At 46.3% G+C, this 288,358-nt stretch overlaps 1 protein-coding gene across 4 annotated transcripts; it reads right to left on the bottom strand.

Moving 5' to 3' along the window:
• Positions 1-57,153: 57,153 nt before the first annotated feature.
• TMEM144 (transmembrane protein 144) lies at positions 57,154-245,329 on the bottom strand. Of its 4 annotated transcripts, none has more exons than XM_069243280.1 (13): positions 243,220-243,304; positions 236,644-236,770; positions 235,227-235,400; positions 226,880-227,002; positions 224,207-224,306; positions 182,119-182,199; positions 169,443-169,524; positions 159,725-159,804; positions 151,358-151,476; positions 138,260-138,379; positions 120,508-120,605; positions 100,036-100,089; positions 57,154-57,828 (listed from the first exon to the last, which is right to left on the bottom strand). In XM_069243280.1, the coding sequence occupies exons 3-13, from the start codon at positions 235,363-235,365 to the stop codon at positions 57,745-57,747; spliced, it is 1,080 nt and encodes a 359-aa protein (XP_069099381.1). In that variant the 5' UTR covers positions 235,366-235,400; positions 236,644-236,770; positions 243,220-243,304; the 3' UTR covers positions 57,154-57,744. The 4 variants fall into 4 exon arrangements, with proteins under 4 accessions (XP_069099381.1, XP_069099391.1, XP_069099399.1 ...); XM_069243290.1 differs by having other exon boundaries at positions 243,198-243,256; XM_069243298.1 differs by lacking the exon at positions 226,880-227,002 and having other exon boundaries at positions 243,220-243,305.
• Between the last annotated feature and the right edge of the window lie 43,029 nt (positions 245,330-288,358).

The raw sequence follows: 288,358 nt of genomic DNA, 5'->3' as shown, positions 1-288,358 counted from the left end.
GAAACGCGCTTTTTTTTACTCCCCATTTTTCTCAACCCCTGCTTGATGGATTCCCCCTGAAATTTTCCATGTACAGCAACAGCCTAGAGAACACTTTGGGGGTCATTCCAACCCTGGCGGTCGGTGATAAAGCGGCGGCCAACCCGCCAACAGGCAGGCGGTCCAAAAAATGGAATTCTGACCCTGGCGGGAACCGCCAACACAGACCGCCACCTTAACACTCCGACCGCCACGGCGGGACACACAAACAGCGCGGCGGTCACCGCCAACAGGCAGACGGCAGACAATGTATCGCCCACACTATCACAACTCACCAATCCGCCACCTTTTCCGGGGATGGAGCCCCGCCGATAAAAACACGGCGGAAACAGACTACGAACGGGAAAACGCTCACCTATACACACTCCACGAGGACGGAGGACAGCATGGAACCCGAATTAAACATCCTACCTGCTCTTGTGTACCTGCTCATCTACCAGGAGTACGAACGCCGGCGCAGACGACAACGGTGAGTACTGCACCTACGACACAGGGGAGGGGGGAGGAGAAAAGGTTACGGGCACACACATATGCGACCCGTCCCCCAACTATCTACACACCAATGCAGAGCAACAAGTCACATTGACACCACCCAAACCCCCCGGAATAATGCAAAGACATAATTAAACTGAGAAACAAAATTTATGTATAAAATAGGTTCTTTGAAGTCATGGTAAAATAGCAATATGAATTGTAAAAAATCCAGTAAGAACATTGCGAAACCGATAAACATAGGCAATAAGTCCTGCACAGTCACTTAAATTTCCACTGTCCGTGGGCCAAAGTGAATCAACACATGGGCAAAGCCCACACAGGAGACCTGAGTCCGTTGGAGAGAACACTGCTGGGGCATCAGATGTCAAAACTACAGGCACCTCAGGGGGAAGGGAAAGGGGGGCACCTCAGCCACATGAGTCCACGACGCCAGATCCACGAAGGGGCCACCATGCCCACTGTGCCATCCTGGGGAGTGCAAAGCCACAGTCTCACAAGTCTCTACAGTGGGTGGTTTGCCCACTGTGCCATCCTGGGGAGTGCAAAGCCACAGTCTCACAAGTCTCTACAGTGGCTGGTCTGCCCACTGTGCCATCCTGGGGAGTGCAGAGACACAGGCCATCAGGTGGATTACAGACTCCATAGGTAATGGAGGAGGCAGGGTGCCCCGAGTGCAGCGTGAACACTAGCTCGACACAGAACCGGCACTGTCAATGGGCCAGCGGTGCTTGACAGGAAGGGCCCAGCGGAGCGGTGCTTGACAGGAAGGGCCCAGCGGAGCGGTGCTTGAGATGAAGGGCCCAGCGGAGCGGTGCTTGACAGGCAGGGCCCAGCGGAGCGGTGCTTGAGATGAAGGGCCCAGCGTAGCGGTGCTTGACAGGCGGGGCCCAGCGGAGCGGTGCTTGAGACGGCGGGCCCAGCAGAGCGGTGCTTGACAGGAAGGGCCCAGCGGAGCGGTGCTTGAGACGGTGGGGCCCAGCGGAGCGGTGCTTGACAGGAAGGGCCCAGCGGAGCGGTGCTGGAGACGGCGGGGCCCAGCGGAGCGGTGCTTGAGATGAAGGGCCCAGCGGAGCGGTGCTTGACAGGCAGGGCCCAGCGGAGCGGTGCTTGAGACGGCGGGGCCCAGCGGAGCGGTGCTTGACAGGAAGGGCCCAGCGGAGCGGTGCTTGAGACGGCGGGGCCCAGCGGAGCGGTGCTTGACAGGCAGGGCCCAGCGGAGCGGTGCTTGAGACGGCGGGGCCCTGTTCAGCGGTGCTCTTCACGGCGGGGCCCTGTTCAGCGGTGCCTGTATTGGCAGGGCCCTGTTCAGCGGTGCCTTTCTGCACGGCAGGGCCCTGTTCAGCGGTGCTCTTCACGGCGGGGCCCTGTTCAGCGGTGCATGTCTTGGCGGGGCCCTCTTCAGCGGTGCCTTTCTGCATGGCGGGGCCCTCTTCAGCGGTGCCTTTCTGCACGGCGGGGCCCTGTTCAGCAGTGCCTTCCTGCACGGCGGGGCCCTGTTCAGCGGTGCCTGTCTTGGCGGGGCCCTCTTCAGCGGTGCTCTTCATGGCGGGGCCCTGTTCAGCGGTGCATGTCTTGGCGGGGCCCTCTTCAGCGGTGCCTTTCTGCACGGCGGGGCCCTCTTCAGCTGTGCCTTTCTGCACGGCGGGGCCCTGTTCAGCAGTGCCTTTCTGCATTGCGGGGCCCTGTTCAGCGGTGCTTGTCCAGTCATTCAAGGGAGCCAGACCTGGCCAGGACTCCCTGCTTAGTCGCCCTCCGACCGTGCAGTTGCTGGACCCTTCTGTGACGGAGTCCTGGGCCCGTGGGTGTCCTCCCTCACACCCGGGATGGGGCTTATGGGGCCCTCCTGGTCCGCGCCCCTGCTGGCTGACTTCTCCGCCCTGCTGCCCTTGCCCTCCTTCGATGAGGCTCTCTGGCCCTTGCCTCCCCTGGATGTTGTGGCAGATGACGTCCCAGGACTTTGCTCCTTGGGGGCAGCCGTGTCAGTCTTCTCGCGGCGGCCCTTGATTTTACGGGTCCTCTTTCCAGGGGGGGGGCTGGCTGTCCCCTTGCTGCTGGCCGATGTATCAGTGCTGGAAAGGCTGGACTCCAAAACCCGTGCACAATCGTGACACTTGAAGCAGGGCTGGTGGTGGCTGAGGTGCTCTTGGGACTCTTAGCAGATGGAGGGGGTGGGTCAGGTGGGGCAAAGAGGTTAAGTTTGGAGAGGTAAATTTTCTTATGACCAAGGTAAAGGGTAGGTGTAGTGGGAATGGGAGTGGAGGAAGAGGATGTGGTTGTAGGAGAGTCAGGTGTGCTGTCTTTGGGTGCAGGTGCTTGTGACGTAGGCTGTGGTGATGTGGTTGGCTGTTGGGTGGGTGGCTGCCTGCGTTTGTGTGTCTTGGAAGAGGGGGTGACAGACACAGTGGGAGGGGACACAGGGGACGTGTAAATGGCAGTGGGGGTGGTGACTGCACGTGTGCGGACTGTACTGGAGGGTGTGCTGGTGATGGAAGTACTGGCTGATGGTGGTGTGCATGCAGGTGTGAGTGAAGACGTCACAGGGAGGGAGGAGGGAGACGAGGAGGAGGGGGACACAGAGGTGGTAGTGACTGTTGCCATGTCTGCATCTGGGTGTTGCTTGGGTGAATGCTTGTGGGATCTGTGGTGCTTATGTCTGGATGAGCTGCCCTTGGGTGTTGAGGTGTGTGCAGGCTGGTCTGATGGTGTGGATGGGATAGGCTGAGGAACAGGAGACAGAGACAGGGTGGAGCCAGTTAGAAGAGGGAGGCTGGAAACAGGGACAATGGCTGCCGTCAGTGCTGAGGCCAGAGCATTGAACGATCGTTGATGGGCAGCCTGACCCGAATGAATGCCCTCCAGGTATGCATTGCTCCGATGCACCTCCCTCTCTACCCCCTGGATGGCATTCAAAAGGGTCGACTGCCCAACAATGATGGTCTGTAGGAGGTCAATGACCTCCTCACTGAGGGCAGTAGGGGTAACTGGGCAGGGCCTGAGGTGCCTGGGGCGAAGGAGATGCCCGCCTTCTTGGGCGAGCGGGCACGGAGCGAAGGCTGAGGGGCTGCTGGGAGGGCGGAGCTGGTGCGCTGGGTGGCGGCTGTACCTGTAGAGGCGGGGGGCCCGGATGTTGCCGCCACCGCTAGGGAGCTCCCTTCCGAGGACGTGTCGGTGTCGCTGGTGTCACCACGGGTCCCCGTTGTGGTGCTCCCCTCGCCCTCCGTATCACTGGTGACCTCGGTGAGTTGCAGCTCCCTCGTGCTCCGATGCCAATTCTCCTCCGCCTGATGATGCTAATGCACACATGCACAAGAAGATAAAGAAAAAGGGTGGGGGGAGAAATAAAAACAGGTTGAGTGCATGCATTGTCAACACCGTTGGCGGAGAGGACAGACACAGGAGCCTCATGCACTACGCCGCGCAATCGGGGTACATTACTCAGTACTTGTGACTAGGCCAACAGGTCTATAGACAACAAATGCGCACATGGGTGATGATGGACAATCGATTGCTGTACTTGGCACCCTACAGAGGTGGGGGGCGGGGGCAGAGGGCCATGCCTAAAGGAGGGGACTACACTACAGAAAGCGCCCTGGCCTAATGTCACCCACAGGCCTCCTCCCCCACCCAGACGCCTCCACTGCGCGTAAAGATAGCAGAATGTGCTGTTACTCACCCCCTTGTGTCTGCTGTGATGTCCTCACGCGCCCATTCAAAATCGGGGTAGGCCACCGCCGGGATCCGGGACATCAGGGGGGTCAGGGTACGACTGGCACCCCTCCTAGGTTGGGAGGCCATCCCCAGCAGTGACTCGGCGGTCTTCCTGGTCCCGCGGCGGATGTCCTCCCACCTCTTTCGGCAGTGGGTGCCCCGTCTGTTGTGGACCCCCAGGGCCCGGACTTCCTTGGCGATGGCACGCCAAATGTCGACTTTCTGATGGGCGCTGACCTATTTGACATGTACAGGGTGGAATAGGAAATATCATCATTTGTCTGCATGTTAGGTGTGATTGCCCCCCCCTCCCCAACCTTGCCATGTGGCACATGCTCTCATCTGTCGTGCCTTGCACTACTCATTCTCTCCCCACCCCACCATCTTACATCCACCATACACAACCCAGGCATAGCCCATTCAACGTACACCCAGTGTACTTACCTGTTGGTCTGGAGGACCGTAGAGTAGCGCATACTGGGGGAGGACCCCATCCACAAGTTTCTCCAACTCTTCAGAAGTGAAGGCAGGGGCCCTTTCCCCAGTCGCAGCAGCCATTGTCTCTTCCAGACCAAGGTCACAGCAGCACTTGCAGTATAGGTCCTCTCCTGTGGATGATCAGGTCTCGAGTGATTAAGCAGATAGAAAATGGCGGTCACGCCCGCGGCGGAGCGACCACCGGCGCACATCGTCATTGGCTCCTGAGACCCATAGGGTTCAATGTTAACCAATGCTGCTATGCGCCGCGGTCTTCGACCGCCTACCGCCACGGTGTGCCACGCCAGCGCATTGACCTCACATCCCACTGTCACACTTCTCAGGTCAGGCAGCCGCCATTTCAAGGGCCCACATGGCTTAATTTCTACTGCGTCACACAGGCCTAGGCCTTGCATTGCCACTCATACAAGCCATTCAATGCATAGCGATTCGTGTACTGTGCAAGCTGTGGTTACGTACCTGTGGGTTGCTTGACTCTGTACTCCATGTTGTCCTTCCTAGGCACCGTCTGCTGGGACTTGCGAGGAGAAGGAGGAATCCTCCCGTGTACCGACCACTGGTGGACCTGTCGACAATGGAAGAACGACATATTATACTTCGATACCGACTTGACCGAGCCACTATACATGAACTGTGCGCCAGCTGGAGCCAGCCCTGATGTCCCCCATCCGCCAACCCACAGGAATTCCCCCTCTGGTGCAGGTTCTGTCAGTCCTCCATTTTTTAGCAAGTGGGTCTTTTCAGACAACAGTGGCCATGTCATCAGGGATGTCTCAGCCTATGTTTTCCAAGGTTTTGTCCAGAGTGTTGTCTGCCCTGATGAAATACATGCGGAGCTACATTGTTTTCCCTGAGGTGGATGAATTGGCTACAGTGAAGGGTGATTTCTATGCCCTTGGACATATTCCCAACATCATTGGTGCCATTGGTGGGACCCATGTGGCTTTAGTACCCCCAAAAGACAATGAGCAGGTGTACAGAAACAGAAAAAATTACCATTCGATGAATGTGCAGGTGGTCTGTTTGGCTGACCAGTACATCTCCCATCTAAATGCCAAGTTCCCTGGGTCAGTGCATGACGCGTATGTTATGCGAAATAGCAGCATCCCTTATGTGATGGAACAGCTACAGAGACACCGTGTGTGGCTAATAGGTGACTCTGGTTACCCCAACCTGCCTTGGCTATTGACCCCAGTGAGGAATCCCCGGACCAGGGCAGAGGAATGGTACAATAAGGCCCATGGGCGAACTAGGAGGATCATAGAAAGGACCTTCGGCCTCCTGAAGGCCAGGTTCAGGTGCCTGCATATGACAGGTGGATCCCTAATGTACTCACCAAAGAAGGTGTGCCAGATCATCGTGGCCTGCTGTATGCTTCACAATCTTGCATTGCGACGCCAGGTGCCTTTCCTGCAGGAGGATGGTCCAGATGGTGGTGTTGTAGCAGCTGTGGAGCCTGTGGAGAGTGAAGAGGAGGAAGACGACGGGGACGACACGGACAACAGGGACACAGTTATACAACAGTACTTTCAGTAGCACACAGGTAAGAATCACCCACGCCATTTTACATTTACTTACAGTCTCCTGCATCTCTACTTTCTGTGTTTCCCCCCAGTTCCTTGTAACAGATTTTTGACTTTCCCTTCACTTTTCAGAGCTGTATGACCCACTGCGTGACTTCTGCTTTGTTTGCCCATGGACTAAAGCTCATTGTCATTGGTATGTTGTCATCACACTGTAACTGAACATTATTGAACCGTTATGTGTAATACATTTGTTAAGAATACAAGCAGACTCCAGATTTTTGAAGTGCAATTAGTGATTTATTTTTAGTGCTACATATAGGTCCATTATAGTAAAACGGTGATGGGTGGGGGTGGAGTAATGTCCATGGCAGAGTCCAGTTCTCAGTTTCACAGGTGCATTGTCCATATGCCTGTGGAAGGATGGAGCAGGAGCGGTTTAAGGTTTGACAGGGTGACAATGTGGGACAGTGGGATGACATCAGGGGGTATCTTATGCTGGCGGGGGTCTTGGCATCCTACTCTGTCTTCTTTTGTGATCTCAGGTTCCTCTTGCGGGGTGGTTGTTCTTCAGCAGGAGGTGGGGGTCGGGTGGCCTGTCGTTGTGTGGGGGCCTCCTGTCCACTAGCGCCGGCGGAGGTGGTAGGCTGTTCCAGGTCCAGGCTAGTGACAGGGGCCCTTTGGAGTGCCACATGGTCCCGCAATGTGGTGTCTATCCGGTTGAGGGCCAGGACTATGGTCCCCATTGCGGAACCGATGTTCCTGAGTTCGTCTCTGAACCCCATGTACCGTTCCTCCTGCTGTGCCTGGATCTCCTGGAACCTGGCCAGTACCGTCGCCATCGTCTCCTGGGAGTGGTGGTATGCTCCCATGATGGTGGTGAGGGCCTCTTGGAGAGTGGGTTCCCTGGGCCTGTCCTCCCCCCCCTGTCGCACAGCAGCCCTCCCAGTTCCCCTGTTTCCCCAGGCCTCTGTCCCCTGGACGGTGTGCCCACTACCACTGCCCCCAGGTCCCTGTTGTTGTTGAGGTGGTGGGTCAGCCTGGGTGCCCTGTAGTGGCGGACACACCGCTGATTGACGCGTCCTGGAGACAGAGGCATGGGCCCGCTGGGTGGGAGCTGTGCTGATATTCCCAGAGGGGGTTAGGTCTGCTGTGGCCTGTGTCTGTGTGTGGGGAACCGACTGTCCAGAGGTCCCCGATGGTCCGGGCTGGTCATCAGGTTCTAGGTCGACAGAGCTGCTGTCATCACTGGGGGCCTGTTCTGGGGGTGGGATGGACAAATCTGGACCCTCCTGGCCGGTGTGTTGGCGTTCGGGCCCTGCAGGGGTAAAAGAGTATGGTTATTGCTTCTGTGTGTGCCATGGCGTGCGATTTGTGGGTGCCCTTGTCCCCCAGTGCTGGCATTCCCTTGTGGGAGGAGATGTGAGGGTGGTTTGTGGGGGGGGATGGGTATGTGCAGTGGTCATGCATAGGTGATGGGTGTCCATGGTTTGTGTTGGCATTTAGGGTTTGGTGTTGGGTTGGGTGGGTTGTGCTGGTGAGACATTGGCAGGGAGGGTGTGTGCTGGGGGGTTGGGGGTGAGGGTGGGAGTGTGGGTTGGCATGCTGGTGGTTGGGGGGGTGAAGTAGTTGAGATTAGACTTACCAGAGTCCATTCCTCCGGCTACTCCAGCGAGGCCGTCAGGATGCAGGATGTTAAAGACCTCTTGCTCCCATGCTGTGAAGTCGGGTGGAGTGGGTGGGGGTCCGCCGCCAGTCTTCTGCACAGTGATGTTGTATCTTGACACCATCGAGCGCACCTTCCCCCGTAGGTCGTTCCAGCGCTTTCGGATGTCTTCCCGATTTCTAGGATGCTGTCCCACAGCGTTGACCCTGTCGACGATCCTTTGCCATAGCTCTGCCTTCCTGGCTATTGTGGTGTGCTGCACCTGTGTGCCGAAGAGCTGGGGCTCTACCCTTATTATTTCCTCCACCATGACCCTGAGTTCTTGGTCCGAGAACCTGGGGTGTCTTTGGGGTGCCATGGGGTGGTGTGGATGAGGTGTGGGGTGGTGTTTGTGGTGATGTGAGTGGTGGTGTGTGGTGATGTGTGCGTAGATGTGGTGTGGGTGATGATGTTGGGTTCCTGTGTGTGTTGTGGTTTGCGTTCCCTGTGCTCTCTCTCTGTGTATTGCGCCTTGTCTCTGAATTTCGATTTGTAGGGGTTTGTGGGAGATGTGGGTGTGTGTTTTATATGGTGATGGGTGTGTGGGAGTGTTGGGTGTATGTGTCTCAGGTGTGTGTATTTTGAATTGTCCAATGTGGCTGTGTTTTGTAAGGGTGTGTGTATTTTGACCGCGGCGGTGTGTACCGCCAATGAAAGACCGCCGCGTGGATTCGTGGGTCGTAATGGCATGGGCGTATTTCTGTTGGCGTGACGGTGGAGGTTTGGTCATCTCCAGTTTATCGCTGCCCGCTGATGAGGCGGCCTTCCGTGGATGTCGGGTTTTTGGCGGTTTGCCAGTTGGAGGTCAGAATGACCATGGCGGTTTACCGCGGCCGCGGCGGTATAATGGCGGACTTCTGACCAGCGGTAAGGGCCTTTTACCGCCGAGGTCAGAATGACCCCCTTTATTTGGAAAATTTCATGAAGATTGGTCAAACAGCACCAATGACATAGCCAAGTCAAAAAACACTTTTCTCACGGAAACTAGGTCCTAACTACCTACTGGTGACCATATATTATTTTTTCTCTGAAAAAACCTAAGGTTACAGGGATATTACAGTGAGGTTCATATTTTACACACATGAAACCATAGAAATTCAACAGTTGTAGTTCTACTTATCTCAAGACACTATGGGGGTCATTCTGACCTCGGTGGTAAAAGCCGCTTACCGCCGGTCAGAAGACCGCCACAATACCGCCGCGGTCAGCCGCCACGGTCATTCTGACCCACAACTGCCAAACCTCCAAAAATCCGACCGCCATTGCAGTCCGCCACATCAGCGGCCCGCGATAAACTGGAGATGACCAAACCTCCACCGCCACGCCAACAGAAATACGCCCATGCCATTACGATCCACAAATCCACGCGGCGGTCTTTCAAACGCGGTAGTCTATTGGCGGTACACACCGCCGCGGTCAAAATACCCACACCTTTACAAAACACTACCACATTGGACAATTTGAAATACACACACCTGATACACATACAAACAACACTCCCACACATCCAATACAATATAAAACACACACCCACATCACCCACAAACCCCTACGACCAAAAATCAGAGACGAAGGAGAGAGAGACACATCAGAGAATAGAAAGCCAGACACACAGAGGCACACTACAACATCACACACACCACATAGTAGCACAAAGCACCACACACCAACACACTCATCACCACATACACCCACACCTCATCCACACCACCCCATGGCACCACAAAGACACCCACGCTTCACGGACCAAGAACTCAGGGTGATGGTGGAGGAAATCCTAAGAGTGGAACCCCAGCTCTTCGGCTCGCAGGTGCAGCACACCACCATAGCAAGGAAGGCGGAGCTATGGCAGCGGATCGTGGACAGGGTCAACGCGGTGGGACAACATCCCAGAAATAGGGACGACATCCGCAAACGATGGAACGACCTACGGGGGAAGGTGCGCTCGATGGTGTCGCGACACAACATCGCGGTGCAGAAGACTGGCGGAGGACCCCCACCCACCCCACCAGAATTCACATCATGGGAGCAAGAAGTATTAAACATCCTGCATCCTGAGGGCCTCGCTGGAGTACACTGAGGAAATGGACTCTGGTAAGTCCTATCTCATATACTTCATCCCCCCCACCCCACCAGCATGCCAACCCACACCCCCACCCTCACCCCCAACCCACCATCACACATCATCCCTGAGAATGTATCCCTAGCACAACCCACCCAACCCCTCACCAACCCTTGCATGCCACCGCAAACATTGGACACCCATTACCTAAGCATGACCACTGCACATACCCATCCCCCCCACAAACCACCCTCACAATACCACCCACAAGGGAATGCCTGCACTGGGGGACAAGGGCACTCATAATTCGCACGCTTTTTCACACACAAAAACAATAACCATACTCTCTCACCCCATGCAGGACCCGAACGCCAACACACCGGTCAGGAGGGTCCTCAAATGTCCATCCCACCCCCGGAACAGGCCCCCAGTGAGGACAGCAGCTCTGGCGACCTGGAACCTGATGACCAGCCCGGACCATCGGGGACCTCTGGGCAGTGGGTTCCCCAAACACAGACACAGGCCACAGCAGACCCAAACCCCCCTGGGAACAACAGCACAGCTCCCACCCAGCGGGCCCATGCCTCTGTCTCTAGGACAGGTCAAGCAGCGGTGTGTCTGCCACTACAGGGCACCCAGGCTAACCCAACACCCCAACAACAACAGGGACCTGGGGGCAGTGGTAGTGGGCACACCATCCAGGGGACAGAGGCCCAGGCAAACAGGGCAACTCGGAGGGCTGCCGTGCGACAGGGGGGGGAGGAGAGGCCCAGGGAACCCACTCTCCAAGAGGCCCTCACTACCATCATGGGAGCATACCACCACTCCCAAGAGACGATGGTGACGGTACTGGCCAGGTTCACCGAGATACAGGCACAGCAGGAAGAACGCTACTTGGGGTTCAGCAACCAACTCACCACCATCGCTACCGCCATGGGGAGCATGGTCCAGGCCCTCAACAGGATAGAAGACACGTTGCGGGACCATGTGGCACCACACAGGGCCACTGTCACTAGCCAGGAACAGCCTACCACCTCCGCCGGCGCTAGTGGACAGGAGGCCCACACACAACGACAGGCCACAAGAACCCCACCTCCTGCTGAAGAACAACCACCCCGCAAGAGGAGCCTAAGACCCCAAAAAAAACCAGAGTAGGATGCCAAGACCACCGCCAGCATGAGATACCCCCAGAAGTCATCCCACTGTCCCACATTGCCACCCTGTCCAAACTCAAACAGCCCCTGCTCCGTCCTTCCACAGGCATATGGACAATAGACCTGTCAGACTGAGAACTGGACTCTGCCATGGACATCACTCCACCCCCACCCATCACCGTCATCATATAATGTACCATTATCTGAGCACACAAAATAAAACAATTATTGCACAGAAAACCGTTTGGAGTCATGCTGTATTCTCAAAAAATCGTACAACACATAACAGTTCACAATATGTGATGTCAGTTAGTGATGACAACATACCAATGTCAATACGCTGTAGTACATGGCCAAACCAAGCAGAAGTCGGGCTATGAGTCATTAAGCACTGAGAAGGGAAGGGAAAAAGAATATGTTATTTAAAAGAGCTGGGGGGAAATACATAAAGTTGAGATGCATGAGGCTCTAAGTAACTGGGAAATGGCGTGGCTGAATCTTACCTGTGTGCTACTGAAAATACTGTTGTATGACAGCTTCCCTGTTGTCTGTTTCCTCACCGTCGTCTTCCTCCTCTTCACTCTCCACAGGCTCCACGGCTTCTACGACACCACCATCTGGACCATCCTCCTGCAGGAAAGGCACCTGGCGTCGCAAAGCCAGGTTGTGAAGCATACAGCAGGCCACGATGATGTGGCACACCTTCTTTGGTGAGTACATTAGGGATCCACCTGTCATATGCAGGCACCTAAACCTGGCCTTCAGGAGGCCGAAGGTCCTTTCAATGACCCTCCTAGTACGCCCATGGGCCTAATTGTACCGTTCCTCTGCCCTGGTCCTGGGATTCCTCACTGGGGTCAATAGCCACGGCAGGTTGGGGTAACCAGAGTCACCGATTAGCCACACACGCTGTCTCTGTAGCTGTTCCATCACATAGGGGACGCTGCTATTACGCATAACATACGCGTCATGCACTGACCCAGGGAACTTGGCATTTACATGGGAGATGTACTGGTCTGCCAAACAGACAACCTGCACATTCATAGAATGGTAATTTTTCCGATTTCTGTACACCTGTTCATCGTCATTTGGGGGTACTAATGCCACATGGGTCCCATCAATGGCACCAATGATGTTGGGGATATGTCCAAGGGCATAGAAATCACCCTTCACTGTGGCCAAATCACCCTCTTCTGGGAATATGATGTAGCTCCTCATGAGTTTCATCAGGGCAGACAACACTCTGGACAGAATCTTTGAAAACATAGGCTGAGACATTCCAGATGACATGGCCACTGTTGTCTGGAATGAGCCACTTGCAAAGAAATGGAGGACTGATAGAACCTGCACTAGAGGGGGAATCCCTGTGGGTTGGCGGATGGGTGACATCAGGTCTGGCTCCAGCTGGGCACACAGTTCATGTATAGTGGCTCGGTCAAGTCGGTATCGGAGTATTATATGGCGTTCTTCCATTGTCGACAGGTCAACTAGCGGCTGGTACACGGGAGGATTCCTCCTTCTCCTCGCAAGTCCCTGCGGACGGTGCCTAGGAAGGACAACATGGAGCACTGAGTCAATCAACTCACAGGTACGTACAACACAGCTTGCACAGTACACGAAAATGTTTTGACTGCTATGTTTGTATGTGTGCAAATGCAAGGCCTAGGCCTGTGTGACGCAGTAGAATTTAAGCCATGTGGGTCCTTGAAATGGCGGCTGCCTGACCTCTAAACTGGGACAATGGGATGTGAGGTCAATGCGCTGGCGTGGCACACCGTGGCGGTAGGCGGTCGAAGACCGCTGTACGAAGTCGCATTGGTTAACATTGAACCCTATGGGATTCAGGAGCCAATGACGATGTGCGCCGGCGGTCGCGGTACGCACCGCCGCGGTACGCACCGCCACGGGCGTGACTGCCATTTTCTATCTGATTAATCACTCGAGACCTGATCATCCACAGGAGAGGACCTATACTGCAAGTGCTGCTGTGAACTCGGTCTGGAAGTGACAATGGCTGCTGCGACTGGGGAAAGGGCCCCTGCCTTCACGTCTGAAGAGTTGGAGAAACTCGTGGACGGGGTCCTCCCCCAGTATGCGCTACTCTACGGTCCTCCAGACCAACAGGTGAGTACACTGAGTGCACATTGAATGGGTAATGCCTGTGTGGAGTGGGGTTGCTGTCAGTTGGTGGGGTGGGGAGAAAATGAGGAATGCAACGCACGACTGATGAGAGTATGGGCCACATGGCAAGGGTGGGGAGGGGGGGCATGTACTCCAAACATGCAGAAATGTGACGTTTTCTCTTTCCCACCCTGTACATGTCAAACAGGTGAGCGCCCATCAGAAAATCGATATTTGGCGTGCCATCGCCAAGGAAGTCCGGGCCCTGGGGGTCTACACCAGACGGGGCACCCACTGTCGGAAGAGGTGGGAGGACATCCGCCGCGGAACCCGAAAGACCGCAGAGTCACTGCTGGGGATGGCCTCCCGACCTAGGAGGGGTGCCAGTCGTACCCTGACCCCCCTGATGTCCCGGATCCTGGCGGTGGCCTACCCTGATTTGGATGGGCGCTTGAGGACATCACAGCAGACACAAGGGGGTGAGTATCAGCACATTCTCCTATCTATACGCGCAGTGGAGGCGTCTGGGTGGGGGAGGAGGGCTGTGGGTGACAGTAGGCCAGGGCGCTTTCTGTAGTGTAGTCCCCTCCCTTAGACATGGCCCTGTGCCCCCTCCCACCACCTCTGTAGGGTGCCAAGTGCAGTTATCCATGGTCCAACATCACCCATGAGCGCGTCTGTTGTCCCTAGACCTGTTGGCCTAGTCAGAAGTACAGAGTAGTGTACCCCAAGTTCGCGGCTTAGTGCATGAGGCACCTGTGTCTGTCCTCTCCGCCAAGGCTATTGACAAGGCATGCACTCAACTTTGTTTTCTTTCTCCCCCCACCCTTATTCTTTGTTTCTTGTGCATTAGCATCATCAGGCGGAGGAGAATTGGCGTCGGAGCACGAGGGAGCTGCAGGTCACCAGGCCCCGGTGGGCACTGACACAGACACCGAGGGCACCAGTGATCCGGAGGGCGAGGGGAGCACCACAACGGGGGCCGGTGGAGACACCAGCGACACGGACACGTCCTCGTTTGGGAGCTCCCTAGCGGGGGCGGCAACATCTGTGCCCCCAGCAACAACAGGTACAGCCGCCACCCAGCGCTCCAGCACCGCCCTCTCAGCAGCCCCTCAGTCTTCGCTCCGTGCCCGTTCTCCCAGGAAGGCGCGCGTCTCCTTCGCCCCAGGCACCTCAGCCCCTGCCTCTGTTACCCCTGCTGCCCTCAGTGCGGAGCTCATTGACCTCGTGAGGACGCTCATTGTTGGGCAGACTACCCTTTTGAATGCCATCCAGGGGGTGGAAAGGGAGGTGCAACAGAGCAATGCCTACCTGGAGGGCATTCATTCGGGTCAGGCTGCCCATCAACGAGCTTTCACTTCTCTGGCCTCAGCACTGACGGCAGCCATTGTCCCTGTCTCCAGTCTCCCTCTTCTAACTGCCTCCAGCCTTTCTCTGTCTCCTGTTCCTCAGCCTATCCCATCCACACCATCTGACCAGCCTGCACACACCTCAACACCCAAGGCCAGCTCATCCAAACATAAGCACCACAGAACACACAAGCATTCACCCAAGCAACACCCAGTTGCAGACATACCAACAGTCACTGCCACCTCTGTGTCCCCCTCCTCCTCGTCTCCCTCCTCCCTCCCTGTGACGTCTACACTCACACCTGCATGCACACCAACATCAGCCAGTTCTTCCATCACCAGCACACCCTCCACTACAGTCCTCACACGTGCAGTCACCACCCCCACTGCCATGTACATGTCCCCTGTGTGCTCTCCCACTGTGTCTGTCACCCCCTCTTCCAAGACACATAAACGCAGGCAGACACCCAAACAACAGCCAACCACCTCACAACAGCCTACGTCTCAGTCACCTGCACCCAAGGACAGCACACCTGACTCTCCTACAACCACATCCTCTTCCTCCACTTCTATCTCCACTACTCCTACCCTTTACCCTGGTCCAAAGAAATATTACCTCACAAATGTTGACCTCTTTCCCTCCCCTGACCCACCCCCTCCATCTGGGAAAAGTCCCAAAGGCACCTCAGCCACCACCAGCCCAGCTTCCAAGGTACAAGTGGTGCATGGAATATGGAGTCCACCCTTTGGCGGCAGTGACACTTTACTGAGCAGCAAGGGGACTGGCAGCCCCCCCCCCAGGCAAGAGGACCCGGAAAGTGAAGGGCTGCCGTGAGCGGACTGAGATGGCTGCCCCCAAGGAGGTGACTCAGGCCACTTCACCTGCCACAACAGCCAGGGGAGGCAAGGGCCCGAGAGCCCCATCTAAGGAGCGGAAGGGCAGCAGGGCGGAGAGGCCAGCCAGCAGGAGCGCGGAGCAGGAGGGCCCCACACGCCCCATCCCGGCTGCAAGGGACGACACCAAAGGGCCCAGGACTCCGTCTCCGAAGGGGCCTGACACTGCACGTTCGGAGGGCGAGTGAGCAGGTTGTCCAGGCCAGGTCTGACTCCCTACACTGACTGGAAGAGCACGGCTGAAGAGGGCCCCGCCGTGCAGAAGAGCACCGCTGAAGAGGGCCCCGCCGTGAAGACAAGCACCGCTGAACAGGGCCCCGCCGTGAAGACAAGCACCGCTGAACAGGGCCCCGCCGTGCAGAAGAGCACCGCTGAAGAGGGCCCCGCCGTGAAGACAAGCACTGCTGAAGAGGGCCCCGCCGTGAAGACAAGCACCGCTGAACAGGGCCCCGCCGTGAAGACAAGCACCGCTGAAGAGGGCCCCGCCGTGAAGACAAGCACCGCTGAACAGGGCCCCGCCGTGCAGAAGAGCACCGCTGAACAGGGCCCCACCGTGAAGACAAGCACCGCTGAAGAGGGCCCCGCCGTGCAGAAGAGCACCGCTGAACAGGGCCCCGCCGTGAAGACAAGCACCGCTGAAGAGGGCCCCGCCGTGAAGACAAGCACCGCTGAAGAGGGCCCCGCCGTGCAGAAGAGCACCGCTGAACAGGGCCCCGCCGTGAAGACAAGCACCGCTGAAGAGGGCCCCGCCGTGCAGAAGAGCACCGCTGAACAGGGCCCGCTGTGCAGAAGAGCACCGCTGAACAGGGCCCCGCCGTGAAGACAAGCACCGCTGAAGAGGGCCCCGCCGTGCAGAAGAGCACCGCTGAACAGGACCCCGCCGTGAAGACAAGCACCGCTGAAGAGGGCCCCGCCGTGAAGACAAGCACCGCTGAAGAGGGCCCCGCCGTGAAGACAAGCACTGCTGAAGAGGGCCCCGCCGTGCAGTAGAGCACCGCTGAACAGGGCCCCGCCGTGAAGACAAGCACCGCTGAAGAGGGCCCCGCCGTGCAGAAGAGCACCGCTGAACAGGGCCCCGCCGTGCAGAAGAGCACAGCTGAAGAGGGCCCCGCCATCTCAAGCACCGCTCCGCTGGGCCCGCCGTCTCAAGCACCGCTCCGCTGGGCCCTTCCTGTCAGGCACCGCTCCGCTGGGCCCTTCCTGTCAGGCACCACTCCGCTGGGCCTTTCCTGTCAAGCACCGCTCCGCTGGGCCCCGCCGTCTCAAGCACCGCTCCGCTGGGCCTTTCCTGTCAAGCACCGCTCCACTGGGCCCCGCCGTCTCAAGCACCGCTCCGCTGGGCCTTTCCTGTCAAGCACCGCTCTGCTGGGCCCCGCCGTCTCAAGCACCGCTCCGCTGGGCCCCGCCGTCTCAAGCACCGCTCCGCTGGGCCCTTCCTGTCAAGCACCGCTCCGCTGGGCCCCGCCGTCTCAAGCACCGCTCCGCTGGGCCTTTCCTGTCAAGCACCGCTCCGCTGGGCCCCGCCGTCTCAAGCACCGCTCCGCTGGGCCCTTCCTGTCAAGACTGCTCCGCTGGGCTCCGCCGTCTCAAGCACCGCTCCGCTGGGCCTTTCCTGTCAAGCACCGCTCCGCTGGGCCCCGCCGTCTCAAGCACCGCTCCGCTGGGCCCCGCCGTCTCAAGCACCGCTCCGATGGGCCCTTCCTGTCAAGCACCGCTACGCTGGGCCCCGCCATCTCAAGCACCGCTCCGCTGGGCCTTTCCTGTCAAGCACCGCTCCGCTGGGCCCCGCCGTCTCAAGCACCGCTCCGCTGGGCCCCGCCGTCTTCAGCACCGCTCCGCTGGGCCCTTCCTGTCAAGCACCGCTCCACTGGGCCCCGCCGTCTCAAGCACCGCTCCGCTGGGCCTTTCCTGTCAGGCACTGTTCAGGGTTCACTGTGCCCACCATGCATCCTCCTTGTCCAGTGGGGACATTTATCCACCTGATGGACTGTGGCTTTGCACTCCCCAGGATGGCACAGTGGGCAAGCCACCCACTGTAGAGACTTGAGAGACTGTGGCTTTGCACTCCCCAGGATGGCACAGTGGGCAAGCCACCCACTGTAGAGACTTGAGAGACTGTGGCTTTGCACTCCCCAGGATGGCACAGTGGCCATGGTGGGCCCCTCGTGGATCTGGCGTCGTGGACTCATGTGGCTGTGGTGCCCCCCCCTTCCCTTCCCCCTGAGGTGCCTGTAGTTTTGTCACCAGATGCCCCTGCAGTGTTCTCTCCAAAGGACTCAGGTCTCCTGTGTGGGCTTTGCCCTTGTTTCGCTACACTTTGGCCCACGGACATGATGGATTCGTAAGATGTGCAGGACTACTTGCTTCAGTTATCCACTGCTGTGTAAATAATTTGTTTATCAGAAGAACGTTTTGATGAATGATAATACTTTTCTGAGACTATTTTGTTCATAAATATTTATTCTCAATTTGGTTATGTGATTGTATTTTTTACGGGTGTTTGGGTGGTATCACTGTGACTTGTTGCTCTGCATTGGTGTGTACATCTTGGGGGGGGGGGTCGCATATGTGTGTGCCCGTAACCTTTCCTCCTCCCCCCCGCCCGTGTGTTGTAGGTGCAGTACTCACCGTTGACGTCTGCGGCGGAGTTCGTACTCGTGGTAGATGAGCAGGTAGACGAGAGCAGGTATGATGTTCAATTCGGGTTCCATGCTGTCCTCCGTCCTCGTGGAGTGCGTAGAGGTGAGCGTTTTCCCGTTCGTAGTCTGTTTCCGCCGTGTTTTTATCGGCGGTGCTCCCGCCCCGGAAAAGGTGGCGGATTGGTGAGTTGTGATAGGGTGGGCGGTACATTGTCTGCCGCCTGCCTGTTGAGGGTGACCGCCACGCTGTTTGTTTGTCCCGCCGTGGCGGTCGGAGTGTTAAGTTGGCGGTCTCTGTTGGCGGTTCCCGCCAGGGTCAGAATTCCATTTTTCGGACCGCCTGCCTGTTGGCGGGTTGGCCGCCGCTTTATCACCGACCGCCAGGGTCAGAATCACCCCCTATATATTGTGCCCTAAGATACCTAAAACTCACCCCCCCCACCAAGCACAGTTTTCTCCTCAATAATTTTATTGGAAATGTTAGAGTGATATTATCAATGATGCCATAAATTATGTCATGACATGGGATAGTTACCAGGGTATGGTGAGGGCGCGAGTAATAGTTACCTTAGGGCACAAGATATAGTTTCTTAAGATAAGTATAACTATAATCACTGAATCTCTATGGTTTATGTGTGCAAAATCATCTGAACCTAGCTATAAAGCACCTGTAATCTTTGTTTTTTTACTAGCAAATTTTTTCTAAGGGTTTAAAAAAATATATATTTCCCAACTAGAACGTCCCTGTAACCTTTGTTTTTTTCAGTGAATTTTCAGGTGTTTTTCAAATGTACAGTAATATTTAATTATCATATGTTAATCCAACCACAGCCATGTATGTGTTGCCTGCAAGGCCTGGCATGTGGCTAGGCCCTATGGCCAACCCTCAGCTTGCAACAAACCCCCTATGCAGCCAACCCCATGCGGTGCATGGCCTGCAGCCAGGCTCTGTAGCCCACACCTGCATGCAACCAACCCCATGCTGTGTATGGCTTTTGTTATGCTTGGTGGGGGTTTGGCTGTAGGGCCTGGCCTACAGCCAACCCTCCACATGCAGCCAACCCCCCAAAGCCAGCCAACCTAGGAGGGGGGGCATGATGCCTCCCTGCCTGGACTAATTTCAGGGTCCCTGGGCCACTGCTAGATTTATGGGGCATGCAGCCCCTCTTCCCAGGCTGATTTTGACCCTGAGGACCACAATGGCCAAGACACAGGCATATTATAAAGGAGGAGAGGGGCACTCAGCACCCTCCATGGGCCAATTTGCCTCTGGGGACCACATCCCCCTGGTCCCTCCGCCTTTTTAAATATTGAGGGGGTACACAGCCTCCTCCCTAGAACCTCATCTCCCAGGTCCTGGGCAATTAATTGGGGAGTGGGGCAGCATGGGCCCTGAGCCAATATAAGCCCCAGGGACCCCAATCCTGGGGTCCAGCTAATTATTGAGGGGGTCCGTGTGACCCCCCCCACCCCTTTGGCTGATTTCAGCCTAAGGGACCACATCCCCTGGGGCCCATGGAATGAAAGGTGAAAGGTGGGCCCTAGAGCCCACCCATGGCATCCACTGATCCTTGTTGGAAGCAGCGAGAGGAGCTCCTTTGCCTCTGTGGCCACAGCTGGCTCCCTGCCCCTTATTGAGCCAGAATGACTCCTGCCCTCTGGAGCAGCTAAAAATGTTGCTTCCTGCGGGTGGGAGCATTATTTTCATCTGTTTCTCTGCTTGTTTCAGTGCGGCAGAGAAACAGATGAAAAGTCCGCTGTCAGCAGGTGGGAGCATTTTTCATGCCCCCACCCACGGGAGCTGACTTAGGGGGTTATTACAACTTTGGAGGAGGTGTTAATCCGTCCCAAAAGTGACGGTAAAGTGGCGGATATACCACCAGCCGTATTACGAGTCCATTATATCCTATGGAACTCGTAATACGGCTGGTGGCATATCCGTCACTTTACCGTCACTTTTGGGACGGATTAACACCTCCTCCAAAGTTGTGATAACCCCCTTAGTGTTTGCTCTCGCTTGGCAGGTGCTGTGAAACTGCTCCCAGCAAAGCAAGTGCAAATACAGGGTTCCCTGCCTGCACCAGTGCAGGAAGGGAAACTGCTATGTCCCAGGGATGCACACTCTGGGACATGGCAGGAGCCGGCCCTTAGGAATGTGGTCCCCAGGGCTATTTATGGCTCCAGGAGTGGGGGCCACATGACCCCTCTCCCTATTTAAAGCATGATCAGGGTCCGAGGAATGGGGTCCACATGGCCAAAATCAGCCCGGGAGTGGGGCCGTTTGGCTCCTCACCATTTTTAAAAGTGGCTGGGCCCCAGGGAATGGGGTTCCAGGAGCCAAAATCAGCCAGGGAAGGGGAGGGTGTACGTGCCCCCCTCCACAATTATATAATTCTTGATTACCCCTCAAACCTTGCCAACAGGGGGCTCTTAACAAAAAGCGCCGGATCAGTAGATCCCCTGCAAATTCACAAGAATTTGTTTAAAAAAATCAATTAATCAAAAAAATGTATAAACGCGCTACTCACCCGCGAGGGTCTTAAGGCGCTTGGGGAAGGGTAGGAGGGTCACTGTTCGAACAACCATGTTTTGAGGTTCTTTCTGAAGAGCAGGAGGTCTTTGGTTTTGTGGAGGTTGGTGGGGAGGGAGTTCCAGGTTTTGGGGGTGAGGTAGGAGAAGGACCTGCCTCCTGTGGTGGTGAGTTGGATGCAGGGGACTGTGGCTAGGGCGTGGTCGGCTGATCGGAGGTTGCGGGTGGGAGTGTGGAAGTTCACTCTTTCGTTGAGGTAGGTCGGGCCAGTGTTGTGGAGGGATTTGTGTGTGTGGATGAGGATCTTGAATGTGATTCTCTTGTTTATGGGGAGCCAGTGAAGGGTTTTGAGGTGTGGTGAGATTCGTTTGTGGCGGGGGAGGCCATGGACGAGGCGTGCGGCTGTGTTCTGGATTCTCTGGAGTTTGCATGTGAGTTTGAGTGTGGTGCCGGCGTAGAGGGCGTTACCGTAGTCTAGTCTGCTGCTGATGAGTGCATGGGTGACTGTCTTCCTGGTCTCTGGGGGAATCCATTTGAAGGAGTGCGGAGTGTGTGGAAGCAGGAGGAGGTTAGAGCATTGATTTACTGTGTCATGGAGAGGGAGGGGTCCAGGATGATGCTGAGGTTGCATGCGTGGTTTGCGGGGGTGGGTGCCGGGCCTAGGGCGGTGTGCCACCAGGAGTCGTCCCATATGGTTTTGTTGGGGCTGAAGATGATGATCTCGGTTTTGTTGGAGTTAAGCTTGGCGTGGTTAGTTGTCTTCCAGTTGGCGGTGTCGAGGAGAGCTGCGTGTAGGTTGGTTTTGGCGGTAGTGGGGTTGCGGGTGAGGGAGAGGATGAGTTGGGTGTCATCTGCGTAGGAGAGGAGAGTGATTCCGTGTGGTCAGAGGATGTTGGCTAGGGTGATCATGTAAATGTTGAAGAGTGTGGGGCTGAGGGAGGACCCTTGGGGGACTCCGCAGATGATCTAGGTGGTGGTGGAGTGGAAAGGGGGGGAGGCGGACTCTCTGGGTCCGGTCAGTGAGGAAGGAGGTGAGCCAGTCTAAGGCTTTGTGGCGAATTCCTATGTTGTGGAGGCGTGTGCGAAGTGTGTGGTGGCAGACAGTGTCAAAGGCTGCGGAGAGGTCTAAGAGGATGAGTGCGACGGTCTCGCCTTTGTTGACTTTGGTCCTAATGTCGTCAGTGCATGCGATGAGGGTGGTTTCTGTGCTGTGGTTCTTGTGGAAACCGGATTGTGAGGGGTCAAGAGTGTTGTTTTCTTTGAGGTAGTGGGATAGGCGGGTGTTGACTAGTTTCTAGTTAAAAAGAAATGGTTTTGGCCCACTGTGGGGTCCCTGTGGGACCTCACCACCAGGTTATTCCTATCCTGCCCCTTGTATTTTTTTTTACTGTTTTTTTCTTGGGACATGGCTGAGTCCGAGTCCCACTTCCTAGTTGAAGTGGTGTCAACCAATCAAATCTCATTTTGAGATCTGTCAAATTTGCAGATCCTCCACATCTCTAGATATACATAAATCTTTTTTCATGAGTAACCTCAAAACTACTGAATGGATTTACACCAAATAAAAAATAATATAAAAAGAGATTTTTCTGGACCAAAATCTAGCTTTCTGCCAAATCTGGTGTACATTTGTTTAGTGGTTCAGGCTGTAGTCATGTCTAAAATCTGTATGGGAAATTGAATAGGGAAAACACGTTTTGGGATATATAGTTACAGAAAACGTGGAATATAAATGTGAAAATATAACGCAACAACAGACACCAGCAGAAAGCGCAATACAGCTGTATGTATTAAAATAACATTGCAGGCCCAAATCTAATAATGACCAGAATAAGGTGAAGAGTTCACTTGAGGAAATAATAGAATAGGTATCTTGAAAGTGTTGCAGTTAAAGGCCAACTCATGTTTAGTAAGCATGAAGGAATTTATGATCTTAACACACAGGTTCACTGTTGTGTAGCTTTTGTTTTCAAAAAGAGTTTAACCTGATTAGATAATAGGTCTAGGAAATCTAATCAGTTCAGGCAATACAGAGGTCTTAGGTGCACAATGATAAAAGCACACATTATTAAAGCTGCATTTGCTGCAAATCTGCATGCATCCAAGAATGAAGAATGGTTAGTTTGCCAAGCACTGTAAAAGCCACAAATGAAGAATGTGTAGGGGATTAGGTTAGGGTTTAGGTTTACGGGGTCACAGGTGTTCTAATGTTTTTCTGTTTTGAATTTATAACTGATAAGTCAATTATTATTTGATAAGCAGACGCTGTGGTTTCTGAAGTTCTGCCTGTGCACGGAGGTTGAGAAAGATTCCGGGTATTGCTGTCCTTTAAGGTGAGGGCAATGCGGACTACCTTCCATGGTTTTATCTACATTGTATGACTTATTTCCCTTGGCAATGAGAAACACAGATATAGATATTTAAAGTAAGGAGATATATGGTCATAGGAAACATAAGGGTATTGCATGCAAGAGTGTGTACATGTGGTGCGCAATATTAGGAAAGGTGCTACATAACTGGTTCACTTGTTATTCCCACCAATGAGATGGAAGTGGTCAATGTGGGTAATTTGAATTTGGAAGGCATCAAATAAACATTCCAATGTTTGACATAGAGTGGCAGATTAGAAGCTGATGTCGCAAAACCTTAGATCCAGATCCAATATGAAGACTCAAATTACTGTGCTGGACCTAATGTCCAGAAATCATTGTATGGTATGAAAATGTTATGTTCTATGAGCGCGGAGGAAAGTGACGAGGGGTGACCAGTTGTTCTTACTGTTTAGAGTAGACTACAGTTGATTAATATTTTTAAAATAGTTGACGTGTTCAAATTATATGCTGATGGTGAGTGAATGTGTGTATGAATGAGAAGGGAACAATGTATAATGTCTTTGCGTAATGTTGCATAATGTTCTTTTAATGTGTAATGCATAATCAACAAGGACAAAAATTGCTAAATGCTCCTGCTTTTAAAAAATATGTCTGTCCAATATGTCCAAATAATCAGAAAAAATAATAACAGTACTGTTTAGGATGGTTTAAACCCAAACAAAAACATACATATCTCTGGCCAAAAGAAGGGACATTTGATGATAGAATAATTGAGCATATTGTTACGTACCTTAAGGGTAAATATGTAGGAGCCAAATTACAGAAGAGATAAACAATTTTAGCTTTATGGGGGGTGTTTTTTATCCTAGTACCTCATCTGTTTCCCCACCCCCATATGATCTGATAAATACCTCCCCCAAGATATTAAGGGCCACATGTACAAAGCATTTTTCTAGTCGCAAACAGGCTGATTCGCAGAATTGGCCCTTTTGCAACTAGAAAAATGCTTTTTGGGATGTACAAGGCCCAAACTGCGATTCGGTAATTTGTCACCGAATCGCAATTTGGGTTTTGCGATTCGGTATTAGGAAGGGGCGTGTTCAGGGCATCCCTTCCTAATACCGAATCGAAATGATATGTATGATTGTTTTATGACCGTAAATGTGGTCGCAAAACAATCTCAGTTAGCACCAGTTTCAAATTGGTGCTAACCCATTCGCAAAAGGGAGGGAGTGCCCAAGGGACCCATTCCCCTTTGTGAATGCATGCAAAAACATTTGTGAAGAGCAGGAAGTGGTCCCACGGACCACTGCCTACTCTTCAGAAATGAAAGTGAACATTTTCTTTCTTTTTGAACGCAGCCCGTTTTCCTCTAAGGAAAACAGGCTGCGTATAAAAAAACAAAGTTGCTTTATTTAAAAGCAATCACAGACATGATGGTCTGCTGAACCCAGCAGGCCACCATCCCTGTGATTTTTGCGATTCCCAGTGGGTTGTAAATTGCGACCTACCTCATTAATAATAATAAGGCAGGTTTATTTGCGACCCAGCGGGAATCACAAAAGAAACTCAATGGAGTTTCTTACATTTGGATTCGCGATTGCCTAGTTGCGATTTGCATGGAATCTCAATTAGGAAATCGCAAATCCAAATATTTGTACATGTGGCCCTTACTATCTATCCACTGGTGCAGCCACAAGAAGGCACAGCGGGATTTCAGAACCCCCAAATTAAGAACCCTTCATGATCTCAAAATCTTAGCTCATATTTTGTTCCACAAATGCCAAAGCCAAAATACAAGAGCACACCTAGACAGAAAGTAAGGATAAGTGACTCTCAGTTTTCAAGACAACTAGAAGCACAGATCACAGCAGCCAAGAACAAAGTCCAGGAGATAGTGATGGCCAGTCAAATATTTCATCAGCAACATTGCATTTGTTGCAGAGAAGAGACGCAACAGGAAGGGTAGTTAGAGAACAATGTCTACACTACGCAAAGTGGTGCGGATGATGTTAGATGGAGTGACTAGATAGGACTGAAGGTAGTCTACCACCTTGGCAGAGGAAGGGGACAGCAATAATTTCACCAGAAAGTATTCATGAGTGGGAATTACGAAGTGGGAGTAAGGGAAATGCATAGAAGTGAGGGGAGAGGGATAGCACGATGAGTTTTCAGGACAGATTCAGGGAGTTTTTTGGAATATAACACATAGGATAGAGTCTATACATAAGCTTGTGGATAGTCTGGGTGAACTGCTTGAAACCCCAAAAGCTAGTCACCCTACCTATGATGTTGGTATTCAAGAAAGATTCCTTGTTGACCTTGTTGATTTAGATCACACAAAAAGTGCAAGAGGATTTTCTAATTTTAATGATATTGGAGAGGGAGAACAGGAGATGTTTTCCAGAGTTAGGAAAACTCAAGTGACAGAGCTTGAGAAATTGAGATTCCACAGAATACATGGATAAGCAAACCCAGGGTTGGGATCCTGTGAGGCTAGGGGAGGATTGGCACTACAGGATTGACCAGTGCAGCAAATGAGTGTTCAATCAGTTTTGAGCAGCACAGACCTCACACCTAGTGAGATAGTTGCTAAAGGAGAGAATAGCTGGTACAGTGTTGTGCCATATGTAGAAAGCTTAGTATATTGGACTGAACGATTAGCTTCACAGATGAGTCCATGGCCACAAGAAGGGTCCTTTGATTCATGCAATATTGTGAATGCAAAGGACTGCATTCTTTTTAGTGAGTGAGATCCAGACTGGTATTATCCCTAGATGCAGAAGTTTTTGCATATATGGCAGAAATATGCTAGACACCATAATCCCCAAGGTTCTACCTCTCCCTTACATCAGATGGTCCTGATAAGCAGGGGACGTGGGGCATTTATGTTCCATGGACAAAAATGGACAAGGCAACTTTTAGAAAATTGTTGCCATTACTTACAGAGGGAGCAGTTAAATGGATTAGCGCTTTTGAAAAATTAAACAGCAGGTATTAGGAGATATAAATAGTCTAATTAGTTCTCTTATAGGAGATGAAACAGACATTGTTTTTCAAAAGGCTGGAGTGGGAAATGTAACAAGATATGATGGGTCTCTATTTAATTTAGTAAGGACAGTGGTTTGGGATCAGCTGTGGAAACTTTATCCTAATAGGCCAGATATTGGATCCCTTATGACTCGCTCAATGCAGCCAAATGAGGATCCTGCTCAGTTCCTTAATAGGATGAAAGTCAAATGGATCCAAGAAGTAGGCCAAGGTTGGGAGGTAACAGGAGGAAATGCTATATAATTATTTCATAGGCAGATGACTGCAATATCTGTTAACTGTGTCCCAGAGACCACTCAACAACAATACCCACAACAACAGGACAATATAAGGGCACAGGGAAGTAGTAGAAAATGGATCAGGCATGTAATTATTGTAAGAGGTATATGCATTTTATTAGGGACTGCAGAACCAAGACGTGGGATGAAAAAATGGAGGGGTAGAAGTTTATAATCAGCCAGGGAATACAGTGCTATAGTCACAATCAAATCTGCAAATCACATATGTACCTCAGGCACCATCACAAAATATGCAGCCACCAGTAATGCCTCAAGCACAACAGGTGCTGCTGCCAATGCAAAAATATTAAACACCCCCAATGGTGACTCCACCTCGAAGGGGACAGGGAGGTGCAGTTGTGAGAGGAGGGAATCTTTTTCAGATTAATTCTGATGGAGGATATATACAATGAAAGTGCCCACAGAGTATTTTCGTGTGTCTAGTATTGTCAGTAACACACAGGCCAGATGAGGAACCCACTGTGATGGTAGCTATCAATAACAAACGGTATGCATTCCTCATAGATACAGGAGCAATATATCCTATAGTGGAGATGGAAGTAGGGGGAGGTACATTGATAGCTGTTTATTGTTTTCTCCAGCTGCCTCAGCTAACCCACTAGCAAGAGATTTTATGTCTAAATTAAATATGATGATCCATTTTTAATCTGATGGCACCATAATATGTTTCACCTTCCAGGGTGATGGAAGTAACAGTAGACTCCTCCACTGGAGATTAAATCAGAATACAACCTCCTGATATGGAGGCATTTACTACAGTGGTAAATACAATTATAGCGGAGACACCAGAGTTATTGAGAAGTGAGGTTCAGTTACATAAAAAAATCATTTTTTGGCAACAAGGACAAGACTCTTGGATGTTTAATGCTGAACTAACATTGCAACTAGAGGCTTTAGAGGTGGCACCAATCTATGGTGCTCTGATAGTCAGTGACCATAATCAAGACTTGTGGGCATTTATTATTTTAATTGAACCAGGAAAATGGTCAGAGAAATATAGGATGGCCAACTGTTTTGTGATACCAATTGTAAGACACCCACCCCAGGCAGAGCTTTTGATTCTGTTAGGGAAGCTGAAGCGTCTGAAGTACCAGACATTTTATGGACCAAGGGTCCTCATGATGCAAGCCTTACTCGTACAGCTACACCATTCCAAATTAAATTAAAAGGAAGATGCTATCTTATCTAAAGTGAGACTGTATCTTCTTTCTAAGGAAGCAGATGAGGGCATTGCCCCTACTATATAGGCGGTGTTAGAGCAAGAAGTAAAATACCCTGTAGTGTCTCGTTGTAACACCGTGATTTACTCCGTTAAGAAGTCCAGGGGTAAAACTTGGCGCATGGTTCAAGACTTGAGCCCCCTGAACGATGTAGTGGTACCAAAATTTCCAATTGTTCCTACCCTGTCTATCATTCTGACAACTATTCCTTAGGATGCTAACAGAGTGGTAAGAAGTGATTTGGCAAAGTTTCAGTGAGATAGCACATTGCTACAATATGTTGATGGCATACTGATTTGCAGTCCCACCAAGCAGCTGTGTAGAAAATACAGTATGGCCCACATTATAACATTGGTGGTAAATACCGCCTACCACTGCAGTGACGGCAGCCAATATACCGCCACGGCGGTTACCATCCGTCCGCCATATTAGAAGCACTGGCTGACTTCCCACCACAATAAGGGCGGAAATCCGGCAGTGGTCATAGTGGCGGAAGGTGGCAACCTGGCGCTGCTAACACCATCACGCCACACCAGTAGAATGCCGCCAGACGTATTATGACCAGTGATACGGCCTGGCGGTGTTCTGCTGGCGTGCCACTCTGCTGTCTTGCTACTCTCCTACTCTGTTGCCTGCTGCAATGCTTGCTGAGAAGGAAGACAGGTGCTGCATCCTTCATCCCAGGCTAAAGTGACTTCAAGAGTCAGTGGACAGACCTCCTGTTGTGAGCTACAGGGACATAACAAGCTCCAGATGCTCCCTGCAACTGCTCAGCTGACCTACTGCCTGGACCAGCAACTAGACTTTCAGCTGAACTTGCCTGAGCCCTGCTGGAGTGAGGTTCTGACCCCCAAGAGGTGTTCCTCAAGTCCTGGACTCATGATGTGGCCTCAGTTGAACTTCTCTCCCAAGAAAAGGAGAAATCCTGAAGTTTTGGGCTCTTTGCAAATGAAAATGCAAACATTAATGGCCCAACTCACACCAAGATGTTGACACCCACCAACACAAAAAACCTTTGCACCACAGTGACAACCAAAGAGGCCAGGCAGCATGAGATCTGAACTGTGCGCTACAGCATCAACAGCTTGTGGTAACCTCCAATGTGAAGCTCCAGCAATGCTGGTCTGCAACATACATCAGGATCTTCACACTACAGCAACAACAATCTGCAATGCCTGGCCTGTTCTTCACTCTACATTGACGACCATCTGCTCTCCCATCTCCTCACAGCCCATTCTACTATGAATGGAACTCTTTGTGCTGGAATTTGAAGGTAACTTTTTCAGCAAGATTAACCTGGCCCATGTATCCAGCCCACACTCCATTGTGGTCAGCCTGAACTTGTGACTTTCACCCAGTCTTATACAACCAGAAAGCTGCAAGTGCTTTTAGGCACCTTTCCTACTTGAAATCTTTAAAACTGCATTTCTGAATTCTACTGATTGGACTGTTGTTGTTTTTTTTTTTTTTTAAACAATCCTTAAATCTGACTATATTATCTGGAGAAATCTTTCAAGGCTTCACACACCCAAACCACAAGAAAAACAAGCACAAAATAATTGTATTTTAAAACATTCTTTAATGGTATACGTGAATCTTAGGTTACAATTTTGAAAATACCACTTTTAGAAAGTAGGTATTTTCCTACCTAAAACATATGTGCCTTTCTGCCTGTGTCCAGGGTCGCATGGCTGTTAATGTCTCCCCTGTGTTGTTTTGTGTATTCCCTCCAGACATGCAGTCAAAAGGGCCTTTGGTGTGGGGCACAGTGTTGCTTCTCTGAGCAGGTTGTCTTAGGGCGTTCTACTCCACCTACCCTGAGCTTCAAATGGGTAGGGTGAGGGCTTTCCCACCCCCTTCCTGAATTCTAATGGTTGCCTGCCCAGTTGCTGACAGATACTGCTCTCACTTAGCCTAAACCCAGGAATGGGGGAAGACTAAGGGAATCTCTCACCCACAGACAGGGACAGAGGATAAAAGTGGCACCTTCAGTACTTCTCATCAGAACAATTCTAGACCTGTGAAAGATTCAGAAAGATGGCACTGATTTCTGAAGGACTGGACCAGTTTGTCTTGCACCCAGGATCCTGAAAATATGCTCCAAGGATCAGTTGGCTGACCTCCTGTTTGAGCTACAGTAAGAAAAAAAGCTTCAGAGGCCACCCTGCAATGGCCCAGCACACCAGTACCAACTAGACTTGCCTGAGTCCTGGTATAGTGAGTTCTGAGCCTCAAGAGGTGCCTCCCAGTCCTGGACCATTGGTTGGCATCAGTCTACTTTTCCTGAAGAAAAGGGGAAGAATCAGACATTTTGAACTCCTTCTGACGACTGAGTGAACTCTTTGTGCAGAGAATTGAAAGATGAGCTGACCACCAATGTGAAGCTTTAGAAAGATCTGCTCTTTGCGACTACACCGGCCATCAACAACAACAGGCTCCAGCGAGACCTGCACTTCGCTCTGATAACAGTCCATGTCAACCACCAATGTAAAGTTCCAATGACAAACAGCTCCTTGTGCTACACCAGCAACCACATCGCAATGCTCAACCTGCTCCTCACACAGACAACAACCTCCATGCAGGCCCCCCCAAAGGGAAAAGTAGCTTTTTGCATAAACTTGAGAAGGTAACTTCAGGGGGACAAACCTGGTCCTCGTATCCAACCCACGCTCCCTTGCTGTTGACCTAAATTTGTGGATTCCCCAAGGTCCATCATGAACAGATAATTGACAGTGGTGCCTCATACCTTTCGATACTATTTTCACCTAAAACAATATAAAACTATCTACAGTTCTATTGATTGGATTTTTGTGGTTTTGGTGTCATTTTATTTCTTACAATCTACCCTATTGTTCTAATTTGATTTGGGATTTCACTTGTGTTGTGTTTGCACTTTATTTCTGTTTGAATACTACATAAATACTTTACAAATTGTCTCTAAGCTAAGCTTCAATGTTTTAGTGCCACTGTAACAGATGGTTAGGCACAGGCTAATTCAGGGAATGTTGTGATTGTCCCTCACAAATATTGTGTTTAGCATTTGAATGGGGCTCAAACCCCACTCCCAATTTCTTACAAAAAGCTATAGGCACCACATAAAAGGAGTGTAGGACTTGGCAACTACAATCACTTAACCAGTCATGGTCAAATTCTGATGCATCCTTCGTACACTGGTTGAGAACAACTTCATGATAGTGTTCAAATACTAATTGCAAGAACACAACTTCTAGTGATAAAGGCCCTCATTACAACATTGGCAGTAAATTCCGCTTACCGCCGTGCAGAAGACCGCCAACACACCGCCACGGCCGTGGAATTCCGCCACAGTTATTACGACCCACAGCTCGGAATCCGCAAAAATCCAGACACCCACACAAGTCTGCCACACCAAAGGTAAGTGATAAACTGGTGATAACAAAACCCACACCGTCACGCCAACAGGAATACGCCCACACTATCACGACCCAGGAATCCGCGATCAAAATACACACACGTTTACAAAACACTACCACATTGGACAATTCCAAATACACACACCTGATACACATACACACACCACTCCCACACACCCAATACAATATAAAACACACACCAACATCACCCACAAACCCTTACAACCAGAAATTTCAACGAAGGCCAGAGAGACAGCACAGCAAAGACAACCCCACCATACAGAGGCACACAACACCAGCACACATACACATCCACGCACAAAACACCACACACCCCTAAACATCACCCCACACATCACCCCACACATCACAACACACACCACATCACCCACACCACCCCATGGCACCGCAAAGACACCCCAGGTTTTCTGAGGAGGAGCTCAGGGTCATGGTGGAGGAAATCATCCGGGTAGAGCCATAGCTATTCGGATCACAGGTGCAGCACACCACCATAGCTAGGAATATGGAGCTATGCCTGCAGGACCCCTACCCAACGTCACCGGACAGGAGGATCCAGTCATGTCCACTCACCCCACAGAAGAGGCCCACAGTGAGGACAGCAGCTCTGTCCAACTGGATCTAGATGACCAGCCCGGCCCATCTGGGACCTCGGGACAGTCGGTTCCACTCACACTGGCACAAGCCACAACAGAGCCTCCCCTTCTGGAAACACCAGCACAGCACACACCCAGTGGGCCCATACTTCTTTCCCCAGGACACGTCAAGCAGCAGTGTGGCCACCACTACAGGGAACCCAGGCTAACCCACCACCCCAACAATAGCAGGGACCTGGGGGCAGTGGCAGTGAGAACACGGTTCAGGGGACAGAGGCCCAGGAACACAAGGGAACTGGGAGGGCTGCTGTGTGACAGGGGGAGGACAGGCCAGGGAACCCACTCTCCACGAGGCACTCTCCAACATCATGGGAGCCTACCACCATTCCCAGGTGACCATGGCAATGGTACTGGCCAAGTTTCAGGAGACCCAGCGGCTGCAGGAGGAACAGTATTTGGGGTTCAGGGAGGAACTCAAATCCATCAATACCACCCTGGGCACCGTTTTAGGGGTGCTGAAGGAACTCATCAACACCAGGAGGGACACTGTGGCACAACAAGGGGCCCCTGACACTAGCCTGGATGATGAACTGCCCACCACCTCTGCCGGCGCTAGTGGACAGGCGGCACCACCACAGGCCCACGACACCAGCACCCCACCCCCTGCACATGGAGAACCACCCCGCAAGCGTTCCCTGAGATCCAGGACAAAGACAGAGAACAATGCCAAGACCCCGCCAAGAAATGAGACCACCCTGAATGTCATCCTTTTGTCCCACCTTGTCACCCTGTCCATCCATCAACTGCCCCAGCTCCACTTCCTCTGTCCCTTTGGACAATGCATCTGTGAGACTAATAGACTGGACTCTGCCATGTACATTCCTCCACCATCACCCCTGACCATTTCACAATCCCCTCCACTATTTAGCACTTAAATAAACACCTTTAAATCACAAAACTATCTAGAGTCAGTCTGTGCTTTCGCAAATGTGTATTTGCAATAACTGAGGAAAGATGCAATATCCATTGTATTGTCAACATACCTATGTCACACAGCTCTAGTCCATGAGGAAACAAAGCAGATGTCACACAGTGGGACCCACATCTGTGAAATCGAAAGGGAAAGTGACAACTCAGGGTCCATACACTGGGTGAAAGTGACAGACAGATGAGAGGTAGAACAAGTGTATCAGATGTAGCAGGCAGTGATGTCTTCTTACCTGTATCTCACTGGAAGTATTGATGAATCACCGTGTTTCTGTTGTCGATATCCTCTTCTTCTGCTTCCTCGTCTTCACTGTCCACAGGCTCCACAGCTGCCACAAGACCTCCTTCAGGATCATCCTCCTGCAGAAAAGGCACCTGTCGTCGCAAAGCCAAGTTGTGAAGCATACAGCAGGCCACAATGATCTGCCACACCTTCTTTGGTGAGTAGAATAGGGGACCACCTGTTACATGGAAGCACCTGAACCTGGGTTCAGGAGGCTGAAGGTCCTCTCTATAACCCTCCTAGTTTGCCCATGTGCCTCATTATAGCGTTCCTCTGCCCTTGTCCTGGGAGTTCTCATTGGGGTCAGTAGCTATGACAGGTTGGGGTACCCAGAGTCACCTGCAAATGTTGAGGGACAACTGTTAGACACACACTAACCCTTAGTCACAACCCCAGACACCTAGTCACACTGTATTGGGTCCATGTCCTCACCTAATAGCCACACACAGTGCCTCTGGAGTTGCCCCATCACATAAGGGATGCTACTATTCCTCAAAATGTAAGCGTCATGCACTGAGCCAGGAAACTTGGCATTCACATGGGAGATGTATTGGTCGGCCAAACACACCATCTGCACATTCATTGAATAGTAACTCTTACGGTTTCTGTACACCTGTTCACTCTTGCGGGGGGAACCAATGCCACATGTGTCCCATCAGTGGCACCAATGATGTTGGGGATATGTCCCGGGGCATAGAAGTCACCTTTCACTGTAGGCAAATCCTCCACCTGAGCGAAAACGATGTAGCTGCGCATGTGTTTCAGCAGGGCAGACAACACTCTGGATAACACGTTGGAGAACATAGGCTGGGACATCCCTGATGCTATGGCCACTGTTGTCTGAAAAGACCCACTTCCCAGGAAATGGAGTACTGACAGGACCTGCACTAGAGGGGGATACCTGTGGGATGGCAGATAGCTGACATCAGGTCCGGCTCCAATTGGGCACACAGTTCATGTTTTGTGGCATGGTCCAGTCTGTAGGTGACAATTACATGTCGCTCTTCCATTGACGACAGGTCCACCAGCGGTCTGTACACCGGAGGATGCCGCCATCTCCTCACCTGCCCCAGTGGACGTGCTCTATGGAGGAGAACAGCGAGCAGAGGGTCAGCCAACACTGAGGTACGAAAACACAACTTTATTGCACACATTCTTAAATCCGCTATGTGCCTGTCTTAGTGTGTATGCAAGGCCTAGATATGTGTGACGCATTTAAAAATAATGCCATGTGGCCCCCTGAAATGGGGTCTGTCTGACCTGGAATGTGGGACAAGGGGATATGAGGTAACTGCGCTGGCGTTGTACACGGTAGGCGGTCGAAGACCGTGGCGCAATCCTGCACTGGTTAACATTGGACCCTATTGGTCCCAGGAGCCAATGACAATGTACGCCGGTGGTGACGGTACGCTCCGCCGTGGACGTGACTGCCATTTTCTATCTGTTCACTCACTTGATGCCTGATCTTCGACAGGAGAGGACCTACACTGCAAGTGCTGCTGTGACCTCAGTCTGGAAGATACAATGGCTCATGTGTCTGGGGAAAGGGCCCCTGCCTTCACCACGGAGGAGTTGGATAAACTAGTGGATGGGGTCCTCCTCCAGTACACGCTACTCTATGGTCCTCCAAACAAACAGGTAAGTACACTGTGAGCATGCTCTATGGGCAATGCCTGTGTGGAGTGGTGTGGATGGAAGATCGGGGGGAGAATGAGGCGTGCATGAAACGACGGTGAGTGCATGTGCGTCATGGCAAGGGTAGGAACGCGGTCCAATGACTGTGACGGTCCGGGCGGTTATATCTTCTCCTTTTCCCCTGTACTATTCCTGTAGGTCAGCGCTCACCAGAAGAAGGATATTTGGCGTGCCATCGCCAAGGAAGTCCAGACCCTGGGGGTTCACCACAAACGGAGCACCCACTGCCGTAAAAGATGGGAGGACATTCGCCACTGGAGCAAGAAGACGGCGGAGGCCCAGCTGGGGATGGCCTCCCAACGTGGGAGGGGTGCCCGTCGCACCATGACCCCCCTGATGATCCGGATCCCGGTGGCGCATCCGGAGTTGGATGGGCGCTTGAGAGCATCACAGCAGCCACAAGGGGGTGAGTACACTCTCATTCAGCTGAATCAGCACGCATTGGAGGTGTCTGGGTGGGGGATAGAGGAGGTGGGCTGTGGGTTCCCCTAGGCCAGGGCGAGTTTAGTAGGCAAGGTCCCTTAGTAAGGCAGGCCATGTGGCACCCCACCCCACCAGTGTGCAGAGCCAACTACACTTAGTCAGGCTTGTGTGACTTCCATGTGTGCAGCAATCGGGCATAGGCCTTGTACCCCATGTCCCTGTGATTAATTAGGGAACTCTAAGTGCACAGCGTAGTGCAGAGGGCTTCTGTGTCTGTAGTGTCCGCCAAAGGTAGCGGTATTGCATGCACTGAACATGTCTTTCTTCAGTCTCCCCCCCCCCACCCTTTTGTGGTCTCCCTGTTCTTGTGTGCAATAGCATCATCAGGCGGAGAGCAGTGGCACCAGAGCAGGAGGGAGCTGCATCCCATATGGCCCTGGAAGGCGAGACAACGGAGTCTGAAGGCACAAGTGGGACGGAGGGCGAGGGGAGCTCCATGGTGGGGACAGGAACTGAGACCAGCGACACGGACTCCTCCTCTGATGGGAGCTCCCTTGCAGTGGTGGACCCCTCTGTGCCCCTGCATCTACAGGTACAGCCACCACACCCCCTACCAGCACCGCCCTCCCAGCAGCCCCTCAGCGTGTGCCCTGTGCCCGCTCACCCAGGAGGGTGGGCATCTCCTTCACCCCAGGCACCTCAGCCCCAGCCCCTGTTAGCCCTGCTGCCCTCAGTGAGGAGGCCATTGACCTCCTCAGATCCCTCATTGTTGGGCAGTCTACCATTCTGAATGCCATCCAGGGTTGAGAGAGGCAGTTGCAACAGACGAATGCATACCTGGAGGGCATTCATTCTGGTCAGGCAGCCCAACAGCGAGCTTTTCAGACTCTGGCCTCAGCACTGATTGCAGCCATTGTCCCTGTGTCCACCCTCCCCCCTCTAACTTCCTCCACCCAGACCCAAACCCCTGTACCACAGCCTATCCCAAGCACACCATCAGACCAGCATGCACACACCTCAACACACAAGGGAAGCTCTAGCAAACATAAGCATCATACACATCCCACATGCACTCACACAAGCATCATACCCATGCAGACATACCAATATCCACTGCCTCCACTGTGTCCCCCTCATCCTCGTCTCCCTCCTCCCTCCCTGTCACGTCTCCACTCACACCTGCATGCACTACGTCTTCAGCCACTACGTCTATCACCAGCAACACCCATCACCACACCCGCTCACTTGCACTCACCACCCCCACTACCATTCACACATCCCCTGTGTCCTCTCCCAGTGTGTCTGTGAGCCCACCTCCCAAGGTACACAAACGCAGTCACACACCCACCCAACAGCCATCCACCTCACAACAGCCTCCAGCCCATGCACCTTCACCCAAAGTCAGCAAACGTACACCTCTTACAACCACTACCTCTTCCTCCATTCCCAAACCCCCTCCATCTACCCGTCTCAGTGTGTCTAAAAAAACTTTTCCTGTCCAACCTTGACCTCTTCCCCTTACCTACCCCACCCCTAGGGCACGCCTTTCCAGGTCCCAACCCAGCACCTCAGCCACCACATCAGCGGGAACAGTGGTGCCAGCAGTAACCGACTTCTGGAGTGTGCCAAGCAGCAGGGCAGCCATTGTGCCAAGAAGCCAGACTACGGACAGTCCCCCACCTCAGAAGCATAAGAAGTTGGCCACTGCCCGGAGGGAGAAGGGCAATACACCTGCCACTAAGGGCTCTCCCAGGACTACAGTTGGGAGTGGGAAGACAGCTGTGCCACCATCCAAGGTGAGGAAGAGGAACAGAAAGAAAGGGAAGTCGCCAGCAACCTGCATGGCGGACAAGACCGCCACCAGCACCGCTGCAAGGACACCGCCGCCACCAGCACTGCTTCCAGGACACTGCTGCCACCAGCACCGCTGCCAAGGACACTGCCGCCACCAGCACCGCTTCCCAGGACACTGCCGCCACCAGCACTGCTGCCAAGGGCACCGCTGCCAAGGACACAGCCGCCATCAGCACCGCTTCCCAGGGCACCGCTGCCAAGGACACCGCCACCACCAGCACCGCTGCCAAAGACACTGACGCCACCAGCACCGCTTCCCAGGACACTGCCGCCACCAGCACCGCTGGCAAGGACACAGCCGCCACCAGCACGCTCACTGAGCCACCCAACAGCATCGCAGGCCAATGAGCGCTGCAAGCACCGCCGCTACTGAGGCCACCACGAGCAGGATGAAGCACTCTGGGCACCAAGCCTCCTCCAGAACCAGTGGAGATTCACATCCACTACCTCTGTCCTTGGCAGGATGAAGCACTCTTGGCACCAAGTCCCCTCCAGCTCCAGAACCAGTGGAGATTCACATCCACTACCTCTGTCCTTGGCAGGATGAAGCACTCTGGGCACCAAGCCTCCTCCAGAACCAGTGGAGACTGCTATCCACTTGAGAGACTATGGCTTTGCACTCCCCAGGATAAAGCAGTGGGCAAACCACCCACTGGAGAGACTTGTGAGACTATGGCTTTGCACTCCCCAGGATAAAGCAGTGGGCAAACTACCCACTGGAGAGACTTGAGAGACTGTGGCATTGCACTCCCCAGGATAAAGCAGTGGGCAAACCACCCACTGGAGAGACTTGTGAGACTGTGGCATTGCACTCCCCAGGATAAAGCAGTGGGCAAACCACCCACTTGAGAGGCTTGAGAGTGTGGCTTTGCACTCCCCAGGATAAAGCAGTGGGCATGGAGCCCCCTCGTGGATCTGGCGTCGTGCACTCATCCGGCTGAGGTGCCCCCCCTTTCCTTCCGCCTGAGGTGCCTGTTGTATTTCTATCTGATGCCCCTGCAGTGTTTTCGCTCCGTTTTGATTGGGTATCTTGTGTGGGCTTCGCCCATGCATTTTGGGCCCAGTGGTCCACGGACTATGTATGTGCAGTACATGGACTTGAATTCTTGGTGTATATATTTGTTAATAGTGTATATATATATATATATATTTTTTTTTTTTGAGTACTGGATTTTAATTGATTACAATTGTTACAATCGTTTCCTTTTGTCTTTGCATTCTTCCGGGGGGGGGGGAGGGGGTTGGTGGGTGTAACTGTAATGTATCAACATGTATTTGTGTGTGTGTTGTAGTGGGTGTGGGTGAGGGTGGGGGTGGGGGTGGGGGTGTTGCGTGTGTGTGTCAATCTCTTTTCCCTTCCCCCTCCCCTGTGTCGTAGGTGCAGTACTCACTGTGGTCTTCGCCGCCGGCGTTCGTGCTCCTGGTAGAGGAGCAGGAAGACAAAGGCAGGTAGAATATGGAGTTCTCGCTCCATGGCGTCCTGGTTCCTCGTGGGGTGTGTAGAGGTGAGCGTTTTCCCTTCCAAGTCCTGTTTCCGCTGTGTTTTTGTTCGAGGTGAATCCGCCTCAGAAAAGGTGGCGGATTGGCCTGTTGTAATAGTGTGGGCGGTACATTGTCTTCTGCCTGTCTGTTGGCAGTTACCGCTGCGGTGTTTGTTTGTACAGCCGTGGCAGTCTGTGTGTTAAAGTGGCTGTCTATGTTGGCAGTTTCCGCCATGGTCGTGATTCCATTTTTTTTTACCGCCGGACTGTTGCCGGTTTTACCACCACTTTAACACCGACCGCCAGGGTTGTAATAAGGGCCAAAGTCTCTAGCAGTGAATGACAGAGCACAGGGAACACACTGCCACTCATAGATAGCAAAGGCTCTTTACCAACGTATGCTCAACTTGAACTCTACATGAATGTAAAAGTGCCATCTTATATAAAAGATTGATCTTAAAAGTGTTGCCGCGCAGTGTTATCACAAAAGTGGCAATGCAGTATAAGGAATTACACTGTAAGTCTATGAAAGAGAAAGCCCCTAATCTTGATATTGGCTCTGACTTTGACCCCAAAAGTGTAAAATCATTTTCATTCACTAAGAGAAATGTGTCATACTTGTTTTCTGTATTAACCCAAGCATACAGCAAACCAGTTAAAGAAATAATGAATATAATGAATTTATAGTTCTAAGCCAAATTTTATTAGCAAAAAAGAGGGATGAATAAGATATTTTTTCGAATCATAAAGGAAGATTATTTGGGGGTGAAAAAATATGAAGTAGGGAAAAGTAACCCAATACCCACCAATGGGACAAGGATGTTTCATAAGTGAAGGAAATTAAATAAAACCTGAGAAATGGCACATTTATCATAATTAGATGGGGACCCAGGTACCAAACAACGAGAAACCACAAATGTGCACAGTCATATTTAAAGAGGTGGCTTTGCCTGGTCAAAGTTTGGCATGGTCAGAATTCAGCAACAACTGGTTCACTTTAATAAAGGTGGTATGTTTCCAAGACATGCTTCAGGACTTTGTGCAGAGTGGGAGTGTTAAGGAAAAAAAATTCAGAGCAAGGTGTATGATTCACAAGTAGATTTAGGGCTTGAGTTAGAAGTCGGTGAAGGGGAATACTCCGTCACAAATGTGATGGATATCCTGTCTGCTATATTACGATCCCATTGTATCCTATGGGGATCGTAATAAGACAGACAGGATATCAGTCACATTTGTGACAGACTATTCCCTCCACTGACTTCTAAATTAGGACCTTAATCCTTACTTCGTCCTCAAAGGTGAATGATGATCTTGCTTGATTCATAGTGTATACTAATTATGGCAGGAACCTTCAATATGACACTTCTAGAGTAGTCACCATTAAAGATATCCTTCAAAATGCTCATTAATATATAAACAATAGTAGACAATAGTAGACCTGGCTCCTTTTAAGAGATTTGGGACATGGTGAAGGTGTTAAGACTGTTATAAAAATTACATGTAAAAAAGGCTATGCCACCCCTGGAATAGCAAAAAGGAGGAATGTCATCCCGCGGAACTCAGAAAGTCTTGTGTCAGCTATTCAAGAGAAGGATTCTGAGACAGATGCAATCTATCCAAGAGTGGTTCATTTTAAATTAAACAAAATGAGAAGGGTCTACTCTTAGGAAGCACCTCATAGCTTAAGAACATAGGGGATCACTGTTAATAATTATTGTACTTAAAATAAGATCAAAGACAGCTTGTCTTCTGATTAATGGAATCCAGAATCATTCAAGTGTAACAGCTTTTAAAACAAAAATATATTGCAGTGGTTTTACCTGACCGTTTTAGAGAAACATACTTTAAATTTCTATTGGCGTATGATGCAGGTTGGTTGAAGATGTGGCTTTAAGGTTTATTAACCCATGAAAGATCCAGTTCTGCATCAGAATAATTATTACAGAACATGGCCATATTAGAAGCTACTGCTACAGTATACAAATTCCCCATTTTAAAGGTAGAAAGGGAGGATGGTTTCACAAATGGACTGTTAAAATATTATCAGACTAACTGGCACACATACCCTTAATGATTCAAAGATATAGGGCCTGATTATGATCTTGGTGGATAGGATACTCCGTCACAAACATATCCCGTCCACGAGATTACAAATTCCATAATATATTATGGAACTTGTAATACGGCGGACAGCATATTCATCAAGTTTGTGGCGGAGTATCCCATCTGCGAAGATGGTAATCAGGCTCATAGTTTGATGAAAATACGTAACTGATACATGAGCTTATATTAAAGTTAGAGTATTCTTAAAAAATAACAAGCTGATGGCTAAATGTTGATTTTTCCTGTACCTTTTAAGATGGCTAGTAAAAACGTATGCAAAAATGCTTGACGGACTAGTGACATTTTTGGCAGATACCCATTCCTCAATTTACAATGACAAAAGTTTTCATAGTTAGATCTTCGCACTGCTTAAAATCATCTTGTATCCTTGTAATAAAACACCAAACAGATCAGTTTGTGATCCACTTTGGTACTGCACTATGGTTCCCTCACACTACTCATTTCAGTTTTCTCTTGCTATCTAGTCATTTATCTAACTGATACATAAACATTTCAGTATGTTATGAGTGCCATCAAAATAAAATGTGTTCGGCGATGAAGTGGAGAGCTGTACTTCTAATCCTGCTCTAGCAATCCCTAGCATTAAAGATTGTCTGAAAAAAAATATGGAGGTTCTTCAGCAGAAAATAAACCCCTCCGAAAACTCAGATGATCTTAAATCCAGATTGTTAGAAATGGGGTCTTTGGTTGGCAGTCAGGTTACCCCCTGTCCAAGCAAGGACCCTCACTCTAGTCAGGGTAAGTCACACAAAATCTAAATTATCCTGTGCCCACCCTCTGGTAGCTTGGCACTGAGCAATCAGGCTTAACGTAGAAGGCAATGTGTAAAATATTTGTGCAATAAATCATACAATACCACAATATAGCACCACAAAAATACACCACACAGTGTTTAGAAAAATATATAATATTTATTTGGATATTTGCAGGTCAAAACGATCAAAGATGCAATAAGTAAATGTAGAAATATCACTCAAAAGTGATATAAAAAGTGTCTTAAGTCTTTTAAAAGCAAACAAAGTCTCTTTCAAGCACAAAGTACCTGGTTTGAGTGAAAAATCTCCGCAATGGGCCACAGAGGAGAAGCGTGGAAACAAAGGGTGTGTGTGTCGATTTCTCGGGCCGCACATGGTGATGCGTCATTTAGTTTCCACGCAGGGACGGCTATGCATCGATTTTCGGTGCTCTGTCGTGGGTCCTCTTCAGGTTGTGGGGTTTTCAGACGCCCCGTGTTCTGTGCATGGAATCCTGGGCTTCTGCAGTGAAGACACAAGCGCTACGTCGTTCCGGTGGGCGTTCCAGGGATGTTTCTTCCGCACGCCAGGTGCTGCGTCGATTTCCCCTCTGGAAGTCGGGCTGCGTCGTCCCAGGTAGGCTGTGCGTCAATCCAGTGGCCCATGTGTTGAAGTTCCGGTCGCAACGCAGGCGCCGCGTCGATCTTCTCCTTCGAAGTCGGGCTGCGTCGTTCCGGTTCAGCGTGCAGTGAATTTCTCACCGCAGGGCAGGCTGTGCGTCGGTTTTAGCAAGCTGTGCATCAACTTTTCACCGCACAATGAGTCCAGTTGCAAGAGACCCTTGGAGAGCACTTCTTCACCGCATCCAGGGAGCAGCAAGGCAGCAAGGCAGCAGGGCAACAGCAAGAAAGCAGTCCTTCACAGAAAGCAGTAAGGTGAGTCCTTTGGGCAACCAGGCAGTTCTTCTTGGCAGGATGCAGGTTCTGGTTTAAAGTTTCTTCTCCAGGAAGAGTCTGAGGTGGTAGGGCAGAGGCGCTGTTTTTATACCCAAATGTGCCTTTGAAGTGGGGGAGACTTCAAAGAGTGGCTTAGAAGTGCACCAGGTCCCCTTTCAGATTAATACTGTCTGCCAGGGTCCCAGTAGGGGGGGTGGCAGTCCTTTGTGTGAGAGCAGGCCCTCCACCCTCCCAGCCCAGGAAGACCCATTCAAAATGCAGATGTATGTAAGTGAGGCTGAGTATCCTGTGTTTGCGGTGTGTCTGAGTGAATGCACAAGGAGCTGTCAACAAAACCCAGCCAGACGTGGATTGTAAGGCACAGAAAGATTTAAGTGCAGAGAAATGCTCACTTTCTAAAAGTGGAATTTCTAAAATAGTAATATTAAATCCAACTTCAGCAGTCAGCTGGGTTTTGTAGTACCATTCTGGCCATACTAAATTTGACCTTCCTGCTCCTTTTCAGATCAGCAGCTACCACTTAAACAATGTAGGAGGGCAGCCCAATGTTAGCCTATGAAGGGAGCAGGCCTCACAGTGGTGTAAAAACAAAATTTGGTGTTTTACACTGCCAGGACACGTAAACTACCCAGGTACATGTCGTGCCTTTTACCTACACAGCTCCCTGCCCTAGGGGTTACCTATGGCACACCTTAGGAGCGACTTATATGTAGAAAAAAAAGGAGTTTTAGGCTTGGCAAGTACTTTTAAATGCCAAGTCTAATTGGCAGTAAAACTGCACACACAGGCCTTGCAATGGCAGGCCTGAGACAAGGTTAAGGGGCTACTACAGGCCCTTGGCACATATAGTGCACACTACTAGGGACTTATAAGTAAATTAAATAGTCCAACTGGGTATGATCCAATGTTACCATGTTTAAAGGGAGAGAGCATATGCACTTTAGCACTGGTTAGCAGTGGTAAAGTGCAAATGGTTCTAAAAACCAGCAAAAACAGTGTCCAAAAAGTGGAGGGAGGCAGGAAAAAAGTTAGGGGTGACCACCCTGAGGCTGTCAGGTCTAACATGTGTCCCCGCCCAGCTGAAAGTGGGGAGAGCTACCCAACCTCCTGGGAGCTCTGTTCGCTAAGGCAGAAGTATCTGGAGAGACCATCAGCGTTGGTGTGGTCAATCCCCAGGCAATGCTCCACCATAAAGTCCATCCCCTGTAGGGAAATGGACCACCTCAAGAGTTTGGGATTCTCACCCCTTATCTGCATGAACCATCTGAGGGGTCTGGGGTCTGTCTGAACCAGGAAGTGAGTCCCAAACAGGTAGGGTCTTAACTTCTTCAGTGCCCAGACCACAGCAAATGCTTCTCTCTCTATAGCACTCCACCTCTGTTCCCATGATACTAGCCTTCTGCTAATAAAGGCTACTGGTTGGTCTGAGCCCCCCTCATTTAGCTGTGCTAGAACAGCCCCTATGCCATGCTCTGAAGCGTCTGTCTGCACAATAAATTCCTGGGAGTAGTCAGGGGCCTTGAGCACAGGGGCGTGCACATGGCTTCCTTCCGAGAATCAAAGGCTTTCTGACAAGCCTCTGTCCAATTCACCAACCTAGGTTGTTCCTTGGAAGTGAGTTTGGTCAAGGGTGACACAATGGTACCATAGCCCTTGACAAATCTGCAGTAGTATCCATTGAGGCCCCAAAAGGCTCTCACTTCAGTCTGTATTCTAGGTGGTTGCCACGCCTTGATAATTTCAATCTTGGCCTGGAGTGGCTGCACTTTGCCACCACCCACTAGGTGTCCCAAGTACACCACGAAACCCTGCCCAATCTGGCACTTACTAGCCTTGATGGTCAGGCCTGCCTGTTGCAGAGCCTGAAGCACCTCCTTGAGGTGGAGCAGGTGTTCCTCTCAGCTGGAACTGTAGACAGCTATTTCGTCCAGGTAGGCTGCACAGTAAGCATCCTTGCCAGCTAGGACCCCGTTAACCAACCGTTGGAAGGCAGCGGGGACATTTTTCAACCCAAATGGCATCACCCGGAACTGGTAATGGCCATCAGGTGTAGAAAATGTTGATCTCTCTTTGGCCCCCTCAGTCCGGGCGATCTGCCAGTACCCTGAAGTAAGATCAAACGTACTCAGGAACTTGGCAGCGCCTAGTCTGTCAACGAGCTCATCAGCTCAGGGATGGGGTGAGCATCAGTCCGTGTGACTGAATTGAGATGCCAGTAGTCCACACAGAACCTGAGTTCAGGCTTCACATCAGGGGCAGCAGCCTTAGGAACCAGCACCACAGGGCTGGCCCAGGGACTACTGGATTTCTCAATAACCCCTAAAGTCAACAACTTGAAGACCTCCTCCTTGATGCTGGCCTTCACCTTATCCGATAACCTGTACATTTTGTTATTCATAGGGGGACTGTCAACCGTATCAATGTCATGAACACGAAGTGGATCAGTCCAGGAGTATGGGAGAACAGGGAGGAGAACTGCTCTAACAGCTCATAGCAGTCTCCTCTCTTGTTTAGAGTCAGGGAGTCAGAGAGAATGATACCCTCCACTGACCTATCACCTTCTTTGGCAGAGAGGACGTCGGGGAGAGATTCACTCTCCTCTTCCATGCCCTCATCTGTGACCATGAGCAAACTGATCTCAGACCTCTCAAAGTGAGGTTTGAGCCTGTTGTGATGGAGGACCCTTAGGGGGTTCCTAAGGGTCTTGAGGTCCACTAGGTAAGTGGCCTCCCCTTTACGCTCCTTGATCTTAAAGGGGCCAGTCCAGCGGTCCTGGAAAGCCTGGGTCTCTACTGGCTCCATCACCCAAACCTTGTCACCAGGTGAGAATTCAACCAGAGTGGTCTTCCAGTCATACCACTCCTTCATCACCTCTTGACTGGCCTCGAGGTTACTCTTGGCCTGCTTCTAGAAGCGTTGGGTTTGGTTGCGGAAGGCCAGCATGTAGCTGACCACATCCTGGGAGGTGTCTCCCAGCCCTCTTTAACAATGTTTAAAGGTCCCCTGACAGGGTGACCATAGAGAAGCTCAAAGGGGCTGAACCCCACACCTTTCTGGGGCACCTCTCTGTAAGCAAACAACAGGCATGGTAAGAGGACGTCCCACTTACGCCTCATGGCTTCAGTCAGGCCACTAATCATGCCTTTAAGGGTCTTGTTGAATCTCTCAAAAAGCCCACTGGATTGAGGATGATAAGGGGTGGTAAACCGGTAGGTCACCCCACACACATCCCACATGGACTTCATGTACGCAGACATGAAGTTTGTGCCCCTGTCAAGACACAACCTCCTTGGGGAATCCCACACGGGTAAATAATCCCAACAGGACTCTAGTCACCATCAGTACAGTCACTGTTCTCAGAGGGATTGCCTGAGTAGCGGGTGGCATAGTCCACCAAAACCAGGATAAACTTGTTACCTAAGGCAGTTTTGGGGCCCAAGGGACCAACAATGTCGATGCCCACCCTTTCAAAGGGGGTGCCAACGATGGGGAGTGGGAGCAGGGGAGCCTTAAGCTTTTTCCCTGTCTTCCCACTAGCCTGGCAGGTGGGGCAAGCTCTGCAGAAATTATCTGAGGCTAACCTCATTCTGGGCCAATGGAAGTGGGTGACATGCCTGTTCAAGGTCTTGTCTTCGCCCCGATGTCCTGGCAGGGGAATGTCGTGAGCCAGACCCAGAAGGAAGGCCCGGTAACACTGGGGGACAACCAGCACACGTGCTGCCCCAGGACGTAGAACCTTAGGCTCACTGTAAAGGAGATCATTCTCCCAGTAAATAAGGTGAGTGCCAGAGGCGTCACCTGCCACTTGAGCTGTGGCCTGTTGCCTCAGACCCTCAAGGGTGGGGCATTCCTTCTGCACCTTGCAGAATTCTTCCCCGGTTGGCCCACCCTCTACTTGCCGCTCAGCTATGTCCTCCCCAGTTGGCTCAGGGGCCTCCTCCTTCTCAGGGGTCCCGTCCACCACCGTGGGGAAATCTGAGGCGGGCTTCCCACGCCTCTTACCCTTCCTCTTGGCAGCTGTCTGGGCCATTGTTCCAGGCTCCAGACACCCTTGACTCCCTTCCCGGGCAGCCCTGGACCGTGTGGTCAATGCAGACCCACTCAGGCATACCTACCATCTCCAGATGGGATCTGAGCTCTACCTCTTTCCAGGCAGTATGCTCAAGATCATTGCCTAACAATCTACAGGCATGGCAGGACTCATAGCTACTTTCAGAGTACCAGAGACCCCCTCCCCCTCAAAGGGAAGCAGAGCCACCGGTAGGTAACTCTCTCGATTGTCAGCGACTATGACCTGGTGGAATGGATCTGGGACTATCTGCTCTGATGACACCAGCTGACTCCTGACAGTAGTTATACTGGCTCCTGTGTCACGCAGAGCCTCCACCTTTTGCCCATCAATGGTGACCCACTGCCTATACTTTGAAGTATTTTCTGGCATGTAGGCTTTAGGCACCATCTCTCTTTCTCCCAGGGACACTAGGGAAATCTCTGCCTGCTCACCAACGCTAACTGGGACTGTCTCCCCCCTGAGCGCTACACTAGCCAACCCAGGAGTCTGTCCAGTGGTGGACTGTGCCCTCTTGAGGCACTGGGAGTCACCCTTAGAGTGTCCATGCTGGTAGCACTCTAAGCATTTGGGGATGAATTTCCCTAATGTTTTATAAAAACACCCTGGCTTCTTTGCAAACCTAGAAGAGGAATGGTATCTACCCCCTCTTGGGAATTCTTTTGGGAGCCTTTTGAGAACTCCTTTTCTTTAATTGTTTCTCCCCCCTCTTTCTTCTGTTGGGAACCCTGATCACCTTTGTGGGTGTCCCCCCAGATGCCTTTTTGGACACTCTGGTGCTAACCCAGAGGTCTGCCTCCTCAGCAAGCTTCCTGGGGTCAGTCAGCTTACTATCTACCAAGTTCTGGCGCAACTCTGTAAAAGAAATATTGAGTATATGCTCTCTCAGAATCAAGTCATATAACCCTCTACATCTACTTTGCTGCCCCCCCACCCATCAATTCAGTGCCTTACTGGAAAAGTCAATTAAATCTATACATGTTTGTGTGGACTGTTTGGTGCTGTCCCTGAACCTCTGACGGTATTTCTCAGGGGTCACCCCAAACTTGGCAAGTAAAATGGCTTTCTGAAGTGGGTATGTGTTTTGATCCCTTGGGTCCAGTGTGAGAAGTGTGTCCCTCCCCAGTGCTGGCACATAACTCCACATAGCTGTACCCCATTGCCCTTCAGGAACGTCATTATCACTTAGTGCAACTTCATAAGCAGATAGCCAGTTATCTATGTCATCTCCATCTCCCACCACAAAACTGGGTACCACATTTTTGGGCATACGAACCTTCTTTTCTCCAGCAGGTCCTGCATGTATGCTGCCACCATTACTGCTGGACTCAGACTGTATCCCCTTGATCTCCAGCTCCTTGAGACTCAGTTTATGAGCCAACAATAGTTTTATTCTCAGCCAAGGTTCTCTCAGCTGCAGCTTCAATCTGTTTGGCTGCTCTTTCAGCCTGAGCTCGCTTGGCTTCTCTCTCTGCCCTCCTTTCCTCCTGTTGTGCCTCAATTTTTAGCCTTGCCATTTGCAACTGAAACTCTCTCTCCTCTGTGGTCAGGCTTTGATCAGAGACACTGCTCCCTGGTTTGGCAGGTGGCACAGTTGCAGTGGTAACTTCCACTGATGGCAAAAGTCCTCTGGGGAGCCATCTCCTGGCTCCTCGTCCTCAGCATCCTACTCTGAATGGGCTTCTGCCCAGGCCCTCAGCGCCTTTTGAAATTCCTCCTTTCTGGAGGCACCTTGGGTGTGTAATCCCATATCACTGCAGAATCCTTTAAGCTGTTTAATAGTGTATGTCTCCAACAGGGCTAGGTCAAAATCTCCTGCTTAAGACCCAGCCTGAGATGTTGAGTGAGGACTTTGGTCAAAAAATTGACAGGAAAAACGAAATTGCAGAAATCAAGTTGACCTTCAACTGTGGGTAGGTAGTGAAATACTTATCTACTGTATGTCACTGCATAAATACAAGACCTATCCTCTCCGCTGATCACCATTGTTCGAAATTAGGTCTTTGGTTGGCAGTCAGGTTACCCCCTGTCCAAGCAAGGACCCTCACTCTAGTCAGGGAAGTCACACACAATCCAAATTATCCTGTGCCCACCCTCTGGTAGCTTGGCACTGAGCAGTCAGGCTTAACTTAGAAGGCAATGTGTAAAGTATTTGTGCAATAAACCATGCAATAACACAGTATAACACCACACAAATACACCACACAGTGATTTGAAAAATATATAATATTTATCTGGATATTTGCAGGTCAAAACAATCAAAGATGCAATAAGTCAATGTAGAAATATCACTGAAAAGTGATATCAAGTGTCTTAAGTCTTTTAAAAGCAAACAAAGTCTCTTTCAAGCACAAAGTACCTGGTTTGCATGAAAAATCTCCGCAATGGGCTGCAGAGGAGGAGAAGCATGGAAACAAAGGAGGTGTGCGCCGATTTCTCGGGCCGCACACAGTGATGCGTTGTTTAGTTTCCACGCAGGGACGGCTGTGCGTCGATTTTCAGCACTCGGTCGTGGATCCTCTTTGGGTTGCGGGGTTTTCAGACACCCCGGGGTCTGTGCATGGAATCCTGGGCTTGTGGAGTGAAGTCACAAGCGCTGCATCGTTCCAGTGGGAGTTGCGGGGAAGTTTCTTCCGCACGGCAGGCGCTGTGTCGATTTCCCCTCTGGAAGTTGGGCTGCGTCATCCCAGGTCGGCTGTGCATCGATCCGGTGGGCCGTGCGTGAAGTTCCAGTCGCAACGCAGGCGCCGCGTCGATCTTCTCCTTGCGAAGTCAGGCTGTGTCGTTCTGGTTCAGCGTGCAGTGAATTTCTCACCGCAGGGCAGGCTGTGTGTTGGTTTTAGCAAGCTGTGCGTCGAATTTTCACCGCACAAGGAGTCCAGTTGCAAGAGAGAAGTCTTTTTGGTCCTGAGACTTCAGAGAACAGGAGGCAAGCTCTATCCAAGCCCTTGGAGAGCACATCTTCACCACAGCCAGAGAGCAGCAAGGCAGCAGGGCAACAGCAAGGCAGCAGTCCTTCACAGAAAGCAGTCAGGTGAGCCCTTTGTGCAACCAGGCAGTTCTTCTTGGCACAATGCAGGTTCTGGTTACAAGTTTCTTCTCCAGGAAGTGTCTGAGGTGGTAGGGCAGAGGCCCTGTTTTCATACCCAAATGTGCCTTTGAAGTGGGGAGACTTCAAAGAGTGGCTTAGAAGTTCACCAGGTTCCCTTTCAGTCCAATCCTGTCTGCCAGGGTCCCAGTAGGGGGTGTGGCAGTCCTTTGTGTGAGAGCAGGCCCTTCGCCCTCCCAGCCCAGGAAGATCCAATCAAAATGCAGATGTATGAAAGTGCGGCTGAGTATCCTATGTTTGGGGTGTGTCTGAGTGAATGCACAAGGAGCGGTCAACTAAACCCAGCCAGATGTGGGCTGTAAGGCACAGAAAGATTTAAGTGCAGAGAAATGCTCACTTTCTAAAAGTGGCATTTCTAAAATAGTAATATTAAATCCAACTTCACCAGTCAGCAGGGTTTTGTAATGCCATTCTGGCCATACTAAATATGACCTTCCTACTCCTTTCAGATCAGCAGCTACCACTCAAACAATGTAGGAGGGCAGCCCCAATGTTAGCCTACGAAGGGAGCAGGCCTCACAGTAGTGTAAAAACAAATTTAGGAGTTTTACACTACCAGGACATGTAAACCACCCAGGTACATGTCCTGCCTTTTACGTACACAGCACCCTGCCCTAGGGGTTACCTAGGGCACACCTTAGGGGTGACTTATATGTAGAAAAAGGGGAGTTTTAGGCTTGGCAAGTAATTTTAAATGGGCAGTGAAACTGCACACACAGGCCTTGCAATGGCAGGCCTGAAAGAAGGTTAAGGGGCTACTTAAGTGGGTGGCACAACCAGTGCGGCAGGCCTACTAGTAGCATTTAATCTCCAGGCCCTGGGCACATATAGTGCACACTACTAGGGACTTATAAGTAATTTAAATAGTCCAATTGGGTATAATCCAATGTTACCATGTTTAAAGGGATAGAGCATATGCACTTTAGAACTGGTTAGCAGTGGTAAAGTGCGCAGAGTCTAAAAACCAGCAAAAACAGTGTCCAACAAATGGAGGGAGGCAGGCAAAAAGTTAGAGGGGACCACCCTAAGGCTGTCAGGTCTAACACAGCTTATATAAAATAATGTAACAGACAGAATATGTTTATGATCAAAGTAAGGAAAGGTAAGGTGCACACAGCTGCCACGGCCAGTTATGAAATCTTCCTGAAATAATTTGTGAGAATGACAAATAATTTATGAACATACAAATAAAGAACATTTTAACTATGCATGTGCTCCTACAGGACATGATGGGAAGGCTTTTCTTTTCCTAAATTCATGCAATATAATATTTCAGCAACAGTATGCATACTCTGTTTCCCAGGATGCATGGTGGCGACTATAGCAGACAACGTCAATATACACATTTTAATAATAGTTTGACATGGATGGTTTTAAGTTCTTCATAGATTTACAAAATTAATAAACACTGTGCGAGGAGACATTTTAAATATCTTCACGTGGAAAACTTTACCGATCAAAATTGAAGGAAAGAATTACGAGGTGGGTTGGAAGGTAGTCCACCACAAGAAATAAAATCACTATTTCGCCGAGTCAAAGGTTTCAGTGATTTAAACTCGAGCCGTCAGTCCCCTTGAAGAGCTGGAGTAAAAGTTTTCAGAAAGTTCCCAAATTTCTTTTGGTGCTCAAATATCCACAGGAATACCCTCCTAAATCTCAGAAGGAGCACTTGGTGACTCTCAGGGTGTCAGGGAGAGACCAACAGCAAAGTCCAATCCAGGTCCAGTTGCTGTTGGTCAGCTGGGATTCTTCCCAGTAATGTTTTCAGCTTTTTTTTTAAGATCCTGGAATCACCTAGTAATCCAGACTTATGATCCTTAGAAATCCTTCTGTCCTTGGATTCCAAGTGGAAAGTGGTGCAGCTTTCTTGGGTCTTCTCATGGGTCTCAGATACAAAGTGCAGCAGATTAAATATGCCTTGCATCTTTTAGCAAGTCCAGCAGTGCTCAGATTGTGTGCCTTGGGGGTCCAGATCTATGCCTCTCCCTCAAAAGAAATGCCTGGGGCAATCCTGTCCACTTTTTCAATAGTTCCTGTATGTTTTACTTCAAACAGGACCAACGTGCTATTGGCATTTTCAAGATGGTTAAAGACTTTGGCCACACTAAACTTTGGTGTTGAGGGATGGGAGTGAGTGTGGGAATGTCGTAGGAAAGTTACCAGTCTTCCCAAATTTAACAGTGAAATCAAATTTGAAGCAGGCACTGTATGCACAAAAATCCCCAAAACAGGAGTTTGGTAGGTCAAAATCAGGGTCCCTAAACAACCAGACTGGGGAAAAACAAGAATGGTCTTGGAATCCTGTTTTCTAACTTTCAAGTCTGCCCCAAGTGTTACATGGGCCTCAACAGACCTGGAAAGCAGGATTTGACACTGTGGTGTCCACAGGGTTCCCACCTCTGAATATTCTGAGGCCAGAAGAGTGATGTTGGCCAATTCAGGTCAGACTATTGTGTGCTTCTGGGAAGCATTTCACACATCTGCTCCCCACCGTTAATTAGCCTTCTGGCAGTTAGACAGGTAAAAGATAACTTTCTAAAAGTTACTTTTCCTTAATATTTACTAAAAATCTGACTTCACATTTAACTGGGTTTTTAACCTGTTGGGTGCCTTGGACGAGGTGATCTCGTCCAAGGTACCGGTTCCCAGGTGCCTTGGACGAGATCACCTCGTCCTGCACCGGGAAGAGCACTAGCGCTCCCCCCATGGGCCCCACACCCCCCGGTCGTGAATGGAAGGGGAATTCCTTCCCCTTCCACCCCCGACTCCCCCTCGCCCCCCCTGTGACGACAATCACAGAGGCCTCCTCCCATCTTCCAGCGCGATCGGAAGAGAAATGCAAAGCATTTTTTTGGGTCGCTTCCCTAGGGGGCTAATTATATTTAGGCCATTTCTGCCTTGGGGGCAGATTGGCCTATTTTTATGAGGCCAATCTGCCCCCAAGGGGGACAGAAACCACTAGACACCAGGGAGTTTTTATTTTTCTTTGTGAATTTCACGCAAGGGGAGAGACCCCTTAGGCAAGGCTGGTTCCCCTGGGGGGGAGGCAAATTTATTTTAGGCCATTTCTGCCCCCCCGGGGGGCAGATCAGCCTATTTTAATTAGGCCGATTTGCCCCCAAGGGGGGCAGAAACCACTAGGCACCGGGGATTTTTGTTGTTGTTGTTGTTTTACAGATGGTGGGCGACCCCTCAGGCAAGGTTCGCTCCCCTGGAGGGGCAAATTGTATTTAGGCCATTTCTGCCCCCCTTAGGGGCAGATCGGCCAATTTAAGGTTAATCAGAAACCACTAGGCACCGGGGATCTTTTTTTTTGCGCCAATGTCACGCAAGGGGAGCGACCCCATAGGCAAGGGTCGCTCCCCGGGGGGGGGGTGGAATTTATTTTAGGCCATTTCTGCCCCCCCGGGGGCAGATTGGCCTATTGTTATTAGGCCCATCTGCCCCCAGGGGGGGCAGAAACCTCTAGCCGCAAGGGTTACGTTTTTTTTTTGTGTTTTTGTTTTGGTTTGTTATTTTTTTTTTTTTTAAGAGATGGGGAGCGACCCATTAGGCAAGGGTCGCTCTCCTGGGGGGAAAATTGTATTTAGGCCATTTCTGCCCCCCCCTCAGCCAATTTTTGTTAGGCCAATCTTCCCCCATGGGGGCAGAAACCACTTAGGCACCAGGGATTGGTGTGTGTGTGTATGCGTGTGTATTCTTTAGGGAGGCAGCCCCTTGGGTAAGTGTAGCTCCCCATGGGGGCACATTACTGTTGGCCATACATTGGGGGCAGATGGGCCTATTTTTGGAAGGCCCATCTGCCCCAAGGGGGTGTGGGGGGCAGAAAGCCTGCCAGGGAAGTTTTTTTTCCAAAAATAAGAGGGTGAGGGTGGGGGTATGGCCATACCCCCACCCCAAATAAATGGGCCACTAGTGGGCAGATGGGGCAATTAACCCTGATACACACCCCGGGGGGCAGAAAGTCTACTAGATGCCAGGGAATAAAAAATATTGGGATGGTGGCTACAAACCAGTATGGGCCTGGTTACGCCCCCAACTCAACTGAAGTATTTCAGCTTTCCCCGCACTGTAAAACATCTTATCTCACAGCAAGCAAGAAGACATTTGATTAATTTAGGTTTTAGTTTTACATATGGGCCATGAGAACTTGGCTTACTCTCAAAATCGTCCCACTTGGAATGGTGAGGGCTGCACTTTATGGACTTTGGGACGCTGCCATGTAGAAAAATCCACAAGACCTAGACACATCTGAAAACTAAACATCTGGGTGATTCCAGGGTGGTGTGTTTCACATGCACCCTGCACCATTTTTGTACCCACAATCCCCTGCAAACCTCCAACTTTGCTGGAAATCACACATTTTTCCCACGTTTTTGTGATGGAACCTTCCAGAATCTGCAGGAATCCACAAAATTCCTACCACCCAGCATTGTCTCATCTATACTGATAAAAATTCTGCTGCACTTGTCAGCCTAAAATTGTTTTTTTGCAAACTGCCCTTTTGAACCCCCTTTGTTCCCCCTCAATATCGACATGTTTTTTGCTCTTCCCTTTCACAAGCACTTGGCCCACCTACACAAATGAGGTATCATTTTTACCGGGTGACTGAGGGGAATATTGGGTGGTATGAAATGTGTCCCAGTGCGGTGATCCCACACAGAAATGTGGGGAAAATTAGATTGTTTAGCTAAATATGAGGTTTGCTGAGGATTCTAGGTAAGAAAACATTGGGGGAATCCACGCAAGTCACACCTCACTGGACTCCCTCGGGTGTCTAGTTTTCAGAAATGTCTGGGTTTGGTAGGTTTCCCTAGAAGGCTGCTGAGCCCAGGACCAAAAATGCAGGTGCCCCCCTGCAAAAACAGGTAGTTTTGTATTTGAAAATTTTGATGTGTCCAGATAGTGTTTTGGGGCATTTCCTTTCGTGGGCGCTAGGCCTACACACACAAGTGAGGTACCATTTTTATCGGGAGACTTGGGGGAATGCTGGGTGGAAGGAAATTTGTGGCTCCTCTCAGGTTCCAGAACTTTCTGTCACCGAAATGAGAGGAAAAGGTGTTTTTTTGGTCAAATTTTGAGGTTTGCAAAGGATTCTGGGTAACACACTGTGGTCAGAGCCACACAAGTCACCCCATCTTGGATTCCCCTAGGTGTCTAGTTTTAAAAAATGCACTGGTTTGCTAGGTTTCCCCAGGTGCCGGCTGAGCTAGAGGCCAAAATCCACAGGTAGGCACTTTGTAAAAAACACCTCTGTTTTCTGTGAAAAAATGTGATGTGTCCAGGTTGTGTTTTGGGCCATTTACTTTCGTGGGCGCTAGGCCTACCCACACAAGTGAGGTACCATTTTTATCGGGAGACCTGGGGGAACGCTGGGTGGAAGGAAATTTGTGGCTCCTCTCAGATTCCAGAACTTTCTGTCACCGAAATGAGAGGAAAAAGTGTTTTTTTGGTCAAATTTTGTGGTTTGCAAAGGATGATGGGTAACAGAACCTGGTCAGATCCCCACAAGTCACCCCATCTTGCATTCCCCTAGGTGTTTAGTTTTCAAAAATGCGCTGGATTGCTAGGTTTCCCCAGGTGCCGACTGAGCTAGAGGGCAAAATCCACAGGTAGGCACTTTGCAAAAAACACCTCTGTTTTCTGTGAAAAAATGTGATATGTCCACGTTGCCTTTGAGCCATTTCCTTTCGTGGGCGCTAGGCCTACCCACAAAAGTGAGGTACCATTTTTATTGGGAGACTTAAGGGAACACAGAATAGCAAAACAAGTGTTATTGCCCCTTGTCTTTCTCTAAATTTTTTCCTTCCAAATGTAAGGCAGTGTGTAAAAAAGACGTCTATTTGAGAAATGCCCTGTAATTCACATGGTAGTATGGGCACCCCGGAATTCAGAGATGTGCAAATAACCACTGCTGCTCAATACCTTATCTTGTGGCCACTTTGGAAATACAAAGGTTTTCTTGATACCTATTTTTCACTTTTGATATTTCAGCAAATTAATTGCTGTATACTTGGCATAGAATAAAAACCCATTGCAAGGTGCAGCTCATTTATTGGCTCTGGGTACCTAGAGTTCTTGATGAACCTACAAGCTCTATATATCCCCGCAACCAGAAGAGTCCAGCTGACGCAATAGTATATTGCTTTAAACAATCTGACATCGCAGGAAAAAGTTACCGATTAAAACGTGGAGACAAATGGCTGTTTTTTTCACCTCGATTTCAATATTTTTTTTATTTCAGCTGTTATTTTCTGTAGGAAACCCTTGTAGGATCTACACATATGACCCCTTGCTGAATTCAGAATTTTGTCTACTTTTCAGAAATGTTTAGCTTTGTGGGATCCAGCATTGGTTTCTCACCCATTTTGGTCACTAACTGGAAGGAGGCTGAAAGCACAAAAAATCGTGAAAATGGGGTTTGTCCCAGTAAAATGGCAAAATTGTGTTGAAAAATTGGGTTATCTGATTCAAGTCTGCCTGTTCCTGAAAACTGGTGAGTTTAGCACCGCAAACCCTTTGTTGATGCCATTTTCAGGGGAAAAACCACAAGCCTTCTTCTGCAACCCCTTTTTCCCATTTTATTTTAAAAAAACGAAATGTTCACTGTATTTTGGCTAATTTCTTGGCCTCCTTCAGGGGAACCCACAAAGTCTGGGTACCTCTAGCATCCCTAGAATGTTGGAAAAAACGGACGCAAATTTGGCGAGGATAGCTTATGTGGACAAAAAGTTATGAGGGCCTAAGCGAGAACTATTCTAAATAGGCAAAAAAAGGCCTGGCACAGGAGGGGAAAAGACCTGGCAGCGAAGGGGTTAATGAATATTAAAAATAATGGTTTAAATATGTTTCCAGCTTATCCTATTCCAGAGATAAGTGTTTGTATTTTAATCAGTGCTCTAGTTTTTAAAATAAGACAGCTTGACATGCTGCAGTAAAAACAGCTTTTAGGACTTTTTTCACTATAGGGACATAGTAATATGATTTCTTTACATGGTCCACTTTTAGATACCATGCACCTTACCTTTATGGCTATGAGGTTAATATATAATGACTTCTTAATATTTGAAAGGGAGACTGCTACTTATTAAAAGGTTTTTTTTAATAGGTCACAGTGCAGGTTCTACACTGCAGCAGTCAGGCTACAATAGTAGGTCTGAGCTGCGTTTTACTTTGTCACACTTGTGAGTGGCACAAACAGTGCTGTAGTTGTGTAATTGTGCTGTACTGTCACATTATTATGCTACAGCAAATTAAACGAGTTACTCCAACCTCTAAGACTTAATCTCGATTCTTTGATGTCTTTGCAAAAGTTTCAAAAACTCAATACTTATTTCACTTGCAAGGACTGATCTAAATATCAAATTTACAGTCTTGAGAGAGAATGATCATCACTGTGGGTATTACCAGTGGGAGACAAGAATGAAAGAAAATATACTACTGTGTTTTTGTAATGTACTTTAGAGCAACTGAAAGGAACTATTTTTATACCCTAGCACTGTAGAGACGCTGCTAAACTTTTATCAGAATTTTGTTAAAAATATTATAAAGCACCCAGGCCCAGAGCCATACAGGTATTTGAAAATACGTATTTTATTTTTGGCTCAGAGTCCACCAAAACCTTATTCACCTGTGACACTTTTTTAAAATTATCAGATTTGTTAACAACTTATTTCAGGAAAGATATCTATAAAGGAAATGTTTACCTCACTTGAAGACACCTGTTTTAGGAGACATCATCTAGTCCGTTATCATTCTCACTAAAAGTAATTCTGTTTGGGTTTGTAGTGCTGATTTAGAGACGATGGAAACATTTCATAGTCAACTTTATTTTGAATATCATAAAGTGTAACAGTTTGTTCCACTCATTTAAGGTATTCTTGACACACTTGTTTCTTGTGGTAGCAGCTCACTTCATGGGAATAATATCCAGTTTATAATCTTCTAAAACACAGATAAAATCTAAGACAAGCACAATAAGCATATAGTTAATGTGCATGTATGCATATATATATATATATATATATATATATAAAATCCACAGAAATAAAATGCTTTGAAACACTGATAAAAAATGTACATAGTAAAATTTACATATTTTCGAACTTTAAAACAAAACTCGTGAAGGCAACTGGCTCTTTTGTTAAAATGGTAGTTGGCTAACTAATGCACGTAGAGACAGATAATCAATGGTAGTTTTTCCTCAGAAAAACATTTACTTCCCTTCTTTAGTGTGTCCTTTACAATGCCCGTTTTGATAGCACAAGATGATAGTGGGAAAAATGTATCACAATTGAGATTTCTCAAGTTCCTTTTGAACCTCACAGAATCAACTTGATTAGGTCCAGTGACATCCTTCAGGTAGAGCAGCGCACCATCTGCTGGACACACTAAATATCTTCAAACTTTGGAAAAAGCTGTCGATAAAGATCCAGCCAGGATGATGCAAAACGCCACTGCAAGTATGATATAGTTTTTCAGTCCCTATAAAAATGAAAGACAAAAACCTATTACTTGAGAAAGTAAAAATTGCTGAAGGCAGTAGGTGATAGACTAGAATACATAAACACCTAAATTAACGAGGTAACCAGTGGAAACGATCAAAGGAAATACAGCTTTGGATATACAATTTCTACACATGGGTGTTGTGGTGAAACAAAAAATGTGTGATCTATAATCATAGTCGTCTTTCACGTGGACCTGCATAGATTTTTTATTTTTTTTACTCGCAAGGGAAATAAGGTTTTCTTAAAAAATAAAATAAAATAAAAATCACAACAACAAAAATCAAAGAAATCAATACAACTTCCAAAGATGGGATATTATTATGGATATGATACAAACGCAGTTGTCAGGTCACACTCTTCAAGCTCCGAGTTTAATACCAGTTTCCCACACTGTTAGAAATGGGGTCTCTACTTGGCAGTGGTTTGCACCCTGTCCAAGTAGGGAACCTTACTCTACTCAGGGTAATGGAGCCACACAGCTAGATAACCCCTGCTCGCCCCTTGGCCTGATCAGTCAGGCTTATCTCAGAGGCAGTGTGTCAAGTATTTGTGGGTGTGTTTGTGTGTGTGTGTTTGTACACACACACAGTGAAAACATCACAAAAGTACTCCACATCAGTGTTGAAAAATAGGCAATATTTATCTGAGTAATACAAGAGCAAAACAACAAAAATCCAACATACACAAGCAAAGATACACATTTTTAAAGATTAAATCACAGTAAAGCGCTAAGAAAAACAATAGCTCCAACTAGGACTATCACAATGTTGTTGAAGAAGTCGTTCCCAACAGTCCAACGCCACTCGCGAGGGAGTGCGGGCCGGTCACGGAGTCACACAGACCTCAGGTACAGTACCTTTAAAAATGATGAGGAAGCAAAGACGTTGCACGGAGTCAGTGAGGTGTACCTGGAGCTGGTGCCCCATTGGTTCTTTACTGCTACTGGGGAGGTGAGACGTTGGTTCCTTGCTGCTAGGCAGGGGAGTTGGGGCATCTGCTCCTTACGGCTGTAGAGAAGGTGATGCGGCATTGGTGATGAGACGTCAGTTCCTTACGATTCAGCGGGGTAGATAAATCCAGCAGGTCAAGTCGCAAGGCAGAAAGTTTGGGCCTGGCAAGTGGGTGAACTTGCTAAGTAGAACTCGCAGTTCAAAAATGCACACACTGACACAGCAGTGACAGATTTGAGACATGTTTACAGGCCTACTTAGTGCTGCAGGCCTACTAGTAGCATTTGCTTTACAGTCCCTGGGCACACATAGGGCACGTTTCTAGGGACGTACTGTTAAATCAAATATGCCAATGATGGATAAACCAGTCACCAATACCATTTTGACAAAGAGCACTTGCCCTTTTGCACTGGTCAGCAGTGGCAAAGTGCCCAGCGTCCTAAAACCAGCAAAAACGAAATGCAGCACAGGATCAAAACACGAGGCCAGAAGCAAACGTTTGTGGATAACCCTGCAAAAGGGCCATTTACAACACTCGCTGTTCACTGTACTTTAGTTATGCCCTGTAAATTTCAGACACAAGACCTTGCTTTCATCAGACACCTATGCCGCGTACCTTATGCTTTATAGGTGATGTTATTTATCACTGTGGATGTAATCTGGATGAACATCATGAGAGGTCATGAACATTGGGAATCAAGAAGTCGTGGCTTCAACTCTCACATAAAGTGCTTTTTTACTTCAGAGTTAAAAAAACAAAAAAAACGTACATTTATAAAAAGTTATTTATGTAATGCTCAATACCATAGGGCATTTTTATTCAAATAACAGCTTTGATTGAAGGTTTCCTTGTTTGTTTTTTTGCGGTTCAAGCAAAACTAACTTTTTTGGTTCTCAAAACTGTGCTCCCAGTTTAAACTATTTAAATTACCAATAAAAGATACCGTTTTACATTTCTGGGATGTTCCATTATGATCCGGAGGTTGAGATGTGCACCTCTGACGCAATCTTGCCAGTCTCTGAGAGGTTTGCAAAACCTTCTTGACCTGGTCGACCCGCATATACACGATATTGACAGTTAAAGCAAAATGTTCACTTGGTGACAGCCAATGAAATTGCAGCAGTTCTCCAACTGACTAGGATGCATATACAGTGGAGAAAAAGCTGCTTCAAACAACTCAGTTTGTTTTACAAATCAAATTTTGTTCCCTAATGTATGGTTTATGTGAGAAACTGGGTTGTTGTTTGAGAGAGGTGTGTGCTCTTCATAAGCAGCAAGCACAATCATTGTCAGAGTGAACCACATCAAGTCGCCAGAGACCCTGGCAAAATCGAAAGATGTGATCAACCGAGATGGACTGTGGTGTGGATACATAAGTGGAGACAGGGACCAATTCACTTTAACTTTCGACTTGAAAGAATTGTTCAGGAAAAATGTCTGAGAAGGTAAACTTCAATGGGTCAAGGAATCCGAAGTGCCTGAGGAGGAAGGGTGCACCATCTGCGAGCCGCAGGACAAAGTCACAGTGAAAATGTATACATTGGGACCTAGTCTCTTTTTTGGAAGTCGAAATTCTCCAGCACGATGAAGCTTCAAGCTGCGGCAGATAAGGGCTCCACCAGGCTGGACACCCCTTCTGCGAGAAGCCTCTGAACAGGATTTGCTGATGCGGAGAAAAACTAACTAGGAGCTGCCACAAAGTTCAGTTGACTGAAGATGCACTTTGGGTAGATCGGCGACCAGTTAGGTTCCAGTCTCCTATACATTTTAAGAGCACTTTGTGGCAGTTCCAGGTTTTGGATCTGGTTTGACTGGACACCTTTAACACTACTTCCAATGGTTGAGGACTGGAGGGACACCACTTTGGGGGGGCGGGGTGGGGGCAGAACTCATTCACGCTGGGTCTAGGTGCGGGTTCAAGATGGTTGGAGACTTTTCTGTACCAAAAGCTCTGATCAGAAGACCAGCCAACTAGCCCTTGGAGTAGACCTGGAAGTCTTAGGTTGAAGCAAGAAAGCAGTTCTCAAGCAGCAGGGCACGGAGATTAGGTTTCAGACAGCACAGCAGTCCTCTTGGTGCAGCAGGGCAGTCCTCTAAGTGCCCTTCAGCAGGTCCCAAAGTGAAATGAAGAGTGGGTCTGAGGGTCCTATTTTTATACCTAATGCCAGTTTTTACGTGGAATAAACTTCTGGAATCCCCCACCTTTCATCCTGCCAACACCCAGTCCCTCTTTTGTGGGTCTGTCTGGGAGGAACACACCAGGGCCAACTATACCTAGTCATGTGACCCGGGAAACAGGCAGCAGACACCACATGGTTAGGACAAGAAAATGTGACCAAAGCAGCAGTTTCAGAGCTGCGAGTTCAAATTAGACTTTACAATTAAAAAAAAGTTTAAAATTACAATTTCTTACACAACAAACACAACATTTTTACCTCCTCCCAAAAAAAACGTTATCTCTTAATAAATGTCATAAGGTAACCCAATATTATCATATAGGAGAGGTAGGCTTCATAGTAGTGAAAAACACATTTTTGAGCTTTTCACTACCAGAACATGTAAAACTTAAAAGTACATGTCCAACATTTTAATTACAATGCACTATGGGCATCTTATATGTAATAAAAAGTGAGTTTTAGGCCTGGCAAGAGGAATACTTTGCCAAGTTGACTTTGCAGTTGAAAACTGCAAAGAGGCTACAATAGCAGGTCTGAGACTACTACATGATGCTATTTGAGTGGGTGGAACGATGAGTGCTGCAGGCTTACTAGCAGAATTTAGATTATCATTGCTGGGTATATGGTATACAACATTACTAGGGACTTATAAGTAAGCTAAATGTGCCAAGCAGGTGTATGCAAATATTACTGTGTTTTAGGGAGAAAGCACAAGCACTGGTTAGTAAAGGTAAAAGTCCTAAGGCTAACAAAAAATAATTCAGCAAATTTGGAGGGAGAAGGCAAAAAGTATGAGGGTGACTCTAAAGACAGGGACAAGACCAACAGTTCTCAAACACCAACCAATTAGAAACATAGAATCGGTCTCTTCCTGACAGCCCCATACAAAAAAGCAAGCAACATTAGTACACACAAATTAGTTTGATAACGTATGTAAACAGGTCAGTGCCAGCTGGAGCTGAATAAAATTCATACCGCCCAAAAAAGGTATGATACTTGTTATGCAAATCTTCATGAAACCCACAAAACATAATAAAATGCATAGTGTTCTAGTCACAGAATGAGTCATCTACACATGGGCCACAAATTTTGGACCATATACCAACCTCCAGAGGTAGCCAGAAGACAATATATCAGGTTTAACATGAATCTGGTTAATAAAAAGAGATGGTTAGTATTCAGCACCAGAGTTAAGTATGGTTCACTAAACAGGGAAGTGTTAAGTAAAGTGTGAGCATGTATGAGAGGTTTGCACAGTTTCCTTGCTTCTCGTTTATCCATTACCTGTAACAAAAATTGCTTTTTCATCCAGCTCAAATCAGATTTGGCAAATTGGGTGTCAAATAGTTCAAGGCGATCCAAGTCAGTAAATACTAATTTTATGTATCTTAACCAGGGAATCCTGCATCTACCCTCTGGGCTGATAGAATCCCTCAAAAGTCATGCGATTTAACTCTGTCTCCCTCTGAAGCGAAATTGAGATCCTTCTCAATAGGACAAGTATGTCAGACATATCCCATACCTAGCTATTAGTGTACAACAAAAATATGACACACTTTCGTGTAAGGATAACAATTACCTCCAAAACCTATTTTCTGCAACATGCAATTCAGAGGTATCTACGTACCCCATAATATCAATTTTGTAACAAGTGGCTAAAACACATTTGGGCTGACAGATCTTAATGGTGGCTTTATTAGGATTATTACCCAATCTGGAGGAAAAGTTTCAAATTGCAGAAACAGTCCTAGTTATCATTATTTAGCTACTAGGAACAGGTACCATGTACTACTGAAGTCAAACAACACACATAGGTATTGAAATGCCTCGACCCCTGTGATCTCACACCTCTGTATAAAACACCATCTTGATGTAGTCGATCTGGGCCCTGAAATCATAATGTGGGATTTCTTTTAATTGATGCTCAAATCTACAGAATTCATAAAATCGACAATCAAGTTGAAGTTGAAGGCCAAGAGTGGTCTTAGCTAGAAGAACTGCTTTGTAGATGTATAAAAAGGCTGGAATAGACCTAGAACCCACCTGTGGCATATCCTGTCCTACTTTGTGCAAGGCAGCCTCCAGAGGATTGATATACAGAGTAAATAAAAAGTGGGTAAGTATACACCCTTGACTCACACCATGCTTAACCTTAAAAAAGGGCCAGCACAACTAACATCTGTTCCATATCTTTAATCTGCTGACATATCCTTATGTATTATGTAGGCAATAAACTATATACGAACCCAATGCCAAGCACAATGTTTCAAAATGTATCCCTGTGGAAGACGTTAGGATCCGTTAACGCCATGCGAAGAGGGCCTTGCTTTGTCAAAACGTATTAACTCACAAGCAAATGTAAGTTTACACACTGGTCAAGTGTGCTTTGGCCTGGACTGAAACCAAAATATTGAAGGTCAGACAAGATGTTCTTGTCTTCCTCCCAGGTGATAGTACAACCCTCCCCCCTACTTTAAGAACGTACCTTAAGAAAAGAGCCAATAACAGGAATAAGTCTGTAGCAACAAAGGTCAGCCTTCTTCCCTTTCATAAAGCCATAGAATTATGGATTGAGTCCAGGAAATGGAGAGGTAATGGGGAGGCCTACTTTGATAGCGGCTTAAAAAGGGCGAGTAAAGAGAGAAGCCCTCTTAAAATAGTCTAATTTATACAAATCAGGAGGCTCTCCATCGGGGTCTGGCACTTGGATAGAGAAGAAATAGCTTTGCTGGCTTCCTGCAGCCAAAACTCAATGTTCAAGAGGCCCTGATTAATCACATGCCCATTAACAAGACATTAAAATCATTGCATAGATCCCTATGATTTGTCTTATCCAACCCTGTGGGGATATACAAGAACAGACAGAACCCTGAACGGCAGGAGCAAAAGTAGGACAATTAATTATCTCCCAGGAGAGAGAGCTGTGTTTAAGGATACTTGCTTGTAAAAGCTGGTCCCAGGTCTCCCTTATGCAATCTTTTTTCCACTCTTTGATCACCATTGTTTTATATCTCTGGGGACAAGCCACAATCTCATTTCTAGATCTGGATATTTTCTTGAGAGTCTGAACACATTCGATCAACAAATCATCTGGTTACGTGGTCAAAAAAGTGTAGGAAACATGGAAACCTGGTTACAAATCTTCTTGAAGAAGGCTAAAAGGAAAATGTTCCTTACCAGTAGACATCTGTTCGTGGCATGTAGTGCTGCAGATTCACATGCTGTGCATTAGCTCACCATCTAATGTTGGGTTCGAAGTAGTACAACTAGTTTTTGTTTGTAGAAAGTTTTTGAGTCACGTAATCGAGTGACTCCTCCTCTCAGTAATACTGTGCATGGGCATCAAGTCCTTTGTTAGATTATTTGTCTGCAGGCGGGAGAGTGAAGAAGTGAAAAATATATAGTAAGATAAAAAAAGATGTCCATGCAATGTGCCTATATATATATATATATATATATATATATGGAAAATGTCACTTACCCAGTGTACATCTGTTCATGGCATGAGACGCTGCAGATGCTTTGCACATCCCACCATCTAGTGTTGGGCTCGGAGTGTTACAAGTTGTTTTTCTTCAAAGAAGTCTTTTTGAATCACGAGATCGAGGGACTCCTCCCCTTTCGGCTCCATTGCGCATGGGCGTCGACTCCAACTTAGATTGTTTTCCCCGCAGAGGGTGAGGTAGGAGTTGTGTATTATAGTAATAGTGCCCATGCAATGGAGTAAATATGTATGTACATAATGTAGCTTAAAGGGATATATTTACAAATTTACAAATGTTCATGATCAACATCGAAACGGCTACAGGCTCCCGGGGAGGCGGGTGGGCGTATGTGAATCTGCAGCGTCTCATGCCACGAACAGATGTACACTGGGTAAGTGACATTTTCCGTTCGATGGCATGTGTAGCTGCAGATACACATGCTTTGCATAGACTAGTAAGCAGTTATCTCCCCAAAAGCGGTGGTTCAGCCTGTAGGAGTTGAAGTTGTTTGAAACAAAGTTTGTAGTACTGCTTGTCCTACTGTGGCTTGTTGTGTTGTTAACACATCCACGCAATAGTGCTTGGTAAACGTATGAGGCGTAGACCATGTGGCTGCCTTACATATCTCAGTCATTGGAATGTTTCCTAGAAAGGCCATAGTAGCACCCTTCTTTCTAGTTGATTGTGCCCTTGGTGTAATAGGCATTTGTCTCTTTGCTTTGAGATAACAGGTTTGAATGCATTTAACTATCGATCTAGCAATGCCTTGTTTGGAAATTGGATTTCCTGAATGAGGTTTTTGGAAAGCAACAAATAATTGTTTTGTTTTTCAAATTTGTTTGGGTCTGTCAATGTAGTACATTAACGCTCTTTTGATGTCTAATGTATGTAGTGCTCTTTCAGCTACAGAATCTGGTTGTGGGAAGAACACTGGTAGTTCTACTGTTTGATTCAAGTGGAACAGTGATAGGACTTTTGTTAAAAATGTTGGATTTGTCCGTAGAACTACTTTATTGTTGTGTATTTGAATAAATGGTTCTTGTATGGTAAATGCTTGGATTTCACTTACTCTTCTTAGAGATGTGATGGCAATTAGAAATGCAACTTTCCATGTTAAATATTGCATTTCACATGAGTGCATGGGCTCAAAAGGTGGCCCCATGAGTCGTGTTAAGACAATGTTGAGGTTCCATGAAGGAACTGGTGGTGTTCTTGGTGGTATAATTCTTTTTAGGCCTTCCATAAAGGCTTTTATGACTGGTATCCTAAATAGTGAAGTTGAGTGGGTAATTTGCAGGTAAGCTGAAATTGCGGTAAGATGTATCTTAATGGATGAAAAGCTAGTTTTGACTTTTGCAAATGTAGCAAGTAGCTTACGATGTCTTTAGCAGATGCGTGTAAGGGTTGAATTTGATTATTATGGCAATAACAAACAAACCTTTTCCACTTATTTGCATAGCAATGTCTAGTGGTAGGTTTTCTAGCTTGTTTTATGACTTCCATACATTCCTGTGTAAGGCCTAAGTGTCCGAACTCTAAGACCTCAGGAGCCAAATTGCTAGGTTCAGCGATGCTGGATTGGGGTGTCTGATCTGTTGATTGTGTTGAGTTAACAGATCTGGTCTGTTTGGTAGTTTGATATGAGGCACTACTGAGAGGTCTAGTAGTGTTGTGTACCACAGTTGTCTTGCCCAAGTTGGTGCTATGAGTATGAGTTTGAGTTTGTTTTGACTCAACTTGTTTACTAAATATGGAAGGAGTGGGAGAGGGGGAAAAGCGTATGCAAATATCCCTGACCAACTCATCCATAACGCATTGCCCAGAGACTGATCTTGTGGGTACCTGGATGCGAAGTTTCGGCATTTTGCATTTTCTTTTGTTGCAAACAGGTCTATTTGTGGTGTCCCCCAATTTTGGAAGTAAATGTGTAGTACTTGGGGGTGAATCTCCCATTCGTGGATCTGTTGGTGATCCCGAGAGAGATTGTCCGCTAACTGATTCTGAATCCCTGGAATGAACTGTGCTATTAGGCGAATGTGGTTGTGTATTGCCCAATGCCATATTTTCTGTGTCAGGAGACACAACTGTGTTGAGTGTGTCCATCCCTGTTTGTTTAGGTAATACATTGTTGTCATGTTGTCTGTTTTGACAAGAATGTGTTTGTGGCTTATTATTGGTTGAAATGCTTTTAACACTAGAAATAGTGCTAATAGTTCTAAGTGATTTATGTGAAACTGTTTTTGCCGATAGTCCCATTGTCCCTGAATGCTGTGTTGATTGAGGTGTGCTCCCCACCCTATCATGGAGGCATCTGTAGTTATTAGGTATTAAGGCACTGGGTCTTGAAAAGGACGCCCTTGGTTTAAATTTATATTGTTCCACCATTGAAGCGAGGTGTATGTTTGGCGGTCTATCAACACTAGATCTATAAGTTGACCCTGTGCCTGTGACCATTGTGATGCTAGGCACTGTTGTAAGGGCCGCATGTGCAATCTTGCGTTTGGGACAATGGCTATGCATGAGGACATCATGCCTAGGAGTTTCATTACTATTTTGACTTGTATTCTTTGGTTTGGATACATGACCTGTATTACATTGTGAAATGCTTGTACTCTTTGTGGACTTGGAGTGGCAATCGCTCTTGCTGTGTCGATTGTTGCCCCTAAGTATTGCTGTGTCTGACACGGCTGAAGGGGTGACTTTGTGTAGTTGATTGAGAAACCTAGTTTGTGTAGGGTTTCTATGATGTACTTTGTGTGTTGTGAACACCGTTCTAGTGTGTTGGTTTTGATTAACCAATCGTCTAAGTACGGGAACACATGTATTTGCTGCCTTCTGATATGCGCAGTTACTACTGCCAGGCATTTTGTAAAAACTCTTGGCGCAGTTGTTATTCAGAAAGGCAACACCTTGAATTGGTAATGTACCCCTTGGAATACAAATCTTAGGTGCTTTCTGTGTGAAGGATGTATTGGTATATGGAAATATGCATCCTTTAGGTCTAGTGCTGTCATGTAGTCTTGTTGTTTGAGCAGTGGGATTACGCCTTGTAATGTCACCATGTGAAAGTGGTCTGATTTGATGTAGGTATTTAATGTTCTGAGATCTAATATAGGTCTCAGTGTTTTGTCCTTTTTGGGTATGAGAAAGTACAGAGAGTAAACTGCAGTTCCTTTTTGTTGATTTGGTACTAATTCTATTGCTCCTTTTTGTAGCAATGCCTGGACCTCTAGTCCTAGAAGATCCATGTGTTGTTTTGACATATTGTGTGTTTTCGGTGGAACGTTTGGAGGGAATCTGAGAAATTCTATGCAATAACCATGCTGGATAATTGCAAGTACCTAAGTGTCTGTTGTTATCTCCTCCCAATGTTTGTAAAAATTGCTTAGTCTCCCCCCCACAGGTGTTATGTGTTGGGGATTTGTGACTTGGAAGTCACTGTTTGTTTTGAGGAGTTTTGGGGCTCTGGAACTTCCCTCTATTCTTTTGGAATTGTCCCCCTCTATATTGCCCCCGAAAACCTCCCCGCTGATATTGGCTTTGATAAGTGGGCCTTGTTTGTGAGATTGTGGGTTCTGTAGCTTGTCCTCGAAACCCCCCTCTAAACTGTGTTTTGTGAAATGTGCCTCTGCTCTGTGGGGAGTAGAGTGCGCCCATGGCTTTGGCCGTATCAGTGTCTTTTTTAAGTTTTTCGATAGCAGTGTCCAATTCCGGCCCAAACAACTGCTGTCCATTAAAAGGCATATTCAGCATGGCTTGTTGTATTTCCGGCTTGAATCCTGAAGTACGCAACCATGCGTGTCTCCTTATTGTTTGCCACTGGATTCAAGCTAGCCTGGCTGATGAAGGGTGAAACCCCGAAACCGGTCCCAGGATGCTTGTTTCCAGTCCAGGGAAGACCTGGCCTAGCAGTTCGGGCTGGACTGTTCCCATGGGGAACAGGGTCAAGACTGATTTGCATATGGCTGGGTCCAAACTGGAATGGCATGGGCAGCAAAAAAACGATGGATTTAGGCCCAGATCACTGTACTGGGGGTGAATGTTTGACAATGTTCAGCATTCCGTCCATCACTTGTTGTTTTTCCTTATTGTTACTGCAGTATTTACTGTCCTTGCAGCTGTATCTGCTGCATCCATTGCTGACCGTATCTGATTATTTGAGATACTTTGTCCTTCCTCCACCACTTGTTGTGCCCTTTTCTGGAACTCTTTGGGTAACTGTTCTATGAAATGTTGCATTTCGTCCCAATGAGCCCTATCATATCTTGCCAGAAGTGCTTGTGAATTGGCAATGCGCCATTGGTTTGCTGCTTGTGCTGCAACCCTTTTCCCCGCAGCGTCGAATTTGCGACTCTCCTTGTCTGGAGGTGGTGCGTCTCCCGAGGTGTGAGAGTTTGCTCTCTTGCGAGCTGCCCCTACTACCACAGAGTCTGGTGTTAATTGCTGTGTGATGTACAAAGGGTCTGTAGGCGGTGGCTTGTACTTTTTCTCTACCCTTGGAGTTATGGCCCTGCCCTTCGCAGGTTCCTGAAACACCTGTTTGGAGTGTTTTAGCATTCCAGGTAGCATAGGTAAGCTCTGGTATTGGCTATGAGTGGAGGATAGTGTATTAAACAAAAAGTCATCCTCAATTGGTTCTGAATGCAAGGTGACATTATGAAAAGCCGCTGCTCTTGAGACCACCTGCATGTTGGATGTACTGTCCTCAGGTATCGACAGTCTCGCTGGGTAACAGTCCGGGCTGTTATTCGATACTGGCGCATCATAAAGGTCCCATGCGTCGGGATCATCCTGACTCATTGCAGTATGAGTTGGGGATTGCATCAGTGGTGGAGTGACTACCGGTGATGTGTGCATTGATGGTGGTGGAGATGGTGGCGGAGTTGCTTGTCTTGCCACCTTTGCCTGTGGCTGCTTGTCCTTTTCTTGAAAGGCAAGTCTTCTTTTCATTTTAATTGGGGGAAGAGTGCTTATCTTCCCTGTGTCCTTTTGAATGTGGAGCCTCCTTTGTGTGTAGTCTGGCTCCATTGATTCTAGTTCTTGTCCGAACTTATGTCCTTGCATTTGGGAGGACAATCCCTGTTCCTCTGTGTAGGAACCAGATTTCGTTTCCGAGGCTGGATGTTTCGGAATGGAAACCTTTTCGGTAGCCTTTTTCGCCTCCGACGACACTTTCTTTATTTTCGGCGTCGTGATCTCTCGGTGCCGACCCATTTCGGTGCCACTGTCTCGGTGCCGAACTTGCTCGGAGCAGCTGTCTCGGGCTCGAGATTGCTGTGTGCCGGTATCTCGACCAGAGTCGGATGACTTAGACACAAGCGTGCCCTTTTTCGGTGCCGATGATCGGTCACCTATTTTTCGGGTTAAGCCATGGCCTGTTGGCGGTGGCGTCCCCTGGGCTTTTGTGGTCTTCTCTGGAGTTTTATGTTTCGACGTCTTACTCATGGTTTTAGTCGTTTCTTCTGGATCGAGTTCGTCCGAGTCCGACTCCTGGATGGAGAAGGTTTCTTCTTCCTCCTCCAAATGCCTTTGTCCTGTCGGCGCCAACGCCATTTGCAGTCTTCTCGCTCTTCGGTCTCTTAATGTCTTCCTCGACCGAAACGCCCGACAGGCTTCACAAGTATCTTCTCTGTGTTCTGGAGACAAACACAAGTTACAGACCAGGTGCTGATCTGTATACGGATACTTGTTGTGACATTTTGGGCAGAAGCGGAATGGGGTCCGTTCCATCAGCCTTGAAGAGACACGTGGCCGGGCCGACCAGGCCCCGACGGGGGATCGAAAAACCCCGAAGGGCCACCGGAGCTCTTCAAAAGTCGGTGTCGATCTGTAATAACTAACCCGATGCCGAACGCAAACAATACCGTCAATTTTTCCGAGATTCGAACTAACTTTCCGAACCGAAACACGGAGCAAAAAGGAACACGTCCGAACCCGATGGCGGAAATAAAACAATCTAAGATGGTCGACGCCTATGCACAATGGAGCCGAAAGGGGAGGAGTCCCTCGATCTCGTGACTCGAAAAGACTTCTTCGAAGAAAAACAACTTGTAACACTCCAAGCCCAACACTAGATGGCGGGATGTGCAAAGCATGTGTTTCTGGAGCTACACATGCCATCGAACATATATATATCTATATAAATATATATATATAAATATATGGAAAATGTCACTTACCCAGTGTACATCTGTTCGTGGCATGTTGCGCTGCAGATTCACACGCTATGCACTGGTTCCTGCCATCTAGTGTTGGGCTCGGAGTGTTACAAATTGTTTTTCTTCTAAGAAGTCTTTTCGAGTCACGGGACCAAGTGACTCCTCCCTTTCGGCTCCATTGCGCATGGGCGTCGACTCCATCTTAGATTGTTTTCCCCGCAAAGGGTGAGGTAGGAGTTGTTGAAGTAAGGATACTAGAGGTGCCCATGCAATGGAGTAGATGTGTATGTACATAGTGTGGAGTAAAGTATTATTTATTTACATATTTACAATTTACATGCAATTAAAACGGCTACAGGGTCCCGGGGAGGTGGGAGGGTGCATGCAAATCTGCAGCGCAACATGCCACAAACAGATGTACACTGGTTAAGTGTCATTTTCTGTTAGATGGCATGTGTAGCTGCAGATACACATGTTGTGCATAGACTACAAAGCAGTAATCTCCCCAAAAGCGGTGGTTAACCTGTAGGAGTTGAAGATGTTTGAAATAATGTTCTTAATACAGCCTGTCCTACTGTGGCTTGTTGTGTTGCTAACACATCTACACAGTAATGCTTAGTAAATGTATGGGGCGTAGACCAGGTGGCTGCTTTACAAATCTCTGTCACTGGTATATCACAAAGAAAAGCCATTGTGGCGCCTTTCCTTCTAGTGGAGTGTACCCTTGGAGTAATGGGTAATTCTCTTTTAGCTTTAAGGTAGCAGGTCTGAATGCATTTGACTATCCATCTGGCAATGCCATGTTTGGATATAGGGTTACCTGCATACGGTTATTGGAAAGCTATAAACAATTGTTTTGTTTTACGAAATTGTTTTGTTCTGTCAATGTAATACATTAGTGCTCTTTTTATGTCTAATGTGTGCAATGCACTTTCTGCTACTGAGTCTGGCTGTGGAAAGAAGACTGAGAGTTCTACAGTTTGGTTTAGATGAAACGGTGATATGACCTTTGGTAAGAATTGTGGATTTGTACGGAGAACCACCTTATGTTTATGTATTTGTATAAAGGATTCTTCAATAGTAAACGCCTGTATTTCGCTAACTCTTCGAAGTGAAGTGATGGCTATTAGAAAGGCTACTTTCCAAGTCAAAAATTGTATTTGACAAGAATGCATGGGTTCAAATGGTGGGCCTTTGAGTCGTGTTAATACAATATTAAGATTCCACGAAGGTACTGGTGGTGTCCTTGGGAGTATGATTCTTTTTAGTCCTTCCATAAAGGCTTTAATAACTGGGATTCTAAAAAGTGATTTTGAATGTTTAGTCTGCAGATAAGCAGATATTGCAGTGAGATGGATTTTAATGGAAGAGAAGGCTAGATTGGACTTTTGTTGTTGTGATAATACGTCTACACAGTAGTGTTTAGTGAATGTATGTGGTGTTGACCATGTAGTGGCATTACATATTTCAACCATTGGTATATTCCATAACAAAGCCATTGTTGCACCTTCCTTTTGTGTAGAATGTTCTTTGGGAGTAATTAAAAGCTGGCTTTTTGCTTTGATATAGCATGTTTGGATGCACCTTACAATCTATCGTGCTAAACCTTGTTTTGATATAGGATTGCCTGTATGTGGTTTTTGGAAAGCTACAAATAGTTCTTTAGTCTTTCTAAATGGTTTAGTTCTGTCTATAAAGTACATTAAAGCTCCTTTGATGTCTAATGTCTGTAGAGCTCTTTCTGTCATAGAATCTGGCTGTGGGAAGAAGACTGGCAGCTCCACTGTTTGATTTATATACAACGTTTGGTAGAAATGTTGAATTTGTTCTTAGTACAACTTTATGATTGTGTACAAAGGTTCCTCAAGAGTAAAGGCTTGGATTTCACTTACTCTTCTTAAAGAAGTAATTACCACTAGGAAGGCAACTTTCCATACTAGAAATTGAATTTGACACGAGTGCATAGGTTCAAATGGTGATCCCAAAAGTCTTGTAAGCACTATATTTAGATTCCAAGATGGAACTGTTGGTGTTCTGGGTGGAATGATGCATTTTAAGCCTTCCATAAAAGCTTTAATGACAGGAACTCTAAATAAAGAGCTATGTTGTATATTTTGTAAATATGCTGAAATTGCAATAAGATATTTTTTATTGAAGAAAATGCTAAATCTGATTTTTGAAAATGAAGTAAATAACATACAATATCTTGTATTGATGCTGAAAGAGGGTCTACATTTTTAGATTGACAGTAATATACACATCTTTTCCATCTGTTTGCATAGTAGTAGTAGTAGTTGTCTAGTAGTGGGTTTTCTTGCTTGTTTAATAACTTCCTTACATTCTGATGGGAGTTGTAAATATCCAAACTCTATGACCTCAGGAGCCAAATTGCTAGATGGAGTGTCTTGGGATTTGGATGTGTGATTTGACCTCTGTTTTGTGTCAACAGATCTGGTCTGCATGGGAGTTTGGAGTGTGGTACTACTGATAGATCTAGTAATGTTGTGTACCACGGCTGATATGCCCATGTTGGTGCTATGAGTATCATGTTGAGTGAAGTTTGACACAACTTGTTGACTAGAAACGGAAGGAGTGGGAAAGGGGGAAAAGCGTATGCAAATATCCCTGATCAATTGATCCATAGAGCATTGCCCTTGGATAAGGGATGTGGGTGTCTGGATGCAAAGTTTTGGCATTTTGTGTTTTCGCTTGTTGCGAACAGGTCTATGTTTGGTGTTCCCAACTTTTGAAAGTATTTTTGAAGTACTTGAGGATGAATCTCTAATTCGTGAGTTTGTTGGTGATTTCTGCTGAGGATATCTGCCAACTGATTGTCTATCCCTGGGATGTACTGTGCCAATAGATGAATTTGGTTGTGGATTGCCCATTTCCAAATCTTTTGGGCTAGAAGGAACAGTTGGGATGAATGCGCCCCTCCCAGTTTGTTGAGATAATACATGGTTGTCATGTTGTCTGTCTGAGAAGAGGTTGAAAAGCTTTGAGTGTTCGAAACACAGCTAATAACTCCAAGTGGTTTATGTGTAACTGTTTCTGTTTGACATCCCATTGCCCTTGAATGTTGTGATTGTTTAGGTGAGCTCCCCAACCAATCATTGATGCATCTGTTGTAATTATGGTCTGGGGCACAGGGTCCTGAAATGACCGCCCTTTGATTAGATTGGTAGAATTCCACCACTGAAAGGCCATATATGTTTGGCGGTCTATTAACACTAGATCTTGGAGTTGACCGTGTGCCTGTGACCATTTTTGTGCTAGGCACTGTTGTAAGGGGCGCATGTTTAATCGTGCGTGTGGAACAATTGCATTGCAGGATGCCATAATTCCTAGAATTTTATGACAAATCTTACAGTGTATTGTAGATTTGGTTTTATTTGTGGATTTAAAATTTGGAACGCTTGTATCCTTTGTGTGCTTGGATATGCTAGAGCTTGTTGAGTATTTAGTATGGCACCTAAATACTGTTGTATTTGTGTTGGTTGGAGGTGTGATTTTTGGTAGTTTATTGAGAAATCTAGTGTGTTTAAGGTTTGTATTACATAATGTGTATGATTTTGGCATTGTGTACGACTGCTTGATTTTATTAGCCAATCGTCAAGATATGGAAAGACATTTATATGTTGTCTTCTTAGGTAAGCTGCCACTACTGCCAACCACTTTGTGAATACTCTTGGCGCTGTTGTTATTCCAAAGGGTAATACTTTGAATTGGTAGTGTTTTACCTGAATGACAAACCTGAGGTATTTTCTGTGGGCAGGATGGATGGGTATGTGAAAATACGCATTTTTGAGGTCCAAGGCTGTCATAAAATCTTGTTTTAGTAGCAGTGGGATGATCTCCTATAAAGTTACCATGTGAAAATGTTCCAACAGGATGTAAAGATTGAGGGGCCTGAGGTCCATTATTAGCCTGACGGTACCATCTTTTTTTTGAATCTGAGACTGTGGAATTAACTCTATTGCTTGTTTGAGTAGTAGAGATTGGACCTCTTCTTGTAACAGAATTGTGTGTTCTGTGGTTAGTTTGTGAAACCTTGGTGGAATATTTGGAGGGGTGTTTATTAATTCTAGGCAATAACCATTGCAGATAATTGACAGCACCCAGTTGTCCGTGGTAATATTTTGCGAATGAGTGTGGAACTGCTGCAGTCTTGCCCCCACAGAAGAGGTGTGGAGTGGAAGGGATTGAGGGAAGTCACTGTTTTGGGTGTGCTGCAGGCTGCTTAGAGATCTGGAATTTTCCTCTATTTCTGGAGTATTGTCCTCCAAATGTGCCTCTAAAACCACCTCATTGGTACTGTGTTTGGTAGGTTGGTTTTGTTTGGGAGGTTGATGCCTCTGAGAGCTGTGGTCTGAAACCACCTCGAAACTGAGGTTTACAAAATGACCCTCTATTTGGTGTAGAGTAGAGTGCACCCATTGCTTTAGCCCTGTCAAAGTCTTTTCATAGCTTTTTTATTACTGTATCTACCTCTGGCTCAAGAAGACGTTTTTTTTTATTTTTTTTTATTTTTTAATCGAAGGGCATGTTTAACACAGCCTGTTGTATTTCTGGCTTGAATCCAGAAGATCGGAGCTATGCATGTCTACGTATAGTGACTGCTGTGTTAACGCTCTTTGAAGCTGTATCTGCTGTATCTAGGGCGGATCTATTTGGTTGTTTGTGATAGCTTGCCCTTCCTCCACTACCTGCTGAGCCCTTTTCTGGTGTTCTTTGGGGAGATACTGTATTATATCTTGCATCTCGTCCCAATGGGATCTATCATAACGAGCTAGTAGTGCTTGTGAGTTAGCTATTCTCCATTGGTTTGCTGCTTGGGACACACCCCTTTTCCCCGCAGCATCGAATTTCCTCCTTTCCTTATCAGAAGGGGGTGCATCTCCTGAGGAATGACTATTTGCTCTCTTCCTGGCAGCACTAACTACAATAGAATTAGGTGGTACCTGATGGGTGATATAATCAGAGTCAGAAGGTGCAGGTTTTTACTTCTTTTCTATTCTAGGTGCTATAATACGTGCTTTCACTGACTCATTAAACATTTGATCTGCATGTTTCACCATGTCTGGGATCATAGGGAGGCATTGGTACCTAGAATGAGTTGAGGATTATGTGCTGAATAGAAAATCCTCTTCTAGTGGTTCTGAATGCATTGTAACCCCATGATAGGCAGCAACCCCTGCTATGACCTGGTTACATACAGTAGAATCCTCAGGTGGTGATGGTTTAGAGGGGTAGCTGTCTTGATCATTACTTGGGATCAGGGTCATAAAGATCCCATGGATCAACAGTGTCCTGTTGTGAGTCATATGAAAGAGTAGGTGACTGCATTGGTGTAGGGCTAGTGTGAGGAGAGGTAGGTAGGTGCGGAGAATGAGGAGGAGAAGACTGAGGAGGTGCCGACTTCTCTTTCTGTTTTGGCAATTTAGCTGGGGGATGCAGAGGGTCCAATTCCTACTGAAATGCTAGCTTCCTTTTTGTTTTTAAAGGAGGTGCTGTGACAATTCTCCCTGTTTCTTTACGGATGTGGATCCTGGATTGTCTCTCATCCATAATTTGAAAGTATTGGTTCTACTTCTACTTCCTCCTCAGAGCTTCTGTGGCTTTCTTTCAGTCTTTTAGGAAGTTCAGTCTTTTAGGAAGTCGATGTTCCTCTGTAGATGCCGTTTTTTTCGGCTCCGAAGTGTGTTTTTTCGGGATCGAAAAGGCTGAAGAAGGTCTTGGCTCCGAAACAGCTTTTCTTATTTTCGACTCCAAAATTTGGTGTTTACTGGAGTCTGAAACTGAGCTTCTTGTTGACTCCGAGATTTTCGGAGGGGTGGCCTTTTTTGGTGCCGAACTGGAGGGTCGGTCACGGACAGTCTTTTTTCGGGCCGAGCCATGGCCTTCCGGCAGTGGCGTACCCAAGGCCTTTTATTTTTTCTTTTGTGAGGGTGCAGGGGCAGACGTACTCACATGCTGGCAGGCTGAGACGAGTCTGTCTTCCTCAGATTCCTGCTCCGAATCCGAATATCGGACTGAGACCGCTGTCTGCAGTAGTTCTTCTTCTAAGTCGAAATGTTCTCCACTCTTCGACGCCATTTCAAGCCTGCTTGCTCTTCTGTCTCTTAAAGTCTTTTTCGATCAGAAGGATCGACAGGCCTCACAGTTTTCCTCCCGATGGTCCGGAAAAAGGCAGAGGTTGCAAACCAGATGCTGGTCTGTGAATGGGTATTTTGCGTGGCATCGAGGGCAGAATCAATATGGAGTCCGATCCATGAGGTTCTCCACGCGGTCGGCTCGAATAGGCCAGAGTTGGGCGCGCACGCGCGCCCCGAAGGGCAAACAAAGTTGTTTCCCAACTGTACTGCTATGTTGATGGAAGATTATTAACCCGATCAATACAATACCGACGAAAAGAAAGTTTTCCGAATTGAAATCTCGGAGCGAGAGGAAACACGTCCGAACCCGACGGCAGAAAGAAAACAATCTAACAATGGAGCGGATGCTCATGGGCAATGGAACCGAAGAGGAGGAGTCACTCGATCCCGTGACTCTAAAAAGACTTCTTAGAAGAAAAACAACTTGTAACACTCCAAGCCCAACACTAGATGGCGGACTAATGCACAGCATGTGTATCTGCAGCTACACATGCCATCAAACACATATATATATATATAGATATATATATATATATATAAAAAAAAATTGCAACCTGTACACACTTCCGGGGAGGAGGGAAGGCGCATGTGAATCTACAGCACAACATGCCACGAACAGATGTCTACTGGTAAGTCACATTTTCCGTTTGATGGCATGTAGCTGTAGATGCACATGTTACGCATAGACTGTAAAGTAGTCCCTCCATAAAGCAGTGGCTAGTGTGCAGGGGTTGCAGTTGTTTGAAAAAGTGTTTTAAGTACAGCTTGTCGAACATTTGGCAGTTGTCTGGCAAAGACGTCTACACAATAATGTTTAGTAAACATGTGTGGTGTAGACCATGTTGCTGCCTTACAAATGTCTGCTAAAGGTATGTTACCTAAAAAGGCCATAGATGCACCAGTTTTCCTAGTGGAATGTACTCAAGGTGGCACAGGTAATTGTCGCTTTGCTTTACTATAGCATGTTTGAATGCATTTGACTATCAATTTTGCTATAGTTGTTTTAGATATAGGATCTCCTTTATTTGGTAATGAGAAAGCCACAAAAAGTTGTTTTGTTTTCCTAAAAGCTTTTTTTCTGTCTATATAATACATAAGAGCTATTTTAACATCTAGAGTATATAGAGCTCCGTCTACCACTGATTCTGGTTTGGGGAAGAAGAAAACTAGCAATTCTATTGCTTGATTAATATGAAATTGTGAAATGACTTTTGGAAGATATTTTGGATTTGTTCTTAATACAAACTTGTCTTTATGAACTTGAAAGCAAGGTTCTTCCAAAAGTAATGCCTGAAGCTTACTGACAGGCCTAAGAGAGAGGTGATAGCAATGAAAAAGGCCACTCCTGCCCCCTACAATTCCTTTAACAGAAAGTAAAGTGGCTCAAACGGTGGAGCCATGAGTCTTGTGAGTACAATGTTTAGATTCCAAGATGGAGCCGGAGGAATTCTTGGTGGAATTATTATTTTTAGTCCTTCCATAAATGCTTTGATAACTGGAATTCGTAACAACAAAATATATTGTCTATTTTGCAGATATGCAGCTATGGTGGACAATTGTAAACAAATAGATGTGTAGGCTAAATTTGCCTTTTGTAAATGTAATAAATATTGTACAATGTCCTGTACTGTTGGTTGAAGAGGGTTAATGTTTTTTGTTTGAGAGTAACAAACAAAACGTTTCCATTTTACTGCATAGCACTGTCTAATGGTAGGATTGTGTGCTTGTTTAAGGATATCCATACATTGCTGTGGTAAATGTAAATATCCAAATTCTATGACTTCAGGAGCCATATCGCTAGGATGAGTGACCTGGGATTTGGATGTCTTATCTGTCCCTGTTTTTGTGTCAGAAGATCTGGTCTGTTGGGAAGCTTTTGATGAGGAACAACCAAGAGTTCTGAAAGTGTTGTATACCATGGTTGACGTGCCCATGTAGGGACCACTAAGATCATGCTGAGGGAAGATTGTTTTATCTTCCGTACTAGGAATGGTAAGAGTGGGAGAGGGGGAAAAGCGTAAGCAAATATTCCTGACCAACTTATCCCTAGAGCATTGCCCTTGGTCTGAGGGTGTTGGTACCTAGAGGCAAAGTTTTGGCATTTTTTGTTTTGGTTTGTTGCAAACAGATCTATTTGAGGTGTTCCCCATTTTGTGACATATTGTTGAAGGATGTGTGGGTGAAGTTCCCACTCGTATGTTTGTTGATGCATCCTGCTTAGCAGGTTTGCTAAGTGGCTGTCTGTCCTAGGGAGATATTATGGCACTATGTCAATATGGTGACAAATTGCCTATTTCCATAGTGTGTGTGCTAGTTGGTAGTGCTGTTGAGATTGTGTTCTCCCCACCCCCCCCCCCCCCCGTTTTTGAAGATTGTACATGGCAGTGATGTTGTCTGTACGTATCAACACGGTTTTGTGTTGCAATTGTGAAAGGGATGCTTTCATTGCTAAGAATATCACTTGCAGTTCGAGGTAATTGATATGAAGAGACCGATGAGTATCATCCAATATTCCCTGAACTGTTAGGTTGAGGGGATGATCTCCCCAACTGTTCTTTGAGGCATCTGCTGTGACAGTAATCTGAGGCACAGGGTCTACAATGGGCTGCCCCTTCATAAGGTTTGTGGTATTCCACCAATGTAGAGAGAGATCTCTTTGGTGGTCCAACAACACTAGATCTTCCATAAGTCTGGCATGAGGCACTATGGCAATACAAGATGCCATCATTCATAACAGTTTGATAACAGTTCTAACTGTGTATGTTTGGTTCTGTTTTAATGTTGCAATTAATGTTTGAAAAGCATGGACTCTGTTTTAGTTAGGAAAGGCTATTTCTAATTGTGCATTGAGGATCACTCCTAGATATGGTTGTGTTTGAAGAGGTTGCAGATGAGATTTGATATAGTTTATGGTGAACCTTAGAGAGTGTAGGAGACAAATTGTAGTTTGAGTATCTTTTTGACAATGGGGGAATGAATTGGCTTTGACGAGCCAATCGGCCAAGTAAGGAAAAACATGAATTTGTTTTCTTCTGGATGTGCTACAACCACTGTGAGGCATTTTGTGAATACTCTGGGAGCAGTTGTAACTCCGAATGGAAATACTTTGAATTGGTAATGTTTTCCTGCTACTTCAAATCTTTGGTATTTGCGGTGTGCAGGATGAATGGGAATGTGAAAATAAGTGTCCTTTAGCTCTAAGGGTGTCATGAAGTCTCCTAGCTGTAATAGAGGAATAACATCCTGCAGAGTGACCATATGAAAATGTTCTGATAGGATGTAGTGGTTTAAGGGTCTGAGATCTCATACTGGTTTGAGAGACACATCATTTTGGGGATTAGAAAATACAGGGAGTAAAGTCCTGTTCCTTGGAATTTCAATGGTACTGGTTCTTTAGCACCTTTTAGAAGAACGGAATGTACTTCTTGTTTGAGAAGAGTTAGATTATCTTGTCAGAGTCTGTGGGTATGAGGGAGTACATTTGGTGGAGCTGAAATGAGCTCCAGACAATAACCATTTTGGATAATTTGAAGTACCCACTGTTCTGTGGTAACTGGAGTCTATAGGGGTAAAAAAGTTGTAACCTTTCCCCTACAGGAGTGGTGTGCTTTAGTATTGTTTCTGGTAAGTCACTGTTTAGTGACGGATGAGGAACCTCTAGATGTAGATGGGTTTCCTTCTTCCTTTATTATTGTTTCCTCTCTATATGATCATCTAAAGTAACCTCTAGTGTATTGAGAGGCTGGTTTAGTTTGATTTGTTAACTGTTCTTGAAACAATGACTTAAATCCTCTGCTAAACCCTGCATGACAAAAATGACTCTTATGTGTGCTGGCTTGTAAGGCTCCCATAGCTCTGGCAGTTTGATTGTCCTTACTTAACTTTTCAAGTGTGGTATCCACTTTTGGACCAAATGAGTGGTCCTATCAAAGGGCATATTTAAAACTGCCTGCTGTACTTCCTGGTTAAAACCTGAACATCTGAGCCATGGATGGCCCCTTATAATGACACTTGTATTAATACTGTGTGCTGCTGTATCAGCAGCATCAAGTGCACATCAAATGGAGTAATTGGAGATTGTTTGACCCTCATTTACAATCTCAACCCCTCTTTTATGATGTTCTTCTGGTAGATACTGTAAAAGTTCCTCCATAGCATCCCAGTGAGCTCTGTCGTATCTGGAAAGTAAAGCCTGACCATTCTTTTTCCTACAGCATCTAATTATTTACTTTCCTTATCAGGAGATGTGTCTCCTGTTGACTGGCTATTAACACTTTGTCGTGTAGTAGATGCCACAATTGAGCCTGGAGGAATTTGTGCTCTTACGTATAAAGGATCAGTGGGTGCAACTTTGTACTTTTTATCAACTCTAGCAGGGATAACCCTTGCTCTAACAGGCTCTTTAAATATTTCTTCTATGTGTCTGATCATTCCTGGAAGCACTGGGAGGAACTGACTTTCCTTATGTGTTGCGCGAAGGGTGTCAAATAAAAAAAACCTTCCTCTATTGGATCAGTGTACATAATTACATTGTGATATGCGGCTGCCCTTGCTATAACCTGTTGGTATGATGTGGAATCCTCAGGTGGTGAAGGTCTAGCTGGGTAAAGACCGGGATCATTTGGTGTAATAGGATCTGGATCGTACTCATCCCATGGGTCCTGTTCATGTAATGCATCCCCTATATCCTGAGACCCACTAGGTGGTGTGAATCCTAAATGAGGGGGGAGATGTGGGTTGGGTATGTTGTAGAGAAGTAGGTAAAGGTGGAGATGTACGAGTATGAAAAGAAGCCTTTTCCTTGATTCTTTTCTTTGGAGGTGCAGAGGAATCCAGACATTCTTCAAAAGTTAATTTCCTCTTTATAGGTGGCAGAGGTGATGGTATAATCCACCCTGTTCCTTGCTGCATTTAAAGTCGGCGCTGCCTAGTGTTCATAACTTCAAAAATTGGTTCCACCTGTGATGTAGGGGCTGTTATTGACTGTCCAGAATCACTGAAAGTCTTTTGCTGTTTTTTTTATGACAATGTTTTTTTCGGATGAAAAGTTTTTGGTGCCAAAATGGTAGCTGCCTGTTGTCTCTTTTTCGGTGCCCAATTGGCGGGCACTGAAGCAACATGTAATTTTTGTTTTGCTGGTGCCAAAATGGAGGTACTAAAGGTTGATGCCGAAGATTTCTCTTTGGCTTTTTTCGGTGCCAGGCTGGTATGTGGGGAATCCAAATAAGTTTCTCGGCTCCAACCATGGCTGGAAGGCAGTGGCGGACCGCTGACCGCTTTCGTGGTTGTTTTGTCTGATGGGAAAGGGGGCTTTTTACTTACCGTTTGAGCGGGTTGCAACCGTTGACTCGCGATGTCCGACTGCACATCAGAGTCTGAATCATGAACAGAGAAGACCTCCTCTAATTCCAAATCTTCTTGCACATGCTCGTCTCCGAAAATGTCCTCTGTATCCTCTGGCTGTCAAGACGCCATTTCCATTCGACGAGCCCTTCAATGTCTAAGCATTTTCTTCGACCGAAAAGAATGGCACGCTTCGCAGTTGTGGTCTGGTGAAAGACACAAATGACACACTTGGGGGGTCATTCTGACCGCGGTGGGCGGCGGATGCCGCCCGCCTGGCGGTCACCGCCATTTGGCCGCTCCGCGGTCAAAAGACCGCGGAGGCCATTGTGGCTTTCCCGCTGGGCCGGCGGGCGCCCGCCAAAGGAGCGCCCGCCGGCCCAGCGGGAAAGGCCCTGCAACACAGAGGCCGGCTCCGAATGGAGCCGGCGGTGTTGCAGGGGTGCGACGGGTGCAGTTGCTAAGCAGACAGTGAAAATCATGCTGGGGCCCTGTAAGGGGGCCCCTGCACTGCCCATGCCAATGGCATGGGCAGTGCAGGGGCCCCCAGGGGCCCCACGACACCCGTTCCCGCCATCCTGTTCCTGGCGGTAAAAACCACCAGAACCAGGGTGGAGATTCAGCCCAGACAGGGGAAATCCGGCGGGAAACCGCCGGATCCCCTTTTCTGACCGCGGCTTTACCGCTGCAGTCAGAATGGGCAATGAAGCACCGCCAGCCGGTTGGCGGTGCTTCCGTTGCCCGCGGCCCTGGCGGTTTAGGACCGCCAGGGTCAGAATGAGGCCCTTGGTGTTGGTCGGTGTGTGGAAACTTAGAACGGCAACGAGGGCAAAATCGAAATGGAGTACGTTCCATCAGGGGTGCATTGCTGGATACCACGTGGAAGAAGTAGGACCAAGGAGGGCCTGAGAGGACCTTTCTGTCCCCGAAGGGGTCAAGAAAACATGATTCCAGTTGTAGAAAAAGGAACGGAGAGTTGAATATTAAGGAATACGCATTCGTAAACAATACCGACGATGATAGAAAGATGGAAAGAATCCTGTTTAGACTGTTTGGAGCAGAGAACTCAGAGCGAGAGGAACACACACCCGAACCCGACGGCAGAGAAAAAACAATCTAACAACGGACTTGATGCCCATGCTCACTATTACCGAGAGAAGTCACTCGATCCTCTGAATCGCAAACTTTCTTTAAAAAAAAAAAAAAAAAAATTGTACTACTCCGAACCCAACAGTAGATAGTGAGCTTATGCACAGCCTGTGTATCTACAGCTACACATGCCATCGAAAATGCATGTTTTCAAAATCCTGACCACAAGTGTCTAATTACATAAAATTCCTCACCATACTACATTTTAGTATGCAGCTTTCTTCAATAGCCTTTACTAGCAAGCAAATTCATCACCATATTACATTTTAGTATGCAGCTTTTTTCAATAGCATTTACTAGCAAGCTATCTATGTCAGCTTTATTATGATCCCAGGCCAAGTTGAGATTCAGTGGATTATGATCGCTTTGCTGACTCCATGTAACACTGAAACAATTTTTCTAACTTTATAAGAGCTGAAACAAATTTAACTGCTGCATACCCTCTTCTGGCCAAGATGGAATGCTTGCCAGCCAGTCACCATCCCTTCCCAAATTTGCAGTAAAAACAAGATTGAAATAAAATTTAACAGAACTAAGCATTTCTCCTTGTGACATGTTCCATACATAGTAAATATTCTATGTCACTTTTTTTTGCTCAATATCATAAATATGACAGAATTCAGCCCACAAAATGTATATTAAAATCCCCCAAAAGTAACATTGGTTGGGTGACCATGGCCATTACCTAGAACACTCAAGAAAGGCTTTCAAGGCTAACAGAAGCTCAGAATTTCTCATTGAGAAATTCGAATTGTAAAAAGTACCAAAATATTTTGTGTACAAAGGAAGATTAACTTAATCACAAGTAAAAAGGGAGACCCAGTGTCTAACAAGATAGATTTACAATTTAAACCTATTCAAACCAGTGTAATAAGACCTCCTTTAGATCTGCATCACACAGCAGGAGAGAACAAAGTTCTAAAACCATTGAAAGAAGTAACTAGAGGGCTTGCAAGGTTCCTGTAGGCCAATAGTATTATAGTTCTTCAGGAAGCTGAGCCAAAGAGTATATTTTTTCTTATTTCTCAGGCCAGCTATTTTCCAGCTTAGGAGCTCCAAAAGCTTAGGATTGGCTCCCAGAAATACACAGTCCCTCTCCCTGATTACAGAGGACACTTGACTTGGCTTAATCAAATAGTTGGTCAGTCAGTCTTTAAGACTTCAGACTAATGAGACTTTCAAATCTATTAATCTGTCTGAGGGGATTTGCTGAACTCGTAATATCCCTCACTTCATCATCGTTCAATATTTCACAGGTAATATGGGGTGTAAGGGGTGGTTTACAATAATCCTAATGGGCAAGCTTGTGTTATTGTGGGGCGACAATGAGCCTGTCTTAGCTGGTCAAAGTTAAAAACCACACGCCTCCTTCCCCCACCCCCCCCCAAAAAAAGATTTTGAACCAGACCTGACTCAATCAACTATTCTAGCCTTGTTGATGTGTTTAAATAAATAATCATGCCCCACCTCCTGAACATGCAATATATTAGAGCATTATCTTGTTTTTCAATAGGTCTGTGTGCGCGATACCTTGAGCTGATGAGAAGAGACCAGTTCCCTTCAGGGATCACCCTGTCATTAAGCGGACTATTAAGGGATGAGTGTTCATTGAAGTGGGGGTGGAAATCTAGTTGGGCTTATGTGGACGTTACTACTAGGCTCAAGTGCCCTACAGGAAACATGAGGGCTTTACTGGCTTTGAGGGACCCCTTGTGTCTTCCCGAGGGCCATCTCCTAGTGGGCTTCTACTGGGCAATGCCGTCAAACTACACATGGTTTAGCTTAATGTGGCTCTGCCAGCCCTCCAGTTATGAGATGAGCATCAGGCTGCCTTCTTGTTTTGGTCTTAAAGCAGTCAACAGACTAAGATCAGTGACTGCGTTTTCTATTGCGGTCTATTACGGTCAATCTGCTGTTACACATATTAAAAGTCTCCTTTACTAAAGCTTCAAGTGTGCAATACAAGAGATTCAACAAAGTCTCAAACAAATTCATAGCATCTCCAGCTGTAGCCCCCTTTTCCATACTCCCTCCAGTAATAGCAATGCCCCCGCATCCTACCCAAGTCCCACCCATTGCCCCTCTTGCACTGATTCAGCTTTATTTTTTTGACAGTGTGTCTTTCTTTTTCTTCTTATGAGCAGTCTCTGGGTGAAACTCAGGGATGCTCTGATGTACCTCTGCCAGTCAGACAGGGGGGTATCCCTCAATAAAACTCTTATGTTATTATTACTCTCAAATGGGAGGTCTGTGACAACTGAAGTGCCTCTCCCCACTCAAAACCTTAATTTCTTCCTGCAGTAAATAGTCCAAGACTAAGCTCCTCTTCCACTGAGGTTATTTCTTTGCTCAGTTTTCCCTCTACTGAGGTCAATAAGAAAATAATAGAGGAGCTTTTACGGCCCCTTTTTGAGGTAGATATACCTGTGGTGAAAGGAATTTTGTACTCACCCATAATTTCCCCAGCTTCTTCAAGCAGATGAAAAAGATATCGATAATCCCAGCCTCCCCAGACACATCCCATGCTTTAATGCTTGCTTTTTGAAGTGACACTAGCCCTACCTCCTCCTGGAGGCTCGAGCGCAATGGGGTCAGGCTGAATTAGACTCCCAGGCACCAGCCAAGAAAAAAAGTGTTGTCACTGCAAGTCTAACATGCCCTATTTGAAGAGCCACAGCACATGCCACATGCCTCCTGTGGGCTTGAGAGGGGTCTGGCTGATGTAGGGTGAACAGACTCCCAGTCACCCATAAGCAATAAAGAGCCCCACATTCCATGTTAACCACATGCTTTTTTAATTGGCATAAGTAAACACTCCAGTTCCACCTGCTGGTAGAATTACCAGCAAGGGAAAAAATCCATTCACAGTCTACACAAAACCTTTTTAGTAAGTATACTTCTCAAACACTAGTGAATGAATGAATTACTCTAATGTAAAAAATGAGACTCGTGTGAGTAAAGTTTTAGTTTTATGTCAATTATTGTGTAATTCCATTCAGCAGTGTTTTAACTCTAGGTGAATAGGTGAGAGCAAAAGTAACTATGGGGCTTAAAATAGGAAATGCTACTTTTAGAACTCCATGAATAATTTTGCCCCTTAAAAAGAAAAAAAGCTGTAGGGAATTTAAAATTAAGGACTTCGACTAGGACATCAAACAAATGTCAAATTGCATGCAAATCTGTGAAACTGCAACAAAGCTATCAGCAAATCAAATACCGCATTACTTCTGGAAACTTCAACTTAACCATAAGTACAGAACTGCTATCACATATTTTGCCCATAAGACATTTCTAACATTAATGTTACAATTCCCTTTCAACACTGCAGTTCGACAGGTAGGGTTAACCATAACTCAACGTTCAATACACTGTACATAGCCTCACACATGATGTTCGATTACTTCACAATTGAAAGTGATGAGACCCAAAATTACATTGTCAATAAGATCAATAAGGTTAAGCAATTGCTTGTATGCAGATTTTTTGTTACTTACTGATATTGTGTTACTATGTACTGCTATTCAATATCATCTCACCTTCCGTCAGCTATTGGGACCATCTTCAATGTGAAAATAATCCCATATGCAATGCCTTTGGGAGTGCAAAGTGGTGAGGGTTGGGTAGAGACTGTGGCCTTTGACAATGCTGTGAGCACAGCAACCATGTGGACTTAAGTCACTGTGAAGGACCATCTTCGTGCCCAGCACAATTTGTGGACTTTCCCGACATCCAGACCCTGTGGTGAGCCCCCATGGCTATGTGCACATTAAATAGGTCATGGCTTTTCCCCGTGCAATGAAGGTTCCACGAAAGGCCTGGCCCTGCACCTCAACCCCAGTACAGACACACCCACTGACCATGGCCTTTGTTCAATGTGCAGCACAGGTTGAGTGCTGGGCTCTAGATTCACTCCCCTTCTGGAGCCAGGACTCATTTCCAGTGTCCAAAATAGGCTTGTACATCTGCATCACTTTCCCTCAGTCCAGCAAGGGGAGCAGAGGCAGACTGCATTTCCTGAAGACTGGATAAAGAAATTATAATTTCTAGTTTAATAACTGTCACTTTCAGTGTACATCCCAGTCAAATTTAAATTAAGGTTCTGGAGATGTTTTCTAATTATACAATTCATTAAACCCTTCACATTTGTTCTAACACCTTTTGTTATATCTGAAAAACGTTTTAACAGACTTAGACCAAACCACACAATGATCTGTTCTATTTAAACTTCAGTGTTTTTGCCTAAAATGTAGAGACTAAGGGGGTCATTCTGACCCTGGCGGTAAAAGGCTCTTACCGCCGGTCAGAAGACCGCCATTCTACCGCCGCGGCCGCGGTAAACCGCCACGGTCATTCTGACCCACAACTGCCAAACTGCCGAAAACCCGACATCCACGGAAGGTCGCCTCATCAGCGGTCAGCGATAAACTGGAGATGACCAAACCTCCACCGTCACGCCAACACAAACACGCCCATGCCATTACGACCCACGAATCCACGCGGCGGTCTTTCAACCGCGGTATTCCATTGGCGGTACACACCGCCGCGCTCAAAATACACACACACATACAAAACACAGCCACATTGGACAATTCCAAATACACACACCTGATACACATACACACAACACTCCCACACACCCATCACCATATAAAACACACACCCACATCACCCACAAACCCCCCCCAAATCGAAATTCAGAGACAAGGCGCAATACACAGAGAGAGAGCACAGGGAACGCAAACCACAACACACACAGGAACCCAACATCATCACCCACACCACATCTATGCACACATCACCACACACCACCACTCACATCACCACAAACACCACCCCACACCTCATCCACACCACCCCATGGCACCCCAAAGACACCCCAGGTTCTCGGACCAAGAACTCAGGGTCATGGTGGAGGAAATAATTAGGGTAGAGCCCCAGCTCTTCGGCACACAGGTGCAGCACACCACAATAGCCAGGAAGGCGGAGCTATGGCAAAGGATCGTCGACAGGGTCAACGCTGTGGGACAGCATCCCAGAAATCGGGAAGACATCCGAAAGCGCTGGAACGACCTACGGGGGAAGGTGCGGTCGATGGTGTCAAGACACAACATCGCTGTGCAGAAGACTGGCGGCGGACCCCCACCCACTCCACCCGAATTCACAGCATGGGAGCAAGAGGTCTTGAACATCCTGCATCCTGAGGGCCTCGCTGGAGTAGGCGGAGGAATGGACTCTGGTAAGTCTAATCTCAACTACTTCACCCCCCCCAACCACCAGCATGCCAACCCTCACCCCCACCCACAACCCCAACCCCCCAACACACATCCTCCCTGCCAATGTCTCACCAGCACAACCCACCCAACACAACACCAATCCCTGAATGCCAAAACAAACCATGGACACCCATCACCTAAGCATGACCACTGCACATACCCCCCCCCCCACAAACCACCCTCACAACTCCTCCCACAAGGGAATGCCAGCACTGGGGGACAAGGGCACCCACAAAACGCACGCCATGGCACACACAGAAGCAATAACCATACTCTTTTACCCCTGCAGGGCCCGAACGCCAACACACCGGCCAGGAGGGTCCAGATTTGTCCATCCCACCCCCAGAACAGTCCCCCAGTGAGGACAGCAGCTCTGTCGACCTAGAACCTGATGACCAGCCCGGACCATCGGGGACCTCTGGACAGTCGGTTCCCCACACACAGACACAGGCCACAGCAGACCCAACCCCCTCTGGGAATACCAGCACAGCTCCCACCCAGCGGGCCCATGCCACTGTCTCCAGGACGCGTCAATCAGCGGTGTGTCCGCCACTACAGGGCACCCAGGCTGACCCACCACCCCAACAACAACAGGGACCTGGGGGCAGTGGTAGTGGGCACACCGTCCAGGGGACAGAGGCCCGGGGAAACAGGGAACTGGGAGGGCTGCTGTGCGAGGGGGGGGGGACCGGCCCAGGGAACCCACTCTCCAAGAGGCCCTCACCACCATCATGGGAGCATACCACCACTCCCAGGAGACGATGGCGACGGTACTGGCCAGGTTCCAGGAGATCCAGGCACAGCAGGAGGAACGGTACATGGGGTTCAGAGACGAACTCAGGAACATCGGTTCCGCAATGGGGACCATCGTCCTGGCCCTCAACCAGATAGTCACCACATTGCGGGACCATGTGGCACCCCAAAGGGCCCCTGTCACTAGCCCGGACCACGAACAGCCTACCACCTCCGCCGGCGCTAGTGGAGAGGAGGCCCCCACACAACGACAGGCCACCAGAACCCCACCTCCTGCTGAAGATCAACCACCCCGCAAGCAGAATCTGAGATCACACAAGAAGACAGAGTAGGATGCCAAGACCCCCGCCAGCATAATATACCCCCTGATGTCATCCCACTGTCCCACATTGTCACCCTGTCAAACCTTAAACAGCCCCTGCTCCATCCTTCCACAGGCATATGGACAATGCACCTGTGAGACTGAGAACTGGACTCTGCCATGGACATTACTCCACCCCCACCCATCACCGTTTTACTATCATGGACCTATATGCAGCACTTAAAATAAATCACCAATTGCACTTCAAAAATCAGGAGTCTGCTTGTATTCTTAACAAATGTATTACACATAACGGTGCAATAATGTTCAGTTACATTGTGATGACAACATACCAATGTCAATAAGCATTAGTCCATGGGCAAACAAAGCAGAAGTCACGCTGTGGGTCATACAGCTCTGAAAAGGGAAGGGAAAGTCAAAAATCAGTTAAAAGGAACTGGGGGGAAACACAGAAAGTAGAGATGCAGGAGGCCAGAAGTAAATGTAAAATGGCGTGGGTGATTCTTACCTGTGTGCTACTGAAAATACTGTTGTATAACTGTGTCCCTGTTGTCCGTGTCGTCCCCGTCGTCTTCCTCCTCTTCACTCTCCACAGGCTCCACAGCTGCTACAACACCACCATCTGGACCATCCTCCTGCAGGAAAGGCACCTGGAGTCGCAATGCAAGATTGTGAAGCATACAGCAGGCCACGATGATATGACACACCTTCTTTGGTGAGTACATTAGGGATCCACCTGTCATATGCAGGCACCTAAACCTGGCCTTCAGGACCCCGAAGGTCCGTTCTATAATCCTCCTAGTTCGCCCATGTGCCTCATTGTACCGTTCCTCTGCCCTGGTCCGGGGATTCCTCACTGGGGTCAATAGCCAAGGCAGGTTGGGGTAACCAGAGTCACCTATTAGCCACACACGGTGTCTCTGTAGCTGTTCCATCACATAAGGGATGCTGCTATTTCGCATGACATACGCGTGATGCACCGACCCAGGGAACTTGGCATTTACATGTGAGATGTACTGGTCAGCCAAACAGACCACCTGGACATTCATCGAATGGTAATTTTTTCTATTTCTGTACACCTGCTCATTGTCTTTTGGGGGTACTAAAGCCACATGGGTCCCATCAATGGCACCAATGATGTTGGGGATATGTCCAAGGGCATAGAAATCACCCTTCACAGTGGCCAAATCACCCTCCTCAGGGAAAACAATGTAGCTCCGCATGTATTTCATCAGGGCAGACAATACTCTGGACAAAACCCTAGAAAACATAGGCTGAGACATCCCTGATGACATGGCCACTGTTGTCTGAAAAGACCCACTTGCCAAAAAATGGAGTACTGACAGAACCTGCACCAGAGGGGGAATTCCTGTGGGTTGGCGGATGGGGGACATCAGGTCTGGCTCCAGCTGGGCACACAGTTCATGTATAGTGGCTCGGTCAAGTCGGTATTGAAGTATAATATGTCGTTCTTCCATTGTCAACAGGTCCACCAGCGGTCGGTACACGGGAGGATTCATCCTTCTCCTCGCAAGTCCCAGCGGACGGTGCCTAGGAAGGACAACATGGAGTACAGAGTCAAGCAACCCACAGCTTGCACAGTACACGAATCGCTATGCATTGAAAGGCTTGTATGAGTGGCAATGCAAGGCCTAGGCCTGTGTGACGCAGTAGTAATTAAGCCATGTGGGCCCTTGAAATGGCGGCTGCCTGACCTGAGAAGTGTGACAGTGGGATGTGAGGTCAGCGCACTGGCGTGGCACACCGTGGCGGTAGGCGGTCGAAGACCGCAGTGCGAAGGCGCATTGGTTAACATTGCACCCTATGGGTCTCAGGAGCCAATGACGATGTGCGCCGGCAGTCGCGGTACGCACCGCGGCGGTACGCACCGCCGCGGGCGTGACCGCCATTTTCTATCTGCTTAATCACTCGAGACCTGATCATCCACAGGAGAGGACCTATACTGCAAGTGCTGCAGTGACCTCGGTCTGGAAGAGACAATGGCTGCTGCGACTGGGGAAAGGGCCCCTGCCTTCACTTCAGAAGAGTTGGAGAAACTTGTGGATGGGGTCCTGCCCCAGTATGCGCTACTCTACGGTCCTCCAGACCAACAGGTAAGTACACTGGGTGCACGTTGAATGGGCTATGCCTGGGTTGTGTATGGTGGATGTAAGATGGTGGGGTGGGGAGCGAATGAGGAGTGCAAGGCACGACAGATGAGAGCATGTGCCACATGGCAAGGTTGGGGAGGGGGGGGGGGGGGGGCAATCACATCTAACATGCAGAAAAATGTTGAAATTTCCTTTCCCACCCTGTACATGTCAAATAGGTCAGTGCCCATCAAAAAGTCGACATTTGGCGTGCCATCGCCAAGGAAGTCCGGGCGCTGGGGGTCCACAACAGACGGGGCACCCACTGCCGAAAGAGGTGGGAGGACATCCGCCGCGGGACCAGGAAGACCGCCGAGTCACTGCTGGGATGGCCTCCCAACGTAGGAGGGGTGCCAGTCGTACCTTGACCCCCCTGATGTCCCGGATCCTGGCAGTGGCCTACCCCGATTTGGATGGGCGCGTGAGGACATCACAGCAGACACAAGAGGGTGAGTACCAGCACATTCTGCTATCTTTACACGCAGTGGAGGTGTCTGGGTGGGGGAGGAGGGCTGTGGGTGACATTAGGCCAGGGCGCTTTCTGTAGTGTAGTCCCCTCCTTTAGGCATGGCCCTGTGCCCCCGCCCCCCACCTCTGTAGGGTACCAAGTACAGCAATCCATGGTCCAGCATCACCCATGTGTGCATTTGTTGTCCATAGACCTGTAGGCCTAGTCACAAGTACTGAGTAGTGTACCCCGATTGCGCGGCGTAGTGCTAGAGGCTCCTGTGTCTGTCCTCTCCGACAACGGTGTTGACAATGCATGCACTCAACCTGTCTTTATTTCTCCCCCCACCCTTTTTCTTTATCTTCTTGTGCATGTGTGCATTAGCATCATCAGGCGGAGGAGAATTGGCATCGGAGCACGAGGGAGCTGCAACTCACAAGGCCCCGGTGGGCCATGCTACAGACACCGAGGTCACCAGTGATACGGAGGGCGAGGGGAGCTCCACAACAGGGACCCGTGGTGACACCAGCGACACTGACACGTCCTCGGAAGGGAGCTCCCTAGCGGTGGCGGCAACATCCGTGCCCCCCCGCCTCAACAGGTACAGCCGCCACCCAGCGCACCAGCTCCGCCCTCCCAGCAGCCCCTCAGCCTTCGCTCCGTGCCCGCTCGCCCAAGAAGGCGGGCATCTCCTTCGCCCCAGGCACCTCAGGCCCTGCCCCAGTTACCCCTGCTGCCCTCAGTGAGGAGGTCATTGACCTCCTACAGACCATCATTGTTGGGCAGTCTACCCTTTTGAATGCCATCCAGGGGGTAGAGAGGGAGGTGCATCGGAGCAATGCATACCTGGAGGGCATTCATTCGGGTCAGGCTGCCCATCAACGATCGTTCAATGCTCTGGCCTCAGCACTGACGGCAGCCATTGTCCCTGTTTCCAGCCTCCCTCTTCTAACTGCCTCCACCGTCTCCCAGTCTCCTGTTCCTCAGCCTATCCCATCCACACCATCAGACCAGCCTGCACACACCTCAACACCCAAGGGCAGCTCATCCAGACATAAGCACCACAGATCCCACAAGCATTCACCCAAGCAACATCCAGATGCAGCCATGGCAACAGTCACTACCACCTCTGTGTCCCCCTCCTCCTCGTCTCCCTCCTCCCTCCCTGTGACGTCTCCACTCACACCTGCATGCACACCACCATCAGCCAGTACTTCCATCACCACCACACCCTCCAGTACAGTCCGCACACATGCAGTCACCACCCCCACTGCCATTTACACGTCCCGTGTCCTCTCCCACTGTGTCTGTCACCCCCTCTTCCAAAACACACAGACGTAGGCAGCCACCCACACAACAGCCAACCACCACACGACAGCCTATGTCACAAGCACCTGCACCCATAGACAGCACACCTGACTCTCCTACAACCACATCCTCTCCCTCCACTCCCATACCCACTGCACCTACCCTTCCCATGGCTCCTAAAAAACTTTTCCTCTCCAAAGTTGACCTCTTTGCACCACCTGACCCACCCCCTCCATCTGGTAAGAGTCCGAAGAGCACCTCAGCCACCACCAGCCCTGCATCAAGTCTGACCATTGTGCACGGGTTTTGGAGTCCACCCTTTCACAGCACAGATACATCGGCCAGCAGCAAGGGGACAGCCAGCCCCCCCCCTGGAAAGAGAACCCGTAAAACCAAGGCCCGCCGTGAGAAGGCTGATACGGCTGCCCCCAAGGATCAAACTTGTGGCCCGTCACCTGCCACAACATCAAGGGGAGGCAAGGGCCAGAGAGCCTCATCGAAGGAGGGCAAGGGCAGCAGGGCGGAGAAGTCAGCCAGCAGGGGCGCGGACCAGGAGGGCCCCACAAGCCCCATCCCGGGTGTGACGGAGGACACCCACGGGCCCAGGACTCCGTCGCAGGAGGGTCCAGCAACTGCATGGTCGGAGGGCGACTAAGCAGGGAGTCCTGGCCAGGTCTGGCTCCCTTGATAGACAAGAAAGGCACCGCTGAACAGGGCCCCGCCGAGAAGACAGGCACCGCTGAACAGGGCCCCGCCGTGAAGACAGGCACCGCTGAACAGGGCCCCGCCGTGAAGACAGGCACCGCTGAACAGGGCCCCGCCGTGAAGACAGGCACCGCTGAACAGGGCCCCGCCGTGAAGACAGGCACCGCTGAACAGGGCCCCGCCGTGAAGACAGGCACCGCTGAACAGGGCCCCGCCGTGAAGACAGGCACCGCTGAACAGGGCCCCGCCGTGAAGACAGGCACTGCTGAACAGGGCCCCGCCGTCTCAAGCACCGCTCCGCTGGGCCCTTCCTGTCAAGCACCGCTCCGCTGGGCCCTTCCTGTCAAGCACCGCTCCGCTGGGCCCCGCCGTCTCAAGCACCGCTCCGCTGGGCCCTTCCTGTCAAGCACCGCTCCGCTGGGCCCTTCCTGTCAAGCACCGCTCCGCTGGGCCCTTCCTGTCAAGCACCGCTCCGCTGGGCCCTTCCTGTCAAGCACCGCTCCGCTGGGCCCTTCCCGCCAAGCACCGCTCCGCTGGGCCCTTCCCGCCAAGCACCGCTCCGCTGGGCGCTTCCTGTCAAGCACCACTCCGCTGGGCCCCGCCGTCTCAAGCACCGCTCCGCTGGGCCCTTCCTGTCAAGCACCGCTCCGCTGGGCCCTTCCTGTCAAGCACCGCTCCGCTGGGCCCCGCCATCTCAAGCACCGCTCCGCTGGGCCCTTCCTGTCAAGCACCGCTCCGCTGGGCCCTTCCTGTCAAGCACCGCTCCGCTGGGCCCCGCCGTCTCAAGCACCGCTCCGCTGGGCCCTTCCTGTCAAGCACCGCTCCGCTGGGCCCTTCCTGTCAAGCACCGCTCCGCTGGGCCCTTCCTGTCAAGCACCGCTCCGCTGGGCCCTTCCTGTCAAGCACCGCTCCGCTGGGCCCTTCCTGTCAAGCACCGCTCCGCTGGGCCCTTCCTGTCAAGCACAGCTCCGCTGGGCCCTTCCTGTCAAGCACCGCTCCGCTGGGCCCCGCCGTCTCAAGCACCGCTCCGCTGGGCCCTTCCTGTCAAGCTCCGCTGGCCCATTGACAGTGCCAGTTCTGTGTCGAGCTAGTGTTCACGCTGCACTCTGGGCACCCTGCCTCCTCCATGACCAGTGGAGTCTGTAATCCACCTGATGGACTGTGGCTTTGCACTCCCCAGGATGGCACAGTGGGCAACCCACCCACTGTAGAGACTTGAGAGACTGTGGCTTTGCACTCCCCAGGATGGCACAGTGGGCATGGTGGCCCCTTCGTGGTTCTGGCGTCGTGGACTCCTGTGGCTGAGGTGCCCCCCCTTCCCTTCCCCCTGAGGTGCCTGTAGTTTTGTCATCTGATGCCCCAGCAGTGTTCTCTCCAACTGACTCAGGTCTCCTGTGTGGGCTTTGCCCATGTGTTTGGTAGACATTGGCCCACGGACTGTGGATATTTGACACACTGAGCAGGACTTATTGACTATGTACATAGCTTTCGCACTGTTCATTATTTTTGCTTTGATATTTCATAACGATAATTTTCCATGACTTCAATGAACCTAATTTATACATAAATTTAAATTAACATTTTTATTATGTCTTTGCATTTTTCAGGGGGGTTTGGGGGGTGTCACTCAGTTGCTGCTCTGCATTGGTATGTTGATAGTGTGGGGGGGGGGCGTATGTGTGTGCCCGTAACCTTTCGTCCTCCCCCCTCCCCTGTGTCGTAGGTGCAGTACTCACCGTTGTCTTCTGCGCCGGAGTTCGTACTCGTGGTAGATGAGCAGGTAGACAAGAGCTGGTAGGATGTTTAATTCGGGTTCCATGCTGTCCTCCGTCCTCGTGGAGTGTATAGAGGTGAGCGTTTTCCCGTTCGTAGTCTGTTTCCGACGTGTTTTTATCGGCGGGGCTCCCGCCCCGGAAAAGGTGGCGGATGGGTGAGTTGTGATACTGTGGGCGGTACATTGTCTGCCGCCTGCCTGTTGGCGGTGACCGCCGCGCTGTTTGTCTGTCCCGCCGTGGCGGTCGGAGTGTTAAAGTGGCGGGCTGTGTTGGCGGTTCCCGCCAGGGTCAGAATTCCATTTTTTTGACCGCCTGCCTGTTGGCGGGTTGGCCGCCGCTTTATCACCGACCGCCAGGGTTGGAATCACCCCCTAAATTCCTAAGGTAGCTACAATAGGAAAATCAGTCTTTTTGACCCTTTTCAAATCTCCCCTTTCTGAATGGATGATTAATAACTTAGATTCGCAGCCTCGCAAAAGGGAATAATAAAAGCATGTGAATCGATATAAAAGCCATTGCTAGAGAATAAGTGGATAGGTTGAACTTAGAAAGAATATGGACAAAGCTATAATCTGATTTACTTGGAAATCAGAATTTACCTTTAGCTTGGATCTCACTCACAATTTGATCCCAATTATTACCCTGCAAAAAAAAAAAAAACTTTCCAGGACAAATTAGTTCGCAATATTTTGTGCATAGTTAAAAAAAGAGATGTGATCCAACAGGTTGATGTCCTTGGGAGAGAAACGAGTTTGTTACTAATACTAGAAACTTGAAAAAGAACGACAGCTTATAGATGTATGTTAGCAGAGAAACTTTGTTGTACTTTGCTACACGTAATAGATATGGCAAAACTGCTTTCTCAGGTTGTAAAATTGATGGTTTTCTGGAAGTACGCAACACTAAATATTTTCAGCTTAAAAGAAGAGGAAGCCCTGGTGGATTGAATTTTGTATTGTAAATTATGTTGTTACACAACAGAGTAAATTTAGATATCCATGTAGTAAGAACTTCGGACTAGCAGTGAGATATTCTGTGTTGCTGTCTGGAAAGGAGATTCAGGTTTTATAGCAGCCCTTATGCGGTTTCTCTCTCACCATGCAGGTATAGTACAAAAAGAAGCCCTGAACTGCATAACAGGCAGAGAGGAGTCAGACCAACATAGGAAGAAACTTCACCAAGAACATTTAGCATCCTTCGCCAGGCACGGTCTGTCTTATACAATCCTTGGACTTTGTCTGTTTGGACTTTATTTAGCCTTGATTTAAGGAATGTAAATGCTGTATCTGATCTCTCCTAATGACAGATTTCTAGTTACTAGCAACAATACCTTCAAACAGTGTGAGCCAACAGAAATCTACCCGGTGTGACAAGAATCCTCTGTAGGCATCACTGTAGGAAACTGGGTTACTGGGTAGGGAGGGTGAACCCCTACTCAAGCAGCAACCACAATCTCTGTTGATGTGAAACACAAGCAAACTCCAAATTAATCTCTGCTTAACCCTCTAGTAGTTTGGCACAAAAGCAATAAAGCTTAACTTGGGGACAATGTGTAATGCATCATCAAACAACATTAAAGTGAAAACACAACACAAAAAAAATCCTACACCAATTTTGAAAAATAGACTAAAACTTAACAAATTATTTGAGACCAAACCAACAAAAAAACAATTTAGATTTTTTTTTTTAAGATTTAAGTGAAAATAGCATATGTTCAGGTCAACTCCGATGGACAAAGGGCCATATACAGTGACCAAGTTAGGCCTGCTGAACAAATATCTTAAATCAGATTCACAGAGCGTTGCGAGGTCATGCATCGAGTATGTCTCGCACAGCAGTGGTTCTGAGGAACTGCGGGGCTGTGATGTTGAGTCCTAAATCATTGCCATGGGTGCCATTAACAAGAGGCATGTGACGCAAAGTACTGTTTTGACGATGCATGTGTCAGTGGTGGTTCTGATGAAGCTGTGGACTGTGATGCAAAATCCGGCAGCACAGAGGATGCCGTCGACAAGGGGTTTGCAATAAGAAGGCCTGCGTGGAGGATGTGCCACACAGCAGAAGTTCTGAAGAAGCTACAGACTGCAATGCGAGGTCCTGCACAGGTGAAGCATTGCACAGCAGCGGTTCTGACGCAGGTGCAAGGAGAAGCATCACGCCTCCGCAGTTCTGCGCACACGACCACAGCTGGGTTGGCAGAGGACCTACAGGCCCACATCCAAAGGCCCAGGGCTTGGGTGGCACAAATTGGGGAGCAAGGTTGGACTCACAGCAGGCAGAGTCCAAGTGCTGAGTTCAAGATGCTAGGAGCCTTTCCTGCCCCAGAGGTTCTGATCAGGAAGCCAGCAGACTAGTCCTTTGTGCCACTTTGGTGGCCCTGGATTCAAGATGCAGGTCCAGTCCTTTCACTCAGGCAGCAGGTCAATAGAGTAGCAATCCTTCTTTCAAAGCAGCACAGTATTCCTTCCAAGTCTTCCACAGGCCCAGAGTTGTAATTTTGAGTTGAGTCTGAGGACCTATTATTTATACCTGGAGCCCACTTTGAAGCAGGAGAAGGTTCTCGAGGTTTCCACCCTCAAAGGTGCTTGGAATTTTCTACCTCCCTACACAAAGACCAATTGCAAGCTAAACCTAGTCATTTGACTCAGGATACAAGCTGCAGGAGCCACATGGTTGGAACATGAAAACGCCAACTTTCTGAAAGTGGCATTTTCGAAATTATGCGTTAAAACACGAATTGACCATGAAAGAGGCATTTACTTGCTCTCAACTGAAAGTTAACAGTTAATAAATGTAACAAGGTAAACACATGTTATCCATTGGGAGTGGCAGGTCTTGCAGTGGTAAAAAAAAATATATATATATATATATATATATATATATATATATATATAAAAGCGTTTCACTACCAGGACATACAAAACTTAGAAGTACATATCCAACTATTTAAAAACACCGCACCCTGCTCTATGGGCTGTTAAGGGCCTACCCTAAGGGGGCATATGTATTAAAAATGAAGGTTTAGGACTGGGAAAAGGTTTACGTTGCTAAGTTAAATTGGCAGTTTCAACTGCACACACAGGATGCAATGAAAGGCCTGAGACATGTTTAAAAGGCTACTTAAGTGTGTGGCAAATCATACTGCAGGTCCACTCGTAGCATAGGTCCTGGGTACATGTAGTACCGCTTTACTAGGGACTTAACAGTGAACTAAATGTGACAACTGGGTGTTAAGGTAATGATATCATGTTCAAAGGAGAGAGAATAAGTACTTTGCGCACTTTACCACTGCTAACCAGTGCTAGTCCTCGAAAGCCAGCAAAAACAGGAGGATGGAAGGCAAATAGTTGGGAGAAAAATCACACCAAGGAAGTCAGGTCCAACAATCACAATATTGCTTGTATTCACCAGCTGATACCGCTATATTTTTGTGATTTAATTTGCAAATTAATAGCTCTGGCCAAAAGGCCATTCATGTGAAACTTTTAAAAGAAGAGCCCATTAATGTACGGCTATCATTTGTGTAATACACCTACAGGTTAAAATACTATTAGGTTACATGTGAGATTTAGTGTATACTTATTGTCGAAATGAGAGCACCTTTTTACACTATCTGCCTTTCATTTATGTCTTTATTGAATTCTCACTGCATTCTTCACAGCAAAGTCGCCAGCAATTTTTCATGACTTACTTAGTACCCTGAGAAAAGTCCATGGTATACAGCAATGTAGGGGAAAATACATATTTGGCCTACAACAAATTTAAAGCTACTAAAATATGCATACATGCAGTACCATGCATTTTAACACATAAATGAAAACCAACATTATCCCTCTGGAATATGAATTAAGGCTGATATTTGAATTGACTATCTAAAATATTCCCTCCCTGCTACATCCTATGTCATTGCTAATACATATATTAATCATACAGCAAACTCCTACATTTTGTGAAGGTGTATCAGCAAATAATCATGACAGAATGAATTAGTATGTATTCTCACTGCAACAGTTTCTTTGTGTTTAAGCTCACCTTTATTTCTTTAAATACGAACACGCCCCACATAGCAGCTATAAAACCAGGACCCTAAAAAGAAAAGCATATGTTTAGTGCATAATTTTATATTGGATCCTACAGACTATTATATTTTTAAGAATGCTACAGGTCTAATACCACATATGTTTTAGTTTAGTTTGGTTTTGAGGATTTGTAGAGCGCATGGCTACCCGAAGGCATCACAGCGCTGAGGAAGATCACTAGGTAAGAGGAACAGACCTAAACAGGGAGAAATACAGTTTTCAATTTTCTACGAAAAGAAGATTCTGACATGTCATGAGAAGTTCCAAGGGGAGGGAGTTCCAGATCTTAGCTGTTCTACAGGCGAAGGATCTACCCACCATCTAACTTTCTTAGCACAAAAGGAGTTAATTAAACAAGCTGAAGAAGATCTGAGTATTCTCTGGGGGGTATAGGGAGTGATCATTCATCTGAGGAAGGCTGGACCCTTGTTTCGAAGGGCTCGGTGAATAAAACACAGCTTTAAAAATAATGCGTTGTTCAATCGGAAGTCAATGGAGGGAAGCCAAGGCTGGAGTGGCAGATGAATGCTGATTTTCATAACACGATGAGGCTTTTAGTCTCAGTACACTATGCAAATGTACAATACAATTGTTTTGATATTCACCAAACCATCTACCTTCCTAGGTGTTTGTCTGTCTTACAACAGTCTTCTTATGTATTTGTTCATTACCCAGCTTATGTATCTAGAATTATTTTTAATTTATCAATTTATATATATGCTTTTGCTGCCTATCTCATCCTTTAACATGTCTACCTATGTTTATGTATCTCAAATGTTTATTTATGCCTTTAATCAGTCTATATGTCTTATCTACCTGCATCAATCTTTTACATAATGTCTACAAACTATATATATATATATATATATATATATATATATATATACCTGATCAGATCTGGCATTATCTGCTGACGTCTGTCATTCCTTCACCATCTATATTTATATACCTTTTCATGTCTAGGCTTACATATGAAACAATGTTATAGTAAACAAAGTATTTAGGCGGCACACTACTGCAGCGATATATGGCAAAATGATTGTATTTGAAAGTTTTTATAGAATTGATACATTGATTATTATTGTTTTAATGTGTATTTAAATTAAATCTTGGTTTGCATCTTGACTTTTTTCAATGAACAAATAAATGTCAATTAAACATGTTAGAAGTTTGGCAGCAACGAGAAATAATAATATTCATGTATTTCTTCATGGATTAGAGGAGAGGCTAGTGGCAGTTATAAACTAACCAAAAACAACATTAACCAACACATTAACAGTATGTTGCCAAAATACTGTGTGGACTGCTAAAGCATAACATTGAGTATTTTCTACTACTTACTTAGCTTTCTGTTTCATTTTAAATCATTTCATACTATGGGTATGTGTCAAACCTAACGACAGGAAAGCACTAGATGGTCTCATTCATTTGCTACTCATAATTCAAATACACATTTCAGTAATTAAAATTGACCAAGCTACATTTTCTCGTTAGGAGAGGGTGTTTCACTGCTGTAGAGGACCATGTGGTTGGAGTTTTTATTGTGAGCTGGGGGAGGCAGTGAAGAGGCATCATTGCTCAAAATCTGTCATCCTGAAGTGTAAAGTATATTTTGACTGTGTATGCTGCTACAGTGAAATATATGTATCGAGCAATAATGATTTAGCAATGAGAGAATGTGCACCGAGTGAATGACAGATACACTTGCAGTGAGTCCCCATTTTCCGGTTCGCATGAATCGATAACTGGATTACAGAAGCAATCAATATATTTCTTTTCAGTTTGAAGGCCTTATCCAGGTTCTGATTAAAGCAAATCACGTGGTTCGGTGCTACTAAAAGTCTTCTAAACCTGTAAGTGGAATTCAAGACATTGGTTTCATCAATTAGAAGACACTGAAAGATAACTGGAAACACAGCCTTAGGGACCTCTATTGCCAGCAGGGGGGCTGTATCATGCCAGCAAGTAATAATATAACTGACAGTACACATAAACCCCTCTGATTTTTGGGGAAAGAAAGGAGAGAGATTTGGTAGGGAGAGCACAGACAGTTGCCCGTTAAAAGTCAAACACAACAGAACAAACGTACCATCTTCCCTTATGAGGAAATAAAAAAAACACTTGTACCTAGCACGGCATTGGTCTGAGGATAATGGAATATGTAGTCCAGGCTGCGTCCCTCCCATAATAACTAGTAGCACGTCTGCTGGGGCAGCATCCATGCCTAAGTGCTGCAAGAAAGTGGATCATGGGACCTGTAGCTCAATTTGCATCGCCCCCATGCTACTGGATGACGCATCTACCATGGTATCCATGTTTAGAAATTAACATGTAAAAGTACCAATTAATATAGGAGTAACGCAGCCTGGACTACATTACCATTAGACTAATGCTGCGCGTAATGTCATATACACACCCTAACCCACAGTAGATATGAGTGGGTTTTTTGGTTAGACACTCTTGACAAATCATTCTTAGATATAGTGTTGTGATGCTCCATTAATGGCATAATGAAATAAGTGATATCTTCAATGAGAACTGACAGCATGAATGTTCGAGATATTACAACCGCCCAATGGCACAGGTTCGATGCACTTCGAATCATGGATCACCCTTGTAATATTTATGCGGGGGTCACTTGAAAAGACTCGTCATAAGTACTATATGTGAGTGAAGTTGTCTGAACTACATTTCCTATTAGCCAAATACTGACGCTGCACGCCAACAATAGTCAGTGCTTAATTTGTAAAAAAAAAGGTGCCGGTGCCCAAAGCCCTCCTCTTAAACACACAGCTGCTGCAATTAAATGTACGAACACAGAATACTGAGGTGGCGTAATCTTGAAGACATCTCAGGCCTCTTCAATCCATATAGAGCCACTCCCTGCCCCTTCAACTCACTCTTGCAGCTTTCTACTCTCTCCCTTTGTGACGCTTTTTCGTTTTTCTCTCCCTCCGTCTTTCCCATATGTGTATTTTGCTCGCATCAAATGCTTGAGGCAGAAGTATAAGCCCCGGCCCTCAAAAATAAGTGCCAGTGCTCAGCACCGGAAACAACAAGCACAAATTAAGCACTGACAATAGTATTAGTGAATTGAGCGATATTTTTATGTTAACACTTTGGCACATGTGCTCGAGGGATCGCGTCATCCAGAGACATATATGTATTATATTTTTTTAAATGAAAAAGCAAAGGTGAAAGTGATGTTAAGGCTAGATGACAATTTCAGTAACAATGTAATGTTTTAAAATAAAACAAACAAAAAAACTGAAATTTGCCAGTTATCTTTAGTAACTGTAACTCATGCCCTAAGGCTGCATTGCAGTGACGTCATCAATGATGTTACAGAACATGTCATGAGTGATGTAATATGTGGGATTAGCTGTGCATGGCGATGGTATGAGTTATAGCTACATTAGGGCACCAGTTATTAACTATAACTGGTGAACTTCAGTGTTTTTCATTAGTTTAAAATATTACATTGTCACCGTAATTTCCACTGAAATATAACGTGACAATTTCTAGGATTTTTATAAACAAAGTAATAGTTTATTACCATTACCAAACATAAAGCCATCTCCTCAAAGGGCCTCGACAACAACTTAAAAAAGGCTCTAGGGTTCCCATCCCTTGCGGTCTTTATTGGGTGCCCCAGTGCCCATACGGAGCACTCACAAACTACTACGTTGAGAGCTGCGGCGGAGGCCCATGGCCCCCAGCCTGGTGGCTCTCCTTCCTATTTTGGGGCACCAGCAAACTCAATAAAACATAAAAAATAAACATGTTGCAAGGCATTACGGGGCGCTCCTTCAAGGAGCAATGAATAATACATGAGCTGCTTCTGCTGCTCATTTATGATTGACTTTAAAAAAAATACATATATATTTACCGTGGGTATAAAGGGATAAGAGGAGTAGGGCATGCATCCAGCTTTTCCAGTGCCCCCATCCCCCTTGGGCCTTTTATTAAAAATATGGGGGAGGGGTGCAGGCCACCAAGGGCCCCAGAGTCCCTATCACCCAAGGCCTTTTTTTTGCAATCCAGATAAGAGAGGCATGCAGCCCCTCTCCCAGAGCCTTTATGACCCCGGGCACCCACCCCCCGGGGATTATTTTTTAAAATACAGTGCAGAGGTGGGCAACACCCTCTTCAAGCCACCAAGAGTCCTGAGGACTTAACCACCCCCCTCACTCCCCCCAACCAGGACTATTAAAATAAGGAGAGGGGGCATGCTGTCCCCCTTCCTGAGCCTTTATGGCTTCGGAGGTCTCATCCCTTGGGGCCTTTAGTGGGTGCATCAGTGCCCATAAGGGGCACTCACAAACTATTATGTTGGGAGGCGCAGGGAGGCCCATAGCCCCTGTGGCCCCCAGCCAGAACAACACAGGGTGCTGGTGGGAGCCAGCATTTTGCCTTTGCTCCTACCTGGTGGAAGCAACTGCTTTAAACAGGGTATGCCTGCACTCTCCCCACCAGGACCCACAGTGTTCTGTGCATGGGTTGTATCTTGTTTTAGGGGTTTGGGGCCCCTGGGGCATATAACTCCACAGGGAGATGGGAGTTTGGTCCCTTCCTCTTTCTGTAATTATTTGGTGCCCCTCCCTTTATAATTACCTTTGGCTTCAGGGGATGGGTCCCCTGGGGCGCATAGGAGGTTCGAAGAGCTTGGAGGCGCCTGGCTCCCTCCACTTAAACTTAAGTTTGGCCTAAGATCTAGCTTTCTGTCAAATTTCATACATATTTATGCCATTTTATTGCAAAATTAAAATCATATTAGAAGTTTATGTTATTTTAGATGTTTGTATTTGATTTATTAATTGGATATGTCATTAACCTTAGACAGAAAGAGACACCCCAAGTAAATTAAAAAAAATAAGGATCAAATGAACTTTAAACAAAAGGTAAGTCGTGTTTCACAGTGATTATCTGGTGTGTTACAGAGTTGCATTAAATCAGAACTCTCATAACTGAGGAATTAAATTACAAAGGAAAGAACAAGAAGCCACCTTAGTCTGGGCGGAAATGGAAAACATGTCTTCCTCTGGAGAGAAGAAGAGACCAGAAGTAGAGCTGTGAAATCCAAAACAGTTGCAGGACATGAAGCAGAGGAGACGTAAGGTTTAGGGTAAGGTCCTAAAGGGGAGGCTACAGAAAGGAAGCTGAGGACTTTGAAGACATCCCAGGTGGAGACGTATTGAAGAAATGGAGGCTTCCCATGAAGGATAACTTTCAACAGGTGACTTACCAAGGATCCCTTTTCACAGGAAAAATAATTGCATAATGAAAGTTGAGCAGCAATAACTGAACTGTAGACGTTAAGCATTGGCCTTTAGGGAATTCATCAAGGAGACAGGAAAGGTACCAAGCTGGTCTATACGAAGTTCCACGCAACAGTAAATCCAACCTGACTAGGCTGACTTTCAGGCACATCTTGTTCCATAGGCTAGGATTGATCGATAAGGTGAGTAGCAAGTGCTTAAAGGCCTGAAACCAAGAGGCTAATATGAGATTGCAAGTGCTCACTCAGGGGAGGAGAAGGAATGGAAGGCATCAGGCCAGGGTTTACTTTAATCTTAAAGGAAGGTATCGGTGCCTTTGCATCTGGAAGCAACCTCACAATCAATGGAAGTCAACCGTTAAAGTGAATGTCAAAAAGACCAAGAATGAATGGACATGAAACATCATACATGGCTGGAGAATCAGGGCAGTCAGTTCCTGCCAGTGGTGCCCCAATTATGAATATCGATCCAAAGTTGAGACTGAAATTGTTTAATCCCCTAGTTGTTGCAAAGATAATTCTCCCCAAAATTGTTTGAGCATTCGGCAAAGGCTTTCAATTTTGTACTGCTATACTGTTGAGCTGGTTTACATAACAGACAACAGTCATGCTGTCCATCTTGTGCAAAACACAGATGTGACCTTTCTGCTTGGCTAGGCTCTTGATGGCCAAGGTGGCGGCCAGGACCTCCAAGCTACTGATATGGAGGCAAGGTTCCTCTAGCAACCATAAGACTGCAATGAAAAAAATTGGTAAGGTTCTGGATTAACAATCTAGTATTGAGCTTTTATGGAAATGGCTTTGACGTCCAGAGCTATACGTTCAAGAGTGCTGACCATCTTTTGCATGGTATTTCCCTGGTCCTTTTGCCTTGAATGGTTTTGTTGGCCCTAGAACTCTGTACACATTATCCTTGCTAACCATTGGTAAAGAGCTTGTGCTTTCCCTTTAGCAACACAAAAGGATGATGGACGGAGTGTTGAAACTTTTCAACCACTCACCCCCAGTCACAGATCTGGGCTTAATCCATCATTCTTTTGCTCACCATGCCACCCCAGTTTGGACCCAGCCATATGCAAATCAGTCTTGACTCTGTTCCCATGGCAGAAGAGGCAGAAGAAGAGGCAGAGGCAAACGTGTGCAATGGTCCAGAGAAGAACCACAAATGGTCACCAGGAGCCAGGGCAAGCACCAGCCTCCGAAAACTTAGTAGTAAACCTTTCCACAAGAACTCTCACGGACATGGAGATAACAGCACTTAATCGAGGTTTAGGGTTTGCCCCTACTCCATCTGAGGATCTTTTTCGACTTAATTGCGAATTGTCACAATTTTTTCGCAAAATCCGACTGCAATTCTATTTTGACGACCGCCCAGTGAATAGCACACCGGGGGACTCTGGGCTTAGACCCAAATCCACATTTGTCCCCCCTCTGTCGGCTGTCCCCTGCGAAGTTCAAACATTTGAAAAAGCTGTTCTTGCGGATCTCACATCTATACGCCCGCAACGTCCTTTCATCAACATCTAGACTATTGAGAAGAAGGCTCTCGAGGGATTATCTAACGATAATTCCGTCGTTATAAAACAAGCTGACAAGGGAGGCGCTATTGTTCTAATGAACACTGACGACTATCGCAAGGAATGCCTACTCTTGCTAGGGGATGAGACCTACTACGCCTTGATTCCGCACGACCCTACCCCAAAACTTCAAACTCAGTTAAGGGTTATAATCTCGGAGGCATCCAACAATGAATGGATCACCCCTAAAGAAGCTTCTTTCCTAGATGCAACCAATCCTGTAACTCCCTATTTCTATTTCTTACCCAAAATCCACAAAGGTACACAATTCCCTCCGGGGCGACCAATTGTGTCTGGGATTGGTTCGATCCTCGAGCCCTTATCGATCTTTTGCGATCACTTTCTACAACCACTTGTAAAGGGCTCCTCCACTTATTTACAGGACACTAAAGACGTATTAAATCTGACTGAGACTATTAATAACACAGGAGATGTCCAAGCACTAATTACCATGGACGTGGAGGCTCTCTATACTAATATACCCCAAGATGCAACTCTACAGGTAGTGGAATCTCTACTACAGCACAATAGTGACAATTTGACATCACCCATTGCATTTATCATGCAATGTGCCACATTAGCAATGAAAGAACATTTATTTTGCTTTGAAGATCAATTTTATCATCAGATTAGAGGTACTAGCATGGGAAGTACCTTTGCTCCCAGCTTGGCATGCCTCTATATGTATAACTTTGAAAAAGAATTCATTTTACCAGCTTCTAATCCTTTTACCGATAACATAAAATTGTGGCGTTGGTACATTGACAACATCTTGGTTGTATGGCAAGGCCCTTTGGCTACAGCTAGTTCACTGACCGAGTGGGTAAACACACTAAACCCATATTTGAAATTCACTTCTATGGTGTCGGATAAGGAGGTTCATTTTTTGGACTTACTGATTACAATTGAACAGGGGAAATTATTAACCTGTACTTACCAAAAACCTACAGATCGCAACAGCCTGCTAATGTACGAGAGTCATCATCCTAAATCCCTCCGTGACAACTTACCATTTGGCCAATTCTTGCGACTACGACGAAACTGTTCCTCAATACAGGAATACAATACCCAAGCAGATGATCTTCAAACAAAACTCCTTGAACAACATTATCCCCAACACGTCATCAACCGAGCTCGTAAAAGAGCAAGGAACGATAATGGTGATTCTCTACTTCAAACTAATACTAAAGTCACGAATAGACGGTTGACCTGTGTGTCTACTTTCACCCCACTATCTAACCAGATAAAAAAACTGATTAATCAAAGGTGGCCTATCCTCAACAGTGGGAGCAATACCATTCCTAGGCCCCTATTTGCATTTAAACGATCTAAAAATATTAAAGATCTGATAGTCCATACCCGTCCAAAAGACACATTGCGAACACAGACACAAACTACACTCTGGAACCTTCCACCTGTAACTGGACATTATCCCTGTGGACACTGTAATGTCTGTCAATTGACTAGCCCCAACAAAACTTTAGATTTGGCACCTATAGGCCAATGGCACCTGACAAAACACACGAATTGCAACACTAAAAACTGCATTTACATGATTACGTGTCCATGTGGGCTACGTTATGTGGGCATGACTTCTAGACCAGTTAAAATACGAATTAACGAGCATAGGAGCAACATCAGGTGTGGACGCATTACAACAAAATTATGCGCACACTTCCTAGATGCCCCCCACAGTCCCGATGATTTAAGTTGGGTCGTACTTGACACCACTAGAATCACTACTGACTCTCCACACTCCTTGTTCAGACTGGAACAACGGTGGGTTTTCAAGCTTCATACTGATACAGATGGGTTGAATGATGCCATTCCCTGGACTACATTGTCCACTTAATCAACCCCTTTTAAGGATTTACCACCGAGTATTCAGTATCTTCAATCTATATTTGTTCTGTTTTTCACTTTTTATTTCCATCCTAATTGGACTGACTGTGAAAGACTATGGTTTTAGGGAGCCCCATTTTATGTATTACTCTGTGGCCCATACCTTTCTTTTGTCTACTAGGGCGGTTATTTCCGGCTTCCCACTCCAAACCACTCATTGTATTAACTGACATAACTCACTATCCAGTTCTAGCCATTCCAAGATGGCCGACGATGTTTTTAGTCCATTGTTTGTTTTTACTACCACCCACGAGGCTATTGGAGTAATGCTCGTTCTAGTCTATTATATCTCTGTTCACAAAGATGGCCGCCGTAATTTTGCTTGCGTCCTTTTATTTCTGAGACTCGCTCCGATGCAGTTCCCGGAGTGTAGTCCTTCTACAGTTTTGACCACCCTCTCCCATTTTTGCTGGGAAAACTTCTCTTTAAAAGACTCGCACCGAGTCGGGAAGTTGTCTTTTCGGGAGAGCACGTCAGGGAATGTTCCCCTGCAGACTGCCGTCATCCACAAAGTAAGTGACCTCGCGTTTGTGTGTTTAGCGCTTTTTTCGGTTACTTATTTACTCTGGGGACGTATATTGAGCTCAACTAATGACATCTCTCAAAGTATTAACAGACTTAGGTCGGGGTAATCCCTTAATATTCTATGGATAACCACGCTTTGCCAGTGTGTTTTTGCCTTTGTAAATCACCACGCAGACTATTACACTCTGCTACAGTACTCACCAAGCCTTTTTAGAAATATTTTCTTCTGTAAAACTGTTTTATTCCTCCCAGTTTTCCTTCAACAAATGTCATAAATGCTAGTGACGAGTCTGTGTATGAATTTCCAAGTGACATGGACTAATAATGTGCTTGATGTTCATAATCAATTTAACCAACCGACCTCTAGTAGTGAATGTGACTGTTTTGGTTCTGATTGATTACATTGCATTCATGGTGTCTGCTTTACCACTTTATTAGTAGTGACCGCTTTCGGCATGCTACTTCCCAAGGGGCACCCCATGTACCAAGGGATGGTAAGCATATTGTCTTATTATGTTTTTACACAACTGGTTACTACACACTGTTGTGTCACGGGTGTCCTTCCTTATTTTTCCGTGTGTTTTGATCAAAATTATTTGTTTGTATTTTTCTAGGGCGACCATTAAAGGTTTCTGACAATTAGTGAACTTCAATGTAAGTGACTATATGATTTGTTTGACATTTTTGCAAACTTTCGGTAATATAGACAGGAGAAGTCTTATTATGTATTGGTCCTGAAGAAGCGTCATAGGATCTTGTTAGACCACTGTACGCGAAACATGTTGACCATGTCCTAGGAGCCCGATATAATCTCCTTAAGCTCCAGCACCATGCAGAAAGTGGTTGAGCATTATTCCTCATTTTACACTTTCCTTCCGTTTTTAATCTTGGTCCCGGTCTTATTCCATTGATTAATTAAATTGACTCGCTCCTATTAAGACTGGGAACCAATTTTAGCTTTCACTCTCCTGCCAGGATTAGCGCCTGACCGCAACACCAGGTCTTGTAGTGTCCGCTACCACGGCTGCTACCTAAAAGATCTCCGGCAAAGAGCCCCCTTACGGGGAGCCCGTCAGACATTGCAGCACCAGTCTGACGAGGAGCTACCCGATGATGAAGCATGATATCCTCTCGGATGTGTGAGGGCTCTTGCTCCTGAACTTTAATGTTCCCCTAGTGATTATATTTTTCCATTTGGAACAGTGTACACCTTTTTTGTATGTTCAGTTAATTGGGAGACCGTACACTGGACCAACCAATCTCCCGGTCCCTCCCTTTGTTGATACCCATGGGGAACAGTCCAGCTGAACTGCCAGGCCAGGTCACCTAAAGCACGCCAAATACAGCAGCTGGATGTTGCGGCTTAAATATAGTAATGGATAATTGCAAAAATCAGTTGGGCCAGTTAATACTCCCTGTCTACAGCAGAAGGAAGAAAGCTCTCATTTAATAATTTCCCATTATTTCATATGGGTCCTAAAATTTAAAAAGGGACTGGTGGATCTTAAGCTCTTCTAAAAGGCCTGGATGAGGGAGGGCCCATTCAAGCAAAGACGTGATCTGGCAGCAGCTATGATCAGCTGAAAGTGGTTCCAAACACTGAAGCAGCGAGGTACACTATGACACGTGGATGACGCACAGTACAGCAACACATTCTGCCAGTGCATGGTATGCTGCTTTTTTACTGCAACTGAGCATGTGAGTACTAGTCTTCAGGTAGCTCTGAAGGTGGAAGTAATTTGTTAAGCCTGCAGATCTGGTGTTGGTACTTGCCTGATGTACAGACTGAAGAAAGAGTGTGATTGATGGTGAAGGCAGAGGGAGGAGGCGTGTGAGCCATGGCTTGTAGTGAGAGCATGACTGGAAGAAGGTGCAGAAGGCAAGATTACAGTACTTGGCAAGCAAGAAATGTAGAATAAAGGAGTCAATGTGGTGTACCAGGAACTTGGGAACAATAAGAGGAAGAACTAAAGCTGCGGAAGGGCAGCTTAGTAGAAGGTTTTTATTAAACCATAACATATGTTCAATAGGACGCTATCAGGAGAAATGCAGTGCATGACGGTCATCATAGGGTGTGATTATAATATCTAGAATGCTCAATGAAACGGAAAAAACCCAAAGAAAAATCAAGTATCATAAAAATATAGAAAAATCCAGATAAAAGGAACAAGACAACAGAGGATGACTTAACGTTTCCCAGGATGAGCAGTAAGGAGATTTTTACTGACTTGTTGAAGACTATAGGAAGTGCCGCTGATAAGGCCATATTGCTTCCCTCAGGTTATACATTATTGCTACTGCGAGTAGCAAAAAAATACTGGTTGCATATTATACTTCATCACTTTCGCTACTAACATTTCAGATTTGCTCTGCACTAAAGCTACTAACAACACCATTGTTGGGTATACCAAAGTTGTGTTGAATCAGAGCAGTAAGAACACAGAGGGATTAGATGTTTGATGCATAACCAGCCTCTGTCAAACACTGACAGATGCAAAGAAGTCACTCTTAATGGAAGCTAAAATATCCTGTGATACCTTTTAAGATTTTACAGTTTACAAACCATCCAGATGGTACCAATGATACTCAAAACTGAAATCACACAGTGGGGAAGAACACGTTGCAAGAACACATCTTACAAAAACATAACTGGCTATCAAGAATTACCACACTACTGTGTTGACTGGTCTGCTGAAGAGCTTATTCTTTAGGCTTTTCTTTGTACATGTGCCTTTTTGCTACCTGGAGTTCCAGAATGAGTTAATGATAAATTGTCATTGCTAGCATACAAAGCTAATCTGCATTAAAACATTTACTTGCATTAATATGGCAGATTAAAGAGTAACATATAACTGTTCCCTTACTATGATCTTAAAGCCCCATGAAGGTACAACCAAACATTGGGCACACTGTGGATTCCTATCATGGATTTTTGGAGGCCATTGGAATCTATATTGTTTATTGCCATGGAGAAAAATCGAATAATATAAGATGTGTGCTTGTTCATTAAAGTGGCACTCATATTCTGTCATGTCTGCATATTTACATTGGTCACACTGTAAGTCTAGTAGGCATTAAAATGTTCCTAATGTACAAGAGAGCTTGCCAAGTAGCTTGGATAGTGTAATTAGAGGGGTAAAAGTAATTGCCTGTGGAACGGATACCTGTTACACCCGCACCCCCCTTATGACATTATCAAACATGAAGGGAGAGGAGGAGTGAGGGATCACTGAGGCCCTAGCGTGGGGCCTGAATGGCAGTGCCATTTGACAGCAGACGGACAAATGGCACTGCCTAGATGTAAACCCTTACATGTGAATCTTGATCTCAGCGATACAGAAATATTCCAGAGGATCGTAAAGCAATTGATATCTCACATAGTTTAAAGGAACATCCGCAAAGAAACCAGTGTGTATCGCAACTAACTTCAGTGGTAACCCCTTTTTTAAATCCAATGGAGCATCAGTAGACTTGGTGGTGTTGACAGGAATGTTTATGTCATACCTGGCATCTTTTATGTCTCCAGGTAGAAACCAGCATGCTGTCTTTAATAGTGTAATTTCTTCGAAGGATCTAGAACAACTGTGGGCATGATTAATCCGCTGGGTAGTCTGGGTAAGATTACTTATGTGAATTGCACAGCTGAAACTAGCTTTAACTTTTTGATCAACCTTAAAGAAATCCCCAAGCTTAAACACTGGTGCCAGCTAAAGTTCACTAGTCACTGATAATTACTGATCTAAATTTAACTTTCTAAAGATAGGTGCTTCTGAATATAGAGATAACTCTCTATGATGAAGGGCCCCACTGGTGTGAGGCAAAAAGCTATGCAATGACAACATCTTATAATGGTAAGTGAACCCCCACTAGAAGCATATGATTAGAAAGTTGCACAGGTATTGTGTTGAGTAGAGATTGAAAATAGGGACTAGCAATAGGTGATAAAACATTAATAAATGTAGCTGTGACAATAGTTTCACAAGTTGAGCAGAATACTGAACTAGCTTCAGTGAGATTTTTTAACTATTACTGTCTGAGGATTAATACCATCTTTTTTATACCATGCTACGTCAAAACAAAGAAAAAGTTGATCAAGTCCTGGTAGGTATGACACGAGCAGCAGGGGTTTTCCTCAGAGTTATTTGTGTTAGGATCAGGCAAGTATAAATTAACATTAAAGTAAAAAAAGGATCATAAAATTCCCAAGCCAATTTAGGTCAAGAAAGTTAAAATCGAAAAGGCACCATGTACACTGCAGTCCGCACATACCGCATGCATTTACCTTAAATGCCACTGGTGCATTCTCTGCACCAAGTAAATGCAGTTTTACAGTCGTTAAAACGGCCAATTATGTTTGCCCAATTTTACATCATGTTCAGGGTCAGAGTTCAAGCAGTGGTAGGCTGAAAGGATCTTCTTGTGGGGACTGACATATCTCTAGGTGTGTGGAGTACCAGGGCTGTCTGGACACGTAGGGGTTACAAGGATTAAAGTCTGAGGTATTTGTCGCATTTTCTGTACAGTGACAAAAGTAGTGGGAGAGGCAGAAAAGAGTTAGCAAATATCCCTGACCAATTCTTCCAGGGCGGATTGCCCATGGACTGTTGATATGAGAACCTGGAGGTGAAGCTTGGGTATTAGGACTTATTGAAGAATCAAACTTTTTATAAAGTGTATTTATAAAGTGCTGCTTCTGAGTGGTTATTCAGGAACTGTGCTGCTGTGTCAGTCAAAGAGCCAGGATTTTAGCCCCTTCCTGAAGTGAGTGAGCGAGGGTGAAGTGCGGAGGTGGAGGGTATTCCAAGACTTGGCGACAAGGTAGAAGGTGTGACCTCAGTGCGGCAGCATCCAATGCATGGTAAGTGACCAAGGGCTAGACGAGTGCAACAGGGGCTCCTGGGAAGTAGATGGAAGCTCAGGCAGTGGTTTATGTAGGCAGGCCCTTGATTGTGAATGGATTTGGAGTCATGGGTCAGGAGCTAGCATTGACAACTTTTCTGGATGGGGAGCCAGTGAAGGTCTTTAAGCTGCTGGGTGATATGGGTCCTTTTCAGCAAGTTGAGGATCAGTCTGGCGGCTGTGTTCTGGATCATCTGGAGTGTTCTCATGAGTTCTGTGGTGGTGCCAGCATAGACTGCGTTGCTGTACACCAGTCAGCTTGTGATGAGAGCCTACTTCAACGTTTTCCTGGTGTTGACTGAGAGCCACTTAAAGACTTTGGGGAGCTGGTAGAGGGTGTAGAAGCACGATGAAGCAACTGCGTTGATCTGGTGTTTCATGGAGAGTTTGCGGTTTAGAATGATGCCGAGGTTGGGGGCGTGATGTTTTGGAGTGGGGGGTGGGTCAAAGTTCTGATGGCCACCAGGAGTCGTTCCAGAGGGAAGTGTGTCTGCTGAGATACTCTGTTATGTCTGTGTTGAGTTTCAATCAGTGGTTCATCTAGGCTGAGACACTGTTCATGCAGTGGTGGAAACTGGTCTTCGGCGTGGCGTGGTCCCCTGAGAGCGAGAGGATGAGCTGGGTTTCATCAGCATAGGAGACTATGGTGATGTTGAGGGTTATGGCGATGTCTGCGAGTGGAGTCATGTACATATTGAAGAGTGGGACCGAGGGAGGAACCTTCAGGGACACCACAGATGGTGTGCTTGGGTTGCAAATTAATGGGAGGGAGCCGGATTCTCTGGGTGCCCCTGAGAGAAATGATGCCATCCATTTCAGCGTGTCATCTGTGATTCCGATCTGTCTCAGACGGTGGATGAGTGTGGGGTGTCGACAGCTGCGAAGAGGTCGAGGAGGATCAGGGAGGCTGATTGTTCTAGGTTGAGCAGGGTGCAAATGTCATCAGTTGCGGCGATAAGGGTTGTCTCAGTGCTGTGGTTGGCTCTGAATCCTGACTGTCAGGGGTCCAGTAGGTTGTTTCTTTCCAGGTGTTCGGTGAGTTGGTGTTTGATGCCCTTCTCCAGGACTTTGGCAGGGAACAGGAGCAGAGTGATGGGACAGTAGTTCTGGAGTGCGCCGGGGTCGGCCGATGGCTTCTTGAGAAGGGGCCTTACATCTGAGTGTTTTCAAGCGTCAGGAAAGGTGGCTGTGGCGATTCAGGAGTTGAGGATGGTAGTAAGTTGGAGGCTGATCTGATCTCTTGCTAGGCTGAAGAGTCGGTGGGGGCTTGGGTCGGTGGGTGCTCCAGAGAAGACAGTTCATTAGAATGCTTGTGTTCGGTGTGCTAAGCTGTTCCCATGCGGTGAGAGGGTGGTTGTCGGCCACAGTGGATGGGTTGTAGGGGCGGGCGGTTAGTTGGGGGGGGGTCAAAGTTTCTGTAGAAGGTTTGTATCTCATTGTGAAAGTGGTTGGCTGGGGCGGGGGGGGAATCACGTTTTTTGGTTGGTGAACTCTGTGACAACAGTAAAGAGTTCCTCGGTTTGGTTGGCACTTGTGTAGATCCCTCGTCAGGGCATCCTTCTTCGTGGCTCTGAACTGGTGGTGGTAGTTGTTGAGGGCCTCTTTGAAGGTGTTCTAATCAGTGTTCTTTACGCTAGCCCACCGTTTTCTTTCAAGTTGTTTGCATTTGTGTTTTGCCACCCTGAGTTCAAGGGTGTGCCAGCTGGCACATCTGTTGGATCTGTGTGGTCTGGCTGGTTTGGTGGGTGCGGCTAGGTGGCGGCGCAAGTAATCCAGCAGTTGAAGGTCTCTACTGCCTGCTTCAGGTCATAGATGGTGTTGGGTTGGGTGGTGTTGACAGCAAATTTCCATTGGTGTTGGGTGACCTTGGTCCAGCTGCGAGAGGGGGTGCTACGGTTGTTGGGGGTGGTGGGGTGAAGTCTGATGATGGTGGGGGTGAAGTCTGATGATGGTGAAATGTACGGTGGAGTGGTTTGATCAGGTGAGCTCTGTGGTGTGGCTGTAACTGATTCTGTTACTGGATGTGAAGATTGAGGTCCAGGGTGAAGTCTGTGACCAGTGGCTTGAAGCCAGTGTTGTCCAATCTTTCGAGGAGGTCTGTGGAGTCATCCAGGGGGAAACTGAGGTCTCCCAAGAAGAGGTAATGATCTGATTTGATGGCGAGCAGGGTAATGAATTCAGCAAGGGCATCACTGAGGATGTTTCGGGGCCCTGGGGGTCTGTAGGCGATGGTACCTTTGATGGTTGTTTTGTCATTGGAGCAACGCTGGAAGTTCATGTGTTCTATGATTGGTGTGGTCTCATCATCTGTGGTGGTGCAGACGATCGATTCTTTGTGAAGGACAGGGACACCGCCTCAGTGTATGTTGGTGCAATCGAGGTGTTTCATTTTGTAGCTGATGGGTGTGGCGGTGGTGATGTCCGAGACGCAAGCAGGGGTGAGCCAGTTCTCTGTGATGAAGGTAACATCAGGTGCAAGGGTAAAGATGTGTCCCAGATTTCCATGTCATGTTTGCAGAGTGGTCTGGTGTTGATCAGTATGCAGCAAACTTGCTCCAGGTGGGATTCGGTTGACAGGGGTGGTGTGGTGTTGGGCACCACGTGGAGGTTGATTCTGGTGTGGAGTTGAACCAGCAGTGGATGCAGGTGAAAGGTCCCACTGTGGAGTGGGGGCATGTGAGGTAGTAATTGCTTTTTCGTCTGGGGCTCAAGGCGATGAGGTCTGCGGGAAGAGTATCAGTGGAAGTGTGGGTAGCCAGGAATCCTGGCACTGCACACGGTCCAGGCGTGGATCAGCAGCGGTGCAGCCACGATGCAGCCTTTATTAAATAGGTCAGTGGGGGCGGGGCACAAGGGAGGTGGGAAAAACACAGGAGAGAGCGGGAGCACTGTGCGGGGGAAACGGCGTGTTGGTCCAAGGGCTGCTAGGGCCCCTGGAGGTCTTGACAAAGGTAGAGAAAGCCTGGGCACAAGGAGCCTGGCTAGAGCAGCAGCAGGGGGAGCTGGCAATGACCTGCTCACTCTGCCAGCACTGCAGCCTTTGTTAAATAGGTCAGCGGGCGGGGCACTAGGGAGGTAGGAAAAGCACAGGAGACAGCGGGAACACTGTGAGGGATAAACACCATGGTGGTCCAAGAGCTGCCCTGGTCCCTGGAGGCCTTGACAAAGGTAGAGGAAAGACTGGGCACAAGGAGCCTGGCTAGAGTGGCAGCAGGGGGAACTGGCAAGTGAGGGTGGGGTGCCGGGAAGGTGGGAAAAACACTGTGAGGGGAAACAGCACAGTGGTCCAAGGGCTGCCCTTGCCCTTGGAGGCCGTGACAAAAGTAGAGGAAGCCTGGCTAGAGCAGCAGCAGGGGGAGCTGCCAATGACCTGCTCACTCTGGCCATGCTGCTGCCGTTATTAAATAGGTCAGCGGCACACTAGGGAGGCAGGAAAAGCCCAGGAGAGAGCAGGAATGCTGTGGGGGGAAACAGCATAGTGGTCCAAGGGCTGCTCTGGCCCCTGGAGGCCTTGACAAAGGTAGAGGAAGCCTGGGCATAAGGAGCCTGGCTAAAGAGGCAGCAGGGGAAGATGGCAATGACCTGCTCACTCTGGCCGCGCTGTGGCCTTCATTGAATAGGTCAGCAAGCAAGGCGAGAGGGAGGCGGAAAAGCACAGGAGAGAGCACGAACACTGTGGGGGGAAATGGCGCAGTGGTCCAAGAGCTGCCCTTTTCCCTGGAGGTCTTGCTGATCAGGTCCACAAGGTTGGTGTCAAACCCCACTAAGGTACTCTGCTATCAGGTGGATGTGGAGGCAGAGCACACAACGCCAGATGTTCTGTGCCTGCAGGGAGAGGGGGGCGTGATTGAGTGTCAACCTGTTTCTGAAGGTATTACATAGTAGTTATGCTGTCTGTCCTAATGAGCAGGAGGGCTTTGAGAGCGAGGCATATAACCCGTAGCTTGAGAAAGCTGTTGTGGTGCAGCTGCTCATGACAGGCATATACTCCTGGGCTGTGGCCTGGCCAATATGCGCCTTTCAGCTGGTATGAGAGGCATTCATGGCAATGGTGACCTGCAGAATGGAGTCTAGAAAAGGCCGACCTAAAACAGGCTGTTGCTGTTCCACAACTGCAGAGGGTGACGGGTGGTGGCCTTTACCAAAAATAGACCTGACGTATGACCTTTTGCCTGTGAGCTTTGGGCAGAAAGAAACTGTTGTAGTGGGAGTATTTGAAGCCAGGCCTGAGGTACTATGTAGAAACATAAGGCCATCATACCTAGGAGTCACATAAATGTTCTGACTACGAGATGATAGTTTGCTTAAAAAAGGAGGCACAAGCTACTGAAAAAACAAGACCGGTTGGGATAGGCTTTGCCTGTGACGGAGTTTAGTATTGCCCCCATGAAGAGCAGGAGCTAGAGAGGGACTTGGTGGCATTTATAGTTAACTTGAAGCTCTGGAGGAGTGAAAAGATAGTCTGGGTATGTGCTGGTCACAGGTGCTCACCTGAGCTCTTAATAAGCCAATTGTCTATGTAGGGGAAGTTATGGAGGTCTTCGAACCTCAAGTGTGCGGAAACTACTGCCAGGCACTTTGTGAAGACCCTTGGGGCAGTGGGGACCTCAAATGGGAGCATTTTGAACTGATAATGATGGCCACTTACAGGTATAGCAAAGGTAGCACTGGTGGGCATGATGAAGGGGCATGTGAAAGTAGGCATCCTTGAGGTCGAAGGCCACCAGGTAGTTGTCTTGCTAAAGTAGAGTGATGACAACCTGTAGTATAAGCACATGGAAGTGTTCAGAGATGATGCACCGGTTCAGGGCCTGAGGTCCAGGATGGGCCTGGGTGAGCCATTCTGTTTGATGATGAGGAAGCTGAGGGGGCAAACCCCTTTGACCCACTGATGGGGGGGGAGAGGGGGGAACCGGTTCTATGTCTGATTTTTGAAGAAGCTCTTGGACCTCTTCCTCGAAAAGGTTAAGATGTTCTCTGCTCAGTGTATGGTTGCAAGTTGGGATGTTGGGAGAGTGTGAGACATGTTCTAGGCAGTAGCTGTGTTGAACGACCTCTAAGATGCACTTGTCTGATGTGATTTGTTAGTATCAGCTAGCCATGCTGTTGATTTAAAAATGTGCCCATTTTTTTCATTAGGCAGGTGCATAGCAATGTTGTAGCTGCCATTTTGGGCTGGAGGGAAGGTGTGTGTATGTATGCGTTTGTGGGCGTTATTTTTCTAGACAGATAAAGCTGTGTGTAGGTGAAACCTAATAAAGAGGACTTTAAATACTGTTGTTACATTGGCAGTCAGACAGGCTATATGCCAGATTCTTAGGCATTCCAAACAATCTCTGTCGACAATCAGGAGCATTAATTGATACTGTCAAAGTTGACTAAATTTTTTATATTTTAGCATTTCAAGAAATTACATTTCCAATGCACTTTTATATATATCGCAATATGTTATAATTCCTTCAATTGAAAAGCATAAATGTGCTGAATTGTACCTATAAACATGTTTTGGGAAATGTAAGTGGCAATGATGTACAACATGAAGTATAAACATCATTAGTTTTTGTAGGTCATTCGACCAGTTTATTTGACAAATCTTAACAGATTACCTTAACAGAGTCTTCAGGAAGTATTAAAATGTCATCTGTCACTCACTTGCATCATTTTGCACATGAGCATTATGCTGAAAGTTACATTCTTGTAACTGCACAATCTGTAAGGATGGGACTTATTTATTAAGATCATCTCAATACTTCTCTTTTGATTGGTACTTCAAAATAGAAATGTATCAGGCTATGCGTTCAGAGTTGCAATGTAGATTTGACATGAACAACAACCTTGGTCGCATGTGTTTTTCAGACAAACGAAAACAAAAATATATATTCTCAATTAAAATGTTATAAAGCACAGAAATAAACAAATGTGTTTAGAAAATGGCAAGCAATGAAAAAGTAATAGCTCTGCCCACGAAAATCCCTGCAATACGCCTCCATTTGTTTTTGTTTCTATGAAAAGATGTGTCACCCCAGAAATAAACCGGTGAAGGAGAGTTGCCATGTTAAAAATGGCATTTCTAATTTATATATTTCACATAAATAAATATTAAAGCTGTGTGAGGCGTGCAAAAGAGTGCTTAAGATCTAAGCATGAGACTTCTGCATGCATATTACTCTAATTAGGTGTCAACTATTACTCAAGCACATCTTAAAATAACGATTTTTTAAAATAAAATACTTTAACTACTTACCGCAGTAATAATTGGAAAAGTGACAACAGCGCTCAGGTAGTGATTAGCCATAAACCAGCAGCAATTAGCAATTCCCCAGAGTAAACCAGAAACAAAACCTATCAATGACAAGAAAAACAAAAGTAATGCTAAAAAGTTAGGAAACAGGAACTATAAGTGATGTGCCCAGTTTCCCCAAATCCCCCATGCTAGTGGTTTATCAAAGAGAGAAATGCAGAATGTAATGTAGCTCTAGAGCACTGAAAGGACAAGCAAGTGGCCACTGAAACTCAGTCATTTATGATACGATATGACATGTAGAATAAATATATATATATATATATATATATATATATATATTTCTTAAATAAAGAATTATAGGTACTGCTACTGCTTTTTGTACTGTTACTAAGAGCAGTGCGATTCACAAGGCCACCAGTGATAGTGTCACAAGAGTGAGAGTAAAGCACACCTTCCCCTATTTTTGTTGCATGTCACATACGCTACCACTATACTGCACCCCAGGCACGTAAGGGCCAAACCAGAGCACTCTTGCACACTCTCGCCAGTCAGAATGGTTCTCATGAGTACAGCCGACTAAAGTTTTTAAATAATACTCATGTGGGTCACTTTGGGTCGACTGTCGTCGGAGGTACTGCATTTTCTGTAAGCCTTGTGAAGGAACTGTAGGCAACCTCTAGCACAAGAGATCTTAATCAAATGTCCCAGTAGTAGTTATAGCGGATCTGTAGTCTTTTAGATAGGCCACTGTTATATGTTGATATCACAACAGCAGAAATGACCATACAATACTGATGAAAGTCCCAACATAGGAACATATCATTTAGACTTAATTCAACCCCAGTAGTCATTGTGACACTATCCAAGTTGCCTCTTCAGATGAATTTCGAACTGGGGTTATATATCCCTCCCCTCCCCAGAGGAGTCCCTCTATGCCTTCACCTGATTGATTTGTCCTGATATGAAGGACAATAGTGACCATGATTCCCTGCAGAGCAGCCCTGGTGCCAATTCTTATTTGAGCTGGCGATCTTGTTTCTGACTCACTTGTTGCTCTAGCCAGGGCAGTTATCTTGTTTCACAATCGGCATGAATACAGACCACACTGATTCCAGTTCTCATTGCTTCATGACTTTAGTGTGCTGAGGATGTTCCTCACTGAAGTGTGGTTATTTGGGCGGCCTTAAAGAATATACACACGTATCTCAGTAGAATCTACTGAGCCATGTGGTGTCAAGCATTTTGTTGCGCTTTGTTGATGAGGCTCTTTGAATCCTTACCCCAACCTGTTGTATTCTTTTGACAAAATGAGTAGTGGTCTATGTCCTGAAGGGTTATCTAATCAGCATCTCCTAGACCATTTATTTGGAACTTGCTTCATTTTGGAGAATGAAAGACTGAATAATGTAGTCTACAAAAGCTATGAATAAAAATGTTTTGCTCTTTGTTGCTCCTTTTTATGGGCGAGTGCAAAGCGCTCCGTCCCATTTTGTAATCTCTCCTTGGGCTAACAACCACGCCCATGTCATGTCAGTCAGTCACTTTCATTGGATTGTGAGCTTGCCTTTTAAAATCCGCTTACTTTCATTTGTGAAAGGCATGCAACCGTCATGCCTTTTCCGGTGTTAAGCTCACCTACACAGCACCGATAAACTAAAACCATTCGGGGCTCAATGTTTTCAGTCTGGTTTCCGGACTACTTTATCTTTTTATTTTCAGCGCAGCGCGACCGTGCTGGGGTTTTACATAGCGTGATCGATTTTTCAGTTTTTCATTTCAGCGCGATTGCGCTGCATTTTTATTATGTTCTGCGTGCGTCAGTTTTTGTAGGCATAAAGAGATTACTTGATTTGATAAAAAAAAACACAGGATGTGAAAGCTGAAGCTGAGAATCGAACCTGGCTCCATAGTCGGCAGCTCTGCCGCTATGCCACATTCTCCCTACGTGAACAGTTGCTCAATTAAGCACCATAACTAATGGGAGCGTTCATTGGGATGAGAGGTGGGTGCTACAGCGATGCATATAGAGGTCAGAGCTACAGGAGAACGAGGTGCTATGGAGCGTAATCCGATATGTGCGGTCAACACTTTACAGGGCCTTACAGGGCCTTTCCGGGCTTTACTTTGCCTCCGATTGACATGGTAGCGGTCTGTCCCGGAAGAGGGGATTATATAAACAATCGCTCTGAAGTCTCGGGTGGGCATAATAGACTTTATCCCCAGGCAGCTTTTTGAGGAGATGCACACACTGACTTAAATATAAAGTTGTTGCTTGTTTCCAGAGTACCGCTGAAATCTCTTTTTTCCTGATAGGATTGTGGACAAGCAAGGGGCCGACGAGGTCTCTGCATGAAAATCAGGGGCCTCCTGCCTGCATGAGGCGGGTCTTTATGTTGGAAGGGGCTTTGAGGACAGATGGAGATTGATCAAGATTTTGGTTTGAAAAAGATTGCGATTTGCCACAGGAATAAAAAATCTCTCTTTGCAGATGGGCATTTAAAATGAATATACAAGTAGGTTCGGGAGAGATTGCCTCACGGTAGCGAGGAATTTGGGCCAACACAGCCGTTTATCCTTTAAGTGCTAATACAGTGAATAGCATCTTACTGGGTAATAACTACTGTTCTTTGTGGTGCTTAGAACAAGTGAAATGTGCAAAATGAAACGCTGTCCGTATTTTTAACATAATTAGTTATATGACAGGAAGGAAAGATCGATGGCCCAATCCTTTTCAGGCAACGCAGTGAGAATCTGGAACTCACTTCGCCTCAGCTTCGGACCACCACCTCTTCCCAGGCCTTCAAAACTGACCTCAAAGCTCTCCTCCTTCAAAGACACTTCCAGATTTAATTCAAGCCCTCTATTTTCTGAAGGAAGTCCTTCCATTATAGGAAATTCTGTTCTCCATGCCTATAGAAGTGCCTTCCCAGGGTGTTTTTGTTTTTTGAGTGTCTGCCATTTAGTGCAGTTTTATACCTCTACCTGTATTTTGTACTCTTTTGTATCATGCACACAGCACCTTTCCTTTTACAACGTATCATTTGCTACCTCTTTTATCTTGTTTGCTTTTGATACATGCACAACGGCCACCACTTCCTCATGTAACGTAACTATTGTTTTAGTGTTTTGAGTGTCTACCATTTATTGCTATTTTTTTTTTTTTTTTCCCTCTACTCGTACTTTATTTGCTCTTGTAACCTGCACACGTCACTTTCTCCTTTCGCATTGCCTCATGTAATGTAACGTTTGCGTTTGTATCAGGCTCACTTGTAATTCCTCTCCTCTTGTATCTTTACTTTGCCTATTGTGAAGCGCTCTGACACCTTCGGGTAAAGTCTGCGCTATATAAAAACGCATTAAATAAACAGGAAGAAGGTTGCGCTACACCCTGTTTGCTTCCCAGTCATCGCTCATCTCTCTTTAGTGCCTCGTAAGGGGATGCGTGCACTGCTTGTAAAGTGCAGTATTCATCTGAGTGCTCTTAAAATGAAGGCATTGGTGTACATATTTACTTGCTTTTACAACCAGAAGATGTTTTTCCAATGACCCTTCCAATCGCCATTAGTTACAATGTACTCTGCCCTTTATTTTCACATTTATGAAAAGTGGAAATAAATTCAAAAACGTTCTGCATTCTAAAATGTTTCAAGGAGTGCTTGCAATGGATATATAAAAGTGCAGGTACCATATGCCAGAGTACCCTCCAATTAAAAGTATTGTACCTCTGCTCAAAGGTGCAGGTACTCTCTCTCAAAGTAAATAGGAGCAGGTACTCCGTATTTAAGTACAATTCCAAAACAGAACACAACCACCTAATTTAAGACAATTTCATATTTAATATGAGGCACTTTACATTTTTGCTATTAAGTATACTTTAAGTGGCAAGTAAAGTGCAACAACCCACTGTTCTCTCAGTTCTTCAGCCCATACAACACTGTTACCTTTTCCTTTCCATCTCTTTTTACGAAATGTACCTCTCTGCCAGTCCACATCCAGTCTACCTTCAGTACCTCACTAGTGGTGTGAAGCACTATATTAATTGCATTGTAATATGTCTGGCAGTTACAATTCCTCGTGGAATAAACTGATGCAGTGGCGAAGTGCATGCCCTGAAGCCACGGCATACCCCACCTCCTCTATTTTTACACCCTCACTGCAAGCTCCTCCCTCTATACATGCATTACCAGCCATTGCCCACCCACCTCCTTCAACATAACCGGCACTGACAGCCCTTCTCTCACACATATTATGCCGGCCACCTTCTGCACACTGCGCATATTTCAACAACTTATCTCCCTTAAGCCACAACCTTTCTTTCTTTCCCATGCCTTTTCAACATTTCTGTCCCTCAAACCCACATGCTCTCCTCCTCTTCTTAGGGTGTCTTCTGCTTACTTAGGTCCTCCCTCTTTATGCGTCTGTAGGAGGCTGGCCTGGCTTATAGTGGGTACAGTACTATATCATAAGAATCACAATACTCAGAGTTACCAAAAATAAAGGTACTTTATTTTAGTCAGAATATGCCAAAAATATCTCAGGGGCAGGAGCCCACTAAACCCCGGATAAAGGTGCAAAAGGGCTGCCTCCGGGTGGAAGAAGCTGAAGATTCTGCAACAACGGAAGATGCCAGGAACTTCTCCTTTGCACAGAAGATGTCCCACGGAGTGCTGGAGGATGCAGAGTTGTTTCCACGCAGGAAGACTGCAAACAAGCCGTGCTAGCTGCAAAGGTCATGGTTGAAGAAAATGGGTGCTGCCAAGGCCCAGGAAGGACCAGGGGGTCGCCCCTTGAAGGAGGACACAGAGGGGGTGCTCAGCAACACATAGAGCCCACGCAGAAGCAGGCAGAACCCGCAGAAGCACTTGAACAGGTGTTCAAAAAAATCTGAGCACGGCGGTCATCTCAACACTCCAAAAGAGTGTCCCATGAGGCCGGTGGTCAACTCAGCGAGTTGAGCAATGCAGGACGGAGTGCTGGGAACCTGGGCTATGCTGTGCACGAAGGATTCCTTGCAAAAGTGCACAGAAGCCCTAGCAGCTGCAGTTCACGCAGTACACAGGATTACTGTCTGGCGTGGGGAGGCAAGGACTTACCTCCACCAAATTTGGACAGAAGAACCACTAGACTGTCAGGGTAACTTGGTTCCAGCTCCTGTGTTCCAAGGACCACGCTCGTCGAGATGAGAGGGGACACAGAGGACCGGTGATGCAGAAGTCTGGTGCCTGCATTAGCAGGGGGAAGAGGAGATTTCTTCTTGGCTTCCAGTGCAGGGTGAAGGCAGACAGCCCTCAGAGCATGCACCACCAGGAAACAGTCGAGAACGCCAGCAGGATTAGGCGCTACGATGTTGCTGGTAGTCGTCTTGCTACTTTGTTGGGGTTTTGCAGGCGTCCAGGAGCAGTCAGCGGTCGATCCTTGGCAGAAGTTGAAGAAAGAGTTGCAGAGGAACTCTGGTGAGCTCTTGCATTCGTTATCTGATGAGAAACCCACAGGAGAGACCCCAAATAGCCCTCAGAGGAGAATTGGCCACCTAATCCAGGTAAGCACTTATAAGGAGGGGTCTCTGATGTCACCTGCTGGCACTGGCCACTCAGAGGCCTCCACTGTGCCCTCACACCTCTGCATTCAGGATAGCAGAGGTCTGGGACACACTGAAGGAGCTCTGGGCACCACCCCTGGGGTGGTGATGGGCAGGGGAGTGGTCACTCCCCTTTCCTTTGTCCAGTTTCGCACCAGGGCAGGGGCTGGGGAATCCCTGAACCGGTGTAGAATGGCTTTATGCAAGGAGGGCACCATCTGTGCCCTTCAAAGCATTTCCAGAGGCTGGGGGAGGCTACTCCTTCCCAGACATTTTCACCTATTTTGAAAGGGAGAGGGTGTAACACCCTCTCTCAGAGGAAATCCTTTGTTCTGCCTTCCTGGGACTGGGCTGCCCAGACCCCAGGAGGGCAGAAGCCTGTCTGTGGGTTGGCAGCAGCGGTAGCTGTAGTGAAAACCCCAGAGAGCTACTTTGGCAGTACACGGGGTCCATGCTGGAGCCCCGGGGATGCATGGGATTGGCACCCCAATACCAGATTTGGCATTGGGGACAATTCCATGATCTTAGACATGTTACATGGCCATATTCGGAGTTACCATTGTGAAGCTACATATAGGTATTGACCTATATGTAGTGCACGCGTATAATAGTGTCCCCGCACTCACAAAGTCCAGGGAAATTTCCCTGAACAATGTGGGGGCACCTTGGCTAGTGCCAGGGTGCCCTCACACTTAGTAACTTTGCACCTAACCTTCACCAAGTGAGGGTTAGACATATAGGTGACTTATAAGTTACTTAAGTGCAGTGTAAAATGGCTGTGAAATAACGTGGACGTTATTTCACTGAAGCTGCAGTGGCAGTCCTGTGTAAAAATTGTCTGAGCTCCCTATGGGTGGCAAAAGAAATGCTGCAGCCTGTAGGGATCTCCTGGAACCCCAATACCCTGGGTACCTAGGAACCATATACTAGGGAATTATAAGGGAGTTCCAGTGTGCCAATCAGAATTGGTAAGAATGGTCACTAGCCTGCAGTGATAATTTTAAAAGCAGAGAGAGCATAAGCACTGAGGTTCTGGTTAGCAGAGCCTCAGTGACACAGTTAGGCACCACACAGGGAACACATTTAGGCCACAAACTATGAGCACTGGGGTCCTGGCTAGCAGGATCCCAGTGAGACAGGCAAAAATAAACTGACACACAAGTAAAAATGGGGGTAACATGCCAGGCAAGATGGTACTTTCCTACAGCGTCTGTGGCCTGCTCTCCCCTTCTTTCTCTCTTTCTCACATAGTCTTTCCACTCCTCTGTCAGGAGTTCATTCACCACTTAGTGCAGAAACTGCTTGTCCCTCTCCATCGTCCTTTCTATCTATTCTGTGCAGCTTTCACCCCAATCTATTCACCATGCCACATAATTCCACTACACAAATACACTACACAAATACACTCTCCCCCACTCAAATACACCTGACACAATTCCACAACTGACAATGCCATTTAAACCCACATACATCCACTCCAAAGCACACATGGATAAAATACATTTTAATTTACAGCGCTAATAGCTTGAACTCTTGCAAATGCAAGACCTATTGCATTGCAAATGCTTGTTCTTTGTGTAAGCACAGTGCTTTGTACAATAGGAAGGCTTTCCTGCCTGTTCTCTTGCCCACCACATACCTGATCAGAGACTCAGTATTTAAACTTGAGTTTGTCCCTGTCTGGCAGTTGGGTCCAGGGTTCAAGTAGCTTCCAAGGAACTTTGCTACATCTTACACTAGAAGGGGGCATTTGCTTATTTCCATCTCTGTGGTGGGCTTTCATGGGAGGTCTATTATATCCATATTGGACTTGGTGAATGAGGCCACCATATAAAACTTAAAACAGTTGCATGGTACGGAGGAAATCCATGGATGGATGAATTTCATGGGTACCTAGAATTTTTCCAATGCACGTCAAAAATAACATGAGGGAGCAGAGGAGGAGCATCTTGTATGGTCAGCCAGCTAAGTCCTCTTGAAAATGAAGCCAAGTTAAGCGATTCATGAGCAGAGGAATTTAATGAACAGGTTCTAGCCCTCGTACTAAGTTTCCAAAATGGGTGATATATGTAATAAGCATATGTTCAGTAGAGAGGACAGCTTTCACAATGATGGCCTTTTGCCTAATTTGAATTTAGCTAGTGTGTGGATGTCTGCATCAGCACAATGAAACAGCAATCTGTGCACTCACGGTTCTTGTCAGGCACAGGAACTTGCACAATAATGCAAGACAGCAAAAGGAAAAGAGGACCTATGGTAAAAAGCGTTTATTAGAACATTGAAATGTTGGGAGCTCCACTGAAAACAATGGAGTGCTCTCGGCTTCTAATGGTCGGTAGAAGCCCAGAGTGCCAATAACAATGTGTTCACAGCTCTTGCTGTGAACAAAGGCCTCACATAGCCAGAGGATATTTAATCCCCTTGAGCTCCATGAGGTGTTTGATTGATTTATTAGAACATTCTGCCCTCTAGTGGGGGAATGTTCTAATAGCCTTATGGGCCTCCATAGCTGGGCTATACCAGAATTAAAGTCCCTTGCCTTCGACTCGGACCTTTAATGCTGGAGCGGGCCTTTAATGGCCAGTATAGCCCTCTAGGGCAGGCTATATTACATCAAAACGTGAAAAGCTTTAATACCGAGCAGAGCAGTAGACCATATGACAACCATGCACTATAATATTTAATCAGTTTTTGTATTCTCACCAAACATAACAACTTTTGGAGCCCTTGCTACTTCATAAAAGGGTCACATGTTGTCAAGCATTCTGTTACTTGTAATCCATGTTGCATCAACAACTATCCAAATGGATAGATTTACTAGAATGTATTGGGGAGATAGTAGAATTTATTTCCGACATGTTAGAAAACTCAAAATTAGAAATTGGTAAATAACAAAAGAAGAGATATGCCACTGTAACCTTCTCAAATTGTGTATGAATTTTACTTGAACACTGATTTCAATAAGTGATCATGTATGAAATATAATTACTTACATAAAAAGTTGATTATGTGCTAGCTTTACTACCTTAAAGTGTCTTTTATCAGTTCCCTCTTCAGCTCGGCAAGAGTATGCTGAATTATGTGGATGATTGAGAAAGTTTTCAAAAGGGCTATTTCAAATTAAAATTATTTAAATATGATTTAAAGGCTACCTTCATTCAATTGCGTTACTTGGCCTCATTTAATGTTTGACAGTTTTCCCTAAAATATATCCTGTAAGCCCACAAGGCAGTGTGATATATATGGAAAATGTCACTTACCCAGTGTACATCTGTTCCATTCGATGGCATGTGTAGCTGCAGATACACATGCTATGCATAGACTACAAAGCAGTTCTCCTCCCATAAGCGGTGGTCAGCCTGTAGGAGTTGAAGTTGTTTGAAATAGTGTTCTAGGTACATCCTGTCCTACTGTGACTTGTTGTGTTGCTAACACATCTACACAGTAATGCTTTATAAATGTATGGGGTGTTGACCAAGTGGCTACTTTAAAGATTTCTGTCATTGGTATATTCCCTAGAAATGCCATAGTTACTCCTTTTTTCCTGGTGGAGTGTGCCTTTGGGGTTACTAATAGCTGTCTTTTTGCTTTTAGGTAACAGGTTTGGATGCACTTTACTATCTGTAGAAAGTTAGCTCTGTATGTACTATTTCAAAGTAAGAAATAGCATGCACAGAGACCAAGGGTTCCCCTTAGAGGTAAGATAGGGGCAAAAAGAGATCATTCTAATGCTCTATTTTGGGGTAGTGTGGTCAAGCAGTAGGCTTATCAGAGGGTAGTGTTAAGCATTTGTTGTACCTACACACAGGCAATAAATGAGGAACACACACTCAAAGACAATTCCAGGCCAATAGGTTTTTGTATAGAAAAATATATTTTCTTAGTTTATTTCAAGAACCACAGGTTCAAGATTTACAATCAATACTTTAAATGAAAGGTATTTAACTCAGGTATCTTAGGAACTTTGAATCAACAAAATAACGTACAGTTTTGGCAAAAATGTCAATAAGCTATTTTAAAACTAGATACTTAGTGAAAAATTCAACAGTTCCTAGGGAGGTAACTATTTGTTAGTTTTTCAGGTAAGTAAACCACTTACAGGGTTCAAAGTTGGGTCCAAGGTAGCCCACCGTTGGGGGTTCAAGGCAACCCCAAAGTTACCACACCAGCAGCTCAGGGCCGGTCAGGTGCAGAGGTCAAAGTGGTGCCCAAAACACATAGGCTTCAATGGAGAAGGGGGTGCCCCGGTTCCAGTCTGCCAGCAGGTAAGTACCCGCGACTTCAGAGGGCAGACCAGGGGGGTTTTGTAGGGTACCGGGGGGGGGGCACACAAGTCAGCACAAAAAGTACACCCTCAGTGGCACAGGGGCGGCCGGGTGCAGAGTGCAAACAGGTGTAGGGTTCACAATAGGTTTCAATGGGAGACCCAGGGGTCTCTTCAGCGATGCAGGCAGGCAAGGGAGGGGGGGGGGCGGGGGGACTCCTCAGGGTAGCCACCACCTGGACAAGGGAGAGGGCCACCTGGGGGTCGCTCCTGCACTGGAGGTCGGATCCTTCAGGTCCTGGGGGCTGCGGGTGCAATGTGTTTCCCAGGTGTCGGGTTCTTTGAAGCAGGCAGTCGCGGTCAGGGGGAGCCTCGGGATTCCCTCTGCAGGCGTTGCTGGGGGACTCAGGGGGGTCAACTCTGGCTACTCACAGGGTCGTAGTCGCTGGGGAGTCCTCCCTGTAGTGTTGGTTCTCCGCAGGTCGAGCCTGGGGTGTCGGGTGCAGAGTGGAAAGTCTCACGCTTCCGGCGGGAAACGTGTGGTCCTTTAAAAGTTGTTTCTTTGTTGTAAGTTTCAGTCTTTGTGGAACAGGGCCGCTGTCCTCGGGAGTTCTTGGTCCTTTTAGATGCAGGGTAGTCCTCTGAGGCTTCAGAGGTCGCTGGACCCTGGGGGACGCATCGCTGTTGCAGTTTTTCTCGAAGTGGGGAGACAGGCCGGTAGGGCTGGGGCCAAAGCAGTTGGTGTCTCTGTCTTCTCTGCAGGGCTTCAGGTCAGCAGTCCTTCGTCTTCAGGTTGCTGGAATCTATCTTCCTCGATTCTGGGTGCCCCTAAATACTCAATTTAGGGGTGTGCTTAGGTCTGGGAGGTTAGTAGCCAATGGCTACTAGCCCTGAGGGTGGCTACACCCTCTTTGTGCCTCCTCCCGGTGGGGAGGGGTCACATCCCTAATCCTATTGGGGGAATCCTCCATCTGCAAGATGGAGGATTTCTAAAAGTCAGAGACACCTCAGGACACCTCAGGGGTTGTCCTGACTGGCCAGTGACTCCTCCTTGTTTTTCTCATTATCTCCTCAGGCCTTGCTGCCAAAAGTGGGGCGGTGGCCGGAGGGGGCGGGCATCTCCACTAGCTGGGATGCCCTGTGGCGCTGTAACAAAGGGGATGAGCCTTAGAGGCTCACCGCCAGGTGTTACAGTTCCTGCAGGGGGAGGTGAGAAGCACCTCCACCCAGTACAGGCTTTGTTCCTGGCCACAGAGTGACAAAGGCACTCTCCCCATGTGGCCAGCAACATGTCTGGTGTGTGGCAGGCTGGTAAAACTAGTCAGCTCACACTGGAAGTCGGGTATGTTTTCAGGGGGCATCTCTAAGATGCCCTCTGGGTGTATTTCACAATAAAATGTACACCTGCATAGTGTGCATTTATTGTGCTGAGAAGTTTGATAACAAACTTCCCAGTTTTCAGTGTAACCATTATGGTGCTGTGGAGTTTGTGTATGACAGACTCCCAGACCATATACTCTTATGGCTCCCCTCACTTACAATGTCTAAGGTTTTGCTTAGACACTGTAGGGGCATAGTGCTCATGCACCTATGCCCTCACCTATGGTATAGTGCACCCTGCCTTAGGGCTGTAAGGCCTGCTAGAGGGGTGACTTATCTATGCCATGGGCAGTGTGAGGTTGGCATGGCACCCTGAGGAGAGTGCCATGTCGACTTAGTCATTTTCTCCCCACCAGCACACACAAGCTGGCAAGCAGTGTGTCTGTGCTGAGTGAGGGGTCCCCAGGGTGGCATAAGACATGCTGCAGCCCTTAGAGACCTTCCCTGGCATCATGGCCCTTGGTACCAGGGGCGTCATGCTTGGAAGGTCTGCTAGCTGGTTGTGTATTACCGGGGTGTATTCCGCTAGCAGGTGAATGTGACTGGAATTGCCCATTTCCATATTGTTTGGGCTAGAAGGGACAATTGGGATGAGTGTCCCCCCCCCTCGTTTTTTCAGATAATACATTGTTATCAAGTTGTCTGTTCTTATTAAGGCTGTTTTTTGTATGATCTGTGGTTGAAATGCTTTGATGGCTAAGAACACCGCTAATAATTCCAAGTGGTTTATATGGTAAGTATTTTGTACTGAGTCCCATTCCCCTTGTATTGTTAGATTGTTGAGATGGGCTCCCAAACCTTTCATTGATGCAATTGTTGTGATTATGATCTGTGGCACTGGGTCTTGAAATGGCTGCCCCTTTGTTAAGTTGTTGTGATTCCACCATTGCAGAGATTTGTATGTTTGGTGGTCTAACACTAGATCCTGTAACCAATTCTGTGCCTGAGACCACTGTTGTGAGAGATACTGTTGCAGTGGTCTCATGTTTAGCCTCGCATTTGATAGTATTGCTATGCATGATGCCATCATTCCCAATAGTTTCATGACAAATCTTATTGTGTAGGTTTTAAGTTTGATTGACCTGCATGTGTGATATGAGGCATTGAAAAGCCTGTATCCATTGTGGATTTGGATAGGCTAATGCTGAATGAGTATTGAGAATTACGCCTAGATAAGGTCGAATTTGCGCTGGCTGAAGATGAGATTTCTAGTAACTGATTGTGAACCCTAATGTGTGTAGGGTATCTATTGTGTATTGTGTGTGTTGGCATTTTAGAATGGTGCTGGATTTTATTAACCAATTGTCTAAATAAGGGAAGACATGTATTTGTTGTCTTCCGAGGTATGCCGCTACTACAGCTAGACATTTTGTGAGCAACATTGGTGCTGTTGTTACTCTAAAGGGTAGTACTTTGAATTGGTAGTGGTTGCCTGATACTACGAATCTTAAATACTTGCTGTGAGCTAGATGTACGGGAATGTGGAAGTAAGCGTCCTTTAGATCTTGTTTTTGTAACAGGGGAATGACATCTTGTAGAGTGACCATGTGAAAATGTTCTGACAGGATATATAGATTTAGAGGTCTGAGATCGAGAATGGGTCTGAGAGTACCATCCTTCTTTGGTACAAGGAAGTGCAGCGAATATACTCCTGGCCCTTGCTGTGAGATGGGAACTATTTGTACTGCTCCCTTGAGTAATAGAGATTATACGTCTTGTTTTAGTAGAATAGTGTGTTCTGGAGAGAGTCTGTGAGAACAAGGGGGAATATTTGGTGGAACGGAGATGAGATCTAGGCAATAACCACTGAGGATAATTGAAAGTACCCATTGATCTGTGGTGATGTTTTGCCAGTGAGAATGGAACTGTTGCAGTCTTCCTCCCACAGGAGACGTGTGGGATGTTTGGAAAGTCATTGTTTAGTGGGTGTGGAAGCACCCTTTGAGGCTACAAATTTTCCTCTAGCCCTGAAATTTTGTCCTCTATAAGAGCCTCTAAATAAACCTCTTCAGTAGTACTGCTGTCCTTTCTTTGGATGGGAGTTGGAAGCATCTGCAGTGTGGGTTTTAAAACGGTGGCTTTTGCTGTGTCAGAGTCTTTCCTGAGTTTCTCAATGGTTGTGTCCAACTCTGGTCCGAAGAGTTGCTGTTTGTTAAATGTCATATTAACGACCTCCTGCTGTATTTCAGGTTTAAAACCTGAGGACCTCAACCATGCATGTCGACTAATTGTGATGCTGGTATTAATTCCTCTTGCTGCAGTGTCAGCTGCATCTAGAGCAGAACTTATCTGTTATTTGTCATGGCCTGACCCTCTTCTACAATTTGCTGCACCCGCTTTTGGTGTTCTTTGGGTAGGTATTGCAAGAATTCCTGCATCTCATCCCCATGAGCCCTGTCATATCTTGCCAACAGGGCCTGGGAATTGGCAACTGGTCATTGGTTGGCTGCTTGTGTTGCCACCCTTTTGCCCACCACATCAGCTTTCTTTGGCAGGGGGTGAAGTATCCCCGGAATATTGACTATTGGTAGTAATTGTTGGGTTATGTAAATTGGATCCGTTGGTGCAGGCTTATATTTTTTGGCAATCCTTGGTGTTAGAACCCTAGCTTTAACAGGTTCTTTAAATATTTCCTCTGCGTGCTTAAGCATACAAGGAACCATTGGTAAACACTTGTATTGCTTGTGAGTTGAGGATAGTGTATTTAAAAGAAAATCCTCTTCTAAAGGTTCCGCATGCATTTGTACCTGGTTATAAACCGTACTATCCTTGGGTGGAGATTGTCTAGTTGAGTAGAGATCTGGAACATTAGATGGTATAGGATCAGAGTTGTACATGTCCCATGGGTCTACAGTGTCTCCTTGTGAAAAAGTATGACAGTGTGATGGTGACAGTGGTGGTGGTGGAGTGAGCAGTTGTGGAGAAAAAGAAACCTGCAGTGAATGTGGTGAAGAAAGCTGTAGAGGTTTCGGCTTTTTCTTCCACTTGAACATTTTTGCCAGTGGTGGGGCAGTATCATGAGTCTCTTGAAATGCTAGCTTTCTTTCAGTCTGTGGAGGTGGAGAAGTAATCATTTTTCCAGTCTCTTTCTGGATTTGTATTATTCTCTGCTTGCTATCCATAACCGCTAAAATAGGTTGTATGTCCAATTCTTCCATTTGATGTTCATAGGTATGTTTTGTGCCCTTAGAGGAACGTTCAGTGAATGATTTGGGCACCTGCTTCAATCGAGCCAAAAGTCCTGTCTCCTCTGTATAGGATGATGTTTTCGGCTCCGAAGTCAGACCGAGATGTTTTAGTTCCGAAGCTGTTGGCCAAGGTATCAGCTCCAAAGCAGAGTGTACTCTTTTTGGATCCAATGATTGAAGGGGTCAGCTCGGTTCAGAGGTTGAGGTTTGAATTTTTCAGCTCGACCCAAACACTGAAACCGGTGTGGTAACCTGTTGATGGAGTGTTTTGGGCTTTTTCGGTGCCGAACCCAAGGGTCGGTCGACGATTAATCTTTTTCGGGTGGAACCATGGCTTGACAGCAGTGATGCACCCAAGGCCTTGCTTGATTTTTTAAAAGTGGGTGTTGGGGCAGGTGTACTCACATACTGCGCCGCTGCTATCGGCTGGCTTTCGTCATCTGAACCTTGTTCGGAGTCGGAGTCTGGGATCGAAACTGCCATCTGTGCTTGCTCCTCTTCGAGGGTGTCGGTGGTGGACTGTGTGTGCTTGGACGCCATCTCCAGTCTTCGTGCCCTTCGATCATGTAGTGTTTTCTTGATCAAAAAGACCGACACGCCTCACAGCTTTCCTCACGATGTTCCGGAGAAAAGCAGAGATTACAGACTAAGTGCTGGTCAGTGTAAGGAAATTTAGCGTGGCACAGAGGACAGAATCGGAATGGAGTCTTATCCATCAGGCTATGACGCAGTAGTCTCGGACAGGCCCAAGAAGGGCGCGAGTGCCCGAAAGAGTGTTTCCTTGATCCCAGATCAGATTGAGTGCAGAAGAATCTGCATTCTAAATAATACAGACGAAATGAGAAAAGTTTGAGATAATATAGAGTTTCCAAATCGGAGGTCCCAGAGCGAGAGGCAACACGTCCGAACCAGATGGCAGAAAAAAAAAAAACAATCTAACAAAGGAGTCGATGCCCATGCGCACTATCACCGAGAAGAGTCACCACTCGATCCTGTGACTTGAAAAAAGACTTCTTCGAAAAAAAAAAAACTTGTAACACTCCGAGCCCAACACTAGATGGCGAGATATGCACAGCATGTTTATCTGCAGCTACACATGCCATCGAACATTTACATATATAGCACAGTCAATGTATAAAGTGTGCCCTCATAGTGACTGAAGACCTAAAAGCCATTTTGCTGTTGTATTTAGGTCCATAGGAAAGCCTAGGTGTGGTTAAAATAATTCATTTTCTATTGTCTCCCGGGAAAATACTAGAAACATTCTTCAAAGTTACTTATCACTTTAGATTCAAATTCAGATTTACAGCTAAAAATCAGATTTTTGCTAACTGGACAAGACAAATAACATTAACAAAATATACTTTGGGCTACCTGAACCCTCACCATAATTGGTTTAAACCAGTGCTTAATTTGAGCCGGTGATTTCTGGTGCAGGCGCCGGGAAATATTTTTTAGGGCTGGCACTTATTCTTCTGCCTCAAACATTTACTGCGAGCTAAAGACACATATGGGAAAGAGGGAGGAATAGAAAAACGAAAAAACTTCACAAAGGGAGAAAGCAGAAAGCTGCGAGAGTGAGCTGAAGGAGCAGGATGTGGCTGTAAATGGATTAAAGAGACCCAAGATGGCTTCAGGATTAAGCTGCCTCAGTATTCAGTGCTCACAGATTTAATTGCAGCAGCCGCATGTTTCAGAGCAGAGCTTTGGACACTAGCACATTTTCATTTACAAATTAAGCACTGGTTAAAACCTATCACACCTCTAGGGCTACAGTACAAATCCATGACTTGAAAATTGACAATGCTGATTCAGAAGACAATGGGCTACCTCCAAGCCCAGGAAAGACCAGAGTAATGATGACTGCGGACTACTCAGTAGGGATTACCTATCTGAGAGCGGAAATCAACAGGTGGCAGAATAGATGCCAGGGCTGACTTCTCCTATTCAGTCCCAGGACCTCCTAGACAACTAGGCTTCAGTCACAGTAATGGAGAGGACTAGTGTAGACCCTGCCAGTTGGCAGGAGAGCTCATCTAAGTAAGGGAGTGGCTAAAGAGCTAAAGAAAAGCCTGCCTGGTGGCAGAGGGCACTGCCATATTAAAACATGGGTTCCTTAGTAATTTTCTACTAAGGAAAGAGTTTAAGTTCTTTAAAAGAGGTGGAAAACTGTGATAAAATGGGTCGAATTGGGTGGCAGAATTTCTGACAACTGCTCATAATTTATCTGGCACTTCAACTATCAGGTTCTCAGGACATTCCTCCACCTGGTAAGCTCTCACCTGAAGAAGACCCTGCAGGAAGAACACCTCCTACTCCTGCTGGATAAAGTATACTCACTCAAGAACTCCTGAATCTAGGTGGCATCCAGGGCCTTGAACTACACTCTAAGGCAGTGGTTCCCAACCTTTTGTCTTCTATGGACCCCCACTTTATCATAACTGGAACCTGGGGACCCCCACTGAATCATTATTGGAATCCCAGGAAACCCCCAACCCTGCACTGGGTCATTACTGAAAGCTGGGTACCTACTATGTAAATATTTAATTTTCTAAGCAGTCGCAGACCCCCTGAGGCTCTGCAGATCACAGATTGGGGACCACTGCTCTAAGAGAAAAGAAGGTTGCCTACTGTTTGCCTGATTTGGGGACACAGAAAGCAAGGACCCCTGACTCCAATATGGCCCACTTCACCACAGAGGGTTGTGCCCTGTAAGAGACCTGCCTGGTGAGCGATCCGAAGTCTAGAGGTCTTTCCTGGGGAGCTACGGGCTGCAGAACTGACCAGAAGGAACTTTTCACAAGTTGGAGAAAAGCAGGACTTAAGTCATTATTTTAATCTCTCGTGGATAGTACAAGGTGTTGAAGCTTGCCCAGGAAGGTACCCTAAGCCACCAAACAAACACAAGTTAATCCCACTTTATAAGTTTAGGAGGGACTTTGCACTAAACGTATCTTGCCTAATGCAGCCTTCCCTGGCTACAGCTTCTAGCTTTGTCCTGTGGAACATTTCAACCTCCAAACAAGTGATCAAGCCTGAAGGTAAAAACTTTGTTCAGAAACAAGTATTGTATATTTGCCTGTTGTTTTGTATCCAATCAAGAGTAAAATGTGTACAGCTGTGTGGGGATAAAAAGTACAAATGGACTGATAAGACAGGCATGTACAGCCATGGTTTATGCATTGATGAGGTAGTAACTGGAGGGAGCGGAACTTCACTCACTGAACAATCCTTTAGAGGAACTTTGTGAGATGGTAAATAGTGAGTAGAGACATCAGCTAGCTGCCCAAGATTCTACAAAAGAGAAAATGATAAAATTGTATAATAATCTTCATACAGTACCTGGTAACACGGCTTCAGGGTAAACCTTGGGGTGATTTTTCATAACTGCACAGTAGATCAGAAAATAAACTGAACTGGTTAGAAATATACCACTGAAGTGAGCAAATACATAGTCCACATCTGAAAAATAAACAAAGGAAGCAAAAATATAAATATGCATTAACATTAAGCAACAATTATTTAACAATGTTGCATCAAAAAGACTTACTATAATCAAATGTAAAATTGATATTAGAAAGAGATGTTACAGTAGAGGCATTAGTCACTATGGTGCCAAAGAACCCACATATACAAAAGAGCTAAGTGACTTAAAACTTGTCCAGCACCACTGTTTAGACACGTTTTCTTAGTTTTGTAGTTCATAACACTCTACCTACTCTACTTTACATTGTGTCATCAATGGCCCACAGGACCTTTTGTCATCTTCACAGTGTCCTGCTAAATAAAAGGAGGCTGACAAATGATAGAACTTACATGAGTATATCACATTCCCTCTCAAAGGATACCATAATGCCAAAAAGACTCACAGGACCCAATAGTTTGGGTTATTCTTAAAATGAAAAGCAACGCTAAGACCCGCAATCAGCTTATTATATACCATGTGGACAATTCTGTGTGCTATTTAATTCAATGGGCATGACAGTAAAACACCGGACTTTCATTTTGCAGGCATCCACAACAGGCAGGTTCAGAGCAAAAGTCTTATTAGGCTTTGTTTCTAAATTCAACATTCCATCGGGTTTTTGTGGATATTGTATGGGTATGTAAAAATGTACATGAGCCTATCATCAAACTGCAATTTGTAGTACTTTTAGTAACATTATTCTGGTACTACAAAACGCTATTCGTAAACCTAAATGAGGAGACCTCCACTTCTGCCTGTTCTAACTTTTCTATGAAGAGATCTTCGCTCCAATTATAGAGATCTCTGCTCATGCAACCCTACATTTTAATATTAAATGCGGGAAAGACAGAGGGGAATAGGTTATAAATGGGGCATGCTTATTAGCAAATGGGAGGTATGTAGGGAAGAAAAAGTAGGGATTGGGGAGGGAAATTAAGAGGTTCAGAGAAGGACAGGAACCCACAAGAGAAAGCCCACTGCCATTTACAAACTGCACCTCTAAAACGACTATAGCCAATAAGGTCCTAAAACAGTTGCAAATGTACTCCAGCTCAGATCTGGAGCAAGTCAATCAACAGACATGACAAAGCAGTGGAACTGCAATAGTCTTCCATGGATATTAATGGAGTCCTGGGCTTAAACTATAACACCATGCAAAAGAAAGTTAAATAAATTAAAGTATTTCAACTTTTAAAAATGCATATACATTTTAATTAATGTCAGAAAAAATATAGACAAATAAAAACATACAAATGTTATCATTTTTTAAGTAAATGTTTTAAATTTAAAACAAATACATTTTAGGTAAACTAAAATTATATAAAATGAATATTTCACAACATTTAGTAATTTAGGATACATACTATACACAAATAAACATTAACTGTTGGTATTTTTTAAACAAATCTAAATTCATAATTATAAACTAATGAACTATATTTAAATTAATTTTTTAATACACTTGCGAGAACAGTGCAGTAAATTCTGTTAATTTTTCTAGGTTAATAAACATGTAAAAGTGCTTCACATAAATGTTTAAAAAACATTTTTGGTAAATTATTTTTACATTTAATAAACATTTCTTTTTTTCTCTGTAATTTACTACAGGGAGATTTTTTCCCAGGTGGCAGAGACCTCAGCCTATGCATGAAAGGTTGCTAATAGTAACTTAACAGTCATAAATGTGGCTCTACTCCCTGGTTTCAGAGGACAGGGACATACACATTTACCCTCAGAAATGGTGAGAAGCCAAAAATAGTATATTTTATATTGTATATTATATTATACTAATCCGACTGCTGGATTTGGGAGGCAGCATCACCCGGTTGTGGGGAACTGAGTCCAATTCCACACAATGTGACTAACCCTTCCGGCCAGCTACCAGTACCTCACCAGAACCTAAAAGTGCTGGTGATCTGAGCAGCCATGCGCATGACATTCTGATTTCTCAGGGAAATTGTGGTGCAACAGTAAATTATTTTCTCTCAGTTACATTAGTCACACACATGCAAAGACAAACAGAAGCAGAAATTGGTTCAATATGTTTTATTGAATCAACTGCGTTCTAGATAAAATAGTATGCACTGCAATGATTAGGATGATGAAACATAATAATAGCATTGCAGTGACAAGGAAAGTGAAACATAAGAAAAGTCCTACCATAGTGTCACAATGCTAAGGATTGGAATTCCTGCGTTACAAAGTTACTACTAGAGCACAGCAGCGATAGCCCTAATCCGCCTTTCAGGACCCCTAGGAAGACACCATCCCCGAGACCTGAATATGGTAGCAGTGAAGATGGCTGTTGGTCTACTGAGAGTCATCTCCCTGGTAGGAAGAAAAGATGTCAAGTCTCGGCAGACAGCTGCAGTGAAGCGACAGCATACAATGGCAGCTTTCTGGCTGGAACTCTCCCTCTAACATATAGGGGACAGAGGGATGTTTTATAATAAAACATCTGGTGTTCAGAGAAAACTGTCCTAACATAAGAACACATATGTTTCCTGTGAAGGGGCAACAACTGTGGTGTTCCTACTTTGTACTGACAACAATATTGAGTACAGCCTTGAGCATGGTACAGAACAAGAATGTCCTAAGAAGAATGAAAACAGTTCTTAGGCTAAAAGTGTAAGAAATAAAACATCACTGCAGAATGAAGCTTCTGCTCAGAAATAAAAATGAATTAAAATAAATTGTTATTAGGCTAAAGGGCACACGCAGCAGGCCTATGGCTAAATAACATGCCTACAAAAATCTCACTAAAATAACCTCACAACAGTGTAAGAGTAAATGTTCACAAGTCAAATTACATGTGTACATTCACCTTGGTGAATAAGATCCCCAATGTTTGAAAGTTTGGTATATGCACAAAAAGTGGCAGGATTGTGTCAATCCAGACTCTTGCAAAGGCTTCCAGTTGCCATCAGGGTTGTGGTTATTATAGTCCATTTGACCCATAAATATTCTGTTGGTCTGCAAACTATGCTCGCTCATGGATCTTTTAACCTCTTAGCTGCTGGGCCTTTGCTTTCCCCCCAAGTGCTAAGCCTTTTTTTGGCTATTTGGGGTAGTTCGCACTTAGGCCTTCATAACGTTTTGTCCACATAAGCTATCCACACCAAGTTTGCATCCTTTTTTCCAACATTCTAGGGATTCTAAAAGGTACCCAGAGTTTGTCGGTTTCACTGGGGGAGACAAAAGAAATTAGACAAAATACAGTGAGAATGTTTTTTTTTTTCTTTTTAATATGTAAAAAAAAAAAAAAAAAAAATGGAAAAAGGGATGCCGAAGAAGGCTTGTGGTTTTTTCCTGAGAATGGCATCAGCAAAGGGTTTGCGGTGCTAAAATCACCATCTTCACAGCTTTCAGGAAGAAAAACCACATTTTTCAACACAATTGTGGCATTTTACTGGGACATACCCCATTTTTACTATTTTTTGTGCTTTCAGCCTCCTTCCAGTTAGTGACAGGAATAGGTGTGAAACCAATGCGGGATCCTGGAAAGCTAAACATTTCTGAAAAGTAGACAAAATTCTGAATTCAGCAAGGGGTAATTTGTGAAAATCCTACAAGGTTTTCCTACAGAAAATAACAGCTGAAATAAAAGAATATGGATATTGAGCTAAAAAAACATCCAGTTTTCTCCACGTTTTACTCTGTAACTATTTCCTGCAATGTCAGATTTATGAAAGCAGTATACCATTACGTCTGCTGGACTCTTCTGGTTGCAGGCATGTATGGGGCTTGTAGGTTCATCAAGATCCCTAGGTACCCAGAACCAATAAATGAGCTGCATCTTGCAATGGATTTTCATTCTACACTGGGTATACAGCAATTCATTTACTGAAATATAAAGAGTGAAAAATAGGTATCAAGAAAACCTTTGTATTTCCGAAATGGGCATAGGATAAGGTGTTGAGAAGGAGTGGAAATCTCTGAATTCTGGGGTTCCCATACTAGCATGTGAATTACAGGGCATTTCTCAAATATACTTTTTTGTTTTTTTTTACACTGTCTTACATTTGGAAGAAAAAATGTAGTGAAAGACAAAGGGCAATAACACTTGTTTTGCTATTCTTTGTTCCCCCACGTCTCCCGATAAAAATGGTGCCTCACTTGTGTGGGTGGGCCTAATGCTCGCAACAGGAAACGCAACATGGACACATCACATTTTTACACTGAAATCTGATGTGTTTTTTTTTGCAAAGTGCCTAGCTGTAGATTTTGGCCTCTAGCTCAGCCGGCACCTAGGGAAACCTACCAAACCAGCATATTTCTGAAAACTAGACACCTAGGGGAATCCAATATAGGGTGACTTGTGGGGATCCCACCAGGTTCTGTTACGCAGAATCCTTTGCAAACCTCAATATTTGGCCAAAAACACCTTTTCCTCACATTTTGGTGACAGAAGGTTCTGGAATCTGAGAGGAGCCACAAATTTCCTTCCACCCAGCATTCCCCCAAGTCTCCCGATAAAGAAAGTACCTCACTTGTGTGGTCCTTCCATGAGGCAACTATTGACCCTGGGGTGATCTATTCCTGACGCAGGCACTAGGTGCAGGCACTCAAGTGGGGTAGTGTTTTTATCAGGACAGGTGAGGAATCACTGGGTGGTAGGAATTTTGTGGATCCCTGCATATTCCTGTAGTTTGTGTGACAGAAATGCAAGAAAAAATAAAGAGTTTTTATTCAACATTTCAACTTTGCAGGGTATTCTGGGTAAGAGAACTTTGGGGAATCCACACAAGTCACACCTCTGTGGACTCCCCCAGATATCTAGTTTCCAGAAATGTCTGGGTTAATTATGTTTCCCTATATGGCCTCTGAGCCCAGGACCAAAAACACAGATGCCTTCCTTACAAAACCAGTTTGTTTTGTGATATAAAATTCTGATGTCTCCACAACACGATTTGGGCGGTGGAATTTGGGGCCGAACTAAATTGGGGAGCTCCCAAGAGAGCACTCTCTCTCTGTGCTTGCCGCCCCATTCACCTGCTTTCTGGGTTGGGCTAACCCGCTATTGTCCCATTGCACAGACTGTGCTTGTGAAGGGACAGCAGGACTGTCCTCATCACCTCCCTAATAATTACTGGAAGAGGAGTTATTGAATGGGACTTCTCTGACTGAAAAATCACTCCCCGAGTCTGTGCCACTGTCCTATTCCTCAGATGTTGTCTCAGTATCTGTTGTCACAGTCTCTGATCCTATGTCAGAGCTGTCCTCCCTAACCCAAGTGAGGGCGTGAGCAGCAGTCATCCAATGAGATGCGATCTCTGCTACTGGCTAAACTGTTGCTCTAAAACACTAGCCTATGTAGACAGCAACAAAATTGCTGGGGTGTGTGTGTGATACGTGCAACAGTAGAGGTCACCTTACCTGCGCTTCTTCCCTCAATCAGCACGTTCTTTCAAGACACTCAAACACCTTGTCACATACCAATTGTCACAGTCTTTAGCACCTCTAGCGCCCAGTCCAACAATCATTATTGGTGCTCCCAATCCCATGTCCTCCTCCTCGGATTTCCTCACTACCACCCAGCAAAAATGCCATTCATCTCTCCATAGCCCCCGCACATACATTTGATTTGTATTATAGCGCAGGTAATGGCGACTTTACTAATGTACTCAGCTATTTACATAAAATAAAGATTTACTCTTTGCAGCAGGCACATAAACCTTCTGCACTTCTTTATGACACCAAAACTGCCACTAGACAAAAGTCTGATCCTTTTGTAGCAGAAACATAATCACAAGACTTACTTGACTTTTTTACTGCTGCCTAAAAGCTACAGTTGAAACGTGTCAGTTGAAGTACGTGCATTGCTTTGAAGACGCAAGCTGCAACTGCAAGACAACTCGTGGCAAATATGGAAAATGTCACTTACCCAGTGTACATCTGTTCGTGGCATGTTCTGCTGCAGATTCACATGCTATGCACAGTTCCTGCCATCTAGTGTTGGGCTCGGAGTGTTACAAGTTGTTTTTCTTCGAAGAAGTCTTTTCGAGTCACGGGACCAAGTGACTCCTCCTTTCGGCTCCATTGCGCATGGGCATCGACTCCATCTTAGATTGTTTTCCCGCAGAGGGTAAGGTAGGAGTGATAGAGTGAGAATAGAAAGATGTCCATGCAATGGGATAGAGATGTATGTCCAAAGTTTAAGTAAAGGAATGTTTATATACATATGTACAATTTTAATTACAACTTAAATGGCTACAGGCTCCCGGGGAGGAGGGAGTGCGCATGTGACTCTGCAGCGGAACATGCCACGAACAGATGTACACTGGGTAAGTGACATTTTCCGTTCGGTGGCATGTGTAGCTGCAGATACACATGCTATGCATAGACTACAAAGAAGTAATCCTCCCCAAAGCGGTGGTCAGCCTGTAGGAGTTGAAGTTGTTTGAAATAGTGTTCATAGTACAGCCTGTTCTACTGTGGCTTGTTGTGTTGCTAACCCATCTACACAGTAAGTAATGCTTGGTGAAGGTATGAGGTGTGGACCAAGTGGCTGCCTTACAGATCTCTTTCATTGGTATGTTTCCCAGAAAGGCCATTGTTGCTCCTTTCTTTCTAGTTGAGTGTGCCTTGGGTGTAATGAGTAGTTGTCTTTTAGCTTTCAGGTAACAAGTTTGTATACAGTTCACTATCCATCTGGCTATGCCTTGTTTGGATATAGGGTTACCAGTATGGGGTTTTTGGAATGCGAAGAACAACTGTTTGGTTTTACGGAATGCTTTTGTTCTGTCGATGTAATACATCAGAGCTTTTTTTATATCTAATGTATGCAGTGCTCTTTCTGCCACTGAGTCTGGCTGTGGGAAGAAGACTGGGAGTTCCACTGTTTGGTTTAAATGAAACGGTGAGATGACTTTTGGTAGAAAATTTAGATTTGTGCGTAGTGCAACTTTATGTTTGTGTACTTGTATAAATGGTTCTTGAATCGTGAAAGATTGTATTTCACTAACTCTTCGTAATGAAGTGATTGCCACTAGAAAGGCTACTTTCCAAGTTAAGAATTGGATCTGACAAGAGTGCATGGGTTCAAATGGTGGGCCCATAAGTCGTGTACAATATTAAGATTCCACGAGGGTACTGGTGGAGTTCTTGGAGGTATGATTCGTCTTAGACCTTCCATGAATGCTTTAATGACTGGTATCCTAAATAGGGATTTTGTCTGTTTATTTTGCAAATAAGCAGAAATTGCAGTGAGATGTATTTTGATGGATGAAAAAAGCTAGATTTGTTTTTTGTAGGTGGTGTAAATAACCTACGATGTCTTGTATGGACGCATCCAACGGAGTTATGTGTTTTGCTTGGCAATAGAAAACAAATCTTTTCCATTTGTTCGCATAACATTGCCTAGTGTTAGGTTTTCTTGCTTGTTTAATGACTTCCATACACTCATTTGGCAGGTTTAGATAGCCAAATTCTAAGATTTCAGGAGCCAGATTGCTAAATTGAGCATCGCTGGATTGGGGTGTCTGATCTGCTGTTTGTGTTGTGTTAACATATCTGGCCTGTTTTGGAGCTTGACGTGAGGTACTATTGAGAGGTCCAACAGTGTGGTGTACCATGGTTGGCGTGCCCACGTTGGTGCTATAAGTATTAGTTTGAGTTTTTTTTGACGCAGTTTGTTGACTAGAAATGGAATGAGTGGGAGAGGGGGAAAAGCATAAGCAAATATCCCTGACCAGTTGATCCATAGAGCATTGCCCTTGGACTGAGGGTGTGGGTACCTGAACGCGAAGTTTTGGCATTTTGGTTTGTGGCGAACAGATCTATGTCTGGTGTCCGCCACTGACGAAAGTGTTTGTGTAGTACCTGGGGGTGAATTTTCCACTTGTGTGTTTGCTGGTGATCCCGGCTGAGACCATCTGCTAATTGATTGTGAATCCCTGGAATGTATTGAGCCATGAGGTGAATGTTGTTGTGAATTGCCCAATGCCAATTTTTTTGTGCTAGGAGGCAAAGTTGCGATGAGTGTGTTCCCCCCGTTTAAGTAGTACATTGTTGTCATATTGTCTGTTTTGACAAGAATGTGTTTGTGAGCCAGAAGAGGTTGAAAGGCTCCTAGTGCTAGAAAGACTGATAACAGCTCTAAGTGATTTATGTGTAGCTGCTTTTGCTTGCTGTCCCACTGTCCCTGTATACTGTGATTGTTGAGGTGTGCTCCCCACCCAATCATTGATGCATCTGTTGTGAGAATGGCGTGAGGCACAGGGCCTTGAAAAGGCTGCCCTTTGTTTAAATTTGTGGGATTCCACCACTGAAGTGAATAGTGTGTTTGGCGGTCTATCAACACTAGATCTTGGAGATGACCCTGTGCCTGTGACCATTGTTTTGCAAGGCACTGTTGTAAGGGCTGCATGTGTAACCGTGCGTTTGGGACAATTGCGATGCATGATGCCATAATGCCCAGGAGCTTCATCACAAATCGGACTGTGTAGTGATGATTTGGCTGTATTTTTGGCAACATGGTGTGGAATGATTGCACCCTTTGTGGGCTTGGACTTGCAAGCGCCTTTTGAGTGTTGAGTGTAGCTCAAAATTACTGCTGAATTTGGGATGGTTGCAAATGTGATTTTTGATGATTTATCGAAAACTCTAGTGTGTGTAGGGTATCTATTACATAACGTGTGTGATGTTGACACTGTTTTTGAGTGTCGGTCTTTGTTAGCCAATTGTTGAGATATGGGAATACATGCATTTGTTGTCTCCTTATGTATGCTGCTACTACGGCAAGGCATTTTGTAAATACTCAGGGGGGCTGTTGTTATCCCGAAGGGTAATAATTTGAATTGGTAATATTTCCCTTGTATAACAAACCTGAGGTATTTTCTGTGAGCTGGATGGATGGGTATGTGAAAATACGCATCTTTTAAATCCAGTGTTGACATGTATTCTCCCAGTTTCAGTAATGGGACTACATCTTGTAGTGTCACCATGTGGAAGTGTTCTGATTGAATGTAGAGGTTGAGAGTCCTGAGATCTAATATTGGCCTTAGCGTTTTGACCTTTTTGGTAATGAGGAAGTACAGGGAATAGACCCCTGTTCCCTTTTGATGATGAGGCACTAGATCTATGGCTTGTTTGGTTAATAGTGCCTGCACCTCTGTTTGTAACATTGCTAGATGTTGTGACGATAGTTTGTGCGCTTTTGGGGGAATATCTGGAGGAAAATGTGTGAATTCTATGCAGTAACCATGTTGGTTAATTGATAGTACCCATGTGTCTGTTGTGATGTTTGACCATTGATTGTGGAACATTTTCAGTCTTCCTCCCACAGGGGATGTGTGTTGGGGGAAGGTGATGGCAAAGTCACTGCTTGTTGTTAGTGGCTTGCTTTGTAGACTGGAATTTTCCACTGGATTTGGGAAATTGCCCTCTGAAGGATCCTCGAAATCTCCCTCTTTGATACTGTGTTTGGTATGAGGGCTTTGTTTGTGAGGTGGATGGTTCTGAGGACTGTGGCCTGAAACCCCCCCGTGTACTGCGTTTCCGAAATGTCCCCCTGTATTGGGATGAATAAAGCGCTCCCATCGCTTTGGCTGTCTCAGTATCCTTTTTTATTTTTTCTATGGCTGTGTCCACCTGTGTGCCGAATAACTGCTGTTGGTTAAAGGGCATGTTGAGGACAGCCTGTTGGATCTCAGGTTTAAAACCTGATGATCTGAGCCATGCATGGCGTCTAATGGTAACTGCTGTATTTATGGTTCTTGCGGCTATACCAGCTGAGTCTAACGCTGACCTTATCTGGTTATTTGTTATTGCCTGTCCTTCCTCTACTACCTGTTGAGCTCTCTTTTGGCGTTCTTTGGGGAGATGTTGAATAATGTTCTTCATCTCATCCCAATGAGCCCTGTCGGATCTTGCGAGGAGGGCCTGTGAGTTCACTATGTGCCACTGATAGGCTGCTTGTGACGCTACCTCTTTCCTACCGCATCAAACTTTTTACTTTCCTTATCTGGAGGGGGTGCATCTCCAGAGGACTGCGAGTTAGCTCTTTTCCTCGCCGCGCTGGCAACTACCGAATCAGGGGGCAACTGTTGAGTGATAAATACTTGGTCAGAAGGTGGTGGTTTATACTTCTTTTCTACCCTAGGGGTTATGGCCCTTCCTTTAACTGGCTCCTGGAAAATCTGATGGGCATGTTTGAGCATACCCGGGAGCATGGGTAGACTTTGGTATGTTGCGTTTGTTGAGAACAATGTATTAAAAAGAAAGACGTCCTCTAGTGGTTCAGTGTGCATGCTTATATTGTGGAAAGCTGCAGCCCTAGCCAAAACCTGTGTGTAGGAGGTGCTATCTTCAGGTGGAGAGGGCTTAGATGGATAGCACTCTGGGCTGTTGTCTGACACAGGGTCATCATAAAGATCCCACGGATCTGTGTCCTGATGTGACTGCACAGTGTGTGTGGGTGGGTGACTGTACAGTAGGTGTAGCAGGTGGAGAGACAGTTTGTTGAGGAGAATGAGGAGGAGACTAGGCTGCAGAAAACTGGTGTGGCGGAGATTGCTCTCTTGGCACTTTAGCCTTTGGCTGATCAGTGTCCATACGTCCATGGAAAGCCAGCTTTCTTTTAAATTTGAGGGGAGGTGCTGTGAGGATCTTGCCAGTATCCTTGTGGACCTGTATCCTGGCTTGTCTGTCATCAAATTCCTCCATTTGTTGAAGCTCTTCCTCAAATCTATGGCTTTCTTTAAGCTGTTTAGAAAGTCCATGTTCCTCAGTATATGTTTGTCTTTTCGGCTCCGAAGCCGTTTTTTTCGGTACCGAAATGCCCAGGGTGATAGTAGGCCTCGGTTCGGAAAGAGACTTTCGGTGTCTCGACTCGACCGGTCGGTGTTGAATTTTTTCAGAGACTGTCTCGACTCGAGTCCGAATTCATGACCTAAACAACGGTGGTCCTCCTGATATTATGTTGCAAACAGCTTTGTGGTAGGTGAGCCGCCAGTCAAAGGTTTCCAACAGCTGGGATTTCACATCAGAAATTAGGTGGCTTGCATTAAGCGGAGCAGGAGTACTGCTGATATACAACGATACTAGCTCTCTGCTAAACCCTGAATGATCATCAAGGTCTTAGGTCACTCACAGGAATAACAGAGCACAGCAGACCAAACATATCATTAAGGCTGTTGTTAGTTAGGCCTAGCAAGATTATTTTCCTTTAGTATTTGGTGCCTATCCCTTCAATCAAGGCTAAACCATAGCATCCAGGTGACTCCAGAAATACATCTTATCTTGTTACTACAGGACACTTGTGCTACGCATCAACGATTGTGCAGCGCTTTTGTCCTGGCTTTTACACCCGCGGGCGGCGGAAGCCGCCCGCCTGGCGGGAACCGCCAGAAGACCGTACCGCGGTCAAAAGACTGTACCGCGGTCAAAAGACCGTACCGCGGCGGTCATTCTGACTTTCCCGCTGGGCTGGCGGGCGACCGCAAAAAGTCGCCCGCCCGCCCAGCGGGAAAGCCCCAGCAACGAGGATGCCGGCTCCGAATGGAGCCGGCGGAGTTGCTGGTGTGCGACGGGTGCAGTTGCACCAGTCGCGATTTTCAGTGTCTGCCAAGCAGACACTGAAAATCTTAATGGGGCTCTGTTAGGGTGCCCCTGCAGTGCCCATGCCAGTGGCATGGGCACTGCAGGGGCCCCCAGGGGCCCCACGATACCCGTTCCCGCCATCCTGTTTCTGGCGGTGAAAACCACCAGAAACAGGATGGCGGGAAGGGGGTCGGAATCCCCATGGCGGCGCTGCTTGCAGCGCCGCCGTGGAGGATTCCCTGGGGCCGTGGGAAACCGGCGGGAAACCGCTGGTTTCCCTTTTCTGACAGAATGGCCCCAGAAGCACCGCCAGCCTGTTGGCGGTGCTTCCGCGGTCGTTGGCTCTGGCGGTCCATGACCGCCAGGGTCAGAATGACCCCCTATGTCACTGACACACCATTTTTACCGAAATGGGAATTCCATGTGCTGCTTTACATCAGAGGCACTCACCTGACAACAGTGATTGAGTTATGGCCTGCTGCAGGGGGTGCTACTAAGTGTAAAGTACTTCCAAAAAAGCAATGGTATCACTAAGAATATCAGTGCAAGGGCACCACAGGAGTAACTGTAAATGTATATCTCAATGAGTAGACAGTAACTTGACAGTCACTCAAGCACATTTGCAGTAAATTAATAGTTGATTTCTACGTGTGAGGTACATTGTACTAAAAAGCTAAGTTTGTGCATTAAGCAGTGCTTAGGTACACTATTTCAAAATTCTAACTTCAACAACATAGCAAAATCCTTTCATCATCAGCAAAGATCAACAAGACAGCTCGGGCAACAAAGCCACAGACCTGTTATTTTAAGTAGGCAAGGGTCCCCAAGCAAAAAAACAGGTTTGAAGTGATCGCTGAATGTAAGAATTGCAAGGCTGCCAATCCATTCTTCCAAACAAGAAGATAATTATTTCCATTTGTGCGAGAAGAGTAAAGTAGCACCTGGGGCAGCGCTCATTTTTTACCTTCTTTACCTTCCATTTTATGCCTACTGGGGTCCACTGGGCATTTTTTAACACAAACAGTAGCAAAGCCAAGAATTCTACTTATAAGTCACAGTGTCAGCCAGCCCCACAGACATTGCCAATGCTTGTTATCCATAATTTTATAGTCACTTTGGCATCAGTAGCTGAATCAGCCATCTTACCTGTAGGCGCTTGCTCTACTTTTTTCTATGGCAAGCACAGAACAGCTTTGATTGCAATGAAATCCCTTTTACTTATAAATTACGCGATAAAAAAAAAAAGTTATAAGATTAACATACACTTAAACAACAATGCACCTGCCTTAATAATTTACAAATGAACAGGTAAACCAAATATGTATTAGATGCCTGATTACAGGGGTTAATAAGCTATGAAGATGTACACAGTTGAGGAAAAGCAGAGAATCACATGCATGGACACAGATAAATAAAAAAGTGGCTGCCCTCACCAAATTGACTGGCTCCTGCATAGATGCTTTCATTTCGTTTGGCATGATCCTTGATATAAAGAACTGGAACAAAATTTGTACCATACAGGACACCAGCTACTATGGCTAGCGAACAGCCTCTTGTGAAAGAAAAACAATACAGAAACGAGCATTAGACAGAAGACAGTATACAAAAGTGTGGTGACATGTACACAGTTGCACTGGAGAGGTATGGTGACATTTTGCACAATATTGGTTACATTTGCTTTTGCACTCACAGGCTGGACACTGTTGCACTGGAATGGTTTATTAGATGCTGAGAAGTAAGTAAGTACATTTTATTGTTTCTCGTAGTTAAAAACATAACAGTTTGGCAAAGACAACAAAAAAAAAAAAAACTAGTCAATGTCGCAGTAGGTCAGTGCATGCATCAGTCCGTTCAATACGTCACAAAATGCTTGAGCATTGCATTTTTTTCAATCAATAATAAAATCATGATACCCATAAGAAGCATGCAATAGAATAAAGCACCATTCTGCCGCCTCATACCGTTGCCGATATTCAGCTCGAAGACTAAAATACAATATTCTATGTAATAGCAGCAGAGTATAGCGAGGTTGCTAGATTAAAAACTGAGGAAATTAATGGCGTGGTGGCACGGAACCGTTAATACAGATGCACCCTTAGCAGACCTAAGATTCTGAAAACTGAGATTACTAAAAAGCAAATCCTGACGACAGGGAATGCTATATGAGCAGCATAGATGCTGGGTCCAAACGGTCATGTTGGCTCCGTCCAGGTTCATAAATTGCAATTTACAATTTCAAAGGGCCTACCAGGCCTATTTCGCGCTAGTCCTAACCACACTGGAGAAATAATATATAAGCTGGTTGGGTGATTTAGTCAGGTTGCAGAGGCATAGGAGATTTTCGCCATATTCATTAAGTATGAATTGCAATGGAAGAGGGGGTCCCACCCCAGCTCACACTATTCCTGACCAGGATGGAGCAACCAGGCTCAAAGCAGGAAATAAAGTGCACCATGATGTTTCGTTGGACTTGAAAAGCTAGACAGTTTCAAGAGGTGCAGTTCTGCAGTTTCAACGTGGCCTATCAAGTCCAACGCACTCTCTTTCTGGCAACCCTAAAATAAACCATTCTTAAACCAATTGGTTTCATGCACTAAATAACTCCGTTGGACACCTGGAGCCAGGAGGATTCCCTTCAAACTCAAAGTGCTTTCACAGTAACAAAAGGCCTACCACACCTGGACCCCACAGGCCCTAACCAATATCTAAGTGCAGGGCTATGACATGCGAGTACAGTACAGCACAAAGTGCAATCCATGAGTGATAAAGGGTCCATTGGCACCAGCAGAGCAAATAAAGCATACAGTGCAATTTCATTGGGCTTAAAAAACAAACCAAGTTCATGGAGTGCATTTGGCATTATCAAGAGCCTATCGAGTCTAATTCGTGCTAATCCTGGCCAGCTTAAATGACAGTTCACAGACTGACTGGTAATGAGTAGAAAGAAGTTTTGTTAGGCTGCAGAAGCCAGAAGGATTCCTGCTAGATTCAGCAAGTGTTCTTCTGCTAGCTGAAGGCCTACCATACCCAATCTCCATTAGTCATGACGAAAAGGCAACACCAAGGCTTTAGGCCGGTGGTTAAAAAGCATAGTGCAATATCCTAGGGTTTGAAAGGACAGATGGTAAAGTGCTCTGTGCAATTAGAGTTAGCAGCAAAGGGACGTAGTGAACGCTGTTCTAGGCCAGGGGTTTGGACGGAGACAAACAGGCTACGGCTTTAGATGCTCATGGGGCTCAAGTTCGATAACTTAAGAGCTTCTCTGAGGAATTTGACACACCTAACTGTGAACTGTGCATGCCCTCCACTCAAGAATGCAGTAATAGCTTTGTTACATTGCCATCCTAATCCAAAGTAAAAGATCATATAGACTGGGAAGAAGATTGTAAATACAATACTAATGTATTAATAGGTACACATTTTTGGAGAACGAAACTCTTCACCTCATAGGTGGTTTATGATATTTCATCATATCTTCATAAATGTAACCAAGATACATCTAGTTAATGTCCGAGATGCCAAGATATGGGTATGACCAATTGTAGGAAGTTGGCTCTGTATATACTATCTCAAAGTAAGAGATAGTGTGCACAGAGTCCAAGGGTTCCCCTTAGAAGTAAGACCGTGGCAAAATTAGATAATTCTAATGCTCTATTTTGTGGTAGTGTGGTCGAGCAGTAGGCCTATCAGAGGGTAGTGTTAAGCATTTGTGGTACACACACAGGCAATAAATGAGGAACACACACTCAAAGACTTAACTCCAGGCCAATAGTTTTTATATAGAAAAATATCTTCTTAATTTATTTTAGAACCACAAGATTCAAGATATGGATACATAAAATGCAAGGTACTCCACACAGGTAAGTAAGGAACTTTGAATTAGAGCAGTAACATACACAATTTTAGTTAAAATGGCAATAAACTATTTTAAAAGTGGACACAGTGCAAAAATCAACAGTTCTTGGGGGAGGTAAGTATTGGTTAGTTTTTCAGGTAAGTAAGGCACTTACAAGTTCAAGTTCCTGGGCATAGGCAGCCCACGGCTGGGGGTTCAATGAACCCCAAAGTCACCACACCAGCAACACAGGGCCTGTCAGCTGCAGAGATCAAAGGAGGGCCCAAAACACATAGGCCTATGAAGAACAAGGGTGATCTGGTTCCAGTCTGCCAACCGGTAAGTACCTACGTCTTCGGAGGGCAGACCAGGGGGGTTATGTATTGCACTGGGGTGGGGGGGGGGACACAAGTAGGCACACAAAACACACCCTAAGCGGCACAGGGGCAGCCGGGTGCAGTGTGCTTCGCAGGCGTCGGGTTTTCAATAGGAATCAATGGAGGGACCCGGGGGTCACTCTAGTGGTGCAGGGGGGCTTGTTGGGCCAGCCACCGACTGGGCTAGGCAGAGGGTCACTCGTGCACTGGAGTTCGGTTCCTTTTGGTCCTGGGTGCTGCAGGTGCAGTGCTTGGTCCAGGCATCGTGTTCCTTGGCTCAGGCAGTCGGGGTCAGGGGGAGCCTCTGGATTCTCTCTGCATGCATCGCTGTGGGGGTTGGGGGGGTCGTCTCGGGTAGTGTTTGTTCTCTGGCGCTCGAGACGTTGGCGTCCAGTGCAGAGGGTGAAGTCTCACGCTTCCGGTGGGAAGAGTGAGTTCTTTAAAAGTTGCACGAAAGTTGCAAAGTTAGTGCTGTTTGTGAACAGTGCCGCTGTTCTCTGGAGTTTCTTGGTCCTTCTGGTTTCACAGCAGTCCGCTGAGGCTTCAGAGGCAACTGGTCCTTGTCTGATGCGTCACTGTGCAGGTTTCTTTGAGTCTGGAGACAGGCCGGTAGGGCTGGGGCCAAAGTAGTTGTCGTCTCCGTCATCTCTGCAGGGCTTTCAGGTCAGCAGTCCTTCTTCTTTGTGTAGGTTGCAGGAATCTGATTTCCTGGGTTCTGAGGTGCCCCTAAATACTGATTTTAGGGGTGTGTTTAGGTCAGGAGGGCAGTAGCCAATGGATACTGTCCTGGAGGGTGGCTACACCCTCTTTGTACCTCCTCCTTGAGCGGAGGGGGGCACATCCCTAATCCTACTGGGGGAGTCCTCCAATCTCAAGATGGAGGATTTCTAAAGGAAGGGGTCACCTCAGCTCAGGACACCTTAGAGGCTGTCCTGACTGGTGGGTGGTGACTCCTTTTTTTTCTCATTATCAACTCCAGCCTTGCTACTAAAGGTGGGGGCAGTGGCCGGAGGGGCGGGCATCTCCACTATCTGGGATGCCCTGGGGTGCTGTAACAAAAGGCATGAGCCTTTGAGGCTCACCGCCAGGTGTTACAGTGCCTGCAGGGGGAGGTGAGAAGCACCTCCACCCAGTACAGGCTTTGTTCCTGGCCACAGAGTGAGAAAGGCACTCTCCCCATGTGGCCAGCAACTCGTCTGGTTGTGGCAGGCTGGCAGAAACTGGTCAGCATAGCACTAGGAGTCGGACTGGTTTTCAGGGGCCATCTCTAAGATGCCCTCTGGGTGTATTTTACAATAAATCCCACATTGGCATCAGAGTGCATTTATTGTGATGAGAAGTTTGATACCAAACTTCCCAGATTTCAGTGTAGCCATTATGAAACTGTGGAGTTAGTACATGACAAACTCCCAGTCCATATACTCTTACAAGGTCTAAGGTTTTGCTTAGACACTGTAGAGGCATAGTGCTCATGCACATATGCCCTCAACTGTGGTATTGTGCATCCTGCCTTAGAGCTGTAAGGCCTGCTAGAGGGGTAACTTACCTATGCCACAGGCAGTGTGAGGTGGGCATGGCACTCTGAGGGGAGTGCCATGTCAACTTAATCATTTTCTCCCCACCAGCAAACACAATCTGTGAGGCAGTGTGCATGTGCTGAGTGAGAGGTCCCCAGGGTGGCATAATACATGCTGCAGCCCTTAAAGACCTTCCCTGGCATCAGGACCAGGGGTACCATTTACAAGAGACTTATCTGGGAGCCAAGGCTGTGCCAATTGTGGGAACAAAGGTACAGTCTAGGGAAAGAGCACTGGTGCTGGGGCCTGGTTAGCAGGGTCCCAGCACACTTTCAATCATAACTGGCATCAGCAAAAGGCAAAAAGTCAGGGGTAACCATGCCAAGGAGGCATTTCCTTACACCAATGTTTGAAGGGTATAGGAGATTCGTTTTTTTCTACATAGACAAGTATGTTGGAGATGAAGTAAACTCAGGTCCTGTATTGTCACTATTGGGCAGGTGTAGATATATAAAGTTGATACCTCTGGAGGTTTGCAGCTATAGTGAATGCTAGATCAGTTTTAACTGATTTGGGGAAACCTAAAGAGCCACCTGAACTCAAACACTGGATAGCAAAAATGAAATAAGTTTATACCCTGGAAATTATGTTTTCTAAAAACATGGAGCACAATGTACGTTTGATAAAATGTGGTGATGGTTTGCAAACTACAACAGAATGGTTGACAAAAAGCCTTATGGAGGAACTGTGTACAAGGACATGGACTACAGAATTTAGGGAAACAAAGATGAAATAATTTGATTGAAAGATGTTTGATTGAAGCTTGAAAGCCTATTTATGCTACTATTTTCTCTTTTCCACTCTGAGATTTGAAACTTTGTGAAGACATTGTTTAAAAAAACAGAAAGAAAAAAAGAAAAGGCAAAATGAGGTGGCATACCAAAGTGAATCGGCACCAAAAATACAAAGAAAGAAAGCACATTTACACAGAATCTTCAGACTAATATGGTAGAACAAGGTCGCCACGGGCACACCGGTAGTCACACCATTAATGGGCAAACAACTCCTATTTAAAACTAGACAAATAATGGCACATTTATATGCCTCAGTACATCCGACTTGAAATGAGAACCACAGTCATGCTTAACAAAAACATTTATGAAAAATATCATAATGCAAAGCAAAAGAGAATGTAGGCAAAGATTTAAGAAACTGCATTATGGCTATAACTTACATGACTGCAGATATAGAAAAATGGCTTTCTTCTTGTGGTTTAGGTTTACAGTGTATTTTTATTTTAGTGGTTAAAAAGATTCCTCCTTTGCTGTGGACCACAGAAACTACTCATACTCCATTACCAAAGACCAGTGCATGCCCAAAAGGCCAGCCACTGTGGACTGTTTCAATAGGGGATTCATTTAAATAATGTATTTTTAGGACTCGCCTTGGCAGCGCAAGTGCTGCCTCTTCAATAAATGATGTATCCACTCTGTGGGCTTTGAGCTTTTTATTTGTTCCTTTTAGTGCCCTTCATAAATCTGTGCTTTTCTTTGGTTAATCTGTTTATTTATCCTGCCTTGTAGTGTTTTGTTCCCTCCCATTAAGCCTATATCTTTTGATGCCCCCTTTTCGGTATTTATGTTCCTTGCGGTGCACTATTTTTTTTCTACTCCCTCTGCTCGTGTTTTGAGAATGTTCTTTGGCTTTCTACAATAAATGTGCTCAGATGATGGTACTTTCAGTTTATAAACACACATTGCATGCATGCTGAGATGTTGGCATTTTTTGTTTAGCAACACACGGGGCATTTAAGTGCCTCTGTTCGGGTTTTCAGAATTTTTTTGTTTGTCTTTCCTAAAAAATAAAAATTAAAAAAAGGCACTCAGATGACAGCATGTTCGTTACTAAACACACACACACACAATGCAATCACACTCAGATGTTGGCAACTTAAGTTTTGTTTGCGGCACACTTTTTTTTATTTTTTCTATTCCCTTGGCTCCTGTTTTGAGAATTTTCTTTTGTTTAGCTCTCCACATAAAATGCACTCAGATGACAGTAATTTCTACTGGCATTCCTTGTTCAGAAACATACATGGCATTCTATTGCTTTGGCTTATCTATTCAGGATGTTTTTGATTGTCCTTCCTAAAAAAAAAAAAAAAGATCAGATGATGGCATGTCCGTTTCCAAATACACGCAGCATTTGAGCTCAGATGTTGGCATTTTAAGTTTGGTTTGTGGAACAGTGTTTTTTTCTATTTCCTCAGCTCGTGTTTTGAGAATGTTCTTTTGTTTGGCTTTCCCCCAAAAAATGGCGCTCAGAAGACAGTACTTTCAATTTCTAAACACACATGGCATTCACTACAGATGTTGGCATTTGTAGTTAAGCAACAAAGGTGGTGTGTGATTGCCTCAGCTTCTGTTTTAAGAATTATTTTGTTTGTGTTTCCTAAAAAAAACATGAACAGGTGATGGCATGTTCGTTTCTAAACACAAACAGCATTCACATCTCAGATGTTGGAATTTTAAGTTTTGTTCCCTTCTGGGCATTTATGTTAGTTGCAGTGCACTATTCTTTTTCTATTGCCTCAGCTCGTGTTTTCAGAATGTTCTGCTTTTTGTCTTTTCTTCTTGCACTAGTGGTGTAATGTATGTGTGTGTTTATCTTTTTCTAAAACACAAGATTGTGGGTGTTTTGCTCTCGTTTTATTAAAGAGTTTGGGCCATTTTTACATGTGGCTATCGTCTGCTCACAGCGGCAGACGCACAACCATTCACCTATCTCACTCAGTGGCGGTGCATGCAGTGGGACTTCATAACTTACAAGCCTCTAAATTAACATTTATCTGTACAACATTTATGGTGCGCCTCAATGTTGCGCTTCTGATATTTCTTTTATACACGACACACTCTTAGCATCAGGTGTTCTACATTCAAGGCACACTCTCACCAAGAGGCGCTCTACACTTTGAATTACCGTGCTCACTGGTGGTGCAATGTTCATGTATGTTTATCTTTTTCTAAAGCACAACTTTCTTTTAAGATTGTGGGCATTAAGCTCTTGTTTTATATTGGGCTCTCTTTACACGTGGCTATGCCCTACTCGCAGCAGCAGAAGCACAACCATTCAGCTATCTCATTCAGTGGTGTTGCAGGCCGTGAGGCTTCATAACTTACAAACCTCTAAATGAATTTTTATCTGTACCACATTTATGGTGCGCCTCAGTGTTGCGCTTCTGATATTTCTTTTATACACGACACACTCTTAGCATCAGGTGTTCTACACATTGAGCTATCCTATCTCGCTCACTGGTGGAGCAATGTATTACTGCCCACAATCTTACTCTGGCCTTCTCCTTTTATGTCTAATTCTTACATTATTATACTGCTAAAATGCAACACTTTTTTGGGATATGTGCTGTATAAAAAGGGTGTTGTTATTATTTGTAGAGGCCTCAGCTTGTGTTTTCACAATGTTCTGTTTTTCGTCTTTACTTAAAAAACACGAACCGATAACGGCATGTTTATTTTCGAAACACACATTGCATGCGCGTTCACATGTAGTAATTTCATATTTATAAACACACAGTATTCACTAGCCTTAGCTTGTGGTTTTCGGAATTGTTTTTGTCTTTCTTATTTTGTATTGCTTCAGCTCGTATATTTAGAATGTTCTGTTTTCCTCTTTCCTTAAAAAACATGATGACTGCATGTTTAGATTCTAAACACACGCCATTTAGTATTTTTATTTCTCTGAGCTTTGGGAAGTTTGTGTAGGGTTAACTGAAATCCAAGAAATAAATACTCTCTGGATAATAATGCCTAATGTACACATAACTACAGTAAAACAGAAAAAAAAGTGAGATCTTTTGGCTTGCCAATGCTTGTTTCAATATGTAAACATTTGAGATCGATGGAGTAGGGCAGTAAGTTCCGATGTTTTCCAGGCAAAATAAGTATTTAACACTTTTGTTCCCAACAGCTAATGCAGTATGAAAGATTTATAAAAATTAAAACTACCTAATGAAACATAAAACTGAAAATTAGATAACGAAGCATTTTCACTTACATTATTCGTTTCTGCAAAGGAGAAAGCTTGTCTACCCACGATTCATCAGCTGGAATACTTTGCTGCAGGTCACTGTTTATCTATGAAAAGCGACACAGTAGAATTACAAGAAGCAGAAAAATGTCACTTAGTGTTTGAAAATGAAAGAGAGCCAGACACAGACACAGACACAGACAGAGAGAGAGAGAGAGAGAGAGAGAGAGAATAAATAGAAAAAATGGATAACAACCTTTACCACACAATACCTTTACAACGCAAACTAAGCATAGTTACAAGAAATAATATATATATATATATATATATATATATATATATATATATATATATATATATATATATATATATATATATAAAATATATATAAATATATAACTTCTCCTTTGTCTGACCTCCCAGGAAAGAGCACAGCACTCCGGATACAGCTATAATGTCTGTACTGTGCGGTGTACAGTGATACAAATAAGCAGCAGGTCAACAAATTTCAGCAGGATTTGCTTTGCTCACAAGCTGTAAAGGCCCCGGTGACCCATGCCTTGGGGCTGGCTCAATTACGGTGTCCCGGGGAGGCCACCTGCATGCACAGCAGTTTCCCTGCAAGAAACAGCGTAACATATCCCACCAGATGATAACATAAATGCCTTCCTTGATTGAGGGAACGTGGGCAGGGAAGGCAGGTCTGCTCCAGCACAGTGGGAGGTTATAGAATGCTCCCGCTGGGTGGGAGTACCGTTTTTTTTAACCGGTCTGCACTCTTGCGTGCAGGGAAACACACATGCTCCCATATGGGACTGGGTGCCTGATTTGGGTTGGATGCAGCACCTGGGCCCGGGGGGGGGGGGTTATGTTTTTTCTAATAGAAATATTACTTTACATTTTAAAAAAACACCGAAATTCACTGAAAAAAATGAAAGGTCAGGAAGACGTTATACTTCTGTGAAAAATTCAGTGACAAAGTAGTTTTAAATAAAAATAAAAAATAAAAAAAACATTGAAATTCACCAGTTATGGTTGTCTCAAGTAACTATATCTCATGCCCTAAGTGCCCTAAGGTAACTACAACTTATGTTCTCACCATCCACAGATTATTATCCCACATATTAAATTAATGATTAAATGTTTTATGACATCACATATGACATCACTGACACATCTGAAATTACTTCACTGATGACAAGACTGCATGGCGGGGGAGCAAGTTATAGTTCCCTTTGGGCATGAGTAGGGTAGTAGAGGAAGGGGGGATGGCTGAGGGATCTCATTCCCAAAAAGAAAAAGAAAAAAAAAAAAAAAAAAAAACACCTTTAAATGTAGCCATATGTGTAAAATGTCACTTACCCAGTGTACATCTGTTCGTGGAATGTTCCGCTGCAGATTCACATGCTGTGCATTAGTCTGCTATCTAGTGTTGGGCTCTGAGTGTTACAAGTTGTTTTTCTTCAAAGAAGTGTTTCAGAGTCATGGGATCGAGCGGCGACTCCTCTTCGGTTCTATTGCGCATTGGCATCGACTCCATTGTTAGATTGTTTTCCCACAGAGGGTAAAGGAAGGAGTGATAGAGTATATAGGTACAAAGTAAAAGATGTCCATGCTAATGTGAATGTATATACATATGTACAAATGTTTGTAACTTAAGCGACTACAGGCTTCCGGAGAGGTGGGAGGGTGCATGTGAATTTGCAGCGGAACATGCCACGAACAGATGTACACTGGGTAAGTGACATTTTCCGTTTGATGGCATGTGTAGCTGCAGATACACATGCTGTACATGGACTACAAAGCAGTTTGTCCTCCCATAAAAGAGCGGTGGTCAGCCTGTAGGAGTTGAAGTTGTTTGAAATAATGTTCTTAGTACAGCTTGGCCTACTGTGCCTTGTTGTTGTGATAATATGTCTACACAGTAGTGTTTAGTGAAAGTATGTGGTGTTGACCAAGTCGCAGCTTTAGGTATTTCAGCCATTGCTAAATTCCCTAAAAAAAGCCATTGTGGCACCTTTTTTCCTTATAGAAAGTGCTTTAGGAGTAGCTAGAAGTTGTCTTTTTGCTTTAATATAGCATGTTTGGATGCATTTTACAATCCATCGTGCTAACCTTGTTTTGATATGGGATTACCTGTATGAGGCTTTTGGAAAGCAACAAATAGTTGTTTAGTTTTTCTAAACGGTTTAGTTCTATCTATATAGTACATTAAAGCTCTTTTGATGTCTAATGTATGTCGAGCTCTTTCTGCTACAGAATCCGGCTGTGGGAAGAATACTGGCAGTTCCACGGTTTGATTTATATGAAATGGTGATACTACTTTTGGTAACAATTTTGGGTTTGTTCTTAGTACAACTTTATTATTGTGTACTTGGAAGGGCGGTTCTTCAAGAGTAAAGGCTTGGATTTCACTTACTCTTCTTAAAGAAGTAATTGCCACTAGGAAGGCAACTTTCCATGTTAGAAACTGAATTTGGCACAAGTGCATAGGTTCAAATGATGGCCCCCATAAATTGTGTAAGAACTATATTTAAATTCCAAGAAGAAACTGGTGGTGTTCTGGGTGGAATGATGCATTTTAAACCTTCCATGAAAGCTTTAATGACAGGACCTCAAAATAAAGAGCTATGTTGGTTATTTTGTAAATATGCTGAAAAAGCAGTAAGATGAATTTTTATTGAAGAGAATGCTAAATTTGCTTTTTGTAAATGAAGTAAATAACATACAATGTCTTGTATTGACGCTGTAAGAGGGTCAATATTTTTGGACTGACAGTAATATACAAATCTTTTCCATTTGTTTGCATAGCACTGTCTAGTAGTGGGTTTTCTTGCTTGCTTAATAACTTCCATACATTCCGATGGGAGTTGTAAATATCCAAACTCTATGACCTCAGGAGCCAAATTGCTAGATTGAGTGTTTTGGGATTTGAATGTCTGATTTGACCTCTGTTTTGTGTCAACAGATTTGGTCTGGCTGGGAGTTTGGAGTGTGGTACTACTGAGAGATCTAATAATGTTGTGTACCACGGTTGACGTGCCCATGTTGGTGCTATGAGTATCATGTTGAGTGAAGTTTGACGCAACTTGTTGACTAGAAATGGACAGAGTAGGAGAGGCGGAAAAGCGTAAGCAAATATCCCTGACCAATTGATCCATAGAGCATTGCCGATGAGATAGTGGATGTGGGTATCTGGATGCGACGTTTTGCCATTTTGTGTTTTCGCTTGTTGCGAACAGATCTATGTTTGGTGTTCCCCACTTCTGAAAGTATTTTTGAAGTACTTGAGGATGAATCTCCCATTCGTGTGTTTGTTGGTGATCTCTGCTGAGGATGTCTGCCAACTGATTGTCTATCCCTGGAATGTGCTAACAGATGAATTTAGTTGTGAATTGCCCATTTCCAAATTTGTTGGGCTAGAAGGGAGAGCTGGGATGAATGGGTCCCTCCCTGTTTGTTTAGATACTACATGGTTGTCATGTTGTCTGTTTTGATAAGAACATTCTTCTGTATGAGAAGAGGTTGAAAGGCTTTGAGTGCTAGAAAGACAGCTAATAACTCCAAGTGGTTTATGTGTAGCCGTTTGTGTTTGACATCCCATTGCCCTTGAATGGTGTGATTGTTTAGGTGAGCTCCCCAACCAATCATTGATGCATCTGTTGTAATTATGGTTTGAGGCACAGGGTCTTGAAATGGCCATCATTTTGTTAGATTTGTGGAATTCCACCACTGAAGGGACATGCATGTTTGGCGGTCTATCCACACTAGATCTTGAAGTTGACCATGTGCCTGTGACCATTGTTGTGCAAGGCACTGTTGTAAGGGCCGCATGTTTAGTCTTGTGTGTGGAACAATTGCAATACATGATGCCATCATTCCTAAAATATTCATGACAAATCTGACAGTATATCAGTGATTTGTCTGTATTTGTATAATTATATTTTGGAAAGCTTGTATCCTTTGTGTATTTGGATATGCTAGAGCTTGCTGAGTATTTAGTATTGCACCCAGATACTGTTGTATTTGTGCTGGTTGCAGGTGTGACTTTTGGGAATTTATTGAGAACCCTAGTGTGTGCAAGGTTTATATTACATAATGCGTATGATTTTGCCATTGCATATGACTGTTTAATTTTATTAGCCAATCGTCTAGATATGGAAAGATATGTTTATGCTGTCTTCTTAGGTAGGCTGCGACTACTACTAAGCACTTTGTGAATACCCTTGGAGCTGTGGTTATTCTAGAGGGCAACACTTTGAACTGGTAGTGCTTTCGTTGAATGACAAACCTGAGATATTTTCTGTGTGCAGGATGGATGGTTATATGGAAATACGCATAATTGAGGTCTAATGCTGTCATTAAATCTTGTTTTTGTAGTGGTAGGATGGCATCCTGTAAAGTTAACATGTGAAAATGTTCTGACAGGATGTAAAGATTGAGGGTCCTGAGGTCTAATATTGGCCTGAGGGTGCCATCTTTTTTGGGAATTAGAAAATATAGTGAGTAAACGCCTGTCCCTATTTGAGATTGTGGCACCAATTCTATTGCTTGTTTGAGTAGTAGAGATTGGACCTCTTCTTGCAACAAAGTGATGTGTTCTGTGGATAGTTTGTGTGACCTTGGTGGGATATTTGGAGGAGTGTGTATCAATTCTAGGCAATAGCCATTGCAGATAATTGATAGCACCCAATTGTCTGTGGTAATATTTTGCCAATTTGTGTGGAACTGTTGTAGTCTTCCCCCACAGGAGAGGTGTGGAGCGGAAGGGAGTGAGAAAAGTCACTGTTTTGGGTGCTGTTGAGGTTGCTTAGAGGCTTGAAATTTACCTCTATTTCTGGGGTACTGCCCTATATATGTGCCCCTAAAACTACCCTGCTGGTATTGTGGTTGGTAGGTTGTCTTTGCTTGTGATGTGGATGCCTCAGCTGTCTGTGGGCTGAACCCTCCTTGAAACTGAGGTTTCCAAAAGGACCCCCTGTATGGTGCTGAGTAGAGTGCGCCCATTGCTTTTGCTGTTCCAGAATCCTTTATTAATTTTTCTATGGTTGTGTCAACTTCTGGCCCAAAAAGATTTTTTTTAATTAAACTGCATATTTAATACCGCCTGCTGTATTTCTGGTTTGAATCCAGAAGATCTGAGCCATGCATGTCTGCGTATTGTGACTGCAGTATTGACACTTCTAGCAGCGGTATCTGCTACATCTAGGGCAGATTGTATTTGGTTGTTAGTAATGGCTTGCCCTTCTTCCACTACCTGTTATGCCCTTTTTTGGTGTTCTTTGGGGAGATGCTGGATTATGTATTGCATCTTGTCCCAATGGGCTCTGTCATAGCGAGCTAACAATGCTTGTGAGTTGGCTATCCTCCATTGATTTGCTGCCTGGTATGCAACTTGTTTTCCTGCAGCATCAAATTTCCTGCTCTCCTTATCAGAGGGGGTCGCATCTCCTGATGACTGACTATTTGCTCTTTTCCTGGCAGCGCTAACGACCACAGAATCTCGAGGTACCTGATGGGTGATGTAATCAGGATCTGAGGGTGCAGGTTTATATTTTTTCTCTATCCTGTGTGTAGTTATACGTGCTGTAACAGGTTCATTAAATATCTAATCTGCATGTTTGAACATGCATGGGAGCATGGGAAGGCATTGATATTTAGAGTGTGTTGAGGATAGGGTATTAAACAAGAAATCCTCTTCTAGGGGTTCTGTATGCATGGTGACCCCATGGTATGCTGCAGCCCTAGCTAGAACTTGATTGTAGACAGTGCTATCCCCAGGTGGTGAAGGTTTGGAGGGATAGCTGTCTGGATCATTACTAGGAATGGGATCTGGATCATAAAGGTCGCATTGATCTACATTGTCCTGTTATGAGTTATAAGAGTGAGTGGGTGACTGCACTGGTATAGGACTAGTATGAGGAGAGGTAGGTAGATGTGGAGAGTGAGGAGGAGAAGATTGAGGAGGTGGTGGTTTCTCCTTCTGCTTTGGCACTTTTGCTGGAGGCTGCATAGTGTCCAATTCCTCCTGAAAGGCTAGCTTTCTTTTTGTTTTTAGAGGAGGTGCTGTCTGAATTCTGCCTGTTTCCTTATAGATGTGGATCCTGGACTGCTTTTCATCCATAACTTCAAGTATTGGTTGTATTTCAGACTCCTCTTCAGAGGTTTTGTGGCTTTCTTTAAGTTTTTTGAAAGTCCATATTCCACTGTGTATGCTGGCCTTTTCGGCTCCGAAGCATGCTTTTTCGGGATCGAAAAAGATGATGCTGACGATGCTTTCGGTTCCGAAAGTGATTTTCTAATTTTCGACTCCGAAAAATGGTGTTTGCTGGAGTCGGACACGGAGCTCTTTGTTGCCTCCGATGTTTTGAGAGGAGTGGCCTTTTTCGGTGCCAAAATGGTAAGTTGGTCACCGGTAGTCTTTTTTCAGGCCGAGCCATGGCCTTCTGGCAGTGGCGTACCTAAGGCCTTGTGTTTTTTGCTTTTGTGAGGGTACAGGGGCAGGCGTACTCACATGTTGTCCTGCTGTGACCGATCTGTCTTCTTCTGATTCCTGAGCAGATTTGGAATCTCGAACCAAGACTGCTGTTTGCATCAGTTCTTCCTCCTCTACATCAAGATGTTCACTGCTTTTCGACGCAATTTCGAGTCTTCGTGCCCTCCTGCCTCGAAGAGTCTTTTTTGAAGGATCGACCGGCCTTACAATTTTCTTCTAGATGATCCGGGGAAAGGCAAAGGTTGCAAACAAGATGCTGATCTGTGTATGGGTATTTTGCGTGGCTCCAGAGGACAGAACCAGATTGAAGTCCGATCCATGAGGCTTCCACGCGGTCGGCCAGAGTTGGGCGTGTGCGCCCGAAAGTGCAAACAAAGTTGTTTTTCCCGACGGTACTGCTGTGTCGATGGAAGATATAAACCCGATCGAGACAATACCGACGAAAAGACAGTTTTACAAAGTATCCGAATCAAAATCTCGGAGCGAGAGGAAACACATCCGAACCAGACGGCGGAAAGAAAACAATCTAGCAATGGAGTCGATGCCCATGCGCAATAGAACCAAAGAGGTGGAGTCACTCGATGCCGTGACTCGAAAACACTTCTTCGAAGAAAAACAACTTGTAACACTCCAAACCCAACACTAGATGGCAGAATAATGCACAGCATGTGTATCTGCAGCTACACATGCCATCAAACATATCCATATCTATATATCTCAACACAATTGCCTTTCAGGCTAAGAGTGCTGAATGCAAAAAAAAAAAAAAAAAAAAAAACAGAAGATGAAGCATGGACCTCTGTGTAGTTTCGAAGTTACTTAGGAACTAGCCAGAGGTCCCTGCTTCCTATTATAGAAATATATGTAGGGGTTTAACTTACTATAACTATGCTTACCTTGCATGGAAGGCAGCAGGTTAAAGGTATGTATTTAAAAAAAACATGTAAAAGTGAGCAAAAGTGAGAAATAGAAATTAGAAGGGTAGACAAAAAGATAAATGTTCTATATGAGTTCTAGAAACCCACAGTACAAAAATATTAAAGTTTAAATTAATATTGGCTTTGGGGAAAAAAGTGTACCATTGTTTGTGCAGGGAGTGTAAGCACTGAGCAATTTAACAATGTGACCCACAGAAAGGTTATCATCTGGGTTTAATACAAAAGGAAAAAAAGCAGACTTCTTTACATGCAGCCTATAACTACTGGTGCATGGCCTTAATAGCACCTTTCTCAACAAGTATATTTTAGAGGGACGGTGAAAAAGTTTGCGATGACAAACATTTGTTAATAAAACTGGGGAATTAAAAAAAAAAAACATTGTAGGATCCATGTGTGTTTCTAAATGCAGAGGACAGGGTGTTGCATCACTCCATGCCAGACATGCTAGGTAACCTAACCTAAATGAATTTGGAGACATATGTAGACTTCAAAATAACTGGGAGATAGACCTGCCTGTTCCTCTTCACGGCTCTGGTACACTGGGACCGGGAGGAGCTCCCACATCTACACTTGAAGTGGCAGACCATGAAGTTGAAGAATCTGGGAGTTAGGATGGAACACAACTATGATGTTTCAAATATGGGCAAAGTACTCAATAGCATCTATGAATATCTGCCGTTCTAGAAAAATAAATTGCTATACACTAAAGGCAGAGTTGCTTCAATCAGGATAATGGTTCTCCCCAGATACATATTCATCATTAGAGTGTATTCAGTTCTCCACAGAGGTGAATATTTGGTAATTTAGATAATATGCTCTCCTTACTAATATGGGCAAATGCCAGACCCACGCTCAAGCTTAAGACTCTGAAACTGACATACGAGTGTGGTGTGCTGGGCATTCCTGATACAGAGTGTTGCTATTTGACTTCCAAGATACAACATCTTCCTTATGACTCTTTGGTAGAGATAATAAACTGCTGGTGAGATGCCATGGTATCAAGTCACTAAAGTACGCGCTTTTCACTACATGGACATTACATCTTGATGTATTCCAACTAGTCGTTCTGATGTTCAAAATCTGAAGGAGGGTAGAAATACAATATTGAAGATACGTGGAACGAACAGGGAAGGCCTCATTTTGTGCTGGGTTCGGAAAATTAATGAATGCATTATGAGAACCGTGGGAAGAGTTTCCGGGTCATATAAATAGGTTATGTACTGCACATACTTAAAAAAGGTGGACATTCTGCTGTCCCCTTTGTGCGGTGCGGTGCACTGACAGTGTATCACTGAAAATCGTATCTGCTGTTTAGGCTGAAGTGGGAAAGAGACTGTGGAACACAATTATCAGAAGTAGACTGGGCCAAGAAAATACTGTAGACCAAGATGTCCACCAGTAATGCTACGTTTTGCTTGATTCAGTTTAAATGTCTACATCAGTCATATCTTCACCCTGCAATCATTCAAAGAATTTACGCAATGCAGTCTAGACGCACCATAGGTATTTTGTTGACAATACTGACTTTTTGAAAAGGGCCTGATCCTGGAGGGCGGTGTTGGCTTTCTGGACTCAGGAACTTGACAGACTGATGAAAGTAGTCAAAGATCTTGATACTCAGAACTACATAACGGTTCTACAACCTGAGCCTCAAAAAAAGCAATACTCAGCATATGTTTGTAGCATTGAATCTACTCCTGGTCATAGAGACAAGTGACAGTACACTGGATACAAAACATGGGACCTAGTTTTGATATGTGGTGCATGGATATGCATGAGTGGTTGGGTACAGAGAAAATCCAAATGAAAAGAGTAGGTACAGTTGAGAGGCTACACATGCATCCAAGAGACTAACATATTATGGACTGTATTTGAGCAGGACATGCAGAAGAAGACTCCAGATGAAACTCCTTCTACAAAAGTGTGAAGAGAAAACTAAACTGATGTGCTAATAAAACAATTGTGGAATTCACTGCAATCAGGCTGAAATATGAAGTGAGAGGATAGCTGCAAATCACACCATCTTCAACATTCAGCCAGTCTGTTACTTTATAAATGTGTAGGTTTGCTATTCAGAGCAGCTCATTTAATCAAAAAGGCAGTTGATCATTTACTTCACATGGGCATGATCATGTTTTTAGCAAACATTGTACGTTAGGGTTTCTTTCATATGGATTCCAAACATCACTGAACTCCCTAAGGATTCCCTAAATGATTCAAGTGTCTTCAGCCATTCTATGCCCCATTGTAAATAATTCAGTTTTTATTATTACTGGAAATAATTAGAATTTTACACATATGAAATACATACCGAATTAACTAACAAAGGAGTAGATTCAGATGAAATTGTCCGCGTATTAACGTCACTTTTCACAAACAAAAACATGACGGCACTGCAGGAACAACAAAAAAATACATTTAATGTGTGCACAGAAAGAATAAATGTTAAATTAACAGATTAAAATAATGTTTAACTTAGTAGCAAGTCCCCACTACTAGCATTTTGGAAAATAAAACTAAAGTTTTAGAAATGAGGCACTATCACCATCAGCTCCATCTGTGTTTTCTGAAGCTTACTTTGTAAAATTCCATTCCATGCTACTGGTCATGCTGCTGTAGCTCGGCACTAAAGACACATTTCTAATGCTATGCATGTTGCCTTACTGTATTCTGTTGCTACTGCTTCTATGTCTTACTTTGAAATACGTTATTGTGCAGAGTGTTCTGTTAAAAGGTTTCAAAGTCTTGCTTGCAAGATGCAAAACAGAACATTACACCATTCTGCACTTTTATAAGTTTAAAAAATATAATTTGATAATTGACCTACTATATCTACTCAAGAAGCTGCTCCAAGCACAATACAGATTCAGGCTCTCATTATAACCCTGGCGGTCATGAGACTGCCAGGGCTGCGGCGGAGTTCGGAATGCCGCCAAAGCAGCGGTCTGGCCTCCACATTATGACCCTGGTAGAGCCACCACGGTCCGACCGCCGGTACCCCAAAGTTGCCGCCGGTCGACAGTTTGGTGGTGCCGGTGGTCTTAACCCACCAGGGCAGCGCTGCAAGCAGCACTGCCCTAAGGACTAAGAGTCCCCTCTCCACCGGCATTTGCATGGCGGTCCCACTAATATGCAAAGGCTGGTGGAGACGGGGTGCAGGGTGCCCTATGGGGACCCCTGCACTGCCCATGTATGGCATGGGCCATGCAGGGGCTACCATGGACAGCCCCGTTGCGCTTTTCACTGCCTGAATTAAGGGCAGTGAAAAGCGCAACGGGTGCTGTTGCACCCAACGCACTGCAACATTGCCGCTGGCTCAATTACAAGCTGGCATCAATGTTGTGGCCTGCTTCCCCCCTGGGTCAGCAGAAAACACGTAATAAGGCCAGCGGGCAGAAACCGGAGTGGCAGTTTTCCGTCATAAAGAGTATGGCAGGCGGGGGAGCCATAGTTTAGGTTTTCCATCTGACAGTGAAAGATGCACTAATTCTTGGTAATAACTAATATTTACTCTGGGTGAATAACTTACCATTGTTTTTGGATTTGCTGTGCTATTAAAGAAGAGCAATCATTTACAAATCAGCCTTGGTCATGCTCCAATAGGAGCAGTACATACTGAACTTTCAGGCTAGGTGCCCTCTGAACACCTGGCTTCAACACATTTGCCTGTAATTCTTATGTTTGAAATGGATTTGCATTTAATTTTATTTGCACCAGAAAATTAGCATGTGCAGGTTTTTCTACAATAAATTACCGTGGATGAGCACTGATATTAGTAAACAAATTTAGTCCTAGAACATATTAATTTATTCAAAGACAGTTTCAAATGAAATTTTACTACTGTTTCTTGTAAAAGCAAAAGGTACATATATATTATATATATATATTTTTATTTTATTTTTGTTTTTATTTTAACCTTAGTTGAGTTCAACACCTATTTACTGTGAGTTAATTCTCTAAGCCAGCTTTTCTTAATATATCCATGTTAAACTACATAATGCACCCCTTTTGCACTGTTGACACAAACAAAACTACAAGCAGGCGACAACAAAATGAGTTTCCTTCTTAGCAGTCCTGATAATCAGTAGCTGCAATAGGTACAGTATTTGCAACAATACTGGTCTATATTTTTTACTGAGAACGTGAGGAAGAAGTGAGGTCAAGTATGTATTTGACTACATATGCAGGATTTAGCTTATTAAATGTGGGTACAAATGTATACCTTACCTTTAAAAATATTGCCTTTTTGAATGTCAGAAATTATATAGACTTCAACTATATGTAAGAGTTAATTTTGTGGCATTCATTTTTAGGTCACAGCAACAATCTGTTGGTAGGCAGATCTACTGTGTACAATACATTACATACAGTGGGTTTTGGGTCAGTCCCTTGTTCATGACTGTGAGAAAGTGCCTCTTTCTGTTGTCTCTGCCATTTTGTGTGGACTGATGCTGCTGTTTTGTTTTACTCTGAGCTTACTGAGGTACTAATTACAAGGCACCAGTGCCTGCACTCTGCCCCCGTAAACATAATGTAATTGGCTAAGTGCAACTGGACAAACATGACTCAAGGCCTAGTGCTGTAGCCGAACTGCTGCAGATTTGAAAATGCAACCCAAGCTATCAAAATAAACCCATTTTAGAGAAGAAAACCTAACTTTATAATATTAATACGTCATCCATATTTAGCCCTTGTAGCCCATAAGACTGGGTGCATGGTGCTTAAAAATAGGACATGTTGAAATGTAAAGTTAAAGTTAAAGTTTCTTTCCAGTGACTAGCCCTCAAATGCTACTTTTCCTGTAGGAAGGCTGACTGGTCCATAAAGAAACACTGGGAAGCAATATTAAACATTGATTTTGCTATCTTAGGCTAGGGACCAGCTAGGGAAATAATTCAAAGACTTATTATTTAGTAAAAGCCCAGTTCGATGGTGAAGTCGGATTTTTATAAAATGTTAATAAATACTAAGGAAAAGGGACTTTTAGAAAGTTACCCTTTTCTTGCCTGGCGCTCATGTAGACTAGTTTTGCATCAGCCTTCATCTGTCACCCAGCTAGTGAATGGCCTTATGAGGTGTAAAAACTGCTCCCAAAACAGAAAACATGGCCTTGTTGTGTGGGGAATTTTTGCTCCTCTGGCAGGAAGACCAGGGGCCATATTATAGATTGAGCCTTGGGGGTGAAAAGGGAGTGTGCACCACGGGGCAAAAAGGTATTACAGAAGGGGACACAGATGCTTGTGTGCCCCCTTCTGTAATACAGATAGCCCTGGTTCACATGCAGCACCAGTGTTATCTTGAGGGGACAGTCCCTCATTTGCATGGGGGTGTGGCACCAGGCAATGAGGGACTCTATTAGACTCTGCACCCATACTATACTATAGACATGGGCGCAGATGCAAACAGGTACAGTAAGTATGCCGCCTGCAGGTAGAATTCTGGTGGGAGCAGAGGGGAAGGTCACTCACTACACCCGCCTGCAGGATCTCACTCTTCTTTAAAGCGCAGGTGGCATGCCGCTTGAACTGTGAAACACTGAACATGTTTGAAGAAGCTGCGCCGTATTTCACTCCATGCAGACTTTTGTGGCTGCCATGAGGGCAGCGCTTTCATTGTAACAGGACACCATGTCCCTGTTTGCACCAACCACACCTGCTTAAAGTGCACCACGGTGCAAACAGGGACAGTGCACCCTTTCCATAATACAGCCCCAGTTGGGCAGTGCACAGGAACTTAATTTACTTCAAAGGGGCCTACCTTGTCACATCTAGATGACACCTCCAGAGATCCCTTCTTTTGTCAAACGAGTCAGGCAGGCACCAAACCCAGTGGGGGGAAGCTACCTCCGGAATTGGTTTCGATTGACCAAGGAGGAGGGGACAGCTCATTACCTGGTCACACCTCTGGGTCGGGACACAGGCTCTGCACAAGGGGAGAAGGGTTCGTTCATCCTAACCACAGAGGGCCACTATAGGAATTTTTGCAGTACGGAACACATAACTGCTATAAAAGTGGAGAGTGTTACCCCTGGGAACTTTCACCTTATTTGTTAGGGAGGGTCAGGAGTCGCCTTCACGCAGTACCGGGTGTAAATGTGGCACCACAAGACACCTTCTTAAGAACACTACTGGACCTACAGAAGAACAGAAGGACTTCATCTTCTATTGAAGACCTGTGAGGATACCTAACGGGCTAAGCCTGCTTTCACTTGTACCCAAGATGAAAAAGTAGAGTAGGGTTTTACTGAACAGCCCAACTGACCTGGCCTGGACCCTGCTGGTGACCTCTGCTGGAGTGATTCTTGACTGCCCAAGAGCTGTTCCTGAGCTCCTGAGACCCTTGGCTGTATCTAACTGGACTATTACTCACACCCCTAGAAACATAGGGCTTAAAAACGTTTTGGACTTCAAAACCTCTGGAGGACCGGGACAAACCTGCCAAGCCGATCCGCCCAAGATTCGTTGCCACAGGGCTGAAGAAACAGATTTCCCCCGCTTGGAGCTTCTCCACAGCAGCAAATCCGATTCAGCTGGACCTTGCTGAGAAGGTATAGTTCCTCGTGGAGCCCTCTTCGGACACAGCCTGCAGCCCTGCCCCACTGGAAGAATTCGAGCTCTGAAAAAGAGACTAAGTAAAAATATTGACTAGGTGAAGGTGGAAAAACTATCTGACCAGCAAGAGGACTTCCCTGGGTGAGAAATTCAAATTTGGAACTTTTCTTACCAAAACCTACGGCTTCACCGGGCCCTCATCCAAAGCTTATCTGATGTTGTGGAGCCCTCCCTGGGTATAGCCTGCTGCCTTGCCGCACTGAATGACTTTGACTTCAAGGAAAAAGACTAAGGGCTGATTTATATGTTGGCGGAAAGGGTACTAAGTTGCAACACTCTGTACTGCTGTGTGCAGCTGGTCCTCTGGTCTCCTCCTTGTTCTCTCTGTCTGGCGTTGCTTGCTCTCCTCCCCTTACACTTGCCGGCTACCCTAGAACAGCTACTCAGTCCCTCCTCTGAGGCTGTATCCTCCTCCACTTACTTATTAGAAGTTATTCTCCTCTGCAGCCTACACATTGAAGGGACTACAGACTGCATCGACCGCAGAGCTTAGTAGCACAGCCAGTTGGATGTACATGGAGAGCTGTGCTGCTGCCTGCCTCACAGCAGGAGGCACTGCTACTTGTGCCTGCTACCGGTAAACTGGAGTAGAGGCAGGCAAGACGCAGGGGAAAGAGGTGTGCTGCTGGTCTCAGAGCTGGAGAACAAAGCACTACAAAATCTAAGGGGCAGAATTGCTATCTGCTATATGTGTTTTTCCTGCTACATATTTTCTGCAGCTCCTGTCCAGAGTGTGGAATTGCTACAGTCCCTGCATAGGGTGGCTTTTCCCCTGTCCCCCATCCCACTCTCTCTGGTCTACCTAGCCCTCTCTTCTACAAGTTCAAGCCTGTGCCAGCTTCACAGCAGAGCACGGAAGCCATGCAAATTTGAAAGTGAGAGCTGTGCTGCAACTTAAAGGAGTGAGCACTGGCACTTGTGCCAGTTACCCATGATCTGGACTGGACACAGACAACAAGGAAGACAGAGGGATGTGCTGCTTACCTTGGAGGTTTGGATATAAGCACCATGAAATTCTAGGAAAAGCACTGCTACCTGCCACATGCTTCCTGTCTCTGTCTCCAGCACTGGATGCCATGCATTGCTGTATCTCTGTCAGCTGGGCCTTTGCATGGATGCCACAGCAGAGAAAGCCTGTGACCTGCTGAGAAGCCTACTGTACTGAAAGCAGGCTGTATCTGTCAGCATTTAGGTTGGATGAGCCTATTGTTAGTTTGGCCATGGAAGTATGTGTGTTTGTCCCAACAATGCATGATTAAATACCCTATACATTCTTACAATGGGCAAGTAAAGGCCTTGCCCAACACACCCAATCACAGATTACTCCACTTCTCCCAAATGCCCACTTGACATACACTTAACTTGCACCACCCCCTTGACAGATGCAGTATGCTTGGCCCTTGAAGCTAGCTCTATTGCTGATTACCTGAAAGCATGTGCTTAACAGAAGGTAGAAGAAAGGGACACAAGAATAGGCCACAAAAAAGCTGACTTAACCCTTTAGCCAAGAGTAAACTGCTGTGCCAGATTCGAAACATATTTCTAGTTTCCCTTGCATTTCTACATATGATGTACATTCTCTGCCCACTTGAAACTGATGCTAGCACTGTGGTGGGGAAGAGATTTGTTATTTGCCTCCTTCTTGCCACATACGCTTAATATTTAATCATATTTTTCTCCAGTCTTTGTTGTCAGGGGCATCATTGCCTGCTGTCCATTCCCTGACTTAGGTCCGCTTTTTAAAACAGCCAAATGGTCAAATGCGTTCGTAACATGGGAAAGGCAATTGCTCCAGTGCAGAATGTCCTACCTTCTTTTCCATACCCAAAGAAACAAACTGAGACATTTTCTTCAACACTATCAAAGTTCAATGGGATTTTCTTCCTTACTTGTCAAACTGCTGTGACCAGGGGTACATCCAGGAACAATCCCAGCCCTCTATTTGTGTACATATTTTGGAGATGGGCTTCATATGAAACACTCAGCACATACTTGTTTGATGGTGCCAGGATGTCACTGTACTATGCCTGGGGTGTACGCTCCGGCCACGATTTATACCTTTTCATTACATCACAAAATGTCTTTGTTTGCATTGACTATATGCTGCTTCAACCTATGCTGGATGTGTGCTGCTCTCAAGCAGGTGCACTTGTTTGTTTGACTGGTCTCTTGAAAATCCCTTGCAAATCCAGACAGTATCCTCCTTTTGCAGCCTCTTTGCTGTGTAAATTCATCCCTAGTATGTGCATTTGTTTAGGGAGGGCAAGCGGTTTGTTTCTTAGGTGAGGTGCAAGCATCTTCAGCTCGGGAGCACTGGAATGCACTTAGGAAATTACTTGCTCACATCAAGAATGCATATGTCACTAGAGGATAGCCGCTCAGCTGTTTATTATTGAGATGTTGTGTACGTACATACCACAGCAACCCCATTTGTGCCACAGTATGCACACAGTGACTGACTTTTTTTTAAACTGGATGCACATGCACAAATACTAACTCTTAAACAAAGGTAATACAGATCAGTTTCCAAGATGCACTATACATAAACAGTCTCACACAAACACACTGTATCAAGCAAAGATACACCAATTGGAACAAACTGAGCAAAAACGCAGATTAGTAAGAATAAATGAACAACAATCCTGTAAGAATAAATGAACAACAATCCTAGGCTGCACTAAACTGGCCATATAGTAATTTGTTTTACCAACGTTCTGTCTAAACACTGTCATAAAATCCTATTTTGTACCATGCAAAGTCTAAAACATTTTACACCTATTTCCATACTTCTGTTCATCCTTAAACATATCGAAAACTGCAACTTCAGAATTACACTGAACTCAATCACCGTTGCAGGATTATCAGTCAGGGTTTAGCCCAGGCACTGGCACAGATTTGGTGTTTACCTCTACAATTTATGACCTGGAAATGCTAGTGGGCTGGGTCAGCGGAGGAGTCCTGATACTTCTGGACCTTTCCACTGCCTTTGACACCATCAACTGTTCCATTTATTTAAACATCTTCTTGTCCCCCTTCACAATTGACTGCACTGTCCTAGCATCGATGTCCTCAAGCCTTACAGGTTCCAATCAATTGCCCTTGACAACTATTTTTCTACACCAAAACCCCTCTTATGAGGAGTACCAAAGGAAGCCATAATCTCCCCTCTTTTGTCTATCTCCCTGAGCTATGAATATACATGTTGAAATCATACTTCTATGCAGATGATACTCCACTTGTCTGTTAACTTCCAAATTCTGCTGTTGGTGTTCCCTCTGACTTATTGTCAGTGCTAGAAACTACTCAAAATTGTATGCAGGAAAACTTTTGAAAATTAAACCTAAGTGAAAGGGAACTACTACCCAACTATAATAAAATTAAGAAATGTGATCAATTTCTAGAGACTGCGTCCTGGGCCGCTGTCCCAAATCTTTAGATAGGCTGCTATCCTTGCAGTCACAGAGCTCAGCAGTGTCTAAGGCCTTTTTCATTTGAAAACTCCTCAGAGAATGTTTACTTTCTTTCCCTTCCAGCAGAGAGCTATGGTGGTCAATACCTTTATCCAGTCATTGTTGGATTATGAAATTCTGTCTGGTTGGACTGTCTAAAAAACAGTATACACCAACTGCAAAAGCTTCAAAATACTACAAGAGGGCTAATGCTTAACATAAACAAACTAGCAATCTTGCATCTTTTCATGATCTTCGCAATTAGCTTTTCATCAACAAATGTGCCTAGTTTAAGTCTGCATGTCCAATACACATTTTATGGGTCTTCGCTGCCTTTTCACAAAAAAAAAAAAAATATATATATATATATATATATATATATATATATATATATATATATATATATATATATATATATTTCCCCTATGTCAACTGAGAACTTCCTCCCCAATCACTATAGTTCTAAAATTCCAAGTTGGAGATCTGTGCCAGCAGATATTTCAGGTGGAGGGGCCATTTTTGTGGAACGTTTTATCCTCGCTCATTCGACTGACATAACAGTTTGTTGAAATTCTGTAAGCTTCTGAAAATGCTGCTGTAGTTACAGCAATGGAGTGAATTACAGCAATGGAGTGAACTGGGTAAGCTTTGCATGTTAAGAACCAAACGACTCTGTAGATGAACATCCATGACCTGCAGTCATTTGAAATTTCATATGGCTATGCCCTCTCCAGAAGCATCAGTTGAAGAAGCACTTTGAAGTCCTCACATGCATTTTCAGAATAGCACAAGCCCAGGATGTCACATTCCACCTTGACTTTATACAGGATTCAACTGCACCATCATCAAATGGTTTGCTTTCTGCATGACCAAAAGATACAAGTTCATCTATGCAATTTACCCAAAGGCCTAACAATTCAATAGGAGTTGGTGTAGCGCTGCTTATTTTAGTAACTTTTTAATATTCAAAGAGGTTACTGAGTGCACCACGTCCCTGTAACCTAGAAGGGATAATATAAATCAACAGAGAAGCTGTAATTCCTACCATAGCCTGTAGTGCACTTTACAGCAGGAAAATGTAGTTTGTATACCGACACACCACTTAATCTAGTTTTATTACTAACTTGTTTTTTATGACCCCTTCAAATGAATTTGTTTCAAACTCAAGAGCATGGCGTGACGTTTTTTGCTTTCACAGATCAATGACATTTGTGATGTAAGAAATGAAAAAATATATATATATTACTTCCCAGGAAAAATAATGTGTGAAACCCAAAATGGTCTGAACAGCATCACTGACATCCAGGGATGTGGAATTCCTATAACCGGACGCCCAGAAAACATTATTTGGGGTCAACAACAATCTTTCAGGTTTCTTTTGTCCTTGGGACAGGTAAGGCTCAACCCTCTGGAGCACAAGCCACTTGGCTGCCAATTTACAGTACGTATTAGAGACCAGGGAAAGGAACTGTATGCAGTTGAGGTAATATTTGTGTCCATATGGCAATGATGTTCCAACTTGTATTTATCGTTCATTAATACAAAGCCTTTATTATTGGGAAGAAGGTTCTAAATAAATGTAAGCTCAGATTGCACTACTAACAGTGGTCCCAGTAACAAAATGTGTACACACGTTTGCAAAGTTTAAAAATATGAGGCGATGTATAATGCTCCTAGAATGCTCTCTGATTAAATGCAAATATTTGCATAAGCTTGAAAGCAAGGTTGATGATTTTCTGCTTTCAAAATAAAATGTTTAAAAAAAAAACAACTAGGAAAAAACACGTTTGCTAAACTACTGTGAAAATATAGGTACCATTTATTTAAAGCATCATTTGGTAAAATGTGTTTATGCATGCTTGTATTTCCAAAACAATATTCATAATGGAACGTCAGTGTAACCAGTTTCAACAAGATTATGGGAAACATGAATATAAACAAGCATTGGAAAAGCCAATAGCTCAGACATTGGTGATCAGTCTTTTGGTTTTGTAAATGCTTGTCTTGTTTTGACATGGCTTTTGTAAAACGTAATTGCTGTGGGAGCTGCTGGCCCTCACTACTGTAACAAGTATTAGCAAGAAGCAAAAATAGTTTTGGTTGCAAGAGGAACACATTGCCACAGTAGTTCCTGACACTTGAACAAAACTACTTTGTGTGCTGATATGCTCCTTGTGAAAGAGCAGATTGCGATCATTGTAATGTAATGTAACACAAAATTGTCTAGCTCGGAACTTGTCACACGTGAGGGTCTTTGCATTGGTGCAGATTTGCGTATTTCATGAACTCACAAGTATTTACAGAGGTATGCCAGGAAATCGTATTGCTAGAAAGCATTTGTAAGCTGTATTTTAGCACAAGCAAATAGGCAGGTGCAGATTTGCTCATGCGAAAATCTGTTCAGCATTTACAAGTTCACTTTTCCTTTAACCACTTTTCTCCCAAACCTGGGAGAAGTTTTACTACTGACCCTTGTTAGGAGTAAATTTCCAACCTTTCTCAATGTGGGAAATGATTAGAGATTTGCTGGGGAAAACCCTTTAAACATGCAAGTTAGAAGATTAGCAAAGTTCAGCCTCCAGCTCCAGTATGTAGATCTGAGGAGAGGTGGCAAAATAAGGAAGCTGCTAGTATTTAAGCCCTAGTATAGTATTAGCCCAGGCATAATAAGAGAGGCTACTATCAGAGCTCTTATATAATGAAATTGCTGCCATATTTTGTTGCCACGCTACATGGCACCAAAGAGACAAGCAGATTTTTTCTACAGGACAAGTACATTTATGAAGCAACCTGTCCCAAGGACAAGTAGATATTTTATGAAATTCCACAACCCTGAACATCAATTAAGAACAAATAATTATCAGGAGATCATTAAAACATATCAATTAGAAACAAATATTTATCAAGAACTCATTAAAACAAATCAATATTGAAAATGCAAACAACTGGCGTTTTGGAGCACAATATACTTTAAAGCACTTTTTCTTGAAATATATTACCCAAACACCTATACTCTACAACATCTAAATGGAACCCGTGGTCAACAAGATTCATCAGTGTGCCCATGCATGACACACAGCTCTTTTGCCTCTCCACTATCCATGCCTAGTTGTTGAAGGCTTACTTGTAGCTGAACCCAATGTAAAAATAGTTTTTTTTTATTACACATGACAACAAAAAACTAAAATACAAGCACAGCACACTGTACTAAACTCTGACTGATTCATGCCCCCTCCCTCTCGTTAACAGAGACAAGAATATTGAAAGCACCTTCTACTTCTAAAGCAGACATTGCTATGAAGACTCGAGTGGCTTGGCACTTGCTTTTACCCGTCAACAACGTCAAATCATACCTCCCAGACGATGCATGTTAAGGCTACCACCAACTCACACTTAGATGTAAAACCCTGCTCAGAAGCTTCGCAGATATATACCACAATAAATACTCTTTTCCATGAAACAGACCAGCTCCTTAAAGTCTGAGAAAAAAATGTAGTGCTTAGATTTGTTGCCTCTCCATGTTTAAATCTCCTTGAACACCTGCCTTGGGGTCAAGGCAGTTCAACTTCAACACACCACACTAGCGCATAGACAAGACCATTAATTTCTGAGCCAAAACGAACACATACAGCCACAATGCCAGACAAGTACATAAACGTAAGAAGAAAAAGATCAGTCCCTGATCTTGCTATGTACCAGGGAAATGATAGTCCATCCAAATAGACATCAAATGGATAACTTGGCTCCTTCGACTCATGAAGAAGCTGCAGACAATCCTCTTCAAAGAACACCTCAAACAAAAAAGATCCATTTTGATGGCTTTCCCCATCAGCACATAAATAATGAAAATCACTTCCATTTGCAGGCACTTGTACACTGGTCTACTCATATACAGGGAAGCCTTGTTTGATAATCCTATAATAAACTATGAATTTCTTTAGATGATGTATAATCTACTTTGATGGTTTCACAATTATGTTTTTTTCTCCTGCAATTTGGAAGACAAATAAGATTTGCATAATTGGTTCTGATGCTCAAACCCGGACTGCAGAGTGTGGCTCATGGTACACAGGGTTTGGGACTTTTTCCCTATGATTTGTAAACTAGTTTTGGAATTGATAATACATGCTTTATTTCACTAGGGGCCAATGACGTTAGGTTAGGGCTAGATTTATTTGATCATATTTACTCAGATTTAGACAGAGAACTTTCTTTAGAGTTCAACATTTACAGGACATCCACCAAAAAGTAGCAGATGCCACATCTGCCATGTTTAGAGTCCATAAAGGCCCTCTAAGTAAGGCAGATGGGACACCTGCCGATTTTGGTGGATGTTCACCATACATCTGTCAAACTCTAAGGCTGAGTGTTGAAGCTCGATTTTGCATTACTTGAAGTCTTTACTAGTCTTTTTTTAGCATTAATGTAGATTACATTACAATAACTCATCTGATTTAGGAGCAGTGCATGCATACATCTGTTGGAGTAAAGCGCATTCGTAATTTGATAGAACCTAATGCAACTTCATAATTTTGATCAACAATGTCACAGATATGACAAAGTAAAACATTTCATTTTATGCAATGTAGTATAAATCAACTCTGGAGTATTTTAATGTTGAGTTTGTAAGGATTCTTCTGGGATTATATTTTTTATGACAACCACAAAGGGAACCCATTTGGTCTAGTCAACTTATGCTGGTGCTTATACTGAAGTCATACATTAGGCCATAACCAGCACCTGACAGCATGAGAGTTATGGTTAGTTTACTGGACCATAAGGAGTGAATTTTAGTGGTTTTCAGGTTTCGTAACTTTAACTGCACATCTTTACTGCAAGAGGTACTACAAGACAATATTAATGAAGACACAAAATAGAAGGAAAAGCAAAATAAACATGCATATAACAAAAACTGTAACATTCTTACCTTAAGGCGGAAAGTGCAGCACCAATGTAATTTAGATAGGGCTTTGATACCACTTGAGGATCTATGCCAAACATACCAAATCTGGAAGATTAAAACATGGTTTGACCCTTTCATGCAATATTTTGTTGAAGGAAGCATCAAAGTTTCAAGGTTTCATTGGGCAGCTTTGCCTTTGCTAGATCTCAGTAAAAAAGCTAATAGCACAGACAAATAATACAAGGCAGGGCTAAAACAAAGAAAGTATCAAAATGTCAAATTATACATTAATGGTGTAAGATAGGCAATGAATGTGAGTAGTGATAGATGTATTTATTTAAATGCTTTGCTTAGTGCTGGTTAGCCACATTCAACACAGTGGCACAGTAAGGCCGCCAAGAGTTCCAACACAGTCAAGGAAAATGGGCTGTGTTGCCCACTGGGCGGCATTACTACAAATAATTGGAAAAAAGATGGGATCTTGGCCTTTGCCACGGCACTCAGTTTCCACAACAGACCAAACTTTTCTGTGCCTTTTGTATTCTTTGGGGCTCTACCTTTGCTTTGCTACTGATATTAAGCATTCTATAGATACTCTGGTCAGTCCTTGCTTGTTTAAACCTCCTCACCTATTAAGAAAGATAATTCTCAGTCCAGACTAATATGCTATCAAGAATGATTACTATCACTGTTATCTGGCCTGTTCATCTCTCAAGACAGGTCATTTCAATGTGGCAGGGCTTAATTACTTCCAAAGTGACATTCTTTGTAATTACATGATGGCTGCTGTGGTCAGCTACCAAGCAGCTCCACTCATGACTAACAGAATCCTGCCCCATGTATACAGCTTCTTAACGCATGACCGATGCTCAGCTATAGTCTCTGATCTGCAGGAATCAGTGCCTGACTGAGACCCATGTTGCTCTCCCTGAATGCTCCTGAACCCCCTACTCAACCTATCCAGGGTAACGTACACACAGAGCTACACCCAATGAAGGCACTTGCAATACAAATTCTGGTGGGCTGGTCTTCTGACAACTGTAGCTGGTGATGGTCTGTCTGTGGCCCTTTCCACCTTTGGGCCTAGTGCTTGAGCATCAGCTGCACCACACATACCTGTGCCCTTTATTACACCTACTTCACATCATACATTAACTGAAGTCGGAATCATCAATAAGCATTCTGACAGTTTTACATGAGGGCATATTTCCTCAAACAGGAGACATTCTGATATTGATCTTCAGTGGAAGTGGTGAATGTCCCAGTGACATCAAGGCAAGGGGTAAATACCTCTTTAAAAATGTTCATCGCTTGGTTTCTTTTGAAGTTTGTGAGGCTTGGATGACTCCTCAAGACTGTGCTCAGTTGAGAACCAAGTTGATTGTTCTGTCTCCTCGCTTTAGAATGAATTTTCTCAGACTGTTAGGTGTAATGTGGAGTCTGTTTCCAAAGGATTTAAAAATGCACTGGATATCTACAAAGACTGCCACTTCACTACACCCCTGCAAGGGCTCTTCTGTTGTGTCCCTCAACACTTCAGTTTCAGAATCTGAAACTATAGAAATTCCACAGTCCAATTCACAAGACAGAACGTAACCTAAGCTATAAATTAAAACAACTTCTCAAAACCGAATTATTAAAGCATGCATTCAAATGAAGTTGTTTTGAGGATTGAGCATGCGGTACTATTGCTATGCAGGATGCCATCATTCCCAATAGTTTCAAGATACATCTTACAGTGTATTGTTGATTTGGCTGCATTTGCGTTATGAGATTTTGGTAAGCTTGTATCCTTTGTGTATTTGGATAGGCCAAAGCTTTTTGTGTATTGAGAATAGCAGCTAGGTAGTAAGGTTGTACCTGTGCTGGCTGAAGATGGGATGTTTCGGTAGCTGAAAGTGAACCCTTATGTATTTAGGCTTTCTATTGTGTATGGAGTGTGATGTTGACATTGTATAAAATTGCTTGATTTTATTAGCCAATCGTCTTGATAAGGGAAGACATGTATGTGTTGTGTTCTTAGGTAAGCTGCTACTACCACTAGACATTTTGTAAATACTCCTGGAGCTGTTATGCCGAATGGTAATGTTTTCCTGCTATTACAAATCTGAGATATTTTCTGTGAGATGGATGGATGGGTATATGGAAATACGCATTTTGAGATCTAATGCAGTCATGTAATCTTGTTTTTGTAGTAGTGGAATGACGTCCTGCAGAGTTACCATGTGAAAGTGTTTTGACAGGATAAATAGATTTAGGGATCTGAGGTCTAGGATGGGGCTGAGAGCGCCATCCTTTTTGGGAATGAGGAAGTATAGTGAGTATACCCCTGTTCCTTGTTGAGAATGTGGGACCAATTCGATTGCCTGTTTTAGTAGTAGCGATTGTACCTCTTGCTGTAATAGAACATTGTGTTCTGGGGACAACTTGTGATAATGTGGAGGAATGTTTGGAGGGGTAGAAATCTATTCTAGGCAATAGCCATTGCGGATAATTGACAGTACCCATTGGTCTATGGTGATATTTTGCCATTGGGAGTGGAAATGCTGCAGTCTGCCCCCCACAGGAGATGTGCAAGGTTTAGGGATGGATAATAAGTCACTGTTCAGATGAGGTAGAGGCTTGTTTTGAGGTATGGAATTCGCTCTGGCTCTAAAGTGTTGGCCTCTTTAGGAACCTCTAAATCCCCCTCTCTGGTACTGCTGTTGTTGCCCTTTTTTAGGCTGGGAGGTAGAAGCCTCTGTGGATTGCGGCTTGAATCCTCCTCTAAATTGTTGCCTACGAGAGAAGCCTCTGTAAGATGTTGTATATAAAGCCCCAATTGCTTTGACAGTGTCTGAGTCCTTCCTAAGTTTTTCTATGGTAGTGTCCACTTCAGGACCAAACAGGTGTTTTTTTATTGAAATGCATATTCAGCACTGCCTGCTGTATTTCTGGCTTGAATACAGAGGAACGTAGCCATGCATGTCTGCATATGGTGACAGTAGTATTCATACTTCTAGCTGCTCTATCTGCAGCATCAAGGGCAGACCGTATTTGGTTATTACTTATGGTCTGACCCTCCTCAACAATCTGTTGACCTCTTTTTTGGTCCTCTTTTGGCTGGTGGAGTTCCTGAATCTCGTCCCAGTGGGCTCTATCATAACTTGCTAGCAAGGCTTGCAAGTTTGCAATTCGCCATTGGTTAGATGCTGTGTCGCTGCCCTCTTGGCAGCAGCATCGAATTTCCTACTCTGTCAGGGGGAGGAGCGTCCCCTAACGACTGGCTATTGGCTCTTTGTCTGGCTGCACTCACAACCACTGAGTCTGGAGGTACTTGGTGGTTAATGTAATCAGGGTCTGTAGGTGCAGGCTTATATTTTTTGTCAACGCGTGGCATTAAAACCCTAGCTTTAACCGGCTCAATGAATATCTCATCTGCATGCTTAATCATGGCGGGTAGCATTGGGAGGCACTGATATCGTGAGTGCGTGGAGGATTGTAGTGAAAATAAGTATGTTTGACCACTGACTTTGTGTTTCACCACTGTGCATATTTGTTGTTCAATGTTCATCAGTTGCAAATTACATTTTGTATTCAGTTTAGCTGCCTATTGGCGTTAGACATTGAAGTTGAGACATTGCAGATGAGCTGTGTTTTTCCACATGGTAAACTTAGCTTGTGTTTTTGGTATTTTCTCTTACCGAACACAATAGCATGCTAAGGAAGCGCATATTTTGTGTTTTTCTTTAGTGCAGGAAAGAACTTGGCCTTGGGAGAGAGAGCCTTGAAATCTTGGCCAACTTTAATCGTTGTTTCTTCCAACTCTGACCTACAGTAGCCAGCATTTTTTGAATAATTCAAATATGAGAGGGAAGGGCCTTTCAGAAGGCTTTTTCCCATGATTATTTAATCTATAAAAGGTGTCCCTGGGCAGCAGCGAGGGGAATTGTCCGAGACTTCAGTCAGGATTAGACGTCAAATGCCTGACCTCCCGTGAGGGTGGAAAACTCTTTCTCGCAGTTGAACAGGGGTCATCAACTTTCTGGCATGAGAAAGATGAAGAGCAGTGACAGGCCCTATGATGATGAATTTTGACTTTATTCTTTGCTTTGCAGTTATGCTATAATATAATCACATTTATTTGCTGTGTACATTGCAGTTGAGAATCACTTTGATATATTTTCCTTTCATTGCTGTGACTACTGTTACACATGTGCCTCCAACCTACTAATCTCCTCTCTCAGGAACCTCGTGGTGAAGTAATAATAAATGTCTTCTTTAAGCTAAGAAGTGCATTCCAGAGATTTTTGTCAGCTCGGTCATGAGTGAAAGCAAAACAAGGATAAGGTATTAAGAAGAAAATCCTCTTCCAAAGGCTCATTGTGCATAAGTACCCCATGATATGCTGCTGCCCCAGAAGTAACCTGCGTGTATGCATTAGTGTCTTCTGGTGGAGAAGGTTTGGCAGGGTATAAATCCAGGTCATTGGCAGGAATAGGATCCGGATCATAAAGATCCCAATGATCAACTGTATCACCATGAGAATATTGTGAATGAGTTGGTAAAAGCAAAGGTGGTGGGCTAGTGGGTGGTGGCAAAAAAGAAAGTTGTGGTGAATGAGGGGGAGAAGTATGCATAGGTAATGGCTTCTCCTTCCATTTAAAAATCTTTGCTGGTGGTGGAGCAGTATCTAAATACTCTTGAAAAGCCAACTTTCTTTTGGTCTGTAGAGGAGGTGCAGTAATTATTCTGCCAGTCTCTTCATAATTATGAATCCTTGATTGACTCTCATCCAGGATTTCAAGGATGGGTTGAATCTCTGTGCCCTGAGTACATAATCAGATGGTTTATAGGACTGTTCGTCAAGTGATTTAGAGCTCTGCATAAGATGGCTTGAAAGTCCCTGTTCTTCCGAATAAGAAGACTTTTTCAGCTCCGAAGATGATAATTTTTTCGGGCCCGAAAATACAGCCGGTAGTTTTGGCTCCGAGGCAGGAGGTCGAGGCTTTGGCTCTGAAGAGTGGGGGCGCAGACTTGGTTAGGAAATTGAGCTTTTGGTGGCCTTTTTCGGCGCCGAACCCGAACGTCAGTCGATGAGAATTTTCTTTCGGGTGCAACCATGTCTCTCTGGCAGTGGTGCACCCATGGCCTTCAAGGACTTTTTATGGGTGGGCGTAAGGGCAGTCTTACTCACATGCTGACCAGCAGTGATGAGTCTATCTTCCTCCAAGTTTTCTTCGGAGTTGGTGTCTCTGATGGAAACTGCTGTCTGCGCCAGTTCTTCCTCCATGGTGTTGATATGCTCGGTACTCTTCGATGCCATTGCCAGTCTTCTGGCTCTCCGATCACGCAGGGTCTTTTTGGATCGAAACGATCGAGAGGCCTCACAATCCTCTTCTCTGTGATCGGAAGAAAGACAATGATTATATACAAGGTGCTGGTCTGTGTATGGCAATTTTCTGTGGCATCAGGGACAAAATCGAAATGGAGTCCGATCCATCAGGCTTCGACGTGGTAGGCCCGAACAGACCCAAGTCTGAAATTTAGTTTTTGACTGTACTATTGGTTCTACTCTGGGTGGAAACGTGATTGAAACAATACTGACGGTCAAAGAAAGTTATCTAAAGTTTCCGATTCGAAATCTCGGAGTGAGAGGAAACACGTCCAAACCAGACAGCGGAAAGAAAACAGTCTAAAAACGGAGTCGATGCCCATGCACAGTATACCTGAGAGGAGAAGTTACTTGATCCCGTGACTCCGAAAAGACTTCTACAAAGAAAAACAACTTGTAACACTCTCAGCCCAACACTAGATGCCGGAATAATTCATAGCATGTGTATCTGCAGCTACACATGCCATCGAACTATGGGGGTCATTCCGACCCTGGCGGCCGGCGGTATGTTGGCGGTAACACCGCCAACAGGCTGGCAATGTTCCGCCAGCAATTCTGACCGTGGCGGAAAAGCCACAGTCAGACCGCCGGCCCCTCCACTTTCCCGCCAGGCTTGCGCCTGGCATGAGTCCCCGACCGCCAGCCTGTCCGTGGCGGTAAACACCGCCATTGAAAGGCTGGCGGTAAGGGGACTGGGGGTGCCCCTGGGGGCCCCTGCACTGCCCATGCACTTGGCATGGGCAGTGCAGGGGCCCCCAGGCATAGCCCCATCGCGCATTTCACTGCCCGAATTTCGGGCCGTGAAATGCGCGACGGGTGCTACTGCACCCGCTGCACATCAACATTGCCGCCGGCTCTATTACGAGCCGGCGTCAATGTTGACCGTCCGCTGGCCCAGCGGAAATGTCGGAATAGGGAGGCATGAATACTGCCGGCAATGGCGGTATTCTGTCTCCTCCGGCCTCGGCGGTCTGAAGAAAAGACCGCCGAGGTCGGAATGACCACATATATATATATATATATATATATATATATATATATATATATATGGAAAATGTCACTTACCCAGTGTACATATGTTCGTGGCATGTTCCGCTGCAGATTCACATGCTGTGCGATATCCTGCCATCTAGTGTTGGGCTCGGAGTGTTACAAGTTGTTTTTCTTCGAAGAAGTGTTTTCGAGTTACGGGATCGAGTGACTCCTCCTCTTCAGTTCTTTTGCGCATGGGCATCCACTCCATTGTTAGATTGTTTTTCCACAGAGGGTAAAGGAAGGAGTGCTAGAGTATATAGGTACAAAGTAAAAGATGTCCATGCTAATGTAAATGTATATACATATGTTTGTAACTTAAACGACTACAGGCTACCCGGGAGGGTGCATGTGAATCTGCAGTCGGAACATGCCACGAACAGATGTACACTGGGTGACATTTTCCGCTCGATGGCATGTGTAGCTTCAGATACACATGCTGTGCATGGACTACAAAGCAGTTTGTCCTCCCATAAAAGAGCGGTGGTCAGCTTGTAGGAGCTGAAGTTGTTTGAAATAATGTTCTTAGTACGGTTTGGCCTACTGTGGCTTGTTGTTGTGATTATACGTCTACACAGCAGTGTTTAGTGAAAGTATGTGGTGTTGGCCAAGTGGCAGCTTTACATATTTCAGTCATTGGTATATTCCCTAAAAAAGCCATTGTGGCACCTTTTTTCCTTGTAGAACGTGCTTTAGGAGTAACTAAAAGTTGTCTTTTTGCTTTAATACAGCATGTTTGGATGCATCTTACAATCCATCATGCTAAACCTTGTTTTGATATGGGATTCCGTGTATGAGGTTTTTGGAAAGCGACAAATAGTTGTTTAGTTTTTCTCAACGGTTTAGTTCTATTTAAATAGTGCATTAAAGCTCTTTTGATGTCTAAAGTATGTAGAGTTCTTTCTGCTACAGAATCTGGCTGTAGGAAGAATACTGGCAGTTTCACAGTTTGATTTATATGATATGGTGATACCACTTTAGGTAAACAATTTGGGTTTGTTCTTAGTACAACTTTATGCTTGTGTACTTAGAAAAACGGTTCTTCAAGAGTAAAGGCTTGGATTTCACTTACTCTTCTTAAAGAAGTAATTGCCACTAGGAAGGCAACTTTCCATGTTAGAAATTGAATTTCGCAAGAGTGCATAGGCTCACATGGTGGTCCCATAAATTGTGTAAGAACTATATTTAAATTCCAAGAAGGAACTGGTGGTGTTCTGGGTGGAATGATGCGTTTTAAACCTTCCATGAAAGCTTTAATGACAGGACCTCAAAATAAAGAGCTATGTTGGTTATTTTGTAAATATGCTGAAAAAGCAGTAAGATGAATTTTTATTGAAGAGAATGCTAAATTTGCTTTTTGTAAATGAAGTAAGTAATATACAATATCTTGTATTGATGCTGTAAGTGGATCAATGGTTTTAGATTGGCAATAGTAGACAAATCTTTTCCACTTGTTTACGTACCACTGTCTAGTAGTAGGTTTTCGTGCTTGTTCAATGACTTCCATACATTTTGAAGGATGTTTTAAGTATCCAAATTCTATGATTTCAGGAGCCAAATAGCTAGATTGAGAGCATTGGGGTTTGGATGCCTGATTTGACCTTTGTTTTGTGTTAAAAAATCTGGTCTGTTTGGGAGTCTGGAGTGCGGTACTACAGATAGGTCTAGTAGTGTTGTGTACCAAGGCTGATGTGCCCATGTTGGTGCTATGACTATCATGTTGAGTGACGTTTGATGCAACTTGTTGACCAAAAATGGAAGGAGTGGGAGAGGGGGGAAAAGCGTAAGCAAGTATCCCTGACCAATTGATCCAGAGAGCATTGCCCAAGGGTAGGGGATGTGGGTGTCTGGATGCGAAGTTTTGGTATTTTTTGTTTTCGCTTATTGCGAATAGATCTATGTCTGGTGGTCCCCCCACCTTTCAAAGTACTTTTGAAGTACTTGGTGGTGAATCTCCCATTCGTGTGTTTGTTGGTGATTTCTGCTAAGGACATCGGCCAACTGATTGTCTATCCCTGGAATGTACTGTGCTATTAGGTGAATTTGATTGTGAATTGCCCATTTCCAAATTGTTTGAGCTAGAAGGGACAGTTGAGATGAATGTGTCCCTCCCTGTTTGTTGAGATAACACATGGTTGTCATGTTGTCTGTCTTTATAAGAACATTCTTCTGTTTGTGAAGAGGCTGAAATGCTTTTAGGGCAAGAAATACAGCTAAAAACTCTGAGTGGTTTATGAGTAGCTGTTTCTGTTTGCCATCCCATTGTCCTTGAATGGTGTGATTGTTTAGGTGAGCTCCCCAACCAATCATTGATACATCTGTTGTGATTATGGTCTGAGACACAGGGTCTTGAAATGACCGCCCCTTTATTAAATTGCTGCGATTCCACCATTGAAGGGACATATGTGCTTGGCGGTCTATCTAAACTAGATCTTGAAGTTGACGGTGTGCCTGTGACCATTGTTGTGCAAGGCACGGTTGTAAGGGTCTCATGTTTAATCTTGTATGTGGGACCATCATTCCTAAGATTTTCATGATAAATCTTAGAATGTATTGTTGATTTTGCTGTATAAATGGAATTACATTTGCGAAAGCTTGTATCCTTTGTGTATTTGGATACGCTAAAGATAGTTGAGTATTTAGGATGGCACCTAAATATGGTTGTACTTGTGCTGGTTGAAGGTGTGACTTTTGGTAGTTTATAGAAAATCCTAGTGTGTGCAGAGTTTCTATCACGTAGTTTGTAGGTTTTTGGCATTGCGTACGAATGTTTGATTTTATTAGCCAATCGTCTAGATATGGAAAGACATGGATGTGTTCTTAAGTATGCTGCTACTACTGCTAGGCACTTTGTGAACACCCTTGGAGCTGTTGTTATGCCGAAAGGTAACACTTTGAACTGGTAGTGTTTTCCTTGTAATACAAACCTGAGGTATTTTCTGTGAGCTGGGTGGATGGGTATGTGGAAATATGCATCTTTGAGGTCTAGGGATGTCACAGAATGTTGTTTTTGTAGCAGTGGGATAACATCTTGCAGAGTTACCATGTGAAAATGTTCTGGTAAGATGTAAAAATTGATGGGCCGGAGGTCTAATATTGTCCTGAGGGTGCCATCTTTTTGGGGCATTATTAAGTATAGTGAGTATACTCCTGTTTCCTGTTGAGACTGTGTAACTAATTATATTGCTTGTTTTAGTAGTAGATATTGAACCTCTTGTTCTAACGAACTGTATGTTCTGGGGAGAACTTGTGATACTTTGGTGGAATATTTGGAGGGGTGTTTATCAAATCTAAACAATAGTCATTGCGGATAATTGATAATACCTAGTTGTTTGTGGTGATATTTTGCCAATGTGAGTGGAACTGCTGTAGTCATCCCCACATAGGAGATGTGTGGAGTGGAAGGGAGGGAAGAAAGTCACTGCTTTGGGTGGGTTGTTGGTTGTCTAGAAATAGAGGTAAATTCCAAACCTCTAGAGTATTGACCTCTGTATGTTCCTCTAAACCCACCTCGCTAGTACTGGGTTTGATATGGTTGTTTTGTTTGTGAAGTAGAAGCCTTGGAGGATTGTTCTCTAAACCATTGATCCACTTACAGCATCAATACAAGATATTGTATATTACTTGTTCTCTAAAACTTCCTCGAAAATGAGGCCTACTAAATGACCCCCTATATGTTGTAGTATACAAAGCTCCCATTGCTTTTGCTGTATCAGAGTCTTTTCATCAAGAGCAGGCCTTATCTAATTGTTACTGATGGCTTGCCCTTCCTCTAATACTTGTTGTGCCCGCTTTTGGTGTTCTTTTGGGAGATGCTGTATGATATCCTGCATCTCATCCCAATGAGCTCTATCATAACGGGCTAGTAGAGCTTGAGAATTAGGTATTCTCCATTGATTTGCCGCTTGGGACGCAACTCTTTTCCCTGCAGTGTCAAATTTCCTGCTCTCTTTATCAGGAGGAGGTGCATCTCCTGAAGACTGGCTAGTTGCCCTCTCTCGTGCAGCACTAACCACCACTGAATCTGGAGGCACCCAATGAGTAATATAATCTGGGTCAGAGGGTGCAGGCTTATATATTTTTTCTATTCTAGGTGTGATTATTCTGGACATCTACTATGTCTTCTTGCTATTAAAAGGAGTGTGTTGAAGAAGGCATTGGTGGAGGGCTAGTGTGAGGAGAGACAGATAGCTGGGGAGAATGAGGAGAAGACTGAGGAGGTACTGGCTTCTCTTTTTGCTTTGGCACTATAGCTGGGGGCTGTGCAGTGTCCAGTTCTTCCTGGAATGCCAGCTTTCTCTTTGCTTTTAGAGGAGGTGCTGTAATAATTCTCCCTGTCTCTTTATGGATGTGTATTCTAGATTGTCTCTCATCCATAATTTGTAGAATGGGCTCAATGTCCGACTCTTCCTCAGAGGTTTTTTGGCTTTCTCGTCGTTTTTGGGAAAGTCCTTGCTCCTCTGTATAAGATGTCTTTTTCGGTTCCAAAGTTTGTTGTTTTTTCGGTATCGAAAATGTTGTGGAAGGACTCAGCCCTGAAGCTGCCTTTCTAATTTTCGTCTCCGAAACTTGGTGTTTCTTGCTAGAGTCCGAAATGGAGCCCTTTATAGTTTTAGTTGACTCCGAAGTAGTCGGAGTGGCCTTTTTCGGCACCGAACCTGGAGGTCGGTCGACGACAGTCTTTTTTTCGGGCTGAACCATGGCCTTCCAGCAGTGGTGTACCAAAGGCCTTAAGATGTCTTGTGTGGGGGTCCAGGGGCAGACGTACTCACATGCTGGCCAGCTGTCATGGGTCGGTCGTCTTCGGATTCCTGCTCGGAGTCTGTGTCTCGGATAGAGACTGCTGTCTGCACCTGCTCTTGTTCGGTGACGTCGAGATGTTCACTGCTCTTCGAAGCCATTTCAAGCCTTCTTGCTCTTCGATCTATAAGAGTCTTTTTTTATCGAAACGATCAACAGGCCTCACAATTTTCCTCCCGATGGTCTGGAGAAAGGCACAGGTTGCAAACCAAATGCTGGTCTGTGTAAGGGTACTTGGCATGGCACTGAGGGCAGAATCGGAATGGAGTCTGATCCATCATGCTCTCCACACGGTCGGCCCGAATAGGCGGGGTTGGGCGCGCGCGCCCCGAAGGGCAAACAAAGTGATTTTCCGACTATACTACGGGTTCAACGCTAGGTGGAGAACGCGGTTGGGACAATACCGGCGAAAGGGAAGGTTTTCTAAAGTTTTCCGAATCAAAATCTCGGAGCGAGAGGAAACCCGTCCGAACCAGACGGTGGAAAGAATACAATCTAACAATGGAGTCGATGCCCATGCGCAACGGAACCGAGAGGAGGAGTCACTTAATCCCGTGACTCCGAAAAGACTTATTCAAAGAAAAAAAAATTACTTGTAACACTCCGAACCCAACACTAGATGTTGGAATGGATATGCATAGCATGTGTATCTGCAGCTACACATGCCATCAAACATATATATATATATATATATATATATATACACACACATACGCATACAAACACACACACAGACACACAGAAACAATGCGGTTCACAGTGCTGGTGCTCCCACAAGATTTAAACTGCTCCTTAATTATGCAAACAAAGAAACAGGAAGTCCCTATTTTCAATCTTTCCACTCATTAGCACTCATCGGACCAGATTTCGTTACTGAGCAAGGGTGTCTCATTTGTCCACACGATCCGTACCAATTTTTGTAGGTCTTCAAACATAAATACTTCGGATTTTCCGGAAAATTCGGCTACAAGCCTTTTTTACAGCTAACCCTACTCCTCTCTGTATTGCCAACACAAGCCTCCGCCTTCCCTTGTCATTTTCTCCTACGCACAGCTCTTTACCACCTGGGATACTTACTTTTGAGAGATTGATTCTCAATGAACTATCTACCCTGGAAAGGAAGAATATATATTTATACTGTCCATACAACTGTCCACACAAGAGAAACATGTTCACCATGACCTAAAACTTAATCAATCATTGATCATAGAACCAACTGATAAGGGGGGTGCCATTGTGATCGAAGACATTGATCCGTACAAAGCAGAAATTGCCAGGCAGTTGGCTAATACTAATTACTGTATACGGTTGAGGTCTGACCCCATTTGTGAAATCCAAAAGATGATGCTTGACCTTTATGGAGAAAGGCAGATGGCTTCCTGACCCAAAATAAAATTCCTATACACCAAATTTCCAAGAACACCCATCATATATACCCGGCCTAAGATTCACAAACACACAGAAACACCACCAGGACGTCCCATTGTATCAGGCTGCGGGTTTATTCTTGAGCTCTTGGGACGTTATATAGATCTTTTCATCAGGGATTTTGTACCTAAGACACAGTGTTATGTAAAAGACACTATGGATATGATCAATCAGACTGAACATCAGGCTTTTGATCCCAACACAAGTATTTTGTGCACTTTGGATGTAGAATCACTCTACACCAACAAACCTGAGGAAAGATGGATTAAGGTTATTGAGACATTCTGGAGTCCAGGACGGGTCCCCACGCAGTCCCTACTTCTTTCATCATTCAACTCCTTGAACTTTGTCTTTCCAGGATTTTCTTTTTCAATTTGATGCCCATTTTTATCAACAAGTTAATGGGACATAGATGGGGGCCATTTTCGCCCCCAATTTTGCCATTATTTTCATGGACAATTTAGAGACCAATAACATTCTTTCACACCGCAATCCATTTTGTAACAGTATCACTATATGGAACTGGTAAATTGATGACATTTTTATGAGTTCTGCTGCTGGTGGTTAAACAACAATAATACATTTACACTCTAACACAGCAGATCTGAGATTGCCTGTTTGGGCTTAATGATTAAAACTACAGATGGGGAATTACCAGACTTAGGTGGTCATTATGAATGTGGCGGGAAAGACCGCCCGCCGGCAGTCACGGTAACTGCCACCAACAGGCTGGCTGATGATGAAAAAAATCCTGCACTGAGAAGGGGCATGAGTAGGGCAGCCAGGTACCTCAGGGCAGGGGATAGGGACTCAGGTTTGGAAGGGGGGTACCTTGGGTGTAGTTTCTGGAGGTGGAGAGGGTCTGGGCTTGCTCTTGGAGGAGTGGGCCTAGCCCAGGGGTGGCAGAGGGCCCAGGGGCAACACAGGTCTTCTTCCTCCCTGGGGAAAGGGCACAGAAATGGGTAAGGCAGACTGGGGAGGACTTTGAAAATGAATGAGTGGGCTTATGGAGGCCAAGGGAACGTGTAGGGAAAAGACGGGGTGGGCCAGTGGGTTCAAACAGGTCCACACAGGAGAGGAAAAGCTTTCTAGGTGCAGCTGAAGGGGTTTTGGAGACAGGTTTGGGAGTGGGGGTTGAGGGAGTGGTGGTACGAGGTGTAGGTGTGCTGGAGTTTGATGCAGGTGCCTGTTTAGTATGCACATGTTTGGTGGATGTGTGTGGAGTGGATGAGTGTGAGCGTTTCTGTGTTTTGGAAGGAGGGGGTGGACACAGTGGGTGAGGTGGATGTTGGTATGTCTGCTTTGGTATGTTGGGTGTGTGCCTGCATGTGCTGGGACGTGCTTGGGACGGGTGAAGGGAGTGGGGTGCTGGAAGGGATAGAGGTGGTGGGAGGGGGGGGGGGGGGACGTAAATACCAGGGACACTGGTTGCTGTCAAAAAGGAGGCCAGAGCCTAAAAAGATCTCTGTAGGGCAGACAAGGCACTGTGAGTGCCTTCAAGGAATATATTGCATTGCTGCATCTCAGATGCCAGCCCATGGATGGCATTCACAATGGTTGTCTGACCTACAGAGATGTTTCTCAGGAGGTCAACAGCCTTCTCAGTGAGGGCAGCAGGGCTAACTGGGGCAGGAGAAGAGGTGCCTGGGGCGAAGGAGACGCCCACCCTCCTGGGTGAGCGGGCACAGGCAACTCAGTAGGGAGCTACTGAGAGGGCGATGATTGTATAGGGAGCAGAAGATTTCAAAGAATGGGTGAGCCCAGTAGGGTCCGCCACCACCAGGGAGCTGCCATCGGAGGAGGTGTCAGAGTCACTACTTCCAGTGGTAGCTGCCTCCACAAGTGCTACTCCCTTCGCCCTCCAACCCACTAGTCCCCTTGGTGTCAGTGGACTCTGGCTCCTGGGTCCTGTGGGCTGTGGCATCCTCACTCGCTGGTGCCTCAGCTCCCTCGCCAGATGATTCTAAAGCACACAAGAGCACGGGTGGAACAAAACAAGAAAGAAGTATGTCAATGTAAGGAAAAATATACATGTTGGGACACATACACTCCCACCCATCTCGGGCACTAACACTCAGCAGACACAATACATGATATGAATGTTCCCCTGACTGGTAGGCATGATCCCACAGTACACTACATTACCATCCTGGCCCTCTACTCTGCTATACTTTGCAATGGGAAACAATGAGAGACGATGTCAAGGCAACAAATCTGCAAATCCATGAGGCTACATTAAATCCAATAGCCCAAACAGGGGACCCGTCACAGGCCTACATTCCCAGCCATATCTACCTAAGGACACTATCCCACGGACGTAGAGTGGGGCAGGACTGCAGGGACACGCCCTTCTATGGGCCTGGCACTGCAATGCATGCACCCCATAGCACCTAACTACACTCATCATAGTAGCATCACAACAGTGTTGGTACTCACCCCCTTGTGGCTGCTGTGCTGACTTCAAGCGCCCATCCAAATTTGGAAAGGCCACCGTCAGAATGCGTGCCATTGGGGGGGTGGGGGGGGTGTCAGGGTCCAACAGGCACCCCTCCCGTGCTCAGCACCTCAGGTCCTCCCACTGCTTCCTGAAGTGGGTGCTCCACCGGTTGTAGACCCTCAGTGTCTGCACTTCCTTGGCGATGGCTTGCCACAATCCTTTCTTCTGATGGGTGCTGACCTGCATGGGACACACAGAGTAAAAAAACAGATGTCAGCGTGGGTGCCCCATACACAAATGCCATGCCAGTTCAACCTGACATAGCCCATGGAGACATACATATAGACAACATCCAGCCAAAATCTGCCAGACACACTTCGGGTAAGCATTCACACAGCCAACAAAAACACCTACAAGCATTCACCACATTCAAGGAGGACAAAAAGCAACTCACCTGGGCCTCTGGTCACCCATACAGCTTTGCCTACAGAGGTTGAACCCCATCCACCAGCTTCTCCATGATGAAGACTGGGGCCCATTCCCCTGTAGCACATGCCATCTCAAGGACCAGAGTCAGGACACAGCAGCACACACAGTGGAGTTCTTCCCTACTCGAGGTGCAGGGGTCAAATGCCAAGGGCATGGCAAAATGGTGGTATATATCGTGGCGGTGTGCACCGTCACCACCGACAGTGATCAGGATTGGCCCTGCTTCCCACTGACAGCAATGTTATCCAATGATCAGGTGCACGGCGGTGAACACCGCTTACCGCCATGACGACTACTGCCAGCGGAATGAGGTCACTTCCTACACTACACTACCTGTAAGGCAGGGGGCTGCCATTTCGCATCTATCACGCCTTCATTGTCTGGCCAGGATCCTAATCCTTGGCCCCATTCCCTCACCCCTTCGTCGAATACTGATTTGATTACTGGTCCCCCTCATAGAATCATGGTGGTTAGTGTGCCTACACTGTGATGTAATAAAACATACACACCTTACCACACACTACTCTGACCGGATTCCCACGTTCTTTGTGTCTGTGTGAGGGACAATTGTGTTGCATGTACAACATGAATGTTGGAACCTTGTTATGGAAGTGTATGTCCCAACTCAATGTGTCTATCTTCCTCCCCCGTCTGTTTACAGACCCCTGGTAGATCTGACCACCATGTAGGAATGTCACATCATCAATTACCGCCTGAATCGAGTCAAAATCCTGGAACTCTGTGCACAAATAGAGCCTGTTCTGATGCCAACTAAGGAATCCCCATGCCATACCTACAACTGTTCTACATTATTTGGCCACAGGCTCATTCAAGTGACAGTGGGCATGGCAACCGGTGTATCTCAGCCAATGTTCAGCCACATCCTGCCTAATTTCTTTTATTTAATTCATGCAACATTTGAAAAGTTATGTCCAGTTTCCCCAAAGGGCTGATCTCACCACCATCAAATCAGGATTCTATGCTTTTGCAAACATTCCCCATGTGAGAGGTGCCATTGATGAAACCACATAGCCCTCATACCTCCAAGAGTAAATAAACAGGTGTTCAGAAATCGTAAAAACCTTCACTCCATGAATATTCAATTGGTGTGTTCTCTGATCAGTCCATTTCTCATGTCAATGCAAGGTTCCCAGGATCACTCCATGATTCCTTTGTCCAGAGAAACAGCAGTGTGCCACACACGATGGGACAACTACAGGGAGACAAAGCTTGGCTCACAGTTGAGTGTGTATGACACTGTAATAGTTACGTACCTGACAGGTCGGCTGTATGCAAGTAGAAAGTGTGTGTTTTTACCCTCTTTCACCCACTTTTCCAGGGGGATTCTGGCTACCCAAACATGCAATAGCTCCTGACACCTGTGGGAAATCCCAGGATAGATGCAGAAATCCATTATAATGGGGCACATGGTCGCACTAGGAGGGTGATTGAGCGGACCATAGGACTCCTGAAGGCAAGCTTTTGTTGCCTGCATTTCTCTGGAGGAGCCCTGTGTTATGTCCCTGACAATTTGTGTCAGATAGTGATGGCCTGCTGCATTCTGCACAACTTGGCTGTGAGGAAAGCTAACCCACTTCTGGAAGAGGAGGATGCTGTCCAACCACCCGTGCGACCTCAGAGGATGGATGAGAGTGATGGCGAAGAGGGGGAAAGCATAAACTCCAGAACCCAGCTAATCCAGCTATGCTTCCAGTGGCTCTGAAGTACATTTCCTATTCTGCAAATGGGTTTCCTGCATTGTTTCTGGGAGGCTTATGTACTAAGTGCCTGGTGTCCTTTATTAGTGATGATGCTACTTTATGATTGAAGAAACAGATGTGTGTTACAGCAATGGAATGTACAGTGTGACATACTTCAAACACAACAGTCTGGTAGACCCCCTCCTGCAATAAATGCAGCATAATGATGGAAACTGGCTAATACATACACATCAACATTTGACTGCTTATTTTAAATAAGGACAGATATTTTGGTGTACAAGTGTATTTATTTGAAGATAAAACATACATGAGTGATGGGACAGTGGAGGGGAGTGGGCACATGATCAACAATATACTCAGGTACATTTCCACAGCTGTTGGTAGCACAGGGGCATAGTCCATGGGGCCATTAGATGATGGTGAAATGGCAGTGGGACATCAACAAGGTAGCTCAGTGGCACACATGGGAGACAATTCAGGCCAGAGTAACTTCCTGGTGGTGGGCTTGGTCTTGGCTGGTGTTTCACTGGGATGTCTGGGTCTGAGGCCACGTTTGCGAGGGGATACCTGGGCTGCAGGGGAAGGGGTGCAGGTGTCCTGCAAGTCCTCTGGCAGTGCCACCAGTCCACTAGCTGCTGCTGATGTAGATGACAGGGCAGTGTCCTGGCTAGTGGAAGGGGCCTGCAGGTGGGTGGAGGACTCAGGCTGGATGTTGGTCTGGCACTGCAGCACCACTGCAATCAAGGCCATGATAGCATTGAGCTGTTTCCATTGCTCCATGGTCTTCTGGTGGTCTGCTACCTGCAGCCTCAGATTCTCCTCCAATGTGGCCAGGATCCAGCCCATCAGGTCTTGGGAATGGTGGTATGCTCCCATGACCTCAGCAATGACCTCCTGGGAAGCAGCATCCCTCCTTGGGCCACCACTCTGGGCCACTGATACCCTCCCACTGGCTCTAGCCTCCTGTGCTGTGTCCCCTGCACAGGTCTGGCAGTCCCACTTGCACTGGACCCTTCATCCTCCTACCTGGTGGTGGGTGGAGACTCGGGCCACTGTACATGTGGGCAGCAAGTCCATGGCCTGGAGGCCACAGCTGATGGTGGTGGCTGAGTGGAAGGAGTGTGTGTGGTGTCCTGGATGGGGCTTCTGGAGGATGACTGTCCAGGACTGTGGGATGGCCCAGGGATTTCCTCTGTATCCAGCCATCCCTCTGCACTCTCTTGAGTGGGGCTTTCGACTTCAGGTGGAGGACTGGCACTCCTTGACGTCTCCGTCCGGGTGTCATGGGTGGTTGTGCCTGTGTGTGAGAGAATAGAGATGTGGGTGTCCTGCACTTTCTTGTCCCTTGCAGCACTGCTCACCAGTAATTGGTGGTTACATTCCCATGTATTAACATGCAGGGTCACTTTGTGTTCTTTTTGATGCCTTTAGTGAGGGGGTGGTGGTGCATTCTGCGGGTTGTAGTGCTCCTGACATTACATGTATGGGTTGGTGACTGTGCACAGGGGGCTGGGTAGTGATTTGTATGGGGGGTTGTGGCATGCAGGTAACTCGGATAGGAATGTCTGGGTGTTGTGGGCTGGGTAAGGGATGGGGGCATGGTGGTAGTGAGAGGGATGGGGTAATACATGCATTACAGGTGTGGTGACTGTTAGGGTATTGTAGTTGACTTACCCGAGTCGTGTCCTCCGGGATGCAGGATAGCCAAGACCCTCTCCTCCCAGTCGGTGTATTCGTGGGGAGGAGGTGGGGGACCACTGCAAGTCTTCTATACCATGATGTTGTGTTGTGATGCCATGGAATGCACCTTCCCCCGCAGGTCGTTCCATCTCTTCCTGATGTCATTCCTAGGGAGCAGATGGTTTCCCACAGCTTGACCTTGTTGACTATCCTCTGCCATAGCGCCATCTTCTTTGCCAAGGGCGTCTGCTGCACCTGTGCCCAGAACAGCTGTGGCTCGACCTTGAATATTCCGTACACCATGGTTCTTAGCTACATGTTGGTGAAGAGGGGTACTTAGGGGGTGCCATGGTGAGTTGTAGGTGAATTGGTGACGGTGCTGTTGTGTGGTTGGGAGTGTGGTTTGTGATGGCGGGTGTGCAGTGTTTAAGTTTTGGTGGTAGTTTTTTGTGTGTGAGTTGTGTGATGGTTAGTTCAGTGCATGCCTGTTGAGGTGTCAATATCTCTTGTGCTATTGGCATTGCAAAGGATTGTGGGGTGTGTATGTGTGTGTTTTACAGTGGTGTGGATGTGTGTCAGGTGTGTGCTTTTCAAATTTGCCAATGTGTGCTTTTCTTATTGGCGGTTCCCATTGCTGACCGTGGGTTCGGTACCGCCAATGGTCGTTCGACATTCACTGACCGACCGATGCGCTCATTTGTACATCATTATTTGGTGGGCAGGGGTTTGTATGCGTGGCGGTTGCGGGGTGATGTGTACAGCCGTTGTTGGCCCTGGCGGTAGATGGAGGGTGTCAATTCTTTGTTGGTATGTCTTTTTGGCATCATTATACGGCGGTGTACAATCCTCCTACACTGGTGGTCTTTTGTTGGCCGTCAGCATGGCGGTCGATGGTGTTAGCCGCCAAGTTCATAATGAGGGCCTTAATCTTGAACTCCCTCTGCTTGCTTTTAATAGAGACAAAAACATTAAAGATCATTTGGTCAAGGCTAATTTACCAAAAAAAAAACAACTCAACACTGACTGAATTCTGGGGTCTCCCTCCCTCAATTGGACATTTCAAATGTGGCAACTGCACTGTATGTCAATTTACGTCTGAAATTAAGGAATTTGTGCATGTTAACAGAGTGACTTTGAATCAGTTCTCCAATTGTAATACCGAAAATGTTGCTATTGCAATAAAATCTACATGGCAAAAATGACACAGAATGTACATATTTGCATCTGCCAGCAAAGAAGTCAAGTACAATGTAAGGTGACGACCGTGCCTTTGGTGGAACACTTCAAGGAAATGGGACACAGTGAGAATGACCTTCATTGACAAGTAATCTCGGTGCTTACGCCCCCACCTAGAGGGGCGAGCATTAATGCCTTACTGAATAAGGAAGAACTAAAATGGATTTTACACATTGATAGCCTACATACAGGCTTAAATAAAATGGAGGACTGGACTACTTTGGTATAATATCTTTTCTGCTGTCCTACGCATGGACTCCTGTAATGGTATGTGAGTTCTGACCACTGAGTCCATGTTGCACTTAGTCTAGCAGCACACCATCATATTAGCGATCATCAGCTTCATTTTGCCTATTGACTTTATTTTTGCATTAGCCACTGCTACGTTAAAAGCTGCAAGTAGTTTTCCACATTAAACAATGTGCACATGTTTTTATTTTTTGTGTTCTTTCCCACCAAGGGCTTAGGCTGATAAGAATGTACTCAGACGGCAGGGATTGGTATTGTTTTGAATTGCCACTTTGGGATTGTAGCCAAGTCCCAACGTGTTATTTACAAAGCTGGCCTAAAGCAATAAGCATTTTTTGAATAAATAAACTTCTGCAGGGAGAGGGAGGTTCTAAAATGTTCCTCTCTTGTTTGTTCAAAGTATAAGAGGCCGAGACCACATGGACCGGGGAAAGAGAGTGTTTGCAGATCTCAGGCCTATCCAGGATGCTGGAGTGTGTCATCCTTCCAGTGAGGATAATTGAGCTCTCTTTCTTTTCGATTGATTCTGGGATCTGGTGATCTGATGCTGAATAGGAGGGAGATGAAGCAGTTTTGCCCCTTGCTTCATGGTGATGCATATGTGTTAATTCATTATTTGCTTTGCATTATAATATAGATACATATATTTGCTGTTTATATTGCAGTGGAGAATCATTTGTACAAATGTGACCATTTTTAAACATGTGCTTTCAGCATACTAATCTCTTTTTAGGAACCTTGCGTAGTGAAATATTAAATGTCTTCTTTGGACTAAGAAGCACATTCCAGAGATTTTTGTCAGTGCATGAGTATTTCAGCTCGGTCATTAGTGAAGCAAAACAACACCTGCCGGTCCAGATGAAGTTCGAGGTTTACGTTTACCATTTCCTTTTGTGGTATATGTTGATTACTTATTAGCTGTGAAGCTTGATTACTGTTTTTTACATTATGCTTGTGGCCCTTCCCTCGACTATCCCTTTGAGTATTAATTCTCATATGTGCAATATATGGCCAGTAGTATGTACAGTGGGTGACTCTTTTATCAAATAGAGGAAGAGATGCCACTCCTCCTTTTTTATGCACTCTGGCAAACCACGAAGTTGTAGACATTCTTACTAGAACTACTGCTTATTACTATTGCTATTTTTACATTGAGTTTAACTGTCATTGAACTGATATTAATACAGAGTATTTTCTTCTTCGTTACATCATTCTGAATAAACACTAATATTTCCAGAACCTTGTCTATGTGGTACATGTTCTGATTATGTCTCGGTTACCATGAAGGGGTCATTCTTGTAGCCTGTAAGAATGTTTATATATTGTCAGCATGCCTAAATTGGATCTACTCTGATTTAATTTCTCTGGCTCACAATTCTTTCTTCTCTGTTGCTCCATCTCGCATTGTTCACTATATTTTTGATAACTGGGCAAACATGTTACCATTAGTCTCAAGCACTATTATTGGTATTTTTAATTGGTCATCATCTTTTATTTTAACTATCCTTGACACCCAGTACGATGTACTTGGATGCCGGGGCAGTGTCCTTTTCAAGATTGTTGCTCTATATTTTCTCCACTCCTTAATAGCTGCTGTCTTTACATGCCGTGGCAATTATCATACCGACTTCCCTTCACGCATGCACATTCTTCCCCTGGGACCTTATTTACTTCTGTGTTTTGCGCTTCACCAGCATTCCAATTCAACTCCAGCCACCTGGTTACCTTGCATCGTGGACATGTCTTCCTATTACAGGTAGAATACCATATCGGAATTATCTTTTGGGTCCTCCATCGGGCAATTTCATGAGTTACAACAATGTTTCCACTTGCTTTTTAGGCCACATCTGTGGATGTAGTCCTATGAGGTAATTTACTTAACTACCTGTCCTCGAGATTTCAACTGCTACATACAGGTACCCCACCACTGCCCTTGGTTTTTTTTATATTCGGAATTCCTTTGGCTAGTTTGATGGTTAATAGCACTGTACTTCCTTGCTTTCTAACCCATAATTGTGGATGCCTAACTAATGGAAATTTCACACTTTTGTATTTCCTTCATTGTTTGATACATGGATCTCTCACTGTCCCCCCTGTCAACTCTCCAGGTTAGCACTGGCACAACATCTTTACTGGGGCACCTTAGGTATGTAGGAGCTTACGGTGACCGGTGCATGTTGGTCTTTTTAGACTACCAATCCTGGTTTGGTTTGCATACTGTATTAATAAATGGAGAATCATTGATCTGGGGTCCTTGCAGGTCGGGAATTCCTATATAGGTCCCCCTATGCACACACTGTTTCGCATATTTTGTTATATATTCACATTAGGCTACTAGTTCCTATACATGTCCCCTATGCATGCGTTGTTTTGCATATACTGAAATATAGTCACATTAAGCTACTCGTTCTCAGCAGGTTATTAGATATGTTTTCAGGCATCACCTTGAATCCGTTTTTGTTGTTTGCCAGTCTATTTCCTCGTATCCATGATTCTGGAAACTTATTTTGATTTTAACTATGGCTCTTTTAGAATTTTGATGGACCTTTTCTTGCATGCTAATGTTGGCTCATGCACGCGTCACGTCGATCACAGTTGTTTTGCTCAGTGTGGAATAATTCACCACATATATGCACCCTCATTACTTGTCACGTACCTTTTTGTCTGAGCTCTTCTCACATTTTGTCACCTACTGTAGCTCTTGTGTTTTTTTTAATTTGTGACTACACAATTACCAGGTTACTAATGCAAGTCTTCTTTCCCCTCTATCTCCTCTCTTCCATCTACTTTCTTCTTGCTTTTCTTTTCGTCTCTCATCTAGGTAAGGCTTCTGGTTACCTTGGCAGTAACCGTTGTTCCTTAGGCGCATTTATTGTCCTGATTAGGATCCAGACTTTGGCGGTCATTCTGACCCTAGCAGTCGGTGTTAAAGCGGCGGCCAACCCGCCAACAGGCAGGCGGTAAAAAAAATGGAATTCTGACCCTGGCGGGAACCGCCAACACAGCCCTCCACTTTAACACTCCGACCGCCACGGCGGGCCAAACAAACAGCGCGGCGGTCACCGCCAACAGACAGGCGGCAGACAATGTACCGCCCACCCTATCACGACCCACCAATCCACCACCTTTTCCGGGACGGGAGCCCCGCCGATAAAAACACGGCGGAAACAGACCACGAACGGGAAAACGCTCACCTTTATACACTCCACGAGGAATCTGGACAGCATGGAACCCGAATTAAACATCCTACCAGCGATTGTCTACCTGCTCCTCTACCAGGAGCACGAACGCCGCCGCAGGAGACAACGGTGAGTACTGCACCTACGACACAGGGGAGGGGGGAGGAGAAAAGGTAACGGGCACACACATACGCGACACACCCACCCCCCCCCCAAATCCCCACACACCAAAGCAAAGCAACAACTCAGATTTACACCCCCGAAACCCCGCGGAATAATTCAAAGACACAATAAAATGATCATTAAAATAGAAGTATATTAAAGCATATTTGAACTGAAGTGAAATATGAGATATTTAAAATAAATAAATCACAACATGAACAATGTATACATAGTCCAAAAGTCCGGCACATATTGGGTACATGCCATTGTTCGTGGGCCAATGTGCATTAACACATGGGCAAAGCCCACACACGAGACCCGATTCCATTGGAGAGAACACTGCTGGGGCATCAGATAATAAAACCACAGGCACCTCAGGGGGAAGGGAAGGGGGGGCACCTCAGCCACATGAGTCCACGACGCCAGACCCACGAGGGGCCTCCATGCCCACTGTACCATCCTGGGGAGTGCAAAGCCACAGTCTCTCAAGTCTCTACAGTGGGTGGGTTGCCCACTGTACCATCCTGGGGAGTGCAAAGCCAGAGTCTCTCAAGTCTCTACAGTGGGTGGGTTGCCCACTGTACCATCCTGGGGAGTGCAAAGCCACAGTCCATCTGGTGGATTACAGACTCCACTGGTTATGGAGGAGGCATGGTGCCCAGAGTGCTTCGTGAAGCCCTGCCCGACACAGATCCGGCCCTGCCAATGGGCCAGCGGTGCTTGAGAGGAAGGGCCCAGCGGAGCGGTGCTTGAGAGGAAGGGCCCAGCGGAGCGGTGCTTGAGAGGAAGGGCCGAGCGGAGCGGTGCTTGAGAGGAAGGGCCCAGCGGAGCGGTGCAGAGACGGCGGGGCCCAGCGGAGCGGTGCAGAGACGGCGGGGCCCAGCGGAGCGGTGCAGAGACGGCGGGGCCCAGCGGAGCGGTGCTTGAGAGGAAGGGCCCAGCGGAGCGGTGCTTGAGAGGAAGGGCCCAGCGGAGCGGTGCTTGAGAGGAAGGGCCCAGCGGAGCGGTGCTTGAGAGGAAGGGCCCAGCGGAGCGGTGCTTGAGATGAAGGGCCCAGCGGAGCGGTGCTTGACTTGAAGGACCCAGCGGAGCGGTGCAGAGACGGCGGGGCCCAGCGGAGCGGTGCTTGAGAGGAAGGGCCCAGCGGAGCGGTGCTTGAGAGGAAGGGCCCAGCGGAGCGGTGCTTGAGAGGAAGGGCCCAGCGGAGCGGTGCAGAGACGGCGGGGCCCAGCGGAGCGGTGCAGAGACGGCGGGGCCCAGCGGAGCGGTGCTTGAGAGGAAGGGCCCAGCGGAGCGGTGCTTGAGAGGAAGGGCCCAGCGGAGCGGTGCTTGAGAGGAAGGGCCCAGCGGAGCGGTGCTTGAGAGGAAGGGCCCAGCGGAGCGGTGCTTGAGAGGAAGGGCCCAGCGGAGCGGTGCTTGAGAGGAAGGGCCCAGCGGAGCGGTGCTTGAGAGGAAGGGCCCAGCGGAGCGGTGCTTGAGAGGAAGGGCCCAGCGGAGCGGTGCAGAGACGGCGGGGCCCAGCGGAGCGGTGCTTGAGATGAAGGGCCCAGCGGAGCGGTGCTTGAGATGAAGGGCCCAGCGAAGCGGTGCTTGAGATGAAGGGCCCAGCGAAGCGGTGCTTGAGATGAAGGGCCCAGCGGAGCGGTGCAGAGACGGCGGGGCCCAGCGGAGCGGTGCTTGAGAGGAAGGGCCCAGCGGAGCGGTGCTTGAGAGGAAGGGCCCAGCGGAGCGGTGCAGAGACGGCGGGGCCCAGCGGAGCGGTGCAGAGACGGCGGGGCCCAGCGGAGCGGTGCAGAGACGGCGGGGCCCAGCGGAGCGGTGCAGAGACGGCGGGGCCCAGCGGAGCGGTGCAGAGACGGCGGGGCCCAGCGGAGCGGTGCAGAGACGGCGGGGCCCAGCGGAGCGGTGCAGAGACGGCGGGGCCCAGCGGAGCGGTGCAGAGACGGCGGGGCCCAGCGGAGCGGTGCAGAGACGGCGGGGCCCAGCGGAGCAGTGCAGAGACGGCGGGGCCCAGCGGAGCAGTGCAGAGACGGCGGGGCCCAGTGGAGCGGTGCTTGAGAGGAAGGGCCCAGCGGAGCGGTGCTTGAGAGGAAGGGCCCAGCGGAGCGGTGCTTGAGAGGAAGGGCCCAGCGGAGCGGTGCTTGAGAGGAAGGGCCCAGCGGAGCGGTGCTTGAGAGGAAGGGCCCAGCGGAGCGGTGCTTGAGAGGAAGGGCCCAGCGGAGCGGTGCAGACACGGCGGGGCCCAGCGGAGCGGTGCTTGAGAGGAAGGGCCCAGCGGAGCGGTGCTTGAGAGGAAGGGCCCAGCGGAGCGGTGCTTGAGAGGAAGGGCCCAGCGGAGCGGTGCAGAGATGGCGGGGCCCAGCGGAGCGGTGCTTGAGAGGAAGGGCCCAGCGGAGCGGTGCTTGAGAGGAAGGGCCCAGCGGAGCGGTGCTTGAGAGGAAGGGCCCAGCGGAGCGGTGCTTGAGAGGAAGGGCCCAGCGGAGCGGTGCTTGAGAGGAAGGGCCCAGCGGAGCGGTGCTTGAGAGGAAGGGCCCAGCGGAGCGGTGCTTGAGAGGAAGGGCCCAGCGGAGCGGTGCTTGATAGGAAGGGCCCAGCGGAGCGGTGCTTGAGATGAAGGACCCAGCGGAGCAGTGCTTGACTTGAAGGACCCAGCGGAGCGGTGCAGAGACGGCGGGGCCCAGCGGAGCGGTGCTTGAGATGAAGGGCCCAGCGGAGCGGTGCAGAGACGGCGGGGCCCAGCGGAGCGGTGCAGAGACGGCGGGCCCAGCGGAGCGGTGCAGACACGGCGGGGCCCAGCGGAGCGGTGCTTGAGAGGAAGGGCCCAGCGGAGCGGTGCTTGAGAGGAAGGGCCCAGCGGAGCGGTGCTTGAGAGGAAGGGCCCAGCGGAGCGGTGCTTGAGAGGAAGGGCCCAGCGGAGCGGTGCTTGAGAGGAAGGGCCCAGCGGAGCGGTGCTTGAGAGGAAGGGCCCAGCGGAGTGGTGCTTGAGAGGAAGGGCCCAGCGGAGCGGTGCTTGAGAGGTAGGGCCCAGCGGAGCGGTGCTTGAGAGGAAGGGCCCAGCGGAGCGGTGCTTGAGAGGAAGGGCCCAGCGGAGCGGTGCTTGAGAGGAAGGGCCCAGCGGAGCGGTGCTTGAGAGGAAGGGCCCAGCGGAGCGGTTCAGAGACGGCGGGGCCCTATTCAGCAGTGCTTCTCACGGCGGGGCCCTGTTCAGCGGTGCTTCTCACGGCGGGGCCCTGTTCAGCGGTGCTTCTCACGGCGGGGCCCTGTTCAGCGGTGCTTGTCTTGTGTTCCTAGGGAACCAGATCTGGGCAATCATTCCCGCTCAGTCGCCATCCGACCTATCGCTTGCGGGGCCCTCCTGTGTAGGACTCCTGGGCCCCTGGATGTCCTCCGTCACACCCCAAATGGGGCTGGTGGGGCCCTCCTGGGCAGTTCGCCTGCTGCCGGACTTGTCCACCCTGCTGCCCTTGCCCCCCTTGGCGGAATCTCTGGGGCCCTTGCCTCCCTTTGTGGATGGGCCAGGTGACGGTGCAAGGGTGGTGTCCTTGGGGGTAGCCGTCTCAGGCCTGTCGCGCCGGCCCTTCCCTTTTTTGGTTCTTTTCCCAGGGGGTGGGCTGGCTGTCCCCTTGCTGCTGGCCGATGTTCCTGCCCTAGGAGCTGGTGGACTCCAATAGCCCTGAACGATGGTCCTAGTAGGTGCAGGGCTTGTGGTGGCTGAGGTGCTGGTTGGACTCTTACGAGATGGAGGGGGTGGGTAAGGTGATGCAAAGAGGTTAATTTTGGAGAGGAACAACTTTTTAGGAGCAATGGGAAGGGTAGGTGCAGTGGGTATGGGAGTGGAGGGAGAGGATGTGGTTGTAGGAGAGTCAAGTGTGCTGTCTTAGGGTGCAGGTGCTTGTGCTGGAGGCTGTCGTGAGGTGGATGGCTGTTGGGTGGGTGACTGCCTGCGTTTGTGTGGTTTGGAAGAGGGGGTGACAGACACAGTGGGAGAGGACACAGGGGACGTGTAAATGGCAGTGGGGGTGGTGACTGCACGTGTGCGGACTGTTCTTGTGGGTGTGGTGGTGATGGACGTACTGGCTGATGGTGGTGTGCATGCAGGTGTGAGTGGAGACGTCACAGGGAGGGAGGAGGGAGACGAGGAGGAGGGGGACACAGAGGAGGCAGTGGCTGTTGGCATGTCTGCATGTGGATGCTGCTTGGGTGAATGCTTGTGTGATCTGTGGTGCTTATGTCTGGATGAGCTGCCCTTGGGTGTTGAGGTGTGTGCAGGCTGGTCTGTAGGTGTGTCTGGGATAGGCAGAGGAACAGGGGAGTGGGACTGGGTTGAGGAAGTTGGAGGGGGGAGGCTAGACACAGGGACAATTGCTGCAGTCAGTGCTGAGGCCAGAGCATTGAACGATCGCTGATGGGCAGCCTGACCCGAATGAATGCCCTCCAGGTATGCATTGCTCCGATGCACCTCCCTTTCTACCCCCTAGATGGCATTCAAAAGAGTAGACTGCCCAACAATGAGCATCTGGAGGAGGTCAATGATCTCCGCACTGAGGGCAGCAGGGGTAACTGGGGCAGGACCTGAGGTGCCAGGGGCGAAGGAGATGCCCGGCTTCCTGGCCGAGCGGGCACGGGGAGAACGCTGAGGGGCTGCTGGAAGGGCGGGGCTGGTGCGCTGGGTGGCGGCTGTACCTGTTGTTGCGGTGGGCACGGGTGGTGCCGCCACCACAAGGGAGCTCCCTTCCGAGGACGTGTCGGTGTCGCTGACGTCTCCACGGGTCCCCGTTGTGGAGCCCCCCCTCGCCCTCCGTCTCACTGGTGTACTCTGAGTCGGTTGCATGGCCCTCCGGGGCCATGTGAGATGCAGCTCCCTCGTGCGCCGATGCCACTTCTCCTCCGCCTGATGATGCTAATGCACACATGAACACGAAAACCAAAAAAAGGGGGGGGGGAGAAGAAAGAAAGACATGTTGAGTGCATGCATTGGCGGCACCGTTGGCGGAGAGGACAGACACAGAAGCCCCCTGCACTACGCCGCGCACTTGGGGTACACTACTCAATTATTGTGACTTGACCTACAAGTCAATGGACGACAAATGCACACATAGGTGAGGCCCAACCATGGATATCTGTACTTAGCACCCTACAGAGGTGGGGGGTGGGGGCACAGGGCCATGCCTAACGGAGGGGCCTAGCCTACAGAAATCGCCCTGGCCTAGAGAAAGCCACAGATCTCCTCCCCCACCCAGACACCTCCACTGTGCGCTAATAGCAGAATGTGCTGATACTCACCCCCTTGTGTCTGCTGTGATGTCCTCACGCGCCCATCCAAATCAGGGTAGGCCACCGCCAGGATCCGGGACATCAGGGGGGTCAATTGCCGTGTGGCACCCCTCCTAGGTTGGGAGGCCATCCCCAGCAGAGCCTCGGCGGTCTTTCTGCTCCCGCGGCGGATGTCCTCCCACCTCTTGCGGCAGTGGGTGCCCCGTCTGTTGTGGACCCCCAGGGCCCGGACGTCCTTGGCGATGGCACGCCAAATGTCGATCTTCTGATGGGCACTGACCTATGTGACATGGACAGGATGGAACAAGAAATATCATCACTTTCCTGCATGGTCGATGTGAGTGGCCCCCTTCCCCAACCTTGCCATGTGGCACATGCTCTCATCTGTCGTGCGTTGCACTCCCCATTCGCACCCCTCCCCACCATCTTACACCCACCCCACTCAACACAGGCATAGCCCATACTACGTGCTCCCTGTGTACTTACCTGTTGGTCTGGAGGACCGTAGAGTAGCGCATACTGGGGGAGGACCCCATCCACAAGTTTCTCCAATTCCTCAGATGTGAAGGCAGGGGCCCTTTCCCCAGTCGCAGCAGCCATTGTATCTCCCAGACAGAGGTCACAGCAGCACTTGCAGTATAGGTCCTCTCCTGTGGATGATCAGGTCTCGAGTGATTAAGCAGTTAGAAAATGGCGGTCACGCCCGCGGCGGTGCGTACCGTGCCCGCCGGCGCACATCGTCATTGGCTCCTGAGACCCATAGGGTTCAATGTTAACCAATGCTGCTTTGCGCCGCGGTCTTCGACCGCCTACCGCCACGGTGTGCCACGCCAGCGCATTGACCTCACATCCCATTGTCACACTTCACAGGTCAGGCAGCCGCCATTTCAAGGGCCCACATGGCTTAATTTCTACTGCGTCACACAGGCCTAGGCCTTGCATTGCCACTCATACAAGCCATTCAATGCATAGCGAATCGTGTTTTGTGCAAGCTGTGGTTATGTACCTGTGGGTTGCTTGAGTCTGTGCTCCATGTTGTCCTTCCTAGGCACCGTCCGCTGGGACTTGCGAGGAGATGGAGGAATCCTCCCGTGTACAGACCGCTGGTGGACCTGTCGACAATGGAAGAACGACATGTCATACTGACATACAGACTTGACCGAGCCACTATACAGGAACTGTGTGCCCAGCTGGAGCCAGACCTGATGTCCCCCATTCGCCAACCCACAGGGATTCCCCCTCTGGTGCAGGTTCTGTCAGTACTCCATTTTTTGGCAAGTGGTCATTCCAAACAACAGTGGCCATATCATCAGGGATGTCTCAGCCTATGTTTTCTAAGGTTTTGTCCAGAGTGTTGTCTGCCCTGATGAAATACATGCGGAGCTACATTGTTTTCCCTGAGGTGGGCGATTTGGCTACAGTGAAGGGTGATTTCTATGCCCTTGGACATATCCCCAACATCATTGGTGCCATTGATGGGACCCATGTGGCTTTGGTTCCCCCCAGTGGAAGTGAGCAGGTGTACAGGAACAGAAAAAGTTATCATTCGATGAATGTCCAGGTGGTCTGTTTGGCTGACCAGTACATCTCCCATGTAAATGCCAAGTTCCCTGGGTCTGTGCATGACACGTACATCATGCGAAATAGCAGCATCCCTTATGTGATGGAACAGCTACAGAGACACCGTGTGTGGCTAATAGGTGACTCTGGTTACCCCAACCTGTTGTGGCTACTTACCCCAGTGAGGAATCCCAGGACAAGGGCAGAGGAACGCTACAATGAGGCCCATGGGCGAACTAGGAGGGTTATAGAAAGAACTTTCGGCCTCCTGAAGGCCAGGTTTAGGTGTCTGCATATGACAGGTGGATCCCTAATGTACTCACCAAAGAAGGTGTGCCATATCATCGTGGCCTGCTGTATGCTTCACAACCTGGCTTTGCGACGCCAGGTGCCTTTCCTGCAGGAGGATGGTCCAGATGGTGGTGTTGTAGCAGCTGTGGAGCCTGTGGAGAGTGAAGAGGAGGAAGACGACGGGGACGACACAGACAACAGGGACACAGTGATACAACAGTATTTTCAGTAGCACACAGGTACAAATCAACCACGCCATTTTACATTTACTTAAAGTCTCCTGCCCCTCTACTGTCTGAGTTCCCCCCCTAGTTCCTGTTAACTGAGTTGTGACTTTCCCTTCCGTTTTCAGAGCTGTGGGCCCCACTGCGTGACCTCTGCTTTGTTTGCCCATGGACTACAGCTGTGTGACAGTGGTATGTTGTCATCACAATGTAACTGAACATTTTGGCACTGTTCTGTCTAATATATTTGTTCAAAATACAAGCAGACTCCAGATTTTTGGGGTGCAAGAAGTGATTTAATTCAAGTGCTAAATTTAAGGAACATGATTGTAAAACGGGGATGGGTGATGGTGGAGTAATGTCCATGGCAGAGTCCAGTTCTCAGTCGCACAGGTGCATTGTCCATATGCCTGTGGAAGGATGGAGCAGGGGCAATTCAAGGTTGGACAGGGTGACAATGTGGGACAGTGGGATGACATCAGGGGGTATCGTTTGCTGGCGGGGGTCTTGCAATCCTACTCTGTCTTCTTGTGAGATCTCAGGTTCCGCTTGCGGGGTGGTTCTTCTTCTGCAGGAGGTGGGGTTCTGGTGGCCCGTCGTTGTGTGGGGGCCTCCTGTCCACTAGCGCCGGCGGAGGTGGTAGGCTGTTCCTGGTCCAGGCTAGTGACAGGGGCCCTTTGTGGTGCCACATGGTCCCGCAATGTGGTGACTATCTGGGTTAGGGCCACGACGATGATCCCCATTGCGGAACTAATGTTCCTCAGTTCCTCTCGGAACCCCATGTACTGTTGCTCCTGCATGACCTGGATCTCCTGGAACCTGGCCAGTACCGTAGCCATCGTCTCCTGGGTATGCTCCCATGATGGAGGAGAGGGCCTCTTGGAGAGTCGGTTCACTGGGCCTGTCCCCTCCGTCGCACAGCAGCCCTCCCAGTTGCCCTGTTTCCCTGGGCCTCTGTCCCCTGGACGGTGTGCCCACTACCACTGCCCCCAGGTCCCTGTTGTTGTTGGGGTGGTGGGTCAACCTGGGTGCCCTTGAGTGGTGGACACACCGCTGATTGACGTGTCCTGGAGACAGAGGCATGGGCCCGCTGGGTGGGAGCTGTGCTGGTGTTCCCAGAGGGGGTTAGGTCTGGTGTAGCCTGTGGCTGTCTGTGGGGAACTGACTGTCCCGAGGTCCCCGATGGGCCGGGCTGGTCATCAGGGTCCAGGGAGACAGAGCTGCTGTCATCACTGGGGGCCTCTTCTGGGGGTGGGATGGACATCTCTGGACCCTCCATGGCGGTGTGGTGGCATTCGGGTTCTGCAGGGGTATAAGAGTATGGTTATTGCTTCTGTGTGTGGCATTTCGTGTAATGGGTGGGTGGCCGTGTCCCCCAGTGCTGGCATTCCCTTGTGAGGGCTTTTGTGACTTTGGCTTGTGGGGGTGATGGGTGTGTGCAGTGGGCATGCTTTGGGGATGGGTGTCCATGCTTTGGGGACGCACGCAGGGCTAGGTTTTGGGATGGGTGGGATGTGATGGTGAGCCATTTGCAAGGAGTTGGTGTGATGGGGGTGGGGGTATGATTTGGCATGCAGGTGGGGTGGGGGTAATGAAGTAGTGAAGATTTGACTTACCAGAGTCCATTCCTCCGCCTACTCCTGCGAGGCCCTCAGGATGCAGGATGTGCAAGACTTCCTCCTCCCATGCTGTGAATTCTGGGGGACTAGGTGGGGGTCCGCCGCCAGTCTTCTGCACCGCAATGTTGTGCCTTGATACCATGGAACGCACCTTCCCCCGTAGGTCGTTCCACCGCTTCCTGATGTCGTCCCGATTGTGTGGATGCTGTCCCACAGCGTTGACCCTGTCCACTATTCTTTGCCATAGCTCCATCTTCCTGGCATTGGTGGTGTGCTGCACCTGTGCCCCGAAGAGCTGGGGCTCTACACAAACTATTTCCTCCACCATGACCCTGAGTTCTGCGTCAGAGAACCTGGGGTGTCTTTGGGGTGCCATGGGGTGGTGTGGATGAGGTGAGGGGTGGTGTATGTGTTGTAGAGTGTAATGGTGTATAGTGTTTTGTGCGTGGAAACTGTGTGGGTGATGTTGTGATTTGCCTCTGTGTGATGGTGTACTCTATGCTGTGCTCTCTCTCTCTGTCCTTCACTCGCAATTGTGGTCGTAGGGGTTTGTGGGTGATGTGGGTGTGTGTTTTATATTTAATTGGGTGTGTGGGAGTGGTGTGTGTATGTGTCTCAGGTGTGTGTATTTTGAATTATCCAATGTGGTAGTGTTTTGTAAAGGTGTGTGTATTTTGACCGCGGCGGTGTGTACCGCCAATGGAATACCGCGGTTGAAAGACCGCTGCAGGGATTTGTGGGTCGGAATGGTATGGGCGTATTTCTGTTGGCGTGACGGTGGAGGTTTGGTCATCGCCAGTTTCCCGCTGACCTTTGGTGTGGCAAACTTTTGTGGATGTCGGGTTTTTGGCGGTTTGCCAGTTGCAGGTCAGAATGACCGTGGCGGTTTACCGCGGCCGCGGCGGTGTTATGGCGGTCTTCTGGCCGGCGGTATGCGACTTTTACCGCCGAGGTCAGAATGACCCCCTTTGTGTTGAGGGATCGGAACGTTGTTGTCTCTAGTACCCTGACTCATCTTCTCTGTTCAGTCCAAATGAGTAAGGGTACTTAACAACTGTGACTATTACTGTATATAAATGTTTTTCACTTGTTGAATGCCCGAGTGTTAGTCAAATTTTGTATTCTAGATTGTATTCTGTTGTTATACTTACATTCCAATTGTTGCCTAGTTTTTCCCACTAATTGTTGTTTTATGGTTAATAAATGCTGCATACCTTCCATTCAGAAATTTAACATGGACTCTATTGTGTACCTATGTTTTATCGGACCAAAAAGTCTACCTATGGGACCGTTGTTCCTTCATAAAACAAAGAAGGAGAGACCACTCCAGAGTGCTCCCTATTTCTTTGTTTGCAAAATATATTTGTGTATATATATATATATATATATATACACACACATATGTATATACAAACACACACACACACACACACACAATGTGACACTTCTTTTCACTGCAAACTGTACACAGTGCTTTGGGATGTTACAGGGTACAACTTATCTTCCTATGCTACTTCTGCTGAAATGTAGGAGAGCGCTCTCCACGCGTGGGCATGTTCTGAAGGGTATTTTTGTTTTGGGCCTTTAGGGAGAGGTTCTTAGGACTCTGGGAGTTTCAGCAGTAGGAACAGAAGAATGAGAGTGGCTATCAAGAGGGTTCTTGTAGACGAACAAGGGGAACCCATGAGAAAGGGAGGAAGGCGACAAAGGAAGGAGAGGGCTGCGGGATGGCAATGCCCAGATGAGAACACATGTGCTCTTTCATCTTGCATTCTCCAAAATAAGACCATATCCAGTCTCTGCCTATTCTAGGTTTGCTTCTCCACATCAAATTGCAGTATCAGCCCATTGCCGAAGTCTCCCTCAAAGCATACCCATGTACAGTGCTTTTTTGTACTGTGAGATTTTACAAAATAATGTCGAATGGTAGTGGAATTTATGGACATCTTACTGGCAGAATATGGCCTGTGCTTGTCATCTAACCTAGAGGCCTTTTGCCAAGGTGTAGTGCTTCAGTTCTGTTGCTGACCTACATGTACTGGGTAACTACATCTCCTTGGCTCAACAGTTCTGATGGCTGGAGGAGTGGGGTCACTGCTGTCTGAGATCTGACTACTGTGAGCCAAAGTAAAGTGGCTGCAAGCGGGAAGCTCAGTGCACCCATAGGTTTTCATCTATTCAGCAACCATATACAAACCCAAATCTATCATTTGAAGTTGAGTAGTTTAGAGAACACACAGCAAGTCATGCCAACTTTCCTCTTCAAGGTGACTACCATCATGCCCCCACAAATGGACAGCTTTCAGCTAAGTGATACACTTATTGTCTGAGAACATGATTCACATTCCGTCAATACCCAAATACTCTTTACATATGTTTTTCTTCCAGTTGGTCATTATAAGCATTCCCATAAGTCACTGAAAGTTACACTAAAAAAGGAAACCTAAATAATTCAACAACATGCTTGGTTCACCATCACCAAAACAAATTAAGCCTGTGTTACCACTGTAAAGTGTTCCAATGCTCACTTAGAGATTCAGTAACAAATTACAGGTCAACGTTCCTCCAACCCAAAGTGGTCACAGTATCACATCCAGCAGCAGAGTCAAGGTCCATAGATGCACGTCACCAGAGCAGACAACTGTGGAATGTCAAATCCATCATAGGAGAACAATCTGCAGTTATCCTTTACCAGTAACAGAGTCTACCCTCTAGGGTGGCTTATTTTCAGATTTGTGGGTTAACCCAGAGGAGCAGGTCCCATAGATTATCATCGTAGGCCGGGATGGTCCTCCGATCAAACGAGAATTTACATTAACCTCAGCTTAGGCATATCTTAAATTCATGGTTATTTGGCATTTGGAGAAAGCCATTGTTAATTCTATGAAGTAGGTGGTAGATTTTAAATATGTTCTATATGACATAATTGAACTGAATGAACTTGAGATGGCCGTTTTCCACATTGTGTATACACATTGCATGATCAGATTCCATTCTAATTCCTGTGTGACCCAGAACCTATCTATTCCCATTTGTTTTTTTAGAGAGGCCAATGTTTTGGATCTTGTGGCCCTAATTACTCTATAGGCTAGTGTAATAAAGTGTCTGCTGTTGGACAGTGTCCATAATATCTGCATTAGTGCATCAGTCAATGGTTCAGTCCTGCGACTGAGAGCTACTGCCTTAATCAATGCCACTCAGGTCAGGAATTGCCGAGTGGAGATCACATACTTTGGCAAACTTTTACCCTTTTTGAAAGGGAGCAACGAGTCAAACAGGTTGCCAAGTGTGATTATCCCCACCTGGACCCAAACAGATCTCTCTATCCTTTTGGCCAATTGCGTGGGAGCGACCACAAGGAGACCTTGGGAGCATATGGAACTGTTCCAGGCCTTTGGCTCGAGTACCGGAGCCAGTTGTATTGCATCACCCACAACAGGGCAGAGGCGGCAGGCTCTACATTTCCTATACAGCAAATATATGAAAATGTCTATAGAGGCCAATCCACCTTTCAAATAGAAGTCTTCAAAGAAGGCACCTGCGCTAAGCCATCCCGCCATGCTATGGAGATGGATGGCAAGATAATACTACTCAGAGTCTGGGTCTCCCAGCCGTCCCCCATCTATCCAGAGATACAGAGTGTTGAAAGCCACTCTTCAGCTATTCACTCACAACATGCCAGTTCTGTCAACAATGAGGCTAATTTGTGAAAGAAGTGAGTTAAGGTAAAGAGGGATAGCTGTATAAAAGTATAGTAGTAGGGGCAAGAGCACAATTTTGACTACAGCCACCTGGCCCATTATTGACAAAGGAAGCTTGCACCAGAAGTGTATGGAGGTTTTGCAGACATTACCATCTGCCCAAAATTGCCTTCGAGAACATCAAGTCACTCTCTAGATACCTTCACTCCCAGGTATTTAACCCCTTAGCTGCTGGGCCTCTCCCTTCCACCCCCTCCCCCATGCGAAGCCCTTTTTAAGCTATTTGGGGTAGTTCGCGCTTAGTCCTTCATAACTTTTTGTCCACATAAGCTATCCACACCATATTTGCTTCTTTTTTTCCAACTGCCTAGGGATTCTAAAGGTAGCCAGAGTTTGTGGGTTCCATAGCAATTTTTTTTTTCTTTTCTGAAAAATGGGGAAAAAGGGCTGCAGAAGAAAGCATGCGTTATTTTCCCCTGAAAATGGCATCAACAAAGGGTTTGCGGTGCTAAACTCACCATCTTCTCAGCTTTCAGAAACAGACAGGCTTGAATCAGAAAACCACACTTTTCCACACAATTTTGGCATTTTACTGGGACATACCCCATTTTTACTATTTTTGTGCTTTCAGCCTCCTTCCAGTTAGTGACAGAAATGGGTGGGAAACCAATGCTGGATCCCAGACTGCTAAACATTTTCTGAAAAGTATCAACATTCTGAATTCAGCAAGGGGCAATTTGTGTAGATCTTTCAAGGTTTTCCTACTGAAAGGAACAGCTAAAATAAAAATACATTGAAATTAAGGTGAAAAAAAGAGCCATTTCCGGCCATGTTTTCTTCTGTAACTTTTTCCTGCTATGGCAGATTTTTTCATAGCTGTCCTCTATAACCCGATAACCAGAGTTCGGGCTTGAACAGCAGTCATCCAACGAGATGCCATCTCTGCTACTGGCTAAAGTCTCGCTCTGAAACACTAGCCTACATAGATAGTCACAAAGTGCGAGTGTGAGTGTCACCTTACCTTCGCTTTTTCCCCTCAATCAGCACATTCTCTCAAGACACTCAAAAAAGCAAAAGACACACTATTGCTTCACCTTGCCACATATCAATCGTCCTTCTTGAACACCTCTGGCGCCCAGTCCAACAATCATTATTGATGCTCCCACTCCCATGACCTCCTCCTTGGATTCCCTCACTACCACCCAGCAAAAGTGCCCTTCATCTCTCCATAGCCCCCCTCCGACATACATTTCATTTGTATTATAGCGCAGGTAATGGCTGGCTTTACTACTCCACTCGGCTATTTACATAAAATACAGATTTGATCTTTCAAGTATGCATAAAACCTTCTGCACTACTTTATGACATCAAAACTGCCACTAGGCAAAAGTCAGATCCTTTTGTAGCAGAAACATAAACACAACAGTTACTTGACTTTTTTTATTTTTTATTGCAGCCTAAAAGCTACAGTTGAAACTCGTCAGTTGAAGTATGTGCATTGCTTTGAAGACGCAAGCTGCAACTGCAAAAGAACTGGTGACGAATATATAAAAATATATATATATATGTATAGAGAGAGAGATCTATATAAGTATATATAGATCTATATATTTTTTTTTTTAATAGCTGTTTGATTTCCCTGGGGGAAACCTTACACCTATTAAACCAAATTGCAGCCACAGGGGGTCAGCCCTGCTCACAGGCGAACCCCTGGGGTGCAATCGTGCCCCCCCCCGGGGTAAACAAACGTCTCATATATGAAAAACAGATATCCCACACACTCCCCCCAGGGGTGGGAGGCCGTCCCCGTTTCATAGGGGAACAACACCCTCCCACCCCCCACCAAGTGAAATCCCTAGTGTCTAGTGTCCAGCTGTGATTCAGGGCCAGGAACCCATTTCAGGGAGGCCTGGTTTAAAAAGGAGATAATCTCCCCTTTCAAACTAGGTCTTCCCGAGCAGTGGGGAGGCCTGTTTGGGCCCGTTCTCCCCACTGGAGTAGGATCAGCCTCACCTGCTGCTTCCTGCTTCAGTGGGGAAAACAAGCACGCTGACGTCACAAAGGGGCGGGTGGAGGGGGAAGGCATGGAATCTCTTCTGTCTCCCGATGGGGGGGTTGAATAAAAAAAAATCCCTCCCTGTTGTCGGCCACTGGTCATGACCCGCACCAGGGAGGTAGTGCGGGTGTCGGCCAGGGGCCGACACCCGCACTAAAGAGGTTAAATATGGTGCATTCCACCAGGAATCCAAGAAGGATAACAGGATCATAAGCCTAGAGCCCTCCTCTGTTAACAGAAAAAGACATGACTTGCCAGCATTCAGATGTATACCCAAGTATATCCCAAATTAATGGAGTTTATTAAACAATATTGCCAGACCTGAGATATTATTTTGCATGAATAATAAAATGTCACCTGCATAGAGTGAGATGGTATGTGTATGGCCCCTACAGTTCATGTACCACACTAAGGATATAATAGCAAGCGCAAATAGTAGTGGGGTAAGGGGGCACCCCTGCCGCGTCCCCTCCTGCACCAGCCAAGCTTCTGAGATCACGCTGCTTGTCCTAACCCAGCCCGTGGGGCACGAATAGAGGAACTGTATCCATCTGATGATGCCACCCTGAAAACCTATGCACCATATCACTCACCAAAGAAAGCCTCCTTCTAAAGAGCCAAAAGCTTTCTCCATATCACTAGAGAATGCAGCAGACTCCGCAGAATTGGCACAGACACAGCTAAGAATGTGGAACAACCATGTAACATTGGGCAAAGTGCTGGGACAAATCTACATTAGTAGTGGTGTTTCAGATAGGGCAGCACCTTGAGCATCCTGTTGGCAAGAATCTTCCTTAGGACTTTAAAGACCACGTTAAGGAGAGAGAGGGGGCGTTAGGAGCAGATTTTGAATGGGTTACAACTGCCTTTGGCAACACCACTTACACTGCCTCACTCAAAGTCAGTTTGTTTTAAAACACACAAGGGACCAGGGCCAAGTATCATAATTGCCTGTGCAATTATGATTTACGGTTTCCAAGACGTTTTTGTCTTACCACTACACGGTTTTCCTACTTTCAAATGGAATAAATATACAGAGTTTTTGCATGTTTTCAACAGACTTCATTGTGATTCTATTTGGTATTTAAATCTATAGTCCTTTTATAAAAGGGACCTTTGTTCCTTTATGAAATCTCTCAAAGTCAGTGGCATACTTCCTCTTACATGAGCCCCGCAATATAATTTAGTAAATGGGGCATAAGCTGTACCTGAAATGTTCTACAGAACTCCAGGGGCAGCTCGTAGTTGCACAGGGTTTTGCATAGATGCAATTGTGCCATGGCTAATAAAATCTCCTCAGACTGAATGCCCAACTCCATCTCAGGTTAGTTGTCCTCTAATCAGTACGGGTTAAGGCCATGCTTTGTATGTATTGGTCCATCTGTGTGTCATTCTGTGTTGTATGTGAAGTACATAAACTATGATAGGAGGCAGCAAAGGAAGTATTAACACCGGTCATGGTGTATGCAATCCGCCCATCACCATAACGTATGGCTGGTATGGCCGTGCATATCGACAAGGCTTTAACCAGTCTCACCAATAGGCGACCACTCTTGTTGCCTTTGGAAATATTATAGGCTAAATATTCCTGGTAGCCAGAGTGGCACAGCCTGTCCCTTAATCCTTTGTGTGAAAGCTGTTGTTACTCTATTTGAGGTAGGAGATCAGGTTTGGTTAGTATCACCTGCTCCATTAATGCTATATCCTGTCCTAAGTACTGAAGTTATACCTGTTAACCCCATCTGGGCTTCCAAGCGTAGACCTCTGATGCACACTTTGAAAATGTTCCACACTAGCTTAAGGTCAAGTATAGATCATGTATTTATTTTGAAAAAATATTTAATTTCCTCATGTAGTGTATGTCTCAACAGGGCATCCACTAGCCAACGCCTGCAACCGCCATATAGGAATCCTAGCAACACTATGTCCTCACTGCAGGGTCATTAACAGTGTTTTTTTGTCGGATAAAGTCTTTGCTAAGTATTCTATTCTCAGGACATGTGGTCAGAAAGGGAGTGGAGAGGAGCGGGTCTATGCATATTGGAGCATATGTGTAAGTCAAGAAAAGGAATGTTCACAATTTTAGTACAGTTAATTATCTCCAGCAAACAACCAGATCACAGTCATACATACAGAGCATCTGTCCATCCACTAGATTCCTGGCTTGACCTGTAGGGCCTTCTTGGTGTCCTTAACTATCTGTGCAAGGTGATTTCCTCTACTAGTGCCAAAGTTGTGGCTAGTGTTGGGGTTATGATGAAGTTGGTGAATGGTTGTACTATGTTGGGCGCAGTGTCAATCTGCAGCAGGAGGATTATGTGCTACCTTGTATTGTAGGGTGGCGCCAAGTTCATTTGGGTATCACCCTTCCAGTATGGAGCTGCCACTCAAGTTCTAGCTTTCTCACTTCAGTTCAGCACTGTCTGTGCACTGCCCCTCCTGTTCGGTTGGGGGGGGGGGAGGGAGTGTGGGGGGGTAATGTAAGCTGGTCAGAAAAACCAAGGCCCACTGGGCATCCCCTATGCCTCCTGGGGCCAATCAGGAGCACAGCCCTCTTTGCACTTCAACAATGTCTAAAGGAGGGGAGGGAAGAATGCCTCCCCTGTCTCTGTCAGATGGAGCCGGTCTTTGCACCACCTCACCTCACACAATGTACCCAAAAGGAACATGCAGGGCCCTCTGTAGGAACAGAAGGCCAGATTTCAGTTTACAGCAAGCTGCAGGTAGTGCCGCCCTTCTCCTCTAGTTTGACGGGCATGTTGCTCACTCCGCATCACAGGCCAGCTGCTAATGTTTGGTTGTGGGGCAGGCCCTTGCCGTCTGTTCCCCAGGGCCCTTGTGCACCAGGCAAAGTAGTAGAGTGGAAAGAAGAACTGCTAGAAGTTGCCTCCGAAATCTGAGATTATCAATAATTGCATCAATATTAGCTGAGAATATTGCTCAGCAAACAGGGCACGGTGACCACACCACACTCGCCAAGCTGGAAGTCAACTCCATTGCATACAGCATTTTCAACACTGCCCGCACACTTCAAGGATTCAAAGTTTGCTGTGTGTGATCCACTTCTCATACATATAGCACACAAAAGCAGCTTTTGCAGTGGGATTTGCCACTTGTCCCTCCGCTCCTTCTGGCTCATGTTGATATGGGGACTCCCACAAGTCACAGGCCTCCTCAGACAGTAACAACACTTTCAAGAGCACTTGCTTCAGTGCTGCAGGAAGACAGGTGCCATTTTGAAAATCGCGATGGACCAGGTCACTGACCTCAGCACCTCTATGCATGTCACATCAGTCCCAACGGTAAGCAAACAGCTGCTGTGGACCCTTTTTCATGCTATTGGCAAATTCCAGACAAACTGAGGCAAGGATTTGTGTACATTTAGAGCAGTCTTGCAGGAGCCACCCGTCCGCACAGCTCACTCCATCGGCTGTTGGCTATCCTCCCAAACTCTTAACATTTTTATTTGTGCCAAGAAGTGTCAGTGCAAAAGAGATCTGATCGGTTTACCAAAAAACTGTCACAAGAGAAAGTCGTGGACAGGGAAAATTGTCAATATTTACTCTTATCGATTAGCAATATCATAATTCACTGGTTTACCTTGAGCTTGCCCAGCCAGTTATCAAGTTAGTGGATGCCCAGAGAAGAAGTCCCAAAGCCAAACCAACGGTTTTAACAATCGGGACAACTGTTATATTACCTGAAGAAAAAAAAAATAATTGTACAGTTATATTTTCGTTAACAGGTATGAATTTATGCGAAAGCATTTGTTAGGCAATAGGAGTAAATGTTCTAATAAATGAGTTGAAGATTATCTTTCATTTGTTATTTACTAAAGAATTGTTACTAAGCCCACTTGAGTATGTAGCTTACATCCAGGTAGTACTTCAAGAATATTGAAATACTCTCACTTTTATATTAACATCACAGGCCGGGTTTGTGAAGGCTTTGCGTTCCTCATGGGATGCTGTGGGCCTTGCATCTATTGAGTTATTTAACTTCTTGGGAGTAAAAGGACTGATTCAACTGAGGTAAACATCTGATGCCTGGACACAGCATTGGTGCAAGGAGAAGAAAAACAGCTAGAAAAAGGCCATCTGATTTAGATGGTCCTTCCTCACTCTACTGTTGATAGACAGGACTATGGGCTAGACAGTACTACTTGCACTTAACCTACAAAACTCTGGTACAAGAGATGGTAACTGTTGTGCGCAGACACTGAGCACAGAGAGAATAAGGAGAGTGCATAGCATACAGCCTGGTTAAACACTAGGGGATGTAAAGGCCTATGGAAAAAAAGTTGAATGGGCCCAAGAACAGAATTTAAAGACTTACTGCAAAACTTGATATTGGCATACTCCCAACTATTTACTTGCTTGCTTAGCCAAACTAAAATAAAGAAAGACCAATGGGCTTTATGCAGTAAGTTGCATTTCCGTATTTGATAATAGATTTCAGTTTGGTGCTAAGGTTTAAAGAAAGATTTAGTACATAAAAATAACATGAATTCTTCCTCATCATGTCATTATTCTATAGTTAGCTGCCATAATCTTGAATTTGAATACTGTCAGATAAACAAGCATTGTTTTATTTAGTTATTAAGCAAACATGGCATCATTTACTGTACAAATGTTTTACTAATCATTCTGATCCCAATGCAAAGGTTTAACATATATTTTACACAACTGATAAATTCATGTCTAGGTATAGCAGTGGTCATAAAAAACAAAAAGGTTGCCTCTAGTGTGCCTCTACTGTGCCTCATATCCATCAGTTCAAAACAGAAGAAGCAATTCAGGTATGGACGACAATAGTAACCAAGCTATATTCCACCTTGAAGAAAAAGAGTGTTAACAAGGTGTGCAAACAATGGCAGATGAATGCTATGATAGTTGGACTAAATGACTGAAAGACTGCTAAAGATATTTTAGGGAACCCTGACTTTTATGTTGTTTCTTCATGAAAAAGATTTAACACTAACTGGCATCCAAACTTCCCTGCCCTCAAGAATACAGATCAAATTGCTCTGTTGGGGGCTCAACTCACAAACTGAACCACTGTGGAGGGCAAGATATAAAAACAATTTAGGATATCTAGGGGAGCAAATTGAGAGCTTTCTCTATCCTGTCACAAACATGCAAAATGTGGTTCTGCTATCTAGATTTGAAACAAAGGTCTTGGGGGGGAATGTTTAATCTAATTTATTAACATATACTCTTCATTTCACATTGCATGAAGCATATTTGGAATTGCTGTAACATAACTCATTTTATCATGGGAATTTATATATATGTATATGTATAGTTCATTTGCATGCCAGATAATAAACAAAGGTGTCAATAACACCCACACCACAATTCTCCCACTAGCTGCACTTTATACTCTGCTCTCTGCACAGATTCGTCCTTAACAATGTGATTCTACCTACTGTCACATCATCCAGAATTGACATATTTGCAATCATTTTGAAATTCCATAATATTAGACCTGCTAATGCCCCTTTGGGCAAATCCCCAGAAATCTTATCCATATATTGTATACACCTTGACAAGAACACTTTCATGTCACATGTATAGGTGGGAACGGGCAACTGTATCTTACATTAGCAATAACCAACCGAAAATTCTAAATATACATACTGGTGTCAAAGAGACTGCGTATAGACATGTACTAGTCACTGTCAATTTTAACTAATCATATTTTGTAGTTTTCACCAGCAGTGATGCAATTTGCAAAATCATTTTGGATTACACTGAAAAAGTGGCAGTGTATTTTTAAATCAAATCTATACTGGTTTCAGTCTGACCAACCAGTGCAAAACAAACATTTGTACTGCTTTCAGTGCAAATTTTTCCATACTTGCCAAAAGAAACCAAAGTTGGTACTATGTGCATGTTTACAGTGACTTTCATGCAATTCAGAAATTATAATACACTGTGCCAAGCATATGATATAGCGCCCCGTATACAACACATAATTAAGATATTTAAGACAATAAATTACACTGTGAAGTACTAAAAACACTACCTAAAGACATGCTCAAAACTGATATCCTAAACACATTTCTAAAGGACCAGTGCTCAGTAAGATATCTCCATTTCTGTTGCTGGAACATTACGGTTATCAGTTTTTGTCCGCCATACAATCAGCACTCTACAGAGGCCATTCTGGTATTTTACTAGCATAGCCACCACAGTCACGAGCACTCTCTGTTAGAGCAGTCGTGATTATTTTCTCCTTTTTTGTGTTAGTGTCAGGTCGTTCTACCCTTACCTGTAGCCCATACACATCCACCAACCATGGCAAGAGGCCAGAACTTAGGGGAATTCTGAATAAGGTTGACCACCAATGATACAAGCCATATAGAAGCACAAAGGATCCATTGGAAGAACATTCCTGAAGAAGGAAAACAGTTTTAGTAACTATCCTGCATTACATAAACAGCGAAGTTGAAAAATGCATGTTCGCCTTTGGCTATCTTAGCACTGAATAACAGAAGTATTAATTTCATAAACTTTTGGAAGGAATGAACCCGAGTGAATCTATGACCACGGGTCCAACACAAATCCCTACAGTTGATGCTTTACTACACTGACCCGCCAGACAATAATGAGCGGATGCATAGTCAACAGTCATGGTAGACCAGCAAATCTCCAAACATAGGTGCTATCCTTTCCAACACAATGTTGTCAGGCTCGTTCATCTTTTACACCAAAAACACCAATGGCTTCAAGGAGCAAGGGTTGCATTTCTCACACAATAATCATGCGGTACATATGAATTAAATAGGCATGCTAAAATACATGACCATAACAGGTTCAAAACTCATGAAGTCTAGACACTTAAGTACAGTAAAACAATATCTACATGGAAGGATTTCATCTCACATGATCATTCATTAAATCTTTAGCTTAGTCTGCATATTCCTTTGGTATAATAAGAGACAATAGATAAGATAGGGCTCAGTGTACATCATCAGGTGTACATGAAATACAGCACTGAATGGGAAACAAAGTATTGTTACTATGTTCTAAGTAAAAGCATTCCCCACGTGTGTCTGCCTGGCTAGTTTTTAAGGTACCAATGGAAAAAAGAACTATAGAGTTTTCTAAACCAGGAAAGATATAGCATAATGCTGATAAGCAAGGTCGTGCTTTAAATGTTATTATGAACACTGCATAACTAGCACCTTGTTCTGCTGGCAGTGTGTGTCAAATCATCTTCATGTGGTTCTTGTGATGAAGGTTGCTTTTCTATATATTTTCCCGCTTTGTTGGTATTTGTAGGGTATTGCCACAGATGGGCATACATTTTTTTTTAAATTACAGTTCTATTAGCAAAATATGTATTGAAGTCTAATATAAGTTGGAGTCACTAGGAACCGACTGTGACAGTCGGGAATATGCATGAGTGACGTGACACATTTCAGTTTTGATGTAGTAGCGTCACAAGGCGCAATTTTAAGGGCTGGTTGCCACATGCTAGCAAATGATTGAGGAAGCATGATTTCTTGTTTTCGAAGTGGCTCCACTAGTCAAACATGCATTATTTAAAGAGCATACAATATCCTTGCCTCATACGATATGCAATTTCGTAACTGAACAGAGGGCATAAAAAATAGAATTGCAAATGTTTCCTTAAAACTATTGTCTATGATTTCCATTCATTCTAATTATTACATATTAGAACATTCCAGACCTTTAATCAACATCATGAAATTAGTATTTTGCCAATTTTAGTTATAAATGTGCATTTGGTTATTCACGTACTAATTCTATGGAGAATATCTGACATGCTGGATTCAACATTCCGTGTTTGCAGCATTACTATTATCAGTGATTCTAGTAATTTGTGTGTTTTCATACATGTGAAAGATTGGAGAGGGAGAGTGATAGGGTTCACATCTAGAATGTTGACAGGTGCAGAGGAGAGCTACATGGTAGTGCAAAGGTGACTTGACTTGAAATCTGTCAGCACTTTTCAAACAGATGATTTGGATTTACTTTCTACTACTAATCACCATATGACTTAGATGCAGGTTTATTTTGTTTGAGGTACTGCATTTACTCAAGAGATGAATTAGTGCAGTACATGAGAAGGGTATAGCTAGAGATCTGGTGTATATGACTAAAGATCAAAGAGATACATTTGGAATACAGAAACGTTGATCCATAGTATTTTACTTTTACAGCTGGACATCGTTACTAGTAAACTGGTTTAACAAAAGCATTTATAAGTTTGTTATTCATAAATGTATTTGACATGTTTAATTTCAGGGATAAGTTCTATCCTTTCACACGTGAGGACAAGGGTAATGCATCAGCTACTTCACCACAGGTGGTGGTGTCTATCTAACATTCAGAAGGTACACCTCAGAAGACGGTCTGTGCATAAGAACAATTAAAATGTTCAAAGGAATCTTCAACATTCCAAAATTATGAAGTAACAGCGGGCTATAAACACTGGTAAAGCGCCACTTGAGGTCAACTTTCCAATGTCCTAAACCACACTCTCTGACTCTCCCTTTTTCACTGCCTCTCCACAGGCTAAGCAGATTGCAGAGGGGAATGAGAAAGGCAGAGGGTGTGGATGAGGGCACACACAGAGATTCCCACCATCCCTTCTCCTGTTGATCTTAGTGTCAATAGGATCTAGGAAGAAGGGAGGGGGGATTCTGCTCAGCACCATTCTCCCTCAGCTCTGCCACATGAAACACACACACACACTATTTGTAAACCCCCTGCGTAAATTAGGATATTTCTCCCTCATGGGGAGTGTTAGAAATGGGGTCTTTGGTTGACAGTGAGGTTACCCCCTGTTCTTCTCTCTGCATGACCGATGCGCAGATCTGGTCAGCACTCTCGGGTCCAGACAGGCCTTGCGTTGTTTTTAGACGCCCAGCGGTGCTTGAGTCGGAAATCCAGCCGCACGATGATCCGAAAACCATACAGCGCGGGTTGCGATCTCCCAGCCTCCGTCAGCTATGCTGTGTGTCGTTTCTCCTGCTCCGTGCGTCGATTCTTCGGTCGCGTTGCCGGCGAGTGTCGATTCTTAGCCTTGGAGCTGGCGGGGCGCAGTTTCTTCAGCCGAAGATCGGATTTGCGTCGATCTTTTCCCCATATGGCGCTCTGTGCGTGGATTTCCTTTTCTTTAGGCTGCCAGCTTCTCCTTTCAGGGTCCCAGGAACTGGATGGGCACCACAGGGCAGAGTAGGAGTCTATAAGAAAATGCCTCCTTGGCATGGTTACCCCCTAACGTTTTGCCTTTGCTGATGCTAAGTTAGGATTTGAAAGTGTGCTGGGACCCTGCTAACCAGGCCCCAGCACCAGAGTTCTTTCCCTAAACTGTACCTTTGTCTCCACAATTGGCACAGCCCTGGCACTTAGGTAAGTCCCTTGTAACTGGTACCCCTGGTACCAAGGGCCCTGATAACAGGGAAGGTCTCTAAGGGCTGCAGCGTGTCTTATGCCACCATGGGGTCCCCTCACTCAGGACATGCACACTGCCTCACAGCTTGTGTGTGCTGGTGGGGAGAAAATGAATAAGTCGACATGGCACTCCCCTCAGAGTGCCATGCCAACCTCACTCTGCCTGTGGCATAAGTAAGTTACCCCTCTAGCAGACCATACAGCCCTAAGGCAGGGTGCACTATACCACAGGTGAGGACATAAGTGCATGAGCACTGTGCCCCTACAGTGTCTAAGCAAAACCTTAGACATTGTAAGTACAGAGTACCCATAAGAGTACATGGTCTGGGAGTTTGTCAAACACAAACTCCACAGTTCCATAACGGCCATACTGAAAACCGGGAAGTTTGGTATCAAACTTCTCAGCACAAAAAATGCACACTGATGCCAGTGTGCAATATATTATAACATACACCCAGAGGGCATCTTAGAGATGCCCCCTGAATACCTACCCGACTTCTAGTGTAGGCTGACCAATTTCTGGCAGCCTGCCACACACCAGACATGTTGCTGGCCACATGGGGAGAGTGCCTTTGTCACTCTGTGGCCAGGAACAAAGCCTGTACTGGATGGAGGTGCTTCTCACTTCCCCCTGCAGGAACTGTAACACCTGGCGGTGAGCCTCAAAGGCTCACCCCTATTGTTACAGCGCCCCAGGGCATCCCAGCTGGTGGAGATGCCCACCCCTACGGCTACTGCCCCCACTTTTGGCGGCAAGGCTGGAGGAGATATTGAGAAAAACAAGGAGTCACCCACCAGTCAGGACAGCCCCTAAGGTGTCCTGAGCTGAGGTGACCCCTGCCTTTAGTAATCCTCCATCTTGAGTTTGGAGGATTCCCCCAATAGGATTAGGGATGTGCCCCCCTCCCCACAGGGAGGAGGCACAAAGAGGGTGTTGCCTCCCTCAAGGACAGTAGCCATTGGCAACTGCCCTCCCAGACATACACACCCCTAAATTCAGTATTTAGGGGCTTCCCCAGATCCCAGGAAATTAGATTCCTGCAACCTGAAGAAACAAGAAGGACTGCTGACCTACAAATCTGCAGAGAAGGAGGAAGACGACAACTGCTTTGGCCCCAGCCCTACCGGCCTGTCTCCAACTTCGAAAATCTGCTCCAGCGACACATCCGACAGGGACCAGCGACACATCCGACAGGGACCAGCGACCTCTGAAGCCTCAGAGGACTGCCCTGGACTAAAGGACCAAGAAACTCCTGTGAACAGCGGCCCTGTTCAAAACCAGCTACTTCTTTGCAAAAAGAAGCAACTTTCAAAGACTGCACGTTTCCCACCGGAAGCGTGAGACTTCACACTCTGCACCCAACGCACCCGGCTCTAGATCCAGAGAACCAACACCTCATGGAGGACTCCCCGGCGACTGCGAGCCCGTGAGTAACCAGAGACGACCCCCCTGAGCCTCCACAGTGACGCCTGCAGAGAGAATCCAGAGGCTCCCCCTGACCACGACTGCCTTTAACAAGGGACCAGACGCCAGGAACCAACACTGCACCCGCAGCCCCCAGGACCGGAAGGAACCAAACTTCAATGCAGGAGTGACCCCCAGGCAACCCTCTGCCTAGCCCAGGTGGTGTCTGTCACGAGAAGCCCCCCCGTGCCTGCCTGCACCACTAGAGTGACTCCCGGGTCCTTCCATTGTTTCCTACCTGAAACCCGACATCTGCTTTGCACACTGCACCCAGCCGCCCCTGTGCCACTGAGGGTGTGTTTTGTGTGCCTACTTGTGTCCCCAGTGCTCTACAAAACCCCCCTGGTGTGCCCCCTGAGGACGCAGGTACTTACCTGCTGGCAGACTGGAACCGGAGCACCCCTGTGCCTATGTGTTTTGGGCACCTCTTTGACCTCTGAACCTGACCGGCCCTGAGCTGCTGGTGTGGTAACTTTGGGGTTGCCTTGAACCCCCAACGGTGGGCTGCCTATGCCACAGAACTGAAACTTGTGTTTTACTTACCTCCTAATCTAACCTTTACTTACCTCCCCCAGGAACTGTTGATTTTTGCACTGTGTCCATTTTGAGAATAGCTTATTGCCATTTTTACAAAGACTGTATGTGATAGATACTTTAGGAACTTTGAATAAAAGCACTAAGTGAAGTACCTTGCATTTAAAGTGTCTACTGCAAATCTTGAACCTGTGGGTCTTAAAATAAACTAAGAAAAAATATTTTTCAATATAAAAACCTATTGGCCTGGAGTAAGCCTTTGAGTGTGTGTTCATGTATTGCCTGTGTGTGTACAACAAATGCTTACCACTACCCTCTGATAAGCCTACTGCTCGTCCACACTACCACAAAATAGAGCATTAGAATTATCTACTTTTGCCACTATCTTACCTCTATGGGGGACCCTTGAACTCTGTGCACACTATTTCCTACTTTGAAATAGTATATACAGAGCCATCTTCCTACAGAGTCTCTCCAGAGACTCCAGGTGCTGGCAGAGAGAAGTCTTTGCTGTCCCTGAGACTTCACACAACAGGAGGCAAGCTCTAAATCAAGCCCTTGGAGAGTTCTTCTCAAGATGGAAGGCACACTAAGTCCAGTCTTTGCCCTCTTACTCTGGCAGAAGCAGCAACTGCAGGAGAGCTCCACAAAGCACAGTCACAGGCAGGGCAGCTCTTCTTTCTCAGCTCTTCAGCTCGTCTCCAGGCAGAGGTTCCTCTTGTTTCCAGAAGTGTTTCTAAAGTCTGTGGTTTTGGGTGCCCTTCTTATACTCAATTTCTCCTTTGAAGTAGGCCTACTTCAAAGTGAAGTCTCTTTTGAATGTGAAATCCTGCCTTGCCCAGGTCAGGCCCAAGACACTCACAAGGGGGTTGGAGAATGCATTGTGAGAGGGCAGGCATAGGCCTTTCAGGTGTGAGTGGCCACTCCTCCCCTCCCACCTAGCACAGATGGCTCATCAGGATATGCAGGCTACACCCCAGCTCCCTTTGTGTCACTTTCTAGTGTGAGGTGCAACCAGCCCAACTGTCAAACTGACCCAGACAGGGAATCCACAAACAGGCAGGGTCACAGAAATATTATAAGCAAGAAAATGCTCTCTTTCTAAAAGTGGCATTTTCAAATACACAATCTTAAAATCAACTTTACTAAAAGATGCATTTTTAAATTGTGAGCTCAGAGACCCCAAACTCCACATATCCATCCGCTCCCAAAGGAAATCTACACTTTAATCAGATTTAAGGGTAGCCCCAATGTTAACCTATGAGAGGGACTGGCCTGGCAACAGTAAAAAACGAATTTAGCAATATTTCACTGTCAGGACATATAAAACACATTACTGTATGTCCTACCTTAACCATACACTGCACCATGCCCTTGGGGCTACCTAGGGTCTACCTTAGGGGTGTCTGACATGTAAGAAAATGGAACGTTTAGGCCTGGCAAGTGGGTGCACTTTCCAAGTCGAATTTACAGTTAAAACTGCACACACAGACACTGCAGTGGCAGGTCTGAGACATGATTACAGAGCTACTTATGTGGGTGGCACAACCAGTGCTGCAGGCCCACTAGTAGCATTTGATTTACAGGCCCTGGCACCTCTGGTGCACTTTACTAGGGACTTACTTGTAAACCAATCATGCCAATCATGAATAAACCAATTACACATTTTGTAAAGGAGCACTTGCACTTTAGCACTGGTTAGCAGTGGTAAAGTGCCCAGCGTAACAAAAACAGCAAAATCAGAGTTCAGCACACATCAACAACCTGGGGAACAGAGGCAAAACGTTAAGGGAGACCCCGCCAAGGATGAAAAGTCTAACAGGGGGAAAATTTTCTAATAACCTTACAGCACACTGTTAAAGGCATGCTCCCATTTATAAGCCAGAGCTGTTGACTCAGGCCTATAATACTGGAACAGGACCTTCAGTGACCAGTGTAGTCTGCTATGGGGGAATATAAGGCTATAATACAGAGCTGCTACTAAAATGAGAGGGCCCTAATGGTTGAAAAGTTGGTTTTCAGCGAGAGAGGTTTAACATTTAGCATGAGACATCCTTCCTTACTTCAGGCTCACAGACCCTTCTGAACTAACAGTTCCAGAGAAGAGAGGTCAATCTACTCTTCCATTCATACTGAACATTATTTCGGACAGAAGAGGGTCCTCTTCATGCTGCCAGCTTTTCAATGTTTCTGTGCCCAAAGGATTCTGGAAAGTACCCAAGTTGTTAGTGTGAGGTCTAGAACATCACCCTGCCTCAGTAGCAGTGAGGAAAACAAATCATTATTTGAGGGCATTTGATCAAAGCAAAATGGGTGGGGCACACTAACGAAAGAAGGGGGTCCAAGAAATAACTCAATAGGTGCGAGGAGTTATCTACTCAGTGATCTGTGAACACATGAGGGCATATTAGTAAACTAACTGCAGTCATCAAATGGAACACTCACACTATATACTACATTCCATGACCAATGGGCATGGTTTACTCCTTAGCTGCCAGCTCAGCTGATTCAGGACAGAGAAAGCTATGGCCAAAACTATGACTCAAGGTTACCCCATTACACCAGACAAAAAGCAAAACTTTATGAAACTGTTTCATCTGTTACATTAGGAAGCTCAAGAGGCAATAAAGCTCACTTAAACCCAACTGTAAATAAGGGTGTTGACTTCCAAAGAAGCACAGACAACAGACACACACTTCTGTAATTGACAAGTAGACTGCAGCACACTACTGAAAGTAGGAAATCCAACTCTTTTAGAAAAGACATTAGACGGTAAAAGACACGGTTTTCTCAATGGTAACATACTCGTTTTTCCAAGTAGAAAGGCTCAAGCGGTCACACAGCTTAATGCGGTCAAAAGAACTGGATTTATCTAGGAAGGGCAGCTGGGCCTTCCTTCAAGATACAGGCAGCAACTCTGCTGAAGGCAAATTGTTTCCAGCTAAAACAGTTGTAGTACTTTCCCTTTGGGGAGGAAAAACAATCAAAAAAAACTAAAAAGGGAGTTATAAAGAGATATCTGGAAAAACGTGAAAAACTATGCAATGACAGAAACAGATAATAGCGTGTACACTTTTAACACACACACTATTGGCCTGGCTAGTGCACAGAAAACGAAGCAAATATTGTTTTACAAAATACATTTACCAAACCAAAATATCATACAAAAGAGACAGTAGAGTGTTCTCTTTACCATCTCCAGTGTCATATTTCTTAACAGGAACAAAGTTTGTCCCAAACAATAGGACAGATATGATGGAGCACGTAAAACCAAATCCCAGATCACTTCCACTGCTGGTATTGCTGCTACTAGTGAATGCCAAACTACTCATTTCTGTACTGGTGTCAAACAGTTCTTTGTATGGTTCTGAAATAAAAGGACAAAATAATTTGTTAAATTATACATTGGCCTGAAAAACAAACCACCTTGTAAGTAACTTCAATGTGAGAGAAAATTATGATGTAAGCAAAAGAATGTAACACATACTTGGATTATATGTATAAAGGGTTTCTTATATATAGATGTATACATCCTCAGATAAATATGGCCCTTATAGTGAATTTGAGTACCATATTAACCTATTCTAGAGCACTGTGATAAAATAGAGTCACTTTATTTATTATAAATAATATTTATAAAAGATCATGGTGGTCATTCTAACCCTGGCGGTAAAAACCGCCAGGGCGAATGACCACGGGAGCACCGCCAACAGCCTGGCGATGCCCCTTAGGGCATTCTGACCGCAGCGCTTTGGCCGCGGTCAGTGCAGGAAAACCGGCGGTCTCCCGCCGGTTTTCCGCTGCCCGTCAGAATCCTCCAAGGCGGCGCAGCATGCTGCGCCGCCTTGGGGATTCTGACACCCCCTACCGCCATCCTGTTCCTGGCGGTTCGCCCGCCAGGAACAGGATGGCGGTAGGGGGTGTTGCGGGGCCCCTGGGGGCCCCTGCAGTGCCCATGCCAATGGCATGGGCACTGCAGGGGCCCCCGTAAGAGGGCCCCGCTTGTATTTCACTGTCTGCATAGCAGACAGTGAAATACGCGACGGGTGCAGTAGCACCCGTCGCACCTTCCCACTCCGCCGGCTCGATTACGAGCCGGCTTCATGGTGGGAAGGTCGTTTTCCCCTGGGCTGGCGGGCGGCCTTTTGAAGGCCGTCCGCCAGCCCAGGGGAAAACTCAAAATACCCGCCGCGGTCTTCCGACCGCGGTACGGTATTTTGGCGGCTCCCGCCGGGCGCGCGGTGACCGCGCCCGGCGGGAGTCAGAATGACCCCCCATATGTCTTCAACAATGTAAAATACAATGTCTGAACCAACTGTTACAGAAAATGTATTTCTACTACAAAAATCATGTTAAGGTATATACAGCTCCCTGGGCAATCCTAAACTACTAATACATCAGCTGTTTCTACACAAAAGCTCTGGTCTGACTTATCAGACGTTTTCAGGATAAGGTCATGCACCTTCTGAGCGCTTTTTTTCATAACAGATAATCACATACTTTTGTACTTTTGTCTACCTAAGACTGAGTTCCACCATTTCTTGTTCTCCTTCAGTGCCCTAGTCAGATAACTCACTGGTGATTTAAGAGGTCGACCTTTCTAACCTTACCCCAATTTCCTCTGGTTCCCCACTGAATTCCTGTCCAGCTAAGATTATGAAAGATGTTGCCTCTTCTGTGGCCCCTGCAGTCACATCAATTTGTAAAACCTTCCTGTCTTCTGGGAAGGTGTCTGATCTGTGGAAAACAATGTGTGGTAAATGAAGATGCGCGGTAAATAGTAGTATAGGTGAAACATGATAAGATTTATTCACAAGGTCCCAAGTTACAGGTAGAAGATTTTATGAAGGATGCAGACCCCATCGGGAGCAGCATCCTTACTGTTCAGCCCAGACATTCCAACTGACACTCACTTAAACCATGCACACAGCAACATTCCACCAATTCACAGTCACACTGTCTGAGCAGCAGGGGACATATAACTAGGCAGAAAATGCATTGCATAGAAATGAGGATACCAAACACCTCTCTTCTTTATGGAAACAATATAAAATAACAATGCAGGTAAGGAGGAATACTAAACCTCATAAAAAGAAGACAGATGATGGAAGTACAAATTTAATCGCACAATACATAAAATAAATGGAGCAGAGAAGGAAATAATGATAACGCAAGATCAGAAATAATAATCACATAGGCTAACAGGCCTAAATAGGAATACTAAGGACATGGGAACAACTCACAAGGGTGAACGACCCACCTCTCCCCCCTCAGTTGAAAATGAAATACTGAGGTGCAAAATTAGTGCCACCCCTAGCTAGAGACATAGACTCTATAATGTAGCACAAGGGTGCAATACATGTGCCCCAACGGGTGCAATACACGTGTCCCATCGGTCAACCACATAGGTAGATACGATAAAGTGCAAAAACATATGCCCCTTCAGGTAAGACATACATGCTCCCAAGAAAAGGTTTGAGATCTAAGAAAGTGCCCCCATCACCAGCAATAGTAAGTAGTAAAAATTTAAGTATTGTTTGGTTTGCAACTAACAAGCCCATCACAGAGCAATGTCTGGGTGCAAATACTATGCCCCCACACACGTAACAGAAAATATGGTATGGGCGCAACGCATGTGCCACATCGCTAGCAACAATAAGTAATGTCTGGGTGCAAATACTATGCCCCCACACACGCAACAGAAAATATGATATGGGTGCAACACACGTGCCCCATCACCAGCAACAGCAAGTAATGTCTGGTGCAACCCAGTACAATTAAAAGCAAATATGGTTTGGGTTGCAGGATCCTTGTCCCACCACCGGAAACTCTAAGATCAAGTACAATTGAGAAACGCATGGGCAAAAATCATAACCCACATTATAAATAACATTGGCATAAGGTGCAACACTTACATTGCCTAACACATAAACGGCACACAGGGGGTTCCTCCTTAGAGTACAGAGTTGCCAAGTAAAAATGGTAAACTCAGACCACAGCTAAATAAAAGTATCAGACACAAAATCAGTAAATGCAATACACAGTAAATGCAGACCAGCATAGGTCACACAAAAAGATAAAAAATTAAGCACAATATAAACCAACAGGTAGAAAATAAAGAACCATATCCAGAAATAATAATAAAAGTTCCTGATGAACGATCTCTTACCCGAAATTGTTTTGAAATGCTAGATACCCAGAGACACCTCACAGGATCAGAGAACAACAGGAATAATAAAGCTCCTTTAGTACTATAGAGAGTGATAGTCCCTTGTTGATGTTGCGAACACTAGAGAAAATTGTCCTACTTCACTTTCAGTGATATGTTGTGGAGCTACTGGTCCTTTATTATTGTTGATGAGCACAGAACAGCAAGAGATGAAGCAAACGAAGAAGTATGAGTCTGAACAGGGTGGGTAGGCAGAAAGCGTGGCCTTGCACAGGGAGGAATTTAGAGGTCTCTGTAAATAACCAATTTCGATGGAATAGGATGCATTTATAGACTCCCTCAAAGCACAAGACACAAACCCTGAATCAGACAGTTAGATTCACTAAAAACCTATCATGAGCAATGACCAACCCACTTTCCCACCCTCTGCTGTTACTCATATATTCTGCTTCACTTTTCCCCCATCACACCCCTGGCTAGACACAAGTTATTAGATACCTTCCTACTAAGTGACAAGTTAGGGTGTCGGGTGGGAAGGGGGTCTGGGATGTTTGAACGTACAAAATACCAAGATGCATGTTGCACTTCTTATTGAATAATGCTCATTCCAAATGGCTGCAAAGAGGTTATTATTCATAAAGAGTAATTGATAATGTTTCTATTATGTAATGTAGTGGCATTTCCATGCATGTACAACACCTAATAAAGTTTGTGTTAAAAAAAAGACGTATTCATGCAATCTATGGCTCACTGCTGATCCACATTTCAAAACAGTAAACTGAAGAGTCTCACAAGGCTCATTTTTAAGTCGATGCTTTGTAATGCTTATGTAACTGACCTGTCTGAATCTCAGTGTCTTTAGTTCTATTCTTAGGCAGATGATACCCACATTATTCTGTGACTGGAAGGAGAGTGCAAACTTCTCTAGGAAAAGTTTAAAAGCTGTTTGCGATCAGTGGCCAGCTAACTGAAATTAAACTCTCTCAATGTTAAAACAGACAATACTGAACTTTTGGGTTTTTGGCAAATCTTCCATCGGGACCTCCAACGGGTGGCCTGGGTCCTTAGGGGCTTGTCCCACACCATCCTCAAATGCTTGTAATCTACGAATATTTTTTATTACCTATCACTTGAAGTCTGCAACAAAAAATGAACACCCACTTGTTTCTTCGTGACTGATTATTGTGGATAGTAGAAAGTAGAACAAAGGTCTATTAGGGATCCAAAATAAATGAATGAAGCCAGCTTAAAAGGAGTTCATTTAAAGGGCTAAATACTGGCACGTTATTGGCTCAATAGTGGCAAATCACCTTATGACAACTAATAGCCTAACAAGCAAAACAGCAAAGTCGAAATTGCAGTTTGGTGTATGGTACACAAAAGCATACAGTAAAAAAAGCATTGCATAGTTGCGGTACATGAATCAAACTTCACCCAGCAAAGACACATAATGATCATCATTTTGATCCACATAACAGACAGCTATCTTCTGCCCAAGATAATCCTTATCACTAACCAGGAAAATGTCTCAAACACACTCTAATGTACAATCAGGTGCAAACTACCTGAACGGTGCAAAGGCATTTTGACCTCCCAAAATGTCACAATGTTCAGGTCTCCATGTATGTGCATGAGGTTTCTGGGTGGTTGGAGCAGGTGAAAGCTCCTTGAGGAAGAAGGGCCCTCTGGATGCACTCTTATAAGGTAGTGTTTTTAATACAGCAAGGAAATGCCTAATTATTGGGCGTGAGGATGCAATGCACGTTGGAAATATTGTAAGTTAACAGGTCCTATCACTATTCCAAATCGAAAATTGCAGCGCTCCTGCACAAAATTTGTATAAGCAAAATATAGCCTAGGACAAGTGGGGAAGTTACAGGGTTATTATTCCTGCCCCTGTGCAGGCCCGAGGCTCCCCGTTGGTATTAATGGAATAACTTTAAAAACGTGCTTGTGTTAGAACGGGATGCTACGCCCTGAGGTGGTACACCTCAAACAAAAGTGGCAGCCTCCCCAATGCTTGATGAAGGTGACGGAAACCGATCTTCCTCTCCTCCGGATGAAACATGAAAGAAAGTTGAATCTGGCTCGCCCAGTGGACTTGCAAAATCCACCAATGGCAGCTGAGGAGATTCGGACTCTTCAGCTTATGGGAAAGTTTTTATACGGACTTAGTAACATAATAAACAACCAGGATCTCTACTGGGCGAACCAGCTAAAGAAGGAATCACTATATGCTGCTGACTGGGAAGTAGTGTGCACCTAACTGTTCTAAACCACTCAGAATGAATAAAACCCTCACACGCAGCGATTATGGAAACAGGCAAACATGAAACAATCAGAGAATCACCAGTTGCACACACAGAAGTTATATGTCTTACATTTCCAGTAGTGCAATGGGCAAGATAAAGGAGCTCCTCTCGAAAGCAGGGCAGCAGGAGCCTGCAAAACGATTCCATGTTGTAATGCTCTTTCGTTCCCTCCTCGCTCTATCACCTTTACAAATAGGTGACAAAATAGGCTATCATACCTAGCCTATGAAAACTACTTTCTACAGAAGTTGTAACTGAGCAAGCCTACGGCTCATCAGAACCATTGTGATTACAGTCACAAAGCTAACAAAAAACTCAAGAGAAAACCGCACCAAGCACAACAGCACTCCCTCTCAGGCCTAAAGACTTAAATTCTCCTCATTTCATTGCCATATGCAATGGCACAATTATCCTGACATAAATATTAAATAACCTCACTGTCACACTTGCAGTACCCTTCTTTTCGATAAGTTATATCCTGTCTCTGGTGAAAAATACGGAGGTGCCTGCCCCTGAATAAATGACGTATTACTCTCTTGAATTAAATTACCTAACACCCCATGGCAAATTTCACAGTAACCGACATGCACCTAAATCAAACCAGCCTTGTCAATAAGTCTCGTTGTTTGGAGTATCAGATAAATGAGAAAACAATGGATTTACTTGTGAATACTCACAGGTGAAAAAATGAGATTGTGAATTAAACATTACTAAGGTCTGAGGAAGAGTTTGCGGTTTTCAGAGCGTCACCAACACTTATTTTCTTCCCTTCACCACTACTATCCTCTTCAGTCTCTCAGTCACATACTTATGCCCTTTTATACCCACATCTTTCTAGGGTTCTTCATCTGCATAACTCACATGTCAGCTCTCATTTGAAGCACTCCTTTTTCACTCTTCTACATGTACTTCGTTGTGTCTCCATCCCTTCACCATGGTACACACACACACATTACTCTCACTTCCCTGCAAGCACTGCACTTTATTATACTATCGCCCTGTCAATATTTTGACAACTGTGAAAATCCTCCAAACACTTTTGCACAGAATCAGAATAGGCCTGCATGACCATTGCTCCGTGCAATTTGTAGAGGGGACGAGGACAGGGTAAGCATGTATTCTGAACATCTTTATGACCCACTGACAGATACTGTGTGAAAATGGTACTGCCTTCACCTCAGCTTCAGAGCTCTCAATCTTGGCTTGTTGTAAACAATCACCCACAACCTTAACTTACAAAGACAACTAGAAGCGACTGAGGTTGCAGTATGTGCGATACAAGAGGCTAAAAAACAACAGAAAAAAGCAAGCAGCATGAAAGATCAAGTAAAAAGTGAAATGTAAACAGAGGCTAAGTTGTTGACATATATTTCCTTAAAGTTTGTACATTGTTTACCAATCAATCAATGTTTTTGCCTTTAAAGTTAATAAAACATTAACTTTACAGGCAAAATGTAAAGTAATATAGGGCCGAATAGGGACCAATTTCAATTTACGTTTTTACTGGAGGGTCTGCAACCTGGAGGGACTCTACCCACCTAAAGCCCTTGCTTTTGTGGAATTAAGTCCAAACATAAATTACAGCATACAGGAAGGTATTAGAGGTGGTATGAACCGCTGACAGGCCAACATGGATTGGTGATACCCACTAGTACATGTATTTTAATTAAGATAGTGACAAAATAGTTATGAAACATTAAGCGTAAATAGGATTGTAATAAACCTTTTTCCTCTCTCACACCACTTGGATGGCCACTAAGTTTTCAGTATCATTTTACACAGTAGAAGGTACTTCTCATGGGACAGGACTTTGGGGGTTATTACAACTTTGGAGGAGGTGTTAATCCGTCCCAAAAGTGACGGTAAAGTGACGGATATACCACCAGCCGTATTACGAGTTCCATAGGATATAATGGACTCGTAATACGGCTGGTGGTGTATCCGTCACTTTACCGTCACTTTTAGGACGGATTAACACCTCCTCCAAAGTTGTAATAACCCCCTTAGTTCTCTTTGTTCTATTCAGTTCAAATTGTTTCATATTGACAGCTGTACACCAGTGACATTCAATGGTACGTCCAATTCATTATGTCTAATGAACTCAACGGTTTCCGATAGACATGCACCTGAAGGTAGAGAACAATAATGCCTTCGAGTATCAGAGATCGTGTGAAAATAATATTTGATTTAACGTGTCTCTATTTGGTACTGCTTTTAAAGCGTATTAATTTGATCCAAATACAACATGGAAAATAATATTTGAAAATGCACGGGTTGAAACTAGTTTAATCACGCCTCCCACCGTACCATATTAAAAGGCATGGTCACACAGTCTACCCCAAATTGACCCTCTTTCGAACTTTAAAATGGTAGCAGTTTGGAAATGTCTCCGTGTTAAAATATGACAATTAACTTGGAATATGTTTTGTATAGGGTTTATCAAAGCCTTGGGTACTCAAGAGTGAGGTTTCTGAATCTTATTGTAGGTCACTGTCGAACAATTTCTGCTCTTTCACTCAAGCGGAGATTTAATACGAGCTACTAATGTCTCATTTTCTGTTTGAGAGTTACTCTTCCTCTAAAGTAAACCACATATTTACTGTCTTCCTCTTGAAGCGGTTTGTTTAATATATGCAACTAAAATTCAGTAAACGGGTCATGAATTTAGATTCATTATAGTTACCGACTGCCGCTTGTTTACTCACGTCTGCTCTGCCGGCATTTGCTTCCTTGACTCAGACTGCGCTGCCTACGGCTGCTGCTTTTGTTATTGCAGCTCTTAGTTATGACTTCCGGGTCAGGTGACTGCCGGCAGAGTCAGCATAAAACAGAAGAATCTCGTGACTGATTCACTTATGAAGTCACGGGACAGTGTCCATGTGAACGGCATTCTGATAAATTGAAATCGTAGTATGAAAAATAAGCGAAGGTGTTATATTTGAATTAGTTGATGACATGTAATGTCCTGGCATAGTGCATCATAGGAATCTCGATGTATATATTTTCATAATAATTATAGCTTTGCACTTTGCCATATTGCACAACACCGGGATGGAATGCCATCTGTTGCCTGTTCGCTGAGTGGTGAGGAGGAGGCGAACACTTCTATTAAATATGTGTACTGAAAGTAACAGGTAGTTTTTCTAAAACTAGACATTCCTTATCCATCTACAGCAGCTGACGAAATCACACTTGGTCGTAATAATGTGTTGTGAGCAGTTTATTCGCGGCTACGAGGACCACTGTAACTAGACTTGTGTTTTTTTTAAGTTCACCGAACAGCTCGCATAAGCTGTGTAGCTTCCCGTTTTAATGCATACCACGTGACCCTTAATCACTCATCAGCGTCTGCAGACTGGAAGGTGACTGCATATGTCAGTAGACGACGGATCGCTGACGACATCAGAACAGACAGAAAATAATGCGTACCTGTCAGAAACAAACGACAGATCTAAATGTGTTCACTATGGAGAAATACACATCAATCTTATTCATCCAATGGTCTCGGTATGTTTTTCCTCGATCTTATGTTAGTAACCCGACCCCACTTGTCTTCATTCTTCATTTGATGACAAAATACCTCTTTAGATTATTTTGATAGCCATTAGCAAGAAAGAAGTAACCCCCCAAGAGTCAGTCCTGCCCAGTACCACTCATTAGGCGCAAGTCTAACGCATTTCAGTGTGGTGGTCCGCATCACCGCACTGTAATGGAAAATCATGCATTATTAGCGCCTCCTCAGCTGTCAAGCAGAGTACTATAATGCACGGATCAACTGAGCTACAATGCAGTGTGGCTGAGCGTGCTCTGCCTGCTCCCTGGCAGGATAAGGGTGGGACTGCTGGGTCAGCTAGATCTGCTCGCAGTCGAGTACTGCTAGCTACAATGTATCTAAGTTAACAAACACAGACTTCTGGCACCCCCTGTCGGCCCGGCTGACACACGCGCATAATTTAACTGACATACTTACAGTCAGTGAGAGTCTAATGGCCAGACAGTTTAGTAAGAAGTATTCTGAATTACACAGTTTAATATGGTATGGGTACGAGTGCCTGCAGTCCTGCCTGCAGTGTCGCCCGTGGTGTGAACGCCGGTGGCATTTTACGTTTTAGCGTTTGGAGGCATGATTACGTTTGTGTGTGGCACCGTGGAGCAGCTGACTCCTCTCTCTGAGTCTGAGTCCTCCGACCTCACTGAGACATGGAAGTGTGCGCCGCTAATTTAATTTATGACATATTTGTAGTATATAGCGGTGTGACTCACGCACCTGTATGCTCGCACAGGCCTTACATTTGAATACATACAACACTTGAACATCAATAGAATATCAACATGCTGTGGTGTGACTCGGGCTCACGACCATACAGGCGCGTGAGTCACACCGCTATATGCAACAAATATGTGTCGTAAGTTAAATTAGCGCCGCACACTTCCATGGCTCAGTGAAGCATTTAATATAATGTGTCATAAGTTGCGGCACGCACATCCATGGTTCAGTAAGTGGCAGAGGGAGAGTCACATAACTTGTACTTAACATTCAAGCAATTTACATGATCATGGCAGTGCACACACAGGAAGTCAATTGTGTTTACTTTTAATTTGTGCATCGTGCAGTTTGGTTTAGAATACCGACAGCAGCTACTTACTGATGATTTGCATGATTGATGATTGATCCTCTGCACCCGGAGGGCCCGGCTGCTGGCGCCCCTCCTGCAGCGGTGATGCACCGAGCCTGCCTCAGGGTGACTCTGACCTGAGAAAGCACTAGCGGCTGTGGCGGCCTGCTACGGTCCCGGTCGAGTCTCTCATGGGCTCTAGGCTGGCAGGATCCATTGGCTTCAAACTTCTTAGCGGCAATGTGAGCAGCTCAGCCTTGGTTTTTCCCTGCACAGCCGGCCACCCAGCATAGTAGAAATCACAGGTGAGAATGCGCCAGGAGGGTCGTGGGAAATTATTTCCTGCAACGAATTGATCCGACCTCATCCCCACCATTGACGCCTCAGGGCTCTGTGGTAAGTAAATGTGGAGCCGGTTAAATGAGTACAAAAACTTCATTCATGGAGAATGTCACCCGGTAGTGACCGGCTGGCTCAGATACCGGGTGAAACAACCTCATTTCAGCTAGAATCTTCGCCTGCCGTTCACTGCCGCACCAGGCCTTACCTTTGATCACATCACGTACACCTTTGAACATCAATAGAATATCAACATGCCGAGGTGTGACTCGGGTCACAAGTGCCGCAACTTATGACACATATTGTTAAAAGTAAACACTTCTGTGAGAGTCAGGAGGCCACAGATTTATTTCAACAGTGTCTTCTAATTTTGAAATAACCTAAGTGCGCAGTTTTAAGATCTTTTTAGAGTTTCGAGTTTCTCAAATGGGTGTAATTTCTGATATTTATATGTTCCGTCGTTTTCATTGCTTGATTTTGTTCGTGAGGAAGTGTCACTCATAGTTACAATGAAATTATGAAAATGTCACACATAGCATCCTAAATCCTTGGCAGCTATGAAAGATGTGTCAACAGATGTCAGGTATCAGCACATATGCTATGTTGCAAATGGGTTTCGCCCATTTAGTACACCAGGATTTTTTGATTTGGATCACCCAGTTTTTGGACCTCTGTTGTATCTCACTACCTTAGTCTCACTCCCAGTCATGTCATGGTAAACTGGAATGACTATATTTACCACCAGTGTCTGCCTTTTAAGTTAAGGTTGCTACAGTGAGGTTAGGGTAAAGAACAGTGGGCTGGTTACAAGTGAACGTGTGTACCTATGTGTGTGTATGCACAGGTGCAGGCTGCACATTAGAGACTACAGTTATGCACACCCTAGCCTGTGGTAGTTTCAAACTGCAAATTTGACCTGCCAAAATACCACTTTTGACAGGGCTAAAAAAAATCACCTTTATGTATGCCTAATGCCCATAAAAGCAGAGTGCAGATTTTTAAATGTAGGGCCTTTTAAAATATATTTGAACATTTCCTTACAGTGAATTATCCCCCAAAATGTTTCACACAGTAGCCAGGCTGGCTGCTGCCATAGGGAATAATTGGGCTACATTGTAACATGTATTAAATGCTAAATTTGAATTGATAGATATCCACAAAAGGGTAATGCCCAAATAACTCCCCAGTTCATGGGCTACACATATCAGAACAATGCAAAGTGGAGATATAGGGGATAAATAAGCAACATTAGTGTTAGAAATGGCCCTTTTTTGCAGGGTCATCCTTACATTTTTGCCTTATTCCTCCTATTTTTTTCTGATCTGTTTTTGCCGGTTTATTGTCTCTGTGCACTTTACCACTGCTGATCAGTGCTAAAGTACAAGTGCTCCCTATGTAAATTGTATTGGTGATTGATTTATTATGATTGGCATATTTGATTTAGTAGTAAGTCCCTAATAAAGTGCACTAGAGGTGCCCAGGGTCTGTAAATCAAATGCTGCTAGTGGCCTATCTCTCTCACAGGTTAACATGGGGGCTGCCCTTAAATATTCTTAAAGTGCAGTTTCCCTTTCAGAGCAGATAGAATTCTGGAGTTTGGGGTCTCCGAACTCACAATTTAAAAAAATTTTTTTTTTTAGATTGTCAGTTTGAAAATGCCACTTTTAGAAAGTGGGCATTTTCTTGCTTAATCCATTCTGTGCCTCTGCCTGCTTGTGTATTCCACGTCTAGGCGAGACTGGCAGTTGGACTGTTGTGAATTCCCTCTAGACAGTGACACAAAGGGGGGCTGGGATGTAGCCTGCATACCCTGATAGGCCATCTGGGCTAGAGTGGAGGGAGAAGTGGTCACTTACACCTGAAAGGGCTGTGCCTGCCCTCACACAATGCAGTCTATGACCCCCTGGAGTGTGTCTGGGGCCAGACCTGGGCGTGGCAGGATCTTGTGAACAATAGATACTTTCCTTTGAAGTACCCCTACTTCAAAGGCAGAAAGGAATATTGTAGGAGGCTGGCCTGGCTTGTAGTGGGTGCCAGGCCCAGTTATCCTTAATTAGTGTAGAAGATGTGTTTCTAGCAGCTTAGGCTGATAGAAGGTAGCTATGGCAAAGCAGCATAGACTGAACTAGGAGACATGCAAAGCTCCTACTATACCACTTATATCATATTCACAATATCATAAGAAAACACAATACGAGAGTTACTAAAAATAAAGGCACTTTATTTTTATGACAATATGCCAAAAGTATCTCAGTGAGTACCCTCAGTAAGAAGGTAAGTAATATACACAAGTTATATGTACACTGTTAGAAATGGGGTTTTTGGTTGGCAGTCAGGTTACCCCCTGTCCAAGCAAAAGCCCTCACTCTAGTCAGGGTAAGTCACACACAATCCAAGATTATCCTGTGCCCACCCTCTGGTAGCTTGGCACGAGCAGTCAGGCTTAACTTAGAAGGCAATGTCTAAAGTATTTGTGCAATAAATCATACAATACCACCATATAGCACCACAAAAATACACCACACAGTGTTTAGAAAAATATATAATATTTATCAGGATAATTGTAGGTCAAAACGAATAAAGTTGCAATGTGAATTTGTAGAGATATCACTGAAAAGTGACATAAAATGTCTTAAGTCTTTAAAAAGCAAACAAAGTCTCTTTCAAGCACAAAGTACCTGGTTTGGGGTGGAAAATCTCCTCAGAGGGCCACAGAAGAAGAGATACGTGGAAAAAGGGTGCGTGCGTCAAATTTCTCCCCAGCACACACGGACTCGCGTCGTTATTTTTCACGCGGGGAAGTTGTGCGTCATTTTCCGGCGCGCGGACAGTCTCTTTCTGTGGATCGCGGGGATTACCAGATGTCCCGGGTCTGTGCGTGGCTGACCTGGATTTTCCTGCTCGTTTTCCGGCTGCGCGTCGTTCTGCGGGGCTGCGCGTCGAAATTTCGATCTCATGGCAGGCATCGCGCTGATTTCTCCTCTGGAGGTCGGGCGGCGTTGTCCTTGCGAAGCCGTGCGTCGAAGTTCCGGTCGTCCCGAAGGCGTCGCGTCGATCAGCATCGGTGTGTGGCGTTTTTCTCGCTGCGGAACAAGCTGTGCGTCGAAAATTTCGGCGCACGGAGCGTCCAGGTGAAAAAGATAAGTCTTTTTGGTCCTGAGACTTCAGGGAACAGGAGGCAAGCTCTATCCAAGCCCTTGGAGAGCACTTTCACAGCCAGACAAGAGTTCAGCAAGGCAGCAGCCCAACAGCAAGGCAGCAGTCCTTTGTAGAAAGCAGACAGGTGAGTCCTTTGAGCAGCCAGGCAGTTCTTCTTGGCAGGATGTAGTTTCTGGTTCAGGTTTCTTCTCCAGCAAGTGTCTGATGAGGTAGGGCAGAGGCCCTGTTTTATACCCAAATGTGCCTTTGAAGTGGGGGAGACTTCAAAGAGTGGCTAAGAAGTGCACCAGGTCCCCTTTCAGTTCAATCCTGTCTGCCAGGGTCCCAGTAGGGTGTGTGGCAGTACTTTGTGTGAGAGCAGGCCCTCCACCCTCCCAGCCCAGGAAGACCCATTCAAAATGCAGATGTATGCAAGTGAGGCTGAGTACCCTGTGTTTGGGGTGTGTCTGAGTGAATGCACAAGGAGCTGTCAAGTAAGCCCAGCCAGACATGGATTGTAAGGCACGGAAAGATTTAAGTACAAAGAAATGCTCACTTTCTAAAAGTGGCATTTCTAGAATAGTAATATTAACTCCAACTTCACCAGTCAGCAGGATTTTATATTACCATTCTGGCCATACTAAATATGACCTTCTTACTCCTTTCAGATCAGCAGCTACCACTTCAATACTGTATGAGGGCAGCCCCAATGTTAGCCTATGAAGGGAGCAGGCCTCACAGTAGTGCAAAAACGAATTTAGGAGTTTTACACTACCAGGACATGTAAACTACACAGGTACCTGTCCTGCCTTTCACCCACACAGCACCCTGCTCTAGGGGTTACCTAGGGCACACATTAGAGGTGACTTACATGTGGAGAAAGGGGAGGTTTAGGCTTGGCAAGTAGTTTTAAATGCCAAGTCGAGGTGACAGTGAAACTGCACACACAGGCCTTGCAGTGGCAGGCCTGAGACAAGGAAAAGGGGCTACGTAAGTGGTTGGCACAACCAGTGCTGCAGGCCCACTAGTAGCATTTAATCTACAGGCCCTAGGCACAGAGAGTGCACATTACCAGGGACTTATAAGTAAATTAAATAGTCCAATCAGGTATGGTTCAAGGTTACCATGTTTTAAGGGAGAGAGCATATGCACTTTAGCACTGTTTAGCAGTGGTAAAGTGCGCAGAGTCTAAAAGCCAGCAAAAACAGTGTCCAAAAAGTGAAGGGAGGCAGGCAAAAAGCTAGGGGTGACCACCCTAAGGCTGTCAGGTCTAACATGTGTCCCCCCCAGCTGAAAGTGGGGAGAGCTACCCGACCTCCTGGGAGCTCTCATCGCTAAGGCGGAAGTATCTGGAGAGACCATCAGCATTGGCGAGGTCAACCCCGGGGCGATGTTCCACCGTAAAGCCCATCCCCTGCAGGGAAATGGACCACTTCAAGAGTTTTGGATTCTCACCCCTCATCTGCATGAGCCATCTGAGGGGCCTGTGGTCTGTCTGAACCCGGAAGTGAGTCCCAAACAGGTAGGGTCTTAGCTTCTTCAGTGCCCAGACCACAGCAAAAGTTTCTCTTTCAATAGCACTCCACCTCTGTTCCCGTGGTAATAGCCTTCTGCTAATGAAGACTACTGGTTGGTCTAGACCCTCCTCATTTAGCTGTGCTAGGACCGCCCCTATGCCATGCTCTGAATCGTCTGTCTGCACGATAAATTCCTGGGAGTAGTCAGGGGCCTTGAGCACGGGGGCCGTGCACATGGCTTCCTTCAGGGAGTCAAAGGCTTTCTGACTAGCCTCTGTCCAATTCACTAACCTAGGTTGTTTCTTGGAAGTGAGTTCTGTCAAGGGTGACACAATGGTACCATAGCCCTTGACAAATCTGCGGTAGTATCTGGTGAGGCCTAAAAAGGCTCTAACCTCAGTCTGAGTTCTAGGTGGTTGCCAGGCCTTGATAGTTTCAATCTTGGCCTGGAGTGGTTGCACCTTGCCACCACCCACTAGATGTCCCAAGTACACCACGGAACCCTGCCCAATCTTGCACTTACTAGCCTTGATGGTCAGGCCTGCCTGTTGCAGGGCCTGAAGCACCTCCTTGAGGTGGAGCAGGTGTTCCTCCCAGCTGGAACTGTAGACAGCTATGTCATCCAGGTAGGCTGCCCAGAAGGCATCCTTGCCAGCTAGGACCCCGTTAACCAACCGTTGGAAGGTAGCAGGGGCATTTTTCAATCCAAATGGCATCACCCGGAACTGGTAATGGCCATCAGGGGTTGAAAATGCGGATCTCTCTTTAGCCCCCTCATTCAGGGCGATCTGCCAGTACCCTGAAGTAAGATCAAACGCACTCAGGAACTTGGCAGCGCCCAGCCTGTCAACGAGCTCATCAGCTCCGGGGATGGGGTGAGCATCAGTCCGGGTGACTGAGTTGAGACCCCGGTAGTCCACACAGAACCGGAGTTCTGGCTTCGCACCTGGGGCAATAGCCTTAGGGACCAACACCACTGGGCTGGCCCAGGGACTACTGGATTTCTCGATAACCCTTAAAGCTAACATCTTGGAGACCTCCTCCTTGATGCTGGCTTTCACCTTATCCGATAACCTGTAAATTTTGTTCTTCACAGGGAGACTGTCACCGGTGTCAATGTCATGAACACAGAGGTGGGTCAGTCCAGGAGTAAGGGAGAACAGGGGGGAGAACTGTTCCAACAGCTGATAGCAGTCTTCTTTCTGGTTTAGAGTCAGGGAGTCAGAGAGGATGACCCCTTTCACTGACCCATCACCTTCTTGGGCAGAGAGGAGGTCGGGGAGAGGTTCACTCTCCTCTTCCATTCCTTCATCTGTGACCAGAAGCATGTTGACCTCAGACCTCTCAAAATGAGCCTTTAGCCGGTTGACATGGAGCACCCTTAGGGGGTTTCTAGGGGTTTGGAGGTCCACTAGGTAAGTGGCCTCCCCTTTCCGCTCCTTTACTTCAAATGGGCCAGACCAGCGGTCCTGGAGAGCTCTAGGCTCTACTGGCTCCATTACCCACACTTTGTCTCCAGGTTGAAACTCTACCAGGGTGGCCTTCTGGTCATACCAGCGTTTCATTACCTCTTGACTGGCCTCAAGGTTACTTTGGGCCTCTTTCTAGAAGCGGGTCATCTGGTTGCAGAGGGCCAACATGTAGCTGACCACATCCTGAGGGGGTGCCTTTGGAGCTCTCTCCAACCTCTCCTTGACAATGCTTAAGGGTCCCCTGACAGGGTACCCATAGAGAAGCTCAAAGGGACTGAACCCCACCCCCCCTCTGCGGGACCTCTCGGTAAGCAAAGAGAAGGCATGGTAAGAGGACGTCCCACTTACGCCTCATGGCCTCAGGGAGGCCACCAATCATGCCTTTCAAGGTCTTGTTGAATCTCTCCACAAGACCATTAGATTGGGGGTGATAGGGTGTGGTGAACTTGTAGGTTACACTACACGCATCCCACAGAGACTTCATGTATGCAGACATGAAGTTAGTGCCTCTGTCAGACACTATCTCCTTTGGGAATCCCACACGGGTAAATATCCCTATCAGAGTACTGGTCACCACCGGTGCAGTTACGGTCCTCAGAGGGATTGCCTCTGGGTAACGGGTGGCATGGTCCACCAAAACCAGGATGAACCTGTTGCCTAAGGCAGTTTTGGGGTCCAATGGACCAACAATGTCGATGCCCACTCTTTCAAAGGGGGTGCCAACGACAGGAAGTGGAATCAGGGGGGTTTTAACCCTTTTCCCTGCTTTACCACTGGCCTGGCAGGTAGGACAAGATCTACAAAACTTATCTGAGTTTGTCCTCATTCTGGGCCAATAAAAGTTGGTGACAAGCCTGTCAAAGGTCTTGCCTTGCCCCAAATGTCCTGCCAGGGGAATGTCGTGAGCCAGACCCAGTAGGAAGGTTCGGTAACACTGGGGGACCACCAGCGTATGCGCTGCCCCAAAGGTCGGAACCTTAGGCTCACTGTAGAGGAGATCATTCTCCCAATATATGTGGTGATCGCCAGAGGCTTCACCTGCCGCCTGGTCTGAGGCTTGCTTCCTTAGACCCTCTAGAGTGGGACATTCTTTCTGCGCCTTGCAGAATTCCTCCCTGGTGGGTCCACCCTCAACTTGCCAGTCAGCAAGCTCCGGTAGGTCACGTAGGGTGGCAATGTCTTCCCCAGTTGGCTCGGGAGCCTCCTCCTCAGGAGCCCCGTCAACCACTGCGGGAACTTCTGGGACCGGTTTCCCTCGCCCCTTGCCCCTCCTCTTGGCAGCTCTCTGGGCCATTGTTCCAGGCTCCAGACGCCCTTGACTTCCCTCTTGGTCAGCCATGGACCGTGTGATCATGCAGACCCACTCAGGTAACCCTAACATCTCCAGGTGAGATCTGAGCTCCACTTCTTTCCAAGCAGTATGCTCAAGATCATTGCCTAACAGACAATCTACAGGCATGTCAGGACTCACAGCTACTTTCAGAGTACCAGAGACCCCCCCCCCACTCAAAGGGAACCAGAGCCACCGGTAGGTGACTCTCACAATTGTCAGCGACTATGACCTGGTGGAATGTATTAGGGACTATCTGCTCTGTTGACACCAGCTGACTCTTGATAGTAGTCATACTGGCTCCTGTGACACGCAGAGCCTCCACCTTCTGGCCATCAATGGTGACCCACTGCCTGTACTTGGAAGTATTTTGGGGCATGTGGGCTTTGGGCACCATTTCTCCTTCTCCCAGGGACACTAGGGAAATCTCTACCTGTTCCCCAAAGCTATCTGTGTCCATCTCCCCCCCGAGCGCTACACTAGTCAACCCAGGTGTCTGTCCGGTAGTGGACGGTGCTCTCTTGGAGCACTGGGGGTCGCCTTTATAGTGACCATACTGGTAACACTCCATGCATTTGGGGTTTGATTTCCCTGACCTATCATATGTCCCTGGCTTTTTCCCAAATCTGGAAAAGGAATGGTTGCCACACCCTCCCTGGGAATTCTTTTGGGGGCCTTTGGAGAATTCCTTATCTGTAAGTTTATCTTCCCCCTCTTTCTTCTGTTGGGAACCCTGACCACCTTTGTGGGTGTCCCCCCCAGGTACCTTCTTGGACACTCTGGTGCTAACCCAGAGGTCCGCCTCCTCAGCAAGCTTCCTGGGATCAGTCAGCTTACTATCCACTAAGTGCTGGCACAACTCTGTAAAAGTAGTATTAAGCATATGCTCTCTCAGAATCAAGTCATATAACCCTTTATAATCATCTACTTTGTTGCCCCGCAGCCATCCATTCAGTGCCTTACTGGAAAAGTCAAAGAAATCTACCCATGTTTGTCTGGTTTGTTTGGTGCTGTCCCTGAACCTCTGACAGTATCCCTCAGGGGTCAGCCCAAACTTGGCAAGTAAAGTGGCTTTCTGAAGTGGGTATGTGTTTTGATTAGATTGATCCAATGTGAGAAGTGTGTCCCTCCCAAATGGCGGCACATAACCCCACATAGCTACCCCCCATTGCCCTTCAGGAACCTCATGAGCCCTTAGTGCAACTTCATAAGCAGCTAACCATTTATCTATGTCATCTCCCACCACAAAACTGGGCACCACATTTTTGGGTATACAAACCTTCTTTTCTCCAGCAGGTCCTGTCTGTATGCTGCCACCATTATTGCTGGATTCAGACTGTCTCGCCTTGATCTCCAGCTCCTTGAGACTCAGTTCATGAGCCAAAAATAGTTTCTTTTCAGCCAAAGCTCTCTCAGCTTCCACCTGTTTGGCTGCTCTTTCAGCTTCAGCTTGTTTGGCTTCTCTTTCAGCTTCAATTTGTTTGGCTGTTCTTTCAGCCTCAGCTTGCTTGGCTTCTCTCTCAGCCCTTCTTTCCTCCTGTTGAGCCTCAATTTTCAGTTTTGCCATTTGCAATTGGAACTACCTTTCCTCTCTCCTTTCCTCTGCGGTCAGGCTTTGCACAGAGACACTGCTCCCTGGTCTAGAAGGGGGCACAATTGCAGTGGTAACATCATCCACAGATAGCAACAAATCCTCTGAAGGGCCATTTTCTGGCTCCTCTTCCTCATCATCCTCTTCTAAATGGGCTTCTGCCCAGGCCCTCAGCGCCACTTGAAAGTCCTCATTTTTGGAGGCCCCTTGGGTGGGTACCCTCATTGCCCTGCAGAACCCTCTTAGCTGTTTGACCGTATATGTATCCAACAGGCCTAGGTCAAAGTCTCCCATTTGAGATCCAGTCAGAGACATGTTGAGTGAGGATTTAGTTTTTGAAAATTGTCAGGAAGAAAAAAAACGAAATTTTGCAAAAAGAGATAAAAATCAAGTTGACCTTCAACTGTGGGTAGGTAGTGAAATACTTAGCTTCTGTATGTCACTGCACAAACACAAGTCCTATCCTCACCGCTGATCACCAATGTTAGAAATGGGGTTTTTGGTTGGCAGTCAGGTTACCCCCTGTCCAAGCACAAGCCCTCACTCTAGTCAGGGTAAGTCACACACAATCCAAGATTATCCTGTGCCCACCCTCTGGTAGCTTGGCATGAGCAGTCAGGCTTAACTTAGAAGGCAATGTGTAAAGTATTTGTGCAATAAATCATACAATACCACCATATAGCACCTCAAAAATACACCACACAGTGTTTAGAAAAATATATAATATTTATCAGGATAATTGTAGGTCAAAACGAATAAAGTTGCAATGTGAATTTGTAGAAATATCACTGAAAAGTGATATAAAGTGTCTTAAGTCTTTAAAAAGCAAACAAAGGGGGTGATTCTAAGTCTGGCGGGCGGCGGAGGCCGCCCGCCAGACTTCCCCCTCCGAAATACCGCTCCGCGGTCGAAAGACCGCGGAGGGTATTCTAAGTTTTTCCCTGGGCTGGCGGGCGGTCGCCAAAAGACCGCCCGCCAGCCCAGGGAAAAACTCCCTTCCCACGAGGATGCCGGCTCGTAATCGAGCCGGCGTAGTGGGAAGGTGCGACGGGTGCAGTTGCACCCGTCGCGTATTTCACTGTCTGCCAAGCAGACAGTGAAATACTTGTAGGGGCCCTCTTACGGGGGCCCCTGCAGTGCCCATGCCAGTGGCATGGGCACTGCAGGGGCCCCCAGGGGCCCCGCGACCCCCCCTACCGCCATCCGGTTCCCGGCGGGCAGACCGCCGGGAACTGGATGGCGGTAGGGGGGGTCGGAATCCCCTCGGCGGCGCAGCTAGCTGCGCCGCCTTGGAGGATTCAAACGGGCGGCGGTACACTGGCGGGAGACCGCCAGTGTTGCCGGTCTGACCGCGGCTTTACCGCCGCGGTCAGAATGCCCTGCGGGGCACCGCCGGCCTGTCGGCGGTGCTCCCGCCGACCCTGGCCCCGGCGGTCTAAGACCGCCGGGGTCAGAATCACCCCCAAAGTCTCTTTCAAGTACAAAGTACCTCGTTTGAGGTGGAAAATCTCCTCAGAGGGCTACAGAAGAAGAGATACGTGGAAAAAGGGTGCGTGCGTCGATTTCTCCCCAGCACACACGGACTCGCGTCGTTATTTTTCACGCGGGGAAGTCGTGCGTCGTTTTCCGGCGCGCGGACAGTCTCTATCTGTGGATCGCGGGGATTACCAGATGTCCCGGGTCTGTGCGTGGATTTTCCTGCTTGTTTTCCGGCTGCGCGTCGTTCTGCGGGGCTGCGCGTCAAAATTTCGATCTCACGGCAGGCGTCCCGTCAATTTCTCCTCTGGAGGTCGGGCGGCGTTGTCCTTGCGAAGCCGTGCGTCGAAGTTACGGTCGTCCCGAAGGCGTCGCGTCGATCAGCTTCGGTGTGCGGCATTTTTCTCGCCGCGGAACAAGCTGTGCATCGAAAATTTTGGCGCACGGAGCGTCCAAGTGAAAAAGAGAAGTCTTTTTGGTCCTGAGACTTCAGGGAACAGGAGGCAAGCTCTATCCAAGCCCTTGGAGAGCACTTTCACAGCCAGACAAGAGTTCAGCAAGGCAGCAGGCCAACAGCAAGGCAGCAGTCCTTTGTAGAAAGCAGACAGGTGAGTCCTTTTAGCAGCCAGGCAGTTCTTCTTGGCAGGATGTAGTTTCTGGTTCAGGTTTCTTCTCCAGCAAGTGTCTGATGAGGTAGGGCAGAGGCCCTGTTTTATACCCAAATGTGCCTTTGAAGTGGGGGAGACTTCAAAGAGTGGCTAAGAAGTGCACCAGGTCCCATTTCAGTTCAATCCTGTCTGCCAGGGTCCCAGTAGGGGGTGTGGCAGTACTTTGTGTGAGAGCAGGCCCTCCACCCTCCCAGCCCAGGAAGACCCATTCAAAATGCAGATGTATGCAAGTGAGGCTGAGTACCCTGTGTTTGGGGTGTGTCTGAGTGAATGCACAAGGAGCTGTCAACTAAGCCCAGCCAGACGTGGATTGTAAGGCACAGAAAGATTTAAGTACAAAGAAATGCTCACTTTCTAAAAGTGGCATTTCTAGAATAGTAATATTAAATCCAACTTCACCAGTCAGCAGGATTTTATATTACCATTCTGGCCATACTAAATATGACCTTCCTACTCCTTTCAGATCAAGCAGCTACCACTTCAATACTGTATGAGGGCAGCCCCAATGTTAGCCTATGAAGGGAGCAGGCCTCAGAGTAGTGCAAAAACGAATTTAGGAGTTTTACACTACCAGGACATGTAAACTACACAGGTACCTGTCCTGCCTTTCACCCACACAGCACCCTGCTCTAGGGGTTACCTAGGGCACACATTAGAGGTGACTTACATGTGGAGAAAGGGGAGGTTTAGGCTTGGCAAGTACTTTTAAATGCCAAGTCGAGGTGACAGTGAAACTGCACACACAGGCCTTGCAGTGGCAGGCCTGAGACAAGGAAAAGGGGCTACTTAAGTGGTTGGCACAACCAGTGCTGCAGGCCCACTAGTAGCATTTAATCTACAGGCCCTAGGCACAGAGAGTGCACATTACTAGGGACTTATAAGTAAATTAAATAGTCCAATCAGGTATGATTCAAGGTTACTATGTTTTAAGGGAGAGAGCATATGCACTTTAGCAGTGGTTAGCAGTGGTTAAAAGTGCGCAGAGTCTAAAAGCCAGCAAAAACAGTGTCCAAAAAGTGGAGGGAGGCAGGCAAAAAGTTATGAGTGACCACCCTAAGGCTGTCAGGTCTAACATACACAAACCAAAATTAGGTAAGTAAGAGCAAGAAAAGTAATGCAAACAGTGTAGAATTACAATAGGTTGCAATAGGCAAGCATAGGTATAGGGGCAACACAAATCATATACTCCAAAAGTGGAATGCGAATCACGATTGGACTACAGACCTATGTGAGCTTGTAGAGGGTCGCTGGGACTGTAAGAGAACAGTGAGGGTTAGAAAAATACCCCACCCCAAGACCCTGAAAAGTAGGAGTAAAGTACACCTACTACCCCAAGAGAGCACAATAGTCATGATAGGGGAATTCTGCAGGAAGAACAAACACCAGCAGTGCACTGTCAACGGATTTCTGGACCTGAGTACCTGTAAGACAAGGGGACCAAGTCCAATAGTCACGACAGTGTCCAGGGGGGGCAGGAGCCCAGGAAACCCCGGATGAAGGTGCAAGGAAGCTGCCTCCGGATGGAAGAAGCTTGGAGTTCTGCAAGAAAGAAGAGGACTAGGAACTTCTCCTTTGGAAGACGGATATCCCACGTCGTGATGAAGCTTGCAGAGGTGTTCCCACACAGAAATACCCCAAACAAGCCTTGCTAGTTGCAAGGGCCGTGGTAGAGGTTTTTGGGTGTTGCTGAGGACCAGGAAGGACCAGGATGTCGCCTTTTGGAGGAGGAGACAGAGGGGGTGCTCAGCAACTCAGAGAGCCCTCACAGAAGCAGGCAGCACCCACAGAAGTACCCCAACAGGCACTTAGTAGAAGAGTGAACCGGAGTCCACAAAAATTACAAAAGGAGGTCCCACGACATCGGAGGACAACTCAGAAGGTTGTGCACTGCAGGACGGAGTGCTGGGGACTAGGGCTAGGCTGTGCATGAAGGAAATCCTGGAAGAGTGCACAGGAGCCGGAGCAGCTGCAAATCACGCGGTACACAGCTTTGCAGTCTAGCGTGGGGAGGCAAGGACTTACCTCCACCAAACTTGGACTGAAGAGTCACTGGACTGTGGGAGTCACTTGGACAGAGTCGCTGTGTTCCAGGGACCACGCTCGTCAGGTTGAGAGGGGACCCATAGGACCAGTGATGCAGTCTTTTGGTGCCTGCGTTAGCAGGGGGAAGATTCTGTCGACCCAGAGGAGATTTCTTCAGAGCTTCTAGTGCAGGATGAAGGCAGGCTACCCCCAGAGCATGCGCCACCTGGAAACAGTCGAGAAAGCCGGCAGGATTAGGCACTACAATGTTGCTGGTAGTCATCTTGCTACTTTGTTGTGGTTTTGCAGGCGTCCTGGAGCAGTCAGTGGTTGATCCTTTGGTAGAAGGTGAAGAGGGAGATGCAGAGGAACTCTGGTGAGCTCTTGCATTCGTTATCTGAAGAATTCCCCAAAGCAGAGACCCTAAATAGCCATAAAAGGAGGTTTGGCTACCAAGTTAGGAGGATTGGCTACCAAGAGAGGAAAGAGCCTATCAGAAGGAGCCTCTGACGTCACCTGCTGGCACTGGCCACTCAGAGCAGTCCAGTGTGCCCCCAACAGCTTTGTTTCCAAGATGGCAGAGGTCTGGGACACACTAGATGAGCTCTGGGCACCTCCCCTGGGAGGTACTAGTCAGGGGAGTGGTCACTCCCCTTTCCTTTGTCCAGTTCCGCGCCAGAGCAGGGCTGAGGGATCCCTGAACTGGTGTAGACTGGCTTATGCAGAGATCGGCACCATCTGTGCCCATGAAAGCATTTCCTGAGGCTGGGGGAGGCTACTCCTCCCCAGCCCTTCACACCTATTTCCTTTGTTCTGCCTTCCTGGGCCAGGGCTGCCTGGACCCCAGGAGGGCAGAAACCTGTCTGAGGAGTTAGCGAGACCCCGGAAAGGCAGTTTGGCAGTACCCGGGTTCTGTGCTAGAGACCCGGGGGATCATGGAATTGTCCCCCCAATACCAGAATGGTATTGGGGGGACAATTCCATGATCTCAGACATGTTACATGGCCGGGTTCAGAGTTACCATTGTGACGCTATATATAGGTAGTGACCTATGTATAGTGCACATGTGTAATGGTGTCCCCGCACTCACAAAGTCCGGGGAATTTGCCCTGAACGATGTGGGGGCACCTTGGCTAGTGCCAGGGTGCCCACACACTAAGTAACTTGGCACCCAACCTTCACCAGGTTGAGGTTAGACATATAGGTGACTTATAAGTTACGTATGTGCAGTGGTAAATGGCTGTGAAATAACGTGTACGTTATTTCACGCAGGCTGCAGTGGCAGGCCTGTATAAGAATTGTCAGAGCTCCCTATGGGTGGCAAAAGAAATGCTGCAGCCCATAGGGATCTCCTGGAACCCCAATACCCTAGGTAAATATATGGGTGTACCAGTATGCCAATGTGAATTGGTAAATTTAATCCTTAGCCTGTTAGTGACAAATTTGGAAAGCAGAGAGAGCATAACCACTGAGGTTCTGATTAGCAGAGCCTCAGTGAGACAGTTAGGCATCACACAGGGAACACATACAGGGCACATACTATGAGCACTGGGGCCCTGCCTGGCAGGGTCCCAGTGACACATGGACTAAAACAACATACATACAGTGAAATATGGGGGTAACAAGATGGTACTTTCCTACAGGTATAAGTAGTGAACCCAAAACCCCAGACTTTTAGAATCTTTCTGGATCAATAGGAACCTCTGCCATGGAGAAGAGCTGACGAGGTGGAGGAGGAGTAATGGCCCTTTGCTGTGTGTGCTTTGCCGGGTTGGCCTGCAATTGCTGCTTCTGCCTTAAAAGACAGCAAAGGGTGAAATTTACTGTGTATCCTGCTTGAGAGAGTTCTTCAAGGGGTTGGAGTAGAGCTTGCCTCCTGTTGGAAGTCTCAGGGACACCAAAGACTTCAGTTTCATCTGCCTGCAGCACTGGGAACTGTCCGTTCTGTGCTGTTCAAGAAGAAAAACCACTGCAATGCCGCCAACGATGCCGCTGGCCTGCACCATGACCTGGTGCCGCTCCACAGAGCCGCACGGGCCTGCTTCACACCACAACCCTGTGGACACTGCTCGGGAGGTACACAAAGCACCGTCCCATCCTGCACCACAGCCCCGGTCTACCAAAGCCAGCACCATCGACTCCAGTGTCGTCACAAGGCATCCCTGTCTGCACCGAGCCCAGGGCACCACATGGAGCCCGTTCTATGCCGCACCCCCGATTTGGGCCTACCGACGACATCGCTTCAGCAACGACAACGACGTTGCCTGCACTGTAACCTGGTGGCACCTCATGTCACACCGCCCCACTTCACACTGCAGCCCTGGTCTCACTGATGCCTCTGGCAGCACTGTGACCTGTGGGCACCGCACGTCGCATCGTCCCGCTTTGCACTACAGCCCCAACGCCATCCACGCCATCTCTCCTGAATTCATCAGCCTGGAGTTCGATCTGCAATGCATGTGACTTCAAGGGCCGAACGATTCCCGCACTGACCTCCGGAACTGACACTGCCCGGACCTCATTGCGAGAATCACAAGGCCCTGCATTTCCAAGGTACAATTTGCGGGTCTTCCCAACACTGTAGCTGTCCCGCAACGCCGCTGCCGGCCTGAACTGTTAGATTTGTTGTTCACGACGCTGTGATAGCCCCAGACGGAGCTATCGACTTCAAGGAACTGTCTTTTTAAGTAACTCTTGTAAAAGTTGTATCTTATTTTATTGTATGTTGGATTTTTATTGTATTTGGTCTTGTTTTATATAGCTAAATATTGACTATTATCTAAAACTGGTGTGGTGTCCTTCTGTAGTGTTTTCCCTGTATTACTGTGTGTTATGTGCAAATGCTTTACACATTGCTTCTGAAATAAGCCTGACTGCTTGTGCCAAGCTACCAAGGGGGCGAGCAAGGTTATCTGAGCAGGTATCTCCCTTAACCTGACTAGAGTGAGAGTCCCTAATTGAAAATGGTGCAAACCGACTGCCAACTAGAGACTCCATTTCTAGCAATTAGTAAAAGTCACTTTCAGATTTGTTCTGGATAGCAACAACTGTCAGGGTTATCATAGTAGGTGGCCCGGTATCACCTTTAGAGCCAGAACCCATTTTTTGCTTAGAGGTTTGTAGTTTTCCCAGTTAAGCAGTGTGGCACACCTTAAATTTGGCATGTTTCAGACTCCCTGGTGATTATTTGCAGCCTAGATAAATATGTTTAATATGCCTTAGTAGTAGTTGTTCACAATGGCACAGTGTAGAAGCCTGGTATTAGGCAACAGAGGTTGGTCATACAAACACCACACAAGCATGACCATATCCATGCATGGCATGTGCCCCTGATTCAGTCTATGAAGATACACAGGAATGGACATCACTGTGCGTGGTACACATATGTATTTTACAGCACGTTGTTTACAACAAGATGGTGGCAGTGTTGTGGGTGCTGTGCGCAACATGAATAGCTCTCATTGACTCTTTTGCTTCCTGTCAGAGTCACCAGATCCTCGGGGTCTGCCCACGTTCCAACACGTCCACCACTGAACAGCTCCAAGACTCTGATAGATAAATCACAGAGGCTAAGAGAGTTCAAGAGGGGAAGAGGGGATTAGGAAGGGAAACAGCTGGGAAGGAGACCTGTAGTAAGAAAAAGGTTAAAACACACAATATGATAATTATATCTCCTGAAATCAATACTAGACTATGATTCTAAGCATAGTCATTCTGAAAACATGAGCAATCTAAGAATTAAGTTTAAAATGACTAAGTTTCAAGATGGCCGGATACCTGTAAGGGAATCAAAATGGATTAAATGAAAACTTTCTTATTCAAGTACTTTCCTTTATATGAGAATCAGAAAAACATTCTGACTAAATTTTAAACCAGTCATATAAATCCTTTTTTGAGAATGCATACTAGGACCATACAATATTGCATCTAGAAACTCTGATCATCTCTGTACTCTTAAAATGTTTCAACACAAATTGCGCATATTGTAGATATATATATATATATATATATATATATATATATATATATATAGTAAACACCATAAAAGGATTGTGCACCATGAATAACACAATATAGATTCAAGAAAAACAAATCACATAACTTGTCAACTCGAATATTACATGGTAAATATCTTAGAATAGTGGCATACAATAAACAACATGAATTAAACCCGAGGAGAGAATCGTGCGTCTTACCGATTCGAGTGTTACCATGTAAAAAGCCAAGAAATGGTAGTACACAATGAATATCAAAGTCAAATCATCATTAAATGAATTGCGCGTCTTGCCGATTCGTAAACCATGATGTAAATGCCAAGAAATAACAGCTCACAATGAATAACAAGATCAAAGTACAATGAAACGAATTGCGCGTCTTTTGACGATTCTTAAGCCACCATGTAAATGTCAAGAAATGGTAGCGCGCAATGAATAACAAAGTTAAAACACCATAAAACGAATCGCGCGTCTTGCCGATTTTTAAGCCACCATGCAACTGTCAAGAAATGGTAGCGTGCAATGAATAACAAGATTAAATGATCATGAAACGAATTGCGCGTCTTGCTGATTCGCAAGTCACCCTGCAAATGTCACAAACACTCAAGCGCATATTTCACACGCGCAAAGTACTCTGTCAAATCATTAAAGAATTAGGCCCAAGAACATGAGAGTTCTCGATAATGGCGTCGGGAGGCCAGCCCAACAACCGTCTTACCGCCCAGAACAAGGATCTCCAAATGAAGAATGAAAGTCAGATGTCTGGAAGATCAAATAGGCCACCGGGACAGGAGCTCAGGAAGTAGCTGCTGCTCTGCACCGGGACCTCTGAATAGTGAGCACTTGGAGCTGGGCTGGCTTCCCACAACCACACCCAGGTATGTTGCAGGAAAGTCTCTAGAAGGCCTTGGAAAGGGACCACACCCTAACACACTCTGAAAGCCTGCAGCAATACATTGCAAATGAACAGCATTTGTAAGCATATTAAAAATAAGTCTTCAGGATTGAACTCTGCAATGCAAAAGGTTAAACAACAACATATCAGCACAATGCATAAATTAAGTAGTTTTGAGAGTGCTGGGTTTTTGCATTCTAGTCGCCAATAGAGCGTGCAGTGCCCTGGTGTTGACACTTCCTCATTGTATCCAATATTGATTTATAATTATAATGTTCATTCTAGGACCAATCCTTGTGGTCCCTCGTCCTGATGAGGCCTGAATCTATATAGGCTGAAACACATACACAACCCTGTAGTGAGCCCTCTAAGCTGGAGTGCTTTAGAATAGACTTAGCCAGGGGTTTAGGTAACACTCCTCAGCCCGGGCTTGCATTGGACTACCTTCAGGTGGATTTTACAACATTAAAGACTACCTGGAGGTCGGGAGTAACAAGGAATTTGGATTAAAAGGACTATTACATTTGTTGGACTTTATTACATTCTCTCATGATTATTTGTGATTTATTGTTTTGGTGGTGCAATGCTAATATTGTCCCTGTATATAAAATATATAACTAATGTTGTGAAACTAATGAGCATCCAGTGACAAATAATGGTGCTGCTTATTTATCCCCTCTTTCTCCACTTTCCATTGTTCTGAAATTTGAATTGATAGCAGCTAGAAAAATACTTCTTACACTCTTTTGAATTGTAATTAAAACCCACTTTAACCCCATTGGCCATAACACGCATACCCTCCCTGTTGCAGGCCACAACCATTGGTCATCACTAGGAAGAGCTTTAAAAAATCCTTTGTTGAAAAGCACTGGTGGATTGTTTTTTAAATACCCTCGGGAAACGCGGAAGAGCTTCTGCGTCTCACCCTGCCCCATACCCATCTGTGATTCTCTGTGCGCTGATATCACTCTTTTCCACACCGGAGGATCAGAGGACAAGGTAAGCGTCCTCTCCCCACTCCGGTGGGAAAAAACAGGCCAAAACTGCCTCCCCAGATGCCAGGGAGGCCATGGCACTAGGCACCAGGGATTGCTTTAGAGGCGTCGGCCCTTGTGTAAGTGGGGTCCCCCTCCTACCCCAACCGGGGCCATAATTAATTATAAAAAATAAAGGTTTCCCCTCTGGGTGGTCAATCACACCCCCTAGGGGCTAAAAAAACCCTATACTATATACTATACTAAATATATTAAACTATATTTAAGAAAATAAAATATTTTTTTTAAATGGCTGGTTGGCTTTCCTGACACAGGCCAACCCCTATGGGGGCATATTTATTATTATTATTTTTTTAATACGTATAGTTTCACTTGGGGTCGTGATCGGCTGCCAGAGAAACCACACATATTAAAAAAGTGATAGAGAGAGACTGACATATATATCAGTTTGTTTTATAAATGTGTGGTTTTCCTGGGGGCAGCGATTGGCCCACTGGGAAACCACACATATATAAAACAAGCATTTACAATGCAATAGGTTCCACATATTTCGAACCAGTTATTGTCCTCTTTTGACAACAATGCCCATGAGCAAAAACAAAAGAAAACATGAGTGGAAACTGAGAAAAGACGACTTGGCAAAATAAAAAAAGTTAGCTTTAAAAAATAAAATGTTGTGATTTTCTGTGTCCTGCTGGGTACGTTTTTGCCAATCACAAGCTTTCTGTTTGCAGGGCTCTAGAAGTTAAAAAGAGCAAATAGTACCTCTATCAAGTTGAAAGCAGTGGATGGGCACTAATTAAAATGAATTAATCAGTGCTTGATCCCTGCTCCACACAAAGGACAGAATATGATGTCAGACGGGCCTTGATGAATTATAGAGCAGTAAGGAAGAGTGGCATGCAAACCAACAAATGGTGAGCGACAGGCGGGCTCAGAGCCCTTTACTGAACACAACAGAGCCGCACCAGCGAGAGACATGCGCTAGATACGCCCAGGCTAAACCCTAAAAAAAGTGGTATATATATATATATATATATATATATATATATATATATAGAGAGAGAGAGAGAGAGAGAGAGAGAATCTCTCTCTATATTTATATTTATTTATTTATATATATATATATATATATATATATATATATATATATATATGTATATAACATAGGGGTATTTTTATAAAATATATATATATCGATAGATAGATGTATAGCTATCAGGCATACACTTGTGATTATGTTCTTGCTAGAGAAAGAGATCGGTCTTTTGTCTAGTGGCAGTTTTGGTGCCATAAAGTAGAGCAGAAGGTTTATTTGCCTGCCGCAAAGAACAGGTCTGTATGATATGTGAGCAGTTGAGTGGGTTAGTAAAGCCAGCCGTTACCTGCACTTTAAAATAAATGAAACATATATGTGCAAGGGGGCTATGGAGAGATGAAGGGCACTTTTGCTGGGTGATAGTGAGGGAATACAAGGAGGAGTTCATGGGACAGGAGCGCCAGAAAATGATTGTAGCACTGGGTCCTACTAGCACTAAAGGCTGTGATGATGGGTATTTGGCAAAGTAAAGTAATAGTGTGTCTTTTTTGTTTTTTTCACTGTCTTGCACACATCGCACACACTCACCCACCAGCAATTTTGATGACAACAGATCTGCCTTCTACGTAGCCTACGGCCAGATACACGAAAATGCAATTTTGTATTTCTTAAATAGCAACTTCATAGAAATCGTTATTTATGAAATACAAAATGTTATGTAGAAAGATACTGATTTTCTAAAGCGATTCTTACAAAGTAGGAATCACTATTAGGCAATCAGTATTAGGAAATCCCATTGCATTTGAGTCAATGGGCTGTTTTTGCATATCTCAAATAGCGATTTCTTACTAAGAAATCGCTATTTAGGAAATGCAGAACAAGGGATGGCAATGGGAAAAAGGCTCCCCTTGGTGCTCCCTAAAAATATGAGTGCGCCTGAAGAGCACACATATGTTTAATGGGCACGTGTGGGTTATTTTGCAATTTAAAAAAAAGCACTTTGGGGTGCTTTTTAGGTCGAGCGTAGCATTTGACGTGTTGTATACTTTTAAGTATACTTATAATATGGGTTTAAGCGAATTCAAGCGATTTCATTTGTTGGTTCCATTGTCCTTCAAAAATCCTTGCTTGCTAGTGGTCAGTTCTGCTTTTTTTTGTCCTGCCTTTTTCTCTGTGGGAACAGCACCAACTGCTGTCTTATTAGGCTATATCCTGTTTATCTTTCTGTAGGGGATTTTTTTCTTTAGAATTTGCCTGTTGGTTTTACTCTGTGGATGTGTGTTCAGTCCCTCCTCACCACCAGCTCCCTTTGCAAACAAAATGAACCGCAGAGAGGGGCTTTTCCAGTTCCCCTCCTTTATCTTATTTCCCATGTTTGTCTTGGAATGGAGAGATTTAATTTCCTCCTTGCCTCTGACATAGCCATAAAAGACCAGCTGTTCTCCGATCAGAACTGCTTCAATGGTGTGAGCTGCTGATTATTGACTGAAAGCTCAATGTTTGTATAAACATGATCCCACATGCCTACATTTAAATACAGTGAAAATGCAACTTACAATGTATTTACACAAACTAAATACACTGTATAAAACAAGAAACAGGCACAAAAATGGACAGAAAACACTGTGAGGGCAGCTCTGGGCCCCACAAGCCTATAACTGGCATTGCGTCTTTAGGGGGTCTCTTGAAACCACCCTCGCTCTCGTGTTGTCCTTCCTGTTTCTCAGATCCACATTCTCTTCCATGCGCCGTGTTGCTGCTTTTTCAGACATTAATTGATTTTAATGATAAAGCTTGAAACACAAAAAAAAGAAATCGAAGCGTTGCCCTGACGCTCCCAGCCTGCTTCGCGGCTGGCTAGAGAGGTTTCGAAATAAGTCTCGAATGGAGCTGGCCTGTCGCCATTTGTTTGCTCTACAGAAAGGAGCGTTCGAGGGGTACAGGCGCGCGACCTGTGATAGCGCCATTTTGTTGCACTTTACGTTGGGGAGGTCGGAGGCAACTGCAAGCAGTGAATGAGGGATCATCTTGGGCGGGTGAAATACTTATTGAGGGGTGGAATTTCTATGGAGGAAATGTTATTGTGTGTCTGTGTGGTTAAGAAAAAGAAGGCGTAGTCAACCTTTTAGTCCGAAACTGTTTCCATGCCGGCTTTGTTTTCTTAAACTCTTAGTCGAGATTGTTGGACCACGTACGTTGTTAAAAAGACCTGCTTTCATTCTGCCAGGATTATAGGGCTCTGTGAGGATTTCAAGTTGCGTGTTCTTAGTGATTGAGCTTGTAAGCGCAGGGTACAACTCTGCACATTTGCTACCAATGGGCTTTAGCACAGCAGAGAACGCTCTTTTAGGAGTAGAGATTGCGCCTTAAGTTGTAGAAGTGTTTTATTGTAACGTTTTGCTACCCCAGAGACCTAAAGGATCCCTCACTGAGTGTGAGTGAGACTCAAAAACTTTGAGGTCAAATTCAGCTCTCCGGCACATCAGGTATAATGTTACATACTGAGGGCTAGAACCTGATCTTTAAGTGCCGTAAGTCTGCTTTGAACACAATTTCTCCAGGAAGCTGTTGCTTCATACAACACCTCTAGAAAAGCCATTCTACAGACTTTCATTTGATGAAGAAGCAGATTTGGACATTTAGGGGATATTGGTGTGCCGCCTACCAACTTAAACTATCGTGCATTAGAAGCCATAGCTTAAAGTTTGAATTTAAATAAGCTATGCATAACATTCTTGTCACTAACTCCCAGGGCCATTGTTTTACTGTACCTGTCACTGTATTCATTATACTCTAATCCCTTTAGGAAAGGTTTCATATGAACACTTACGGTGCAAACTGCAGAATCCCGATTTGCTAAACCAAAAGGCTTTTCTTCAGCTTTTCACGCCTGAAATTTCATGCACTTTAGCAGAATCTATTGTTTACTTTTTCTTTTTTTGTGCCATGGACAAGCTATTAAGCGGCATACTGCTCAACCACGGCATTTCGCAAATTGCTCTAATTAACCCTGTTATGTCATGCAAAGCACCTACGATTTCAGCACTGTATTTGGCATATATGGAATTGTAATCATGTACAAGCAAGGCATGTTTGTATTACCGGAACTTTTTTTTTTTTTTTTTTTTAACTTAACGCGTATCTGCTGCAAGTGCTTATCAGAAGCATCTTATAGTTGTAAACAAGGAAATTAGGTGGGTTAGAGCTAGTCACAATTTATGACACTATGGCGGTCATTACAACATTGACGGTAAAAGCCGCTTACCGCCGTACAGAAGACCGCCAACACACCGCCGCGGCCGCGGAATTCCGCCACAGCTATTATGACCCACATCTCGGAATCCGACAAAATTCAGACACCCAAACAAGTCCGCCACACCAAAGGTCAGTGATAAACTGGCGAAAACAAAACCTCCACCGTCACGCCAACAGAAATACGCCCACACTATCACAACACATGAATCCACGCGGCGGTCTTTCAATCGCGGTATTCCATTGGCGGTACACACCGCCGCACTCAAAATACCAACACTCTTAGAAAACACTACCACATTGGACAATTCCAAATATACACATCTGATACACATACACACACCACTCCCACACACCCAATACAATATAAAACACACACCCACATCACCCACAAACCCCTACGACCACAATTACAGAGAGAAGGCCAGAGAGAGACACCACCATAGACAAACTAGCATCCACAGGCACACAACACCAGCATCCACATAACTTCCACGAACCTCACACTACATACCACTACATATCACCACACTTATCACCACACACACCACCCCACACATCACCTACACCACCCCATGGCACAGCAAAGACACCCCAGGTTCTCGGAGGAGGAGCTCAGGGTCATGGTGGAGGAAATCGTATGGGTAGAGCCACAGCTATTTGGATCACAGGTGCAGTACACCTCAATTGCAAGGAAGATGGAGCTATGGCGAAGAATAGTCGACAGGGTCAACGCAGTGGGACAACACCCAAGAAATCGGGAGGACATCAGGAAGAGGTGGAACGACCTACGGGGGAAGGTGCTTTCCATGGTCTCAAGACACCACCTGGCGGTTCAGCTGACTGGTGGCGGACCCCCACCTCCTCACCCACAACTAACAACATGGGAGGAGCAAGTCTTGGCGATTCTGCATCCTGAGGGCCTCGCAGGAGTCGGTGGAGGAATGGACTCTGGTAAGTCAAATCTTAACTATTACATCCCCCGCCCTACCTGCATGCTATCACATACCCCCACCCTCTCCCCCACCCCATCACTCCAACTCCTCACAAATGTCCCAATATCACAAACCACACATCCCAACACCAAGCCCTGCATGCATCAACAACACATGGACACCCATCACCAAAGCATGCCCACTGCACATACCCATACACCCCCTAAACCATCATCACACAAGCTCCCACACAGGAATGCCAGCACTGGGGTACACAGTCACCCACCCATTGAAGACCATAACACACACAGATGCAATAATCATGGCTTTCCACCCCTGCAGGACCACTACCCAACGTCACTAGACAGGAGGGTCCAGACATGTCCACTCCACCCACAGAAGAGGCCCACAGTGATGACAGCACCTCTGTCCACCTGGATCTAGATGACCAGCCCGGACCATCGTGGGCCTTGGGACAGTCGGTTCCCCTCACACAGGCACAGGCCACCACAGACCTTCCCCCCTCTGGAAACACCAGCACAGCACCCACCCAGCGGGCCCATACCTCCGTCCCCAGGACACGTCAATCAGCTGTGTGTCCACCACTACAGGGAACCCAGGATAACCCACCACCCCAACAACAACAGGGACATGGGGGCAGTGGCAGTGGGCACACGGTCCAGGGGACTGAGGGCCAGGAACACAGGGGAACTGGGAGGGCTGCTGTGCGACAGGGGGCATACAGGCCAAGGGAACCCACTCTCCACGAGGCCCTCTCCTCCATCATGGGAGCATACCACCACTCCCAGGAGACGATGGCAATGGTACTGGCCAAGTTTCAGGAGACCCAGCGCATGCAGGAGGAACAGTATTTGGGGTTCAGGGAGGAACTCAGAACCATCAGCTCTGCCCTGGGCACCATCGTAGGGGTGCTGAAGGAAGTACTCAACACCAGGAGGGACACTGTGGCACTCCAAGGGGCCCCTGACACTAGCATAGACGATGAACTGCCCACTACCTCCACCGGCGCTAGTGGACAGGACGCCCCACCACAGGACCACCACACCAGCACCCCACCCCCTGCAGATGGAGAACCACCCCGCAAACGGTCCCTGAGATCCAGGAACAAGACAGAGCACAATGCCAAGACCCCCGTCAAGAAATGAGACCACCCTGATTGTCATCCTACTGTCCCACTTTGTCACCCTGTCCATACTTCAACTGCCCCAGCTCCACTTCCTATGCCCATATGGGCAATGCACCTGTGAGACCAATAGACTGGACTCTGCCATGGACATTCCTCCACCATCACCCCTGACCACTTTACTACCCCCTCCAATATTGAGCACTTAAATAAACACACTTAAAGCACAAAACAATCTGGAGTCTGTCTGTGATATCAAAATCGTGTATTAGCAATTGCAGTGACAAAATGCTCTTTCAATTGTAATGTCTACATACCTAAGTCACACAGCTCTAGTCCATGAAGAAACAAAGCAGATGTCACACAGTGGGACTCACATCTGTGAAATCTTAAGGGAAAGTGAAAACTCAGTGACCATACACTGGGTGAAATCGACAGACAGGATAGAGGTAGAAGTGTAAAAGTACATGTAGTAGCAGGAATGTATTCTCACTTGTGTTTCACTGGAAATATTGCTGGATGACTGAGTCCCTGTTCTGCATGTCTTCTTCCTCTGCTTCCTCCTCCTCATTGTCCACAGGCTCCACAGCTGCCACAACACCGCCATCTGGACCATCCTCCTGCAGAAAAGGCACCTGTCGTCGCAAAGCCAAGTTGTGAAGCATACAGCAGGCCACGATGATCTGGCACACCTTCTTTGGTGAGTAGAATAGGGATCCATCTGTCATATGCAGACACCTGAACCTGGCCTTCAGGAGCCCGAAGGTCCGCTCGATCACCCTCCTAGTTCGCCCATGGGCCTCATTGTAGCGTTCCTCTGCCCTTGTCCTGGGATTCCTCACTGGGGTCAGTAGCCATGACAGGTTGGGGTAACCAGAGTCACCTAATAGCCACACACAGTGCCTCTGGAGTTGACCCCTCACATAAGGGATGCTGCTATTCCGCAGGATGTAGGCGTCATGCCCTGAGCCAGGGAACATGGCATTCACATGGGAGATGTACTTGTCTGCCAAACATACCATCTGTACATTCATGGAATGATAACTCTTTCGGTTCCTGTACACCTGTTCACTCCTGTGGGGGGGGTGGACGAAAGCCACATGGGTCCCATCAATGGCACCTATGATGTTGCGGATATGTCCAAGGGCATAGAAGTCACCTTTCACTGTAGGCAAATCCTCCACCTGAGGGAAAACAATGTAGCTGCGCATGTGTTTCAGCAGGGCAGACAACACTCTGGACAATATGTTGGAAAACATAGGCTGGGACATCCCTGATGCCATGGCCACAGTTGTTTGAAATGACCCACTTGCAAGGAAATGGAGCACTGATAGCACCTGCACTTGATGGGGGATTCCTGTGGGATGGCGGATAGCTGACATCAGGTCAGGCTCCAACTGGGTACACAGTTCCTGGATTGTGGCACGGTCAAACCTGTAGGTGATAATCAAATTTCTTTTCTCCATTGTCGACAGGTCCACCAGCGGTCGGTACACCCCTGGATTCTGCCATCTCCTCACATGTCCCAGCGGACGGTGCCTAGGAAGGACAACAGCGAGCACAGAGTCAAACAACTCAGAGGTATGTACCCACAGTCTACACAGAACACCATACATACACAAAATCTGGCCTGTATGTGTGTTGAGACTAGGCATAGGTATGTGTGACGCAGTTGGTAATTATGAAATGTGGGCCCCGGAAATGGCGGATGCCTGACCTGTAAAGTGGGACAGTGGGATGTGAGGTAACTGCGCTGGCGTTGTACACCGTCGCGGTAGGCGGTCGAAGACCGCTGCGCAATGCTGCATTGGTTAACATTGGACCCTATGGGTCCCAGGAGCCAATGACGATGTACGCCGGCGGTGATGGTACGCACCGCCGCAGACGTGACCGCCATTTTCTATCACTTCAATCACTCGATACCTGATCTTCGACAGGAGAGGACCTACACTGCAAGTGCTGCTGTGACCTCGGTCTGGAAGAGACAATGGCTCGTGCATCTGGGGAAAGGGCCCCTGCCTTCACTTCGGAGGAGTTGGAGAAGCACGTCGATGGGGTCCTCCCCCAGTACACGCTACTCTACGGTCCTCCAGACCAACAGGTAAGTTCACAGGGAGCATGTTGTATGGGCTATGCCTGTGTGGAGAGGGCTGGTTGTAAGAAGGAAGGGGGCAGAGTTATGCGTGCATGAAAGACGGTGTTTGCATGTGCCACATGGCAAGGGTAGGGATGGGGGCCACTCACTTTGATGGCGCAGTTGGTAATTACTTCTCTTCGTACCCTGTACATTTCATGTAGGTCAGCTCCCACCAGAAGAAGGATATTTGGCGTGCCATTGCCAAGGACGTCCGGACCCTGGGGGTCCACCACAGACGGAGCACCCACTGCTGGAAGAGATGGGAGGACATTCGCCGCTGGAGCTCAGCTGGGGATGGCCTCCAAACTTGGGAGGGGTGCCCGTCGAACCATGACCCCCCTGATGTTCAGGATCCTGGCGGTGGCCTACCCGGAGTTGGATGGGCGCTTGAGGGCATCACAGCAGACACAAGGGGGTGAGTACACTCTCATTTAGCTGACTTTGCGTGCGTGGAAGGGGTCTGGGTTGGGGAGGAGGGCTGTGGGTTTCCCTAGGCCAGGGCAAGATCCGTAGGCTAGGCCCCTGCGTAAGGCATGGCCCTGTGGCCCCCCGCCCCACCTCTGTTGAGTGCCAAGTACAGCTATTCATGCACCTGTGTCATCTATGTGTGCAGATGTTGTCCATATCCTTGTAGGCTATTTCCCAGGAATTGCACTGTAGAGCCCAACAGCGCAACGTAGCGCAGGGGGCTTCTGTGTCTGTCTTGTCCGCCATCGGTAGCGGTAATCCATGCACTCAACATGTCTTTCTTCTGTTCCCCCCCTCTTTTGTTTGGTCTCCCTGTTCTTGTGTGCATTAGCATCATCAGGGGGAGGAGCAGTGGCACCGGAGCACGAGGGAGCTGCATCCCACATGACCATGGAGGGCCACACTACTTACTCAGAATACACCAGTGGGACGGAGGGCGAGGGGAGCACCACGGCGGGGACAGGAGCTGAAACCAGTCCTCCAATGGGAGCTCCCTTGTGGTGGCGGCAACATCTGTGCCCCCCACTTCTACAGGTACAGCCGCCACCCCTCCACCAGCACTGCCCTCCCAGCAGCCCCTCAGCCTTTTCCCCGTGCCCGCTCACCCAGGAGGGTGGGCATCACCTTCGTCCGCGGCACCTCAGGCCCTGCCCCTGTCACCCCTGCTGCCCTCAGTGAGGAGGCCATTGGCCTCCTCAGGTCACTCACTGATGGGCAGTGTACCATTTTGAATGCCATCCAGGGTGTAGAAAGGCAGTTACAACAAACTAATGCATTCCTGGAGGGCATTCATTCTGGTCAGGCGGCCCTTCACCGATCCTTTCAAACGCTGGCCTCAGCACTGATGGCAGCCATTGTCCCTGTTTCTAGCCTCCCCCTCCAACTTCCTCCACCCAGACCCAATCCCCTGTATCTCTGCCTATCCCAAGCACACCATCAGACCAGCCTGCACACACCTCACCACACAAGGGAAGCTCAGGCAAACATAAGCACCACACATCCCACAGGCACTCACGCAAGCATCACACCCATACAGACACACCAACATCCACTGCCTCCACTGTGTCCCCCTCGTCGTCGTCTCCCTCCTCCCTCCCAGTCTCGTCTACACTCACACCTGCATGCACTACCTCTACAGCCACTACGTCCCGCACCAGCACACCCACCACCAGACCCCGCTCACGTTCAGTCACCACCCCCACTACCATTCACACGTCCCCTGTGTCATGTTTTTTGCCTCCCCCCCCCCCTGTGTCGTAGGTGCAGTACTCACCGTGGTCTTCGCCGCCGGCGTTGGTGCTCCTGGTACAGGAGCAGGAAGACTATTGCAGGGAGAATTTGGAGTTCCAGGTCCATGGTGTCCTTCTTCCTCGTGGAGTGTGTAGAGGTGAGCGTTTTCCCTTCGAAATTCCTGTTTCCGCCGTGTTTGTATCCGCGGTGAATCTGCCCCAGAAAAGGTGGCGGATTGGCCTGCCATAATAGTGTGGGCGGTACATTGTCTCCCGCCTGTCTGTTGGCTGTGACCGCCGAGCTGTTTGTTTGTACTGCCGTGGCGGTTGGAGTGTTAAAGTGGCTGTCTTAGTTGGCGGTTTCCGCCACGGTCGTAATTCCCAAAAACTTTCCGCCAGCCTGTTGGCAGTCTTACCGCCGCTTTAACACCGTCCGCCAAGGTTGTAATGACCCCCTATATTTTGAAATTATTTAAAACGTTGTGAAATCAGTTTAAAATATATTTTGAAGAAAAGTAATATTGCGTTTTTGGCAATAAAAGTCCGGTTAGTTATGTGGAACTGTTTTACTTTTCATTTTCAATTTATGTGGCAAGAAAATTCCGTTTAGGAGTTTACAATGCTAATAGCTGTAACTCTTCTCTTCTTCCGTCTTTTCCATGTGTCTTTTGCTCTCAGTAAATGCTTGAGGTAGAAAAATAAGTGCCTGGGCAAGAAAATTCCGGTTAGGAGTTTACAATGCTAATAGCTGTAACTCCTCTCTTCTTCCATCTTTACCATGTGTGTCTTTTGCTCGCAGTAAATGCTTGAGACAGAAAGTGGGGTTAGTGCAGAAACCCACCTTGCAGTCCTACTGGACGACTCTCACGGTTTGGGTAACCCCCATTTTCTCACCATACATGAGCAGAGATCGTTTTTTGCTATTGCAGCGCATGCTGCATTTCAGTAACAGTTCTGCTGTATTGCCCTGGGACCATCCAGACCATGACAGGTTGTTCAAAATTCGGCCTGTTGTGAAACATTTGTCTGCCAGTTTTCCAGAGATCTATACTCCTGGAAAGAATATAGCAGGTGATGAGGCCTTGATCCTGTACAATGGGCGGCTGCTGTTCATAGCAAAAAAAATTGCTACAGCATCAAGACGTACATGCTGTGTGAAAGCTCTTCTGGCTATGTGTACAGCTTTAGAGTGCATACAGGGAAGGACTCCAGGCTAAACCCTGTAGGTTGCCCTCCCACGTTAGGGGTCAAAGGGAAGATTGTATGGGAGCTTGTCCAGCCACTCCTTCACAAAGGTTATAACCTTTATGTGGACAATTTCTATACAGGAGTAGACCTGTTCAGTGAGCTCTACAAAGCTGGCACAGTGGTCTGAGGTACAGTTTGTTGTAACCACAAAGTATTGGAGCTTATTTGCAAGAAGCTCTGGAAATCCCAGAGTACTGTGTTGCGTTCTACAAAACTGCTTGCAGTCAAGTTCTCGGATAGGCGTGATGAATACATGTTCACTACAATTTATAATGAGATTACTTCCCCCATCACGGCCTGGGGTCAGGTGGCCAAAGTCCACAAGCCCACCGGTATACTGATTACAATAAGTACATGGGCGGAATGGACAAGAATGATCACGTTCTTCAACCATACAATGTGTGTCATACTTGTTGGTACAAGAAACTGTTTACCCACCTGATCCAGCTGGCAACATACAATGTGCATGTTGTTTATTGCCAGACAACTACAGGAAAACCAATGTCTTTCCTTGACTTTCAATTGTCTGTAATTGAAAGCCACACTGCTGCTACAGAAGCAGCAGCCTCCCCTTCATATGTTCTGGAGGATGTGGCAAGGCTGCAGGAGCAACACTTTGCTGATCACATGCCTAAAACACACAAAAAGGATCGACCATGTTATCAATGTAAAGTGTGCTTGAAGCAGGGAAAGAGACATGAGAGCTGTGTTTACTGTCCCAGTGCACATCTCGTCCAGGCCGTCAGAACATTGTAGGTGTTCTGTTCAATTAAAATGCATTATTGTCCCCACACTTCACATACTAGTGGACAGAACATATGCCACACTGTCACAGAGTACCGTGTGTGGCAAAATGTTAAAGGCGTGACTGCATTTTGAAGTGCTTGTTAGGGAACTTATGTATGCTTCACAAGGACCACCATGATTGCCAACGAGAACCAGAGCAAGGGTAATAAGTCAAACAAATGTCCTGTGGGACCAACATTTCTATTTAACCGAATGTGTGCAAACTCAATTTGTAGCTTCACTTTCAAATCAAAATTAGAAGTGTTGGTGAATGAGTTCCACAGGATATTTGTTTGACTTCTTACCTTAGAGACCTTAGCTCGTATTCACCATCATGTTTACCTTACTTTCAATGGTAGATATGCTCACTCAGTTCGAGAAATAGGCCTCGCAAGACATACTTGGACACCCCCAACTTACATTAAAAAAACTGAAGGATTTGGAGTTAGCACAGTAAGTGTGCTGATGGTGCATGAAAGACATGTTTTCTTTAGCTTCAAGTAGCTAACAGCTGAAGGCATTAGTATAGGTTCACTTGGCAATTATACAGGATTAGTCAGGATTCTGATGTGATCAAAACAGAAACATGAACAGGTAAGAAAAGCTTATGGTAGGTGTGCTTTCCCAGGGATATTGCACAGGTGAAAGGCAGATAGTAAATGTAGTACAGATGCACATCATCTACACCTATGAATTCAAACCCATTGGTGCCACCCTAGCACTGAAGGACAATGACACGTATGGGTCAGTGTTTGACCTGGCTTGCCATGTTCATCCTCCATCAAAACGCAGTAGATGTTAAATTTGCTGTATGATAAGTGCATTACAGTCACAGCACTGCACATAACGGTGGCTTGGACATATGCTATGTTCTCATGGACTCCCCTGTGTGCCAAACACTACCCTTCTTCATAGTTTATGATGTTCTCTTTAGGAAACTTTGCGAAAATTGCCCAGTATGTCTGCCTTAGTTTCAACGGCAGATATGCTCACTCAGTTCGTTGAATGGTCCTCACAAGGCATTTTTCAGACAACTCAGCTAGCATCCACAAACTGGAATGAGCTGGATTTAGCACAATGAGTGTGCTAATGGTGCATGAAAAACTTGTCTTCCTGAGCCTCAGGTGACTGTCGTGGGTGCCATTAGTATAGGTTTCTTACGCATGCCTTCGGTAATGTTCAGGAGAAGGAGGCGGTTACTTGACAGGTGGTAAAATGTAGTCAAACTTATTACGTCCGGTGGCGTATGAATGTGACTGGCCCTTGTCTGGCAATGGTAAGTTGATGTGAGTGCACTGATTGGTTGGATTGGGCCCGCGGTTGGCGGTGTGAAAGTGTTGTGCATGAATGGTGTGTGATGGACCATAAAGCTGTTGGTGCCATGAAGTGGCTTTCTGACTCCATTTCAGGAGGGTTGGTTTCAATATTCAGATACTTTGATAAGTGTTGGATTAACTTTAACATACTAGCACCAGGGGAACCCAAGGGTGCTGGACTTGCGTGGCTCTCACCAGTTTTCCTTTGAACAGAATCCCCTTGAAATCACAAACTTTGCTTAAAAACACATTTTCCTTGCATTTCCATGAGGGAAAGTCCTGTAATCTGCAGGCAGACACAAATTTTCTACCACCCAAAGGTTCCCCTAAATCTCCAGAGAAAAACGTTGCCTCACTTGTGTGAGGGCAAGTAACCACGAGAGGGAAGCGCCCAAAACTTAGTGTGGAGACACCAAAATTGCCTATCACAAAACAGCAAGGTTTTTGTAAGACGGTCACCTGTGTCTTTGGCCCTGGGCTCGGCGGCCATATAGGGAATCCTACCAAACTCAGACATTTATGAAAACTTGACACCTGGTGCAGTCCACGGAGGTGTGGCGTGTGTGGATTCCACAAAGTTTTCTTACCAAGAATACCCTGCAAAGGTGAAGCGTTGATAAAAAACACTATTTTTCCTTGCTTTTCTGTCACATAAACCACAAAATTCCTACCACTCTGTGTTTCCCCACTTGTCTTGATAAAAACACAACCCCACTTGTGTGCTTGTCCCAAGTGCCTGCCTCAGAAATGGATCACTCCATGGTCAACAGTAACCCTCATGGAAGGAGTTCCATTGACCCTTGTGTGATCCATTCCTGTCATGGGCAGTATCCCAGGCACACCAGTGGAGTAACGCTTTTATTGGGACACCTTGGGGAACACTAGGTGGTAAGATGTTTGTGGATCCAAGCATATTTATGTAGTTTGCTTCGCAGAAATGCAAGGAAAAATAGTGTTTTCATTCAACGTTTCACCTTTGAAGGGTATTCTGGGTAACAAAAACTTTGGAGAATCCACACAAGCCACACCTCTGTGGATTCCCCCTGGGTGTCTATTTTTTTTTTTTTTTTGTAGAAAAGTCTGGCTTTGGTAGGTTTCCCTAAATGGTTCCAGATTCCAGGACTAATTAGGACACTCACCTCAGTTATCATTATCGCCACAGTAGATTTTGGTCCCTTCCCTGTTGCAGCCACTTGGCCTACCGTTCATTGGAAAAATGTGATGTGTCCACATTGTGTTTTGGGGGTGTTTCCTGTCGCGGGCACTAGGCCTTCCCACACAAGTGAGGTACCATTTTTATTGGGAGACTTGAGGGAATACTGGGTGGAAAGAAGTTTGTGGCTCCCCTCAGATTCCAGATCTTTGCATTGTTGAAATTTGAGGAAAATTTGTTTTTTAGACAAATTTTGAGGTTTGCATAGGATTCTAGGTTTCAGAACCTGGTGTGAGCCCCACAAGTCACCCCATTCTGGATTCCCCTAGGTGTCTAGTTTAAAAAAATGTATAGGTTTGCTATGTTTCCCTAGGTGGCGGCTAAGCTAGAGGCCACAATCATCAGTTAGGCTCTTTGCAAAAAACACGTCCATTTTCTATGGAAAAATGTGATGTGTCCACGTTGTGTTTTGGGGCCTTTCTTGTCGTGGACACTAGGCCTACCCACACAAGTGAAGTACCATGTTTATTGGGAGACTGGGTGGAAGGAAGTGTGTGGCTCCCCTCAGATTCCAGAACTTTTTATCGCTGAAATGTGAGGAAAGCATGTTTTTTGACAGATTTTGAGGTTTCAGAAGATTCTGGGTGACAGAACCTGATGAGACCCCGCAAGTAACCCCATTCAGGATTCCCCTAGGTGCCTAGTGTAAACAAATGTAAAGGTGTGCTAGGTTTCCCTAGGTTCTGGCTGAGCTAGATGCTAAAATCCACAGCTAGGCAGTTTGCAAAAAAGTTGTCAGTTTTCATTAGAAAAATGTGATGTCTCCATGTTGTGTTTTGGGTAATTTCCTGTTGGGGGCACTAGGCTTACCCACACAAGTGAGGTACCATTTATATCGGGAGACCTGGGGGAATGCTGGCTGGAAGGAAGTTTGTGGCTCCCCTTAGATTCCAGAACTTTGCATCTCTTAAATGTGGGAAAAATGTGTTTTTAGACTATTTTTGAGATTTGCAAAGGGTTCTGGGTGACAGAACCTGGTAAGAGCCCCACAAGTCACCCCATTCTGGATTCCCATAAGTGTCCTGTTTTAAAAAATGGATAGGTTTGCTAGGCATTTCCTGTCACAGGCTCTAGACCTACCCACACAAGTGAGATACAATTTTTATCAGGAGACTTGGAGGAACACAAAATAGAAGAACAAGTGTTATTGCCAATTGTCTTTCTCTACATTTGTGCCTTCCAAATATAAGACTGTGTAAGAAAGAAGTCATTTTCAGAAATGCACTGTAATTCACATGCTAGTATGGGTACCCCCAAATTCAGAGATGTGCAAATAACCACTGCTTCTAAAACTCCATATCTTGTGCCCATCGGTAAATACATAGGTTTACTAGATACCTATTTTTCACTCTTTATATTTTACCAAAAGAAATGCTGTATACCCGGTATATAGTGAAATGCCATTGCAATGTGCAGCTCATTTATGTCCTGGGTACCTTGGATTCTTGATGAACCTACAATCCCTATTTATCCCCAAAACCAGAAGGGTCCAGAAGACATAATGGTATATTGCTTTAAAAAATCTGCCATAGTTGTAAAACGTTACAGAAGAAAACACAGACATAAATGGCTCTTATTTTCAACTCAATTTAAATATTTTTTTATTTCAACTGTTACTTTCTATACGAAAACCTTGAAGAATCTACACAAATGACCCCTTGCTGAATTCAGAAATGTGTCTCCTATTCAGATGGTTTCATACCCATTTTTGTCACTAACTGGAAGAAGGCTGAAAGCACAAAAAATAGTAAAAATGGGGTATGTCCCAGTAAAATGCTAAAACATGGTTGAAAGAAAATTGGTTTTCTGTTTCAAGTCTGCCTGTTCCCGAAAGCTGGGAAGATGGTGATTTTAACACCACAAACTCTTCATTAATCCCATTTGCAGAGAAAAAACTAGGTGCTTTTGTCTGCAGTACTTTTCCCCATTTTCCCCTAAAAAACAATTTGCTGTATTTTGGCTAATTTCTCAGTCTCCTCCAGGGAAACCCACAAACTTGGGGTACCTTTAGAATCCCCAGGATGTTGGAAAAAAGGACTCAAATTTGGCATGGATAGATTATGTGGACCAAAGGTTATGGGGGCCTATGCACAAACTACCCCACATAGCCAAAAAAAGGGCTCAGCACTGGTGGAGGGGAAGACCCAGCAGCTAAGAGGTTAATGGCAAAGTCGAATTTTAAAGTATTATTTTAGAAATTCCTCCTTTATAAAGGTGGCATTTTCTTGCCTAAAATATATGGGAGTTTTCAGCTGACTGGACTGGTGAAAGGTCTCTCACTGGGAAGTGAGTATTGGAGCCAGGCAGTGCACAAAAGGCCCAGGGTGTAGAAGGAAGAGGGACTTCATGACAAAATGGCTGGGGAGGAGTTGTGGCCTGTCCCAATTACACTTCAGAGGGACTTTTCCCAGCACCTATTAAGAGACCTGACACTAGCCGTTTGTGTCACTAGCCAGGCTGGAGCCACAGCCAGGGAAGAGGGGAGAACTGACCCGAACTAGTTTTAGGGTTAGACAAAGGGTTGTCTGCGTCCACAGGATGGACTTGCCATAAAAGTGTCATTCCAGGAACATGAAGGAGAGGAAGATTGTGTACCTGGACTGTAACAGCGGCAACGCCATGGGCAGCCAGAAGGACAGGCCCACTGATGGACTGATGACTCTGCTTGCAGCTGACCTCAGGGCTTGTGAGTCTCTCCAGAGTCAGTGAATCCTTCCTCTTAACCCCCCCTCCCCAAGAAGCAGTTGGGGTAAGACCTGGACTTCTGTACCCCAGTAGGAGGAGGGGAGCATCAGGAGCCAGGCACAGGAGAATGCTGGTGCAGAGGGCTAGTGGAACCAGCTCCTTGCAAAATGTTCCCTTTGGGAAGCCAGGAGGCATTGCTCATTGTGGCTAGGGCTCGCCATCAGGAGTAAAATGAGCCCAAGTCCTTCAACATTGGTCCAACGATGCCAGAGTTATGCACCCTGGAAGAATGGCCATTTTAAATGACCTGCATGGGCTGAAGAGTGGTTGGCCCTCAGCCACTCTCTTTGGGAATTTCCTCGTAGAAGGCTAACACCCCCTTGGTACTATGCAACACATATTGTGATTTGAGACAGGGGCACCGCTTCCAAAAAATGAAGCAGCAGAGAAACCAAGCAGCAGCCGGAGCTGCTAATACATTATTTATTCTTTCCTGCATTTTGGGGCACCACCAGCATAAAATGTGACATCTGGGCGTTCCAAGAACGAATTGGAAGATTAACTCTGTCTCCCAAGCACTCCTAAGGCTGGAGCTTTTGCTCTACAGCTTTGGACTATAGGGACCTCTAGTGGTTGGTTCTGTGGCTGCATGTTATGTGGTTAGGTGTTAAAGAAAGACTCAGGAACATGTTAAGCTGATTTTCATTGTGTTATTGGCAATATGTTGCTAACAGTGATTTCTTGATGAACATTGCAATGTTTTATTGACAATAATGATAGTGTGTAATGTTTTATGTGCAGGTGTTGGCCAGTGGCTGACACCTGCAATCCCTCTTCAGTGTTTATGTCATGATATGACATAGGGCAGAGGTTTAAAAGGAATAGTTTTTTTAGTTTTCTACTCTGGTTGCTCATGAAGAGCTTCTCGAGCACCTAGTGGCTTTTTTTTTTAATTTGGTAATGACGAATAGTGCATAGGGTTCTCGGACCTCATTACTTGAAAAGTGAATGTCAAACGAGTTGATTGGCTCACTTTACTTTCACTGCATCAGTGCTTGGGGCCCTCGAGCACTGATTGAGTTGGGGGATATCATTGGAAAGGGGAGAATCTCCCCTTCCCAATGGTTTCTCTACCCAGGGGATCGCTGCTTGGGGATCACCAAAGGAGAGTGATTCCCCAGCAGTAATCCACCCAGTAGACCAGTGATTATGGGAGAACAATCTCTTAGATAATTGGTTGTGCTCCCACACCCCTGTTGCACTTGGGTTCTGCCCCTACAGTACACTTAGATTTTTGGGCTTTTCTGATCACCTGGTTTTGAACTTTTTACTGTGGGTGAGTCTCACTACTAGTGTCTCATCCACAGTAATCAAATGGTAAATGGACTGCATGTGTTTACTGCCAGTGTCCCCCTTTTAAGATAAGGTTTCAGCGACGCAGCAGGAGTAAGGAGCATTTGGCTAGTTATACATAAACATGTATGCACACGCTTGTGCATATGTGTGCGACCTGCATGTGGGAGACTCCTGTCATGCACATCCCGGTAACAGCGCACAGGTAGCCTAGAGCAATGAGGACTTTGCATTATTAGGTATTCACCTGGGATTGGCCTTATGAAGGTAGAGGTCACTGCCTTCAAGAGGCCTGTCCCAGGTGAATCAGTGTACTTTACTGTTTTGTCACCCCTTTATACACACTAGGAGGGAGCTGTCTTAGGGTGTAGTTTCACTCCCCTTTGGCCTACAGGGACCACTGACGTCTTGTATTGGAGAGTAACCTGTGGACGAAAACCAATTGCATATACTCCAAAATGTTACCTGTACATCATATGGGTCCTCCAAAGTTTCCATTTTTCCCTGGCTCAGCTCAGGATCAGAGCCTAGGCCTTGTGTCACCCTGCTTTGCCCAGATAATAACATTTTCTTCAGCAGCATGAACAAAGGCCACCCCACACAAAAGGAGCAATTAGCAGCACTTCTCCCTGCTCCTGAGCAAAGAGGGGGGGCGGAATGATCTGAATCAATCACCCAACTATCACACTGTACCAGGGATGGGCCTGCCCAAGCCCAATGAACAAAGGAGAGTGCCCAGACAACTGGAGCCAAGCCACTGACGGGCTCCCTTTGAAATTCTAGTGTGCAAGGCCCTGGCAATGAGGTCAGCAAGGGATGGGCCTGAGACCACAGGAGCTAATGTAACCAGTGGCTCCTGGGTGATGCCATTTTGGACCGTCCCAGCATGCTGTGCAGGAGAGTTGATGCATCATTGGAGAGATGATGTGGCACCCTAGGGGTGCCTGTTTTCTGTAACCTTCCTTTCCCCTTTAAAAACTCTTGCACATGGGGTGACTCTCTCTTGCCTACAGATTTTTACACACTTTGCTGCTGGACTGCCATGGAGGACTGGACGGAGGAACCCCGTTACCCTCACACAGGACTAAGAACTGCCAGGTTGACCCCAGGACCAGTGGGTCCCCCCAAGGGTCAGTAAGACTGGCTCCCTTACACCTCCTGAGGACCCGTTGGGGGAAAGCCGTGGACTTTTCTGCACCCAGATGTAAAAACCTAGAGGGTAGCTGGCGCAGGGAAACAGGAAGACCAGATTTCTGAGGAAAGCACTGCTTTGGAGGTTAGAAGGGTTGCTTCACTGCCCCTGGTGGATAAGTCTTGCCACCAGGAGTAAAATGAGCCCAGGGTCATCCAAATCGACCCGAATAGGCCCAAGATGTTGCATCTGGAAGCTTGGCAACCTTTGCCCCATTTTCTCTCCTTAGAGTGCGTGGAACTCCTCTACCTGGCTGTTGAAACTCCCCCAGGGTGGGCCAGGGCCCAGAGAATGGTGCAAAGAAGCTGCTGGCTACTGAATAGGAGATAGCATGCTTGGTGCCCCCTCCCTGTTTCTTCCTTTTGCCCGGGGATCCCATCCCCTGGGCGGATTCTTGTTCTGGTGGCCAGGATCCCATCCCTGGACCACCGGTTGCAGATTGGTATGGGGAAGTGCCATTGCGCTCCTCTGAGTGAGAGAGAGGGGGCTCACGACCCCATCTCTGGGCCCTGATGCCAGTACTAAGGAAGGGTGGAGTGCCGGCGAACCCCCCCACCGCATGGCGTGCCTTCCCCACACCTGTGTGTCAGGAGAGCGGGAGATAGCCACTCACTGCATGTCTGTCTGTGGGAGCGGGCAGACACAAATACCAGCTGACAGCTCCCATGGCAGCACATGATCGTGTATCTCCACTTGTGGTCGTCCCAGGATGACAGGACCACCACTAAGCACTTCAGCTGGATCCCACCTTTCTCTTAAAGGTGCTTTCAGAGTCCTCACCCTAAGTTGGGGGACCCCAAAATCATCACCTTTCCTGGATTTCCTGCACATTTTCCAAGCACTCCCATGGCTGGGGCTTTTCCTCTTCAGTTGGGAGCGTTACACCCTCTAGGGGCCAATTGTATGGGGCATTCAGGAAGGCCTGGAAGGCCTGAAGATGCACACATGTAATGTCAATGTTGTTACACCTTCAGGGGCTGATTATATGGTTGCAATGTAATGCTGCTTCAATGTGATGCCCTCTAGGGGCTGTTTTTGCAATGACAGCTTGACATCAAGTACATAAAAGAATCCACAACTACAAGGTTTATTCTTGATAAATGCTTTATTGGGTTACCATCATGATTGCAAATGTTGTATTGGTTCATCACAACAATATTTTATTATCATAATAATGACAATGACCTGTGATAGTAATGTTATTACAAAATGTATGCTTGAACTTACTTGATGCGCAGCACCGTACCCCCCCCCCAAATACTCTTTGGATTGTAAGTCGTTCAAAGCTATCCTCTCTAAATTCAGCTACACACTTTGCTGCATCTGACTGCATATTTTCAAATACTATTTCTGTGTATTAAGGACATTTACACCACCCTTAATTACAACCTAGGCCCTCATTACAACCCTGGCGGTAAATCCCACTTTCTGCTGTGCTAAAGAATGCCAACATACAGTTGCAGCGGCGCAATTCTGCTACAGGTATTACGACCCACATCTTGGAATCCTCCACAATACAGACACCCACACAAGGCTGCCACACCAAAGGTCAGTGATAAACTGGCGATAGCAAAACCCACACCGTCATGACAACAGGAATAAGCCCACACTATCATGAATCAACGCGGCGGTCTTTCAACTGCGGTAATCCGTTGGCGGTACACACAGCCACACTCAAAAATACACACATACTTACAAAACACAACTACATTGGACAATTCGAAATACACACACCTGACACACATACACACACCACACCCACACACTCACACCACTATAAAACACACACCCACATTACCCACAAACCCTTACAACATAAAATATGGAAGAAAGCCAGAGAGAGAGATTAGCAAACACAACACCAGCATCCACAGACACACAAGACCATCACTTATACAACATCCACACACCTCAAACAACACACACTAACATATCCCCCCACACATCACAACAGACAGCACCTCACACATCACCCACACCACATCATGGCACCTCAAAGACACCCCAGGTTTTCTGAGGAGGAGCTCAGGGTCATGGTGGAGGAAATCATACGGGTAGAGCCACAGCTTTTCGGAGCACAGGTGCAGCACACCTCCATTGCGAGGAAGGTGGAGCTATGGCGGAGAATCGTCGACAGGGTCAACACAGTGGGACAGCATCCAAGAACACGGGATGACATCAGGAAGAGGTGGAACAACCTACGGGGGAAGGTGCGTTCCGTGGTTTCAATACACCAGATTGCTGTACAGAGGACTGGCGGTGGACCCCCACCTCCTCCTCCACAACTAACAATATGGGAGTAGCAAGTCTTGGCAATACTGCATCCTGAGGGCCTTGCAGGAGTAGCAGGAGGACTGGACTCTGGTAAGTCAAATCTTTACTATTATATCCCCCACCCTACCTGCATGCCATCACAAACTCCTACCCTTACCCTCACCCCCATCACTCCACCACCTCACATATACCCCACTATCACAATCCACCCATCCCAAAACCAAGCCCTGCATATAAAACCTATGCATGGACCACCGTCACCAAAGCATGTCCAGTACAGATACCCACACAGACTCCAAACCAACTATCACAAAAGGGCAAACACAATGATGCAAGCACTGGAGTAGAGGGTACCTCACCCAATGCACACACAGATACTAAAACTATGCATTTACACCCCAACAGGACCCATACCCAACGTTACGGGACAGGAGGTGCCAGACATATCCACTCCCCCCACAGAAGAGGCCCACAGTGAGGACAGCAGCTCTGCACGCCTGGATCAAGATGACCAGCCCGGCCCATCAGGGACCTCGGGACAGTCGGTTCCCCTGACACAGTCCCAAACCACCACCAAACCTCCCCCCTCAGGAAACACTGCCACAGCACCCACCCATCGGGCCCATCCCTCTGTCCCCAGGACACGTCAATCAGCAGTGTGTCCACCACTATAGGGAACCCAGGCAAACCCACCAACCCAATCAGGAACCTAGGGTCAGTGGCAGTGGGCACACAGTTCAGGGGACAGAGGCACAGGATAACAGGGAAGCTGGGAGGACTGCTGTGCGACAGGGGGAGGACAGGCCCAGGGAACTGACACTCCACGAGGCACTCTCCAACATCATAGGACCTTACCACCATTCCCAAGAGACCATGGGCACGGTACTGGCCAAGTTTCAGGAGACCCAGCGGCTGCAGGAGGACCACTACCTGGGGATCAGGGAGACTTAAAGTCCATCAACGCCACCCTGGCCACCATTGCAGGGGTGCTGGCAGACCTTGTCAACACCATGAGGGACACAGTGGCACACCAACGGGCCCCTGACACTAGCCTGGACGATGAACAGCCCTCAGCCTCCGCCGGCGCCAGTTGACAGGAGGCACCGCCACAGGACCAACAGGACACCAGCACCCCACCCCCTGCAGAAGGAGAACCACCCCGCAAACAGTCCCTGAGATCCAGGAACAAGACACAGAACATTGCCATGACCCCTGCCTGGAAATAAGACCCTCCTGAATGTCACCCCTCTGTCCCACTTTATCACCTGGTCCACCTTAAACTCCATTGCTCCACTTCCCATGCCCCCATTGGACAATGCACCTGTGAGATCAAGAGATTGGACTCTGCCATGGACATTCCTCCACCATCACCCCAGCCCATTTCACACACCCCTGCACTTATTAGCACTGAAATAAACACCCTTGAATCACCAAAAAATCTGGAGTCAGTCTGTGCTTTCACAAATGTGTAATTGCAAAATCTCTGGAATAAAGCAATGCCAATGTACTTGTTCACATA

This window comes from Pleurodeles waltl, chromosome 1_2, assembly GCF_031143425.1.
Source record: "Pleurodeles waltl isolate 20211129_DDA chromosome 1_2, aPleWal1.hap1.20221129, whole genome shotgun sequence".
NCBI lineage: Eukaryota > Metazoa > Chordata > Amphibia > Caudata > Salamandridae > Pleurodeles > Pleurodeles waltl.
Note: the sequence above shows the minus strand (reverse complement) of the source record. Positions and strands in the feature narration are given on the sequence as shown.

What these genes read in the sequence shown, in the direction of transcription:
- TMEM144 (XM_069243280.1), bottom strand. Translation starts at nt 235,365, where the DNA reads ATGAGTAGTTTGGCATTCACTAGTAGCAGCAATACCAGCAGTGGAAGT. An exon ending in CCTTTGCAGAAACGAATAAT is followed by an intron (nt 151,477 to 159,724) that starts GTAAGTGAAAAT and finishes TTCTTTCACAAG; the next exon opens with AGGCTGTTCGCTAGCCATAG. An exon ending in TGCAGGAGCCAGTCAATTTG is followed by an intron (nt 138,380 to 151,357) that starts GTGAGGGCAGCC and finishes TTTATTTTTCAG; the next exon opens with ATGTGGACTATGTATTTGCT.